Here is a 288,358-nt window from a genome sequence, read left to right on the forward strand (position 1 = left end):
AACTTTCTGACCAAGTTTTAGGAACGAATCACAGCTGTAAAGCGAGGTATTGTTGTATACATAATATATTATTATAATGTAAGTATCCAGTTTTAAATTTAGCCAAGAATTTAAATAAATGCACCAAATTATGATATTTCTGTTTTATTAACTATTTTCATATTATGTAAATGTATCAAATATTGGTTCATTTAAAATCTTCAGTGCACAATAAGAATATTTATTTATAGAGAACATTTTCAAGTTTTAAAAACACAATATATCTTTTTATCGTGAATTATTTACTCAGAGCCAAATGCATAGTCAAATCAGTTTTGCCATCTTTTCAAAGTGGAGTTATAGTACAGAGCCTCCAAAATTATAGTATTTGGGCAAAAATATAGTACGTGTTGTCATCTGTTGAAAATGTGTCTGTTTTTTGTTTCACAGAAAAAAATTAACAGAATTTGAGAAATTTCAATGCCCTTTCAAGTGAAGGACCTTTTTTACCTCTTGAACAACTTTTGAAATTACTTATCAAATTATAGTATTTTGCACCAATTTATATTTTACGGAAATTACGAAATTTTAGTATTTTTGGCGTATTGTTTAATGTCGAACTTTAATCTTTAAGATGAGAATACATTTTTCCGATATCCAAAATTATAGTACAGATGCTATAATTATAGTTCGGTCTTTATGACATACTTTTAATATATTTCTAAATAATGATGTTTATTGTTTTATTTTTTCATAGAAATTCGTGGCCCACCAGGTACCACCATTCTAATACCTCCCGGCGTTTAGTAAATATTCATGACAATTTCCAAACTTTGAAAAAATAGAAGAATGTTGAATGTCTTTCGCTGGCAGGTTATATGACATTTATATGAGTAACGAAATGAATGTTTTTAAAACTTGCAAGTGTTAAATCTACATGACCAACAAGAACAGACAATTCTAATGAAATACAATTTTGTGCGGTATGCAAGTACTATGTAGAATTAAATCTATTTTTATAACTAGTGATATAGCGTTAAGATATTAATATATATATTTATATATACACACATTTGGTAATAAAACAGTATCGTAATATTTAAAAAATGGCTCCGACTTTTGCCGAATAATCAATTTCTATTTCAACGCTCAAGATTACATATCTCACATCGGTATCAATCAAAACTATGATAATGTTCATTACCGACACAAAATCCCGTACTACAGTTGGTGGGAAAGCAATAGTATTTCTCTACTCTATGAAGCAATGTGAAATTATAGTCACAGTTTTAGTATCAACTCGAGTCGGAGCCATGGAATAGTTTTCCATGAGACTATTTCAAAAGCCTCGATAATCCTAATGACAATAATAATAAATAATAGAATATTAAGCTACGTTTAATATAACATATAATATTTATATTAGCTAAATGTCCTCATAATGTACACAATGTATAGATTGAATATTGCCAACCCATAATATAGGATAAAATTATTATATATTTATTTACATCTTATAATGCACTCTTGATACTTTAATTTCGCTTTATCTGGTGTAATTTTTTCTCACGAAGTCATGACTATACCCCAGTGGCGAAGGGTGGAGGTAGACTGTTAAGATCCGACATAAATAGTCCACACTAAACATTGTCAGTCAAATGTATTTGTATACAAGACTGCAATACGTAGATAGTATTTGTTAGTTTTTAAAATTCAATTAAACCCTGCCTAATTCAAGGCATAGTGGATAATAGTCAAAAAATATTTATTTATCTATAAAATAACTAAAATTATGCCATTAAACATTATTTAAATATTTTATCGATAGAAGAATATTTTTTTATCGATTATGGTTTGGTTCTTGCAGGGCTAAATGAAATTTAACAAATTAATCAACACCATCTGTCATAAGTGTTCCTAATTCAACGATAATGAACGATAATTCAAATGATTGAAAAAGTGTACACTATTTTTGTCCGATCGCCCATAATATACCTAAACCATTATGGTTTGGTTGAGGCAGGGTTTAATTGAATTTTAAAATATAACCGGCACCATCTGCAAATTGCATTTTTAGTTCAATGAAAACAAATAAGTGTGACTGAGAAAGTTTAGTGTGCACTATTCATGTCGAATCTCAACAGCCAACCTCCACCCCTCACCACTGCTATACCCCACCCCGCTGACCGATGAGCAAATGGATGAGAAATCATTTATTCTTTCAATTTTGCTACTGCATATCCTATCTAGCGAAGTGGGTATGCCTTCGTGAAGTAAAAATCTATATTAATATTGTTGTTCCTGCATAGAAATGGTTACAATCAGTTATTCCACATTATTAACAATGATAATTCTGGGTAATAGATAGCAAGTATATATATTGCTACTCGTCTTTATTATATTATGTGCGTTTAATGCACGATTTAATCTAGAAACTTAACCAAAATGCTTTGTTATATTTCACGGGTTAGTTTAATTTGGCCCAATAAACACTCAGAAATAAATGAATAAAATGAGAGACAATTGAGTTTGGTCACGTAGACAACAGTTTAATCTATACATATGAGGATATGACCGTTTCATGAACACATTTCTTACTCTCCGTACTGTTGAAATTGTTGTTATACTTATTTCTACGACGACAGAAGGCATACAATAAAATAAATAAAAGTGTTGTGTCCATGAAGTTATACACTAGAACCTCGATTATCCGGATTCACAATAATCACCAGTATCTTGGCCAAGTTAACGTAATTCTCGGCAAATTAAGTATATTTTTCAGTAGGCATCATTTTATATAGTGCGACTATTAAATTGTGGCTGATACATCATCACTGACAACTGGGGAATTAAAAATTCCTGTAGCTCCTTTACATACATCTCAATATATTCTTTTTAACACTACAACAGGAGGCTATGAAGCATGATGACACCAGTGTAATGAAGGAGTAATTTAGTACTAGAAATATGGAAAACCTCAATTGGAAATGAGCAGAGGAGCATGAGGACAAATCTATTCATCCAGTAGTACCCAAGATGTACAAAGTGACTGAAAGGTAATCCTAAAGGTAGCTGGATCGACAAAATGGTTAAATTCTCCGGAAGTACATGGGAACACATCACGCAGGATCGAATGAAATCAAGTTGGAGAGGTCTTCTCCTCCAGATTCTGGCTGACGAAGACATGGACTGTCTTCATTTCAAATTACGATACAGTCAAAATGATCACAGAAACTATAAATTTTACAATGTAGATGTTGTGTTTCAAATTAATAACTGTAATTAGTACCCCACAAATTAGCATCCTGCATAAGTCAGGATGTCGATAATTACGAGACTTGAACCAACGCCTTACAGCATTCTGATGTACATGCAGTTTGACGATCACCAGAAGCGCTGAGTGTACCAGCAAATGACACTTTAGCCATGATAATGCAGTATAAAACATTGCTTCAAAACACATCATAGAAAGGTTGACAACAAATTATTGACAATTGTGATATATGTATTGAAATATCTATGATTAGAAATATAATCAAATTCTTACATGACTTATATTATTATCAATTGGTATATAATAATTCGTAATGTTAACATGGATCAAGCAACGTGTTATCTACAGAAAAGTAAAAAAAAACAAAAATATGCTCCCCAATCCTATGCGTATTTAATAAATGACAAATCTGTGTAGTTCCCATTTCCACTATTGCCCCCGACAAAAAAGGCAATACAGTACTAACCCGAATACCAATAAAGACATTGATTTACCATTAAGAGAGACGACATTCGGACACCATCCATAGACTGAAACTGTGCAATAATAAACGTATGATTTCTGTTAAATTGAAATAATCAAAAACAAAAAAATATGAGCATATTACATGCATATGGTACGTAAACAGATACGGTCAAAAGCTTATATATGTGAAAAAAAATTTCATGAAGAGAAATCATAAATTTAGAATGGCAAACGGTTTTCGTCTACGGATGACCGCTTAACTAAATTCACAAATCACGTGTTAATAATTTCCGATGTTTTATAAAGAAATCGGTGCCATACAAACAGTATTAGGCAGTGTGCAGCCAATAAAGTTTTATATTATCTAAACTGAAAGTAACTGCAATTTTCATTTAGAGGCGTCTCCATGAGCACATCAAAAAATGTCAAACCTCATTGAACAGAGATGACAAATAACCACGAAAGGCTCATCAATAAACACATAAAGTAGTCCAATCATAGCATTATATACTTCAGTACAAGAGAGTGTTGACAACATTCATAACATCACCGCAAAGGTCTCATGTGTAACAACACTACACTAAAAATTCAAATAAATTGCGACATTTCAGTTATCGGTGTTAGATCACTACGCCGGCTGTCCGGGTGCCTCTACCGGAGCATACTGAATTGTCTCTGGGTTGGCACTACTGCCCGACGTCGAACAGAATATCACTTGCTGAAAGTAAACAACGGAACTTGCAACAGAACTACTTTTTTTAAAACATCCATGATTTATTCCTCACAAAAAAAATCTCTGAATATTTTTGTCCTTTGTCTTTCTTGACTGACTTCATAACCATGTGTATTTTGGTTTTCTTCAATGGGAAGTCTTCGATCTTGGGAGATGTCAGTCTTGTGTGGGCCGTTTTCTACGGTGTTTATTTTAATGACGATAATATTTTCCAGGTAGGGACAACATCACATTGGCTAATGCTTCAAATAAAACGAAAAAATCGATATCATGGACTCAAATCTGAGACATTCTGATCACACAGAGCTTTAGAAGTTGCTCAATATTTTCATTTTGTTGGCACACTAAAATTGATTTGTGACGATTACCTGTCCCTCGTTAGGCGGCATTATATACTGCTGTTTGATCTGTTGCTCATTTTGATTGACAACCGCTACACCACCTGAAAAATCAGATTTTTTAAATTAAGTGCGCATATTTGTTTTATACAGCTGGACCTCACGCAACTCAGAGTTGCCTAACTTTGGAGATATGAACCATAAAGCAGTTTGAAAAGTATCGATACTTGAGATGTATGTTCAAGATACCCTGGAATACGAGGTATACCAAAAATCCGTAAACACTCTTCAGTTCTTTATCCATTCGACTCGAAGGAAGAGGGGGGGGGTGACAGATTGAAAAAACTGGTTGTTTGGCAGCGTAAACGATAAAAGATGAAGAGGATAAACAGATGAAAGACTGATCAAATCAAGAGTGCGATAGGATCTGCATTGTTCCAAGGATAACTGGAGGAAAATCGTAAGCTAAGTAGAAACTGCTCAGAACAACCACAATCATTGGTAATTAGGCAATAACCGAGAGACATAAGACTCTGCGACTGTACTGAATTGGCAACAACTAAATCATGATAAACTACCCAAGATGCGACACCATTATTGGAGATTAATGTTATGCTTACCGGTTGTTGGTGTAATGGACCTGGTCTCCAACTCACATCCAAACAGACAGTGATGAACAGTCCATCTCGGCTCAAATGGTATGTGTGTTTTCACCTACAATTATATAAGGAAGATTTTTATTAAAAAACTGAATCAAAATTTTTATATTTATGAAATAATCAATAAAAATGAAATTCTGTTCTACAGAACACACCATTGAACCTTATTCTGTTAAATGAATAATTACCAGAATTGCGAATAACATCATCCATCCGCTCACGTGAATACTCAACTGAAACTCCAGTATCTACTGTCGAACAAGATCTTCTTGTCAACGTGTTAAAACTGTGAACTAAGAAGCCCTCCTATTTAGTTAATCGCATTTCGACAACAGCAATTTCCGGTTATTGCCTAGATCTTCTTGTCGGACAGTAGCTAATGTATTTCAATGGCGGCTCGCTGACGGCTAGACTGGAATCTCTCAGTTTCAAAACGTCCGCGACCGAAACCGAAGAGACGCGACATGCTACCTCATGTCTCATGTCTCCCAGTCTCTCAGTTTCCAGTCACCCATAAAGCAGTGGTACCAATGTCAGTAGATTTGATATGAAAAATCATATTTTCTTACGAAAATTGGTAGTACTGAACTGAACTAAATAAGCAATAACAAGTCAAGACGTGAAAAGTTAAAGATGGGCGAACCAATTTTTAATTAAAAATATGTGGCAGGTGTTGAAAAATACTCCTGCCTGTATAATTCACAGGCTGCCAGAATATTCCCGTTAAGATATTATGGAAAAAGCTTAGAATGAAATAGGAAAGACAATGAGTTTGACAGTTTGAGGTTATGAGATTATTAGGTTTCAGTTGCGCCATGTGCGAAGCATCAGTCACTGGCCAGTTTATGAGTTCCATCACCAACCAGTTTGTCAGATTTTATTTTCTGCGTGAGCGGATGGCCTTACTGTTAATTTCTTTTTGAAAAGATAAATGATTGCATCGGTAACTCTTTGTACGAGGCTTGTGTTGTGAATGTAAAATGGTTGTGGATTCAAGTCTCCATCTGGCACAATTATTTTTCTAAAAGGTATGTTTCTAACGCATTTCAAATTATGTATGTTCAATAAATTTATTATTTAAAATTAATAAACAGGACGATTTTGATTCATAAATATTCTTTCAGTAATAAATTGATACAAGATATATAAAAGAAAAATAATATTGGTGAATAAAAAAATGTTTGATTTATTAGTGACTGATTGTCGATTAACTGACCTTTAGCTCGGTGGTGAGCATGAGGATATGTCGGCAAGGAAGACGGAAGACTTTGCTGAATATGCAAGAACACTCTTGGGTGGACGTCCCGTATTTACTGATGGCTTCATTCGGCTCTTTTGTGCTGCAAGCAATACAAATAACATATTGTGTTGAAAATAAATCTACTCTAACATAAAAAGATAATACTTACATAATTTTGAAAACATTTCTGAGAAAATATATTATAACCAATAGAAAAAATCTTTTTGAAAATAGTAAGACTTAATTACTTTTAACCTTTTTACTGCCGGTAGGTCATTGCCCCCATATCCTGAAGCGGGCCCCCAGGCCACAATATTTGACGGGCCCCCAACCTATCGCTAAGGTTAAGGGAAATGTAATCTTCTATAGTAGTGTTTCCCAAATGATATTCCACAGAATTCCGTGTATGTATGAAAATGAAAATAAAGGGTATTCCGTGTATTTTTTTAGCGATTTTTGGTATTTTAAATAAATCAGCTTGAATAATTGTCGACACTCAGCATCATATTATGAAAGACTGATCGCGACCCTTTTTTGTGATAGCCAAGTTACATATTATTGTGACCCTTCGCCATGTTGAATAAATAATCATTTATATTAGTCAGAAACACACTAAAATTAATTATAAAATAAAATTCTACTTGTCTTATAGAGCCGCAGGCGACTTTTTTGCTATTAAAGCTTATAAATTTACGATGTGTTTATCTCACTTAACTGGTTGACCTGCTAAGCCGGGCCCCTCCTAAGCCCAGGCCCCCAAACTAGAGCCCTGTCAGCCCCCCCTTTGTGGGGGCCATGCGGTTGGTGTATGTATGGCAGTACCTTGCACGCCGCGAATTTTATTGCAAAAATAAAATATTAAAATCAATTTACGTTTCAAGTGGAAAAACCAATTCTGTTTCAATTGAGTATGTGACGATATTCCCAATATATGTCGTTGTGTGTTCAACATATTTGTATGTTTAAAATAATTGATTTACATTAGTAAAATCCCGTTTAAAGCGGTTTAATCATTTTGTATGAGCGGCGTTCCGTTCACGGAAAACTCCGTGTCTTAAGACGTCATTGGCAGCTATCCTGTTAATAATTACAATGTTACATTCTTAAATCGTGTAAATTATTCGTTGAATAAAAAAGAGTTCATTCAAAATTATCAGCATCATTCAAAATTATCAGCAAGTTCAAGTAATCCAACAAAAAATCTTGGGAGTGATCCGTGACGTTGGTTAGTAATGAAAGTAATATGTACCTACTTTGATTTAAAATACAAAAGCCTATCACCAATAGTAGCGGTCTGTGTGCGTGGAGAGGTGCAGGTTCGATTCCAAAGGGGGCTTACTTTTTTCAAAAAGATTTTTTTATTGGTTATAATATAGTTTCTCAGAAGTGTTTTCAAAAATTATGTATGTTCAATAATTACAATGTTACATTCTTAAATCTTGTGAATTATTCGTTGAATAAAAAAAATAGTTAAATAAAAAGATAAGCTAAAATCTCCAATGTTTCTCTGTTTTACTGTTGTGGATACTTAAAATTCGGTACACAGGCACTAATGCGATAACGAAACATTAAAATAAAATTTGGGGGCGGTCGGGTACTCTGTACATGGGATCTCCATGCAAAGTTCTTAAAAAAAACAAACTTTTTTGTTAATGCCTATCGATCTGAAACCTTCTCAAATATCCTCATGGGCGGTTTCCAGATACAAAAAAAAACATGGGTAAAACAATAGAATGTATTCCATAATATGTACAGTATATTATTATATAACAAAATATGGTGCCAACTTGTTTCAATCATGCCATGGCATAAAATATAATAATACAATATGATGTACTGTTATTTGCAATATGTTATGATGCTAATAATGTTGATTGAACACTAATAATGCAAGGTATTATTATCTTACTCCTGCGCAGTTATTCCTAACAATTAGCACGTTTCCGTTACTTTCATTACATTTCCAATTTAACACGGAAGCCATTCCATACACAAGGCGGTTATTAGCAGCTATCGACAGTTATCTACAATAACTGGTAAATTCGTAATACAACGAAAATTTAAGTTGGTAGACATACGTATGAAATATGTCTCTATTCGGTCACATTCGGGTATTATTGCACTGGTGCATCTTTTTTTTGAATGTCGTGATGCTCGAAATTTTGATTGAAACATCAAACATATCATAACCTACAATTTTATTATGTAGTCATGTGATTGCAGCATGTAGTAAAAAAAATATTACGTTACTACTAGTCACTCAATATTTGACAGCTCGCGGGATCTATAAATTAAGGGTCATGACGTAATTATTTTTCGAAACAGCCGCATCTTGCATCTCCAATCTCAATATGTAATTGACATTCTCTATCCCGCTCTATAAGTTAACACAGCCAAGAGGGGAGCTGTTAAAAGATAGCACACTTTGACAATTCAGACGGCTAACTTATTGTAACAATTTACTGCTTGAATACATAAAGTGATTCAGTAAAACCTCGTTAGTAAGAACACTGATAATTCGAAATTCGCCGTAATTCGAAATTTTCCCGAAAAAAGGTCCCTTGAACATTATTTTCATATAAAACCATACCTTTAATTCGAAATGATTCCCTGAGTCCCTGGCATACAAAAATATTCAATAAATCGTAATAAAATATTTCATTAGCCACTTAAAAGACAGACTTTTCTTAAACAAATATTACTTATTTTAATTTAAGGTAATAAAAATAATCCTGACATTTTATGACCGAATTCGGTAGGCACATCTATGATCGGAAACAAAATTTTTTTTTTTTCAAAATTTTTATATTTTTCCCCCATACATTTTATATTTTGTAATTTGAATTTTTTTTCGATTTTCGGTCCCATGGAATTTGTATTAACGAGGTTCTACTATATTTAGGTTCCGTCTTCATAGTAGGGTTTCTTCAGTATCTTTGGGGGTATCTTTATAAATTGATAAAATATTCACCTGTTTTCATCTTGCTGGTTGATGGCCCTCTGAGCCAGAGTGGTCTGCTGATGGATGAGAAAATAAGCATACTGCGTTATGGTGTCTGTCGGCGATTGCTTCGAATTGACGGTGTCCTAAAAATATATAAAACATCATATTATTTACCCCACACATTTTATGTTAACATAATTACGGAATGCCAATGATACACAAGTGTGAAACATTTGACCATTATCAGAAAATTTCACATAATGTAGAGCAGTTGATGAATAATCTGTTTCAAATATATTTGCATAGTGAACTTTACAAATTACAAATTCAACTTGTTCACAATTGATGGCGAGTGTGAGCAATGATGTGCTATTTAGGGGTATACTGATGCAGCGCAATTCGGAGAAGGGTCTCCACTGCATGCAAAAGAATACCAATAAATACAATTGAAAAATTTACATAAAAGTCGTAATAGGGTTTTATCTGGAACCAATTCCCCTAAAGGGAAGGCTTTGCGCAATGTGCATAGTGTGTACTAAAACCACCATTTTGAAAAACACTATTACAGCTTCTATGTAAAATTTTGAGTTGTACTTTTAATTGTATTTTTTGGTATTTTTTTGTTTTTATTAAAATAATAAATGTCTTTTCAATGAAGGTTTTAACCGTATATGTAATAATTCCACAAACAGAGAGGCTTTGCATATACATACAGGTCTCTCAGCCAGAGTTGAGGCAAGCCATAGCGAATACAGATACGAAAGATTGTGTGTATTGGTGCATTTCTGAGGCAACAGGCATTGCACAACATCTACGAGAAATAGCTGTTTGTCTTGCTTACACCTACTTATTGAGCTTATAGCGAAATGAGGACAACATGCGTATACGTTGATTTTCTGTTATTAAACAATGCGTCTGTGAGTATTGCTTCACCTCAACTTTAGTTAACACATCTATAACACTTTTTTTTCTTTTTTCTTTCTATAACACTAGTTTTCAGTAAATAAACATAATATTAGGAAACAGCGGCCGATTTATTTCTTTTAGCCGTTTAAAAAAAATAGTGCATGAGATGCTATGTCGCAGACATGATAAAGTTTATCATCAACACATCTATTCTATACACAAGGCTAATATCGGTGGCTATCAATGGCAGCCATGTATTGAGGCATTTAATTGTTACAATAAGTTAAACAAAAAGTGCGATGTTTTAACGGCACCTCTCTTGGCTATGTTAACTTTTAGAGCGAGATAGACAATTTTAACAGTTTAGAAAGCTTATTGTAACAATTATAACACCTCAATATATAAATATGATAAACTACCTTCGATAGCCACCGATAGCAAACTTATGTATGGAATAAATGCGCAGAAGTCGATAATGAAATATGGCTGAAAACCACAAATTAGATACCATTTTTCAAAATGGTGGCAAAGGCACAGCATAAAGTAATAAAACTATGCAAATTGCAAAGCCTCCCCTTTAGGGAAGTTATTTTCTGGTAATATAGAAATTCGGAAAATATTTAGCATGGCGTTATTTTCACCTAAAATGATTGGACTATGTAATTGTCTTTTATTTTAATGTCTTTCCATCAATAATCGACGGTTAACACCATTTATGTGATATGTATCAAGTGTACGACTACTTCTACCTAGAGAACCGTCACATATATACTATTACAGTGGTGGCGAACCTATGGCACGCGTGCCACACGAGATGATTTCGCATGGCACGCTTTGAAGAGAAAAAAATACCAATAATAAATGACAGATCGCATATAAAAATAGCAGGCAAATAATCTTCAAAAATAAGCATTACGTTTAATGTAAATATATAATTGCATAGGTCGGTCGTAAGACTTTATGCGTCACATATAATATTATCGCACTATCCTCATCAGGCGGCGGGGAGTACCGTGCCGCGAACCTCTAATTTTGATCGATTTACAAAAGCTTCAGACCACTGTAGGGAAAGAATGCCTCATCTGATCGGAGTGATTCTGGCGTCAATTTGTGCGTAAAGAACGAAACTATTTAATACAAGCAATTTCATTTCTACCCAAAAAATATTACTGCACCAAATAAGAAACAAAAACTTGGTAAAGCAAGCTAGTAGTAGTAATTCTGGCATACAGTTTCGGACCGAAATGTATGGCGTAATTGAAAATATATCTAGATCATTTTTTTAAAACTCCTCGGCACGTCAGACAGTTGAAAAATAATATTTGCGAAATTTTAGCACGCATACGTAAAAAGGTTCAACAACCCTGTACTATTATATACATATGAGGCGTCTAATTCCAAAAAGCGTTAAGTCCACATTTGGTCAAAATCGAGAAAAAAATACGCACATATTTTTTGTATAATTTTACACAATATGTATTGATTTATAAATTCCAAAACGCGACATAACCCTACGAAAAAAAATATTTTAAGTCTCGATTTATTACAAAAAGCGCCAAGTCCGTTTTTCATATTATTTAAAGCTTGGTTGATTTCGTGCATGTTTAACCCTTTACTGCATGATTTTTTTTTTTGAAAATTTTTATTTTTTCTTGGTGTCAAAATGCCTTGTGAATGAAGGAAAAATAATAAAAATTTATTTTTTCGAAAATTCCATTAAATTTTGTATGTTACTGCGTGTTGTCGCAGATTTACGACATTAGGAAATCTTACATTTCAGTATGACAAAATACAAAACCAAATGAAAACAATTATAAAAAATGAATGTACACCTTATTTGATGTGTAGATATTTTTATTCAACCAATTTCAATCTTCTGTACATTTTTTTTTATTTATTCACAAATGCGGATTTTTGCGTACATACGAATTTGTCAACTGTCAAAGTAGAAATGCAGAGACTATAATGCAGAAATGCTTTATTTCTTGAAATATCAAAACAAAATTGGTAAAGTAGGATGTTTATGGTAAAACAGTTTTCTAGGCATCGAAAAAGGATATTATTTAATAATTTACACAGATGGCATTGGCTATATCGAAATAGTTTGAAATGTCGCAAATTTGCGACACTATACAGTAAAGGGTTAAGTCAACCAATAAGGGAACGTTCAATATTGAAAATGGCGTCTCTCATGCTGTAGCATCTGGTAAACTAATGACAGTGCCACGGAAATATGTGCCTTATGTGGGATAAATTAAAAAGTGAAGTACAAGTAGCGCTCCAAGTCCAATTTTATTTTGCCTATATTTATTACATTTAAGAGTTTATCGGCTGAAAAAAATTGCCATTTGGTTCTAATTTCAACATAGAATACAACAGAAAAAAAAATCTCACGTTAAAACAAATAATTGAAGCTAGAAACATAAAAACGTTGTAAATTGAATAATATTGAATTGTGAACTTGTCGCTTTTTGTAATTAGACTTCTCATAAATAAATGGTTTCCCTCTTCGTACCGTGTATGCCTACTCAATTTCCCACCCACAATGTCGAAGATTGCCAAACACAGTAGATGTGTCACAATTAAATAATTCTGTTTTTTGTAAATAAGGCAGGCAAGCTTGAAATTGTTAGATGCATCACAAAACTGCAGCGCAGACTCCACGTTACTTTGAAATAATAAATGTGAAAATAACCTGAAGTCTGCTGAGGGCGTAAGCTTGTCTGCCGTCTTCGACGTTTCTCACAACGTCAAAGAAGAAAGTGACAAAGTCTTCGGGCTGCAGGCCGGTCGGTCCCATCAATGGGGTGAATCGCTCAACCAACTTCTCCAAGCCCTACAAACAAAAAAAATCCACCATAAGATTCACACGCTATCTGACTGCAAATATTTAAAATTAAGGTAGTCTTATCTCACACAATTTTTTAAACATATCGATACTCCAGTTCAATAGGGGAACAACTCATAAAAACCTTGTTCCGAGATAATGGCGTTTGAATTTTTTGCAGTAATTCTTATTTTAATTTTAAAGCCTAGATTTCGATGAAAGTGTAGGTTTTTTTGTATTTGATTTAGTGGAATTCATCAATGCACAATGAAATTGTACATTTTAATAACGAATTAATAAATAAATTTGATTATATAATGGAATTACTGATTAATCTTAGAAAGGGTTATTCGATTTTATGAGACATTGAAGAAATTTTTAATTATTTTTTTTTGCTGAATTATAAAGAGAAGACCTTTCTACATCAAATGGCATTCTCAACTCAAAACCTTTAAATTTTGAGTTGTTCCCCTATTGAACTGGTGTATCGATATGATGGAAATCATCATGAGCATTCATATTTAAAGCAGTGGTTGCAATTAAATGCAACAACTCAGGTACCAATCGTATCATCTCAACGCATATTGTGCACATACACTGTTTCTATAGTACAGTACATGGTATTGATTTTTTTTCCATTAACCCTTAGACTGCGTATGGCATGTAAACATGCCATAGACTTTATCTCGTATTTTTGACCAAACTAGAAGAGACACTTGTGGATAATATGCTTTAAAAATTAGTTCAAACCTTTAGGTAGACATATCAGGCAACAGATCATAAAAATGTCAAGTAAAACACAAGGAAATATATTTTTGAAAAGAACACTCGTTATTCAGTTGTTTGAATCGCGCGCCATTGCGAAGACGGGTGTACTAGATGCGTCACCAGGGTTATCAAAACAAAACATTGGTCATGCATCGAAAAGTGTGCATCGATAATATTTTTATTTACCTTTTAATTAATTATTATGATTACGTTAGTGTTATGTATTTTTTCTTAGTAATTTGTGATCTCGAAAGAAACATATTGAAGATTTGTTTTTAGTATTTTTTGTCATTATAAATATATGTGAAATAATTATTTCACCCGCCAAAATGTCACTACCACATAATATTATCGAAGAAATAATGCTGGAAAATATTTTATCGATGCACAGCTCTCCAGTTGTTTGGCTTTGTTCATTGTTCCATGTTTGATATTTACATTATTATAATGGGTAATAATTTATATTTTTTATGTGCCACGAAACTGTGTTAGCTCTGTTCACATGCCTGGCGATTATTCGACAGGCCCTTTGTACAATTAAAAAGCCGATGGCGCCTCATAAATTATATTATAATAGTATTTTAGCAGTGCGGTAATTATTTTTAGTGTTTTATTCTGCAAAACATCCTAATGAATAAGTGAATGACAACATTATTTTATGGTGACAAAAATAAATATAGGTTCAGAATTTGAAACGGTAATAAAATTTGAGTTTACGACTTACTAAATGCGATAAGCGATAACCCACTGATTATTCCACAAGTGATTTAGTAATATATCTGTCATAGACCGTAACCAACTACACGGCAGCATGTATTCAACACAGCCCTGTGTATAACAAATACAAACGCGTCGAATTGCTCGGTAGTATGTGTAGAAACCATGTATGTGAAGACTGGACGGCCGCCATTTTGAACGCGCGGTCAAAGCTTGGATAATTTTTAGCGTCTTCACTTTCTTCGATTTATTTTAGTGAGAATGTAACGAATATAGTTTATTTCTTGGTGCATTTGGAATAACTGATATATAGTTCATCTACTAATCTATTTTTTAATTTTGGAATCGATCTGTTTTAGCTGTAGTGACCGTTTTAACAGATCAGTTGACTGAAAATAAATTCCCGCGAAAATGGCTCGCAGCGAAAGGGTTAAAACCCTCCCATTTCACGTGTTTTTTATCGAGTAGGTAATAATATCTTGAAAACCCATTATGCAATTCATTTATAACAGATTTCAAATTATTGATGAATAATTACAAAGTGGAGTATTTCTTTTTTCTGCTTTGTCATCACCCCCCATGCCTGGAATCGGTACAGCGGAAGGAGAGTATGGTTCAAAATAAAAACACAAGAGGTTACCTTATGCAGTACGTTGGTGTAGTTGTCACCTTCCAGAAGTCTGGGCAGGCGGTTGATGGCGGCCCCGATACATCGCCGCAACTGAACAAAATAAATTCATATCAACAATCGTAATAGATTGATATAATACACAACTATGTATTAGACTGCAATAACTGTAACAAGAACGGCGGCGAGCGAGTACAGCGAGATTGTTCTCCAAACAGCTGATCTTCTAGTTAAAGTTGTCAAAAATACATGGCAGTCAAAAATACCTACCCGCGAACGGCTGCCATTTTAATCATATGGAATTTAATATATTAATATAGGTTGTACACTCAATCATTCTCTAACCAAACACGCTGTTTTTACACATTCCCAAATTGTTTTTTGTAACTGAATCGCCGATCCTGCATTAATCGTATGATCTTCACTAACTAAAATATGCAATTAATTGGTTGCCCTGGTCTGGTTTCATGATTAAAAATTGAGAGAATGCTGCTCCATACCCAAAAGAGTAAAAGGGGTTCTAAAAACAAAATGATATATACGTTACATTATAAAGAAAAAATTATATGTAAGTATAGTAATTAACATATAAAGGATTTTTTTAAAGCATGTACTAAATTCATTTCATTTAAGGCTATACTTCAGCTGGGGCACGGTCTAAAACGATTGTGCAAACGACGCGTGCAGAACAAAACATAATTTGTCATAAAAAGTCAACATGCGTCCATTTAATGTTATGTTTATTATTCTATTAGTAATAATAATATATTCATTGACATGTTTTCTTTTTCAAGTAAATGGGTAACGTTTTTTAGTCATCTTTACATGATTTAAGAATTAATTCCCTCGTCACCATCACAAAACAAATTGACGTATTCACAACTCGGCTTTCGCTCTCCGATTGCCAGCGAGTCCGAAATTTCGTCGCACCTATAGTTGAAAATTATTTGCCGTTTCACTGAAGTATGCTCTTAATTTATATGGTACTACTAGCTGACCCGGCAAACGTTGTTCTGCCATATAAATTATTTCTAGTGAATATTTTGGTTGTTAAATAAAAAATAACGAATGTGTCGTAAGTGTGTGGGGATGGGATATATGACAGAAAGAGGAATAGAGCGCTGTAGACGATGACCGCCGATAAAAACAAAAAAAAATCAACCATTAATTTTCTCAATTCAAAATGAGTAATGATGTTCATAATGAATGAATTACCTGTGACAGGATCTCGTTGTTTAATGTTTATGCAATATCCGTCTTGTCCCTTCCATAAAATTAGCGGATATTGGAGAGCGTCGTATGAACGGTGTGTGTCAGCGATGAACTCCAGATTATTGTTTCTTCTTCGAATCACGATTTCTCGCGTCGATGTGAGGTCGCCAACCATGATTCCAGCAATGTCATCAACAACAGGCGCATTGAATCGACGCACGTGCTCTCCAGCTGGTGTTTTATCAGGATTGATGACAATAGCGTGATTGTCACTTTGCAATATGCGTACATGAGCCTACTTTGTGGTGTACTTAGCCTTTGATTTTGAACGTAGAATGGAATTGTTGACCATTTGCCGCAGTATTGTGAACTATTTCTGTTGCTCCGAACGAAGTCATTTGGAAGCATGAATTGAATGTGCGAATGGACTTCAGGAACAGGTTTGAATCTGGAACCGTGCCGATGAGCAAGCCATTCAATGGTTCTGGTGGTATCTCAATTTCTGGTAGTTGCACTTTTCCTGATGCGCAACACATCCCGGTTGACTCATGTTTGAATTTGAGCGCATGACAATGGGGACATTCTTTGTCCATAGCACCAATCAGCACTTTCGAATGAGCGGAATATTCAATATCTGGCTCGTACTCGAATGCGAGACGAAGGAACGAAGTGGATGTAAATGTTCGATGTACTTGTTGGCGTTGTCGGTCATTTGCTCTACGTGTGTTAACTACGAACCGGCGCGCTTGGCTCCGTTCCAATTGTCGTTGTTGATTTCGTTCAGATCGTGCCTCTTGTGATTGGGATGCACGCAATTACGACATGCTTACACGCACGTTTTTGTTATCTTGTTGGATTTGTTCGTCTGTTCTTTCTGGTCTACTATTTCGCATGTTTGTTGCTTTATTCGTTCGACGGCCCGAATGGCCCCCCTTGCGTCTTGCTGGCATTGTGCACTGTAATACACGCACATAAAAATAGATAAATTAAAATAAATCGTACAAAATTTTGCACGCACTGCGTTGTGATATGCCGAATGAAATGTCAAAATGACGCGACGCTTCTCTTGAATTCTTCTCGGACGTAGCGCCATCTGTCATTCAACAACATAAATAATTTCGTTCTGTTTGAAATACGAACGACGGTTCAATTTGTTCATACAAAAATAATAAAATCGCGATTAAAAAATGGAAGGGTGGGGGTAGGAGGGTGAAAATTTGGGGTTATAGGTATTTTTTGATGCAAAATAATAAAAAAAATACAAAAAGAAATTTTCAAAAAAATAAAAGAAAATTTTTTCTGGATAGAGATACCCTAATCACCTAGCGGTATGAAATATACTTGTTGACCTATTCTCATACCTAACAAATATACATAAAAAAAATCATAAAAATCGGTCGAGCCATTTCGGAGGAGTTCGACCACAAACATCGTGACACGAGATTTTTATATATATAGAGATAACATTATTAATGTGGGTGTGAAAATATTTTAAGCCTTACTCTCGTTGGATCAGGTTTCTGTCCCTTAAGCAGAGTTTCAACGTATGACTTGAGTTGCGTCGTAGGAGCAGGCGTCGTGGTGGCATGCCGCCCCGCCCACCGCACAGCCTGGAACACATTGCAGCACACGTGCGACCCTGGGAAACACCATTTTATCGCCTGCAACCAACAAATTATGTATTCATCAAATTACAAACAATGACAACAAGAAACATTAGGTATCTGAGAAGCGATAATATAATACTTTTTCAATTAGTGTTATGCTAACCTCGGTATTATGACCAGGATCTGCAAGAATGCAGCGCACCTGTCGCCAAGCGGGATTGCACGATTTAAATGTCTCCAGTAGCCATTTCACGTTGTCGCCCAGAGTTGATATACCTATAACAACAATAATTAACTCGGTTCAAAAAACATTCACTTAAAATTTTACCCATAGATATTTCACCATTATAACCATAAGCCTGGATTAATACACTGCCGGGTGCAGGTCTCTCCGAGCTAATTCCGTTCCTTTCCGTAATGCATTGTCACATACTCCCCCCACAAATATCTACTGTTTCTCCGATCCAGCTACCTCTAGGACTACCTTTAGGATATTTGTATCTCTTGTACCACCAGATGACTAGATTTATCCAATGACTGTCTCTTCTTCCAGCTATGTACCCCACCTATTTCCCTTTAAGGTTTTCGGCAAACTATATTGATTATTCAATATACAATTATAACAGTTTTACAAGATTTAAACATTTTTAAAATGACGAGATTAATTTCAGCACATAAATGTATAGATTAGTACAAAACCATTGACTACTCATGAAAATTCAATGATCAAATGATAAGTATCGCACGATTGAACAAAACTAACCAGCACTGACTATAACCGATCTGCCATTGCCGTCTTCAGCGAGAAGCAGGGTCAGGCTCTGACGGACGCTCTCGTTGCTGCCTGATACCGGACTGCAAAATTCAATACCTGAAAAAATACAAATTTGAATCAGATATTTTGCAGATCATCAATGTGTGTCAATCACCATTTCTGCTCTGAGACAAAGCGTATTATATTATACCTGCATAATAGAGGTTTAACCATAATTAAAAGTCTGGTTGACGAGACAATTTCTTTAATTACATAGCAACTCAAGAAACAGTAAAGACTACTTGTGAAAGTATTGGTGTTTGAAGACTCACAAGTCTCTATGCAGAGGAACTGCGGCACAGAATTGAATGCCAGCTGCATGGAAGGCGTGGTAAGGTAGACGCATCTTAGAACTCCACTCGGTGAATGCAGCAACTTTACACCGGCATCTGAAAATAAGAAAATCAAAAAACTGTGAATGCAATATAAACAAGTATTGTAATATATCAATCTAATGATAAATCGATCGACTCACCATAATCTAACTGTAGCTTTCTCACAATGTAGTCATATTTTGCATTCAACCAGCGGGCACAATTATCGGTCAGCGTTTCTTGAGGACTCCTGCAATCATAAAAAAAATATGTTGTATGCCGCACATAACTCTTGATTCCTAGACAGTGGCCAAATTTCTGCATTGACTAATATTTTTTTAGTTAAATCATTATTTTTATTTAATAGATAATAAACAAGATTTAAGAATCCAGCACTCTTTATTGAACATACATAATTTGGAACAACCTCAGAAACGGACTTATTGGAAAGATCTGGGTGTCATGTACGAATCAAAATTATTATTACTATGTCGACTTGAAATTAAAAAAGATGGTCACCAATATTAAGGGAAATTGTCATAATACAGTATAACCTCGTTTTTACGTGCCCGGAATTCACGTTTTCCCGGCAATTGCGTGTATTTTTTTCAGTCCCGATGTATTTCAGTACATTTAATACCCGCATTTACGTTTTTCTTTCCCGCGATTTACGTTGGAAATATTCAAAATATGCGAGTTACGCGCACTTGACAATGATTGGGTCGTGACATTCGAACGATTTTTCAATAAAAATTTTAATTGAATGTTGTTTTTTAATAAAACGTCATTTTTTTGGAAACATCATAAAATTTAAATGTTCTTTTTTTCAATACCCCCCTTTACATTTTCCCTCCAATTAGGTTTTTTTTCTTCAGTCCCTTAAAAAACGTAAAATAGGGGTTATACTGTATGTCAAATTAACTCTATTCGAATAAAAAAAAATCTATTCGATAATTTTTTGTCGATTATGCAAGTTTTACTATTATAATGGGTATGTTTCTGAGATTCTTCCAAATTATGTATACATATATAATATATTTGGAGCCCACCATGGATGAGTGGTTATCATATCTGCTTATGAAGTTGAGGGTTAAACGGGAAGTTAAACGTTAAACGATTCAACGGGTTTTAGGGCATTTCTGTTGTCGTTTAATGCCTCTTGGGGAGCACTGTATGATGGCATTTATCCAACGGTTGTCCACTCATTGAGCAACATGTCCAGTCCAATGCCATTTTATCTGTTCGGTGACCTTTATCACATTGTGTTCTCTTATCTGCCTCATAATCCTTTTGTTTTCATATGTGAGCACTGGTAGCATATATTGGTTACACTTTACGGGAGGTCATTTTTGAAGTTAAAGTTGAAGTCAAAAGACAGCAATACTTACTCTTGCTGGGCGTGTTCCTGTTGATCCGTATCGACAATTTGAACAATCTCATATTCTTGTTCCTGATGTTGTTGATGATGTTGTTGCTGCTGCTGCTGTTGTTGTTGACTTTGTTGATGTTGCTGAACACGTCCATTGGCGTCGTAGCAATCCCCTTCAGAATCCTCCACCTGTGAAAATAGAATTACCAAACGTATAGAGTACCGCCAGAACAGTGACATTGATTCTGCAAACGTTTACGGAAGAGACAAAAACCATTACAAATCTATATAACACGATCGTTTTCTTATGTACCCATCGCTTATTTGGATTCAAAAGCAAAATTCTATTTCATGAAATATCCACATGGGCAAATTTGCAGGCGCATTGAGTCATCCAATCTAACATGTAAGGCATCTGCAGAAATCAAGTAATGCAGCCTGTGATATTTGATTTCCCAGTTTCTTCAATCATTCATCATATAGTCAGTCTATCATATGTAATCATATAGAAAATCCGATTTTGACTAAAATCAGATTAGTTTTTACTGAATACTTTAGTATTATTGAATATCTACCTCTGTATACGATTCTGACATCATAACATGTGTATTCATTTCAAAAATCAATCCACAAAAACCAAGTAATTCATGTAACAGAAAAATTTGCAAGCCTTGTAAATCCCAGGAAAAAAACCTCTAAATTCTTTTGGTTTACATAGGTATCTGCATATTTCTTAATCTCAACTATCTATTCAAAACAGAAATTGAAGACAAATGTCTAGAAGACAACAGTCTATACTGCATACATCTACTAGAGACCGAAAAGTTTAACGTGAGGCTTGGCGGCGGCCGCTCGTATTGTTTTCGATTTCGAACTATATTGTGAGAGTATTGCCAGGATTGGATATTATTTCCCACTTACTTAAAAAGGTATATATTTTCGCAAATTTCAAATACAATGATATACATTTTTTCCGAATAACTTATTTTAGAGCTTATTTTGTCGTTTTTCTTCTTCACAGTAGGAAATAAGATGACTTATAATCTTCCTGCTGTCACTTTTCGAAACTTTTGCCATTGTTAACACGTCTAAATGACTGATACCGCGCACTTATAAGAAACGTCAAATGCTTTCAAGGTGAGGGGAATGAATACTGAAACGCGAGGAGATAGTTCTTCGAACCACCGCTCATCAGCACTGTACTACTTTTAATAAGATCGATTTGGTTGTAGTTAGATATTTTTTAAGTTGATGACATCAATGAAATACTGCATAGCTAATTTTATTTCTGAGGTAATATGCTATGGTTACACACAACAACAAACGTGTCATTAATTGCTCGCAATTATTGCCTCAGTATTAAAAAAAAAAGAATTGTAAGTAACAGTATAATGCTCACAGAATCAAATTTCAAAATATATATATTTCACAAGATGGAAAAACCATTTTTTTCCATTGCTGTATAGGTATTAAATAAGATTCACTTTCAAAATATCATATCACAATCAGATATTATGCAAAACTGATACTGCCCCTAAGTATCAAATGACAAGACTGGTTTCAATTGTACTGGGATCTTGAGGATACATAAATAATTAATTATTCCATGTGATTACCCAACAGTTCTAATTTCTTTTTTTTTATACCTTTATGGCATATTGCAGTAACTCCCCTTCAATGTCGCCATCCTCTTTTTCTGTCATCACACTGCCACCCTGAGAAAAAAAAATTTGCTTAATTTTGGAGCGGAGAATCTGACAGCAGATTTTCTATTCGCTGTAGAACTTCGTAAACAACATCGAGTTAATTCATCATATTTACTGCTGCCAGAGCGATGGCGTGTCAAAGGTATTAGAATATTCGAATATACAGTCGCATTAACTCTTCAACGTTAGAAAAGAGGAATTTAGAAACGGTAAACAGGTACTTGGAACAGATACTGGGTGTGTAGTGTTATGACTGTATCAGAAACAAAGAGATAAGAGAGCGAACCATAAAACCTTTTGTAATATCTGTGAAGATATGACATTTGACATCTTAAGAATCTCAACATGACCTGCCTTCTTTTTAAGACAACTAGAATTGGATATCATGGAAGGTGGCTAAATACTATCCACAGGTGTATATTCGATGGAGCTATAGGATGTAGGCAGAACTTAAGAAGATGTAAGAAGATTACGAGCAACAGTTTCCTAAAGGCGTTGCGTAAAGTACTCACCTAAGGAACAGGCATGAACTGAGAAGAAGTACATAATTCATTTTAGGTCCTAGATCTACTCCAACCCAGTGTTAGGTTTCGCACATCTTCAAATCTCCATACATGTAATATTAATTGTATTAAAAATATGACATACCTCTCCTGTTGCGGTGACATATTGTTCCTCTTGTCCATCATCTTTGACATCGTAGATGGTGTTATCTGTCACCATGATTCTGCCGGAGGCATCCATCATCAGGCTTCCTCCGAACGTGAAGTTTCCTGAATTGACGCCTTGTTCATAAACAATGACTGTATTGGTACCCAGATGCACCGGGTCACCTTTCATGTGTAAAAATACAGGCTGATCAAAGCTGCCCTCGATCTGGTTGGCGTGGATTATTTGCTGGTTCGGAGCCACCGTAAACTCCACAGTCTGCGGAGCCATCACTTCTACCGGTTTCTGTTGCACAATTTTAGTTTCTTCGATCACTTTCCCTCTCACGACCGTCGCAGGCTTGGCTTTTTTTACGTCAGCTTCCATGGTCGAGTTTTCATCGCCACTCTTCCGCTTGATTACGCTTTTCTTCTGCTTTTTCTTGTCCATTTTCGAGATAATATAACTGATCGTTGATTGGAATATAGTTTCACGCGAGAGCTGTGCTCATATTGATTCCTCTGGCAGAAATGCAAGCACAGCCTGCAGCTTGTGATGTTAACATGTAAACAACATATTTACAAAGAACCGTAAAAAGTTTCCTTCGCGCTAATAGGTACAGGTCGCGAGGAAAAGCCGTAAAGAGCGTATGATTAGATTATCGGGGGTTTAACTACGCTTGAAAGATAGACACCGTAAAAAATCGTACTTTCATTGACATAGATGCACCCGCAACAGATCGGCCATTTCTGTATTTTGTGTCTTTATTAAAGGGTTGCCACTGGATTTTTCTCGGTATACCAATTTGTAAAACTAGTTCTAGTCTATGGGCAGTAAGCGCGTTGACACGTCGGTCCAAGTACGATCCACTTGGACCGAGTGCTATCCAAGTGCACTCGTATAGTCGTATGAGACTTATTCATACTAATTATTCCTATCCAAGCTACTTGGACCGCGTCCTACTCATCCAAGTTAGCTTGGATAGGAATAATTAGTATGAAGCTGTCACTTGGATGGCACTCGGTACAAGTGTACTTGGACCGTGTCAACGCGCTTTTAAATAATATTGTCCTATAAGCATAACATGCTTCATGATTGTACTTCTAATACAGATTATTATAGGTACCTAACTTATTATGTACATGTAATGATGTACAATTAGAAATTGAAAATCTTACAAATCTTAACAATCTTAAAAATACAATAATGTTATATGTACCTACCCAAAGAGATTGGATGGTACCAAATATCTTTGTAGGTACCTAATAAGGTATTTTATTAATAGGTAATGCACAGGTAATTTACAAAATGATTTTTATTACAATCATTCCCAAGTAGAGGTAGGTATGCAGTAGCCCAGGGGGAGGCAAACTGTGGCCCGCCGGGTATTTTTTTGCGGCCCGCCATCATTAAGTATTGTACTTCTGATTACGAATAACTTTTTTATATATTTTATTAAAAAATATTGACAATAGATTAAAATTTGAAGAATTTGTTGTTTCGTAAATATATTATCTCAGTAGGTACGTTTTCCTTGCGTCTCGTCTCACACTATGTAACCACTATTTTCTACGTTGAACATCGTGATACATTTAAATACTTTTAACTCCGCGTTGCAAGGAAAAAAATATATGCCCATGGTATGGTAAAAAGTTTGAATGGATTTCAATTAAAACTCAAGTTATTCCTACGACAAATATCGAATAACAACGTGGACCACTTTCCAACTTTGAAGTTGCTGAATATACCAGAATATAAATTTGAAGAATACGGTAAAATTATTAAAGCTCTGAATGACGATTTTTCACAAAGATTTGGTGACCGAAAAATTGAGACAAGCTTAGCAATAGTACGCGATCCATTTTCAATAGATATTGATAGTGTACCGACAGATCTACAACTTAAGATTATTGATCTGCAGTGTGACACTGAGAATTGCATCGTCGTGAAAAAATCTCCAAATTTTACAATGCCCTTAATTCAGAGAAACTCGACCAACTTAAAGTTTATGAAAAAAAAATGTTCATTATTTTTGGATCAACCTATATTATGTGAACAAACATTTTTGATCATGAACCTCAATAAAAATTCTTTACGATCAAATATCTCCGATGCCCATTTACAAGCAGTTTTGAGAATATGAACTACAAAATTAACACCTGAATTTAAAAAAAATGAACAACAGTTTCATTCTTCTCATTAATTTTTTTGTAATGTTTATTTTTCGTGATTATAAATTTAATAGTGTATATCTAAAAATGGTATTTGACTTGCGGCCCGCCGCTCATTTTGAATTCTTGAATTTGGCCCTCCATCCAAAAAGTTTGCCCCCCTCTGAGTAGCCTAAGCTGTAAAAGGTAACCCTAGCTAGACCCATTGGATCAACGAAATGTGGAGATATGTCATGTCAATTTATGTATTTGTAAAATATATCAATGGACATTTTTATTATTATGTAGATTGTAGGCTGATCATTCTATCGCAATAATATCCTATGAATATTTTTACGTAACATATAGCAACATTATTATTTTTGTCTATGTTTGAAATTGCTAAATTGTGACAGCTTCAGAGTGGTCGTGCTTTTGGGATTAATTTTTGTTTTCAAAATATAATATACAAAATGGTAAGTAATCTGTGAATACCTCTTTAATCTCTCCGATATTCTTCGTTATTTGTCGCTTGGGTGATTCGTTTTTAAATTCTCAATCCAGAAATTACATTATTTTTGTTCCCCTTTTTCATCCGGCAGTCGCCGCTTATTTAAACAATTGTTTTTATACAATCATCTGATGGAACTATCTGGAATAGTTATAGATAAAATGTATCGAAATTTAATTTCCGTTGTCTTTTATCATTTGGCGAAGCCGATTTAAGTCATTGTTTTCGTTACCATAAATTGTCATGGTTTCTAGAAACGTCTGTCACCTGACTCAACCTTCCTAACCTATTCCGTTGTGTGTGTGGGTGTGATGAATGTATTCATCAGTTTTATGTACTAACTTTATAGTTAATTGAATGGTAAGCAATTCGATTGGATACCTATAATGTATCCGACATCCACTGCCAATTAGTACTTTTGAAAATCTATTAATTACATATAAACAAATGCATTTTTTTACCTTGACTACTGAAACATTACTATTTTGTGACTTCTACTTTACAGATGTATTTTATATGCAAAAGTTTATATACTGGATAAACCTTACCCTATCTACACTATATCGTTACAAACTACCGTAATTTTATAATAAGTACTCCAAAAACCAAATCAATACCTAACACAACCTACTTATTTTTGGGTTTCAGTAGGTTGTGTTATGTTTTGGTTTGATTTTTGTTCTCTAGTGACCTTTGTCACAAGAACTATATGGAGTACTTATAATAAAATTACCATACCGGATATGTTTAGTGGGTTCTTGCCAGTTTAAGGGAAACCAGCGGCAAACTAATTTTCAAAAATAGCCGATATACTGGATTATTTGTTAGGTTAGGTTTTCATTCTTGAATTCATGAAGTTTGTGAAAATCAGCTATGAAAATTAGCACAGTTCCCGCCTGGCTTCCTTTATATCCATTTCACCGCTGACGGCACAGCTGTTGTGCCCTCATTCGTTGGCCATTCGATGTAATTAGCATGTTATTTAATGGTCGTAATTAAATAGTAATTAAATGCTCCGCGCGGACTAGGTTAAACCAACTTGTACTGTTTCTTGTTATATATTTAGTTTTTTAAATATACACTTGCAGATACCTATGAGCTTTTATTCTATATAATATAGGTACCTTTATGTGAGTGGGGGGGGTTTTTGCTGAAAAGTAAATGAAAATACTATTTAAGTAGGTATATGTATTTGATATAATATATAATTGACTATGGTGATACCTACTTGAATTGTGATAATATAACTATTCCATGGTCTAAAAACATTGTTAATTCTATGGTAAGTATTAGAATTATTTATGTTGGCAGCAAAATACCGGAAAGAGATGGCCGTATGGCAAAGTTTTTTTTTAAATGCGTTGTTCGTCGAGTATTGCAGACATTAATGTTCCAATTTAATTAGATTCAATAAAAACATTAATTTGATATTGATCGGTATCGAATATTTAATAATAACGCTGTAATTATTATCAGATTTGTTAAATACTTACGAGCACCCACCAGAATTTTATATAAAGTATACGATTGTATTTCTATTTTACTTACTTACCTATTTTCTTATGTCTTTCCCTTATTTTCCAATGGTTTTTATTATGTATTTTATTTAGACATGCATGGTCTCAATACTGTGCGGCCATCTATTTCTGATAGAACATGCCATGGTGAACTGTGATACGGCCAACTGCATATGTAATTTTTTTTATAATATATAATTTTATATAGTGCCGCAGATGACTGCATGACCATTTATCATTTTTTTTTGGCGGAGATGCTTTTCGATCCAATAATTTTATTGTTAATTTAAAGTTTAATATTTTCATACACTTTGATGCATCGTTATCACACACTAAGGTTAGGTTAGTTTGGGGTAGATGTTAGGTTTGGTTGGGTTTGTTCTAAATAGAAATTTATAAAAGGTTGTGCGGTCATCTGCGTCACCATTACCGTAAAAAGTTCCGCACACAAAATGCGGCAATATTGTGGATCCAACTCATATCCTATGCCTGTGTATCTACAAGGGTCAACTTACTTAATCTCATAAAAGAGATGTCTCACGTGATAAGTGGGTTTTAGATGCTTTCGTATGTGAGGTATAAATTTTTGTTTTTCTGTAATTGCAGCAGCCCCAAATAGTTCTGCTGCGCGAAGGGACGGACACGTCGCAGGGAAAGCCCCAGCTGCTCTCCAACATCAATGCATGCCAGATGGTCGTTGACTCCGTAAGTATATTTTAATTTATCAACTATGTTCTGACTATTCTATACATCTTAGCAATAGAATACATCTGATTTGCTTATTATTTTTTTACATCTTTTTATCAATAGAAAAAAAAATATTTTAACAAATTATTAAACATTTTTTATTGTTTGTAATAAACGTGATAGTACTCAGAAATCCGCCACCCCAAAAACCAAACAAGTGTCCAATTAATGAAAGCGGCGGATTATAGTGGATACATATAAAATATGGTAAAAATTAAAACAGGTAAGTAGGTATTTCATAAAAATAGTTTTTTTGAGAAATTTGTACTAGTAAATTACGGTTTTATTTATAATCAAAATCAAGTATTTACATACATAGGTATATAAACTAAGTTTATTAAATAAATATTAAACAGTAAATCACTTGGCACAATCAATTGTTCTTTGAGGCAAATATTCTTGAATGGCTTAGGATTCTTGGCTTTCCCTATGACCAAAAGGTTCATTTAGTGTGTCCCCGGTTTCATTGGAGCATGCCATAATAATTATTGTGATGCGGTCTTTGTGCACTTTCCTCCCTGGTACATTACTTTCTTCATGATGAACGCGTTGTATACTTGTACGTGGCGGACTACTGAATTTGACAATCAAATATCGGTGAATTATAGAGCTTGATTTTGTGCTTTCAACTAGTAACAATAACAGCGGATTATAGTAGTTGTCGGATAATCGAGCGGCTGGTTACTGAGAGTGTACTGTGTATCTAATTCTCTAGTAGCCTGTTCTTACTTGCTAACAGAAAAAAATAAACATTTTATTATTTCTCTATGAAATAAAATTTTTATAAAGGGTTGAAAATAAAATACAAACGTAATTTACCACTAATATTGCTCATCTTCCACTTCAGGCTCGACGGGCTGGTGTAATGGTACAAGCAAAATTTGCAGCACTAAGTTTTCATCGACGGTGGTGGGGCGAATGTTTTGCATTAGTCATTTACATTTGATTATTTACAGGTTCGCACAACATTGGGCCCCCGGGGCATGGACAAACTTCTCGTTGACGGCAACGGCAGAGCCACCATCTCGAACGACGGAGCCACAATTCTCAAACTCCTAGATATCATCCATCCGGCAGCCAAGACACTTGTTGATATCGCCAAATCACAAGATGCTGAGGTATTTTATTTTTATGTCTACTTGGTAGAATTCACAAAAAAATTTACATATGTACCCATTAAAAGATGTTTGATTTTGTCTTTATCTTGATAGTTTGAGTCTCATAAGCTAACTACCATGTTCAATCCTAAACAGAACAAAATAACAAATCTGAAAACCATCGCAAAAATCCCCAAAACAAGCATGGCATTCATAAACTACAAAAGAAGTTGTTTATTGTACCTACTGACTTCACAAACCTTGGATTTTTTTACTTTTTTCAACCATATTATGCGTGGATACTTTTTCAATATTGTCGGCGAAAACACCAATTAGGTAGGTACTTAGACACTTGTCATAAACGTAATGTGATCCCGGCGGCATCCTGTTTGGTCGGATTTTATTGCTTAGGGTCGAAATGTTTTTAAACGATCGACACATTGACAGTTTTTCAGGTTTTCTGTTCAGTTCCAGTTCGAAGCCCTGGGATTAACAGACCTTTTTTTACGAGGAATACTTGTTAGCTATTCACCCAACCCACTTGGTCCTTGCACTTGATCAAATACACAGAATACACATTGATAAATAACATACATATTTTTTTTTGACCAGCGGTAGATTTGAATCCACGACTTCGTTTTTATACAAACGGCCGACCCTCTTCACTCAAAGGCAACATGTCCTACTATACTTACTAATACTTGTAAATCTTCCGAATGACAGGTTGGTGATGGCACAACAACTGTTGTGGTGTTGGCCGGAGAACTTTTACAGCGTCTTCGACCGTTTGTGGAGGATGGAGTTCATCCGAGGGTCATCATCAGGGCTGTACAGCTCTCCGCGCAGCTGGCCACGCAGAGGCTGAAGGAGTTGGCCGTTAAGGTTGACTGCTCTGACAGGTTTGTTTACAATTCAATCGTAATGTTGCATGTTGTAATTTTTCGCCAAAATTAGCAAAAACATAGAGGAGCCCCCTCCTACAAGTGGCATCTCTTGTAGTGAATGCATTTTGACTATGTGAGCTCCAGAGCTCTAAAAAGTATTTATAATTATAAAATCCAAATTATGGCAAAAATAAATAAAAGATTATATTTGAGAAGAAATTTGAACGAAACAATCATTTTTGGGTAGGATAAGTAAATTAAATTGAGTTTAATTGAGCAAAAATGCTCAATAAATTATCAATTTAGTTTGGTCATGTGAATTGTTTGACATTTATGTTAGAGTTTTATCGACTTCGAAGATTTTCACGATTTTATTAATTTGCGATAATAAGTATGTACTTATTGATTTTTAATTGTTATTTTTATGCATGAGTAATTGAAGCATAAAAGGAGTGGAATCGAAAGTAGCGGCAAGTTGAATTGTGAGATATAATCTTTGAATTGATTTTTCAGACAAGTTCTTGAAAAGTGTGCCAACACAGCCCTCAGCAGCAAGCTGGTGAACCAACAGAAGCCATTCTTTGCCAGGATGGCTGTAGATGCTGTCCTTTCACTTGATGGGCTGCTACCTCTTGATATGATCGGAGTCAAGAAAGTTCCCGGAGGCGCTTTGGAAGAATCCTGCCTTATCTCTGGTAATATTGCACTTTTATTAGATGTCCGAGTAACTAAATGCATTTATCTTGTCAATGTATTATAATAATCTATGATGTTTTTGGTATATTTCCGCCTTAATTTTCATATAAATTATTATTTATAATATGTTTCATATCGACGTTTTTTGCCTCTCCTGTAAAATTTGTTCAGTGAGGGTTACGCCCTTTTTCCTAAACACAGTCGATATGTCAGCAAAGTAAATATTGTTGGACACAGTTGGTTAGCCCTCCGCCCAATCCATTGGGTCAATGCTCTGGATCCAAACGAACATTGGAAAAAACACCTGTAAATTTGGTACAGGATTCTAACCATGTCCCATGTCGTTCGCTTCAATGCTTGACTGAACGCTACTTGCACAATAAAACTCTTTCCTACTAATGAAACTTTTTAATGTGAATATTCTTTTTCAATAGACTGGCCATGTTTATTGTGATAGTAGTATTGATTATGTTTTCATTTTAGGTGTTGCATTCAAAAAGACATTTGCATATGCAGGATTTGAAATGCAACCTAAGAACTACAAGGACTGCAAGATCGCCCTGCTCAATATTGAGCTGGAGCTCAAAGCGGAAAGAGACAATGCCGAAGTGCGCGTTGAAAATGTTGCCGAGTACCAAAAAGTGGTTGACGCTGAATGGTCGATCCTCTACGAAAAGTTGAGGTTGATCCACGAATCAGGCGCATCTGTTGTCCTCAGCAAACTTCCCATTGGTGACGTTGCCACCCAGTACTTCGCTGACAGAGACATGTTCTGCGCGGGCCGTGTCTCTGAAGAGGATCTCAAGAGAACGCAGAAGGCGTGTGGGGGTGCCGTGGCCGCCAGTGCCAGAGACATCAGGCAGGAAGCTTTAGGTAGGGCCGCCGCCTTCGAAGAGAAGCAGGTGGGCGCTGATCGTTTCAACATATTCACAGGCTGCCCCAATGCCAAAACATGCACTCTCATCCTCCGAGGGGGAGCAGAGCAGTTCTTGGAAGAAACGGAGAGGTCTCTGCATGACGCTATCATGATCGTCCGACGGGCCATCCAAAACGATTCGGTGGTCGCCGGAGGCGGAGCTATTGAGATGGAACTCTCAAAATACCTCCGAGAATACTCCCGATCGGTCGCAGGCAAGCAGCAATTGCTGATCGCCGCTGTCGCTAGATCTTTGGAAGCCATCCCGCGCCAGCTGTGCGATAATGCCGGTCTTGACGCTACCAACATGCTCAATAAACTCCGACAGAGACATCATCAGGAGGGTGGCACCTGGTTTGGCGTGGACATTGAGAAGGAAGACATCTCAGATAACATGAAAGAGTGTGTGTGGGAGCCCGTGGCCATCAAACTAAATGTATTGACCTCTGCGTGCGAGGCTGCCTGCCTCATCCTCTCCGTCGATGAGACTGTAAAGAACGCGAAAGCTGATGCCGCGGGGGGAGCTCCACAGATGCCGGCGGGGCGAGGAATGGGCAGGCCCGGTTTCTAAGTCCACAAATTAGAATATTTTCAATTATACTTTTAAGAGATAGCTTTTAATATCTATGAGGAAAATATAATTACTACATTATAATATCGACAATACCCTGATGAACAGCTCTGGATACAAGAGGTAGGGAGAGTTAAGTAAAAAGCGCAACCGTTTTAGCAGCGACAAAAAACAAAATTTGATGAACCTATGCGATTAGTTAATTTCATTGTATTTTAAATGTGGTGCAGATAACTGAATTGTTAATGATCATTGACCAGAATTCGATGGATGTGTTTTTCGAGTCCCGCGCGGTACATATATTTAAAATATTTTCTAGTAGGTAGTGTTTTCGAGCTATTTAGATACCATGTTTAATAATTTTAATTATAAGATTTCGTTTTTACTGACTACCCACGATGGCCGCGCGGCATAAGCGTCGGCCTATAGCATCGTGGGTCGGACATAGTAAAAAAAAAAAATGTTTTAGCCAGCTCGACTGCAACACGTTGAAAATGTATGAATGATTTTTTTAACATTCACAAAACACATGTAACTTAATGTTCCGCCACACGATTGCAACCTTTTGGTTTGAAAAAACAGCTGGTGTCGCATGCAGCAAATTTCACCTGACATGCAGCGAAGGTATAATCCCGAAATGTCACACTTTGTCATTTTATTTTGGCCTGCCGTGTGATTTTACTCTTGTGTCATGGCCTCGCCTACGCGCGCAGAAGAAAGTTGCATGTTGCGTCTTTATGGCTATGTCCCAGTCGAGACGATTTTTAGTGTGCGACTAGGCTTACACTCGCCTTATCTCTCGGGTCCAGAGTTAATTTCCTCTTTATTTAGCTTTATACACCTCAGCATTGTATTTAATTTTATCTTTTGTGAAGATAATAATCCTATATTGTTATTTAAAATACATTTCAAGAACATATGTCTACTTATTCATTGTTCATTGCAATCGTGCGAAGAATGTGGGACTGGAGATTTCTTCCTCCCTCCTCCGCCCTCCCATACTCAAAAACCCTGCACATCTGAATCATTTTCAGTGCCCCAATGTCGGGATATCATTTATGTACACGTCTTATAATGTTATTCCGCCTACCATGTATGCATTTAAAAATACGAAATTTTAATCCAGTATTGTAAAGTAAAATATTGTGATCAACATAGGACAGTATAACAAAATGTATTATTTATTTTTTGATAGGAATTTCGTCAACTTGAACCGTGTTCAAAATTCTGTATGTCTTGCTGTTTTCATAATTTTGTTTATAATAGCTTTGTCACCCATCGCTTTCATCCATTATGATAATTTTTATTAAAAAATACTAATAAACAACACTAAACAATAAACAGTATTTCATTTATTATGTAGCTATATTTCTTCCAAACACCACTGATCTTTTATTGAAAAAATGCTGATAACACACATGTCAGCTGAATGCAGAACTATTCTAACTTACATTTGAAATTTTTGAGGAGAGAGTTTTATGAAACAATTTACTGAAATTATTTTTATTTATGTATGCATCATATTTTAGTAGGATTATTGATGAAAAAAATGGTGCATACACTTTTATCAAACTATATAAATAACTAAAGTAGGCTGTTTCAAAAAACTCTTCTGCAAAATATTTCAAATGTGAATTAGAATAGTTCTATGTAATCCTAAATTGCTACCTGAGTAGGTAAATGATGAATCTTAAATGTAAATTTTATTTTAAAAATGAAGATAATTAGCTGACAGTCACTATGACCGAGTGTGTAAGGCCCTCCTCCCACGGCGCAACTCAAATCTGGTGGAACTGGTTGGTGATGGTACTCATAAACTGACCAATGTGATGATTCGCACACGGCGCTAGTGAGACCACTTGAAATAATAATCACATAACCTCAAACTGTCAAACTGTACCACCAGCTGTTTTGTACGAAAAACCAACAACACGCACGCTGCCGCGTTTACTTGAATAAAATTAGGTTATTTCAATTTTGCTTGTCTTGTACTTTTGACGTCTTGGGTTGTAAATGGTTTTTATAGCATGATACTTGTTCGCAGTGCTACCAATTTTGGTAAGAAAATATGATTTTTCACCGAATCTAATTATGTTGGTACCACTGTTTTACGGTGACTGGAAACTTGAGAGACCGCGCGACTAGCATGTCGCATCTCTTCGCGACCGTTTTGAAGCCGAGAGATTCCAGTCTCGCCGTCAGCGAGCCGCCATTGAAATACATTAGCTAGATACTGGCTGGAATTTTAGTTTCAGTTCTGACGGACATAAGTTGCGCCGTGGGAGGATGGCCTAACGCGTGGGCTTGTGATGTTTGTCCCAGATCTCGTAAAAAAATACACATGTTGTTTATCAATGTCAATGTGTGTCAACCTAATCGATTGAGCAAGTGGTTAACATCCATTTCTTGTATAAAGAAAAATCTTTTAATACAACCTCCACCATGTGGAGTCTTAGATTATAATCTACTTAGGATCTGTCACGGTTTAAAAATAAAGATTATTTTACATGAAAATTTTTTTGAGGCCCTAACGGTATCAAGAAATAAGCACAAGTTTTCTGTGCAGATATAAAATTACAGATATATAATATTGAGCTTGTAAAAAATGTTGAAAAATTTAAAACAGTTTCATTATTCTCATTGAATTTTTGGCTATTAGAGAATCATTTATTTTTTTATGCTGAAATTCCTTTTTGTATGTCTAAAAATAGTATTTTTTTTGAAATGGATGGTGTATTGTTAAATTATTACTACATACTTACATTGACCATTTCGAACACAAAACATGGTCGACCTGTACCTAAACCAAAACAATCTCATCATGTATGTATAACTGCCTTTAATAGGACAGTCTGCGTCAATTTTTTTAGAATGAACGATCATAAATTGATTTTTCCATTGATTGATTGATCAACCATACTAAAATCATGTAATACTAAATGCTCAGTTAAGTGATAGTCCAAATTCTTGGTTTTCTCAGTATAGTGGAGATTATACCTTGTAATTATTACTCATTGCAATAAAAAACATACTATAAAAAAAGTATAGTTTATTAATTTATATAAAAAAGTCGAACAAGTACAAATGAACAAAATATTTTAAAAAGATGTTTGTATACCCTGTTAAGAATGATACAAAAAAAATATTACAATTTATTGTTATTTACAGACATCTGGAACATGGCATTGTAATAGCCATGACAATAAAGCAATACATTCTTGGCCTGTACACATGCGTAGATAAGATGAACTATAGCTAAAGATATGACATGAACCTTCTTCTATTAAGATGGTGCCTATGAATGAAATTGAAGCAAAAAAGGACTTCTGGTCTACTGATTACGTTAGCTACAAGTGACTTCACATTGCAGTTTCATTTGGAGAGAATTTCACACATGTTTTTACTGTGACATCATTTGTTTCCCAATTCGCAGGGCCGCTCTCAGACATAAAAACACCTCATGGAAAGATAATCTCTCGGTACTTTTATGTGGGCAGACGAAAGCAATTTACTGATGATTATTTTTAAGATGAATTATCATAAAAACATCGAGAAATGTAAACAAAACAAGCAACGGACTTCAAACCACATAAACGCTAGCCGCCATTTTATTTTCAGGGCTGCCAATAGAAGAAGATAATAATGAATTTGTTGCCAATACATCCACACAAAATCATTTGATTCATAAATCGAATTGCTTTCAAAATTCCTAATACGAAATGTGTCACCATGCGGCGCCCACCATAGCCAATATACATTGAATTTTTTCTACAACAAAGGTTAAAAGATGTTTAACTTCCTGCATTTTTGTTGTGATAATAGTATTGTTTACAGCAAATCTATGAATGTGTAAAGCCCCTTATTATATCATTAGTAAATGCTCCGTATATAAAATTATTAGCAAAACAACATTAATTGTGTGGCTAATTAATGTATATTATAGTATAAAATAGTACATATATTAAGTACATATTATTTAGTCAGGAAGTGTTGGATGAAGTGAATATATTGATATGACAGAAAACGTCAATAATTATCAGGACAGCTATTTTTAAGTTTAGTTTTTTATGGTAAATCAGATTACATGTTTTTAGATGTTTAAATATTAGTAAAATGTTGTAAATTCGTAACCCAAAATCTAAAACATCCTGATTTACCGCAGAAAACCATACTTAAAAATAGCTGCCCTGAGAATTGATGCTTGTCCACTTCAGTATATTCATGCCTTACACATAATATATACATAATGTAGTGATGATCATGAAAAACTTTGACTAAAAATCCAGTGAATGTATCACGGACAATAAAAAATAAAAAAACTCCTTAAGCATACTTTCTCTACAAGGACCTCTCCATAGATTGGCACGAATTTCATTATTTCCTATCATAAAAATACATATCTTATTACCTACTATCATTACATTTTTTTAATTAAACTTGATACTTGACAAACCAATTTATTATTATTTTGTACATGAATAAAATAATAATATTGTTTACAATACTGATAAATTTTATCTCGGCTGCCATATTCTGATTGGTAACAAGATGACCAATCATGGCAGAGGAGTAATACCAATGAACACAGGGTTTTCAATAATTTTATTGTCCTCTTGCTATAATTAAATGGTAAAACTGATTACGTACAGATGCCATATGCGGGGACACTAATTTAATTATTAATACTACCAACTGAATGTAAATGTCGGAAAATAAATTCAAATTAATTCAAAAAAATATATACAGTCGAACTTGGTTATTACGATAATAGTGAGATCTCGGATGTAATGAGGAAACATTTGTTGAGATTTTACGTTTATGACACTAGTTAAGTGTCTAAGTAGGTACCTAATTGGTGTTTTCGCTGACAACATTGAAAAAGTATACACGCATATGGTTGAAATTGCATGTAAAAAATCCAAGCTTTGTGAAGTCAGTAGGTACCTACTAGCGTTGTTTCGGGGATTTTTTCGACGATTTTCAGATTTCTTTATGTTCTATACTTAAATAGAATATGGCGCAGAAATTCTTATAACAAGTAATGCTTATAACGATGCAAATTCAGTCGGTACCATCTTCCTCGTAATAACCAAGTTCGACTGTAATTTTATTCTAAAACTGTGTGTGATTCAAAAAGGTTGAGAAGTTCTCATCTGTATTACATCGGTATTGAGATATATGCGAAAAAGCAAGGGGATTTTTCAGCACTCGAAATGGGAAAGTTCACGAACCGGAGCACTCGATAATTTTCTAACATAAATACACAAATTTTATGTGTATTTTTTAAAAAATAAGTGCTAGCTTTTTTGTTATATGATATATCTAGCTCAGACGGTCAAATTCTTTTTTCCACGAGAAGTAGTGATATCTTTACCGATTTCACGAACCGGAATGGCGTTCCGGTCCATTTCGAGCCCTGTTGTTCATGTTGTGTCCAGAATACAGAATTTACAGTATCTATCTACGTATCTTCAATTTTATCGTATCTATTGACATGTGAAACCTAATTAATTAATTATATGTTATGAAGGTGTGCAAATTTTCAAACCACATAAACGCTAGCCGCCATTTTATTTTCAGGGCTGCCAATAGAAGAAGATAATAATGAATTTGTTGCCAATACATCCACACAAAATCATTTGATTCATAAATCGAATTGCTTTCAAAATTCCTAATACGAAATGTGTCACCATGCGGCGCCCACCATAGCCAATATACATTGAATTTTTTCTACAACAAAGGTTAAAAGATGTTTAACTTCCTGCATTTTTGTTGTGATAATAGTATTGTTTACAGCAAATCTATGAATGTGTAAAGCCCCTTATTATATCATTAGTAAATGCTCCGTATATAAAATTATTAGCAAAACAACATTAATTGTGTGGCTAATTAATGTATATTATAGTATAAAATAGTACATATATTAAGTACATATTATTTAGTCAGGAAGTGTTGGATGAAGTGAATATATTGATATGACAGAAAACGTCAATAATTATCAGGACAGCTATTTTTAAGTTTAGTTTTTTATGGTAAATCAGATTACATGTTTTTAGATGTTTAAATATTAGTAAAATGTTGTAAATTCGTAACCCAAAATCTAAAACATCCTGATTTACCGCAGAAAACCATACTTAAAAATAGCTGCCCTGAGAATTGATGCTTGTCCACTTCAGTATATTCATGCCTTACACATAATATATACATAATGTAGTGATGATCATGAAAAACTTTGACTAAAAATCCAGTGAATGTATCACGGACAATAAAAAATAAAAAAACTCCTTAAGCATACTTTCTCTACAAGGACCTCTCCATAGATTGGCACGAATTTCATTATTTCCTATCATAAAAATACATATCTTATTACCTACTATCATTACATTTTTTTAATTAAACTTGATACTTGACAAACCAATTTATTATTATTTTGTACATGAATAAAATAATAATATTGTTTACAATACTGATAAATTTTATCTCGGCTGCCATATTCTGATTGGTAACAAGATGACCAATCATGGCAGAGGAGTAATACCAATGAACACAGGGTTTTCAATAATTTTATTGTCCTCTTGCTATAATTAAATGGTAAAACTGATTACGTACAGATGCCATATGCGGGGACACTAATTTAATTATTAATACTACCAACTGAATGTAAATGTCGGAAAATAAATTCAAATTAATTCAAAAAAATATATACAGTCGAACTTGGTTATTACGATAATAGTGAGATCTCGGATGTAATGAGGAAACATTTGTTGAGATTTTACGTTTATGACACTAGTTAAGTGTCTAAGTAGGTACCTAATTGGTGTTTTCGCTGACAACATTGAAAAAGTATACACGCATATGGTTGAAATTGCATGTAAAAAATCCAAGCTTTGTGAAGTCAGTAGGTACCTACTAGCGTTGTTTCGGGGATTTTTTCGACGATTTTCAGATTTCTTTATGTTCTATACTTAAATAGAATATGGCGCAGAAATTCTTATAACAAGTAATGCTTATAACGATGCAAATTCAGTCGGTACCATCTTCCTCGTAATAACCAAGTTCGACTGTAATTTTATTCTAAAACTGTGTGTGATTCAAAAAGGTTGAGAAGTTCTCATCTGTATTACATCGGTATTGAGATATATGCGAAAAAGCAAGGGGATTTTTCAGCACTCGAAATGGGAAAGTTCACGAACCGGAGCACTCGATAATTTTCTAACATAAATACACAAATTTTATGTGTATTTTTTAAAAAATAAGTGCTAGCTTTTTTGTTATATGATATATCTAGCTCAGACGGTCAAATTCTTTTTTCCACGAGAAGTAGTGATATCTTTACCGATTTCACGAACCGGAATGGCGTTCCGGTCCATTTCGAGCCCTGTTGTTCATGTTGTGTCCAGAATACAGAATTTACAGTATCTATCTACGTATCTTCAATTTTATCGTATCTATTGACATGTGAAACCTAATTAATTAATTATATGTTATGAAGGTGTGCAAATTTTGAATCAATTTGGATTTCATATATTCTATGATATACTGCGACCATTAAATGAGTGCACTTCCCACCACAATGCTTGTATTTGTAAATAAAAGATTTAGGTGCAGTGCAGGATGAGCAATGGTGAGAGCGGTCAGAGTATGATTTCCACGGTTTTTTAACGTGTCAAGATTGCTTGCGCAAATATGGCTGAAATAAGCGTGGCGAGTACTGGCATCATGACTTGGAAATTGGAAGCTGCACCGCCTGTGCAGTCATCAACGTGTTTGAAGAGATCGACGTAGTTTGTAACCATTTCATTGTCTGAATTTGATGTCGCCAGACCAACTGTTGAATCCTGTGAAAGATGAACAATTTTTATAGACATTTTAAAAGACAATACAACAATGGTGATATGTGGAGGTAGGGTGTGGAGATTCGATATAAATAGTTAACACTTAAATTTGTCAGTCATAATTATTTATTTTCATTGACCTAAGAATACAAATTGCAGATGGTGCTGGTTAGTTTTTAAAAGTTTAGTTATGCTATGGGCGAACTGACAAAAATAGTGCACACTTTTTTAGTCATACTTATTTGTTTTCGTTGAATTACGAATACATATTACAGACGGTGTAACCACGATGGCCGCGCGGCTTAAGCGTCGGCCTGTAGCGTCATGGTCGCAGGTTCGAATCCTGGGTCTGGCAAGTTTGTTTTCAATTTATGTATGAGTCAGAGTATGGACCTAATGGGTTGAGTAAGTGGCTAACATCCATTTCTCGTAAAAACAAAATCTGTTAATACAAACCTCCACTCTGTGAGGCCCATAAGATGATCTTATTATATCGTCGGATTAGTTAGTTAGTGTCATTAAGCCATTCCTTAACCTAACCATAATAGATAAAAAATATTCTTCTTTATATAATATCTAAAATGGGATAATTTTAGATATATTATAGATAAATATTTTTAGACTATTTAATTATCTATTATGGCTTGGTCATCCAAATGGTCAGAATGTTTTCTAAAACCTTCCAATAAATCTTTTCCATGCTTTGCAAACAGCCCTCCATTATCTTAAAGAGCCACCACAATATAATTATAATACTCATTATAATTTAATCAATAATTAGTTTTTAAGTGCATAATGTGAATGTCCACTCTGTGGAGGCCCATATGATCCTATTAGGCTTGGACATGGTCGGAAATGTGAATGACAGCATTCATTAATTATTGTTTTGTTCATTTGTTATCAACTTCAAAATAACATTTTTTAAATTGGAATTGCGCAGAAGACCCATGTGCATTTCAAAATTTACCCGCCATTCCACTTTTGGCTATGAATGTGCTTTTGATGAAAATAAGGTTGGGAGCCCCTCCCTGCTAAAGCATAGCTTTTCTGTAAACCAATTAGATTCCAGCATCAACATTATTAAATACCATTTGTAGGATGTATTTGACATATCGTCGCTTAAGAAACAACACCGCGGAAGTCAATTAATTAAAATTTTCAGGGGAAACAAAAAACGTCTCAAAAAATTGAAAATTGATACCTTTTAACTTATTTTTTTTGTGTTTAGTTAAAAAAATGTTTTTTTAACTAAACACAAAACTTCCGCGGTGTTGTTTCTTAAGCGACGATATGGTGGTGAGGCTTATAATTATAAAAGAAGGATGGCTGTGCTTTCTGGAGTTGCGATTCCTATTGTGATTTTGATATGCTCCACATAAGAGCAAAGGTAGAACAGAAGAAGAAACTCACCTTAAACAGTAGATCCTTCGTTCCGTTGAATGGCGAGAACATCATTAAGTCAATGAGCTTGACGGAAGCGGTGTTGTAACCGAACCATACGTCCAGCTCTTGAAGTAGCAGCTGCAGACTTAGGTCATCATCCCATACTCTGTAAATATAAAAAAAATGTTTAGTTTTGTGCTTACGAATAATTTAAATAAATCATTTTTTTTATTCAACAATTTACGAATGTCTTGGCGGAATCAAGGTAGCTATTATTGTAACCTTGATTCACACCACAAAAATGAGTCAACAATATTTATGAAATTTGATAGATGCTTCAGTCAGATGACTCAATTTAGTATTAGATAATTTCATCGTAAATAGATAAGGTGCATGTGGGAAGCGCATTGGCCAGTATCCAATAGACGCGAGTTCGACTCCCGCCCTGTTTCCAAATTATTGAATTGCATTCTTAAATATTTCGCATTAATCGTTGAATTCGTTGGAGTCCTGCATATTGATGAGTTAGTGGAGTGTTTCCCAATCAGTGTACTGTGAAAATAACTCAGGTGTGTGGCAAATTTTTTTCGAAAACTATAATAAGTGCTAATATGTTATTATTTCTAGCAAAACTTTGTAATCTAATAATTTTGGTGTGGTTTGTTACTTTATGACAGTCCTGCCATAAATTGCAAGAAACACAGAGTATTTATTAGATGACAAACTTTAACTTAATGTATTATTTATTATGATAGACCTATTGAAAATAACATAATTCTTTAATGCGTATTTAAGTTCATCTCATATTTCTCCATAATCGAGGTTTTAAACTTGTTACAACCTCTCCCAGAAAGTAACCTACTTCCCATTATTGTTGTGTTCCCTGCAATAACCTATCGATATTTACCTGTATACACTTCGGAAATATGAAATATTAGTTTAGCACGTTGATGATGTATTACCTCCTGGAGACGACTTCGCTGTCAATAGTGACAGATAGCGCACAAGCATCGTCAACTTGGAATCCCGTATTCATGGCGAGTGATCCGTTTCTGCAAAGCACTCTGAAGTCTGACGGTGACAATGAAAGATTCTTTGCCTTCTCTATAACATAACACAAGTAATCAGTATAATTTTTGTAAGATACGTTTATTAATCTTTCTAGAGATAGACGGTGTGGAATTTCATTATAGGAGCCGATCCTAGGATGTGCGGCGTTTGAAAAGTTGTTGAAAAAAACCTTTTGAGCCTAAACATCTGCAAGTTATTTCATATGGTAGGAGAAAACGTGGTTTACCTTCACTTACAGATTCATTTCTATAAAATTTTATATTCTATTATGAAGTGAATTATTTATTTTCTTCTTTGAGTAAAGAACTATTAATTCTAAGTTACATTTTTAATACATAAGAACCTCGATTATACTGATTGGAGATGAATAATTTCCGGATAACAATATATCCGGATAATCGAAAAAATATTAAAACATCTAAATTCTAATCGATTTAAGTCTTTAGTTTAAGTTTAAGTTTAAGGCTATCAGCTGGGGCACGGTCTAAAACGACCGTGATTACGCGACGCGAAGATTGTGCAAACTACGCGTGCAGAACAAAACATAATTTGTCATAAAAACTCAACATGCGTACATTTAATGTCATGTTTATTGTTCTATTAGTAATAATAATAATATATTCATTGACATGTTTTCTTTTTCAAGTAAATGGGTAACGTTTGTTAGTCATCTTTACACGATTTAAGAATTCATAACCCCGACGCCATCACAAAACAAATTGACGTGTTCACAGCTCGACTTTCGCTCTCCGATTGGCAGCGAATCCGAAATTTCGTCGTACCTATAGTTGAAAGTTATTTTCCGTTTCACTGAAGTATGCTCATAAGAATAACCCTTTTAACCGGATGCATGCAAGGCCAGCCATAGAGAATGATAGAGAATGAGGGTGTATACATGGGTCGGTTGTTTTAAATAAATTAATATATTGTACACAATATACTGCCATCTGTTGTAAACATGCTGACATTCTTAACCGATATACAATAATTAGTCTTTATTATACTTTTAATATATTTCTAAATAATAACCAACTTGTACCGATTTTTTTCCTTTAGTAGCCTGGTTGATATAACTCCCTTAAATCGAGAGTCAACTGTATTATTTCATCTTATTAATAAATTATAGCAACTCTATTTCAATCGATTTTTTTTATTTGCCTACAATCCAATGTGAATCTAAAATACCTTCAAGACGTTTCTCGATAGATACTTTTTTCGAGTAATCGATGTTAGTCTTAGTTACTTGCTTAATCTATTAGTCGGTCCACTGGATCCAAACACATTTTGAAAAACAACAAGTGAATTTGGCAGATGCAGGATTAGACCCCGCAACCCACGACTTTATTATCGGACACAATTCGCTCAAATTTATAAAACATATTCAATAAAACATTTTATAATATTACCGTCCAAATACTGCACCTCCAAAAAGGCGACGTGTGAATCAGGTTCACTGAGGCATCGCAGAGCTCCGGTTGTACCGTAGAATTTGTTGCTGTAGTCTGCAGCGCATACTAAAATCAAGATCATATTCTGTCAGCCTAATTGAATTTTTGATATCGATTTTCGATATCTTGGTGATATTACTTCTAGTATATTCTATGTAATATTTTTCTTCTAAAAAGATGTTTTTACACAATATTTTTCATAAATAATAACATTCAATAATAATATTATTTTGGAGTAACCAGATAAAACAGAACATGATATGACAAGACATGAATAAACAGAACATGAAGAAACAGAACAGCGATTAAAAGAACTATAACAATTACTTACTACGTACTATGAAAAATCAGAGCAGAATATGTACATAGCTAAATTTTCGTTTTTTATCTTCACAGAATTATTAAGCTCCAAACATTTTGAACATATTAGATTGATTAAAACGAGATATAGCTTGCCGGCAACACTGAGTTGAGTCCCGTTTAATTGAGGCTTTCCAGCGATTAGGAGTGCACAAACTATATAATTTGATTTATTACGGCGTATAGAAAACCTGTGTTATTAAAAATCTATCTAACATAAATAGAGACATGACAATTTCAACACCCATTAAATGCTATATTTTTACTCTGTCCTGAATTTTCAGAGTTCTGTTATGTTACCATTCTTTTACTTCATGTTCTGTATATTATGTTCTGTTTATACATGGAACCATATTTTGGAAAAAAATTCTAGATTTTTTTTGTACCTAATGGAACTTAAAGCCGACATCCGACTCCAATATGGGTGGTGAGCTTTACCAATGAATCTATCAATATAATGGCTAATCATGCAGAAATTTTCTAACTGGGCATTTGAAAAGTTATTACAAATTCTGTTAATATTGGTCAATGTCTTTTTAAATTTTAAATCAATGTTTTAATAATACTAGATAAGTAACTTTGTTTTAGTTTTTTTAATAGACATGAGGTTGTTCCAAATTGTGTATTTTGTATAAAGAATTTGGCATTCTTAAATTTTGTGTATTATTTATTATTTATTTATTATTAACACGGAAACACATTAGAAGAAATCTTGAAAAAATATAGGTGCCTGGCGGAACTCAATTCTGAATCCATCGGATTCCGGATAATACTGCTTTACCACCTGCACCATATGTAATTACAATGAAATTAGCTAATAGCCTTTCGACTGAAGATTTATCAAATATTGTTAATATTGGCGCCTAACTTTTATGGTTTGAGTCAGGGTACCTACCAATAATAGGTATTCACCTCAATTCCTTTGATTTTTCTGATGTGTGTATGTCTGAGGTGTTACCTACTGAATGTATGATCATTGATCAATATAGAATGTTATATTCTTAAATCTTGTGAATCATTTGTTGAATGAAAAATTAAACTGATGATTATTATTTTTGTTTTGATATTTATTATAAATAATATAAGTACTTACAACTAAATATCATTTAGATGTTTTCACTAACATACAATTAGCAATTATTTGTCATTTGTACAAATAAAACCATTTTTTTTATATGTAGTTGGTTATTTTCCCACGAAAGTAACAAAAAGCAGTTAAAATAAAAATACATCTCACCATCGGCACCATTGGCGCCATCGTTAATTTGGCCGACGATTCCTTGTTCGTTTCCGCCCCTGGGAGAGAATCCTCTGCAGGCATCGCACAGTTTGGCTGGGTTGGCCACCTTGGAGGGGAAATGGTGAGGGTCTTTGGCACCCGGTGCGCACGCTGCTCGGAAGAACTCCGCCACTTGGTGTGCGTAGTCGCACTCCTTGCTGCTGAGGATCTTACGCTCGTGTGCAGCTCGAAGGAACGCCACCCAAGCTAAAATAACATTATTGTAATGTCCTCCTTCGAGTGTCCAGACCCATGTCTCAAATCCAGAAGTGTTGTTACATTTTTTTAAAAGTGTTGATTGCCACCTCAATAATTCTGATATCTCATGGTCTGGGCTTCATTCTTCATGTAAATGGCAACCAAGATATTTTACATAATATTATAGGAATATAGAATACAGTTTCCATCACACTTCTAGATTCTAGAATAGAAGGAGTTATTTTATCAATCCTTTTTTGTTAATACATTTCAGAAAATTACGGTTTTCTCTGAAATAGTTATTTCTCAGTATTTCATAACAGTAAAAATATTTGATTACTTTCTCAGTAATTAAACTCATTAACTCAGGGAAAATTTAGTGCCACTAACATTAATTGAACTAAAAATGCTGACTGCGGTAACAATTAAAATATTTACCGCCATGTAAACTGTTTTTCTTGAAAAATATGTAACCTATAATAATTAATGACTCACTAAACGTGAGCTATGCAGTCACTTTTCATTATCCACCTTTGTTTTCTATTCAACAATAATATCCTGCCTCTCATGTGCCTGAGAGATATTAGTATCCATTAATGAATTTTGACAATGAATTTGTACTAAAAATATGCACATTAAAAATCAAAAATAGTTGTAAACTTACCGATGCCCCCAAATTCGGGGAAGCATACATTCTTGTCTTTCAAGTTTTCAAACCTGGTGATACTGTCTTTGGTTTTTTCCTTTATCAAGCCGATGACGTGTGATGATAAAGTTTTCGTAGTCTCGCAGTAGATAGTTGAGGATAGATCATAATATCTGTGAAAGAATCAGACAATATAGGTCATCAAATAATCAAACTGCTGAACAAATTAATTCTAGTAGGTCTATGTTAAATTACACATTATCGACTAAACTATTGGATGATTGTTTTTAATTACCATTATTATTCTGCCTGTGTCCATTCATAGACCAACCATTAAATGATGTCTGTAGACGCCTTAGAGATACATTTCTGTAATTTACACTACATTTATAGATTAAGAATCATCAAAAACACATTAGAGCAGTGATTGCCAAATGGTCGCATGCGAGTTACCAGTAGCTCGCGGCGGCATTTTCGGTAGCTCGCGTTGGATATTCTATCATATTATTGTATTGTCTGTATGGCCTTTCGCCCCAATAGAAAAGTATCCAATTTTAGTTTGAATTGCGCTCAAAATGAAGGCATTGTTTTGTTCTACCTGGTTATGTGAATCAACGTTTCCCATTATAATGGTAGTTAAAAGTAAATATAGAAACAGAGTAACAGATGTACATCTTGATAATTGTATTCGGATGGGAGTAACAAGGTATTCAACGAGAATTGAAAAGATTGTGGAGGAAAGTGAATGCCATTTTTTTACTTTTACTCAAACTTATTTCAATATATTTTTCAAATACTATTTTGTTTATCAATGAATTAAAGTACCTACGCATTTTATGTTTTATTGGAAGCCCGATGTCCTAATTTATTTGAAGTAATATTATATATGATACGAAATTTAATAATATAATATTATGTATGGTACAAACGATAAAGGACGATGATAAAAAAAAAATTGTAAAGAAGGAATATGTATAAGTAGCTCACCAGACAATTTAAATTTCTGAAAGTAGCTCACATCCTTATTGAGTTTGGAGACCACTGCATTAGAGTGTAGGGTTGCTATGTAACTGGCATTTATAATAAACTGAAACAGTGTTTTTGATAGGAAATCTACCTAAGTAAGTAACTTTTTATTGCAATATCTTTGCTCAGGCGCCATTCATAACTCTTGAGAAGCCTTGCCGACTTTCGCTTTCACGTTTATTAAAAATTCATTATTAACCAATGATTTGATCTCTTACTTGCGAGCCAAATATCCTAGATTAGAATCCACACTGAGGAAGTCGGCTCCGCCATCTTTGATGATCTTGATGCAGTCCACCTCGGAGGCGGCCGGCTTGCACTCAAACTCAGGAGTGATTCCGACGGTGAGGGCGGCGGCTGACAGCCACGCACACTTGGACTGCTCTGCATCACTCGTTGTGCACCAGCGAAGAGTTTTATGACACGGATTAGATTCGTGGACGGGTAGTGGACGACCTGAAATATTTGTTAGTTTTAAGGAAAATTGTACAGTTATTAGAGCCAGATGTTTAGTCACATTTAATTGCCAAATACCGCTGGGCGCCTGATATCGGCTGTTGAGTGAATGGCGACACACCAAATAGTGCCGAAAATGAGAAACATAAATGACAGCTGTCAGAAAAGTCAGGCGTATTGTGATTTCAGGCAAGTAACTTCAGTGTAATATTTTGTTTGAATTTCAATCGAAATCGTGCTCGCTTATATAATTTATATAATGTACTAAATTTTATGTTGTCTTCATCTTAATAAAACTGCTATTTGAGATAATCTGGCTGTATAAGAATGATGCTTCTTGCGCTGATGAAACTAATAAATAAATTAATTAATTAGTTAACTAATTGGAGGGAACAATGCCAAGATTACTACTTATTAAGGCCATGCATTAGTTGAGGCACGGTCTAAAAAGATCGTTGCTAGGCGATGTGCGGATTGCGGGTCGCGGGTGAAAATGACGCCTGTCAAACGAAATATTATTTCTCATATAAATCCAACATACGTCCATTTTATGTTCTGTTTATTATTCTATTAGTATCAATAATAATATATTCATTGACATGTTTGCTTTTTAAAGTAAATGGGTAAAGTTTTTAGTCATCTTTACACGATTTTAGAATTAATTGGCCCGTCGCCATCACCCAGCAAAGTGACGTGCGTCCGACTCCACGTTCTCTCAAGGAATGCGAAGCAAGTACAAATTTTCGTCGCGCGTACAGTTGAACATTATTTGGCGTTTCACTGATGCGTCACCTTAACATCACACAAGTCGTTACCAGTGTAACCGGAATTATTAAACTAACCTCGCGTAACATAATCCGTGGTTGATACAGGCTGATTGATGTATTCCAGAACGAAAGATTTCTCCTTGATGAGAATGGAGTCCAGGGATTCAATCCAGGATGTTGTTCCGTCAGATCTTCCCGCCGGCATCCATTTCCTTAGATCCCCTAAGAGATCATCGGCAATGGGTCTGTAAGATAAGATGTATAGATAAGTTACTGAATGTTTATAATTAATATCTGATTTAAAATTTATGATAAAAATTTAGTTTAAATTTGTGAAGTATGCATAGAAAAATTAATTTATTTAAACTGGTAGTAGGTAAATATTCCATGAGGTGGTGAGGCCAGCTTTGATGTTTTGTTTAAGTGTTTATTTGTATTTTTGTGAATGTTCATTTAAATATTCTAATCAATGATGGTCCATTGTGTAAAAAATTATAATACTAACGTAACGTATTTATTTTAGTGTAACCCTGGCAAATAAACCTCAACATGAGAGTATGGTATAAAAATAAAATAATTTGCAGTGCGAAATCACTTACAACTAATTTAATCATTGGCCTTCCCTTTCACATATTTAGGCTCCTTCCCATATGACATAGACGATGATTTTTGGTTATACAGTCGAACTCGGTTATTACGATCACGGAGATAGCGAGATCTCGGATGTAATGAGGACACATTGGTTGACATTTTAGTTTATGATTTTCTCCATACATTTGTTCACTTTTATAACGAGCTTCTTCTCAGGTATACCAAGCAAAAATATCGTCAAAAATTTTCTTGAAACTGTTAATGTGTCGATCGTTTAAAAACATTTTTGACCTTAAGCAATAAAATCTGACCGGGCAGGATGCCGCCAGGACCGGATTATGTTTAACACACTAGTTAAATGTCTAAGTACCTGATTGGTGTTTTCGCCGACAACATTGAAAAAGTATCCACGTATCTAGTTGAAATTGCATGCAAAAAATCCAAAGCTTGTGAAGTGAGTAGGTACCTATCAGCGTTCATTACAATAAACAACTTCTTTTGTAGTTTTTGAATGCCATGCTTGTTTTGGGGAAAATTCTAATGTGTGTACTTTTGTTCGAATTGCAACATTTTGTGTTATGTGACAGCTCATTTAAAAATACCTATTCTCTGATATCGAGTAACGCTTATAACGAGCAAATTCAGTCGGTCCCATAATCGTCGTAATAACCAAGTTTGACTGTATTTACGAATATAACTTCAAATTGTCTTTTTAATTCTAATATGTAACAATAATGATTCAAAATATTATTAGATGTCTGGCAACATAATATTATATAATATCTACCATTTAGAATTAGAGATTATTATATAGAAAAATACAGGTCAAAACTAAATGCAACTGTCTAATGTAAGTCATACCTATTCTCTGATATAACGAGTAATGCTTATAATGAGCAAATTCAGTTGGTCCTATCTTCCTCGTAATAACCATGTTCGACTGTAATTATATACAGACACATAATCCGTTGTTAACTCTTAATACCTAAATTGTCAACTTATCAACTTCAGCAACACGATTTATAATAATATTGTATTGATGATGAGAAAAGATGAATTATTATTGACGATGAAATATCACAGAGGTACTTACGCTCTTGCGATAATGCTACCCCAAGGCTGCTTAATCCAGGCGCATGGGGCATTTTGACCCAAGGTATCAGCTTTGATTTCTGCTAAAGTTCCATTTTCACAGAGCAGTGAATATTTTTCCATCTCTGCGGTGTTGTCCTTTGAATAAACAAAAAATCATTTATGGTAAATATGGTAAGAGTACCAAATTAAAAAAAATATACGAATAACAAGATGATACTAATATAGATGATATTTGTTATCTAGACCAGTACTTCTCAAACTGGGGGGAGCGGCTCCCCAGGGGGCCATGGATCTCCTGCCAGAGAGCCGCGAAATATGAAAATATATATATTTGAAAAAAAAACATAAAAATGTGATCACTGGACGATACACGATTCACACGATCACAATACTTTATTTATCCGATACGGATAAATAATATCCGTCAATCGCATTAATCATAATTCTTTTTGCGACAATATACCTATGCGAAACAGCATTTTTATCATTACTTGTAATAACAAATAAACACAGTTTGTGTCTTTCAACTGAGACTTTGGAGCAAACCCTGTGAATTAGCATTTCAAACATTGTACTGGGTATTGATTTATTATGTAAAAATGTGCAATCACACCGCTCTCATTAAATTGTTTTTGTAGGCAGGAGCTGTAATAAATTTGAAGTTAATTTTTGCTTTATAAGCAAGTAAATGAAAATAATATGTTCTATTATTCTTAATAAAAATGTATTTAAACTTAAATTAATTAATGGTAAGTAAATAAAGTACTGTTGGTCACCAAAGACTAAATTTTTTGGGGAGCCTTGGATTTTTTTTTTCCTGATTTCGGGGGCCGTGGTATAAAAAAGTTTGAGAAGCACTGATCTATAACACCACCTTGCTAATTTATAAAATGGGTCACTTGATATTAATCCATATTGATATTGTTTCTGTGGCGATTGTGTAGTGGCTAACAAGGGGTGTGTGCGAGCGGGGCAGCCACTTAAGGGCGCAGATTGGGTAGGGGCGCAGGAGTGCTGTTGAATGTGCAAGAATAAAAAGTGTAAGGAATATATCATCCTGAAATGAACAAATTATGTAGAGAATGAACCTTCTTATGATTATGATAAAAAGTATTGTTTTATCGTTAAAAATCTCTCAAATCTCATTGGTGTTTGTTATCTTTAAACAACTATAAAATACAGGCGGTTACCTCTGCCTAACCAAATCATAACAGATAATAAATATTCTTCTACCTATAAAATATTTTAAATTATGTATGATTTAATGGCATAATTTTAGATATGTACGATATAGATCAGGGTTGGCGAATCTTTTTACGTATGGGTGCCAAAATTTCCCATATAATATTTTTCAACTGTCTGACGTGCCGAGCAGTTATGGGAGAAAATAGTTTTCAAAAATTCTATTAAAAAATTGATTATGTTCTAGATCAGAAGACATAGCACACATATAGCTTTATCACTTTTTTTCAATTACACCATACATTTCGGTCCACCAATTTTAAAACTGTCTGCCAGAATTACTATTTCACCAAGTTTTTGTATCTTATTTGGTGCAGTCATTTTTTGTGGCTAGAAATGAAATTGTTTGTTAATGTAATAATCAGTTTGGTTATTTACGCACAAATTGACACTAGAATTGCTCCGATCAGATGAGGCATTCAATCACTACAATGGTCTCAAACATTTTAAATCGATCAAAATTAGAGTTTCCCAGTGCAACATTCCCCGTCGCCTGATGAGGTTAGTGCGATAATATTATATGTGACGCACAAAGTCTAAGGACCGACCTATGCAATTATTTATTTAAATTAAAGGTAATACTTACTCTTGAAGAGTATTTGCCTGCTATTTTTTCTACAATACGATCTGTCATTTATTATTATTGTAGGTATTTTTTCTCTTCAAACGCGTGCCATAGGTACGCCACCACTGATATAGGTAGATGAATATTTTTGACTATTATCTATTATGGCTTGGTTTACGCATGGTTTAATTGAATTTTAGAAACTAACCAATAGTATCTGCAATTTGTAGTCTTTATCTAATGAAAACCACTGATAGGTAGATAGTAAGTGTGGTAATGGTAGCAATTTTTTATTATGTAAGAAGCGCAATTTTTGTTACTGCCCCGGGCGCTAAAACACCTTGTTACGCCCCTGTTACACGTGTTTCTCAAGTACGGTATAAAAGCTCACCATGTGAGCGAAACACATGTCATAGAAACAATATCTATATTTGGTGAATACCAAGTGATAATCAATTTTATAAATTATCATGACTTATCAGTAAGTAAACTCTCTCTCTTGGAAAGTTTGTTAAGTACTTTGATCCAACATAACCTAATCTTTCATGAAGATACTGGATAATATGATAACTTAACTGACATTATTTTTTTTGTCATGTTGCATTGTTACAACAAAACAACAAATGTCCTTTATTGGTCCACAAAGAAGCAACCCTGTCAGCAGTCAGGAATAATGTTCGCGATTAAACCAAACAAAAAACCAAAAAAATGTGGAAAAATGCTCATTATCTACTAGTGTCTTGTATGGTCTTAGAATGTGTATCCACCACAACGAATAAAAGCTATGTGAAATTTGGACAATTGTCCCAATCTTCCAAAAATCTATAGTCTATAATTATTATGTTGTAAAATATCTGTCAGAGGGTTTCAATTTAAGGAACTGCAAAATATAACTAACTCTGAAATAGTCCAGCACGTGATGGTAAGCCACATAAGCAACTGTTCCTTTCTTGGAAACCAAGCACTCGATTGCCGAGAGATGACTGTTGACGGGAGCTCCGGGTATAGCTCTCGGCTCGAAGTAGCGATAGCCATTGCAGTCCGGTGAACCGTCTGATGTGCACAGTGAGCAGAGGGATGGATATCTGGTCTCTAAAAATAAAATGATCAAAATCTCATTATTCATTAGAATATAAATACTGTTCTTATCGACAAATACAAAAAATTGGTCACTGCCTACAAATTGTAAAATTACTACTATAATCCGACGATATTTTTTGTAGTTGAAAGCACAAAATCCAGCTCTATAATTCGCCGGTATTCGATTGTCAAATTCAATATCTCGCCACGTACAAGTATACAACGCAGATGAGACGGATTTTTTTTGAGACTTCTCCTTCGTAAAACCTACGTTCATCGCGAAGAAAGTAATGTACCAGGGAGGACAGTGCCCACGGACCGCATCACAATTATGCCGTACTCCAATGCAACCGGGACATACAAAATGAAGCTTTTGACTAGAGGGAAAGCCAGGAACAAAACAACTGGTTGTGTCAAGTGATTTACTGTTTAATATTTAGTTAATAAACTTAGTTTATAAATGTATAATTTAGTAAATACTTGATTTTGATTATAAATAAAACCGTAATTTGCTAGTACAGATTTCTCAAAAAACTATTTTTTACGAAATATCTGTTTTAATTTTTACCATATTTTGTATGTATGCACTATAATCCGCCGTTTTCACTAATTGGACACTTGTCTGGTTTTTGGGGTGGCGGATTACTGAGAGACTGTATATTACTTTTGTCGGAATTGTATCTTTGTATGATATTATGTGTGTGTAAAAGTACAAAATTTAAATCAATTAGAATTTGAGTTAGGTATATTAAATTCCATTAGGCATAATTAATGTCTGTCGCTTAACATTAGCCTCCATTGCAGTCAACGAGCTGGAAACACTAGTATAATTATCATCTGTAGTATTGATACACCTATTCTATTCCAAATATTCTATTAGTCCAATAGAAATAACGACATATTGATGTTGGAAATAAATAAAATTAGAATGACATTTTGTCAAGATGCTTACTCAAATTTTTATCATGGTCTTTGTCGCTGACCCAGGGTCCGGGACGGCAGGCTTCTGAGAAGAAACCACTGAGGCTCCTAGCGCTGTCCTCAGCCGATGATTGAGACTTGGAATCGCAACTACGTGAGCCCATCGCAGTCTTCAAGGAAAGCATACATAAAGTAAGTTAATATATAATTATTTAGTTAATAATGCTAATTATTCTACACAGTCGAACTTCGTTATTACGAGGAAGATGGGACCGACTAAATTTGCTCGTTATAAGCATTACTTGTTTTATTGTTATATAACATTTTTCGCGCCACGTTCTATTTAAGCATAGAACATAAAAAATCTGAAAACCATCGTAAAAATCCCCGAAACAAGCATGGCATTCATAAACTACAAAAGAAGGTGTTTATTATAATGAAGTGCTGACTTCACTTCACTGACTTCACAAAGCTTAGATTTTTTACATGCAATTTTAGCCATATGCGATGATACTTTTTCAGTGTTGTCGGCGAAAATACTAATTAGGTACTTAGACACTTAACTAGTGTCATAAACGTAGTCCGATCCCGGTGGCATCGGTCTAGTTAACTGCCCGGTCGGATTTTATTGCTTAGGGTCGAAAATGTTGTTTTTAAACGATCGACACATTAATAGTTTTGCTCGGTATACCCGAGAAGTAGCTCGTTATAAAAGTGAATAAATGTATGGAGAAAATCATAAACTAAAATGTCAACGAATATTTCCTCATTACATCCGAGATCTGACTATTTCCATAGTTCCAACCAAGTTCGACTGTATTTTGTTTCGTGTTAAATTTTTACTTACAAATGTCGGGAATGCATAATTAAGTAGTCTTATTTACAAATACTGAATACAGAGCCAGAAACACATTTAGGATAAAACTGATCTGCATTTATTAAGTTACTGAATTTTCATACAATTCTGGAGTGTAAAGATACCCTATGGTATGGTGTTTTATGATGCTGTCTGTGGGATAAAAATTGTCGTATGTTTTTGTATTAGATATTTCCGTTTTTATCAAGGAAGCGGTGAATAATATCTTCCGTTTCTGGCAATATTCTCATAATACTTTGATAAGAACCTGCCGCCGAGCATCAAAATGATGAAAATGAGCATGAAAATAGTGGAAAAATGTAAATTTTGGATACGTAAAATTGGAGTTCCACTGTAATTAAGTTCACTCACCTTCATTTCAAAATATTTCAGAACACGGCCGGACCACAACTGCTCTTTGCCCTTTCCATATCCTGGATGACAAAATTTGCCGCCAGACAATGCAGCAATTCCTCCTTTGTGGGTTGAGGGCACTATTGCCACTGACTGGAACGCGAATGGGCCTGAAAATGAAGCAATAACTGATATTGAAACGCGCAGAAAATATTATAGTACCTATTAATTTTATTATTTCATTTTAGTTTTACACAGTGACGTCCCTAGACAAAATGCCGCTCCTAGGCAGCACCAAAATACCGACCCATTTTTTAATACAGGATATTTTATCATCCTTTCATGACTCCAATTTCTAAGAAACATGTTGAATGGATACATTACTAACAAAATATACACCACTAAATCTAATTTAAATGCCATCTCTGCTTCAATAGACAATATTGCAAGTCCACGGTTTCAGATACATTTAAAAATACACCTGACAACTTCCAAAACTCGCGAGAGACTGGCAAAAATATTTTAAATTAGGTAGGTACATAATATACCCACCTATAATTCAAATATAATTCGCAAATCAGCACGTGTTATTGCTGGTCACCAAGGATATGACGTTCAAGGACAACGGAAGTAAACTAGACATCGCGAACCCGACATAAAAATTACAATCCTGTTAAATTTTTTATAGTAATTAATACATTTTGTTTCCAACCGGTGAGCTGATTTTTTAATGGAAAGATATTTCCGTTATTCCTACGTTTAGGTAGCTATTTCTATATATGCCTAATGATTCTTCTTGATTTGCCGATCTTCGGGTAACTGCCGCCCCCAAGCGACGCTTAATCTGCCTACCCCCACAGGACGTCACCGGTTTTAGAAATGGTTAATCCACAGGGAGGTGATGAAACACCCCAGAAAATTATTACATAGATTGAATCTTATATTGAATATACCAGACATATCCAACGCATTGATTGCGATAAACAGTAAAATTAAGGCATGAAAATGTTAAAAAGTTTGTAATCAGTTGTAATATAAGATTTCATTGATATTTTAAGGGGGGAGCTTCAACCATTAACCATTCCTATTGTTTTCCCTTAACTTGCTTACATGAATGTCGTCACGAAATTAACAATGAGGAAACCTGCATGACCTTCTAATATCACTTTGATACCAGATGGAAGTCTCCCACAGGAGACCGCCTCAAAGGGCGGACCGAACCATCAACTTTCCCATTACATCACAGCCTACGTCCACTCTTCGCGGTTCTCGCAACCCTCGGCCGAGTAGAGCCCGCCTCCTCAAAAATCCGAAATTCAAATCGTCAGCGCTCCCGCCAAAACAGACGAGGTCTACCGATAGCGTCGCCACTGGTCAATCTGTCGGTAAAACAGGGAGGTTCGCGACCGACACGAAAAACAGGACGCCGCGAATCTGTCAGTTGGACGCGCGCGAAAATCTCTCTCTCTTGCCTCAGACGTCGACTAGCCAGCATCTCTCTCGCCTCAAACCCCGAACAAGAAGCATCTCCAGATTCTCCAGCCAAGCCGCAAGCCCTGATCCTCTCTTCGATTGGCCGCCGGACAGCCAGCATCGTCTCTGCTTGCCTCGGACGCGAAGCCAAGATACATCTCCCGTCAAAAGGACCGCGTCGGCAGACTTCTCAAGCATCTCCAGGAAACAAAGGACTACATCGGCAGCACGCCAAGCCGCAAGCCCCGACAGCGAGCATCGCCTCGGATGCGAAGCCCCAGCAGCCAAGCCCGCGACACCACGTCTGCAGCCCAAGCAACAAGCAGCCCAGCCCGCGATACCACGTCTGCAGCCCGCCAAATCGCAAATACGATAAAAATAAACCAGCCTTGACAAAATACACCGTGCGTTTCTGTCCCCCACCCCCGCTTCTTGGCCATGACATTATCACGGTCTGCCATCTCCGCCTAAGAGCGCAAGAAGGCCAGTGATAACTTCACTCACGGCCTGCCGCCTGAGTAAAGAAAGATAAGATGTGAATCCTTACGATTTAAGCCGAGGTGTAGTTTTCTCTTGCCGTTGCACCTGACGAATATAGTTTGATAATAAGTGCCCAAAAGAATACTTCCCTTATTTTTGAATTCCCTGAAAAATATACATAGGTAGGCACTAATTTACTTACTGTATCTCATATCTTCATGCCGCAAGCTAGCCAAGACTTTGTAGCGATCGGGCTGAGCCATGGCTGCCAAAATGGTCTCCTCCGCTGTCACCAGTGAGAAGTCTGCAAGGCCCGAGTCCATCTTCAACAGACAGTCCACACTGTAAAATAATGTTAAAAGTCCATTTAGCTCAATTTATGGGTTTACAACAAAACTGAGGATTCCAGAGCGTAGACGGAGTCTTTTAGTGTTTTATTTATCACCTGCTTTCATTTTTTTTCAATGCTATCTGCCGAAACACTAGAAATTGTGAACTTGTAATTGGTAGTGACCGTTTTATTTATTGTTAAACTTTGCCAGTTAAACAGTGTGGTTATCGTAGCATTGTTTTGTTTTCAAACAATCAAAAATCTCTTTCAAACATTTGTAGTAAAGTTTTTTTTTATACAGCCGAACTTGGTTATTACGATCACGGAAATAGCGAGATCTCGGATGTAATGATAAAACATTCGTTGATATTTTAGTTTATGATTTCCTCCATACATTTATTCACCTTTATAACGAGCTACTTCTCGGGTATACCGAGTAAAACTGTTAATGTGTCGATCGTTTAAAAACAACATTTTCGACTCTAAGCAATAAAATCCGACCGGGCAGTTAAATAGACCAATGCCGCCGGGATTGGATTACATTTATGACACTAGTTAAGTGTCTAAGTACCTACCTAATTGGTGTTTTCACCGACAACATTGAAAAAGTATCCACACATATGGTTGAAATTGCATATAAAAAAATCCAAGCTTTGTGAAGTCAGTAAGTACCTACCAGCGCCGGCGGCTCAGCACTTTTGTAGTTTATGAATGCCGTGGTTGTTTCGGGGATTTTTACGATGGTTTTCAGATTTTTTATGTCCTATGCTTAAATAGAATGTGGCGCGAAAAATGTTATATAACGATATAATAAGTAATGCTTATAACGAGCAAATTCAGTCGGTCCCATCTTCCTCGTAATAACCAAGTTCGACTGTAGGTTCAAAATGTTAATTAGGTATCTTTTCTCACCTGTCCGAGGCTTCAACGCATGTCACTGTGCTAGCGCCCTTCTCCAATGACTGGCATTCTTGGGAGATCTTACTGGACGGTGCACACACTTTATCTGAAATAGTTAATACAACATAGAGGTGGTCATCGTCATATCGAGAGGTCGCCCAAAGGCTCACTAGATCTATTTATATATGCCAAACTTTTTTCAGTCGTAACCTTCTTTTAAGTATGAGAAATTGTTGCATATGTCTGGGCACGCAAAGAAGGGGGCCACTTGATTTAAATTTTCTATTGTTACTATTTTTAGGTACTGATATGGCCTGGAAAAGGCCCTAAGCCGGTGTCTAATTATTATAAGGATGCGATATGGGGCAGGCCCGGAAAATAGTTGATGATGACTACAAATCACAATATGTACCTATATTATTCCACTTTACATAAGTTAGCCTAAATATACATAACTACCTATAGAAACAACTTTTTTATTACCAGAGCTATTGAAACCTTAGCTTTTTTTGAAGGCTCAGATGGTTCCGGTGTAAAAATTAAATTGGTTTCGGTTCCATCAAATGAAAATCTGGAACCCCGGTTCCAGCGATTATTGTAGTTTCAAAACTCAAAAGGTATCTTCTATTTTTCAAGATATCCTTACCAGCCGTTGTAGAATATGAATATCACAATTTGTAGATATTAAAATACTTACATTAAAAAAAACTTTATTAAAATGTCAAAATGTATAATGACAATATATTGATTACTATTTTCACAATGGAACCTCTGAAGCCTCATCATTTTTAAGGGGTTCCGGTTTAAAAATAATTAAGGGGGTGTGTGTGTTCCAGGGCTCGGTTCCGGTTTCATTTCAAGTTCTGGTTTCTACCATAAAATTTATCGATAAAATAATACCTAGGTATTGATCGTTTTAAAAATATATGAGTGTATAATATACATACATATTCTTTTTAACACTACAACATACCACGAGACCCAATGACAGTAGTGTAGTACTAATACTAGTGTAGTTAGTAATAGATGTGAAACAATCACAACACTCTGATTTTAAGAAAATTAGCACTCTGAATTTTGGAGATTGGTTTTAATGGATAGTAACATTGTACACGACTAAATACATGTTGTGTCCAAAGGATGTAAGCTGTAAATGCTGATTTATTTTCTAATTTTAGCTTGTAATTTTTATTAACGTAAAAAGTGAAATGGGAAAAAAGACCTAACCATCATTTGTATTAGGTTATCTTTAATAACCTCATAAATTACTATTAAATTGAGAAAGTAAAACACTTTATTATTAATCATCAGGTTCCTACTGATACCGCCTAAACCATGGCATCCTCAGAGGATCCAAGGCCACGAGGCCTGAATCATCATTGGGCTGATTCATGCAAACATGAACAGATCGACTGCGAGGCAAATTTCTAGCCCGTAAGCAAATAGTAATTATTAATATCATTTTTTTAATATTATTACCTACATTTCATCCAATTTTGACCAATATTGGAAGCAAAGTTCCCAGCCATACAATGTACCTAGCACCTAGAATATCTGATTTGAGATTACTTTGAAAAAAATATGTATTTGTACCTAGTTCAAATATTTCAAAATATGTAGCTAACAAGCAAAGAAATGCAGAAGGTAGTAATAATTCCAAGAAATTCACAGCCCCTTTCCAAAGCTTGTACCTAGAAAAGGTCTGAAATATGAGACCTGAGGTACCTACTTACAAGCCAGGTACATATGCCAGAGGCTGTTTTTGTCATTTTTCAGAGATAGAATAATTGTGAATTGTTTGTTGGGTATTATTACTACCTACTCTGTCCTACCAGCCCCTATTAGGGTCATTCGGTTTTTGGTCTCTCAGGACGCCGGCCGCGGCCGTCGGCGTCTCCCGCCAATTTAAATTCATTTTTTTTTTTTTTAAATATTGTTTTGTTAAATATTTGTACGCTGTACTTTACTGTATTTATATTCCGAACAATAAACGCCCTATTTTCGCCTGTACTTCCGCGTTGTCAATCAACATAAACATGTCCCCGAAAGAAGAAGCAGACGATACCACCGTGACTTGACATGACATTAATTCATCAGGGGGGGGTAGAGCACTCATCCATCACACCCCCCCCCCCCCTTTCGGAGGTGACACTACCTATGTGCTTCCAGTTTATGTATACTTATTTTATATCCTGACTTTGACCGAATATCATTACAAAAACGTTTTGTATGCCTCCTGTAAAGATATGTGTGGGTTAAGTCCTTTTGTTTTTTAACAATCGTTATATTATATTGTGACCGGAAATCAAAACCGGAGTCCCCGCCATACGCAATGGACTACGAGGGTCGATTATAGGTATCTAATAATTGAATTAGACAAAGGCAAAGGTATCCTAATAATATTTAAATAGGCATTAACTTACACGTTGATTTCTGCGCGTCTGTAGTCCCCAATAAAAACGCTACACAAAGAATCACTCCTACACTAGGCACACCCATCTTGACGCCAATTTTCACTTCTGTTGTATCTGTCTAAAACAATGATGCTTCGTAACGTCTGCTGCTGAAACCAACAAATTAATAAAATACAATCACAATTACATGACAATAAATAGGTATATAATGTAAAGAATGTTGCGGTTACGTTTAATATGACACTATGGAACGTACCCATACCTACGTACAGCATGATTACGCGAAGTATACCCACCCACCAACAAATAGCAGGAATAACTACCCGCTTAACCATTAGCGTCCTCAAAAAAAAAACAAGAAGGGTTTGTGCAATTCGTTTAAGAAAATATTGTTATATGTGACGTGTATAGCAAGTGGAACAGGGGTTGCAACATAGAGGTATTAAATAAAAAGAGGGGCAAGGAATCGGCTTTCTCATACAACTGAATGAATCAGGCCAACAATAGCCGACAACTTACGAGAAATAGCAAAGCGATTTACTTTGGTCATTATAACGTACCCATATAATATAATGTTAACGTGGAAATTTTGCCGCAACTTGATTACCAGCCTGCCTCACCATACCAGCCTGCTTCACCATACTTTCATATAACCTGCCGCCCCTAGGGGTGCAAAAATCTTCCCATAGTTGCCCTTTTTGCTGAAAACGTGAATAATATTCTTATATGCACACGTTTTCAAAGTTTGAGGGCTCCTGACTCGAACTTTTCATTTACAAGTACGCTTCACTACGTACGTATTTGTCTCATTTATCTGGTCGACCCGTCACGCCGGGCCCCCCCCCTGAGCCCGGCCCCCTAGGCTAGAGCCCTGTCAGCCCCCCCTTTATGGAGGCCATGATGTACACACTTAAACAAAATCCTTGCTGGGCCGCAGAAATCATCATATTGACCGATACGATATTACAGAATCACGTAGGTACTTACAGAAAAAACTGTTTTTTTAATGTGACGATTTCTCGATTACATTTTTTTTCGTTTTACCGAAGTAAAAATATATAGGCGTTTTTTATAACCAAACCCCTTTCAAAAGGAGAGAGGGACATCACTGAGAAATCAATGACTAAATTATATTTTCTTAGTCATGATTCCAAGGTATAAGCCAAGTGTAAACAGAATGAAGTAGGAAATGACTGAGTCATTGATTGGCTGAGGATAATACCTACTTACTGATAAGAAGTGATGATAATAATAACGCGGCGCCAAAGGAAATTTGCGGTCAACCATTCCATAGTGGCAACACTATAATATTATATAGGTGCATATTACTGGGCAATAATGTGAGAATTCTTTAAAGAATGAATGAAATTATCGTTAATTGATAACGTGAGTACAATATAACTACATATTATGTAGTTTCCATTCTCACTAATTCTACCCAGGAGGTCGTCAATATATGACGTCACGCCCTCAGGAAGGGAAAAGTGGCGAAGTTTGGATAAACTTTGTCAGTCATACGTATATTTTGTTTTCATTGAACTTAAGAATACAAATTTTATAGCAGATGGCATGGGTTAGTTTTTAAAATTCAATTAAAACCCGCCAAAAGCGAACCATAATAGATATTCGATAAAAAATATTCTTCAATCTATAAAATATCTAAAATTATGCGATTAAATCATACATAACTTTTAATATTTATAACGTTTATAGATAGAAGAATCAACATAAACTTTAATGTAACAAACTTATCTGTCTCTATACAATACAGTGATGTGCTCTCAAAATGCCATACTCTAGCATTTTTAATAGGTACTTATCAGATTTTATGTACTTAAATTTATTATCTACTATTCTGCTACATACGTGTTATTATTATTTTTAATTAAACGGATAAACACAGTAAAAAACTTTACCTAACAAAAAATAAATATTAATATTACCAATTTCTCATGTCCTGTCACAAGTTGTAATTATTTGCTTTATTGCCTTAATTTCCCGCCTCTAAGCAGCACACGACATGTCTACACATACGTGACGTCATTGACGCAATACAAGCAATATTTTTTTTATTTTATTTATGGCTTTTTGAGTTGTTTTAGACTGGTTGCAACAGGCCCAATCAGTTGTTAATTGATTAAATCTAATGGAAATCTTAACATGCAAATAAAATTATTACATAATATTTAAAAATATATTTATTTTATCGCTCTTATCAGTTGATACTTTGATTCCATCAAGTAGTCAACGTTCATGAGATTAAAAAAATAAACACTTTAAGTTAAGTACACACACCTTGTAATGTTCATACAATTAATAATGAATGTGTACCTATATATAATATATGCATATTATCCAAAGAGATTGGACTCCTCTCTTCTATCTTAGTCTTCAATCTCTTTGATATTATCATAATAATAGTTATTATTTTGGAGAGAAGAATGATTTCTGGTAACATCGAAAGGGAATGTTTGCGATGGTGTGTGTCTCCCAGATGGAGCAACACCAGCAAGAAAGCTACTGGATCAACAAAAACTGAAGCCAGCAACGATCCGTGGGGGTAGGCATGCCATGCGTTGCTTGGGGTGGTACTTAATAAAGGGCGGCAAATGAAGGAACGAATACAAATACTAAAACCTTTTAAAGCAGTGACAGTTTTAAAGACAAGACAATACCGATATATTAATTTAAAAAATAACCAACGCATACAAAATTCTAGTACCGTAACTTTACTATTATTTTATCGTAATACTCTATGGTGGTTGGTATTTATATGGCACAATAGGGGCACCAAACGTGTCAGCGTCTCAGCTTCCACGTACCTAAAACCGAGAGTATATTTCATGGAAATGCTCTAATCATTAGTAGACGTGTGTAATATTTTCAAGATTTTTCCATCGATTTTGCATACGATTTTTAATTAAAAATTAAGGGCTAAACTTTGCCTAGGGACGTTACTGACTGAAGAATTATTACTTCAGTCAGTGACGATAAGATAAAAAATGTTCTTCTATCAAATAATAATTAATATCTATTAAGGTTTGGGTTGGCAGGGTTAATTTGAATTTAAAAAACAAACCGAAACCATCCGTAATTATTACGTCTACCTCCACCCTTCGCCACTGGTATACCTACTACGTAGATATGTACTTATATTATTATATTATGTGCATTAAAAATCTAGATACATGACCACTGAACAGATTAATAAATATAATTCCGATAGGCTATGATATTGACGCAGGGTTTTGAATGTGTCCTACGAAAATGAAACACACATTATATATGTACGTGCAATAGTGTGTGTTGACACCTTCAAATACACCAATATTGAAAAAGCGTCAGTGCATGAAACGAGAGCAGTTGTCACAACGAAATATAAGCGTATTTTTAACACGTGTTTAAGTTTATCCCACATTCTTCCACACTCGAGATCGGTTGCCAGTTACTTCACACCCGTTAGGTATTTCAGTTTCCTTTATTTCTGAGTTCCCTGGTGTTTATATTATTATATTATGTGCATTAAAAATTTACATACATGACAAACCGTGTACAGAATAGAAATAAATTAAATTCAAAATATTGTACCAGGACGGAATATTAAATTTGTAAACTACAGAACAGCACGTAGGCATGCTTCATTAGCTTTGTAAGCTTTCAGTGGTGTTGTAAACGTTTTGGGGCCTTATGTTAGAACTTGCGAGTTGTAGTCGCCCGGTCGACATGACGTCATATGACATTATTGTGACGTACTACCGGAGTGATAATAGCATTCTAGAATATAACGCTACTAAAATAGTGGCGTTATCCATTGTCCCCATACACAAATAGGTGTTTCAGCATAATAATATCTATGGTGAGCCGTGTGCGTTGGACGGCTTGCCTCGAGCGTGTATTGGCTGACGTCACAATTACGCCATGTCGTCGGGTGAATTTATATCACTAGTTAGAACATAGGGCTGCTGGCACCTTACTTTCACCCATATTCATCGCCGGATTATAGGATAATAGTTACGCCACGCGTTTTCGCGAGGCAATAACGACATTATACCAATAATTATAAAAATATTAGTAATTTATAATAAAGCTTGATTACGATTTGTTCTAAAATTGGATCACACAATTAGGTATTTCATTCTACTAAAAATGAGTCAATTTTTAAATATAAATTGTTGAACCTAATAATATATCCCCCCCCTAAAAACATCGTTACGTATTTATTTTCACAAAAAACTATTATTTTTAACATTTCAGACTTTACTGATATTAGGAAACGTAAATAATAATCAATTTTAGCCGATAGTGTTTTGTAATTATTTTAAATTTTGTGATAATAAAGACGACGATCTTTTGACTTCACAATTATTAATTTAGTTTCAGATAGGTACAGTTAGGTAGAGTATACGTTTTATAATTTTTCACTTTTTACTAAGTACTGGTTGCCTGATTACCTACGTCACATAACATTAGATCAACTGATATTCTTTTATATAATAAATAGATTAAAATATTTTTAGAATAATATATTATATTACATCATTTTCATCCGAAAGCCGGATTGAAAAATTATCAAGTATATAATCTACCTGCCAAAAAAATTCTTAAAGCGTTTTGAACATTTAAATAGATTCTAGCTAGAAGTTCACATAATATTTGCGCATTCTATGCAGCAATCATGGATTTTTCAATTATTTTTTGGGTTACGGGGCCCTACAGACTTGGGAGCTATTTATAGCCCCTATAAGCCCTGTGGTAAATCCGGGCCTATAGCGTAGGTACTTATATACGTAATAATAAAATAATTACAAGATAAAAAGAACTTTTTATATAGGTACAACGTATATATTAATAATTTAGTTGCTAGGACCCCAGACCCCTAGCAACCAATAATAGTGTTTTACTTTTTACGGATTTTTTCCGAAATAACTTTTCATACAAAACAGAATTAACTGAAAATGAATTCAATTCTACTTAAAGATGACTAAAAGTATTAAAAGAATGCATTGGCATCGTGTTCTGATATATTCTAAAAGTTAAAAATGTCTAGCTAGTCGGGAAGTTAGTTAAAAATCGATTGCAAGATTTGTACTGGATAAACAACCACCGGACAAACAAGAATACGACCTAATAAAAACGTTGTAATAAAAATCCAAAATATGTAAATATGCTTATCAATAATAATTAGTGTTGGTGACTGTTATACCAATAAGCCTGTTTATGCAAGTAAAATGAATCATTTTCTAGAAATAAAACGGTGAAAGTTTGCAAAATACACATAGGTGGGCACTTAAAAAGATAAATGCCTTTTTCAATCGCCCTATGCATTTATTCAAATTAAATAACCACACCCGACTTTACTGATAGCGAATTTATCTGTCTACTTATTTCAAGATAATAAAAATAATATATTAGTCATAATAATGGTCACGTAAAATCATACAAATTTATAAGTAGAAACCTACTTATTGACAGCAAAAATCATTTAGATGAAGTAAAATTTTATAATATACATATTAATCTTATGAATGATAGTAACAATGATTATTTGTTTATATATTTAATTACATAGGTAGGTATGTATTGAATTGGTATTTTTCATGATTGCATCGGCAATAATAAACCTTAAACACAAATGTATCATATAACAAAATAATATGCTAATACATATATGTTTGCGAATATTCAATCAATAGGTAGGTATATAAAAAGTATTTTTATGAAAATAAATCAACTGGTAAATTGTCTTATCCTGGGCATAAAGAATAAATAACACAATACTTGGAATTAATGTTTAACTAACAACGTATTTTAAATGTTACTTAAATCTTTTTTAATGTGAGAAAATGTATGTTAGGTACCTACTTTGCAGTACGTGACCAGGTTAACATTGTAATCAAACAGAAAACACAGGTGTTAAATAAAATGTATAATTATGTAATACTTATTTGAAAAATTAAAAAACAAATCACTTAAAATTATTAGTGCATGTACACCGGTATTTAGCCACACCTATCGTCACCTCTGTCACTCGACTGCAAAGTGGTACAGTAATTTTCCCTATTGAATTCAATCAATAACTTATTTCGGATAGCTACATAATTATAAATTATTTTACTAATGTTAATGTATTAATAAAAAAAGATTTAATTACCACAAAATGGCGTCACGGCGCCGTTCCAAGATGGTTGATTGACTAACTAAAAAGTTGCCGTGCACTTTGAGTGAGGTGCTGTTTCAAGATTGGCTCACTATTTAAAATTACAGGGTCTGGTATCTAATCTTTTAGCATTGATAACAGGCCTGATAAGAAACGTACCTACATATTGATAACAGGATTTGATATCCGATATTCAGAATGTAATAATCGAAGTTTCCTTTTATTTCTTAGGTACAAAATAAATAAAAAAATGAAATGGGCAACTAGTGGGATTTTTTAGCAAAAGGTTGCTAATTGAACAAATCAGTAAAGGTATTCACGTGTTCGTAGGTATGTAGTTATGAAGTTTTTTTGTTGATTTTACTTTTCTGTGTTTTACTTACGTATTGTCATTTCGATCAGTGCTCCGCAACCGGTGTGCCGCGAAACGATGCTAGGTGTGCCGCTGAGCATTGCTTCCAAAAAAAAAAACACAAATAATTTTGTATAATATACCTACCTACAATACATATTTAAATTCCGTGCGTCCAACGCAACTGATGCGTTGCCAATTAGATGGCCATTAGATACAATTAGCATATTAATAAAGAATATCCTCGTATTTCTGACAAGGCTACCAAACTAAGTAGGTAAGGCTAAAAACTTTTATGTTCATTGAAACAAGCTCAGATATCATATTAATTACTTATTTTATTGATGATACAAATACATGGGAATATGTACATTTGTGTCTTCGTCATGCGATATGTATATTTAATTATTTATCAAATAAGACGTATGCAATGTTATTTTGGTGCATGTACCCCACAAGGTGGGGGGCTCTAGCCTGGGGGTCCAAGCTCAGGGGGGCGGCGTGGCAGGTCAAGCAGATATGTGAGATAAACACAAATTACAAATTTCCTCTAATAGCAAAAAGGTTGCCTGCGGCGCTGTTTTACTTCGTTGGCATTAATATTTTAACATAAACGATTGTGGAATACAATTTATTATTATTGTGTCAATACTCGACAGATAATATTGTTAACCCGACAACTAACCATAATTCAAGTGGATGTATTAATAAATACAAAAAATCGCTAAACATAGTCATCAATACGATTAATTTTACCCCGAACACCATTTAAAAACGCTATTTTAAAGTATCACACTGTCGTTAATTTTAGCGATAGATAGGGGGGGGCGCCGAAGATTCTGGCCTGAGGTCCATGTTTTGGTGTATAAATTGTTTTACGTGTGGTGTACGCGGAATTCTGGGAAGACCTTTAGTGTCCCGTGGGTGAGAAAAGGTTGCGGAGCAAGCGATAGATAGGGGGGGGCGCCGAAGATTCTGGCCTGAGGTCCATGTTTTGGTGTATAAATTGTTTTACGTGTGGTGTACGCGGAATTCTGGGAAGACCTTTAGTGTCCCGTGGGTGAGAAAAGGTTGCGGAGCACTGATTTTGATTATTGATACTGGAAGCTTTCAATTAAAAGAAAATAATAGAAGAAAATTCTAATATCCGGTGGAGGGGTTAGATACGCAGGTACCCAACCAAAACACATAAAAAAAATAAAGAACTTATTCAAAATATTTTATTAGGTACACCTCTGTACATTTCATCACATTTATTTAATATTTTTTTCACTTCTTAACTCGGCCGGGAGTAGGAGAGGGTCCATAATAAATAACTCATAGTGTAAGTTTAACGGATGTATTGTTCACGAAGTTCCTTACAATGACAACATTATTCCTTATGCTAAACTTAAACATTAAATTTCTCACGTTTATTTTTTACGTCCTCTCGACTGGAAAACTTTTTTCTACTGACCTTCGACCAGTGTTGCCAAGTCAAAATTTTTAATTTCAGTAGAATGTGTAAAAAAAATTCAGTATATTCGACAAAATATCAGTAGATTTCTGTTTTAGGAAAAAAATTTCGCCGCGGGCCGCAGGTTCCCAAATTTTCAATTTCAAATTATTGCCAAAAATATCAAAAAATATCAGTAGATCTACTGAAATTTCAACACTGCCTTCGACCCTATATCCCTTCTCTCGACCACTCTCTTGCACGTCGCCATCGACAAGCCAATTAGGAAATATCGTAAGACATTTCCTGTCCAATAAGCACCGTCCACAAGCTTAACCCTTTAAGGTCAACTGATTTAATATTAATACAATTGAGGCGCCGAGTCGCTAAACTGGCTCCTGGGGGTTTTTTGAGTTTTGAGTAAATCACGAAAAACTGTTATGGGCAGTGTGATAACTTTAAGTGTAATTTAAGTTATTTTCTAGTTTCCGGTTTATATGGAATAGTAAATTAAAACGTCAAATTCAATTTATATGCGCCAATATTCCAAATAAATGCATTTTAATTGTCCGGAGAGCACACTTGCATCACTCGCTGTCGCAAGGAGCCAAATTTGTGACTCACACTTTGACGTTACATGTCAATAGAGTCGAATTTGGCACTTATAGAATAAGGTCGGCCGGAAATGACTGTTCAGTAGCGGGTCGTATTTATTTCTTATATATAGATATTTTGTATTAATTAATATAGATATTTTAGAATTTATTTTGCCAAACAAATATTTTCTCACCATACTTACCTACTACACGGTAAATCCTTTTTTACATTGCATCTTTTTAGCATTTATAGCGGTAGGTATGTATGTTTGTACATAGGAAAAAAGCATTTTTTCAGAATAAAGAATCGTGTTTATTAATGAGAAGCGAGCAAGAAATTACACAGTATACACAAATATGTGAATAAGTGATGGTCCCAATAACACATACATAGAAAGCATAATCATTGATGATCTAGTTGTTCCAAGGTGGAGAGAGGAATCAAAAGTAGGTAGGTCACTATAAAATTAAAAAGATTTATTTCTTTCAGCCCCACTGTGTGACATCACTGAAACTCCTTTACAATACTTCACTATAAATGTACGAGTATCTTGAGCAAGTTTCACTGCCTTTTCATAAAATGCAGTATGAAAATGTCTAATATCAGTTTCATTTAATGAACTACACTTGAAGTTCTTAGTGTCATGATTACACTGAGGATACTCGGGCAATTTTTTAGATGAATATCTGCAACAAATTATGAAAAATACAATAATTAATAACTTTGAAAATAAAAAGTAAAGACAGAGGTTAATAAAATATATATACAAAAGTATAAAATACTTAGATATTATGTAAATATATATAATGAAATTTATGGCGGTTATCTTAAATCAATTTATTATAAGTCAAGTGATTAAAAAATAATGTCCAATTATTAAAGGTCCCGACAATATTATTTTTTGACACAAGCAAAATATGTTAAAAATCTGTACTTAGAGATCTCATAATAATTACATCACGCTAAATATACAATATTATGTATCTACGGCATAATTTTAAAAAAGCGTACGAAACAAAAAATAATATTATGAAACACCACTGGATTATTGAAACATCTATAGCAAAAATTAATGTTAGGAATGTCAATTTTTAAATACCTTTCTTGGCGTAACACGTTACATTTCCAGCCAGCTGGATTTCTTAAACGCTTCCTTGATTCTCCTGGTAGAGATTCCGTTACACTTACTAATGAAACGACCATTATTAATTAGTAAAAACAATCAAATAGACGAAGCAAAATCAAGGTTTTCTCACTGCACAGACGCAAACGGTTTGACGCGGTTGTATAGAGATTTTACCGTACGTTTGAAATCAGTATTTGAATGGCGGCGTCTGATTGGTCGGTTAAGAAGAGACAATTTAGCGACTCCATATTTTTTCAAAGAGCGCGCTTGGCGACTCACGTCAATATTCATTTTGATTTGTTGATGAAATTGGGAGGAATTTGAAACTCTCAACTGGAAAAGTCGATAGATCTATCGATAGAGCATCTAAGTACATTCAAAACTCATTTTATCGAAAAATCGCCAGGAGCCAGTTTAGCGACTCGGCGCCTCAATTAATACTTCTGACTTAATATTATTATACCTAATTACATAGTGAATATTTTCATTATATTTGAATGGTAGCTAGAAGGTGGGTTAGGTACTTACTTATTCAAGACCAGCTGACTAAAATACTGGAGGGCGATGATCCGGTCTTTTCATACCCTAGAGGGGCCGTTTACTGAAGGCAGACAGTTCTGTCGGTGTTAGTACCTCTGAAAAAAATCTTTGCAGTCACTATTAAGTACGGAGTGTTTTCCTCTGCGATAAATCGTCATTATGACGTGTAATCGATTGTTATCTTTTCTTGGTTTTACAATCAGATTGCGAAAAATTTGCATCTTTTAAAGATTTTGTTCCTTTATGTCGGCAGCCGCATCATCTATCTGTACCTTCTACCTAAGTTTATATTTTATGTTTTTGAACAAATTTGATTGTTTTTAAGAATTATTGTAAACAAACCCTAAGACGAATGATACATGAGCAGGTCAGTCCGCCCCATCGATAGTCATTTGCCGGTTATCTGGGAGTCACAGATTTTACAGTGTTGCCATGTCTACTGAAATTTCAGTAGATCTACTGATATTTTTTGCCAATATACTGAATTTTATACGTTATTCCAATATACGTTATTCAAGAAATCTACTGATATTTGTGTTTCTCCATAATTGTAAGTTTACTGATGATTATTTTAATAATAAACTTTATTCAAAATTATGTGTATATATTTTTGTGTTACACTTAAACCTTGTTGACCAAGAACGCATTAATATCATCATAGTTTACAATAAATTAATATTATTAGTTATTTTTATTCTTATTAGTCTTAAATCATATCTAATATACAAAATTTTCCAAAATCTACTGATATTTTATGAAATCCACTGAATTTTTTGTCAAAATCTACTGAAATTTTAAATTTTGAATTGGCAACACTGCACAGAAAACTCACTCGGTTCTTGTCATTTAGGCGGCCGATATAACGGCTGCATTCTAAACTGCACGCTTATTAAAATAAAAATCGTTCTCCGTATTTTATTTATCGGATGCTCCCCAGCGCCAACACAATGTGTACATCGCTTGCAAAGCATGCAATAATTATTGAAAATAATTACAATACCTACCTAACTAAGCATTTTCATCAAATGAAGGCGGCCCCGGAAAAGGGGTCTATATGCAAAAACAAAATTGTCCAGGAGAGGTAAAAAACGTTTTATTTGATCATGCAGACTTTTGGAGTATATCTGTGATAATAATTATGTTCATGAAAACACTCTTTATCATCTGAATTTTTTTTTTTGGATAATAAAATAATCATAATAATATAGACTCCTTTTCTACGGAAAGCATTTTAGTGGTGCTAATATCTCAAAAAGTGTGGCAGTTAAAATAATAAAACTTTCCAATATCGTGAGCAATGCTATTATAGACCCGTTTTATTCAATAAAATCACTTTTTGGCATGATGTATTAATTATATAGACCCCTTTTCCGGGGACGCCTTCAAATGTTTATGTACCTACCTAAATATCTTGTTTGATCTTAATCTGAGGTTTTTTCCCTTTTTAGCTCTAATTAAATATTTTATCAGGTGTTAACTACAATAGAAAATACGTTTTAGGCGTTTTTTAAAGTGCAATCTTTGGCCATCATAAAGGTAACAAAAATGTCCACCTAAATACATATCTAACTAAAAAAAATTCAAAACCCGTTTTAGGGGGATTTGAAACAAGGCGCTTCAATTATTCAACCTTACTAAAGTCCTTTTAAAATCGTTGTCAATAATTATTGCTGTGATGCAAAAATGTAGATATGACTGTATAATATATAAATACCAAACTCTTTGTTAGGCCCTTATGCTCTGATGAGATTTGGAATCTGATATAAGTGATATTGTATTGTTATCTAACAATAATTGTAATAGTAGGTATTATTAGATATCGTAATGACAGGGTGCGGCTTACGAGAAAGTCTATACCTACCTACCGCTGATTGGTAATCTTTTTCCAAGGGCAAATAACCCCCTGTAAATTCGTTGATAACTCGTTTCATGTTGGCTGCTAGTATGCTGGTTCTGTAAAGCCGGGTACTCATTAGCGAGCCGTAACTGTAACCAACCCTGAAACACCCCCCCCCCCATCTTTGTGTGCGCGCCTGCCATCTAACATCACCTGTCACGCCTACAGGTCAACCAAAATGGCATAATGACGAACAAAATCAGAACATTTGGAGTACTTATTTACGGTTGGCTACGAATAACGATGTACTCACTCAATTTATAGAGAAATATGTACAAATCCTTTATTTTATTTATTAAGGAAAACAAACAGTTACATATTGATTACAGAAATTTAAAATATAATAATAAATAGTTATTGCAACCAGCAAAGTTTCCATATACCTATACATTATAATATAGTTAAGCCTAACAAGAAAGAAATTACATAAGAAGATGACATGAGAAAAATGAGGAAGAATAATGAATAATTAAATGATATACAAAAGAAAAAAAGAAAAATAAAAAAGTAACATAAAAAATAAAAGAATATATATATTATATATGTATAAGTAAATACATTATATATCTTTTACCTCACAGAGGTGTATCCCCATCCCAATAACTCTGCCGTGTGGTGTCCATATATTCCAACTAAGGGGCGAGATATGGTCGAAAAAGAACTGGCAGAATAGCCAGCCGCAAGTTGTCACGTTTTTACAGTTGCTTGTGGGTGAGTGCGCAGGCTCTTAGAAAGGTGAAGCCGTATAGTAACCTTCATCCTACAACCTGCACCTAACTAAAACTTTACCTATGTAAGTGAGGTTTTTTTGCTTGATTGCAACACAATGCAAATAACATTGAAATGTGTAAAAGTGAAGAGCAGGTCCAACCAGCTGTTGACCCTATTGGGCCGTGCAACCTGGTCGCCACAAGTTCAATTATTTTAGTGTGAGCGTGTCTTCACATAGTTTGCTTAGCAGTTTATATTGGATTTTTGTTTGATGTCTTATTATTTTATTGTCTTTCTCCATGCTCCTATCTCCAATGGACATTCCTAACTTAAAGCCAATTATGTTTACTTTTAGCAAAGTACACATTTCGTGGTGACCTCAGTCTTGGATAACTGAGAAATTCCCTGGCATAAAAAACTGAAGATGCATTGTATCAAAACTTTTCTGCGCCATGTTAGGAGCCAGATATGATGTGGAGGGAGATCTTGGTTGATTGATTACAAATAAGGAATGTTGGGTATTCTGGGTAATGAGAATTTTAAGAAGGGATAAACAGTGTTAAGTAAAAGAATAAAATGTGTGTTATCATTATCCATGTATTAAAAAAATAATTATTTCATTTTCTTCTTTTGGTCGACAGTTTTTTTATTATCATTTATTTTTTTACTGCAGACAATTTTCCGACAGATCATTGTGGCAATTACGAGTAGCAAGAAAGGTGGCAGTAAGAGCACCAAGAAAACATCCAAGAGTAGATCAGAACTCCTCGACAGCTTCGCCGGAGATAGGTGAGGGGCTCCACCAGACCTGATTGCATGCTCCGCGTAGAAGATGACTAAGTCGCGTGGCTTCATCGGCCTGTCGTGGTATTGTTTATATATTCGCATCGCATTTTCTTCATATCTGGAATTAATTAAAATACTTATTATTTTTCTTGAAGCTATTCTCCACCCGGGAAAAGAATTTAGGGTTACCATGGCTGGGATCGTCTTGGAAAACAAATCGATTTATTTTTAACAAGCGATCCTGGTAAAAGTGTGAAACACACGATCGAACAAAAATATATTTTGGGTTGGAAATTAATTAGTCTCGAAGTTGATTATTGTCTAAGAAAAAATTGTCAACTGCAGAAGAGATGTTTTGTAACTACTATTATTATAGAACTCTGCCGAACTGTGAAATCCGACAAAAACATTAATTCTTCTGTTCTAAACCAATGGAATGTACAATACCTAGTCGGATTTTAGAAACAAAATCATATTATAGATTTGTAATATACTTATATATATATGAGGATAAAACACTCAATCCGTGTCAGCATATTAATTGGCGATACTAAATAACTGACCGCAATTACAAATTCCTTAATATCCATTTCCCGTAGTGTCCAATTTTGGCAAACTCAGTAAAATAGCTTACTGCAATTATAATTTACGCAATATCCGTTTTTCCACATAGTCAGCAATATCCAATGACGTAAACTCTATAATATTATAGAGTAGCTGACTCAATTATAATAATTATTTCCTAAATATTTTTTTCAAGATATTATTTTGATTGTGAGTACGTCAAGAAATAGCGTTTCATAATTCCACAACACCATGACACCCACATATATCCTGAATCGTGCCCCCAGGCAAGGATCTTTTGCGGGCCCCCTTACCTATAAACTAGGGTTAAAGTCAGTACGACGCACTACAGTAGCGTTTTCCAAATGGTGTTTGAAGTAAAATTAAGGATATTCAGTATATTTTTAGCGATTTTTTTGTATTCTTGAATACACCCATTTGAACTATGGGGTTGTCGAGTATTGACATATTACAATAATCAAAAATAATTGCATCACACAACCACATAGTTTTTAATGTTAATACTCCAGCGCCCCAGGCGACTGTTTTTAGCAAATTTGTGATGTCTGTTTATCTCACTTATCTGGTAGACCCAACACGCCGAGCCCCCAGGCTAGAGAGCCCTCTCCGCCTCCTCGTGGGTGCCATGCATACGTTATATATGTGTAGCTGCAGAATAATAGCGATCAGATATCTATTGTTTAATGTATCAAATTATTCTGCAATTATATATCCCCAGCGAATCAATTTCCAGCAAACAACTCTTAGCTAGATCAGCAAGTCAATTGGCGACATTAGTTACGGTATATTATTACATCATATCACAGCACATTATATCATTATGGCGTATTAGCCGAATAATCATTTTTCATGGTATCATATTTTCTTACGACGTTAATAATAAATAATATTTCACAAACTACTTGATTTAAAACGCTGACACTATAATTAGTCCAATATGATTATGTATCTGAATTTAATGTTAATGTGTTACTTTTTATTGTATAAATAACGAAGAATAATTTATCTAAATGTCACTCGAATCCAAGTACCTAGCTCGTAACTATCTCAGTAGATTATAAGTACTATCATTGTATAATATACTATTGTACCGATACACTGCTAATAAATCTCACCCTGCTACATCGTAGACTTCATCATCATCATCCTCAACCCACACATTGAACACCACAGTAGTGACCCAACATATATATACAGCTGACCGCCAGTAGCATGAATTAATTAATATATTTTTTGTTTCATACTAAATTATACAATACCTACCACCTATCTACAACTTTTGATTCTTTACAAACATGAATGTTTAATTATGATAACGATTCTTACTTTGGGTTATTTAGCATCTCATCAAGCGCCCAAGTCAAAGAAATTTCCGTAAGGTTTAAGTAGTCCACTGTCAGGCCATGTCCCCTTTCCACGACAGCGGCAGCATTGTGGCTCTGGTCTCCGAAGATGGGGATCGCTAGCAGTGGTACTCCGTGATGGATGGCTTCCGTACAACTAAGTAACCCGCCATGCGATATAAAGATCTTCACATTGGGATGGGCTAAAAAGAAAATTCTCACGAAATTTTAACATGATTCGTTTAGCCATCTATACTCACAACTTGTCGCAACGTGTAAACCGCCCAACTCTTGCCTAACTAGTGTTTGGTGGCAAAGAAGAATACGAGAAGGAGTATGCGTATTTATTTTTTTATATTTGCTATGGTGTTACTGATACACTTACTTGTCAACTCGTTAGTGCGAGTAGCGAGTACTAATGATTAGTACTAAGCCCATGTCAACAAGCCTTTAAACTAAAGTCTAATATTAAAAAAAAAGCCCTCACCTAATATCGCGGATTGTGGCTTCCAACTTTTGATGATGACGTTTTTCGGTTTGTCCACTAAATCTTCTTCAAATTTCCACAGAACCGTTTGCTTTAGTTTTGAGAATGATTTAAGATCTGGACTTGTACATCTATTTGCTATGGTGTTACTGATACACTTACTTGTCAACTCGTTAGTGCGAGTAGCGAGTACTAATGATTAGTACTAAGCCCATGTCAACAAGCCTTTAAACTAAAGTCTAATATTAAAAAAAAACCCTCACCTAATATCGCGGATTGCGGCATCCAACTTTTGATGATGACGTTTTTCGGTTTGTCCACTAAATCTTCTTCAAATTTCCACAGAACCGTTTGCTTTAGTTTTGAGAATGATTTAAGATCTGGACTTGTACATCTATTTGCTATGGTGTTACTGATACACTTACTTGTCAACTCGTTAGTGCGAGTAGCGAGTACTAATGATTAGTACTAAGCCCATGTCAACAAGCCTTTAAACTAAAGTCTAATATTAAAAAAAAACCCTCACCTAATATCGCGGATTGTGGCATCCAACTTTTGATGATGACGTTTTTCGGTTTGTCCACTAAATCTTCTTCAAATTTCCACAGAACCGTTTGCTTCAGTTTTGAGAATGATTTAAGATCTGGACTTGTACATCTATTTGCTATGGTGTTACTGATACTCTAACTTGTCAACTCGTTAGTGCGAGTAGCGAGTACTAATGATTAGTACTAAGCCCATGTCAACAAGCCTTTAAACTAAAGTCTAATATTAAAAAAAAACCCTCACCTAATATCGCGGATTGTGGCATCCAACTTTTGATGATGACGTTTTTCGGTTTGTTCACTAAATCTTCTTCAAATTTCCACAGAACCGTTTGCTTTAGTTTTGAGAATGATTTAAGATCTGGACTTGTACATCTATTTGCTATGGTGTTACTGATACACTTACTTGTCAACTCGTTAGTGCGAGTAGCGAGTACTAATGATTAGTACTAAGCCCATGTCAACAAGCCTTTAAACTAAAGTCTAATATTAAAAAAAAACCCTCACCTAATATCGCGGATTGTGGCATCCAACTTTTGATGATGACGTTTTTCGGTTTGTCCACTAAATCTTCTTCAAATTTCCACAGAACCGTTTGCTTTAGTTTTGAGAATGACTTAAGGATCTGGACTTGTACATCTTTAGGCATCACAGAGCTTTTTAAAATGCTTCCCATACTAAAATAGATCACTCCTTCCTTTTTGGAGTCAAGAAGTTCTTGTAAATCCTAAAAAATCAATCTACTCATATAAATTTCTATGTAAGAATTAATCGCCAAAAAAAGTCTTAGACGAATTTGATATTCATCGACACATTCGCATTAATTATATTTCTGTATTACGAAACACGCACTGAGGGTGACTCGAATGAACCATTCCATTATTTGAGGTAACACAGATGAGTTTCCTAAGATTTCAACTCAAATCTTGTGAATTCAGACAAACATACAATTTTCTTATACATTCGTTCCATGCACAGTAAAAAGATTGCGTGTTGCGCAAGTTATATATTTAGTAGGTTAATAAAAGTAGTGCATAGATGTCGTATAATATGTAGGAATGTATTATACATCCTATTGCAGAGCCTAAAACCTTCACGCATAATATTGTTGTCATGACTGCACTGTCCAAAATAATTAATAATTAGACAATTAAAAAAAAAAAATCTATGATGTTTAATCGCATATTAATAAATATAAATTGTTTTTAAAAATAAAAAGATGTTATATCTATGCAATTATTTTTGATGTGTATCAATGTTTTGAAAAATACGTAAAACTATTCGCTCAATTTTATGTCGTCAGTGAGTTTTTGAAGTGTCATTGAATTAGTGCAGTGATTCACAACCTTTTTGTCCAGCAGAACCCTTGTGACATTATTTTAAATCTCAGAAACCTGCACTTGGCTGACACACATTAAGGTCATGGGTGATACATGCCTAAGCAAAGAGTCTGTTCCATTCCTAAATAATATACTAAGATGAAACCTGTTGAAAGCCAAAAAATACCTGTGGCAAGGGTTTCGACTGCTCAATATGATATCCTCCAACTTCGATTGCATTAGGAAGAAGAGGCCTGGCGATATTCAGTGAAGGATGACTGTTAATGAGAACGGCAGCCACTTTCTCACCGAGCTTTTCATAAGGAACCTTCTTTGCCTCTTCAGGGAAAAACTCCTCATAAATTATCTTTTGGCTTGGATCTTTCTGCCACCTGAGACAAATAATGACAGTTTACAACCTGGATTTCTTATGGAACAGACTTAGATTGACCAGTCCGAATTTTTTTTGATGTGCTGGTCGTGTTGGCAGACCAAAGTTGCGGTGGTTGTATGCTGTGACATAAGTGAGCAAGTGATCGGAATCAAGGATTGTGAAAGATAATCCGGATTGGGGACTTATTTTATTTTTCTGTTTCTTGTATTGAATTTGAAAAGGAAGTCGTTTTGATTGAATACCAACAAAAAAATAGAACATTACCATCCCATGAAGTCTTGCAATATACACATCAAAGTATTGACAGTCCTCTGCCATAGATTCATACTATTGGAGTATGGCAAGAAAACGTTGGGGACCGTTCCTGGAGAGACAGGATTTCCTGTCAATGTTGCTATCGAACCAGGCATCGACATGGGGGAGATCAAAACGACGGGGCAGTTGAATTTTACACCGAAACTGAAAATAGATAAATATGCATTCAAATTCACAGCAAAACAAAGTTTGTTGGTAGATTGTCTAATTAAATTCTGAAGTCGGTGATCATAGCCGACTATTCGAAGATGTATCCATAATTAATAAATCTTCAAAAATAAATGCTTTGATCGCCTTTGTTTCGGGCTAAATTTGGTTGAAAATTTACTGGTCCCAACTTCTGAGGGTTACAAGACGCTGATGCGAACAATACAAATCGAGGTGTTGGACTCTTACCAAGGCGATGAGTGTGTGCTCAATATATTCGAGAGGAAGGTGGTACATATTATGATATATGGACCCATAGTAGAAAGAGAAGAATGGCGTATTCGGCATAATCTGGAGCTCTCTCTACAACCTCTTCCATGACGAATGTATCTCTGTATTCGTTAAACTTGACAGGCTCCAATAGATGGGTCATGTAGCAGAAATGGAGTGCTCAACCGCTGAGAGAAATTCTAGATACCAGACTGGACAGTCGGAGGCTGTGTTGCCAACCATACTATAATTATAGTTTTTGTACTACAATTATTTTCATCTGTGTACTATGTACGATATAAAACAGGTATAGTACGCCCAAAATACTATAATTTTGAAGATCGGAGAAAATATGCAAAAAGTACTTGAAAATTTCGATATTTCCATACTATAAATTGGTGCAAAGTACTATAATTATGCAATATAAAAAAAATTGTATAGCCTGAAAAACCTGCTCAAAAAATGTAAAAAAAGCCATTGACTTTGGTTTAAAATGAAACTTCTTGAATTCGTCAGTAAGCGTTTTTGGACGGAAGAGGTACCTAAATAAAAAGTGGTCTCGGAATTTCTCATATTCTCCGTTATTTTTTTGTGAGAAGCAAAAAAATCTATATATTTTCAACATATAACAACGCGTACTATAATTTTTGCGAAAATACTATAATTTCTTGGATCGCGTACTATAATTCGGTTACAAAAAGATGGCAACACTGGTCAGACGTCAATTGGCAGGCTCAGACTCTGGTAGTTCAACGGTTTCAACGAAAGTGCCCTGGTTTGTTTGGCCACTTATAATGATAATGATGATAATTGGTACTCAAATTTTTTAAAAGTAAAAATACATTCCTAATCTAATTATATATAGGTACAGATATTCTTTCTTACCCAATAATAGCTTCGTTGGAGAAGTATTCCGCAATCACCAGATCAAACTTTTCAGTTTTGTTTTGTAGCATCTCCTGGATTTCCGTACTATGAATTAATGCATGTGCTGTCTGCGCTAATTTATTGTTGACTTCTATCATAAAATTCATTTTAAATATAAATCCAGTCGATTTTTGAAAGCTGAACGATGGTACATCCACTGAAAGGTGAGAAAAATATCAATAAATCACCTAGATGTCTTCTTACCTACATATAAAATGAATATGTGATACAATCTTGTAAGCAACGTTCCCTCTAATTTTTCTATTGTGTGTGCGGATCTACAACGCATCACGTCAACCGGTGTGGTAAATTTACACCCGCCCCTCCACAAACACACAAATATACTTATTTATATTAATTTCGAAATTAACATACAAAATTAGCATTTTTTGCACTGATAATATATCCGTACTTTCATCAATAATTATTTAATGTATGAAACCGAAACTTTTGTAATTCATTAAAAAATTCTATTTTAATGACTGCATTAATACATTCAACAAATTCGAATGCATAATTTTTACTTCGTCAGCTTTCGGGAATATCTGTGTATTTAGATACATGAGCACATATACATATACAAAGCATAGGAGCATTTATTTTTATAGCCAATACCTATTACAAATATACATAATACAATACCTACTAATATCAATTAACACTTTGACTAGATCGCAACCAGATTTTTTGCGCTCAGCGATCTCAATCCTATTCATTCGTTCTTCGGGTGTTTCCGTCATTATTTTCAAAAGTCCACCTCTTTTCGAATTTTTCAATTTCGTAATAGCATCCCGGTGTACCTACTGTTTGACTTAAATGCCTTTTTAAAAGATACAACCTACATTCAATCCACTTCTTTCCAGACGTGAATTCTCCTTGCATATTTGCTGCGAAACATAATATGATGCATTTGACACACGACTCATCTGTTTCCGAATAAACAAATATACCACCAATTCTTACTTTTTGAGAAATCATTGAAGATGGCATTTCTGTTTAGACAATTTCAGAGAGCCACTCCAATTTAAATTTATCGCAGGATTTCTTCTTAATGTTCGCATTTGATATAACACATCCACTCCTTTTTGACATTTTTAGGGGATAAGTTTTCTATAATAATTAATAAGTATAATTATTGTACTATATGTAACTGTACAAGCAATCCTATTGTTCACTTGAATTGTTTGTTACGTACACTGAACACACTTGTAGTTATTACTAAAATCTGGCAAAGGAAACTTTCTTTTACAATACTTTTGTGTGAGGACTGTGCGAGGGATGAAAACATGTGTGCGGACACCAATGACATTAAATGTGTGTGTGCGCGTGCACACGCACACACCTTAGAGGGAACATTGCTTGTAAGATATACATATTATAGCAACTACAGGCACCGTACCAAACTAGTAGCTTGTAACTAATTTTCATAAAACAGAAAGGCGCTGTTTACGTGAGCAGCTTCAAAGTGAGTTTAAATTCTTAAATTTACATTTTGACAATAGAGTAAAATATTGTCACGATGTCAATACGTCTTTTTACTATAACTAAGGCTTGAATACCAGGTACAAATTGAGATAGGTGTGTTTAAATCTGGATCTGAAGGGTTTTAGTGAATACCTTATTTCTTAAGTCTTTAGGCGTCATGCTGTAGCGGAAGTGATAATTTATCGTTTTTTGCCTAACTATGTTAAGCGTAATATTTTAAGGCACCAATCTCTGATTTTCAAATAATGATGAATATGATTTGTAATGGTGAGCATTACAAATCATATTCAGTCGTAAGTACGTAAACACAAATGTCGCAAAAGATTGTCATCTAAAATTCAGATCGAAAGAGACCTTAAGACCTTAGACCCGTAGTTTTCGGAATAAATCAATTGTCGAAAGCCGAAATTAGATTCTAGTTGCAGATTACAGTTGCGCGAAAGTACCGGAATATCCATTGAAATATCAAATTAAGGCTGTATAAAACGATATGACTGTGAAGCGTCGACCATTTTTGCGAGAACAGTTGGAATTTTAGATTTCTTTGAAAGGAGAGATCTGAGGAAGATTTTTAGGCACACACTAGAAGGGGAACCCTAGAGAGTAAGATACGATGAACAGCTATATAATATGTAGAATGCACCCAGGATCTTCTTACATACTAAACAGCTGCAACTCAGGTAGGCAGGAGATGTCTATCACATGTCAACGTGGATACCAATAACACTTCTCACCAAACATCCAGGTGAGAAAACCAAGGCTCCACTGGATGGATGGAGTGAGGAGGGGGCGGGGTTACGTTGGTTTGCTTGGCATGCAGGACTGGCTGGAGGAAAATTGAAGAGGCTGAAGTTTAATTTGGGCTGTAGCGCCATTGGAAAGAAGAAAGGAAGAAAAGTGGAATGAAAGAGATTATAACACTACGACACTGTGTACTGTGTATGTAGTGATAAAATAAACGCCAATAAAACCTTACTATCAAAGTCGCGTAGTTCTGAAGCAACTATTTCTCGGTAAGCTGGTGCTTTGCTTCCATATGGAGCAGCAAATGTAATCTGTAATAAAGTAGAAAAAAAAGAAAATAAAACGATATACAAAATATGATTTCCACAGAATAAAATAAATGAAAGTGGTGGTCTCAATAACATGTAGAAGCAGAAAGCATTATTAAATAATCAAATAATTAATACAGTTATTAAGGAGAATGTTCTGCTCACTAAGGAATCTATCAATTTTTTTGCCTGGAACAGCTAAATAAAACAGGGCCCCGGAATTTCATAAATTCTCCGTTGTGTGAGAAGCAAAAAACCTATATATTTTCAACCGAAGACAATGCATACTATAATTTTTGCCGAAATACTATAATTTCTTCGAACGCGTACTATAATTCGGTGACAAAAATATGGCAACACTGCATTCGTCGTTGAAACTAGAAAATTGTGTAACTCCAAAAACACTACTTTACAGGAGAGACAAAAAACATCAAATTCGTATACAAATATAATATGGTTATGGACTTAAATTATCCATGATTTAACAATGTTACAATTTTTTTGGAATGACATCATTTGCAAGATGGGTAGATATAAATAACAGCCACTAAATGGCATTCAAAGTCAACGGAGTTACACATCTAGTTTCAACGACGATATAGTCTTACTTATGCACGTGTGATCGCTTCTATTGCGCCTATACACAAGGCTGCTTTCGGCGGTTATCGAGAGTAGTTTATCATATTTATATATTGAGGTATTATATTAATTGTTACAAAGTTAGCCGTCTAAACTGTCTATCTCGCTCTAAAAGTTAACACAGCCAAAAGAGGTGTTGTTAAAACATAGCACTTTTTGACAGTTCAGACGGGTAACTTATTATAACAATTAACCGCCTCAATACATAAATAATGATAAACTACCCTCGATGGCAGCCTTGTGTATAGAATAGATGCATTGGAAGAGTTTGCAGAGGCTGAGATATCACTAGGTATATAATATATTACTATAAATTATAATTAATATGGTTTTTGAATACCTACCTCATGTTTTCTCTCGTGCAAAATGTCAGCAATACCCTTTCCAAGATTGTAATGGCTCCGTGATGGTATGCCCACAACTACTAATATTTTATAGCCTGACACTTGATTACAGAGGACAACTAACGATACAAATATTACAAATACTTGGCGGGATAGAGGAATCATCTTGAGCCCCAAACTTGAGAATCTATAAACAAATTATCAAAATATGTGATTCATAATTTTCTTATTAAAAATGTGTGCAACAGTAAAAAGGGTAGAAGTTAAACTCTTTAAAGTGGTGAATGTACAATTGATTTTGATAAAAACATATTATTCGAGTTTCACAACAAATTTCATAAACAAATGAAACGCTTACTTTCAAAAGCGGCTAAAACGGTTTTTCGAGTATTTTGAGTTGGATATTATATATTTGTCTACTAGTATGGTCTGAGTTTTAATTTCAAAACTCAGCTGAATACGTCAAAATTAATTATTAAAAATCTAGCTTAGTTTCAAAATTGGCTAAATCGGTAGTAAAAGATATATGTTATCTCAATTTGTCTCAAAATTGCATAAAACCGTTGTAGCTGCTTTTGAAAGTAAGCGCTTCTAATATCATCTTAATATTACATTGTTTTAATAAATAAAAAGTGTACTTAATTATAATATTCTCTTTTCCATCACATTATTAATGTATTTGTAAAAATGAGTAAAGGAAGTAGTAGCGCGCAGTGACGTCTTGTGGGGGTAGGCAGGTCATGCATTGCTTAGGGGCAGAGAATTATAAAAGACAGCAAATGATAGAACGAATACAATCATTACAACTTTTGAAAGCAGTGGTAGACGATGCGGTCGCTTCGTTAGAAAGTACCGACGTCTTAGTTTGACAAAAATCACAAGGAGGCCTCCAAGCTTGTTAGATCTCCATGTACCTAAAACCTCAGCTGTTTGAGAGTAGATTTCGTAGAAATGCTCTAATCCTCAGTGGTTGGTATGTAATTGTCCAAAATTTCGGTTGCATTTTGTTGATAATAAAATAGGTAGGTATGTACCTAACAACTTTTGCATACTGCAAACTTGCAACTATAAAATTATAGGGGACGGCTGTCTAAATCTGCCTAAAGATGGCACTTTGGCTAGAGACATCACTGGTAGTGTAGCTAGATATAGAGATAATCCGTCAGCTGAATGCAGAACTATTCTAACTCACTTTTGAAATATTTTACAGGAGTGTTCTTTGAATCACCCCATTTAAGTTATATATTATTTATATAGACACATGTATGCATCATTATTTTCATCAATAGTCCTACTAAAATGTGATGTATACATTTATCCATACAAATAATAAATAATTGAAGTAGGTTGTTTCAAAGAACTCCCTTCTGAAATATTTCAAATGTGAGTTAGGATAGTAACTGTGTATTCTAATTCTATTCAGCTTGGTTCTCGTAAACCATCAAGGTTGTGTGTGTTTTATACTTAAAACTTTAGACATTTTTCTCCCAATCATATAAAATGGAGATAAGACCGGATGGTAGAATTTAAATATTATTAATTAATTCTCTTTATAATTAAAAATCATATGATTCAATGGGATTTATGATTAGATAAACTTTAGCACGGATATTGTGTAACATATTTATTTTTACCTTCAATCCAATGTACAATAATTATAATACAGTAAAATGTAATAAACAACTGAAGAGCAACACATTGACACAGCTAACGGTAACACAAAAGTTTCAGCTTAGTTAACAAGAGTTAGTGAGTCTATTAATAAAATGATACTTGATAAGAAAGTTTTGATAATGATAGCTCACAGAGATGGAAAAAAAATTAACCACATTACACTAAATATTTCTTTTAGGTTCACTGACAATCATAAAAATTGATCGTGAACAATTATTATATGCAAAACTGTGAATAATAATTCTATCTATAAGATATAATATATTTAACAGAAAATATTGAAAGTTTTCACTGCCATATATCTTTACAGTGAACTTACTAAGGCGAATGGAATGTGTATTTGTATATATATATATTATTTAGTCCTAACTAGTCAGGACTTGTTCAAAGGAAGTCAGTTACATCATTTCGTACATCTTTTATCTCTGCGACAAACTACCTACATACTGTGAATTAATCATTCTAAATGAGTCACTAAAATGTAAATATATGTCTTCGCGTCAATTACATTTCATGACTCGTTCTGATTGATTAGGTCATTTGAGTCACCAAGAATAAAATTTCTCCTCACTCTTCAAATTTCAGTCACTTCTCTATTTTCTGGTACATGATTGTGTCTGTCTGACTCGCTTCCGTCTTCGGAGCATTCATAAAGAACTGGCTGTATAAACATACATGTAAATCTTCAACATGACACATGCGTACACAGTCATGAATGACGCACATCTACTATGATATAATCCAGGTCAATTTGCCAGTAGCTATTAAAAAATAGAATATCACTCGCAAAAGAATTGTAGAATCTAAACCGGAACGATGCAAAACTTCCCGAAATTTGAAAGGGCATTGATGATATGTAGCACTTGGTAAATGTTGAAAATCGATTCTGACTGGTCACATATTTATTGTCGGTGAAACAGCTGATTGGAAGGAAAGCTACAAAAGACTAATGCAGACACGTCCAATATTGGGAGGAAAATTTGATCACACTGAAGACTTTTTTTTGGAAAGAGCTAAAAAATTTCTGGACTTGGATTCTGGATTCTTCTTCCTGTTAACTAAATGTAGTCCAGCGAAGTCAAAAGGTTGGGTACCTTAAAAATCCTTTGGCATGCCACTCATGAAACAAATATATTTATCGTTTTTTGGCACCCAAGTATAAAACTGTTCGCGACCCGTCCTAGTAGGTACGAGAATATAGCAAAAAAAATTCAATAAGTTATGTGTGAACTATCTGATAATGCAATGGATAACTGAAAAAAAAAATGCTGTGACAGTCATACCTACGGGAGTTTAAAAAAATCGAAATCGGAAAAGAAATCGATAACATAAAAATATTATCGATTTCTAACAATCGGTAGAGAACAATACTTCTATGTTTAGAAGTCATATGAAAGCGTTGGTCTCACAAGAGTCAATTGTTATTTGTTAGTTAGTGTGTCTCTGTAATTTCTAATATTTTAAAGCATAAAAAATGTTGTTTATAAATTAAAACAGCGTAAAACAATGTGTGCAAGTTGAGACATGCTTGACCTGCCATTGCGAGTTGTTACCTTGGTTACTTGTCTACGCAAAGAGTTGACTCGAATGTTGAACGACTAAAAGTAGAAAGGACTCCAGCTTCGTTCAATTCAACTCTGTTGAAAGGTGGTTCCCACTTATCAATTGGTTTTCAACTGTCAACAACAAAAATCGTCATGTAAGAACGCAGTATTAGCCAACACTTGTATAGACAACAAAAGAGCCTTTGCGTTTATGTGACAGCTTGTCACACTGTCTATATTGACACCATATCTACTATTGCAAGAGAAAAAACATCTACAGTATAACCCCTATTTTACGTTTTTTAAGGGACTGAAAAAAAAAGCCTAATTGGAGGGAAAATGTAAAAGGGGGGTATTGAAAAAAGAACATTTAAATTTTATGTTTCTAAAAAATAACGTTTTATTAAAAAACAACATTCAATTAAAATTTTTATTGAAAAATCGTTCGAATGTCACGACCCAATCATTGTCATGCGCTCATTACTCGCATATTTTGAATATTTCCGACGTAAATCGCGGGAAAGAAAAACGTAAATGCGGGTATTAAATGTACTGAAATACATCGGGACTGAAAAAAATACACGCAATTGCCGGGAAAACGTGAATTCCGGACACGTAAAAACGAGGTTATACTGTATTTGCAAGATAGAAATAAAAAGACACATTACAGTTTTAGATATTTTTTAATATCAATCAAAATTCATTTTCATCAATTTAGGCGGATGACACAAAGATCATGTTACATTTTTGTGACATACTGACAACCACTGACATCATGAGCACTTTGTGTTTTCTTTGAACTGCAAGTTAATCCAATTCATCAACAATCATTTTTAATTTCGGCCTCGTTCTGGATTTCATAACTCGCCGCCTTGACATCTCCGCCGACGTTCTCTTTATGTACCCTCATGTGATATTTGAGCGTTGATTTCTGTGTGAACGCCCGTCCGCAAACAGCACACACATGGCTCTTAACATTGTTGTGTATTTTCATGTGCTCCGTCAACGTATGCTTCCGAGCATACCTCTTATCGCAGAGGGAGCACTGATGGTTCTTTTCACCCGTGTGTTTAGCCATGTGATTTTTGAGGATGATCTTCGTGAAGAATGCGTCTCCGCATGTATCACAGACGTAGTTTCGGACTTGAAGATGCACGTTACGTATGTGCGAGTCGAGGTGGGTTTTGAGGCCGTAACGTTTGGGGCAGTTTTTGCAGATATACTTCCGGTTGTTGTCGCCATGCACCTCTACAAGGTGCCGCCTGCGGGCATTATAAGAGCAGAATCTCACATCGCAGTCAACACACCTGAAAAAGACATCGCATTAACCCATTAAAGACAGACAGAAAAGGAGAAAGAAGTTGACCAACAGCCAGATTAAATTTTGTAGTAAGTCTAACAAGAGTTGACTAAACCTGCTACAACTTTTCTATGATTAATTTAAATATTTTTTCAAAAATTGTGTAGGTATTGGAACACTTCAATTTAAACTCATAATTTAAAAAATGTAGGTAAATTTGTAGGGTTTTAAGGGCGGACGTGCTCAGAATGGAGCTTTTATTCTATTTTCAAAGCATGATCCTGGACATTCCTTAAAGGTTGTAGATAATCTATTTATATAATTTTGAAGCCTTATTATCCTTTATATTTATTTTAAACATTTGATGACTGCATAAAGTATTTTTATTACATAAAATAGTATTCTTTTAAACCTCTCACTCTAATGTTTTAGAATATAGTCATATTTCAGTACATGCATGTGCAGTGGTGTTAAGATTTTTTAGCTTTATTAATTTTTAAACGCATTTATAAAACCATTAGTATAATTTATGTCGACATTACTACAGTGAAATATTTACGATAAAAAATTATATTGATAATCTCTGTGATCCCAAATTTGACAAGAATTAGGCATTTTATTATTTATAAAATGGGCAAGATTAACACATTTGAAGATAATTCAAAAGACACTAATTATAAGCTATGTCTTTGACCATTTAAGTATGATAAACATCCTACGAATAATGATTGCTTTATAATAATTATTGACCTAAGAATAAGGTAGTGTTTTTTTAAACTTTTCAACTGAAAATATTGCCACGATGAATGTGAGTGTGAGTGAAAATACAAATCTCTCAATAATTGGTCACCGTTTTTTAACGAATGATCTGTAACAATTACATGCTTATAGTAAGTTAATTTATTTTATATTAAGATAATCTAAAATCTGCACTGTTTTTCTGTCCCACTTAATTTTCTCTTACTTCACGTATACCCAGTCTCAGTATACAGGTGCTAATGCGATCACAATACATTCTATTAATGTTCGGTACCCCAAACATGAAGTCTCTGTAAAATCTTCTTCAATTTTTTTTTGTTTTCGTTTGTTCGTCGATCTACTTCGAAATAATGAAACTTAAAAAAGCATTAATGTACGTCATCGCTTTGCATGTGTAGCAAAGGGAGGGTAGGTACTCTGACAAGTGGCCGAATTCCCTGATGGGGGGCGGAACCCCACTAGTATTACATTAAATGTTGCTTACCTATAAAGATTTCTATCACCGAGATGTTTTTTCCTAGTATGTGCTTTTAAAGAGCTGGCCGATTTGAAGCGTATGTCAGGACAGAGTGAACACATCAAAGTGGCCGGCTTGTGCGTTTTGGCATGACTGTACAGCTGTAGTTCCATGGCGAAGACCCGTCCACATATATCACACACATGATTCGGATAGTGCACCGATATGTGGATCTTCAGACTCTTGTGCAGCGGGAAGACTTCATTGCAGATTCTGGAAAAAAATAAAGTAAAAAGCATATATATTTTTTATTATGAAAGAATTATTAATAAAACAAAAACATTATCAAAAAAATTAATACTAGCGACTGAGGTGATGTAATTCGAATTAAAATTTTAATTGGATGAGTTTTGTACAGTTCCATGTGAACATTTTTAGTGACCCGGTATCCTTTCGACATCTTCAGGCACTATTATCTATGTCAATAGTAAACTCACTTTCAGCAGTGAGGCGGAGTTTGCTCTCTCTACTGTGCCTTGAACTTCTCCACCTATTCAAGATGCAGACACTATATATTTAACCACTGTATTCAAACCGTACGTGCGACATCACAGGTCAATGACCAGCAGCGCCGCGAGCTGTTTAAAAAAATTAATAACACCAGATAATAATTGTAATACAACGCAGTTGATGCACGATCATATCGATAGATCTTATCGTTGCAGCTATTTATGAGTTCTAATTCTCACGATATCAAATTATTTTTGAACAGTACCTATCTCACCTTAGCAATAGGTTTTAAAAATACTTCAAGGAAGATAACACAGAGAAGTTTCCATGGATTCAAGATCCGAGAGAAACAAGGGTAGCTGAAGTGACGTCCCGTGTGGCTAGTAGGTTGAGCGTTGCTTGGAGGCGGTAAATTAAGGAAGGAATGCAAATAATTTAACTTTTTAGAGTAGATACTGTAGTCGACAAAAATTTCGCCTGCGACGCGACCATTTTATATATTATGCGTATGTAAATGTACAGTCCCACGATGGCCGCGCAGTTTAAGCGTCGGCCTATAACTTCGTGGGTTTTTGAGTATATTTAAGGGTTAATTCCAACAAATTACATAGAGAACAGCAGGCTCAGCAGTCCCATTAATGAATATTTTTAAAGCGATGTCAAAAAAAAAAATTAACGCAAAGGGCACCACGAGACGAAAAAGTTTAAGTTGAATTAATCGAATGAAAAGTCCTGTTAGCTGAAACAAATAAAAAAAAATATGCATACTTACTTACACTGAAGATCAGTCTTTTCCAATTTATAAGGAAGGTTTACGGGGGACATTTTCATCATCACCTCAGTCTTGATTTTATGTATCTCATTCGGCAATTGATCACATGACTTAGAACATCCTTCCAGTACATCACCATCACTTCTCGAACTGGTACAACATGAAAAAAAATACAATTATACTTAATCTGAACTAGGATGGCATATAGCTGGAATATACATGGTGCCCCACTTTGATATGTATCTTACTCAGTGGCAAATATAGTTTAGCACAGTACCATATGTGTTCGGAAACTTGTACGTATGCAGTTTGCCGTATCACACTTCACCGTGAAATGTTGTATCGGAAATATATGGTCGTATATTATAAAGACCGTCGAACTTCTTTGGGTCTAGTACTGAGATAAAATTCATGTCTAAATAAGACAGTTGGTTTACAGGAAGCCAGCAGCAAACAAATTAAAAAAATAGCCGATATACTGAATTATTTGTTAGGTTAGGTTTTCATTCTTGAATTCATAAATTTTACCAAAATCGGCTTTGAAAATTGGCGCGGTTCCCGCCTGGCTTCCTGTAAACCGACTTGTACCTAAAACACAAAATAGGTATGTAATTAAATTAGAAATACAGAACAAAAGCTCACGGCGAACGGTGCTACGGTGAAAACTAATACGTACAATTTACATGTAACCAGTCCCATGTGGCATCTAATATCAATATTGTATCTCATTTGTCAATACGATGTAACATTTTACAAGCGTCGGTAGCATTTTAATTGTACGGGTTTTAATTTTTATTTGTGGTGTTCTTGAGATGTGTTCTGATAATGACATCAATTAAGAAAAAATAAGTTATTAAAGGACAGTGTCATGAATTTATAGTTAAACTATGTGTTTTACTGATTTATGGTTGTTACATACGTCAAAGATACGTAGATACAATGTTACTTACGACAAAAGACAGGGAAAATGTGTCCAGTTTAGCTATCTGACTTCATACACTGGAACTTGCTTCAGGGATTTTGATGGGTGTGAAACCACAGAAGGTTTCAATTGACAGAAGAAGGGTTTTTTCAACATTTTTTATTTACATGGTATCCTTTGATATATCGCACGCTCGCAACTAAACTGCCACAATCCAAAAAACGTCAAACAGAGAAAATCGGCTTTGAAGTTTTTACCTTTCGCATTTTTGTAGTGTTTTTGAAATATGTTTAGATATTGAATGAAGTTTTGACTTGAATTTGATGATTTGATGACTACATGTCATATACTATTGTCACCTCTGAAAGGGGGGGGGGGGGTGATGGATGAGAACTCTGGACCCCCCTGATGATGTAATGTCATGTCAAGTCACGGTAGTATCGTCTGCTTCTTCTTTCGGGGACATGTTTGTGTTGATTGACAACGCGGAAGTACAGGCAGACGATACCACCGTGACTTGACATGACATTACATCATCAGGGGGGTCCATAGTTCTCATCCATCACCCCCCCCCCCCTTTCGGAGGTGACAATGGCCCCCAAGGCGTGGGGCATACGCCTTCTGATCGTGATCGTCTACGATTAGGAGGTAGGCGGAATTTTTTTCGCCCGAATCCAAGCCCTGAGAAGCGATTGATTGACAACCGGAAGAGAGAGCAGCGTGTGGAATTGTGTGAAACAGTACAGCGTCCAGAGGCTCGACCTCTGGTGGCGCTCAACTTGCAAGCAAGCAGAATCATCAAGCCTTCAAGATGCCGCCTGTCATGGATCCACCGCAGTTGGGAAACTATCGCCGGCCGACTCATCGCGCATCATCAGTAATCACGCACGAGGATGCTGCCGAATAACAGCACGCCAGACCATTTCAAAACCAAGGACTCTCGATGTTTCCCCGACCAGCTGTATCATCAGTCGACCCTGGCCCACGGACGGATACGTCGAGGAAGTTCCTGGCTCCAACTGTCTGCGAGCCTTGGAATCAGCCCTGGCCCAGACACGGGACACCAAAGTGCGTAGTCGACGCCACCGGCGCGTCATCTACCACACTTCGGAAGAGCCAAGCAGCCTTCTTCAGCAGAGAAAAGCAGCCTCCAGCAGCAAAGCGAGCAGCCTAGCAGCATCCTCAACCAGCCGTAGCATAGCGTCATAGGTTAGGTAGTTTCAAATAGTGTTTTGTGTTTGAACGTGGTGTAAAGTCAGTTTAAATATACAACATTTTAGCGTCAGTTTATACCTAGTAACCTAAGCCTGTGTAAAAAAAACTTTAGCCTGTGTAATTACGTGTTAGCATAGTTTTTTTTCATATAAAATTGCCTGTCAGTGTGTGTAACTGGAGGCATGGCAAGCAAGCAATCAGAAAGTGGTCGCGTGGTATGCATCTGGGTGAAGTGTCATTCGATCTTCGGACCGGCGTTAAGAGAGGCTGGGCGCGACGCCCTCCTCTCTCAGCATCCTTACGGTAGGTCCGGAAAACTGTGGAACCACTGACCGCGAGGCGTCAAAGTGCTGTATTCCCAGTTTGACCGGCCACCGACGGTTCGGAGGGGCTTCGATCCTTTAACGCAGGAGATGCAACCACCCACATATCAAGCCGCCGCATTGTCCAGTTACACACGCTAAAAAACTTTGTATCGTGGTCGATCTTAATCAGCCCAATTACGGTTCAGGGCCTTTCCCAGAGAGGTCGCTTGATACCGCCTAAACCATGGCATCCTCAGAGGATCCAAGGCCATGAGGCCTGAATCATCATTGGGCTGATTCATGCAAACATGAACAGATCGACTGCGAGGCAAATTTCTAGCCCGTAAGCAAATAGTAATTATTAATATCATTTTTAATATTATTACCTACATTAGCCTTCATCCAATTTTGACCAATAGGTATTAAATTCGTACACTTACCTACATAAATATTGAAAGCAAAGTTCCCAGCCATACAATGTACCTAACACCTAGAATATCTGATTTGAGATTACTTTGAAAAAATATGTATTTGTACTTAGTTCAAATATTTCAAAATATGTACCTACCTAGCAAAGAAATGCAGTCCCTTTCAAAGCAGGTACCTAAAAAAGGTCTGACTGACTATTTCTGTTGTGAGCGAAATTCTCAGAAATAAGCCAGGTACATAATATGCAGAGTGTTTTTGTCATTTTTGAGTGACAGAATTTGTTTTATTTTATTCTTGCCTAGAGTTGACCTGCTCTCCAAAAAGGGATTATTCATCCCCATTCGGTTTTCGGACTCTCGAGCGTGACGTCGGCTGTGGCGCCGCGCTCGCTGGCGTCACCGCCATTTCAATTTTTTTTTATTTTTTTTTTTAAATATTTTGTACGCTGTACTTTACTGTATTTATATTCCGAACAATAAACGCCCTGTTTTCGCCTGTACTTCCGCGTTGTCAATCAACACAAACATGTCCCCGAAAGAAGAAGCAGACGATACCACCGTGACTTGACATGACATTACATCATCAGGGGGGTCCAGAGTTCTCATCCTACACCCCCCCCCCTTTCGGAGGTGACACTATGAACGATAGACAATGAAACATAGTAATTAACTCAAAACGCATAAATTTGGACTTGTGGCGGTTTAGTTGCGAGGGTGCGATATATTAATCACGTAAAACAAAAGAGTATTTCGAATTTTCAATGTATGAATATTATTTGTCTGTTTTTACACTGATTTTAGGATTTTTACAGGTTTTTTTCTTAATTTCCCGATATCACAAGAAATCTCGAGAATTTTTTCTGGAAATCCCGAATCTCGAGAATTCAAGATTTCATCATTTCGGGAAATCCCTAATCTCGAGATTGAGATTTTCTCGGGAATACCCTAACAATCCCATATTTCTAACTTGCGCATCAATATGTTATACAAATTTGCGAAGATTTCTAAATAAGGTATAAATAAGGGTAAGAGCAGTAAGATAGTCAATAACTTTTTAGTGTTTTAAATATAAGTTGTGACATCTGTGGGTATCTATTACACATGTAAATACACACACACACCATCCAAAAATGGCAGTATAATAGCATTGTTTAAGGTCAGTATGACATTTCAAATATTGTCAGTTATTTGAAGTCAACGGCCGAGATCGACACGTTTTTTTAATCGATCTGTATCTCGACAATCTTTCGTCCTATACAAGTGATTTTTGGTAAGTACCTTTATCTTAAATGATATTTTGTTGTCTAAATTTAATATTTGCGATTATTGCCAATGATTATGTTTTATTAGACTAGACACACTTCCCCCGCCAAAAATTATCAATGGGGTAAGAGCGTCTGACGCTCTTCCCCCATGCACTGTTATATTTTTGTATGGATAAGTTTTAGCTAGTGATGTGCCATGCAATCATAAAATATTAATTTTTGTAACTAATGTGTAGCATTTTTTCACAACTTCTAATTTGAGGCGTAGAGTTACTAAAACCGCTCCAGAGACTTTTTTGAGTTTTGAGTAAATCACGAAAAACTAATTTGGGGATATTATGATGATTTAAGTGTATTTATTTTAATTAAGTATGTAATATATTTTAGAATTTACTTTATCTAGAAAATATTTTGTAGCCATTCTTACCTACTGGCAGCTGTATAATTTTCGCATTGCACCTACATATTTAGCTGTTGTATTGGTATGTAATATTTAAAAAAAAATAGTGGTAGGTATGTACTTGTCTTGGAAATAAAATGCTTTGTGTTGATACAAAGCATTATTATTTATTTAGAATAACAATAACACATTTAATAATATCAATAGCATAAATGAAAAAACCCAGCGGAATTAAGTACCTTCCTTTAAATAATTAATCACCCCATTACATGTCACTCAAATTCCATGAAAATGGGAAACCTACCTTACCTACCAACCTATTTATTAATTGTAAAAATAAAATGATAATATTTTTAAGCAATATTATTTATAATCTACTTAGGTATATTAGTTATTTTATAGTATTAAATTCAGAAAACCAAATCCGACAACTAAAAGTCTACTTTTTATATACAAATAGGTAATAGTGGGATTTTTTAAATTTATTGTAAAAACGTATTATAAAAATAACGGAATTTCTACAAGTACGATATATTAATAAACATAGGTAATTGAATTAAAATTCATTGTCATTCATATTAACGAATGATACAATTTTAAAACTATTTTTTTTAAATGGCCCAGAGCGGGTTTTGTAACTCTACGCCTCATTTTATTTAGTACTTATTATTTATTTCAAATTCTTGCCTATACCGACGTACAATACGATAAGTAATAATATACATAACCGATTTCAGTGGGTATATACAATTTTTTTATTTATTTATTTTGTGGGGCGGAGATATTTTTTATCACATTGATTTCCTCGACATGTAATAAATGAATTTAATTTCGCATATAGTCACTATATTTTATATTGACAAATTCACTTTTATCAATATTTTAGTTAAATTAGAGAATAATTTGTTTCAGATTCCAAATTCCCAGGAAATTATGTTCGGAAGACAAAGGGGGGTGCTTCTTATACAAAGGACGAACTCTTTGAAGCAGTTGAAGAAGTAAAAAGTGGTCGTCTAAATGGTTACCAAGCTTGCAAATAATATAAAATACCGAGGATGACCATTATGTCTCACACAATTGGGAGGCGAGGTGCAAAGTTAAAAACTATGGGACGAACATCGGCTCTATCACATGAAATTGAAGGAAAAATTGCAGAGAATTTACACATTATGGAGAAATATGGATTTGCTTTAACGAAAAAAGAAGTTATTGAACTAGTTTCGCAATATGTTGTAAAAAAATAATTTGAAAACACCATTCAAAAATGGAATTCCCGAAAAAAACCTCAAGCCGTCGAATATGCAAGGAAGAAAATTTGTGATCATTTTATTATCAACGAATACTATGATCTACTTCAGAGGGGGGCAAACTGCGGCCCGCGGGCCGCATGTGGCCCGCCGGGTGTTTTTTTGCGGCCCGCCATCATTAATTGTACTTTTGATTACGAATAACTTTTTTATTATTTTTTTTTTTAAATATTGACAATAGATTAAAATTTGTTTAGCAATAATACGCGATCCATTTTCAATAGATATTGTTAGTGTACCGACAGAGCTACAACTTGAGATTATTGATCTGCAGTGTGTCACTGATTTAAGAGAATTGCATCGTCGTGAAGAAATCTCCAAATTTTACAATGCCCTTAATTCAGACAAATTCGACCAGCTTAAAGATTATGCATGAAAAATAACGAATATTTTTCTTGCATAATCTTTAAGTTGGTTGGTTCATGATCGAAAATGTTTGTTCACATATTATGTGAACAAACATTTTCGATCATGAACCTCAATAAAAATTCTTTACGATCAAATATCTCCGATGCCCATTTACAAGCAGTTTTGAGAATATCAACTACAAAATTAACACATGAATTTAAAAAAATGTTAAAAAATGAACAACAGTTTCATTCTTCTCATTAATTTTTTTTAATGTTTATTTTTCGTGATAATAAATAGTGTATATCTAAAAATGGTATTTTACTTGCGGCCCGCCGCTCATTTTGAATTCTTGAATTTGGCCCTCCATCCAAAAAGTTTGCCCTCCCCTGATCTACTTGAAGGCATACTTACAAACCTGTGCCTTCAAAATAGACCAGAAAATATATATAATACTAGCTGACCAGGCAAACGTTGTTCTGCCATATAAATTATTTCTAGTGAATATTTTGGTTGTTAAATAAAAAATAACGAATGTATCGTAAGTGTGTGGGGATGGGATCTATGACAGAAAGAGGAATAGAGCGCTGTAGACGATGACCGCCGATGAAAACAAAAAAACATCAACCATTCATTTTCAATTCAAAATGAGTAATGATGTTCATAATGAATGAATTACCTGTGACAGGATCTCGTTGTTTAATGTTTATGCAATATCCGTCTTGTCCCTTCCAAAAATTAGCGGATATTGGAGAGCGTCCTATGTACGGTGTGTGTCAGCGATGAACTCCAGATTATTGTTTCTTCTTCGAATCACGATTTCTCGCGTCGATGTGCGGCGCCAACCATGATTCCAGCAATGTCGTCAACAACAGTCGCATTGAATCGACGTACGTGCTCTCCAGCTGGTGTTTTATCAGGATTGATGACAATAGCGTGATTGTCACTTTGCAATTCGTGCATGTGTGCTTTGAAGAATTTCAATAATTCATTGTGCTCATTCAACAGGACGTCCAGTTCTCCGACGATGCGCCTGGCATTAGGCGAATTGAGGCTATTGTAGCCGCAACGTGCATCCACATGATTGATGTCCTCACCGCCGCGCCCATGAAGTAGATTTGTAAAAATGTATGTGGTTCGTTTGGCATTAGCAGCAATGAGCCTACTTTGTGGTATAGTTGACCTTTGATTTTGAACGTAGAATGGAATTGTTGACCATTTGCCGCAGTATTGTGAACTATTTCTGTTGCTCCGGACGAAGTCATTTGGAAGCATGAATTGAATGTGCGAATGGACTTCAGGAACAGGTTTGAATCTGGAACCGTGCCAATGAGCAAGCTGTTCAATGGTTCTGGTGGTATCTCAATTTCTGGTAGTTGCACTTTTCCTGATGCGCAACACATCCCGGCTGACTCATGTTTGAATTTGAGCGCATGACAATGGGGACATTCTTTGTCCATAGCACCAATCAGCACTTGCGGATGAGCGGAATATTCAATATCTGGCTCGTACTCGAATGCGAGACGAAGGAACGAAGCGGATGTAAATGTTCCATGTACTTGTTGGCGTTGTCGGTCATTTGCTCTGCGTGTGTTAACTACGAACCGGCGGGCTTGGCTCCGTTCCAATTGTCGTTGTTGATTTCGTGCAGCTCGTGCCTCTTGTGATTGAGATGAACGCAATTGCGACATGCTTACACGCACGTTTTTGTTATCTTGTTGGATTTGTTCGTCTGTTCTTTCTACTCTACTATTTCGCATGTTTGTTGCTTTATTCGTTCGACGGCCCAAATGGCCCCCCTTGCGTCTTGCTGGCATTGTGCACTGTAATACACGCACATAAAAATAGATAAATTAAAATAAATCGTACAAAATTTTGCACGCACTGCGTTGTGATTTGCCGAATGAAATGTCAAAATGACGCGACGCTTCTCTTGAATTCTTCTCGGACGTAGTGCCATCTGTCATTCAACAACATAAATAATTTCGTTCTGTTTGAAATACGAACGACGGTTAAATTTGTTCATACAAAAATAATATAATCGCGATTAAAAAATGGGAGGATGGGGGTAGGAAAGTGAAAATTTGAGGTTATAAGTATTTTTTTATGCCAAATAATAAAAAAAATACAAAAAAAAAATTGTCAAAAAAATAAAAGAAAATTTTTCTGGATAGAGATACCCTAATCACCTAGCGGTATGAAATATACTTGTTGACCTATTCTCATACCTAACAAATATACATAAAAAAAAATCATAAAAATCGGTCGAGCCATTTCGGAGGAGTTCGACCACAAACATCGTGACACGAGATTTTTATATATATAGAGATTGATGAAACTAGTTTTTCAAAAGACCCAAGTAGAACCAAAGTTCTGGGTGAAATTGGATTTCCTTCCACAAGGACGATCAGTTCTGCAGGAAAAGAGAATACGAGAGTATTATTAGGATGCAATGCGAAAGGGGATAAAATTTCACCCCTGATCGTATTTAAGGGGAAGTATGTATGGGATGAATGGACTGATAAAACCCAAACCCAAGATTTTTCAAAACTATTTTTATCGATTATGGTAAATTTTATGTGTTCCAATTACAATTAATGAATAAGTAACTTTTAACGATTTTACGTTGTATGTAACGTATTCAAATCTTTGACATGTGATTTTTCAAAACTATTTTTATCGATTTTGGTAAATTTTATACGAAGTGTTTTCGTATTACAATTAAAGAATAATCAACTTATAAGGATTTTATGGTGTACCTACACATAAAACTTTCCGGCAAATAAAATATCAAAAAAAATATTTGTTCTTTTTATTTTACCACAGTCACATCCCTAGTACTAAGTATGCCGCACTTACCCAACTTTTTTGATTTCATTAAATATATTCTATTTCTTAATGAAATTTACATGCATTAACTATCAAAATATTGTACTTCAAACATTCGATAATACTTATGTTGTCATATTTCGTTTATTGACAATATTTTGAGAGATAATGCAACTAGACGCTCTTACCCCAACTGGGGGGGTAAGAGCGTCTGTTCGCCTTGTTACATTAAAACGTTTGAATTATGATTAACCATTAAATATTTTAATGTAATGATTACAGTGATTGAAAAAGGGATAAATTGTTTAGAAGTCAACAAAAATTTCAAAGAGATATTACAATCCGTTAAGAATCACCATCCACTTAAAGTTCATCTCATCGATTTCTATGCCGCACTTACCCTAACTCACCTTACCAAATTAAAAAATAAATTAATATACACTAACCTTTTTCCCGATGATTCTTTCACACGATAATCGTGCACCGTTTTATGTTTCCTTTTCGTCTTTGTCTTGAGCTTTTTGAGGCGAAGTGTTGTTTTGGCAGGTTTGAAAGTAGGGCTCAAGGCACGGCTGATGGAATTGTCAACGTCCAGCATTGAATTTTTTCCCGAGTCAAAATCAAAATTATCCGAATCGTTTGTGTCGGAGCAATCTTTTTCTTCTTTTGAAATGACTTTACTATCTAAAATCCCAACAATTACGCCGTTAATAATACGTAGTCCACAACAAAGTCCAACTGCCTCAGCTTAAGTGTCCCGTCATACTACTTTTAGATGTGAAATGATAAAGAAACAATTTGTACAACACAATATACAGTTTGTGGTTGTATCTTCCTACAACATCAAGAACATGTATATTTGTTTAACCTGGGATCGGAAACATCTTTATAAGAGATGCTGCAGCTATGTTTTTATTAATTCTATTCATATGTCTTCAAAAAACATACCAATCCCATGTATTAACCAAGATTCCCTCTAAATTCTTTATTGTCTGTGCGGCATGGCGAAGGGTGGAGGTAGACTGTGGAGATCCAACATAAATAGTGCACATTAAACTTTGTCAATCATACTTATATTTCATTAAATTAATAATACAAACTGTAGATGTAGATAAATAATATTTTTGGTAATTGTGCCGCAGATATCAGCTTTTATGATTTTTTTTTAACGAAATCAGTTTATTCCATGTAGACAATAATAATAAATATCTTTTTCTGTCGGCGTAGATGCTTTTCGATCCAATAGTTGTTAATTTAAAAGTTGAAATTTTTATACATTTTGATGCATCATTACAGTGACATCATTGCATCATTATCACAAACTAAGATTATATTAGGTTATATTAGGTTGGGGTAGGTGAGGTTTGGTTTGGTCTAAAAAGAAAGTTATAAAATCTCATGCGGGCATCTGCGGCATATTTATTTTTCTATCTATTACGGTTTGGTTTTGGCAGGGTTTAATAGAATTTTAAAAACTAACTATTTGAGATGTCCGGGGTTCCAGCGGCTAGCTCAGGTGTCCATCTAACCCCGGATTCACAAAAAAGAACGATATATTTATGTTTGTTAGGTCAAATAAAACACTAAGTCTTTCTTGTGCGGGTCTTAGCGTTATATATTTTAATATTTAGTTGGACAACGTTATTTTGTAGTCTTTTACATATTTTGTTTTTACAATCAGTTTCGCAGGTCCGTACACGGTTTACAAAGGACGCTTACTAACTTTTTTCTTTCTTTTTAAATTCCCCGTACCCACGCCGACCAGCAAAAAGGACTCTCGTGATTGGCCAAATTTTATCGCGTGATCCTTTTGATTTGATGAATCACGAGGACCACCTCGGCGCAGGCGCGCGGAGATTTTAACGTTGCCGGCAAAATTTATTAGATTTAAATACTTTAATAATAAATATTTTATACATTATATTTAGTCTTAAAATTATCTCTTTCATCCATCATCATTTATACTTTTTAAATCAAATTAAATTTATCTTAATTATACCTCCCGCCCAGTATATGATTTTCACATACCGGACGAAGGCCTTTACTTTGAATAAAAAAAATATGTAGTTGAGCAAGGAATCAGATTAGATGTTTTATGAAGCCGTTTCAAGAGGTCAGGGTTACGTTTCGACTTATGACTACTAAATGATTATTTTACACCGGGAGAAGCCCGCCTGTAACAGGGGTGTATCATATTACCATCTGAAATTTGTATTTGTAATTCAATGAAAGAAAAAAAATATGTCTAACAAAGTTTAGTGTGCATTATTTATATCGGATCTCCACAGCCTACCTCCACCCTTCGCCACTGGTGTGAAATATGCCAAAAAAGGAAAGTGTAATACAATGTCAGTATTTAGTTTATTCAGGCAAAACAAAAATCTGGTGTCTCATACACTTTCTGCAAAATTTCTGTATATGGAAGTTGGAAACCTTATTGCATACAAATATTTAGAGAACCTTGATGGAATATACTACATATTAGTTTTGCTGATAATTAGTAAGAACAACTCACCGAGTAGACATTTGAACGTTTTCTGTGCCGTTTCCAACTGACTTTTAAATTCAACAGCCTCTCTCAGTTTTACAACACATTTCAAGCAAATCAAACGCAAATTAAAATTTGGTTCGATTTCAACTTCATTAAGCTAAAAACAATAAAAAAAGAGAAAATGAATTATTTAAATTTATCGCAGATTGAATATCAAAGAAAGATATCTTGATTGCTCAAAAGAGACAACATGAAAATAACAAAACAAAAATAACTCTCTATTCAGTTAGCTTGTAAAGTTTAAAGGCCTGCCACACTGGTTCAGCCACGTCTCGCAACATATGCATCGGTTATAGATAAAATGTAAAGCCCCAGTTCATAATATATTATTATTGTTTAGTCAGTTGAGTGTAAGTTCTTTAAAATGATGTCGTTAAATGCATTGTGGGTCCCAGGACCAAGACCTCAATAACATTTCATTCCACATCATCAATATTATTAAGTTGTTTACAATAAAATTACCTTAATAGAAAAGCAGTAGAATAACATGTCTGAATAATTCTCTGCCTTTCCCAGATGATAATTAGTCTTAAGCATATCCAATAGGTTATCTGTACATAAACATCCTCGGCATAATCCATTCAGTTCTAATTCACACTTCATGTCGTATTGTATATTAGTGTCACACTCGTTTGATTCTTCAATTTTAACATTGCACTCTGTTAAAAATATCTTCTCGTTGCAAATTTCCATTGTGTATTTTAGTTCCACAACTTCATTGATATATAAATTTTCATGACTTATTAAAAATAACTGATTTAATTATTATTTTCATTCGCAAGCGATATTACAGTATTTATCACCTTTAGCATTAATATGTAAACAAAACCTTCGCTAATCTAAAATACAACTTTTGCGTTTCTGACAGCTCGTTTGTTTATATTAATAAAAAAGTATTTTGTCGTTCAGAAAGATCGTTAAATATATTAGTTAGGGGTCATGTAAAATTTAATTGTAAAATATATTTAAATCAAATTCAATCTCTTTGATTTAAATCTTTTTTCATTACCCATTACAAAAACTGGAGAGAATTTTATTTTATGACACCTAAGTCAATTTTAAGTTTTTCATTTCATATTCTTTATCAATATTTCGAGATACCTAGGTAATTAATTTACGTATATCTCCTATAGTAAATATAATATTCCTATAGCAATCCTATAGTAGTAATAAAGTAATATCAAAGTATATTAGTCTATGGTAATATCTATGGTAAGCTGTCAAAACTCAAAAGTGTCAAATTATACACTCAAATCAAAATTGAGTACCTACAAAAGACGAAAATAATAATAGTATTTTATACTAGCTGTGTGTTAGCATTAAAAATAATAATAATAGTGTGTTTATGCAGCATTGGAATAAGATTTAATTTAAAAGTAAGCAATACCTTGTGACTAAACTGTGATGCAGATGAAGACCAATGAAGACACAGTATCCACTCCATATCATTTTTGTGATAGTGCTTTTTTTTTGAGATCTAAAAACATACCAAAACCCAACACGACCTACTGAAACCAAAATATAAGTGGGTTGTGTTTGGGTTTGGTTTTTGATCTCAAAAAAACCTCAATCACAACAATATGGAGTACTAAAAATCTATTTAAGTAGTAAGTACCTATTATTTAATAGGTACTTACTTAGTTTAATAAAGTTTTATTCTTTTAACTCACAATCTCCTTGCATAATCCATCATTACTGTCATATAAGCTAGAAACAAGTTATGACAATGGAAAACAATTTTTATTTCGAAACGGATGAACAGCAATTAAAAAAGGACTTGACCGGTACTTGCCGAGCATGCCTTGATGAAAACAACCTCAAAGACATATTTGAAACATACTACTATAGAGGAAATCCAGAAGTATATGCAGAGATGTTAGCGACGTGTTTTTCAATCCAGGTATGTTGACAATAGTATACTAGATACAAATGTTTTGAATTATACGCGATTGCGCCGCTAGCATACTTAACCCGATTACTGCCAGATACTGCTAGATAAATAAATTATATTTGGTCTGTTGGGTACTTTTTACAGCAGCCTCTATGGTTAATACATATCAGTGGTTATTTTTCAAAACTGGACATGTCCACTATTCACTCCTCAGAGATAAATGAACTTTTCAAATAAAAACACAGAGTGAAAACACGCACGCGACAAAATCCAAACTGTCAGATTGTATGACAACATACTTGGTCACATGACTCAATACAGTCCCGCCATTAGCTGAAAGTGACATGTCTCATTTCGAATATCAACAACGTTGGACGTGTCCCTATTTGAATATCAACCTACTTTTTGAAACCTCTTTTCAATATGAAATTGGTGTTTTGTGGCTATTTTTGAAAGTCAGCGAAGTGCGTATGAGGTTATAGAATGATATTCCGATAACAACTCATTTTCGGCTCATATATGGGACATGTCCAGTTTTGAAAGTTGCCAACTATTTCATTATTCCAAGACGTCATTAGATGTATTTGCATGACGCCATCAAATTTTGCTTTACCATTATTTTCCTCTTTGTAATGGTGTATGATCTCCAAAAACAGTTTTCCATGGTTTCTCCATCCATCTCGATCATCATCGGAGCATCAAATAGATTATTATTAACTTAATTATAAACAGGCAATTTTCATTTCACGATGTCTCATAAAAAAACAATTGTTAAGAATCCTCCTTGGCATGTGGCCAACATCCACAGAACCAGTATATAAAGGGTGGGGCAGGTACCATTTTCATTGCTAATAAAATAGGATACAACACTTGCATGACACGGTAGTTTGACACTTACCCCACTCTCTATTTATGGTTTTGATTTTCAGATTCAAAATTCATCTGAAGATGAACCTGGGGGCCATGTAATCTGTGAAGTATGTGTTTGGAAGCTCAGAGAAGCATCACAATTTAGGACGCAGCTAGAATTAGCTCAAAATGCTTTCAAGATTGTCATAGGTAAGGCTATCATTCAAGTCATCTGATCAAGATCTGTTGGTATGTGACTCATTGTGTTTATATTTATTTATGATTGACGATTGCTCACGACGATTGGTGTGAATTTGTGAGCTGTTGGGGTTGTGGATATAATTTAGCCATAAGAAACGGAAAATAAACAACGGAACTCAATCATCTTTCTTCCTTTGTAATTGTAATTACTCCCTCGACCACATTATGAGAGGACAGTATTCGCTAACTCATTATCCAAGGAAAGACCAATGGTTAACACAGCATACGAAGAAGCCTCATTTCATGGCTTAAGAACCTTCATGATTGGTATTAATGCAGTTCCACTGAGCTGTTCGAGGTAGCGGACGATAAAACAAAGCTTGCCCAAAGGGTGACCGATTTCTGATAGTGGATGACATAAGACGAAGAAGAATTACATTTCATTAATTCTTTATATTTAGTATAGTTTTTACATAATTATAAAAAAACACTCATTAGAAATATTCATTAAAGAAATATAGCTGCCGGGTGGGACTCCATCCAACAAACAATTTAGCCACCTGCACCGTTCCTATTTATGATGAAAATAACTAATTGCTATGTGACTGAAGTATTTATCAAATTTGATTAATATCGGTGACCAACTTGTGTGTTTGAATCAAGCTACCGAGGTACTTACCTTAATTCCAAGCTGATATCAGGATCTACCCAAATTTTATTCTTAATAAACTTAATAATTCTGGTCAGTTTGGTTGCAGCTGAGATAATCGGTTTTGAAATAGATCACAGTTTTCAAAATATTCTTGCTTCGATTGATGTATCTTTTTTTTTAATTCTCTTACGAGGGTGGGTCAATAAGTCCTTAGAAAAGCCGACAGGTGGCGCGACTAGTACTGTAAGCGGTTTGTTTTCATGCAGCGGCACTACCGATTCAGTATGCTGCGAAGTTTCAATCAGATTGGTCGGGTTGTTGTGTGTTTCTCGTACATTTAAAAAAAAAAAATTGCTTGTTTACAAAAATGGAGAAAATTGAGTTTAGAGCTGTTATTAAACATTTTAATATAAAAGGGTTAACAGCAAAGGAAATAAAAAATGAGTTGGATTTAGTTCACGGCATATCTGCTCCTTCACTTGCAACTATTTATAACTGGTTAAATGAATTTAAACGTGGTCGTACATCAACAAAGGATGAACCACGCTCAGGACGTCCTGTAGAGGTGACTACACCAGAAATGATCAATAAAATCCACGATATGGTGTTAAGTGACCGAAGATTAAAGTTGAGTGAGATAATTGAGGTTACAGGGATCTCAAAAGGTAGCGTCATTTCTATTTTACATGACAAATTGGGCATGAAAAAAATTTCTGCAAGATGGGTGTCGCGTTTGCTCACAGTCGACAATAAACGCAATAGGGTGGTGGCCTCTAAAGCCCTGTTGTCGCTCATGCAACGCAATCCGGATGAATTTTTTCGTCGCTTTGTGACTGTAGATGAAACATGGATACACCACTATACTCCCGAGACGAAAGAACAGTCAAAGCAGTGGATTGCGAAAGGCGAACCATGTCCAAAGAAGGCGAAAACCGTAAAATCAGCTGGTAAGGTTATGGCTACTGTATTTTGGGATGTACGTGGAATTATTTTCGTTGACTATTTGGAAAAAGGAAAAACAATAACAGGGGATTATTATGCATCTTTATTGGACCAGCTAAAAAACAAAATTGAAGAAAAACGGCCTCATTTAAACAGGAAAAAAATCCTCTTTCATCAGGACAATGCCCGTGTTCACACATGTTTACGATCAATGGCTAAAATTGAAGAATTGAAGTTCGAATTGGTCGACCACCCACCGTATTCGTCAGATTTAGCCCCCAGTGACTTTTTCCTTTTCCCAAACTTAAAAAAATGGCTAAGTGGACAACGTTTTTTTTCAAATGAAGAAGTCATCGATCGGACAAATGCTTATTTTGAGGACCTTCCGAAAACTTATTTTTCTGACGGTTTAAAAAAAATTGAGAAACGTCTAACCAAGTGTATTGAGCTCCAAGGAGATTATGTTGAGAAATAAAAAAAAAATACAAAAATAAAAACTGTTTTAATGCTTTTTTTAAGGAATTATTGACCCACCCTCGTACATTATTTATGTATAATTAAGTTTTTGATATTGTGTTGGGTATATTCAATGTTTTGAATAAGTAATTTTACTTTGAGATAAAAATGATTTTCTTCATTTCAGCTATTTCTAATTAACAAATTAAAATATCTATTTATTTTGCTTACATGTGACATCCAATCTAATCTATGATACCCAAAAAAAACAACACAATTCTTAGCACACATTGGCATTAAAATCTTAATTTCGTAAAAACGCAACATTGGAAATGTTACCCTGCAACCACAGAATTTGAAATTAAACTATTTTTTTATTCAATGAATTCACAATATTTAAAAATGCAACATTCTTGTATGTTCAATAAAGAATTATGTAGGTATGTTTAATAAAGTATGTTACATTCTTAAATTCTTGTGTTCATAAGATACTGGTAAATAACTTGAGTTGTTTATATAGAAATGTACAAAAATAAATTTCCATCTTATTTCAATTTTGGTAATATTAGTTATGTAGAAACAATTAAGTAGTTAATTTGTAATGATTTTTGATTTACATGAAATATGTATTATAGAACAAAAACATGAGAAAGCTGCAAAAACGTCCGAGCCGAGCCAGTCGGAGTACACTGTGTCATACGATGAATTTTTAAACGAGGACAGCACTGGCTATGATGGTGATGATGTGCAATCCACAGATTTACAACCGCTTTCTACGAAACCATCTTGCAACGATAGCAAACCGAAGTGTAAAATGGTTTCATATGAACGGAAAAGGTTGGTATCCACCAAAACATTCGGAAAACTTAATTCAGGGGATAATAATTTAATAATGCTACTTCGCATGAAATGTATTAAAAGTACACTTGGACAAAAAATTCAGGGTTTCGACTCCATATTTAAATATCTATCGAATAAAATAAAATACAGTCGAACTCGGTTATTACGATCACGGACATAGCGAGATCTTGGATGTAATGAGGAAACATTCGTTGACATTTTAGTTTATGATTTTCTCCATATATTTATTCACTTTTATAACGAGCTACTTATCAGATATACCGAGCAAAAATATTGTCAAAAACTTTCTTAAAACTGTTAATGTGTCGATCGTTTAAAAACATTTTGACCCTAAGCAATAAAATCCGACCGTAGACTGATGCCGCTGGGATCGGATTACGTTTTTTTAAATATTATTTATTAAGGAAACAAACAGTTACATATTGATTAAAAAAAATTAAAAAATAATAATGAAAAGTTATTGCAACCAGCAAAGTTTCCATGTATAAATTATAATATAGTTAAGCCTAACAAGACAGAGAGTAAGAATAACATAAATATAAAGAAATTACATAAGAAAATTACATGAGAAGAATGTGGAAGAATAATGAATAATTAAATTATATACAAAAAAGTAACATTTTTAAAAAAATTTATAAGTATATATCTATTTATACAAAATTTTGGAGATAGTGCGTTTAAATGAAACAGGTGAATTATTAAAAGGGTCAAGGACAATGGAAACCCACTCTTTCGAGTAGGTTTGGCGAGTCGACAAAACCATTGATAATTTTAAAAAGAAAATGTTGATCAGATATAGAACGTCTACTTTCCAAAGATGATACCATAAAAGTTGCAGTGGTCGAAATAGAATTAGATAAATCATAATTATAACACTAGTTATCTATCCACTATCATAATCATAATTATGACACTAGCTAAGTGTCTACGTAGGTACCTAATTGGTGTTTTCGCTGACAATATTGAAAAAGTATCCATCCACGGATATGCATGAAATTTCATGTAAAAAATCCAAGCTGAAGTCAGTAGGTACATACCAGCGTTCATTACAATAAACAACGTCTTTTGTAGTTTATGAATGCCATGCTTGTTTTGGGGAAAAATTATAATTGTGTATTATTTTTGTATTGCGACTTTTTGTGTTATGTGACCGCTCATTTAAAAATACATATTCTCTGATATAACGAGTAACGCCTATAACGAGCAAATTCAGTCGGTCCCATCTTCCTATATCATCATCAAAGTAAAGCGAAAATCGTCTGTTTTGTACTTACTATATCATAATAATATTTAACTAAATTGATATACCTATTTCGTTTTCTAATTTACTTTGAAGTTTGATCGTATTATTGCCATATTTTGACTATTTATTCTTGCAGGGGAATTTTAAAGACTCCCTTAATTTCGTCAGTGAAGCATGGTGAACCACAGACGCTGTACTAACTTTTTTGATGTGAATTTTATAGTACAATTACAAAAATATGTCTTAAAGGCTCTATACTTGTAGATACTTGAAAAATAAAACATCCCAATTAATATTAGTCAGAGAACGAAAGTATTTAAATTTAGTACCTATGTGTACAAGAAATAGAATTTAAGAAATCTATAAATGTAAGATGGCTGTGTTTTAATTACCGGAAGATTTTTAAATTTTTTAATTTGCTATAATATGTAATTAGGTTATTGTTTATTGCAATATTGTTTTTTTTTTCCAGTGAAATAATAGATAAACCTGAACACAAACTACTTGGAAAGGATAATAAACTTCCAACGAATTCAACAAAACGTCCTCCCAAAAAGAAATATCCGAGTGAAATATTACCTTATCAGCTGGATGATAATGATCTTGAGTGCAAGTGCGTATATATCCTATTTGTCATGATTTTCATTTTTTATCTTTTAGAAATAAATATTCATTAGGCAGATTACATGTCTAAATAAAACGCTCAAAAATTAATTAATAAATACATAATAAAACCATCGGACTATAAGGGAAAGATAGAAGAAAATAGGTAGGTAAGTAAATTAGCATATATAATTACATAAATATAAATTATCATTTATATTTATGTAGTTTCAACATTAAACTACAGTACTCTCTCAGTAATCCGCCACCCCAAAAACCAGACAAGTGTCCAATTAGTATGGATACACAATGACATGAATATGGACGAAGCATCTGAGAATAAAAATGACACTCACTTTTTTGTCGGGTCTGCCGAATGGCATAATCTGTTCTAACGCCATTACAATAAAGGTGATATTGCTATAAATTCCTGATGCTTTTTGTCGGGTCTGCCGAACGGTTCGGTTTGAACGGGTTCGCTCAAATGAACATTGACTCTAGAAACACTGTTCTAACGCCATTACAATAAAGGTTATATTGCTATAAATTCCGGATGCGTGATATCGCATAATAGAAATTGCGTGACGTTTACATATACATGTGCGAATGTCGCTGTGCGTGAATTTACTTGTTAGCTGCACTGTATTGAGTGCGTTGTCCATTAATAATGTCATTGTGCATACATACAAAATATGGTAAAAATTAAAACAAGTATTCGGTAAAAATAGTTTTTTTGAGAAATTTATACTAGCAAATTACGGTTTTATTTATAATCAAAATCAAGTATTTATTAAATTATACATATTTATAAACTAAGTTTATTAACTAAATATTAAACAGTAAATCACTTGACACAACCAGTTGTTTAGTGAGGCAGATATTCTTGAATGGCTCACGATTCCTGGCTTTCCCTATGACCAAAAGCTTTAGTTTGCGTATCCCGGTTGCATTGGAGCACGCCATAATTGTGATGCGGTCCTTGGGCACTTTCTTACCTGGTACATTACTTTCTTCGCGATGAACGTACGTTTTACGAAGGAGAAGTTTCCAAAATAAACCCGTCTCATAATTATAAATATAAGCCAGTAGCCTAGCTAGCTTTTGTGTTTATTATTATTTGTAATGGAAGTGGTGTGCTTTTTTAAGAAATAAATAAACCCTTCCGATATTTAATTTTTATAAGTAGGTAGGTACATATGAATAATAATATGCAGTCACAGTATGTTTCAATGTCAAACGGTTAGGATCACGTACTCTTGTCGAATCTCAGTAAACTAGTTTAGAGTGGCGACACAAATAAATGAAATAATATCATAAAGACAATACGATCGATCCCTCGTAGCGTAGTATTGGAGAAAGCAATAATATAAAAAAAAGGAATATAGATTAATAGCTTCAATTTTAACCCAATATTAAAGACAATTCGATATACATAATTAATGTAGATAGATAGGTACGCAGCAATCCGATTAACCGTCTCAACTAGTAAAAATAACGGCGGATTACTGAGAGTGTATTGTACTGATAAAACCGACCGGGTTGTTGCATATCATTATATTTTGTTGTGGTTTAAGAGTATATGTACACACTTACTTATGGACACGTGACATTCATTTTAGTTATAAGTTAGTCTAATAGACCACCTGCGAATTATACTGTTGGTGCCACTGATGCGTTCTTATATTTGGAGTGTTTTTTCATACTTATCATAAAATGACCAAAAATGGAGTTATACTCAAGTCATAGATATATGATCTGATAATTAATTTGATTTTATTTCTATTCAACAGGCTATGTGCCGAGGTGTTTCCATACAACAAGAACTTGAGGATGCACATGTCGGTGCATTATCCTAATTATATTTGTCACAAATGTGGTAAAATGTTCTCCACCAGCAAAAAATTGGTGACGCATAGACGTTCAGTCCATCCATATGAACTATATCCGTGTACACTGTGTAAGGTTAAATTGAAGAGCAATTCGTCGTTTAAAATTCACATGTTGGCACACAAAGGGATTTATCCGGAACGTCATGGGTAAGTATATAAATTACTTATTTATGGGTGATCCATATACAATGGTTTGACTGATTTTTTTACTATCACAAATAATTAAGCTATTATTATATTTGACACATCGACCCCTGAGAATAACAAGGCTCCATCCAACAGTTTTGCACTTTTTCAGTGGAAAATGTTCCAAATACAGTAAAATTCATTTCGTTCTTACATACCAACGCCATCTGACGTTTAAATACGGAGATAGAGGTTGCATTAAGTTCCAACTGCAACAATCATTTAACAAGAATAGAGGATCAAGGTTTCAACTGTAGATGGAACCCTGTTACTCTGAATTAAAAACGAGATTGTGTCAAACTTCACACATTAGTTCATATTAAAAGGTTCCATCTGTTCCGTACTTTTATATTTTGTCTTACTTAACTTCAATTCTATATTGATTCATGTAATTTTTGTGTTGTTTTTTATATTCTAATGTACTTGGCCTGTCAAATAAATAAAATAAAATAACTTTTAAAATGTTCGCGAGCATATTTGTATATCAATCATATCTGTCATAATCTGTAGATAAAACCATGTTCACTTGTCTGAAATCACTTTTTTGCGTAACAAGGTTCCAACTGATTTTATCAAATTCATGGATTTCAAATTTAAAGCATTAATTGATTATAATGCATAAAGGAACCATGTTATTCTCAGGGGTCGACATGATAATTTTATGTTGCAGGTGCCCGCAATGCGATATGAAGTTTAAATCATATCAAAAGCGGCAGCATCACCTTGTGGAAAAGCATGGTGAAGAAAAAAATAAATATGCGTGCAAGCTCTGTTCCAAACGCTACAATTGCGCGGCGCACCTCAACAGTCACGTCCGGAATTTCCACTTGAACCAAAGAAATCACGTTTGCGAGATCTGTAATTTCGGATTCTTCGTACGGCAAAAACTTGTACAACATATGAGTGTGCACACGGGTGAAAGGAAGTATGAATGCACAGTTTGTGATAAGAAATACACCTCAAAGTTTGCACTACGCGAACATATGAGAATACATAATAATAATGTAAGGCAGAATTTGTGCACTTTATGCAAACGCAATTTTACACAGAAGTGTAGTCTCAAACAGCATGTCATGAAAATCCATGGGATATAATCAGTCAATCCTGATGACCCAGAAACTGAAAATTCTCAAGAATAACATTTATATAACCATTTTTAAAGGCAGCTTATAAATAAAATATGTGCTTAAAAATCTATTATTGTGTTTTATTATAACTTTTCAAAATACATAATATATGAATACATACAGGAAGGCACCTTAAAAAACCTGGGGTTTCGAAGGTTCCATTGTTTTTTAATTGTGTAACATTATTTTTGATCGTCGCTCATTTATGATGGTGCCAGATATTCCGAAAGGTGTTAATACAGCAGAACCTCGATTATCCGGAATTAAGCATGAAGATGGTCAGAATAATTATAAATTTGGATGTCAACAAAAATCTTTTTTTATTATTTTTTTTTTAAATTAAAACTTTTCGTTTTATGTAACATATTTTTAAATAATACATTTTTGTTATAATCATATGAACTTGGCATGCACGCACTGACACGGATATACATAGTTGGCAGGGAAGAAATGTGGGGAATAATATGCTCTATTGTCTTATCTATGTAGTTTTTTTTTGTCTTTAGATATATAATTTTAGTGTGAATGATTTTTTCTCATGAAATAATATATATTATTATATATAATAAATACTACAAAATAATTTTCTTAATAAAAAAAGAAAAGCCGAAGTTATATTACCAAAACATGTCTTATGTTACCTATGGCCATGGCCCCCACATCCTGAAGCGGGCCCCTATGCCAGGATCATTGTCAGGCCCCCCTACCTATCGCTAGGGTTAAAAACAGACGCTCTACAGAAACGTGTTCCAAATGATATTCCAGGTAAAATTTGAGGGAATTTGGTGTATCTTTACGATTACTTACGATTTTTTGTATTTTTCAATAAATTCATTTGTGTTATGAAGTTTTCGAATATCGACACACAATATTCCAAATTTGTGTCACAATAACATATTTTAAAATGATAATATTGTTAAAGCAAAATAGCGCCTTAGACTTTTTAATAAATAGACTTTTTTACCATTAGAGCAAATTGGTGATGTGTGTTTATTTCACTTGATAATGTAGACGCGCCACGCGGGGCCCCCGAAGAGCCTGGGTCCCCAGGCTAGAGCTCTGTCAGCCCCCTCCTTGTGGGGGCTATGCCTATTGCTGTTCTCTTATCAGGCGGTTCGTGATTAAAATTATTTTACAGATATACAGTACACTCTCATTAATCCGCCGCTCAATTATCTGACAGCTACTATAATCTGCCGGTATTCGATTGTCAAATTCAGTAGTCCGCCGCGAACAAGTATACAACGCAGTTTGAGACGGGTTTATTTTGGAAACTCCTCCTTCGCAAAACGTACGTTCATCGCGAAGAAAGTAATGTACCTGGGAGAAATGTGCCCAAGAACCGCATCACAATTATGCCGTGCTCCAATGCAACCGGGACACACAAATTGAAGCTTTTGGTCATAGAGAAAGCCAGGAATCCAAGCCATTCTAGAATATCTGCCTCACTGAACAACTGGTTGTGTCAAGTGATTTACTGTTTAATATTTAGTTAATAAACTTAGTTTATAAATATGTATAATTTAATAAATACTTGATTTTGATTATAAATAAAACCGTAATTTGCTAATACAAATTTCTCAAAAAAACTATTTTTACCGAATACATGTTTTATTTAGTTTGTAAATATGTATAATTTAGTGAATATTTGTTTTTTATTATAAAAAAATGAATTTGCTAGTACAAATTTCTCAAAAAAACTACTTTTACGAAATACCTGTTCATTTTTACCATATTTTGTATGATGCACTATAATCCGCCACTTTCACTAATTGGACACTTGTCTGGTTTTTGGGGTGGCGGATTACTGAGAGACTACTGTACTTGAAAAAGACCATTATGTAAATAGATTTTAATAAAGGTTTTAGATTTTAATGGTAATTAAATGTTAGCACCTTATTGACCATGATACTTGGAGGATGTGCAAAAAATTTTGTATATTTGCTCTGATAATAAACTTGCAATACATTTTATGTCCAAATTCAAATAATAAATCACAGTATAAAATTATAAAATATTTTCTGTTAGAATAATCGTATATCTACATTTTTAATGCACCCATGATAGCCGAGATGGCAGACCGGCCGTCATAGAAATTTTAAGTCACAGGTTCAATCCTGCGACTGGACAAAAAAATGCATTTTACATTTTTCAATGTGTGTGGTAAGGACCCGATGGGTTTGGTAAATGATTAGCAATCATTTCTTGTAAACAAGGGTGTGACAAACGACCATTCCTCGTAAAAAAGCAGGAATGTGGAGCCATATAAATAAAATATACCCACCGAAATTCGACTATAACTCAACGTCTAATGCCAGACTTTTATATTAAGTTGTCTTTAAAAATGGTTATATCAATGTTATTCTTGAACATTTTCAGTTTCTGGGTCTTCAGAATTGACTGATTTTTTCCATTGGATTCTCACTACACTACACTTGTTTATAAAATTGCATATCGATACACCAGTTCAATAGGGGAACAACTCAAAATTTGAAGGTTTTGAGATAAGAATGCCATTTGATGTAGAAAGGTCTTCTCTTTATATTTCAGCAAAAAAAATAATCAAAAATTTCTTCAATGTGTCATAAAATCGAATAATCCTTTCTAAGATTAATCAGTAATTCCGTTATATAATCAAATTTGTTTGTTAATTCGTTATTAAAATGTACAATTTCATTGTGCATAGATAAATTCCACTAAATGAAATATAAAAAAACATACTATTTCATCGAAATCAAGGCTTTAAAATTAAAATAAGAATTACTGCAAAAAATTCAAATGCCATTGTCTCGGAACAAGGTTTTATGAGTTGTTCCCCTATTGAACTGGTGTATCGATATGCATATAATGCACAAATTCTGCCTTACATTATTATTATGTATCCTCATAATATTTTTGTGTAGGGAAAACTTAGCAGAGTATTTCTTGTCACAAGCTGTGCATTCATATTTTCTTTCCCTCATAATTATGTGGTACAAGCGTTTGCGTGATTTCTTTGGTTCCAGTTGAATTTCTGGACATAACTGTTAGGGTGTGCCGAGTAAAAATAGCGTGTGGTACAGAGCTTTCACACATGTTTCTTTGTTTTCTTCGCCATGCTTTTCCACAAGGTGATTGTGCCACTTTAGATATGTAGTAAACTGCATATCACATTGCGGGCAACCTGCAACAAAATACATATATCATTACCATTCTTCTTTATGTGTCTCGGTGCGAATAATCGTTATTAATTCAGCGATATTTGCTTTGTGAAAATACATAACTTTGAAATATCTTTTCTTTGTGCAAAAAATCTGTTGTGGAACTCCATCCAAGACAAAGGGCATTTCTGGCAGATTGTATATTCTGTTATTACATACATTGAATGTAAGACTTAATATTCTTTTTAGAGAAACGGATGATAGGGAAGAAATGTGGAGAATAAAATATTATGTATGCCCTATCAATTCATTATTTGTATGATACATATTTTATATCTATGTTTATAGAGATGTATAAATGTTTTATCCTTTTTAATTTCAGTGTAGTTGGCTAAGAGTGAATGATTTTTTTCTCATAAAATAATAATATTGTTATTGCTAAAGTTGGTAAGTCGATAATTTAGGTATTTAGAAGATTATGTATCTAAATATAAATAAATGTATGCTAGAAAAAATATTCATTGCCATCCGAGACATAGAACATGCACATAAAGCACAAAGAAATTATCATTATGCCTGATTTTAGAGGGCATGTCGAACTTTCAAATTGCAATTACTCGATAACATGATTTCAAGATTTACCAACTTTTGGCAGTTTGTTATGTGTTATAATATAACACATAACATTTTTATATTATTATGTAACATTTATTTATTACAATAAAAAATAAATCGCAATAAAAAATAAAAGAAAGGCTACAAATTCTATATAATTAGGTAAGTTATATTACCAAAATACATGCAAAAGATAATGGATATTACGATGTATTTTATGTCCAGATTCAAATTTAAAATTAAATCACAGGGTTTTCATAAAATAATATAATATTATTTTTGTAGAATATTTGTGTGTACATTTTGAATGCACCCATGATGGCTGAGTTGGTAGAGCGGTTGTGTCTGAAACTGTGAGTGACAGGTTTGATGCTGTGTGATGATGCGGCAAAAAATGTATCTATCTTTACGGACACGATGAAAAATATCAATTTTATGTTTTATTGCAGGTGTCCGCAATGTGATATGAAGTTTAGTACCTATCTAAAACGGCAGCATCACGTTGTGGAAAAGCACGGTGGAGAAAAAAAAAAATATGCGTGCAAGCTCTGTTCCAAACGCTACCCTTACTCGGCGCACCTCAGCAGTCACGTCCGGAATTTCCACCTGAACCAAAGAAATCACGTTTGCGAGATTTGTAATTTCGGTTTCTTCGACCGGCAATCACTTGTACGACATATGAGTGTGCACACGGGTGAAAGGAAATATGAATGCACAGTTTGTGACAAGAAATACACCTCAAGGTTTGCACTACGCGAACATATGAGAATACATAATAATAATGTAAGGCAGAATTTGTGCACTTTATGCGGACGCAATTTTACACAGAAGTGTAGTCTCAAACAGCATGTCTTGAAAATCCATGGGATAAAATCAGTCAATCCTGATGACCCAGAGACTGAAAATTCTCAAGAATAACATTTATATAACCATTTTTAAAGGCAGCTTATAAATAAAATATGTGCTTAAAAATCTAATATTGTGTTTTATTATAACTTTTCAAAATACATAATATATGAATACATACAGGAAGGCACCTTAAAAAACCTGGGGTTTCGAAGGTTCCATTGTTTTTTAATTATGTAATATTGTTTTTGATCGTCGCTCATTTATGATGGTGCCAGATATTCCGAAAGGTGTTAATACAGCAGAACCTCGATTATCCGGAATTAAGCATGAAGATGGTCAGGATAATTATAAATATGGATGTCAACAAAAATCTTTTTTTTTTATTTTTTAAATTAAAACTTTTCGTTTTATGTAACATATTTTTAAATAGTACATTTTTCTTATAACCATAATATGAACTTGGCACTGACACGGATATACATAGTTGGCAGGGAAGAAATGTGGGGAATAATATGCTCTATTTCCTTATCTATGTAGTTTTTTTTTGTCTTTAGAGATATAATTTTTTTTTAGCCATTTTAATTTCAGTGTAGTTGGCAAGTGTGAATGATTTTTTCTCATGAAATAATATCTGTACGTTAGAGGATAAACCGCGGAAGTCCAGTTTTTACCGTTTCTGAGTTAAATATGCAGAAAATTTTCTTTTATTTCATTACACAAATGAACGAAACACTGAAGTCCATAAGTAGTAAATTAACTGATATAGCTAATTAAAAAATCACTGAAGTCCAATTCACGTTAGTGCATAAACAACGGGTGTCCTTTTTACGATGTTTATGCTCTAAGAAAAATGCTAATAAACCATTATAATTCCATAAACACGGAAGTCCAACAAACGTTAGGTAGGTACGTATTATCATAATTTTCGTTTTTCTCTGTAAAAATCCACACGCGCAGTCGGATTTCGACAAAATTTGGTCAGTAGACGGAGGCTGACGAGCCGGAGTGCGTGGTTGGGGTCTCAAATTTCAAATTTAACCCGTTGCAACCCGGGGACAGTTTTACGGTTTTTGCGGAAAAAAAGTCGCCGCGTACAAGGTCTTGAAACGCGGAAGTTAATGCTGCAACCCCCATTTTTTATTGAAAATGTCGCTAGAATGTGTACATTTAAAAAATATTGGCATTTATTTCAGCTTGATCGGAGGTCAAATGGCAAAGTTAGATTAGAAAAACTAATCACCGCCAGGTTGGCGCGGGCGACGTGTTACGCGTAGATCGGAATGCTTCACTCACGGACAATAATTGTATGTAGTGGCATCAGAGCCGGAGTGCGTGGTCGGAGTCCCGAATTTCAATTTTAACCCGTTGCACCCCGGGGACGCATCAGAGCCGGAGTGCGTGGTCGGGGTCTCGAATTTCAGTTTTAACCCGTTGCACCCCGGGGACAGTTTTATAATAATAAATAGAATTTGTACTACTTTTTTAGATATTCAAATGCAATAAATGTACAAAAAAATTAAAATCAAAAATATTATATATATATTTTTTAAATTCAATCCCTTGCACTCTACGTAACTCCCGGCAGCGCCGGGTGATACAGCTAGTTATACATAAATAAGTATAACAAAAATGTTTGATTTATTCTTCAAAGAATATAACCACATGAATGAACCCAAAATTGTGGCTCTATCGCCATATACCTATTCAAAATGGATTTTCAATTAAATAAAATAAAAATTTAATTCGGGTTTGATTTGACAAGCAATGATACCTGTGACGCCTGCGATAGCCCTAAGATTAGTCTTAAAGATGTCAATATTTCTTTTGAAGAAAAAGAAATTCAAAGACACCTTTTGGAAGACCACATACAGGAAGCAGCTGCAATTAAATAAGGTTGATAAAACTCTTGCAACAGAAAAAAATACCAGTATGAAAGTAATAATGGGTGACTTGGAGAAGTGTTTACCTGCTCCATATAGTTTCCATCTGAGAAAATTGTGGACTCTGAATTTTACAATAATTTACAACGATGCAAGTGGTGAGTGAGACACAACACTGATGTGGATGAAATAAAAAGTGGAAGGGGTGACAATAAGATCGGCTGCTGCTTGATGAAATGGGTATCTAGCAATGTTTAAGCAAATATTGAAGAGCTGACGATTTGGTATGATAATTAATTGCCCTGGCCAAAATAGGAATATCGTGATTGTTTTTTCATTTACCTGGTTTCTGAAAACCATTCCTACGCTTAAAATCATAAATCACAAATTCCTATTACGAGGCCATACACACATGGAGATAGACACTGACCACTCTATAACAGAACGTCAGAAAAGATGCTGAACGGTATGCAGATTGTTACTCCATGGGATTGGGTTCAGTTTGTAGGGACATGTAAAAGAAACAAGCCTTTTAAAGTTATTAACATGGAGTTAAATGATATAAACAATTTTTGCTCTTTGTATGCATCATCTTCAGCTCCTTTTCTGGCTCGAAAAAAGAGTATTGATGGCACACCTTTTTTTTCTTTTTTATTTTATCTTAAGATCGCAATGGTTATCTACGTTATAAGGCGAAGTTCTCCGATGAAGTTTTCCAAACTGTGGACCTCCTACCTTCTCGCTCGCCGTACAACGCCGCAAACTTTTTAAAAGCTTTAAAATTTTCCCCCGTAGATACCAAGTCGCAATGGCCGACCGGTTCAACTGAAGGTCGAACCGACTTGAGAAGCTCTTCCCTTTCAACCAACATAATATGGGGACACTCCCAGAGGATGTGATCGGCATCCTGCAATTCGGCACATAAGCAAGTCGGAGATTCTATTAGGCCAAGAGCTTCGAGGCAAAACCACCGTGTTCGGTTAAGATCTGCAAACTATGAAGCAATGGATGTCTCCAGAATTTCAACAATTTTATGATAGAATTCCACATAATTCCTCATCAGCTGATGTCCCGGAGAATGACCAGGAAGAATTCTCATTGTGTTGATTTTTTTCTAGACCAATAATAAATTTAAAATAATCTTGTACTTATATAATATAATTTTTTTTTTTTTTTAGAATTATTAATAACCATGTCCTTGCTTTTTCGTACAAGGTGGTTGTTAGGAATTTTGAACAATCACAAACACCCAGGCTTTGAGAAAAACACATAAATGTTTTTGTCATGACCGGGAATCGAACCCAGGAACTCTCGGGTGGAAGGCGAGCGCCTTACCAACTGCACCACGAGAGCCACCTATATAATATAATTATACTTATATATAATTCCTTTTCATATTTAGACTTACTGAAATATTTTGTGTATTTATAATAAATGATGCACAGGAAATAAAAATAATTTATACTTACCTATATGGACTTCCGTGTATTATCTATAGGTGAAGTATTGCTTAGTGGTACTTCTACATTATGTGTTAGAACATAAAACACGGAAGTCCATTAATTTATTAATTCTAAATAATTTGGTATTTCTATCTATACTACGGTCAAAAATAAATTTAATTATGAATAATACCGTTTACAGACCCTAATTACTATAGTTCTTTAAAAAGTTATAGAGTTTCAAACATTTAACCTACACTAAAATCACTCTCCTGAACAAAACTCCAAACGTGACTTCCGTGGTTCATGCTCTAACGTATTGATATATATTATATTATAATACTACAAAATAATTTTCTTAATAAAAAAAGAAAAGCCGAAGTTATATTACCAAAACTTGTCTTATGTTACCTATGCCTATTCTTTTATCAGGCGATTCGCGATTAAAATTATTTTACAGTTATACAGTATACTCTCAGTAATCCGCCGCTCGATTATCCGACAGCTACTATAATCTGCCGGTATTCGATTGTCAAATTCAGTAGTCCGCCGCGAACAAGTATGCATCGCAGTTTAAGACGGGCTTATTTTGGAAACTCCTCCTTCGTAAAACGTACGTTCATCGCGAAGAAATTAATCTACTAGGAAGAAAAGTGCCCAAGAACCGCATCACAATTATGCTGTGCTCCAATGCAACCGGGACACACAAACTGAAGCTTTTGGTCATAGGGAAAGCCAGGAATCCTAAGCCATTCTAGAATATCTGCCTCACAGAACAACTGGTTGTGTCAAGTGATTTACTGTTTAATATTTAATTAATAAACTTTGTCTATAAATATGTATAATTTAATGAATATTTGTTTTTTATTATAACAAAATGAATTTGCTAGTACAAATTTCTCAAAAAAACTATTTTTACGAAATACCTGTTTTAATTTTTACCATATTTTGTATGTATGCACTATATAATCCGCCGCTTTCACAAATTGGACATTTGTCTGGTTTTTGGGGTGGCGGATGACTGAGATAGTACTGTACTTGAAAAAGACTATTATGTAAATAGATTTTAATAGTAATTAAATGTTAGCACCTTATTGACCACGATACTTGGGAGGACGTGCAAATTTTTTTGGATATTTGCTCTGACAATAAACTTGCGATACATTTTATGTCGAGATTCAAATAAATAAAATCACGGTATAAAATTATAAAATATTTATCTTTTAGAATAATCGTATATCTACAATTTTAATGCACCCGAGATAGCAGACCGGCCGTCCTAGAAATTTTAAGTCACAGGTTCGATCCTGCTACTGGACAAAAAAATGCATTTTACGTTTTTCAATGTGTATGATCCAGTGTAAGGACCCGATGGGTTTGGTAAATGATTCATTTCTTGTAAACAAGGGTGTGACGAACGACCATTCCTCGTAAAAAAGCAGGAATGTGGAGCCATATAAATAAAATAGACCCACCGAAATTCGACTATAACTCGAGGTCTAATGACTAACTTTTATATTAAGTTGTCTTTAAAAATGATTATATCAATGTTATTCTTGAACATTTTCAGTTTCTGGGTCTTCAGAATTGACTGATTTTTTCCCATGGATTCTCACTACACTACACTTGTGTATAAAATTGCGTATGTATATAGTGCACAAATTCTGCCTTACATTATTATTACGTATCCTCATAATATTTTTGCGTAGGGAAAACTTAGCAGAGTATTTCTTGTCACAAGCTGCGCATTCATATTTTCTTTCACCCTCATAATTATGTCGTACAAGCGTTTGCGTGATTTCTTTGGTTCAAGTTGAATTTCTAGACGTAACTGTTAGGGTGTGCCGCGTAAGAATAGCATTTGGATTATATCATTGCCATTCTTTATGTGTCTTGGTGCGAATAATCGTTATTAATTCAGCGATATTTGCTATGTGAAAATACATAACTTTGAAGTATCTTTTCTTTGTGCAAAAAATCTGCGGTGGAACTCCATCCATGACAAAGGGCATTTCTGGCAGATTGTATATTCTGTTATTACATACATTGACCTAAGACTTAATATTCTTTTTAAAGAAATGGATGATAGGGAGGAAATGTGGAGAATAAAATATTATGCCCTATCAATTCATAATTTTATGATACATATTTTATATCTATGTTTATAGAGATGTATAGATGTTTTATCCATTTTAATTTCAGTGTAGTTGGCTAAGAGTGAATGATTTTTTTCTCATAAAATAATTGTATTGTTATTGCTGCCAAAAGATGGTAAGTCGATAATTTAGGTATTTAGAAGATTATGTGTCTAAATATAAATATGTATGCTAGAAAAAAGATTCATGGCCATCCGATATATAGAACATGCACATAAAGCGCAAAGAACATTTCATTATTCCTGATTTTAGAGGTCATGTCGAACTTTCAAATTGAAATTACTCAATAATATGATTTCAAGATTTACCAACTTTTGGCAGTTTGTTATGTGTTATAATATTATAACACATAACATTTTTTTATTGTTATGCAACATTTATTTATTACAATAAAAAATAAATCGCAACGAAAAAATAAAAGAAAGGCTACAAATTCAATATAATTAGGGAAGTTATAATTTACCAAAATATAATTTTTTTAGAATATTTGTGTGTACATTTTGGGATAACACTAGATAACATTAACACTAGACTAAGATAACACATTTGGGATACACCTATGATAGCCGAGCTGGTAGAGTGGTTGTGTCTGAAACTGTGAGTGACAGGTTTGATGCTGTGGCTGGGCAAAAAGTGCATCTTATCTTTACGGACACAACGAAAAATATCAATTTTGTGTTTTATTGCAGGTGTTCGCAATGTGATATGAAGTTTAGTACCTATCTAAAACGGCAGCATCACCTTGTGGAAAAGCATGGTGAAGAGAAAAATAAACATGCGTGCAAGCTCTGTTCCAAACGCTACCCTTACGCGGCGCACCTCAACAGTCACGTCCGGAAATTCCACCTGAACCAAAGAAATCACGTTTGCGAGATTTGTAATTTCGGGTTCTTCGACCGGCAAACACTTGTACAACATATGAGTGTGCATACGGGTGAAAAAAAATATGAATGCACAGTTTGTGACAAGAAATATACTGCAAAGTTTTCCCTACGCCAACATATGAGGATACATAATAATAATGTAAGGCAGCATTTGTGCACTTACAGTGTAGTCTTAAACAGCATGTTTTGAGAATCCATGGGAAAAAATCAGCCAATTCCGATGACCCAGAAACTGAAAATGCTCAAGAATAACACTGAAATAACCATTTCTACATATAGACAGTTTATAAATAAAACCAATGCATGAAAATCAATATTGTGTTTTATTATAACTTCATAATAATATATGAATTCATCACCTTGTCCGGAAACTTGTACATATGCAATTCGCTGTTTCACACATTACCATGAAATGTATCGGAAAAGTATGGCCGTATATTAAAGACCGTCCAACCTCTTTGGGTAGTTTTTTTTTTTTTTTAATCATGTCCGATCTTAATATATGGGCCTCCACAGAGTGGAAGTTTGTATTCACAGATTTTTGTTTTTATGAGAAATGGATGTCAGCCACTTGCTCAACCTGTTGAGTCCATACTCTGACTCATACACAAATTGAAAAATAATATGTGGAATTCCTAGACCCAGGATTCGAACCTGGGACCCACGTCACGATAGGCCTACGCTTAAGCCGCACGGCCATCGTGGGTGTATTGGGTAGTATTTATAGTACTGGCATAAAATTCATGTCTGAATAAAACACGGTTCTTGTCGGTTTACACTTTACAGGAAGCCAACAGCAAACAAATTTTGTAAATAGCCAATATACTGGATTATAGGTTAGATTAGGTTCTGGAGGTTTCGCCTTTCGGTTTTTTGCCGTACGGTTAAAACCGTATAATGTGAAAGGAGTCTTTGGGTTATATAGTACTGACATAAAATTCGTATCTAAATAAAACACGGTTCTTGTCGGTTTATACTTTACAGGAAGCTAGTAGCAAACAAAATTTGAAAATAGACGATATACTGGATTATTCGTTAGGTTAGGTTTTCAATCTTGAATTCATGAATTTTGCCAAAATCAGCTATGAAAATTGAATGAATGTTCATATTAAATCTAATAAAATTGGAGACCGTGTAGTATACGGTCATCTCTTTCCGATACAAAGTTCACGGTGAACTGTACCACGGTGAAATGTTTTACGTACAATTTACTTGTAACCACTCATCACAAAATACGTAGTCACCCAAATTGATGGCATTACGGTCAACCACAAAGTCATACTATTGACAGAAGGCCAGTTCAATTACCAATCAGCCAATCAACACTCGAGCTGCCAAATATTTGTCACTAGTAATATCATGTCAATCTTTTCAAATGTCATGTCAAATTCTATATACATCTTTAAAACACATAGTATGAGATGTAATAGTGTCAGATTTATATTGATGTTCGGCATTTTTAAACCAGATTGATAAAAAGGTTTTGTAATCTGACAATAAATTAATGGCTAAGTCTACTTTTATTACAAGTATTATTATATACGCTGTAACCTCCCTTGAAACTTCCTTACAATGCGTTTGCAAATCAATCTATGTAAAAATAGATATCTAAAGAAGTTTACGCTTCAGTAAATTACTAATATAAAATTTCAATACAGGAGGTAACCTCTCCCCGTTCATCGCGACCCCGGTGAGTGCGGATTCGTTATATCGTGATCTTTTTTTAAAACTGGAAATTGTGGAAAGGGGAAATTATCCACCAAATTTAATTTTTATTGTGGATGAGACGGGACACCAACATGTACATTTATTTCCATAGAGAAGAAAACTGCTTCTCGATTTAAAGCATCCAAGAATCGTCTAACTCTTCTTCTCTCAACTCGTTGAAGAAACTGGTGGCGGTGATCGAGATGCCATGTGGGTTTGGTGGAAACAATTTAATATTACGAAAGCTATCAGAAACATCGATGAATCGTGGAATGAAGTCACCCAGTCGTATATGAAGGGTGTTTAGAAAAGGTTGTTCAGTGAAATTGTTAGGTTCACTGCAATTATGAAAATGATATTCAAAATATCATCGAAGAGATTAGTCTAATGCCATACGTCCCTAGAAAATGACGTCTCCGAACCTGGTCCCTTGCGAAAGTTCAGTGTTAAAACCATTGAAAAGGCCCTTTCTCTTCACAATCCATCCATGTAGTTGTTCGAAGAGAATGACGAAGATTACGAGCGAGTGAATGCTGTAAAATGTGGCTATAATGCATTACTTGACAGTATGTAATCGCAAATTTTGCACAATAAACGTTGAGAGGCCAAACAAGGGAATCCCCATTAATCGCGAGATTTTGCTTATCGCGACCATGTCCAGAACGTATCCTCCGCGATGAACGAGGAGGGGGGGGGAGGAGTTACATGTATTAGATTTGTGCATTCTTACAAAAGTGAAGTGCGACCATTGTGATTTTATTTTTTGATACTGCATTTTAAAATAATTTTTTCAGAATCTAAGTAATATGTTTCGATCGTTGGGTTTTTTGGCTGCGCAGAATAACAGCAAACGATTAAAATTTATAATGAAATCTTCAGTCTTAACCTAAGAAATTAATGAATTCATCAATCTGACATAGTACTATAACCTTAGGGCTTGGCCAGGGTGAACGCGCGTGCAGCGGCGCATGCAACTCAAAAATATAACCGTTTGTGATATGTCCAAAAAAAGACATTTGTCTGTGAACATTTCACACACGGTTATACGTTTGAGCTGCGCACGCCGCCAGCTCGACCACTGTGTTCTACCACTTAGGCAACATACACAATCAATCAAAAAATAGAAACATTATGGGTGAGGTAGAATTATCAGCTAAACGTCACCGCTTGAGAAATGAACGAGTTTAGCAAAGACCACTAAGCTGATACAGCAGCTAACAGACAAATAATTGCGTCTGGAACATAGTAAGACAGAACAATATAAATATATGAGAGAGACAGGGAGAAGACATGAGAATATTGGCAGATTGTAATGCCACCTGTGTAAGGATGTACATATGATGTATACCTATGATTCACCATCAGGAGAGCCCTAAATCTCGAGGTTCCGGAGATTCAATTGATTTTTGAGTAATATTTTTATTCTAATGGATTTAAATTCAAATTCCATCAAGTACCTTCCTTCGGTCGATAGTATTTATAGTATTTATAATATTTTTATATTGTTTTGATTATCACTCACTTTGGGTGGAGCCGAATATTCAAAAAGATTGTACGGTACTATTCGGTTATACGGAATACAGCGGAAAACACATTTTGAAAATACCCGATATACTGGATTATTAAATAATTTATAATATATATATAATAAGGATTATCAAATTTTGTTAGTTTGGGTTAGGTTGGGTTAGGTTAGGTTTGGTTAGGTTAACCTAACAAATAATCCAGTTTATCGGCTATTTTCAAAATGTGTTTTCCGCTGTATTCCGTATAACCGAACAGTACCGATTGTACTTACGTAGGTACCGTCAAAACTGGTAACTTTGCCCGCTTTTTTGATAAAAAGTTATTTATCGACACATTTTTATATAGTGATGTCAGCGCTCGAAATGGAAAAATTTACGAACCGGAGCGCTCGACAGAAGAATTTTACATAGTAAAGTTAACAAAGTTTATGTTTTTTTTTCATAAAAATAAGTGTATTAGATTTTATATTATGTGGCCTATCCAGCTCAGATGGTCAAATTATTTATTCCACGAGACGGAGCCATAATTTTACCGATTTCACGAACAGGAACGGCGCTCCGGTGCGTTCCGGTCCATTTCGAGCGCTGAGTGATGTATATTGGTAAACAGCTAGGTATGAAGTATTTTTTTTTTTTTTTATTTTTTTATTTATTAAGGAAAACAAACAGTTACATATTGATAACAGAAATTTATAATATAATAATAAAAAGTTAATGCAACCAGCAAAGTTTCCATATATACATTATAATATAGTTAAGCCTAACAAGATAGAGAGTAAAATAACATAAATATAAAGAAATTACATGAGAAGATTACATAAGAAAAAATGAGAAAAATGAGGAAGAATAATGAATAATTAAATAATATACAAAAGATAAAAAAGAAAAATAAAAAAGTAACATAAAAAATAAAAGAATAAATATATATGTATATGTATAAGTAAATACATTATATATCTATTTATACAAAATTTTTGAGATAGCATGTTTAAATGAAACAGGTGAATTATTAAAAGGGTCAACGGTGGAGAAATACATATTATAATTTAAACAAGAGCGCCGAATAAAGGAGTTTTGTGCATAATTAGAACCGCTACGACTGATATGGTACATAGTCTGGTTTCGTGTAAATCTTGATGGACAATGGAAACCCACCCTTTCGAGTAGGTTTGGCGAGTCAACAAAACCATTGATAATTTTAAAAAGAAAATATTGATCAGATATAGAACGTCGACTTTCCAAAGATGGTACCATAAAAGTTGCAGCGGTCGAAGTAGAATTAGATAAATCATAACAGTAGGCTTTAAAATTAACGTGCTTGAATGATTGAATGAATGATTGTTTACATAATATACATTACATATTATGATTGCATGAAAAACTGTTTTTTTGTACTATTATCGTCCCATAATACCATTTTTTAAAAATGGGCAAAATAAGCCAAACTTTGGGCAACTTTGCCCACGACTATTTAATGTACTATTTCAAGACTTATGGCTATTTATTTAAAATACTCGATTTTTTGCAGGGTCTAGTTTACGTGGTAGCTTATATTACCATTATATTCAGAGTGGTATTCTTAAAATCCATCTTGGGTAAAGTTACCAAAGATACTTTGAAACTTTTCATACAAATGTCCAAAACATCACAGGGTTGGCAAAAAATAAAAATGATAGTGTTATTTTTTCAGATTTATTCAAGTACTTACACCTTTTTTGAAAGAAGAATTAGGTACAAATTATAGGGGACATACAAAAACTTAAAATTATATTAGTTTAGCTGAAAATCAAACGATAAAATTTTCCAATAACAACATATTCTATTTTATATTTTGACATGTTTGTTTGAAATTTCAATAGACCCCTCCGAATCTGAGGTTCTGGCATAATTTTCACAATGTCAAGTACCTATAGGTATTAAGAACCGAAATATCCTCAACTCTGGGATAAAAAAATGTGTTAGTATTTGGCTTCTTTCTTAAAAAATTTGCAGTTGCACTGTTTTCGGCAACTTTTAAAATTTGACCCATATCGAATTTTTCGCTTTTGACAGTTAAAAACTTTACCAATGCATACATCTCAGGTTTAATACTATTAGAATTGCATATTTTTTACTAAGCATTCCTTATTTTTATCACCTGCGTCACTAAATTCCTCATCTGTTACAATTATAGCTAATCTTCTGTTGAATCGTCTGATTGTTCTCTACTATTACTGTCATAACATGTATGATTTCTTTCGGCGTATTGATTATAAATTTAGAAAAGTTTTACGGGGATTCTGAATAATTGTTTTTCTGTATCACGGGACGTCATCTTTTTACTTGCACCCAGTTCCGTTGCAATACACAGCGTTTCAAAGTTTTAGTTATTTTATGGTCTCGCTCCTAGTTTTCTGCGTTCTCTTTTCATCTTATTCACGGCTGGTGTTATGACTTCCATTTGGAAAATAAAGCATAAATAAAATAAATAGATAGTAGAATCTAATTCATTGCAAACACATTCATAAACATTGGCTAACCAATCTACATTATTGCACTATTACTTAAAAATATATAGTTGGCATCAACAAGGATGGTTTTTTGATAACCCTAACATGCTTTTTCGGCGGGAAATGGCGTCCAGAATAGTGCTTTAGAACTATTGGTCAGATTGCCCAAAAAGAAAATATAGGCTATACCTTCGAAACATGCAATAATTCAATTGTAATTGTGATCTCAATTATATATTTTACAACACACTCAAAATTTTACTCACCTGACTTCCATAGTTTAGATGTTTCAAAAGTTTGACACAAGAGCAGACGGACACCAAAACAGTAGTTTACTTTAGAGTAGGATATTTGGCTTTTAAACGAAGTTAGCGGGAAAAATGGTATCAGTGTAGCAAGTAAACAAATATATTTTGCCATAGATATTTGGTCGACTTTATTTGAAGATGCGTTGTCGGTAAAATCCCAATCTCTTTGGTAAAATCACTTTTTTGTCCGACTAAATCTTCTGGGTAAAGTTACCACGGAAGGGCAATGTTACCAGTTTTGACGGTAGGTAGCTACTTAATAATTTTATCATAAATTCTGATGAATTGATTTGCAAAAGTTTTTTATTTAATAAATGATTGAATAATTTACAATAATTTTTGAAATTTTAAATTAAAATGATATCCCTACCTAATTTCACCTGTATTCACCAAGCTAAATAATTTCAAACTCCAAAAAATACCCAAATCACGGAATTTAGTTGATCAAAATACTACCTTGATTCTAACTAACAAAAAATCTTATTTAGCTAGTAGCAACCCTAAAACTATAAACATGTCAAATTATATTATTGTCTATGGTCAAATTGTCAAAAGTGTTTTGCATCCTTGCACTTGAAATTCTAATAATAATCCGATTTAATCGTCTCATGGGCTTTTTTCAAGGATATACCATGGAGTATTTACTGACGATAAATATGATTAAATAAATAGGGTTTTATATCTACGCCGGGTTAGCATAATATGATCACAAATTTTCATTCGATGACAGTTTGTTAGCAACTAATTCTTGGTTTGAAACCCAGTATTTTTGAGCTAAGCATATAGATTATTTGAATGCTGTCGTGTAGTATGTTATTTTTTTTTAAGATAATCGTTATAGTGGAGGTATTTCTTATATTAATGTTCTTTGATTTTTAGGTAGCCTCATTTTTCCATACTGTTGTTTACCTGGGTGGAATGCATTATTTCAAACCAGTTTAAAATGGAACTGGAAGCACCAAAGACCGAACTAGATTTGTTCTTTGGAACAAATGATATAAAAATTGAACGAGGTCTGGTCGGAGCTTGCCGCGGTTGTCTTGTTGAAGAAAACCTACGAGATATGCTTCAGACTCACTATCATAGAGGAAAGGCGGAAGTATATTCAGACATGCTCGCATTTTGTTTTTCTATCCAGGTTTGTCTTTTTCATATTCTACATATGAAATGTTCTATATCGACGATAATTATTAATTAACAATTATTTAACATTCTGTTACTCTTGTAAACGTTAACAATCAGGTACTGTTCCAAATGTTCGGTAGGTAGTAAGATTATGTTTTCGATAACTCATAATATTTTTATAAGTGCAAAAGGACCGTTTCACATCCACTGAGGTAACTGGCAGTATTTGAATTTGGGTGCTGTGTTAGCACTTATTGTTTCTGGCAAAAGTTCACCTGTCCCAACCTGTTCAACTCTCAATTTGACACCAAGTTTACGCGGGAATAGCGCTGACAATACAGAGTTCATTTAGCCTCATAATATTATCCTACCAAAACAATAGACGCACGGCTGCCAAGTGCGCTCTAAGAGCCGTGCGGCTAATAGGTTTGGCCGGCTACGTGTACTACACAATATTGTAAATATAGCATTATCACTAGATTTTAGGTAAAATTTGCAATAACCTGTGAGAATGGGCTAAATATGCAAATGCATATAATCCGATCTCTAATCATTCACATATTATATCCGTCAAAAAAATTTATATTGAGTATATAATAGATTGTACACGTGATTACAAAAGACTAGCAGTATTAAATATCCGTGTATGGCGTTAATATGTTCTAAAAACATCAATTCTCAGAGCGGCTATTTGTACGTTTGGCTTTCTGTGGATGCCCTTAGAAATTTTGAAATGTATTTTCTCAGTCGACTTATGGTACATTTATTTTCAGGTTTTTGGCCAGTATAGATCTAAGAATTGCCATCTAACAAAAATGTGTATGAAGTGGGCGAGCTAAACGCTATTAACTTATTACAAATAAATTTTTAACAGATACCTATTATATTATTTCACTTTTATGTAATATTATTAAAACCAAACTTGAAATTTCCACTATATTAATTTTATTTTTTATTAGCAAATAGGAAATCTCACACTTGACCACATTTTCATGTAGGGAGTTGTTCCGGTCGGCTAGTATCTTATTATTATATTATCAGGATTATTCATATCTACATCTGACATATTATTATACTTTCATAAACAGACGCCATCTGCACACTATTGGTATTAACCACTTTGCAAATATTTACAATTAACCACTTCCCAGTTATATTTTGGTGAGAAAGAGTGTCTAAAAATTGTCAGATATTTTTTTAAACATTTTTTAAACAATTTATTAACAATTTAATTTTTACGTTTGTTTTACTTTTTTTCACATTAAATTAACACTTTTTTACAATATTTAAAATTTTATTAAAAATGTCAAATTTTTTGAATGTTTTTCTACATTTTATCACAACAGATATGTAGGTTTATGTTTTAAATTTTACGGAAATAATTTTAATAAGTCTTTTTGGTATGGTAAATTTTTAAAAATTCAATACACAACCCTACATCACAATCTCGTCTCCTTCCGTATTCGTTTGTCGTTTTCATTCATATGTGAGCAGCATACTTTGCTCGTCTAGTAGGCCTTTCTTTATTCGCCGTAGATGGTATTGGTTGGTAACTAAAATGAAGCTAATAAGTATAAATAATATATACTTATTTTTTACGAACTTACTTCTAAAATGTGCTCAAAAATAACAAAAGTAACTAAATTCAAATTACAATAACATGCGACATACCTAACACAAAAATAACTATGAATGAACAATGAAGTCCTTGACTAATCAGGCCCGCTCTGCCCGGCAGTAAATAAAGCTTTTATTATGTCATATGGCTCATATATCACTCAAATACCAGTCAAAACAAATAATAAACTGTGTGACAAGTTGAAATACGATCTTCCCGAATGTAGCTCGTGATAAGCATTCCTGTCAAGTTGATAAAAAAAACGTCCGACTGAGACTCGGGCTAGTCAGTGTGCGAAGTAAACGCGTGCCTGAGTCACACTCGGGATAAACAGTCAAGTGGTTAACACACACATAAAGTAACCATTAAATTATTTAAAGTTTGTGGAATCATCCAATTTAAATTGTGCCATTTGCATAATTTTACCATTGTATAATAATAATTAAAAAGCAGGAGAATTCTTGCTTCAGATGCAACGACTTTTGCAACCGTCATTATATTTTGATCCAGGTGTGAGGAAACCTGCGACCATATAGGCCTGTAGATTGTTATTTGAATGAATGCAAAGTTAATTAATACATAGTAGTTAGATTTTTATAAGAGATTATGTTAAAAGTCTTATTCGGTGACGGCTAACTTAATGCCATCTTTTAATGTAAAGTGGTTCCCCACCTCTGGTTTGATCTGGCAATGAATATGAGAATACTAATATTCTAAACCAGCAGCTGTGACCCGTCACTATTTTTCTGTTTATGATTTCAGTTGACCGACACCGTAATGGAAAATAGCGAAGAAGATTACCTCATGTGCGAGATCTGCATTTGGAAACTACGGGAGGCTGCACTCTTTAAAACACAGATTGAAACAGCACAACAAACCTTCAAACGAATACTAGGTAATTGTTTTGATTTTAGGTACTAATCATTCTATCAATATTCAATAATTATATGAACACGGTATACTAAGTTAGAATATTCATTTGTATATTCTGACTAAATTACAAGTTCTGTTATGAATAAAAAAAAAATGTTCCGAAGGTTTTTGATGATTTCTGTGAACCCTTTGTAAATGATTGTGCAAACCATTACTAGACTTAGACTAACACTACTTATATTGTTTCAAGTTATCATTGACAAAAAACATCATATTATGTAATTTTTCATTTTTACTTACTAATTTGGACACATAATAATAAGCGTCTGCACATTGTAATTATTATGTGATACTTTTATCAATATTCTACACTTCATATTATTCTGTATAAAAGGGCTTGTTTGTTGTTGTGATCAACTTTTTGTATAAAAACTATACACCAAACTCGCATATTAAATGATCGAAGAATGCATTGATATGGTTTTATAATATAACAACACTGAGATGTGAAAATTAAAATGAGCACACATCACGTTGATATAGTTCTTCATTTGTTATTCTTCCACGAAGTATGGAGAAGGAGGAAGTTCTCGGAGAATACTAGAACACACCCTGGGTTGTTAGGTCGCAGATGATAATATTGTATTTTTTGAGTTAACCAAGATACAAGAATTTAAAATTTAAATGAATAAACGTCATTTAATGTGCTTAGATTAGAGATTTATGTATATTTATATGAGCAAACATTGCATTTATATGGAATGTCACTAGTTGGTGTGTGGTTTTGAGATGAGCAAACTGTGAGATTTTTAATGAACATACATTGCATTTATATGGTTTCCCCCAGTATGTATATTATGTTATTTTCAGAGTATCAAAGTGCAAACATTTGAATTAACATACATCCCATTAATATGGTTTTTCACCAGGATATTTAATTTTATGAGTTATGGAAGACGTCTTAGTTGCAAGCACAGAAATGAACAAACATCGCATTAATATGGTTTTTTACCAGTATGTGTCATTCAATATTGGAAAAAATCTGAATTTTTTCATAGAGAAACAATTTATGTAGATATTGAATAATATCTTCGATTTATGTAATCTTATCCTCCGTAAAAATTGCACATCGCAGTGCACTCAAAAAAGAAAAATCGGTGACATCGTTATTATGCAGACGTATCTATTGAAGGAAAGTTGTTTGAAGATGTTTAAAAAATAAATTATCATTTCAGATGAAAAATCTATTACTGCGACTAAGAATTCTGAGTTTTTGGATTTTGATCATTTTGATGGTAGCTTCGACAATAGCGACACAAAAAATGATATGTCAATCCCGTCTGCGAATGAAAATGACGAGGACGATAAACCTCTCAAGAAAAAACGCTCAAAGACGAAAGACCGCTCCCTCAAAGGGAAGTCTCGCAAAAAAAGTAACCGAATGGATCGCAAGATGTCTAAGAAAAAAAAACATAGGTTTGTTTGCATATTATAAAGTTTTTTCCACTCCATTATTTTATACCCATCCATTCTTGCTAGATGAATATTAGCTGTAGATTGATGTAAAAGATATTCAAGAAAACCTTCTTCCATAGAGCTTAAACATAAATTATGAAAATGAGGCAAAAAAGGCTCCTTTGGGTCGTTTAATTTTCATACAAACTCTAAAGTACTCCTATATTCTTTTGCATACAAAAATACCACTTGTGGCGTCAAACTGAAACTTACAGTTTTTTTTATTATAATAAAACCACAAAAGGCTCCATCTCAAAAGGAGATCTCATCAATTTTGGTTGAGGTATATAAATTGTAGGCGAAAAAGAAAGAAAAAGGAAGAACATACGATGATAACCCAAAAATCTAAAACAACCACGAAATATTTCTTCATTCTGTATATCGGTCCACTTTTTAGATCGATATTTCACGCATGCTTTCGCTAGTACTACTATTACTTCACCATGTTCGATCCTAAGAGGATCATATGGGCCTCCACGGAGTGGAGGTTGTATTAACAGATTTGGTTTTTACGAGAAATGGATGTTAGCCACTCGCTCAACCTATTACTGACTCCAAACACAAATTGAAAAACAAATTTGTTTTTGCCAGACCCAGGATTCGAACCTGGGATCAACGACATTACAAGCCGACGCTTCAGCCACTCTGCCATCGCGGGCGTCACTAGTACTAAATACAATGAAACTACGTCATTAAAAATCTTCAGTACCTATATTAATTTTTGATTTGCCTATTAATATTTCAGTCGCCACAAGATATCGATCGATGACTTTGACCCTGACATATTAATAAAAAATGAACCGCCAACCATAAGACAGAAGAAATCTGCAAAGGAAGAATTACCATATAAATTAGATAAAAATGATTTACAGTGCAAGTGAGTAACGCTGATATTTTTGTTTTGTATTAGTTGAATTTGAACTATATAGACGGAGTTTTAAACTTCAATTATATTGGGTGAGTTTACTCTCTTCAATGAAACTCGCTCAATGTACGAGGGTTGTCCAAGAATTAAAGACTTTTTAAAATCAAGTAAATTTTATTTTTATAAAAAGCATACGAAATTTTAGGTACATATCCCCACTAATTTTTGACGTAGTCCCTGTTACGATCAATGCATTTGTTGAGCCGTGGCACTAGGTCCTTGATTCCCTTGTCGTAGAACTCAGGCGCCGCCGTCCTCAAAAATGTTCTCACCTCTTCCTTCACGTCCTCGTCGGTCTCGCAGCGTTTTCCGGCCAAATGTTGCTTCAGGTGAAGAAAAAGATGGAAATAACTCGGCGCCAGGTCGGGGCTATGAGCAGGATGACAGAGGACATCCCATTTGAATGAGTTCAAAAAGTTCAAGAAGACCTGAGCACTTTCACACGATTTTGTTTGTGAGCTTCCGTCAGCATTTTGGGCACCCAACGAGCACACCTTTGCATACCCCAATTTTCCCCTCAAAATCGTTTGTATGACGTAGATTGATTGTAGACTTACTGACTTCTGGGATCAAAATTGCGAGCTCACGAACTGTTAGACGGTGATCTTCACGGACTTTATCATTGATTTTCTTCAACAAAACGTCACCAATTGAGGACCTCCTTCCTCTCCCCTCCTCATCATGAACATTCGTTCTACCACTCGAGAACTCAGTTCACCACTTCCTGACATTCCGCTGGTTCATCAAATTACCATAATTGGATGTGAGATGACGATGGATTTCAACAGGGTGGACTCCCTCCTGGTTGAGAAACCGAATGATTGAACGCACCTCGCAGATGGCGGGATTTGACAGCGGAGCATCCATCTCAAACAGATGCAAAGGTTATACTGAAGCAGCTATCAAGCCGGCTCACCACTCGTTCTGGAGAGGGAAGTCTATGCTACACGCCAGTGCTGCCATCTTTTGAGAAATGACATCCGCGTCGCCAAAAATGATTAAAGGTCTTTAATTCTTGGACAACACTGTTTGGTTAATCGCTCCTTGCGGGTAAAGTTGAAAACAGCACCGTTTCTCACTACTTGCTTGATATTTTAATCTCTGGCTAGTCCTATGTGTTAGTAGTCACCAAAATGTCTCGATACGAGTTGTTTTTCATTCATCCCTTGAGCAAACCTTCAGTTTCAAGTTATTCATATATCTTTTTAAAAACTTTATCTTTTTGTTTGACATTAAAGTAGTCTTTATGCTTGATATCCCATAGCACTAGATTCTATTCATACATTTTGTGCTGTATAAGTGCTGTTCCACAAGAACCTCAACTGAGCGAGTGGTTTCCTAGCTGCGTGTAATCAACACTCGTTAAGGTGGTAGCTCGCCAGCAAATATAGTCGAGCTCGGTTATTACGATCACGGATATAGCGAGATCTCGGATATAACGAGGAAACATTTGTTGACATTTTAATTTATGATTTTCTCCATACATTTATTCACTTTTATAACGAGCTATTTATCGGATATACCGAGCTAAAATATCGTCAAAAATTTTCTTAAAACTGTTAATGTGTCGATCGTTTAAAAACATTTCTACCCTAAGCAATAAAATCCGAGCGGACAGGATGCCGCCGGAATCGGATTTCGTTTATGACACTAGTTAAATGTCTAAGTACCTACCTAATTGGTATTTTCACCGACAATATTGAAATTGCATGTAAAAAATCCAAGGTTTGTGAAGTCACTAAGTACCAGTATTGCCATCTTTTTCTATGCTGATTATAGTACAGAGGTGTAAAAATTATAGTATTTCTGAAAAATATATAGTACAGGAACATTTTACGTCTTGAATCCTTTAAAATTATAGTATTTTGGCATATTTGGCGTAAAACTATAGTATTTTACATTTTTCGCGAAATTTAAATTATAGTATTGTACTATAATTATAGTACGGTTGGCATCACTGCTAGGTACCTACCAGCATTCATTACAATAAACAACTTCTTTTGTAGTTTATGAATGCCATGCTTGTTACGGGAAAAATTCTAGTTGTGTATTTTTGTTTGAATTGTGACTTTTTGTGTTATGTGACCGCTCATTTAAAAATACCTATTCTCTGATATAATGAGAAAAGCTTATATTGAGCAAATTCAGTTGGTTCCGTCTTCCTCGTAATAACCAAGTTCGACTGTAGGTAGTAATCTCGTCCAATGTAATTGCGGTTTTTAGCCTGTTAACCGTCTCTATTATGACAATTGAACACATATACCGAATGAAGCATGGTTAACTTGCACTTGATTAAGATGCAAGACGTTTTATTTCAGTGTTACTATGGTAAATAAATCTCATGTTTTACTATAGGTGTTATGTATATTTGTTTTGCAGAATATGTTTAGAGACATTTCCAGTTCACAAATGCCTTCAAATGCATATGCCCATCCACTATCCGAATCATATATGTGACCATTGCGGGCGAGCGTTCGCAACACGGATCCAGCTCAATCACCATCGGAACACTCACAAGGATCCCAAATTCTCATGCCCGCATTGTCCGCTCAAGAAGTTCAAAGCCAGCGCATCCCTCAAGGCTCACATGCGAAAGCACAACGGTGAATGCAATCAGTATAGGTAAGGTTTTAAATAGCGAGATTCAGCATTTACTTGGTAATAAATAATTCATGATTATCTATCTATAAAATGGGTTTTCTACAAAGAATTCGGACTATTAATAAAAGAAATCTTAAAAACATTATTTCTGTTATGACATTTGAAATTACATATTATAGCAAGCGCGTGGAGTATGATTAGGTTGATAAACTCCACAAACATTAACATCGCACAGTTGCTATTCCAATTGTTTTACTCACGCCATGGCGGCCATTTTTCATGTTCATTGTGATTACTTACTCGAGTGCAGTTATGAATGGTTTTACACAAATTTTTCAACTAAATAATAATGCCGAAGTGTAGTTATTATTGGTTGCTTATCTATTCATTGTCTTTTTATACGCCCTACAAATTGGCAAATAACTGTTATAACAGTAGTGTGAAGTTCTCCATAAGTGAACGTGCAATGCGAAGTCAATTGTAGCTAATTTAATTAGTGGACCAGACAACACACATTTTACATTTCCAATTGGAAATTGTCCATGACGAAACATAATATGAAAGCTTCAGACCGATAGCGTCATTGACAAAAGGTTTTTTTTCAAGAGTACTGTATGGAATCCATGTGTGTGGAGTACTGGACCGCCCCCAAATTTTAATACAATGTATTGTCACTGCATTAGCTCCTGTGTACCGAATTTCATGTCTCAAGGCATGCAGCAAATAGAAGAATAGTCTTTGAGCTGGACAGAAAAATGTTGCAGAATTTAACTTCTTATGCAGTAAAACCATGATAATTTGAAACTCACTAAATTGAATTTCGCCGTATTTCGTTAATATTAACCCTCAAGAATCATTTTTCACACAAAAAGTTTGTGATAAATCAAAATATTGGTTATTTAGTAATTCGAAATGGAATTCGGTCCCTAAGATCATTTTTATCCACATAAATCGAATTAAATAATTGTAAAATACCTTTTTCTCTATACTTCATCGTTCCTATAATTATGTACTCCTAATTGACAATTTTTAGCAATTTTCGCTAATTCGAAATCAAATTTTCAGGGTCACTTCAACTTCGAATTATCGAGGTTATACTGTACTACGGAGTAAATGACTTTTGTTCAGTTATCAGCATTGTGTAGTAATAATGTATTAACACCAAATTACTAATGCCAGTTCAGCCATTTATTAGAATTTTATTAAATAGTGTGTTGTTATATTTAAAATTTTTGGTAATTATCTGCTTTCCAACCATTAAGAAATTCTAATATGTTGTAATCCTCATTTTGAATGTTGACAGATGTCCGGTGTGTCAAGAGCGGTTCAAATCGTACAACCTCCGTCGAAAGCACATGGTAGACTTACACGGTGAAGAAGACAGAAAGTATGCATGCAAGCATTGTCCTAAACGATTCTGCCTAGCCACAAACCTAGCAGCGCACGTGCGGAATGTTCATTTACAAGAACGCAAGCATTCATGCCTGATGTGCGGCGCTACATTCTTCTTAAAGCGGGGCTTAGAAATGCATGCATTGCGGCATACTGGGGAAAAAGGATACTCTTGTGCAGTCTGCTTCAAAAGATTTGGCAGGAAATACACGTTGACGGAGCACATGAAGATACACAACGGCGAGAGGAAACACGTGTGTAGCGTTTGCGGTAAAGCCTTCACGCAAAAGGCTACCCTTAAGGGACACGCTGCTGTCCACGAGAAGGAAGCTGCTCGCCAGGCCAAGACTGAGATAGCTGAAGAAGGTGGAATTCTGGCTTCCATTCTGACAAATTGAGTGTAACGGAGCTACCTATCTAGGCAATTTTGTTCACCTATACTTACACATCTCAATATAATATTGCAGATATGGCCTTTTGAATAAATTTTACCAATCGTACTGAAAACACTATGGTAGATAACCTTCAAATGTCTGAACTTCTGTTCTCCTAGGCACCTGGTACATACTAATGTTCGGCTGTTGGACCATGCTATGCATTTTTATATCAAGCTACATATCCAAAAGAAATAGTTATGAACAGAGACATTCTTTAGATGACGTAACTTATATGTGTGAAAGTGATGCTGAGATTATGTAGACCAATAATTAAATTACCTGCAAGTCATTTCACATTACATATTCGTCTGTACCAAGCGTATATTTTATCTATTATTGTATATCTGTAAGGCAATGGTCTGGGTTCCATTATGAGAGAAACTATCTTCTTTCTGCTCTGTGGTTTGGTCGATTTCCTATTCTGGCAACATTCTTCTTGATTTCCGCTTCCTATTTGCTAATGCGAATTCCTCGCACCAATAGGATACCATCGGAAAGTTTATGTAATACATCTAAAGCGGAAACAATACATACTTAAATTTGTTGAGTTGATAGCATCATTTTATAAATTACTACATATATACATATCGAACTCGGTTATTACGATCTCGGATGTAATGAGGAAACATTCATTGACATTTTGGTTTATGATTTTCTCCATACATTTATTCACTGTTATAACGAACAACTTACCAGATATACCGAGCTGAAGTACTGTTAATGTGTCAATCGTTTAAAAACATTTCGACCCTAAGCAATAAAATCCGATCAGACAGGATGCCGCCGGGGTCGAATTACGTTTATGACACTAGTTAAGTGTCTAAGTACGTACCTAAGTAATTGGTGTTTTCGCCGACATTGAAAAAGTATCCATGCATATGGTTGAAATTGTATGTAAAAAATCCAAGCTTTGTCAAGTCAGTAGGTACCTACCAGCGTTCATTACGATAAACAACTTTTGTAGTTTATGAATGCCATGCTTGTTTCGGGGATTTTTACGATAGTTTTCAGATTTTTTATTTTCGACTTTATGTTATGTGACCGCTCATTAAAAAATACCTATTCTCTGATATAACGAGTAAATTCAGTCAGTCCCATCTTCCTCGTAATAACCAAGTTCGACTGTATATAAACGATTTCAAATACGAAACAGTGTCGACTTCTACTGAAACTAAAACATTCACTTTATAATGCAAATGAAGCTTTGTTATAAGTAACCATAAAAATCGTGTATGTATGTCATTTGTACATGTATTACGGAAATGTGTCTGCTATGTTTCAATGCGCCAATTTGGATTCAGTTACTCGCAATAATAGCACCTGTACACGTGCATGGATTTACTGGCAGCAATAGTGTGTATTTTAAACTATCGTGACAATAACTGTTTACACGTAAAAGTGCTGACTGTCTCTCCAATCTCATTCTTCAAGACTAAGTGAGACGCGATGTTTGTCATATTTTTATTATACTATTGGTACTACTGGTTGGAAAAATCAGTTAACCTCAAAATGAGTCTCCGCGGTGTAGTTGGTTTTTTTGCCAGCAGATTCGCCACTATTGTTCTACTGGGCAGGCGCAGTCGAAAAAATCTCAACTGTCACATGAAAATTCAGAAGCTTCCAAACTTTTTTAATTCATGCGTGCAATCTTGCAACTTGCACGATAATATACGTATTTACACGTGCATTTTCTTGTTATGGCCACGATAATACGTACTGTCAACAGAAAATCCATGCACGTGTAAACAGGTTATAAAGAATCAAGTTATTGTTCAAATCACTGAAAATGGTACCTACATATTTAATTTTCCTTATAAAAAATACAATCAAATTCATTCAGTAATTAAAAAATTATCGATGAAACTATAATTTCATTTTGCTCTGATATGTGTGCGTGGCGTTACATTCCATATGGGGAGCCTGAAATCGGTCAGAAACCAGTACCATACGCATTGGACTATGAGGGCCGCCGCTTACTCTATAAAAGCATAGTACAGTCCGACCAACATTGAAAATCTCACTACATTAATTTATAATAATCTCAATACATAATCTGATTATTATAATATATTGTCTGCTGTAATGTGTACTAAAATTGTATGGTTTGTTTGTATATTATTTATTCATAAATATATATTTTTGACTATTGTTTATACATGTGCCATCTGGTATTTAATGAAAGAATGCAATATACTAAATTATAACTAAGCTATGGAATAAAAGCAATATAAACATGATTTGTGTTTTTCTAAGAATAAACTAAAGCATCCCTGCTCCCCGTATATCCCACATGCATCCCGCATAGCTGCCGTTTATAAAAAATAAAGATATGTAGGTATAACTTAAAATCGGTTATATTTATATTGAATCTAGATTTGGTATGGTCTGATATTGAAGCTTAATTTGAAATAAATAAGATATCAAGTTACTTACATATACACATTTTTATTCATTATTACAAACTCCCGAGCTAATTATTATGCACATGTCCTAAAACTAGCGTATGTAAGTATAAGACGCTTTATATGGATTTGAACGTACTGGTGCAAAGAACGTTTGCATTTTTAAAATGGTTTGGCTTGCAGACACCTGACATTGCAGTGGATGTGTTCGCGCCTTAGTGAGCATATTTATTTTGCTTGGTGAAGATAGATTAGATTTATGATTTTTTCCCTCATACTCTGGACTTTCCAATGTATTGTAATCAGTCAGCGTTAAGAGTTTCTAACCTTTTCTCATACATAAATTTGGTACATATTCAAGTTTCCCTCAAGAATCTGATTCTTTTTTTTTCAGCTTTTCTTCCCAAGAGTTTATTTTCTATACACGGCAAAAACAAGCTCATCGCATTTTTGAGATTTATATGCCAATTTGTTCAAAGGAGGAAGTGCTCAAGAATGGTATTAAAACTACCATAATCGATTTTATTGCTTCATAAATGAAGGGAGAAGAAAGTGTAGTCAAGTCAAAAATCAGCCATTGTGTATAAAAATGTAGTACTTTTTTCACTTTTAGTATTTCAAAATAAATGGAAAATCAATACTTATATAAATTCTTTTATTTGATATTAAACCCATTTGCCAATCAATAATGATTTCATTCTACTTTTTTCTCCTACACAATTATCATTTTGCCCTGTACCCTTCATATGGCTTTTCTCAATGAGCAGGGCAGGGCTATTCTAACATATCACTTTACATCGAAAATCAATAAAAAAGTGATAAATATGATATTATGTCATATTCAGGCAATTAATTACCATCCATACACGTTTTTTGTGAATATCTCAAAACAAAGTGAATTTTGGAAATGGGCAGCTCAACCGTAAACTGTTCTAAATTAATCGTAGGGTGTAGGTATATTGCCTAACTCATTCAATTACGTATGTTTATTCTTAAAACTATTAATCAACAAGTTTAATGAAAAAAATACATATTATTAAAAAATGCTACAGCTAAAAAAATTTGTCAGATACTGGTAACTACTCATCGGCAACATCTTCTTGGCTATGTGTTAAAACTGTGAACTAACATACTCCGCCCATTTTTAACCGCACTTCCATTATAAACTAACAAGCTCCTCCCATTTAGTAGACAACAGCGCCTAGAAGCGTAGTCAAGATGTTGCAGAGGAGTAGACAATGTACATGTAATAGTAATACAATGTCTACTCCAGCTCAACATTAGGAATTTTACAGTTAAGCACCCAAAGACCATAACAATCTGCAATAAAATGACTGCAAATCACTCTTTATAGTAATTTTTAATTATTAGCATGTTTATGCTTGGTGTGGGTACCATGGGAGTTTTGTTGAGGGTCAAGCATGCCCCCTTTTTAGGTACACTGTTAAATACCAGATCCCCCCTTTGCTTAATTTATAATATAATACCTTCTAATCTCACCATTTTTAGTTGAGTTATATATCTACATGGGAGTATTTTTCAAATGAATAAATGCAAGTCATCATCGGCGGATGAGGTAACGATGGAAATAAACGTCCTTATACAATGGGGTCAATGTCAGGTCATGAGAATGATGCCAGAAATAGTTGAATGAATCGTGTTTCGACGAATATAATTCATCGACATTATAAATCAACAATGTTTATTCAGTTACTCAAATGAAACAACTACCCTATAACAATGTCGGTATAAATTAAACGAAAACATAAAAGTTCTTTGATTCGATCTGTCAAAAAAACAAAAATGGCTGACGTCGTTTTTAAACGTCATGTTGAGCTGTCACTTCGCTAGCATAGGAATGTCGCAATAAAAAACCTTAATCATATTATAAAACGATTTATTTGAGATTTATATGAAACACATATTAAATACAGTCATATTAAATACGTCGCTAGAAAACAAGATAAAATACATAATAGCTTATGCTTACACAGCAGAAAAATAATTCAAAGTGTAATAATTAACTAAAATTTAAAGTTATTTGTTCCGGTTGCAGGCGCAATATTTAAATTTCGGAATAGTCGAAAATGCACTGAACATTTTTGTTTAAAATTTTAATACAATTGGGGCGCGAATGACAAAACAAAATGCAAGGCACATAGTAACATGGCTTCACATCCGATAATACGAGTTATAATTTATTACATTAATGCGAAATTATCTTAATTTATCTCTGTACACATCGATTTTATTCAAATACATTGTGACTAATGAAAACTGACGTACATTTCGCATCGCACAATACAATTTTTACGAACTGAGGTACTATGACAGTTCGAATTATTCATCGCGGGATTTAGACAATTATTCGAAAGACAGACAAATGTATAAAAGAACAATAAAGATAGATGGGTGTTAATGGAAACGATTTTATTATTATGACGATATTGGCGGCATTAAAAGCCGTGGACTTTGAGCTGATCCGATTTGGCCAAGCCCGATTTTGTTAACCACTGACAGATATTTTCTCTTTGATCCCCTTGCAACTGTAAAACTTCACCATATTCCGGGTGTTCTACGACAGTCCCGTTGCACGCGAACTCCTTTTTGCATGCCCGCACGATTTTCTTCAAGTCATATTCAGAAGATAGTCCTTGCACGGTCGTGAGCGTCTTTCGTCCATTGCGTTGTTGTATTCTTATGTGGACTAGTCCATCTTGTACGTCGTCTTCCGAACCCTTGAATGCGTCGGCAAAGGGGTCAAACTTGGTTAAATTCTGGATGGACATACGATAAAAAAAATGGAAACTTTAAAGAAAAACTCTGCAATAAGCAAAACACGGCGGGATTTGAGAGATTTGGGTGGATTAATTTGCTCAACACCGTACACTACAGCAATGGCCGACGGTCTTTCAAAAGGCCAGCAAATAGCAGCAGACGTATCGATGTGAAGTGCGTCAATCCGCAATCGGATTTCGGATGTAGATGTAGATATTTTTGGAAATTGTATTCATAGACAACCAAAAACATGCATGTGACATACCTACAATGCCCCTGATCCATTAACGAAAAAATACCACGGGTTTAGAATAGTCTGTATTTCTTTCCATTTGCTCATTGACATCACGAAAAGCTAACTTAGGGAAGGAGTGGGATTACAAATATTGTTTGAAATCGAACGAAACCGCTCACCTGTATCATACTATAGAATATTAAATTGATATAATGCAGTTTCACAAAGATCCACTAGAAAAAAACATTTCATCAAATCGATCATATTTAATACAATAGCAAGGCCAAACAATAACTGTAAAAGTTTTCTTTAATTATTATGTGCCATCCATGCGCGTCCATCCACACCTATCATGTTATTTATTAATGCTTTTCGACATAAAATTTTTACACAGACGTTGAAAAAAGTGTTGACATAAAATATAAACTAAAAATGAATAAAATTATTATTCACCAGATCTACCTTTTATAGTAATTTTTAATATTTATTTAATTGATTTTTAATGCTTGTAGCGATGTTGACGAGTTGTCCATGTTTGTAAATTTTTCTATAAAACTTTCTATATTATACAGCCATTGAAAAGTGTTTCTTAAATTGTCTATTTAAAAAACTGAAATGTCAAAATTGTTTACAAATGGCGACTGTCAAGATTTTGATTAGTGACCACTATGTATTAGATGCGTTCGAATAAGCTTTCATCTAATATCAATTTCATAAATTCATGGAAATATGTTTGATGACTATGAAAGCGAGGTTTGCGGATTCAGTTCTAGTTGGCGGACTGAAAAGTAAGTTTTTCAATATTTAATTATTCAATAATCTAATATTTGACTCTGGGTAAAATAGTACATCAGTCTATTGTACGACAACATCTTCTTGGCTACGATTCTAGGCGCTGTTGTCTACTAAATGGGAGGAGCATGTTAGTTTATAATGGAATTGCGGGTAAAAATGGGCGGAGCATGTTAGGTCACAGTTTTAACACGTAGCCAAAAAGATGTCTTACTATATATAATAATAATATATTGACGACTCGTTTATAAATAAACATAATATTAACGTTCGTTAATGATTATACATTTTCATTTATTTTACAGAACTACTGCAGAAGGAGGATGCCAGACTACAGAGTATTCAACTAATGAAACAGGGACAGTGACAGCAGAATCACACAATGCTCAGGTGAACTGAGTTAATGACAGTGGCGAAGACTCCATACTAGGCGATTATTTAAAGCCTACCTTCTTAAGAAAAATATTTTTAAATTTTATATTGACATATTAAATAATACTAGCTGAGCCAGCTGGCGGTCGCCAGTCTGTCTCGCTAGGTCTTGCAGACGGGTTGGCGGTGTTGGATTTTAATATAATTGTGAAGTATGCATAGATGGCGCCATATTTTTCCCTTCGGGATGGGCTACCACTGACATTTTAATTTTAATACAATATATGTGTAAGTATGTGCAGTTAAATATGATAAATAATTATACATCTCAATCATTCGAATATAAAGCAATATATTATGTGATTATCATAAATAGCGATCCAATATAACGTGATAATAATCTCATTCGGGTCCCATTGAGATAATAGAAGAAGGTTAGCAGTGTTAGCATTATGTTGTTTCATTGTCTATAAAAAATAAATGCTTGCAGCCTTACTGCCGTATTCATATACATTTGAACTGCGTTCAACGTAGTAAGCCGTTTATCGGCCGATTAAGGAAACTAAAAAAAATGCATACGTCACGAGATGCGCACAGGAATGCGCACCAAACTTAAAATGGCGGCGATCTGCGCGAGCTGTCAGTGTCACTTTAATACACAATGACTTCATCACAACAAGCGTTTAAGCGTTTAGTAGGAGGCTTGAAACCTTCGTAGGTTTTATAAATTATTGCGAAAATGTGTGTGAAACAGAAAAGAGGAGACGCTTGGGACTGCAAAAAAGCCCTATCCTAGCCCAGGCGGCACGTTTTCACGGGTTGCTGAACGCATTTGTTATCCGCTAATTAATATCAATGTTTCCCTATCGGCACAGCTAACTAATAGTTCCTTTTCATCTTGCGTGAAGTTAACTGCCCGTCGTCGTTGTGCCACAATAGGATTCATGATGATGCTAAAAAATGAAAATGAAAATGATGCTAAGCTTGTAAAAATGGTTGAGATCGTGGGTCAATGGAGGTGTTTGTAAATATTGACAATGATCCGTGAAACTGTATTGCCATATTATGGAAATATTTACTGGGTATACTTTGATCATTTCGTGCATTATGAAGTATAAAATAAATATGATTTTATAACAAATAAATTATTTAAAGTTCATGATAATTATTTATTTATAATTATTAAATTTATATGGTACCGTTTGCACATTTTTACACCGATTCACAATTTCAAAATTTTAAATTAATTTTCGGGAAATTTAAATTTAAAATTAGGTAACATTATCCATGGCATGACGCGTATTACGTCGGCGACGTGACGTCACTATCCGTCAGATACATTTAGGTTTATGCATGCAAATTTGCAGTAAATAGCTTGAATGCAGTTTGCTGTTATATGCATACGCCTGTTAGAATAATATTTAAAAAATCAAAAATTGAATTAAAAATTAACCTTAAACAATATAGTTTCCCGGTGCGGGACATTCATATCGAGACAAATGTTGATAAATAATGAAGCAATACATATTATATCTGATAATAATAGGAATTTATAAGACCTAAAGATGTGGAATCAGCTTAAAGAGGCCTTCATCCAGCAGTGGATTGATACAGGTTGATGACGATAATGTCGATATAAATGGGTAGGTATATAAAATCACAAATTTAAAAAAATATAGCAGTTTATATGACCAAGAAGAGTAGAATTAGGTTGGGATAACCTTCATCCATCAGTGGATTAATCTTGGTTGATGACGATAATGATGATATTATGAATGGGTAAACATAATATCAGCAATTTTGATAAATATAGCAATTCATATGACCGACAGAAATTCAAACAATTTAGAGAGGCCTTCATCCACCGGTGGATTGATTCAGGCTCATAATGATAATGGAAATATAAATAGATATAATATAATATCACCGATTTTGATAAATACAGCAATTCAAATGACAGAAAAGAGTAGAATCAGGCATGGGAGGCCTTTATCAAGCAGTAGATGGGTTCAGGTCAATGATGATAAGGGCGATAGAAATAGGTATAATATAGTAGTAGAATCAGGTTACGGAACCCTTCATCCAGCAGTGGATTGATCCTGGTTGATGATGATGACGATATGAATATGTAAATAAATATAATATCACCGATTTTGATAAATACAGAAATTCATGTGACAGAAAGGAGTAGAATCAGGCTATCGAGGTCTTTATTAAGCAGTGGATTGGTTCAGGTCGATGATGACGATAATGATAATGATGATAATGACGATATGAATATGTAGATAAATATAATATCACCGATTTTGATAAATACAACAATTCATATGAATGAAAGGAGTAGAATCAGGCTAGGGAGGTCTTTATTAAGCAGTGGATTGGTTCAGGTCGATGATGATGATGATGATGATGACGATATGAATATGTAAATAAATATAATATCACCGATTTTGATAAATACAGCAATTCATATGAAAGAAAGGAGTAGAATCAGGCTAGGGAGGTCTTTATTAAGCAGTGGATTGGTTCAGGTCGATGATGATGATGACGATATGAATATGTAAATAAATATAATATCACCGATTTTGATAAATACAGCAATTCATATGACAGAAAGGAGTAGAATCAGGCTATCGAGGTCTTTATTAAGCAGTGGATTGGTTCAGGTCGATGATGACGATGATGATAATGATGATAATGACGATATGAATATGTTAAATAAATATAATATCACCGATTTTGATAAATACAACAATTCATATGAAAGAAAGGAGTAGAATCAGGCTAGGGAGGTCTTTATTAAGCAGTGGATTGGTTCAGGTCGATGATGATGATGATGATGACGATATGAATATGTAAATAAATATAATATCACCGATTTTGATAACTACAGAAATTCATATGACAGAAAGGAGTAGAATCAGGCTAGGAAGGTCTTTATTAAGCAGTGGATTAATCCTATTTGATGATGATGATGATATGAATATGTAGATAAATATAATATCACCGATTTTTATAAATACAGGGATTCATATGACAGAACGTAGTAAAATCTTGCTAGGGAGGTCTTTATTAAGCAGTTTATTGGTTCAGGTCGATGTGATGATGATGATGATGATGACGATATGAATATGTAGATAAATATAATATCACCGATTTTGATAAATACAGAAATTCATATGACAAAAAGGAGTAGAATCAGTATATGGAGGTCTTTATTAAGCAGTGGATTGATCCTGGTTGATGATGATGATGATGATGATGACAATATGAATATGTAGATAAATATAAAATCACCGATTTTGATAAATACAGCAATACATATGACAGAAAGGAGTAGATTCGGGCTAGGTAGGCCATTATCCAGCAGTGGATTGGTTCAAGTCGATGATGATAAGATGGATAGATATATGTATAATATCACAAATTCGTTAAACCAATAGTAGTAGAATCAGGTTGCGGAACTCTTCATCCAGCAGTGGATTGATCCTGGTTGATGATGATGATTATGATGACGATATGAATATGTAGATAAATAACATTAGAAATTCAATACTGTCAATGGTTTGAAAATCAACGCGAGATGAGTAACTATGTTAAATTAATGAATTAATTTAATTTTCATCACAGATTCAAACCGATCCAGTGGGCCTTAAATTATTAGCAAGACCATCAACACCTCCCGGCTTGGCACAATGGCTTCAGGGTATAGCGCCCATGGTGATGGCTGAGTTACAAAGCAATGAAACAAGCAACGCTTTCAAAGGGTAGGTTTTATATATCCCGTAAAATGTCTTGAATCTTACTCTAAAGAAGAAAATTTTCAATTGACAACTCAAAAAAACTTTTAATCGGCCATTTGAACATAAAAAAGGACCTTTAAGTTGTCTTCAAAAATTGGGTACGCTATATATTATTGACTGCCAGTGGCGGGTGGTGGTTTATAAAATTCTTTGGATTGTGAGTGCATTAAAAAACATACTGCATTTAAAGTAAAAATCTATTCCAAGTTGTTTTTCGAATATGCCAATTTGCCTTGCTTTATCACTGGGCTATACAATAACATAATATCATTTAAACAAATAAAATATGATCTGTAAGATAAATTATTGATAAAATCATCATTGTGCTAGAACTCATGGGCATACTCACTCAGACAATTATTTCTATGCTTAAAAATATGATACGAGGGTAGTCCCACAAATTAAAAATATTTTTTTTTGTCTAAAATGTACCTACTGTATATTATAATAAATTCAATAAATTCTCAATAGAAATTAATGATAACCAAAATCTATGTAGAAGGAGTATTGTACAATTTTCTATAATGACATTTGAATGCATTTACCGTACAAATGAAGCATAGTTAAGTTGTTAACACAGCTAAGTTGGTATTTCTGATTTCCTAACTCAAGTGATGGCTGTTGGTTCTTGATATTCATTGTTTTTACAGTGTTTGTTTACTTGCATGTAATAATAAACGCTCTACAGTATTTTCAACTATATAATAATGCCGAAATGTGTTATCGGCTAGCAAATTGGCAAATAACTCTCATAGTAGTAGAGTGAAGCTCTTTCATGTCTTTAGGCTCCATCAATGTATATAGAAAGTTTTCTTTCAAATAATTTAATATATATTCATTCATCATTCATCATTATTATTAATAATATATTTGATGACGCTGTCCTATTCGACAACTCAATCGAGGGCATTCAAGAGACAATCGACAGGTTGCATTACAACTCCTCTCGCGTTGGTTTGAAAATCAACGCGAAGAAAACCAACGTCCTGTGTAATAGCACCTGTCCTGATCCAGATTTCCCTCTGATTAGCGACGGACAAAACATCGACAGCGTCGACAGCTTCAAGTACCTGGGGGTACACATCACGGGAGATGGCATTTTGCAGAAAGAGCTCACTATCCGAATGGGAATGGCTGGAGCAACATTCAACTCGATGCGGAATGTCTGGGACTCACGATTGTACTCGGTCAAAACCAAATGCCGCCTATTCGACGCTTGCATTCTGACGGTGCTGCTTTACGGTAGCGAATCATGGCACCTTACGAAGGCTCAGAGCAACCGTATACTGAGCTTGGAAAACAGATGTTTGCGACGAATACCGGGTGTGCGGTAGTATGACTTTAGGAGCAACGAGGAGATAAAGTGAAGAGGCGACGTTGGACCTGGCTCGGCCACGTGCTGCGGATGCCAGAAGAGAACTTCAACCTGGCTTGCCTGTTCTTCAAGCCGACCGGATTCCGGCGTCCTGGAAGGCCGCTAAATACAATCTACAGAGTGTATACGGCGGAGCTACGGGATGCTGGTTTGACCTGGAACGAAGCAAGAAAACTGGCGAGCGACAGGGATTCTTGGAGGCGCCGCGTGGTGTCCATATGCTCCAGCTAAGGGGCGGATATGGCCAAAGAAGAAGAAGAAGAAGATTTTAATATAAACTCATAAGTAATTAAATAAAAAAATATTTTTTTAAACATGTTCAGACGCACACATTTTTTACACTGGAACAAGTATATGATAAATTAATAATATATATAATATACACCCACGATGGCCGCGCGGCCTAAGCGTCGGCCTATGGCGTTGTGGGTCCCAGGTTCGAATCCTGGGTCCGGCAAGTACATATATTGTCTTTCAATTATGGAGTATGGACCTAATAGGTTGAGCAAGTGGTTGACGTCCATTTCTCATAAAAACAAAATCTGTTAATACAAACCTCCACTCTGTGGGATCGATCGAGGATGATCGGACATGGTCGAAAAAAAAAATATATAGTTAAATGAGTGCTCTTATTGAGATGATTTTTTCTATGCCTCACGATATTACTATGCCAGTATCTGACAGGCCGCAGATTTTTAAGGACACACGTTGAATATAGAACAAAGCTCTTATTACAATTGCTGTAATACCGATAATTTGTGGGTTAGTATGTAATACATAATTATTCAAAGAAATGTCACTTTAATTTTTGTTGTTTAATTTAATTTTTTAATTTTTAATTGTTTAATTTTTTAGATTGTCCAAATCAATTGACAGTGGCTTGTAATTTGAGTTTAAATTCAGACGAGATAACTGGCATAACAATCAAAATATGCCTGACTTCTAGTTAACTGTGCCAAAGCGAATTAGTTTGCGAATATGGCCGCGCGTACAGTGCCGGCCATACAAAAAATGCGAACTTATTCGCCTGTCTTTGAAGACAGAATGCCAGTCTTAGGCATTTGTTTTGAATAATTTAAAATTCGGAAGAATACTGGTCCAATAATGAGATATTTAGCATATTACCCTGTTTACACGTGCATAGATTTACTGTGCACAGAAAGAAAATGTATGGGGAAACATGTATTATCCTGCAGTTGGCAACATTGCGTGCATAAATCAAACAAGATTGGAAGCTTTCAAATTGTGATGATTTTTTCCGCGCAAGTAAGCAATAGAACGATAGAACGCAATAGAACGATATTGGCGAACGTGTTGGTAAAAAAACAAACTACTCATTTTGAGCTCTGATTTTCAATACGACCTGTCAGATAGTAGTATAAAATGACAACCTCGCATCTCGCTTACTCTATTGGAAAGACAGTCAGCACTTTTACGTGTTAACAGTTATTGTCATGATAGTTTAAAATAAGCACGATTGCCGACAGTAATTTCATGAACGTGTACGGTACTATTAGATTGGTATGATTTGAAACTTTCAATACATTTAAAAAACAAAAAATTATAAGTTTAAGTTTTGCTAAAATTTCGTGGCCTCTCACTTGCCGCCAAACAAAACCTTCTGGCACAGATGCTGCGATAAATGGGTAAGGTCATTAATGAGTAATGTATGTTTATTAGGAATACCAATATCATGCATTGAGCAATGTTTTTTTTTTTTTAATTTGTAAGGAGTGCTGTGCGTTTGTATGGTATTAGAGCACCCTCCATAGCCGACTACATAATAAATGGTGATTTTCATATTTCAGATATGACCCGTATGCTGACGAAAATGACAGAGATGTAAAAGCAATAATTCTGCAGAGTTTTCATGCTGGTAGTCAACCAAAGGATGCTGTAACTCCATCTCAACAACGTACTTCTGAAAAAGTAATACAAACGGCTTTATTCTCATTTTACGATGGTCTACATATTCTTCTTATCCTGTGTTCATCACATTGTTTTTGGGTTGCAGGTGCCCATTTCTTCACTATCTTGGAGCTCAGCTGGAAATACTCTGGCCGTTGCCAGTGGATTTCTATACCATGATGTTTGGTGCCAACACGATGGGAATCTCAGCGTATATATCAGAAAGTAATTATGCATTATTTGTTGGGCTTTTAATCTGTTCTATTGAGATCTTTAATAATTGAAAAAAATATATATTATGTATATGAATGGCAAATATTGTGGTGATTTTCAAATATTGATGTTTTTCGCTCTTGGCAATAAGGTTTCGATCTGAATAAATGAAAATATGAGGTGAATTATATTGTTGATCAATTATGGTGACTTTGATTCATAATTATTGAACTTATATTATTTAAATGATGTCAGAATCATTTTGTTATTTTTTCAGAGGGCGAATTGATGATCTCAAACTCTCCGGTGAATTGAAACATTCTTCATGTGTATCGTCCGTAGCTTTTCATCCTACTGAACCTGCACTGCTGGCCTCAGGAACGGTTGCCGGTAAGCTAATGATGCGTTTTATGTTAAAATTGTTAGTGTAAGTGTCAATATGAATGGCTACTTGGCGGATATGAGACGAGTAATTTTTACATAATATGCATATTTGAATTGTAACATCTGAAAATATTATATTAATATAAATTGGATATAAAAACAATCAACTAATGCCCTCCCTGCACACAGACATTCGAGAAGACTCCAACATAATATGAACAAAATGGCTTTCCCGATCGCACACACAGATACAATTTATTCCATAATAAATACACATAATATATCATCAAAGAACTAGCAGTCCCCGCTTTATCAATAACATCCCAGTATAGTCGTGTAAATAAGGGTATTTAATATACAGTCGAACTTGGTTATTACGATCACGGAAATAGCGAGATCTCGGATGTAATGAGGAAACATTCGTTGACGTTTTAGTTTATGATTTTCTCCATACATTTATTCACTTTTATAACAAGCTACATCTTGAGTATACCGAGCAAAACTGTTAATTAGTCAATTGTTTAAAAACAACACTATCGACCCTAAGCAATAAAATCCGACCGGGCAGGTAACTATACCAATGCCGCCGGAATTGACACTAGTTAAGTGTCTAATTACCTAATTGGTGTTTTCGCCGACTACATTGAAAAAGTATCCACCCATATGGTTGAAATTGCATGTAAAAAATCCAAGCTTTGTGAAGTCAGTAGGTACCTACCAGCGCCGGCGGCTTAGCACTTCATTACAATAAACAACTTCTATTGTAGTTTATGAATGCCATGCTTGTTTCAGGGATTTTTACAATGGTTTTCAGATTTTTTATGTTCTATGGTTAATAGAACGTGGCGCGAAAATCTTTATATAACGAGTAATGTTTATAACGAGCAAATTCAGTCAGTCCCATCTTCCTCGTAATAACCAAGTTCGACTGTATTTCCCTGACAGAGTGCGATGGTGGCAACTTTTTCAAATGATAATATTGAATCAATTCTGCATGCATCAGTGCATCAAGTTACATGTGTTTGTGAATGTTATCTAAATTGAACAAATATGAATAATTTGGAACAACCTTGGAAACATAACTCACAATATGTAAAAAATTTGAACCGAATGGGACATTTGTTTGTGTGTGCGGTGGTCTTAAGAGTGCTTTGTGTAAAATTTAAATTAAAATTCAATATGTAGATGTCATCAAACTGAAATGCAAGTCAAACTCTGCCACAATAATAATCATATTAATTTTTATATATTTAGGCATGGTGTCTGTCTGGAATCTTCAGCACTACACCGGAGAAGATTCCCATTCCCAGTCGCTATTGGGATGTGATTCATCGGCACATTCTTCGAGGAAGATCTCCGGACTTCTGTGGATGACTGCTGAACAAATATTCAAATACCTATCACGGACTTCAAGAATCCAAGCCTCTGATCAGGTATTGAAGTCTAGAAGAAGTTTATTGGATTGTAAGGGAATGTTTGTCTATCATTTTTCAGTGTTTGCCCATATCAGCGATACACAACTTTCTTACCAATAGCATCAATTTATTAATTTTCTAATTGTTCCCGGACTTTTTATAATACAAACAGGTTCATCAGATGTCTGGATTTTGGTGTGAATGGCCCAATTTAAAAACTGTAATCGCAAGTGTTGATTTATGCCTGTACTTCTCGATTTGCACAGAATTTTTTAAAATACAAATGGATGCACTTTTTCATATTCTTAGTCGTTAATGATATATGGATGAAATTTTTTAAATTGTCCACCATTTTACAAGACGGCGGCCATAGCGCAGTATGTAATACTAGGCACTAGCACTATGCATATTCTAACCATCCCATTTTGAGGAATTACTTCCAGGTCATTGATTATTTTCATTTATCATTAAAAAATCTGTTAATACAATGTTCACTCTGTGGAGGTCCATACTTTGATCTTCTAATGCTCAAATTACATTGGCAGACTGTGTCTGGCCCGATCGTCTTCCACGATTGCCAAAATCTATTATCTATAGTTTTCCAGGATCGTGACGATCATGAGCAAATTGGAACCAATCCTATTTCCGTCTGCCACGATTCAAGATGATTCAAGCTAAGATTGCCGAGAACGTATGAAAATATCCGAATATTTATGGTTAGGTTTGACAGCTGAGTTTTGATGTAAAATTGCGAGGGATAACCGTTCACTGTAGCCACCAATCTAACGAAGAAATAGTTTTCGGTCATCCTATATTTTTAATAATAGCAACACTATATTTATTTTAAACCTATTAAAAGCAAGGACCAACGCAATCGAATCGTTGCATGTAATTACTTATAGTGTAAAGACGTTGGTCACGACGGTCAGCGTAGATTGTTGGATCTGGTTGGATCTGCGTGTCTGCCAATGTAATTAAGCCTTTACGATCGAACACTGTTAAAAGAAAAGTTGGTAGTTGCAATAAATGGCATGGCAGATTAAGTACTTTTGTACACTTGTCCCGTAAGCACACATATTTGAATAAATTGTAACAAAATTTTTCTTTGTTTCAGGTATTAGTTACGAGTGGATCTACAATCATTACTTGGCTCATCAATATTACAGCTTCCACTATGGTCCAACAAAATTGGTAACTTCTGATTTATTCACAAATTGCTTACGGTGAAACCGCAAAAATGAATTCAAAATATTTTTTTAATTTCATTTCCAGTTATGAATTATATGGTTCGTCGATTGGACGAGCTGCACCGTCACCGGAAATTACGTGTGTTGATTTTATTCGATACTGGAATTCCGAAAAGGGACCAGCCACGGAGGATCTTGTTACGTCTAAAAACAGGTTTTTGTGAATACATATATCATTATTTATGTAACAACAATATCATATTATTATGTTTTAATCTAACACATTCATCTCGATTTACGCAGTAAATAATATATTCCATGGAAAATCGCATATATGAAAATCACCTAAAAAAATATGCAGTATTTTCAGCACAGGATAAGTGCCGGGATCAAAAATAAAACTACATAGTTAATAAAATTAGGGTAGAATAAAGATGTTAAAGAGTACAATTTTTCTTACACACGGAATCTAAATATATTGACAGTGAAGCTAAAAAAAGATATTATCTGCAATTCATTTCACATTGCGGATTTACTTGTAGAAAACAATTACTGCCCGAATCGTGGGGTTGCTGCCAAAATTTGGCAAGTCGATAATTTGTTTATTTCAAGTTAACAACATATTATGTGTCTCCATATAAATGTGTATGCTAGAAAAAAATTCAAAGCCATCCAATGTATAGAACATGCACATAAATCAAAAAGAAATTAACATTATGCCTGATTTTATAGGGCTTGTACAAATCATACCACTCAGCATTAAATGAGTGACACACTTAAATATGTATGTTTTCTTGTCAAAACAAAACAATAGAGGGATAATGATCGTCAGCATTTCCTCAATCATAACTAGATCAGTATGACTCGTCAATTGTGACAGTATCTCTTGTAATATATGGAGAGGATTTGTATAAATTTGAGGGACAATGCATGAATCTTCACTCACGCACCGAGTCCGTCATGTGACGTTCTACTATTGTCACGAGTCCTTCACTCGATGTAGTCAACCGTCATTCCACCCGAGTCCAGTCTCTCAGTTCATTAATATAATAAAACTCTTGATCACATCGATCTCACCAGTACATCATTACCCGCGATTATAATCTCACGCTGTCATCTTTATCATCGTATTTATTTTATTCTTGTACGGACAAATAAACGCCATCCTCGAAACGTACAAGCGACCACGACTTTATCTTCACACACCTCATCATCGCCAAAGGCATGTCAAACTTTCAAATTGCAATTGCTCGATAACATGATTACGAAACTCACTAATTTTTGGCAGCAACCCCACATGATGTCAAAAACCATGAGAATTATACAACAATTTTAGATTCACTCAACTAATCAATTCCATATTTGAGGCGCTGATTATTAAATGAAAAGTTATTTCGATACCATTATTGTTTGCTAAGGGGGTCCTAGCAACTAAATTATTAATAATATATATGTGCGTTACTATGGAAATCAATATGGAATGACATTTCATTATTCAGTATTTCTATCAAGTACAATTTTTTTTGATCGTTTAAGCTAGTCAAGTCAAGTTTATATGATTCAACAGGAAATTTAAAAACGTATATAAAAAGTTCTTTTTATCTTGTAATTATTATTCTTAATATTGGATTATGTCCCATGGACACGGTATATAAAATCTTGTTATTATTTTCATAGTGACAAATTTGATTTAAAATTTAATTTGTTAATTTTTGACAATAGTAACAACATTTTGTAAACCCACCCTGGCATGTAGGGCCAAGGATGTTAGTATGTACCTACGTAAATTTAATTTGAATGTTTTGGTGTAGCCTGTGAACTAGTGAGTTAAATGTGAACTCGCATGTGCTCATGTGATAACGGTCTGTTTCTGCCTTATGAAGTGCGAATAAAAAAACGCATGTGTGTAACCAATCATATCCATTAATTCATGTCTTTAGTAATATATTATAATAGTCTATTTTGTCTCTAGAGAAATGACAGATGATCTATTTGCCGTCGGCTGTATAACAGGAGAAATAATTGTCTGTAGAATGACAACAGCAAAACCCATCGCAAGTAAGTAAAAGACCTATAAACATCTCACTAAGTACATATTTTGCACCTACAGTGGCATAATTGGTAGGCTCTTGTCTCTAAAGCTGTGGTCATAGGTTTGAACCACGTGATATGCAAAAAATACATTTTTTTTCAATCCGTGATTGATCCAGTGTAATGAGCTAATGACTTGGGCGATTGGCTAATCACCATTATTTGTAAAAAAAAGTCTTTAATATAACGTTTAGTCTTTGGAGGCCCATATAGTCAACTTAGGAGTGAAAATAGTAATCCACAACGCCGGATTTACCCTCAATGATATGTACATCAGTAGATCTATTCCAATGACATAACATCCAATAACACTATTTTGTTATATTCCTGAGATCCGAGATAACACCAATGCATTGCGGATGTATTATGTGTGCAAAACAGTTATCTAAAAGGAAAATCTTTATGTTGGTAACCGTGTTTTGCCCAATGTCAAAAATGGTTTTGTTTGTTTAGTGCAATGACATGGTTGCGCAGTGTGCTATCGCTAATATCACGTTATCTAATTAATACACCCAGCGGAACTCCCGTTAAAAGTGTTATACATATTATAATATTTTACTAAACATGTAGCATTTTTATCACAATTTGCATGAGTTAAATGTTATGTTGGAATAGAAGTGCTGGGACCCAAAAAATGCATGTAAATGTGTTTAATTAAAATAAAACATTTTTTTTATAATACTCTGCAATTTATTTGAAAAATCCCTTAAAAACTAAATTTAACATTTCTGACTCTATAGACTTTAAGTGAACATGCACAAGCAAATGAGGCGTATAATAACAAAAACCAATAAGTCCACATGTTATGGTCAATAATCTGAGAAAAAATACATCCATATTTTATCTGAAATTTCACACAATATGTAATGGTCTATAACTTCTAAAATACCCCAAAATCACATGAAAAAAATGTTTGAAACGATTTACACAAAAACGTAATTTCCCATTATGTATAAACATACTACATAAGGGTGAAGTTCGATAGTTTTGACAGAAAATATGACGTAGTTAGAGTGACGCCGAGCGAAAGATTACGTTGCAATAGGCTTCATGTAAGAGCAGTCGGAGATAATAACGGTAACATTTTTAAAAATTTATCCTATGTAATTCGTGTGCAGTAGAAAAAATCGCAATCTGATCAAATCTATAATATTGTTTTTGTTATTAGACACCTCAATTGATTTCTTTTCCAGGCCCCGGGGCTCCTGACCATCTGGGGGCCCTAGTTTATAACTCCTTTAGTCCTATGGTAAATTCTGACTTGTTTTTTTCAACATTATTTTTATCTATTATATTTTTTTGTACATAGCATCCTCAAATACTGACCCTTGCGTTGGCAACTTGGAGCCTCATATGGCGTCAGTTTTGTGCATCGCATTTAGCAGCCTTCATAGTAGAGTTCTATTGACACTTGCAGCTGATCAGCAGATACGACTGTATGATATATTACAGGTATGTACCTACCTACCGATAGTATTAAATTATAATTTGGAGCAAGACATCATATTTTTTTAATTTTTGGTTCGTTGATATTTTATGATTGTATTTTAACATCTAAAAAATTAAAAACTTTCCCATACAATCACAAAATATGTCTTTGGTTTTGGTATTATTTTTACCCTACAGTGGTAGCGATGGGTGGAGTTGGGCTGTTAAGGATTCAACATAATTTTGAATTTCAATTTATTTATTTTTAACATATTGTGGACATTACAAATTATAAGTTTAAGACGTTCACAACATGACATTTAGAAACAAAGAAATATAAAATAGTATTACATAAAAAAAGAGATAGATAGTATGTTATTAAACAGTGGAAATATGTACATACAAAAAATATTAATTAGATAGGTACAAGGAAGTACACCGGATGAGTTAAGCAGACCCTATTTTAAGAATTTATAAAACAACGTCCACCTATACTCATCCTCATGTAGATGGAATATATCAACACCCGAAGTAATTTCGTTGAACATAGTTATCGCCCTGCCCTCCCAATTGGCATTACCAGTGGCAGGTTGGTTCTGCACCTTGGGAGAATAAACAACTGATGTTCTCTATTTCTAAGATAGTTATCAGGGACACACAGGTCAACACTGCCCAGAATGGCAGAGTTCTCATTTATACCTCGAATAAGTCGAAAAAAATACGTAGTTAAATAAAGATTTCTTTTAAATTGCAGACTGCAGTATGTAAGCATGCCTAAATGTGAGGCCTCAGTGCCAGTGTTCAGCGCAGCGTTTTGCGCAACTCAAACGTATAACCGTATAAATGTATAACCAAAAAAAGACATTGTCTACGAATATTTTCACACACGGTTATACGTTTGAGTTGCGCAAAACGCTCAACGCTGCGCCGAACGCTGCCACTCAGGACGTACACTAAGAGAAAGTCAGTTGGATAAAGCCACGGATAGTATCCGTACAACCTCAAATAAAGGAGTCTCAAGAATTTCTTCTGAACCCTTTCCATCATAAGGCCATACTTCAACTATATTATAAATAGTGCACACTAAACTTTGTCAGTAAAACATATTTGTTTTCATTGAACTAAGGATACAATTTGCAGGTGGTACTCGTTAGTTTTTTAAATTCAATTAAACCCTGCCTGAACCAAACCATAGTAGTTTAGGTATGCTATGGGCTGACAAAAATAGTGCACACTTTTTCAGTCATACTGATTTGTTTTCGTTGATTTAAGAATACATATTATTACAGTGTTAGTTAGTTTTTTTAAAATTCATTTAAAGCTCTGACTAACCAAACCATAATCGATAAAAAATATTCTTCTATCTATAAAATATGATGTATGATTTAATTTCATACATTAAGATCTCTATAGAAGAAGGTTTTTCCACTTTGGATATATTATGTAACACTATTGTTTTCAGGGTGTTGATTGAAAAAAACTGCGATAAAAATGGTTGTTTTCATTGTGTATTTTTAGGATGAACCACTCAGAGTAATATTCCCCGAGCATCAACTTTCCCGGGTGCAATGGGTTCCTGGTAATGAATTGCTCATACTTGGTGCTGCAGCTGAAAGATCTGAAAAGAACTTATCGTCATCACTTAAGGTTTTTTTATTACAAAGTCTACATAATATTATAATTGTGACAGTTTAAAAAAACTATTATTTTCAGCATCCTGTTGTCAGGGCTACTTTGCAAAGATCACCGTGTTGTTACAATAAATTAATATTATATGTACTAGTCATGGCCAATCTTTAGTATACGAGACATGTTGGTCCTATTTTTTAACTGTCGAAATAAAAATGCATATGTATATCATATTCATCATCATCATCAGCATGAATCTATCCACTGCTGGATGAAGGCCTCTTCAAGCTGCTTCCACTCCTCTCGGTCCTGTGCGTTGCGTTGCCACGTACTTCCGCAGAACTTTATCATTTCATCGATCTAGCGGCCTCTAGGTCTACCTTGCGGACGTTTTGTACCTCTTGGATACCACTGGATGACTAAATTCGTCCAACGATTGTCTCTTCTTCTAGCTATTGTCCAGCCCATCTCCATTTGAGGCTTTTAATAAACTCTTATCACATCGCAAACCGTTGTCTGCATCCTTATCCACTCATTCCTCTTTTTCTCCTTTCGCGTTATGCCCAGCATGCACCTCTTCATACCGCGTTGTGCTATCATATTATATTATAGTACAAATCGAGAATATTTTGAAAACTATTACATAAATTTGGAAATATAATAGTTTCACAGCAGTGAATTGACAGCAGAAATAGAACCAATGAGTTTTGGTGAAAAAATTTGTGCTCGACTTTTAAACGAGATGTGCAGATTTTGCTCGCCGACACAATTAACATTGTTAATAACCCATTATTTTTTTTTATAGGTATTGAGTATTGCCAGTCGCGAAGAAGTTCCAATCGAAGGCTTAGACGTAATACATACACCACTTCCGTCAGAGGCCTCAAATCTGAGTCCTTGCGGTATAACTTCCATGTGTTTCGATACGAAAAGGTAACAGATTTCTATTATTATTGTTCCTTTGGTAGGTACTAATTCAACCCCTTCCAAAATCAATCCAGCGCATCTATTCTATACACAAGACAGCTATCGGCTATCGAGGGTAGTTTTTCATATTTTTGTATTGAAGTATTATAATTTTTACATTTAGTTGTAATTTTCACAATAAGTGCTCTCTTGGCTGTGCTAACTTTTAGAGCGAGATAGAAAGTTTTGACTGGTTAGACGGCTAACTTATTGTAACAATTATAATACCTCAATACAAACATATGATAAACTACCCTCGATAACCGCCGGCAGCGGCCGATAGCAGTCTTGTGTATAGAATAGATGCGCTGAAATGGCATCATGTACTAAAAAATCATAAGACTAACGTGTAGCTCAAGTTCTATGTAACTGACATACTGAACAATAATAATTGGGATGGGGTATTTTATTCTGAGAAAATTAAAGAATTTGTGCAAAATTGTGATAGTATTTTGGTAACCAAAATTATGGATGGAGACCATTACAACAAAAATTATGGTCTCCATCTCAAAGAATGTGTCAAACCAGATGACATTGGAAAAATGAAAGTAGGCAGTAACGTGTTACAAAAACATTATATTGTAATAATTGTAATTTTTCTAATAAAAATAATGGTTACTTAAATTGTACGTATTACATTTCACCGTAGCACAACTCGCCGTGAGCTTTCTTATCGGAAAGAGATGAAAAAAATACACGTTGTTCGTGGAGCATTGCAGACAATAGTGTTCCAATTTTATTTAATCCTAACCTAAACTAACAAATAATCCAGTTTATCGGCTATTTTCAATTTATTTTGCCGCTGACTTCCTGTAAGTGTTCCGACAAGAACCGTGTTTTATTTAGACATGAATTTTATCTCAGTGCTACACGACCCAAAGAGGTTGGACGGTCTTTAATATACGACCATATATTTCCGATAGAGTATTTCACGGTGAAGTGTGATACGGCGAACTGCATACGTACAAATTTCGAGACACGAAAAAAAATATGTTATCAACATTGATTTAGCTTTTTTGTTATTCATTTAAGTAACTAACTAAAATACCTGAACACATCTACACTGCTTAAAAAGGCATTTCTGTACATACATTTACCATAGACTAATTAATTTGACATAACAATGTTATACCTTAATTGTTTTTTAATATACAGTCGAACTCGGTTATTACGATCTCGGATGTAATGAGGAAACATTAGTGGACATTTTAGTTTACGATTTTCTTTATACATTTATTCACTGTTATAACGAGCAACTTATCGGATATACCGAGCAAAAATATCTACAAAAATTTTCTTAAAACTGTTAAATGTCGATCGTTTAAAAATATTTCAACCCTAAGCAATGAAATCCGACTGGACAGGGTGCCGCCGGGGTCAAATTACGTTTATGACATTAGTTAAGTGTCTAAGTAATCTACCTAATTGGTGTTTTCGCCGACAAGATTGAAAAAGTATCCACGCATATGGTTGAAATTTCATGTAAAAAATCCAAGGTTTGTGAAGTCAGTAGGTACCTACCAGCGTTCATTACAATAAACAACTTCTTTTGTAGTTTATGAATGCCATGTTTGTTTCGAGGATTTTTTCGATGGTTTTCAGATTTTTTATTTTCGACTTTTTGTGTTATGTGACTGCTCATTTAAAAATACATATTCTCTGATATAACGAGTAATGCTTATAACGAGCAAATTCAGTCGGTCCCACTTCCTCGTAATAACCAACTGTAATATTATGTAAAGATTGCTGATTTTTTCTATTTTTTGCAGCTTGAGTAAAATTGCCATCGGAGATATGCAAGGAAACGTGAGGATTTGGAATATTCCCTTCCAAAATATCGTCATTCCAGATCAACTATTTACCACGGATAATAATGCCTTATCTAATATTCTGTACTCAACAACTACACAACAACTCCTTTGATCAATTAAAATTGAACCAATAATTTAACATAAAACTTTTTTTTCCCGTTTTCCTCCATCATGTAATGACTATATCAGGCCATCACAGCTGAGCTGATGCTAAAGGTCAGGTAGTAACAAATCGTCCTTTGGACTCCTGAGGGATAAGTCATGGGGTCGCAGAAGAGGGGTGGAATATTTTTGTTGGGGGGCGGGTATGTCAGGATGGACCATGGCCCCCACAAAGGGGGGGCTGACAGGGCTCTAGCGCGAGTCTCGATCAGATAAGTGAGATAAACACGCATCACAGATTTGCTCTAATAGTAAAAAAAGTCACCTGCGGCGGCGCTATTTTTCTTCAATAATATTATTATTTAAAATTATGACGTGGTTGTACGATACAATTTTTAATTGTGTATCGATACTCGACATCTCCATTATTCAAATGGATGTATTAAAATATACAACAAAAATATACACATTAATTTTTCCACGTACACCATTTCGAAAACCCTACTGTAAGTGTAGAGTGTCACATTCCCTTTATCCTTCGTGATAGGCAGGGGGCCCGCCAAAGATCCTAGCCTGGGGGCCCACTTCAGTATGTGACACTGATAAATTGATCGATTGACATTACAATGATGGAATAATATATTTTGTTTGCACAATGCATAATATATGCAGGTAGAAGTATTAGATTAAGAATGTGTCTTATTGGTTAGACAGCGCTGATCTCATTAGCTGCAAACTGTTACATGCCGATGGGTTTACAACTAGAAAAATAAGTGTGTTAGATTTTCTATTATATGGCATATCTAGCTAAGACGGTCAAAATATTTTTTCCACGAGAAGGTGCGATATTTTATTGGTTTCACGAACCGGAACGGCGCTCCGGCTCATTTCAAGCCCTGATTTTTTATGCATACCTATGTAGGTATCTATTTACTTATCTGGGTAGGTACCTACCTATTTCGCTCCCATCATAAATTGCACATTATTTTATATTGCATAATGATAATATAATAATTTACTAAATTAAATATACATCATTATTATACTATTATTATTATAAGCAAATTTACTGTAACTTCCTACTTAATGTTTCTTGTGACGCTTTGGTTTTGGTGAAATTAAAATTTACTTAATTTTCTAATGGGTATAAAAAATGAATATGAATATTATAAAGTTTCGTATTATTTGTCAAAAAACGCGTTTTACATTTTTCGTTTATAAATACGATTGTAAAGAAATCCTTTGTTCATTGTATTTGATTGTATTGTATTATCAAAGGGCATGGATTGATAATATTTAAAAATTCCAATGTTTTTATTTGTATATAATTGCTGATAGAATATGCAAATATTTCACACCGTTGCCAACATAGCAATGTAAACATGAACATGACCACTGGTGAGTAGTGTGTTTACAAACTACCTATTCATTATGGAAAAGTTCACTGTATTTTTTAACGCGGTTTGGTAACGCGGAGCGTAAGCATAATTAATATTACATGCGATTAGTTTGAACAGTGTCAGTCTTCAATCTAATAATTATCACTTGTATTTTATTAGCTAGACTTATAGCTCCGAGTGGGTACCTATTCAATTAACAAAGGCCGAGTGATAATCTAAACTGATATAATATATAATATACACAATACACACTAATATTAAAATGGGGATAGATCTTAATAACATAATACCGGAATAATATCTATGTAGCTATGCAATTTTGTTAGGTGTTTTATTGTAAAAAAATATAGTTTGATATAAATTCACATGAATTTAAGCAAAAGGCGAAGAAACTAATATTCACTCTATTTATATATTTTTTAATCAACTTAATTAAAATATAATACGTTTATCATACTAATTCAACTCGATAAAATAATATTGTTATGAATATGAAACTAGATTCTATTTTTTAAACATACTGCAGCTGTCAGCAGCTCTCAACATTTAACAAAAATGATGTTGAGAAAGAAAGGTTGAGTGGCAATTGTTATTGTCACGATCAATAAAATTTTATAGTTATAAGGGATTAAGCATAATATTAATTATTGTCATGTACGATATCAAGTCAGTCGCTCCATGATAAATTATTGGGTTATTTTTTTTTATTACAATATATTCTGATTTAAGGGGGATCCTATAATATAGGCGTAATATAGCATATTATGCTAACAGAAAACCTAGCAGAAAAATAGGAAGCTTGCAATTTGAGATTTTTTTTGATAATTTACAATTTTAACTGTATTAATTAATTAATAAATATGTACCTATCTCAGTGGTCTCCAACCTTTATGTTACTACGCCTCCCTTTAAAAAAAATCGAGTCTTGGCGCCTCCCCCCTTTATTTCATTAAATAATACAGACACTTTTTTAACACACAAGTTTTTACTACTTACTTATATCAAATTCATTTTTTAATTAATTTTTTTTTCATGCGACGAATGAGCTTGTTTATTACCACAATCAATTTTAAAAGAAGTCAACCAAATTCATCATCGTTCATTGACAAAAATTAATGGATTCTATCATGAGCTCCACATAGTGAATAGGGCCCACAGGCCAGGATCTTTCACCCATATTTTAAAAATATTTAATAGCCCTGAAACAAAGCAGCGCCGCAGGCGACTTTTTTTACTATTAATAAAATTATATGAAAAATGCATTAGCAAACTAACCAAGAACTCAGGAAATAGATTTTTGTTTGCTTCAATATATCTGGCGTAGAAATCATTTAAATGTGGAGACATGTATTATTGTTATATTATATTAAAGAAATCACGTCAAAAACAATTTTTAAAAAAATATCACACCCTGCCTACACGCTTCAGTTGACACTTTAGCTACGAGTGACATTTAAATTTGAGGTTATTGTTTTCATGCAACCAGCGGTCGTTTTGTGCATTACCGAAACAGAGCGTTTGCAAAAGCGCCATTTTAAAATTTCTCCGCTCCAAATATTTTTTTAATAGGATTTAAATATATTTATTATATATTAAAATAAACATTCATGCACTGAATTTTTACTGTTACGTTAAGATATGAACTTTTATTTATTTGTAGATATTATGGTATAAAAAATAATTTATTCAAAAATTTTGGCGCCTCCCCTGGCAATAGATCGCGCCTCCCCTGGGAGGCGCACCCCAGGTTGGAAACCGCTGACCTATCTGACAACATTAAAAATATTTTATTTTTAAGTCAAAGTAAGATAAACTTACAATTATTATTAATGTGAATTTGTCACATATTTGGTACATAGGTTACGTTATTATAACATTATTTTTTTGGTTATGTTTATTATTACAATTTAGTTTATTAAGTTTTCAATGTTTACCGTTTAGATTTTTGAGTACCTAATTCATAGTTTTAATATTTTTTATGTCTATTTTAAAAAAACATCGATTTTCATATAAAAAATATAAATGTGTATACCTAACTTGAAATCCTTTTTATTTATATCAAATCGAGCTTAAATATTGGGACCATACCTAAATAAGATTTCATATTCTGGGATAGTCATTTCATAGCGTTCAAACAATCTTTTCAGAGTGATAAAAATGCGTTAAAAAAATTATTGGACTATGCATTATATTGCCTTCATGTTTGTTGTCAATCACTGAATATTTTAACTATTTTTTTTTTAATTGTATAACAACTTGAGAGCCATTGGTTTGTGGCATTTTATTTTTGTGTAATGTTGGTATAGCTGGCGCACTGCGGCTAACTTCATTCTGCTCGCTCCAAAACAAGAGCCCCCCGTGACAGACAAAGCAAGCGAGTATCAAGGTAATCAATTTTATCAATCCGACGAATGCGCACGGCCACTCCCAGTTCGTCAGTCATCACTACACAATTCAGAATTCTACGCCTCAAAACGTGCATCAGTCATTTTCTTCGCTTCAATTGTCGTGCGGGCCAGTTTTTCTAATGCCAAAAAACCCAACTCCCATTCGATCAATAAGCTTGTGTAATGTTCCTACCACATCTGTTAAGTGCAAGCGGAACTTGTACCCGTAATGCGTAATGGGAGCTGCCCATTTTAAATCCTCATTCAATTCAGTTTTTAAAATCTGTGTTATATATTCTAAAGTGTGGAGTTAACGAGGAAGACTAAGAACGATCCAATATACAAAATAAAAAAAATGTAAGTCGCATGATTTTTACTAGCAAGGTTATTTTAAGGGCCTTGTGCGCGTGAAGGTTTTTTTAGTACTACATGGCATATTACGCATTGTTTGTGTTTCGCAACTGGTATTATTTCTTTTCATATCGTGTTCATTTATGAATACTGCATACTTGATCGGTCTCCGGGCCGTGATCACACGAAATCGTCGCTAGAAAGTGAGTCTTGGAAATTTGCATTTTGAAGTTGGCAACAGAATCTTAAATGAACTTGTGAAGAATTATTGAGACATTTAATCCCTCGCTATATTATATTTAAATTTGCTTGAATATTAATGTCAATGGTGCCTTAGCAGTGTCTGATAGATGATAATATCATCTTACATCATCGGAAGCAATCAATATAGTGGACACCAAATATAATAATACCTAAAAAACGGCAATAAATCACCGTCGCTGGGAACAGAACATTGCAATATTTTTTCAAAATTATCCCGAAAAAATACGTACAAAGTTGGCAACAGTGTGTGTCACATTCAATTTTTTTTTCAGCTGTCACTTTCGACGATAAGTCTTGATAATACTATTTTCCGTAAAATTAATGCGCGCAGTGGCCGACGCGAGTGTGTTTGTTACAAAATGGTGCAGTGAGGACGAGCATAACAAGTTTGGAGACATTTGATGAATAAGTGACGGATTTTGTTGGTGAATTTGCTTGTATAATGAACTGCGGCGGTGGAGGTCACGGGTCCAGGCGGGGGTACGGCAGGGCAGGGGGCGGCGGCCGTCCACCCAGAAGACATGCCAGATACAAGGAATACTGGAACTTCAGGTAATGACACTGAATGACCCTCTTATCTGTCATATCATTAGTTAGTTTATCTGACGGTTTTTAGATTGCTTTCTGGTGTACCTATTTTGGGCTGAAACGTCTTATCAGGCCTGAATAGAGACACAGCAGAATAGAATATTTAATTTTATATTTACTTAATCTAAAAATAATGATGCACCACATTGTTGTACAGGTGAAGTAGTAAATCAGGTACAAGTCGGTTATGGGGAATACAGCGGCATTGAAAATAGCCGATATACGGGATTATTTGTTAGGTTAACCTTACCTAACCTAACTTAACCGAATCTTAACTAACCCAACCTAACAAATAATCCAGTATATCGGCTATTTTCAATGCCGCTGTATTTCCCATAACCAACTTGTATCGTAAATCACTGTTTCCACTCTCAAGAAAAAAGATAATGGTCTATGCAGTGCGTAGCTATCTTAACAATCATTAATACGAAGATTGGTTGTTAACCATTCATTCAAACTATCAAATCCCTACGCTACTTTTCTTGGTCGTACATTCATGGCTGAGGATCATGACCATTTTTTAATTTTGTCATCCTTTGAGCGACCAAGACTTTCCATTTCATCTCGATCTTCCGCTTCTCTCAGGCTTCACTTGGTTGCTCCAGTGCGCAGGCGCTCTTCCTTTGCTTCGCCTTCCCTGGAGGCCACCCAAAACCACCAGTTTTTCCAGGTTGTCTGGTGCGCGCCGGACAATATTTCCTTAAAACTGCTTTAGAAAATGTTTAGAAAAAACATGAATTATACATCTGGGATGCGAATCCGAAATCTAGAGCAGAAACACGTATTTTTCTACTTGTATACATTGACTTACTAATTGACACGGGATGTGATAAATAAAATGACTGTCGTAATTGACACTGCTCATAATTAATATTATGAAATTTTGAGGCGCATGACTATACAATTTCCCAGGTTGGTTTCATTCCACCAATCCGGCACCCCCACATGAAATTTGGCTGCAGTTGCCACTAAATTAATACTGCTATACATATGAAATAAAATAAATACACGCATCAAATGTGGGTTTTAATTATTTTTGTGATTGTACTTAAATAAAGACGGTTTTAATGACATTATAATCTGCCCTGAAATATCTTTAAAAAGTGATAATATAAATGGAGAAACGTATGCGCATAATAAATAATTATATTGCAATACATATTATGCCCAAGTTGGTCGAGCAGTTACGCGTCAGACTTATAATGTCACAGGGTCTTGGGATCGAATTCCGGGTCTGGCAAATTCTGGCAATGTTGTTTTACCAGAGTACGGACCTAATAAGTTGAGCAAGTGGCTAACACCATTTCTCGTAAAAACAAAAAGCCTCTTAAGCGGAGCACTGAGTGGAAGCAAACAGACTTTTTTTTACAAGGAATGGTTGTTGGCAGAGCTCAAAATGGACCGGTTAGTAAAATCCTCGATACTGCAGTTTTGTGGAAATTTTATAAATGACATTCTGGTTCGTGAATACTAATTAAATATTAAATTCATTTGCATTATATTTTTATTCTTAAAATTTAATTTAATTAAAATTTTCCATTTCAAGCACTGGTTTTTGGCCATCCGCCCATCCCACTGGGTTATTGTTCAGGATCAGACGATCATTGATAAAGTAACACTATAGTTGTCAGGCGTGGGATTCAAACTCGTACCCATGGTTTCAGAGACGGACAGTCTGGTGCTCGTGGAGCTAAAGTTAGTGAGACAGAAAAAAAGTTCTGAATAGAATTTTACATTAATCTTCATCTTGTTATAAGTCATAGGCTCTGTTTCTATAGTGGAAGAATTAAACCGTGAACTTGAGCAGATTGCGATTTTTTCTAGTGCCCATGAATTATACAGACCAACTTTAATTAATGTCACGGATACTGTATCCGACAGCTCTTACATGAAGACTATTACATCGTTTTCTCTGGTTCGGTTCCGCTTAAACTACGTCTTATTTTCTGTCAAAACTATCGACGTTATGTGGTATGTTTATAATCAAATTTTTGCAAAGTTGAGTTCCAGCAATCATTCCATCTTTTGGGAGGTGTGGTAGGGGCAAGATTTGGTCAGCAGGTCTTTTGTGGATTTACAGTATTTGGAATTCTAGTTATCTGACCACATTATCAACATTTCTCGGATGATCTCTTGAGGGTTTTGCCTGCGTTGCTTCTGAGTGTTCCCATTTCTTGGCTTTGCGACATACATTTAATTTGATCTGGCCTCAGCCCATATGTTATAATATATTGATTTGAGGCAGGTATTATAAATTCGTGTTTTGCTGTCTTTGTTTTTTGAAACAACGTCTCATGTACATCTTGAGATGATTGCAGATTTATTTACTTACCGCTTAATTTCACTATTAAGTTTTTGATAACCGAGCAGATCCGCCTCCAGATATCCGAACTGTATAACTAACTGCTCTATTGGTGTATCTTTAATCATCTTGGTGGCTTCCTTGAAAATGTTTGTTTTTCACAATAGAATAATGCCACCTTATTTTTTTGTGCTGCTGTCCATTGAAATCTGTGGAGCATTCTTTGAAAGTCGTCTTCTGATTCTGCTATAATTATAGCATTGTCTGTGTATCGTAAAATGTTGGGAATTCGCTTATTCATTAATTACTCTATATAGATATTAAATTGAAAATAGGTTTCTTAATCGGCAACTTTCTTTTTGACATGGTTGAAGAAGGAAAACTGTATTGTCAGCTGTAAACACGCTTATCTACGTTATAATCTACTGTTTTATTTTTGGAAACATGCCCTTTGTACTTACATATCAATGCGCTTTACAAATGCATTGTACAATCTGCTGCACGTTCTGCTGATGGATATCATGACAATGATTGTCGTCTTTGTCTCTTCCCTGGGGGTAGTTTCTTGGATGCTGTCGCACACTACAAAGCCATTGTGTGTTAAGAAAACGATTGTTGAATCATATCAATATAACTTCTTTGTCTAAAGGTGATTAGTCAGCACTCATAAACAGAAGATGGTGACTGCTGCGATTTGTATGATTTTCAATTGGAAACTGTCCAAGTTGTATAATCATATTAATTATTGTGTACTTCTTGAATTTTTGTTATATTTTGATTTCCCAATTTACTTCTATATTAAGTATAATATTTAACAGTACATCTATTCATTTCCCTATTGAATTTCAACAGCAGTTGGTTTGGTGGTTTATGAAAGGTTTTCATACACGGTTGAACATTTTTTGTGATTCATCAATGATTTCCGCAATATTTCCAAGTAGGTGTATGTACTATAGTTTTATTAATTTTGTTCTTGTAAATAAATAGTAAGTATGTATAACAGGCTAAAATACTAGATTACCTAAACAAAAAGGTATTGAATAAAAAATGGTGTACACCAGTAAAGTAATGTGTCGCGGAACAATTCGCGGACACATGTTAGTTAGTTCATACATGTTAGTGATATGACACATTGAAATTTATAAATTTTCGATTTAGATATGTGTCGCTGAGTTTCAAAACCCGCTATAACACTTTTTTTGAAATAATTAAGAAATATAATATATATATCGATGGATTCGTTATTAAAATATCTACATGAAAATTTTATCGCCTCTTTCAAAATCCGCTACGATTAACTGTCATTTATGAAACAAAATCAATGCGTCTATCAATACCCGCTATAACACTACTGAAACATTCAAAAACCTTTTTAGTTCAAAAAGTTTTTATTTATTTTCTCAACATAATGAAAAACTGTTATAGCGAGTTTTGAAACTCAGCGATACATTCGTCGCCGTAGATGTCAAGGGAGCCAGTCCACAAAATCATAATGCTGAGAAACATGCACTCAAAGATTTTGTGTGACAAAAAAAAAACGTTTTTTTATTGACCTTTTTTGTTTTTCAAGATATAATGGTGAAACTATCAACATAGAATATACTTTGTGGTATTATCTTTTTATTATTTTGTACAAATAACTAAAAAAAATAGTATCTTAGAAGTTATGTGTGTTATATCTCTTGACCACTGAATATTGAAATGTACAAAAAATGTAGTCAAAAGAGTTTTGTGGGTTAAATCCATTGACCACAGCATCTTTGATGATTTTAAAATGCTTTTGTGTATTTTACTCATTTTTGCAAATTTGTGGCTTGGCTCCCTTGACATCTACGGCGACGATATATAAAAATGACTATGTCTTAAGATACAACACTATCTAATGGAAATATGTTTGCACCGTGACACAAGTAGATAGATAACATAGTGTTTTAATCCAAAATACGACTTCTCTACATGTTGTGTCGTATTACTGCACTGCTATGACAATTTTACTATGTAACAATAATTTATAAAAAAATATGTCATGTTATTAATTGATCATAATATTGCTAATTATAAAAATTGATATGGAACTGAAAAATTTGGAGGATAATATCATATGAAATTGCAGAATTGCAACGTGACGAGTCTGGTTACTCCTGTATGTTAAATTGTTAGGTATCATCTTTTTGCTGATTTTAAAATCCATTTAAAACTTGATTATCTGGCTATTAATTTGAAAGAAAGTGACAGAGAGTCTTCTGAAAAGATTAGGCCTGATATAATGTATTGTTCCGTCTGCATTGGACTGCGTATACATTTTTTTAAATTATTTTATGTACATGTTTATGACATAATTAACAGGCGATCTGAATCATCATCATCATCGGCACTACAACCCAAAGTGGGTCTTGGCCGCCTCCAGGAAACGTCTCCACTCCCTTCTGTCTGCAGCAAGCTCCGTCCACTGCCTCAGTCTCAGGGATGCTGTGTCTCTTTCTATACAGTCCAGCCACCGCAGTCTAGGTCTCCCGACCCTCCTTTTCCCTTCTGGTCTGTTGAAGAGAAGCCTCTTTGGTGGTTGGGTGTCTTCCATCCTTGAGACATGGCCTGCCCAACGAAGTCGCCCCACTTACACGTGTGAGACTACAGGGGGATCTTCATACAAGGCATATAGTTCATGGTTGTACCTTCCTCGCCACGTGCCATCCTCCTCACATACAGCTCCTTAGGACTCTTCTTAATATCTTTCTTTCAAAGATATCCAGCTTCCTCTCATCTTTTTTTGATAAAGCACAGCATTGCGACCCATAGGTTAATAAGGTCTGATAAGCGCGTTTTGTATAACTTTATCTTAGTTTTCTTTGAGAGGAGTCTTGATCTGAAGTGTCTCTGTAAACCGTAGTAAGATTTGTTTGCCAGAGTAATCCTTCTTCTTGGCTGATGTCGTTTTGAAAGGTAATGCGTGATCCCAGATATATGAACTCATCGACCCTTTCGAACTGATACGTGTCAATCGTGAGTGGTGAGCTTGAAGGAGCCTCACTTGCAGGCATGTATTTTGTTTTTTCTTGATTCACCTGGAGTCCAATTTCTATGGCAGCTCTTTCCAGTGCGGTAAATGCCTCTTTTAAGGCTGGTTCTCATCTTGTCACTGTGTCTATATCATCGGCATAGCCAAGGAGTTGCACAGATTAATTGTATGCGATCTGAATAACGTGGTGAAAATTTCCAGTGGGTTTCATAGTTTTGTGTCCTGATTTGTCATTCTCAATCATCGACATAATTACATAAAATCTTTAAATTGTAAAAACAAGTTGTTTTGACTATTTGATATTTAATTAATCACAGGAAGATGCAATAACGTACCTATCTAGAGATACATTATATTATATGATTTAATTTTCTTAAATTTTTCCCTTACTGTGCTAATCAAATATGTTGAAAATAGAGATAGAGCCTAAATGTACCACCGGTCCACATGTATGAAATTAGCGGTAATTACAAGTAATTTCACATTGCAAGCTCATTTGAAGAGAACTTCTATGACATTTATTTGTCAATTTTCAGGGCGTGTAAAAAGACAATCTGTCACGATGAGTAGATAAACAGCAATAATGCTACACTTCTGCATTATTATTTAGTTGACAAATCATGTAAAAGTCATTTGTAACTGCAGTCGAGTAAGTAATCACAATGAACATAAAAAAATGGCAACCATTGCGTGTGTTAAGGCTTAATTACATTGGCAGACGCGCAGACCCAACCCGATCCAACGATCCATGCCGACCGTCGTGGCCAGCGTTTTCACACTATTTGCAATTACACGCGACGATTCAATCGCGTTGGTCCTTGTTTTTTATTGGTTTGAAATAAACATTGTGTTGCTATTATTAAAATTATTGGTTGACCGAAAACTATTTCGTTAGATTGGTGGCAACACTGAACAGTATTCCCGTGCAAATTTACGTCAAAACTGAGCTGTCAAACCTAGTGGGCGGTGTTCAGATATCTTTGTACGTTCTCGGCAATCTTCCCTTGGATCGGGACGACGAAAAATAGAAATTATCCCACTTTACTCACGATCCTTGAAAAGCATCGAGAATAGATTTTGACATTCATGGCAGACGATCGGGCCAAATGCAATCTGCCAATGTAATTTGAGCTTTAGAAAACCAGAATGCCAACTGTTCAATGTTGATACCTATTTGTGGGGTTTACCAACTTAACCATGCTTCATGCGTTTGATAAATAATTCAAATGTCAACAGAAATAATATATAAGGCTCCTTCTATTTATACTCCAAAACCTTTGGTGCTAATTAATTACGTACCGTACTGTCACTAGTTTCATGATAAACCAGTATTTTAAAAGTTTGGACTCATCTGCATCATAGCGATATCAAATCTCATTGAATGAAAATTCTCCATACTGATCAGTCGACACCTCATTGGCTGCATACCGTTTAATATGCTGAACAATGAACGGTCCCGAATGCTTTACAAACTGTCAGAAATTGTGTACACTACCCGCCACTGGCCTCTTCTGTGTTTGTTGTAGATACTTAGTAACAAACCTTATCACAGAACTGGAAATAATGAAAACATTGTTTGGTTGTGATATTTATGAATATTTAATAATGAAATAATCCTTACAGCGATGGCAATGGGCGGGGTGAGAATGTGGCGAACGGCGGCGCCGGCGGAGGTTACCCTGGCTATCCGAAGCCAGCACCTCCCACTCCTCCCCACGAGAGGGGCTTCACCAGGTCCAGAGAAGACGACTGCTTGTCGCGCGGAGGAAGCGATGACATGCCTCTTCATGTTTCACATCAACGCAGGCTCAATCAGATGCAGGGTGAGTAGTCAGTCTGCCCTGTCTAAATATATAATATGCAAATGGAGCAATGGTGCTTGCAATCTAAAACTCAAAAGAATTTATATCAATATTTTTCCTTGGCTACAATTTTTCATACCCGGACAATTGCATGGGCAGATGGATTCACAAACTCATTCAATGAACTATTTATTACTTGCTGCAATGTTGAAAGTCTGGAAATTGTCTAGAAAATATATCCCATAAAAAATCTTGAGCCGAGTGGGGTGTTTTGAATACATACCTATCACCCGCGGGGTGATAGGCAGGCTTTAATTGAATTTTAAAAACTAGACTAAAAACTAACAAGCACCATCTGTAAATTGTATTCTTATTTCAATGAAAACAAAATATAAGTATGACTGACAAAGTTTAGTGTGCTCTATTTATGTCGAATCTCCACCTTTAGCCACCCGTTAATACAACCTTGTATAATAGTATTTCACTATTTTTTTATATATGCACTACATAGTACTTTGTAAAAATTGGAATAAGCATGTAGAATTTTGAATGGTATTGTGTGTAACCCACCATGATAGGAGTCAGTCGCATATGCATATATAATACATTATCCATTCGCATTTCAATATTAGACTGTCAAATTTTATTTTAAATCTCACTCAATGCAGCTTTTTTTCCCTTCTTTACGACTATCAATTGTAGCGGTCATGTAATGATTTTTGTATTTGCATTACAGTTTTGGACATCTAATTTAAATGAACAATGATCGCGGATGAATAATTTATTGATTGAGATATGAGACTGGTATCTAATACTTACCGAGGAAATCGTCGCTTAAGAAACAACACCGCGGAAGTCAATTAATTAAAATTTTGTGGGGCAAACAAAAACCGTCTCAAAAAATTGAAAATTGATACCTTTTAACACGTTGATCGCCATGGGGGTCACCGGTGACCGGCATTGGATTACGTTCAGGGGGCCATGGGGGTCACCGGTGACCGGCAAAGAAGACCTGCCTTAGAGTTGTTCTACAGCGCCAGCGGGCACGCGCGCAGTGCATTTTTCGATACGCGGTGACCGGCATGGCCCTTCTGTATATTACTGCCACTTGGCCTGAAAATATGTCTTCCCAGTCACAAAATATAGGCTCACTAATGTAAAGAATGTACATAATGAAAAAGAAAGTTTTCCTTTTAAATTCTAAATGTGTTTTTATTGATATAAAAATAAAAATTAAATAGATTTTAAAAATGTAAGTTATAAAAAATATGTAAATAATAAAAAAATAGAATAACAAAAATGATTATAAGGTATGTATACGTATATTTCCAGTTTATGTGTATCCAGGTATTATACTACCCAATTTGAAAACTTTTATTCCGTATTTGTGCCTTTTCTGTTTATTATACTATCTAAATCTAAATATAATTCCACCGCGAAATGGCACCATGCCCTCGTCAACACATATGGACAGGTGACCGGCGAAATGGCCGGCACGGCGCAATAAAATAAATTAACTTGTTGGCGCCGCGACGGACACATGTGGCCGGCACATCATAAAAACCAATATTTACGTAAAAAAATCATCAAAATGAAAAAAAAACATTATATTCTTTCATAACCTATCAAATAATACCTTAAAAACAAATAATCATTTTTTAACTATTTTATGTAAAACTAGTTGGCGATCAATGTGTTAACTTATTTTTTTTGTGTTTTTAACTAAACACAAAAAAAAATAAGTTAAAAGGTATCAATTTTCAATTTTTTGAGACGGTTTTTGTTTGCCCCAGAAAATTTTAATTAATTGACTTCCGCGGTGTTGTTTCTTAAGCGACGAAATATAATGCAAAGCTTTCAATGGACATATTTTCGATCAAACTATTTGAACTTTCAATTATTTTAATAATAAGTATATCGATGGGTTAGTGTAGGGTGCAAAATAGGAGAAATATTTCGCAGACCGCCGACACTATTTAGTATTTTGTTCTTCCTTCTTAGTCGTTCCCACATGGTTGAGGATCGTAACCACCGTGAAATTCCGTTATCTTCTGAGTGACCGAGACTTTTCACGTTTCACGATCCTTTGTTTCTCTCAGGCTGAGTGAAGGCTGCTCCCAATGAGCTTCTTGATGCTCTGCTTCGCCTCCCTGGAGGCTACCGTAAACCTCCAGGTTATCCGGTCCACGCTGAACAAATTGTCCAAAAAACTGGAGAATATATCTCAAACATATTGTCGAGAGCCGTTCCTTTATCTATAGTCTCTGAATGATTTACTGGTTCGTCCTGTGTTCTGTTCAAGAAATACAAAGCATTCGGCGCCAACACCACATCTTGAAGGCATCAATTGCTTTCCGCTCCATTGCCCTCAGGGTCCATGACTCGACACCATACAAAAATAAGGAGAAATGTTTGCACAATGATCATTTTCGTGGCAATTGAAATTCCCCGATCCTTTGATATAGTGGTAAGATGTGTCATCGAATTTTTCGCAATCTGTGTGCGCTTCTTATCTCTGCTTCACGTTCGCCTTTTCCACTAATGGTCGATCCAATCCCAGATATACAAATTCGTCCACTGTTTCTAGTATTTTCTTTATTAATTTTTAAATTTTATATTATAACAGTTCGACATAACAGACATAAAACAGTCTGATACAAAAAAAATATATCCTGGAATTTCTATTGTTAATATAAATAATCAGAAACCAATCAGTAAACAATTTGTAAATAATAGAACTTCTGGAATTTTGAGAAATGAATATTTAGTTTTTAAAAATTAGTGTGAAATCTGCTGCTGCATCTTTGCTAGAATGTTTGATAACTGTGAGTTCAGTGTTATTTCGGAGAGGTAAAGCGCTAAATTGACATCCATTGGGTTTTTCTACTTCTGACATGGGCGAAAAAGTCTTGTTACATGAATAGGTAGAAGAAAATGTGGACAAAGATTTAATGGCTTTGTAACTTAGAGATGGATAATGTTCTTCCAGTGATATCCAAAACTAAGACGATGTTTGAATTATTATGTCTGGACAGGCGACACCCGATTAGATTTTGTTTTTATCGAGTATTGAGTGCCCATGAATTGATGTCTTCCGTGAAAGGGATCATTAATCTATAGATTAGTTTTAACACTCATTTTCTGTCTAAAAATAATTAAAGTTTTGAACAAATACCCTTAAAAAATGTTGATTTGAATGACGATTTTCTTGGAATTTCTGGCATATTATGCATTTTATAATGCGCGACAACTATTATTTGCTGCCTGGCAGTTGGGAAACACTGGGTTAGTGCATAGATGGTGTGTTTATATTTTTGTTTATATAATTGTTTATATAATTGAAAATCTAAAGTGACATGGAGTAGAACCTGGATTCTAATATAATTATCAGTTTCTTATGATTAGAAAAGGCTATGATTTGAAAATGGAATGAATTAATAAAAATGAAATTTTCAAAAATTGCTATGAAAGAGGTTTACTTCGTATATAAAATGGATGTGCTCTGATAATATCTTCCTTCAAAAATTACTCCATTTGCATGACAAAATTTTGTGTATAATGTAACTCTATTTCGGTAAAAATTTGTCCTGCAATATCTGCGCACTGACCATTCGATATATGGGTGGGCCAATAAGTTAACCACTATCAATCAAAATCACTATCTAAAAATGACTAAACATTTGTGTGTGGAACTATAAAAATTGTGATTTTAGTATTTGGGGTGTTGTCCGAACAATTTGTAGACTTTGTAAGAAAGATAATATATATGTTATGCAAGTCATTCATACCTATGCCCTGCCCTGCCCTACCTTTTTTTATCAATTATATAATTTGTGGTTTGAAATTAGGTATAAGGCCATATTTTAGTACATCAGATGTCCGTGGTTTTTAATTATATTTTTGTCAATACATGCATGATATACCTTTTAATTTTAATGAAATATATCATGTAGTAAAATATATTTGGTAAACTTAATGTTGGAGCTTGCAGTTGACACTTTAATTTTGGGGAAATAACATTATGTATTCGGTATTTTCCATGATAGGTATATATATATTACGATGGTTTAATATTATATTATTATCTCATGATCCATTCTTTCTCATTTAACAAATGCTAAAGTCAATATTAAAATATCAATTGACATTAAAAATGGGGCTTGATAATGGAATGTCATTTTACATGTCTGTCTACATTGAATATTGAATTTAGTGTTTCCAATTGCCGAGTGATGAAAATCATATTATTTAATAATGAAAAATATGTTTTTCCTAAATATTTTGGCATTATTTGTTGAATAGGAAAAATGACTTTCAAGATAATAAAACTGTGGAAACTCTGATTTTCATTTTTAGATCGCAACTCAGGCATGGATCAAGCTGCTTCTGGAAGCGGAATGGAAACGTCTGTATCTGTTCACCACCATCACCATGTAAGAATATTTGTTTTTAGTTTATTATATGAGTAGTTAATCACTTTTGGTAATAGGCGTTATGTATAACATCCCTGTGTCTGGCTGGTTCGATGATGGTTTAATTTTTTTGATTCCCAGATGCAAGATACCAACCCGTTAGCAGCGTCTGGCGCTGGACCTTCCCGTGAACAGCCTACGAGGAAAACGGACAGTCCTTCCAGAAAGAGAAGACGGATTTCTAGGCACATGTCTTCAGGTCAGTTTCAAAAATAACCATTCAAATTATTAGCACAATATTATGGACCTTCAAAAACACACTCATTTCAATCCGGAGGTTGACTTCGAAAAAATAATAAATCAGCGTAATTGAACATGGTTAATTGAGATTTCAATACAATCAAACATTTCTGAAATAAACCCATTTAGGTTGTAGATATTTATCAAAGTTAACATTGATATAAACACTAAATACCGTTGGGTTTAATAGTTTTGGCACGAAAGCCATGGTCTGAGGGGTGCCGAGCGAGAGGAAGCAATGCAATAGGCTTGGTGTCCCGCGTGCAAGAAGAAATTGCATCTGTGCAGGCTAATGGTTAAATTGTCCTAAAATGTCCTTATTCTTTAATTGCAACCTATTTTGTGAGGTCTCCAATACAATAGTTAATAATAAATGAAGATTTTTTGTGATTGATTTCATTATTTATCTATCCCCATAATAGTTAGGAAGGTACAGTCTAGGATTGTGTGTGTTGTACCGTAATTTATTTATCATCTCACATGTGAAAGTAAGTCTAAAGATGTCTAAAGGATAGTAGGTACCCAACCACTCATAAGACTCCTTGTCTATATGCCATAAGGCAAAAGGAGAGTCGGAATACCTAATCTGAAGTTGTTGAACTGTGTAGAAAGAATCACATAATTCTTTAGGCTTGAAATTTACGGGAAACAGGAGAGTAATGACATTTCATTAAGGTATTAGTTATTTGGACCACTTGTTGATGATTCCACATATTATACAACACCATCGGCTTAATTTTATTGTGACCACAGCGAGTGGAATGTATCATTAGTTATTACATTGAGCAATTGCCTAGTGTAACCGAGGTAATAACAATGTAATAAGCAGTGGGTACAGTAGAATAAAGGCGCTGGGCTTGTCTTTAATACAGTCATATTCTTGTTCTTAAAGGTCTGAAGTAATTATAATTTACAAAGCAGTCCTTGCCGCCAGTTTCAATTAAACTTTGCTGCGAAATACATTTTCATTTAATATTTTTGTTTTGAATCATGTAGGTGGCGAAAGCATGTCTGTGGTGTCCATGAATGGCAGTTCAATGAACTCAAATTCGTTGGGCGGCGGAGGAGAGGGAGGCTCGGGGCGAGGCGGAGGGAACGGCGTCAACGGAAACCATTTCCTTCATGCTCCCCCGCCCCTTCTTCACCACCACCCTATGCAGTCTCAACACCATTCTCAGCAACAGCCAAGGTTACTTTCCGCATTAATTCAACATCTTATAAAATATTATTAACAAGGTCTTGATTTCGTTCTACCATGTTTGGTTGCCAATTTAGTTTTTAACCCTTTCACCAGCATTTAATTACTATTTAATTACCACATTTACATAACATGCTAATTATATCGAATGGCCAATTAATGAGGGCACAACAGCTGTGCCGTCAGCAGTGAAAATAAAATAAGTGACCGACTTGGAAGTGTCCAGGGCACAAGTCAATGAGATATGTATAATATGTGAAACAAAAAATCATTAAATTTAATTCCGAAAGTTACCATCTGTCATTGATCTGTACATGGTAGATGGCTCAAAACTGTTATGTTATTATAACAGGACTGTTACTGTTAGCAACCATAACAATAATCACATTATCCATGTTTAATTCCTGTGCACTAAAGGAAATTGAGAAGTTGCATTTCTGCACATGTTCTAGGTTAAATTGTTCGACTATAGACAATGAATTTTCGAACTTTCATCTATAGTATATTAATCACGGCAATATGAAAAATAATATTTCAAGACGTGATGTTCGTAAATCATATTTCTTAATAAAAATCAGAACTGTCATAAAATTATTGGTAATACAAGATCTTATTCTCCCCCACATATTTATAACAATGTATGTATTTTAAATGTACAGTCCTCCCTTGCGACGTCCTGGGGGCTTAGTACCTAACGGCGGGGTGGGGTCTCGTTTCCTGGGGAGAGGCAGCACCCCTTCGCAGTCTCAACAGGACAGTCGCAGCGGCCCATGGGGACAGGGGCCTGAGGCAGGCGCCTACGCTTCCGGAGGGGGCTCCATCGCCGCCCAACACTTCCTACCCAGCCCGCCTCCACCCCAGCCTCAGTCGCTCATGTTGGATATCAATCAGGTGACTATCTGTCTGTTATAAATCTGCTGCCTGTTGATTTTCGGAAGTTAACTGATAATTTTCACTATCCACATTATTTGCAGAAGCACTGACATAATACAAATGTAGTTTGCAACATGTAGTAACCTGTGAATAAAAAAAACATGTACATATGCACACTAGCCATAATTAAGAATATTTTTATGAATTATATTTTTACAAATGTCATGTATGTATTACTGAAATGTCAAAATAGCTGTTCAAGATACAGACCTACAAACTTATCTAAAGAATGGATGGGGGAGCCACTGTCGAAAACTACCCAATCAAGACTCGCAACTGGACAGAATCTGACATTCGAATGACGTTTTCAAAATGGCGTCCATATGGTGTTCGTAGTTCCATTTTTTACCGTTCTTTAGATAAGTTTGTAGGACTATAGTCAACTTGGACAATATTAATTTGTCTATGGCTACCAATTCAACCATACTAGAAATATTGTGGAATCAGCACCAAGTGTTTTAATACTAGAAGCTGATATGACTACCTCAAGTAATAGTCCATACTCTTTGATTTAAACACTCTTCATTTTATATTCGTAATGTGGGGATTTCTTTTTACAATGCTACAATAATTCGGTAGCTGAGATCCAAAAACATGTCTTCCGTTTAGTGCTGCAAATTATTAATAAAAACTCATTTATTGTAGGTGACGGCTGTGAGTTTACCCCTAGGCAGAACTCGAGAAGTGTGGCCTTATCCTCTGTGTACACCTGCACCGCCTTTATCTTGCCAGGTAGAAATATACAATTTTTTTAATGTTATATTCTAAATGGTTTTTCATGTTTTTTTTTTACTTTCCTGATAGTAAAGATCATATAAAATTTATCCAATCTATCGCACACATCATGTTGATTGCCTTTAATTCACTTATTGCAAAAATATGGTAAAATAAAGAAAAACCGCTACCAAGAAAGCAAAAATATGTTCAGTACTAGTTAATTTGACTATGCCTTGACCAATGTGAACAGTGAATTTTGATCGGGTTAGCGAATATAATGCGTCTCTATCTGTTAATGTTATCTGTATTTTAAAAACCTGAATCAATACCATTCCGGCAAGGGTCACTATCAGCGGAAATTTAACTTTATGATAAGTACATACTCCTTGAAAGTTTAAAGGTGTATAGAAAATTGAGTTTTTAACATGTTTGTACTGTCTGATTGGTCAGGTTCAGTATTTTGTTCCGTTTAGTGTCCTTGGGCAGTAAAGAGTATATTTTTCTTCATTCTTTAGTATATTTTAACGCAAAACTGCCATTTCCCTTGTCATGATATTAATATGTGTGTTGTTATGTTTTTAATTCCTCTACATACGAGGGAATATAGCATAATTACTCAACTGACAGGGAATATGCACTAATTAATTATATTGAATTCTATGATAACCACACGACTCAATGATAAAGTTAAGAAAACTGAAAGTAATTATCTGTTACAAAATGAATTGTTTGCTGGATAGATAGTGATCGATTTAATAGTGAAGTTAATAATGTGCCGACTGTATAGGTGCATGGGGTGTACACTCACGGCGGGGGCCAGCTGACTTTGGGGGGCTACGGTCCTCCGGGAGGCTTCCCTGCTCCGAGAGGATTCCCCTCTCCCCCGCCTCATCACCACTACATGCATCACCCGCAGGTAAACGACACAGCAATGTAGGTGTGCAAGTTGTAAAGTCATATTATTTGCTAATGAAGTTCCATGATAATGTATGGAGCCTGTGTGCACGGTTTGTAGATACAGTGATTGCATTTCAAATTTCAAATATGTAATCACATGACTGTTTGGTCAAACATGTGTGTTTTTAGTAAGATATAGCTATCGGTTATAAAGACTACTTATTGAAACTAAAAGAATACAATACACACTGAAGGCTTGTTTACAATGGCTTCGTGTTAATCTTTAGTAATTACTACTCGCACTAATACCGCCACGTGTAAAAAGGCCGACATGGTAATAAACATTTGTATTCGGCCTGTTACCACGTGTAACTATCAGTGCGAGTAGCAAGTACATGCAGTATATAGTGACGTGCATCAGTTTGTTCCTATCATATTTCGCTTAACTCAAATTTCAGAATAAATAGAATGTGTTCGGTTTATATTATAATATATAGGTATATATTGTCATATTTTTCTATACAAAGTGGTGTGGTCATACAAAAAATATTGTATACAATTTGATACTATTGAAAGTTTCAGTTAGTATTTTGTAATTTCATTGTTTGCCGGTGAAATTATCAAGAAATCTATTACAGTAACACCCTGTTTATTCGAAATTGAAGAAACAATTAAGAAATACAGTAAATGCATGGCAAAAAACATTGACTTTGAACATTGTTGCAATTTTTTAATATTGTTTCTGATACAATTTTTTTCAGAGTAATATCAGTCATAATTATGGTTCATTCATTGAATTCGTAAAAATTTTGATTTACAGCAAATTTCGAATTAACGGGATTTTACTGTATTATGTTTAACGCTATATTATATTTGCTTGGTATTGAATCTTTGCCACTGAAAGCTATCCGTAAGACAGACATGGATTCGTACCAACGAATCGTTGTAATGGACAAATATGTTGTGGTGATGGTGGATTTTATCTTTTTAAATATTAATTTTGACTCGTTCCGATTCCAAGTTCGAATGAGCAGAATGTAAAAAATTAAACCTGCCGGGTTATCTCTACTTATGAAATATACGGGAGGTAAACATTTGAATGATTGTTTTCCTGTGAAACGGTATTTGGTGTCCTTATACCTTTTAAAATTTCTAGCAGAGATATACTCATTGCATTGGTGTGGTAATTGAATTCATTCATCAATTCATCGCGTGGATATGTGTCGTTAATTTGTATTGATCTTTGTTATTTTGCTATAGGCATGCAGTTTTATGCTGAACAATGTAAGCCTGGTCGCACATACGAAATCGTCTAGACTGCCACATTGTCGTAAATCAAACCGGCTGACAATGTATTCTACCTGAGGCCCAAGTCAAGTGAAATTTGTTTCATGCGACCAGTGATGTTTTTTTTAAAAATCATGACAATAAAATCACATCGACAAATTCAACACGTTGCTGTCGAGATGAATTTGTATGTGCGATTAGGCTAAAACTTTGTATGCAATTTTGTTGATGAGTGGTATTATAAGGTTATTGCGATGGTGTGTTTCAGCGAGGTGACGTTTCTGAGCTTGGCCTAGGATTGGGAGGTGGCGGTAATGGTGGTGGCGGCGGCGGGGGCGGAGGAGTGAGCGGAGAGTCTCCTCCTTCCCTTCTTCCTCCGCCCTCCGCACAGATCACCCCCCCACTTTTGCTGGGACCAGAGGTAAGCTTGCTACCATTTCTGTTAGAATATCTGCTATCTTCACGCTGTTATCGACAGAGGGAATATTATTTATTAGAATGTCGTTCATATCGTTCAATTCACTTTCCTTATTGATCGTGTAAGACGTGCGAGTAAATTTTGAATATTTAGTTGAATACATATTGAGAATTTATAGATGTTGAAGAAAATTCTCTTTTATAGAGATGGAGCCCAAACTTGGTATAAAAATGAACTCTGGGCCCTTTAATTGTCATACACCCTCTGTTTGTTGTTTGTTTGTTGCATATAAAAATGGTATTTTTGTTAAACTAAAACTTGCTTCTGCAATTTTTTACTGGCCAAGGAAACTACTGTATTTAAAAGAAGATTTAATATATTTGAATATGTTATTAATTCACAGAGTTAAATTAATTGTTATTTTAACAATGTTTTGTTTGTAAGCTATTAGGTTCTTCTGTGACATGTTTCATGAAATTTTACAGGGTCGCGGTGGCAGCACTGAAGGTCGGCGTGCAATGCGCCGCCTCCGACACCGATGGCCGCTCTCCCCGCCTCGGCCGCAGCCTCCTCCACCGCCCCCTCCTCCCCTCCTGCATCACCATCACCTGCCACTCCACCACCCTCACCCCCATCCACACCCCCACCACCATCCGCACCCTCACCCCCATCCCCACCCCCACCATCCCCATCACCACCCTCACCCGCATCACCATCCGCATCACCCCCATCATCATCCACACCACCACCCGCATCATCATCACGGTGAGTCCATTTTAAATATACAGCTTGAAACCAGTCGTGATATTTATTAAATTACGTGAAATACGTAGTTTTATTTTAATTAGTACAATCTCTTTTCATCAAGAATTGACAGTTTAAAGTTACCATTGATGTGAAATTGAGACTAATACAATAAATATTCTTTTATAGGCTTTCATGCTGGTATCCCTGGCTTAGGAGCATCTGGCGCCCTGCCTTTACCACCTCCAAGTTTCTTCCTGAACATTCTGTAAGTATGACATCTTGAAAGATATTTCAATGATTGATTTCATGCGATGTATGAATGCACTTATGAGAAATAAATGCTGTATTATACATAAGAAACTTGTAACAGTTTTACAGATCGATTTTTACAGGAAATACTTAGTTGACTGCAATTTTTATATTTAACTTGGACTTATCTGTTTCGTGTTATATTTTGCAGTGCAATGCTACCGCTGTCGCCGTACGGTAGCGCAGAAGTATCAGGCGTGGAGCCTGCTGAGACGGAGAACTATGAAGCGCTGCTGAGTCTGGCTGAGAGACTCGGAGAAGCTAAACCGAGAGGCCTCACAAAGCTGGAGATCGATCAGTTACCCAGTTATAAGTACGACGCCGGAACGCATCAAGGTAAGTTGGCCGTATTGTGATGTCAGTCTTGAATAAATTCAGATTGGACTGAAGTTTTCGTATTTATCATTTGGTTTTACGAATTTTAGTTCACAGATCTGATTTTTTCAATTTATTGTGAACCATATCCTTGCTTTTTTGTACATGGTGGTCCTGTTATACCATGTAATCATGGATATACGCATCAATTCAATTACATATATTGCATTTTTGAGAGGTTATTTATTAAGAAAGTCAAAATCTGATACATGTTGTGCCTGAAATTTATAATTTTGGAAATCCGTTTGATTTTTGATTCCATCTTTTTACTTTTATATGATTTTTGACAAAAAAAAGCCAGCTAAAGTAGTGCCTTAACAAAATGAATGGTTTATATTTTAAAATACATCGAAATCTCAGAATAAACTGTTCACCTCCTAATTTTTACAGGATTACAGAATCAGATATTATAAACATAATTGAGGTGCTAAGGATAGAATGATGACAAGTGTCATTTTATGGTATGTAGTTATAACGTGGTTACTACTTGGAAACGGAGGTAACAAATTGTATTTGTTATTTTAGGTGACCAGAGTTCTTGTGTTGTATGCATGTGTGAGTGGGAAGCGAGACAGCTGTTGAGAGTGCTGCCCTGTTCGCACGAATTCCACGCCAAGTGTGTCGACAAATGGCTACGGGTAAGAAAACTACTCAATTTATTCCTGTGGTCTTTTGTTTCTCAATTAAGTAACAACATTACTTTCCTGTAAGACTATTGACTTATTTGAGATAAAATGGTTTCATTCATATCTATATTTTGTTTGATTGAAATAAAAAAAAACTTGTTATTATGTAGTTAAATGTAATTTATAGCATGGATGATTAATTAATCTGTGGACTCGATTTTGTACAAATTGTATCAGGTATTGGAATGTCAAATATACTTGCAGACATGAAACTGGAAGGAAACACATGCCCAATGTAAATTAGTGGGTTTTAAGGCTTGTGTTAATTTAAAATTCTGTAATTTCAATTGAAATGAGCATTTGGAGACATAAGGATTTTACTGGATTGCTAAAAATCGTAATTAGTATGTGCAGATATCTTAAGATAGCCTTTCAAACTCGGTGACTGCGACATATGACGACACGCATGAGACAGTGATAAGAATAACCACCGATTCAATGGAAGTACATGTGAGTGAGCTTGAGATGCATGACCTTGTCATAAGACACATTGGTTCTCTACAGCTGTGACTGGTTGTCAGTCGTCAAGTTCGTAAGGCTCTACTTGAACATTGCTAAATGCTTTAATTAATGATGATTTATCTTCTTCTTCAGACAAATCGCACCTGTCCGATATGCCGAGGCAACGCATCAGAATTCCTGTCGACCAGTGACTAGGCGCTGTGCAGTTTGCATTCTAAAAATTAAAACCACGGTCTTCCGTCTTCGCTTTTTAAACTTTACCATTGCCAATAATTATTATTGAAGTCACACCCTCCGCCTGATAACTTCTTCCTCCATTCGCCCGCACCTGCATTCTTTTGAATACATAACGAGCATCGGCCGTCCAACTGTGAAGGTGATCGACTTCGCATTCCGTCAGTTTTGATACTTGAAACGAACTCAGCAATATTGATTACCCAGTGAAGTCTATGTATAGAACAGAGAGAGAGAGAGACTTGGTACAGACTTACGAGAGAAAACCTTCTGCCGCCTTGCTTCAATGAGATATGTATATGAAAGGGAGATGCGGTTACATTTCAGATTGGATTTTAAGTTCTTCATTTTCCAGATATTCTGTAATCAATGACTGTTTCCGTAGTATAATAAGTACTTATTACAAAGAGAGCAGATATGAACACACAACACGTACATCCGTACAGTTTAAACATTATATATTGTTAAATTTAGTATCTCTATTGTAGTTTTAGTCCCGAGGCATTGAGGCTCACTTCTTCTTCATTGTCGCAACACCTCACAGTTGGATCGTCGTTACTAAGCGATTTGTAAATTACATTTCAGTTATAACCACTAGTAAGACATTATAATATTCCCAATTAAACATAATCGTAAGATTTTTCACTTCAGTGTGATATAATAGTGTTCACTATATATCAATTCTTCGCGTAAAGATATTATACTAACTAAAATGAAGACAGTACATGTTATGAATGGTTTTGTCTGATAAGCGGAACGTTTTCAACTGATTCAGCTGACTATTCGTATTGCTAAGCAGACGAAACCGGTTCTGATGTATACACTGTGCTTGCATTAAATTAAATATCTTTGTATTCAACACTATATATATATCGATATGTGTTTTTACATCCTAGGTTGTTTAGCTACATGATCAAAATCATGAAATACTTTTGACTTTCCATTTACCAGGGCCGTGTTGTTAATTAATAGCAATAAACAAATCGTCTTCGCACTTAGTGGAAAAAAATTATATGCGGTTATAGTATCCCTACTGAGAAATAGTAAGTTATTCACTTTTATTATTATATTTTTCATTTGTGGTTGTCTCATGTTGAGTTTATATCAGTCTCAATACATACATGGTGACGACAAATTGGGTAGAGTATTATGACAGTGATTGCATAGTTTAAAATATTTTCATTAGAGAAAGATTTTTTTCTATCTAGGCCCTGTAAATAGAGTGTCAATTGTGCATTATTTCTATATAACTACTAATGACAATACCGTTCCGTTTCAACTTTGCGTAGCCCAACACTTCATCATGTTGAGTGTGTCTTTATTATTTTATTGGGAGTATTATTAGATGCTTACGAATATGTCAAAAACTGTTTGTTGATAAAATGAATTCTTACTCTGTGCAATTTTTTTTTTGTTATATTGTTAATAATATTTAGTGGGAAAGTTTGGCCATATCTCATTGTTGTTGTTTAGTGTATCAATAGTTAATAATGATTATTATTGTTTACTTCCTTTATATTATTATATTGTATGTGTGTTTGTGAACATTAAAAGAAATCACGCTTTAATTTGAAAATGAACAAAAAAACGAGAGAGATCGTGTCGCCGCACCACTGGGCGAGTAATCATTAAGATAGCTATTTTATTTTTTTAAATGGTGAAAGAAAAATTCTGACTGAGTGATGCCGTATGTGTGTGGGGACAACAAATGAAAATCGTGTTTATAATAATAATAATTCTAAGTAAAGCGCGATACTTCTGTCGGACACTAATCTATGACACTCGGTTCTCTCGAACTATCACTTCTGCATCTGTCAGATTTAATAATACAGGCATTTAAATTGTAACATTTGGAAACATTCAAATTATTAGACTTCATGAATATTTTTTTTTAAATTTCCAAGTGCAATAGTTGGTATATCTGCCATTTTACACTGTTCCAGTGCTCATTATTAGTGTCTTGAGTGTATTTGCGAATATGAGTTTTTTTAAATACGGATGTAGCCGATTGACTTTTATTTTATGTGCGTCGTGTGATGCTTTGAATATGGAGTGTGTGTTGGTGGTAGATTTATATGCGCTGTACTTTTTAAAAGGCATCGATAATATTAGATGCTTTCAGTGAACGTAATATAATAATAATAATGTCGCCCATTTTATTGAATCTTTTCCGTTTTCTTGATTTGATTCGATTAACCAATTTGGATGTGATATTTTTAGAATGATGAAATTACAAATTTCCTGTTTTTCATTGAATACGCCATAAGAAACACTAACCTTTCAATATTGGATGTCATTGATTTAGACTATGTATTTGCTTATTGGTTCTATCTGTCGAGCTTTAAAAATAAATCACTGTATCGCACGGAAATTTCAAATGTGTAATAATATAATGTTGAAGTGTATAAGCTTGCCTTGTTGAAACATACTATACATATATTTTCTAGTTCGAAATCAAGGAAGTAATTTGTCGAAAGGTGTGTTTTTTTCCCGCATTACTTTATATACCAAGGGTCAATATTTTCAGAAAGGATTCAAAATTTGAGCATACGCTGTTTTTTATCGTTATCGACATAGATTTACCAACCTATCATTTTTTTTTTTGTTAACTTTTCCACTGTTCGAAATTGTTTTAATGTTTTATTATTATAATTTTTTAAATTTGATAATTGAAGGCATTTTTAAAAAACAGGTTCGTTCACATTTATTGACAATATAAATGGTTAATAGAATGATGTATGTACCTACATAAAAACGTTATGAACTCTTGAGACGTCGTCGCACTTTGCTTATGAACATAAGACATAATTATTATAGGAACATTGATCTGATTTTGTAAAGATATCTTCGATTATTTTATCCATTAAAGTTTTCCTATTGCTGTGGTTTCTTTTTTACCATTGTGATAGACTTGGTTAATTTTGTTTTTCTAATAAATGCATGATTTTTATATTTTACGTTTTATTGATGTAATATGGAAATGGGATAAACTGAATGGTTCGTTGTATTTTTTCCGTTTAGTTTTTATACATGGCAATAATAACCTTTGTTAATAAATACGGCCAACTCACAATATACCCACACGTTTAAATCTCATATCTACCAAAAAATATGAATAATATTTGCATAACATATTTGTTAATTTTAGATGTTTTTTTATACACTTTATTAAATAATATTAAATCTATTTCCATGCATTATTAATATTAAATTGTGTTTAAACTAATTGCCTTGGGAAGGGGAGAAAAATGTTGCTTTAATTTTTTTTAGTTTATGTACATATTTATTATGACGTCACATCAAAAATATGCAAAATAAAATAGTTAATTAAGTCTGCCCTATACCTTGATGATGCAGGCTTTTAAAATAGCGAAACTATTATAATAATAAAATAAGAGTAATAATTAATGTTACAAATTTGCCAGATATTTTTTTTACTAACCACGGAATGGTTCCCTCATTAGCCATAAAAATACTTGTCTGTAGTATAATTCGAAAATAGAATCACAATAAAAGTGGAGAAATATTTTTGCTTCGGTGTTGCAATATTATAAATGAATGATATACATACATACTTACAAATATATTTTTCTGCATATGGCTGTTAGACAATCGATTTTTTTGCCTTGAAGAATTTTTAGTCTCTCGAATGCATAATTAATAGCATTATATGATATTGGAAATAGAAGAAGTGATGTACAAAATGCTTTTCTAGTCCGTTTTAATTTATGGCAATTGAGTAAAGAATATTGTATGTGGAGTGAGGGAATATAGAACTGTCAAAGGTTTATACCATATTGATATTTTAAATGTTTTATTGAGAAAGCGTAAACCCCAATATAATATATACTTAATATGACATTTTAAAGTAAGGAAGAAAAAAAATCAATGAAAGTGCATAATAACATAGCAATATGTAATAATAATATTATGGATATATGCAGTTGTAAAGTGTATTTACTAAAATGAATATAAATCAAGAAACCTTCAGTAAAAAAATAACATTCTCCTGTATTATATAATAGCTTACCTGTACGCTCAGGTGTTTTTTTCATTACGAGAATGGTTGTTAGCCATTCACCCAACCCATTGGGTCCTTGCTCTGGATCAAGCACGCATAGAAAAAAAACAGCATGAGATTTTCGCCATACATATAGAAAGTGGATAAAATATTTACCGCATGAGTATAACAGTCCGTCTCAGTTCGAATTAATACTTCCTCATTGCCCACAGACACTCGAGGTGACCCCAACTTAATCTGAACTCAGATAAACCAACATAATCACTTTTCCTATTGCACACATAAATGTGATTTATTTCCATAGAGCGAATATGTTAAAAACAGTAATTGTCAAATACGTGGTCATTTACCACTGACGACGAAGCAGATATTTTGTATTGGTGTTTAAGAATAATTAGAAATTGGTGAAAATATTGGTTCAATCCATCAATTATAGATACATCCCAAAGTACAGTGATTCAATTTGTGGAAGGGTATTTTTCAACCTTGCATGCTCGCCAGTCAGGCATTGTTGTACTGTATGATTTGACAGGCCAAAACAAGGAACTATAGTTGAAGGCCGCACACACACTCGGTTGGTAGAGGTGCTTTTAGCCAGGCTAATAAATACAAATGTAAAAGCCATCGCTATGGACCAAGATTTTGGAGCAGGGTACATTATGACAGTCAGGCTATGAAACCCAAGTATGATAAAGTTTGCCGACTGCCCTCAATATTGAATGCATGTTACATTAACGTGACAAACTTTAGTGCATATTGTTATCATACTTCTACAATCTTTAACACGTGTTAAGTTTATCCCATATTTTTCCATACTTGACATGCGTAGCCTGTTATATCGTGCCCAGTAATGTAAAGCAGTTCCCATTAATTTTGTGTTCCCTGGTGACAGCCTTGCCAAGCGCCTTCTGCTTTAGTTGCAAGGAAGTTAAGTTTACAATCACTGCTAACCTTTTAATTACCACATTTAAATAACATGTTAATTATATCTAATGACCAACTACTCCAAACGCGCCAGTCGCAGTGTTAGCACTAAATGAGTTAATTTTATAAAATGCAAATTTTTATCACACTTATTCCACTTTTATTAATTAATATTATCTGGACCGGTTTCGTCCACCTCAGAGGGACAGTAAGTATGATAAAAATTTGCATTTTATTAAAATACAATGCATTTCCACAATGAATTGACAGTTAACACAATAAAAGAAATTAAATTAAGTTTTTTTCCAAACATTAGTATACCAAGTTACATGCGTTTTATGAATTTCAACCAAATTGAATAGATAATTTGGTGAGTTGCAGTCGCCTTGAGTTTGTGTGTGCGAGGGGCCTAACATATCCGAGACAGTTCTATTTTTCTTTTTTTTGGGTTATGTATAACTCTTTTCTTCTTTGTTTCATGTGCAAGGTTTTTCTGTTCCAGTTGTGAAATGAACAGAAATTCAAAATACGAATGGATGTGAATGAGTATGGTATGATATTGTGATAAGTGCCATTGTTTAATGTTATAGGGCTTCTCCGTTGGCAATAAACAAAAACACAATTTGCCGTTTTATCCCGTACTGAATAGTTTTTCGCATTGAATAAGTTTTTATCTCCACAAGGTATAATAATTTTCATTCGTTGTACATTATTAACTCATGTTCCCGTGGCATTTTGATTCTTTTGTGCGTTAGAATGTAATTATTAAACTATACTTCTTCTGGTGGCAGGGTAGTATGTATGTTACACATTGTTTGTCGCGAATTTGCATGACTTGTGCATTTTATTCCCTCGCTAAGGACACAACATTTTCTGCCAAATTACAAAGGTAGCGAGCTTTATTTTTGTATTAGATGTAAAATGAATAACCCTCCCTTGGTATAATGAAAACAAATTAAAATGATTGATGATCGTAGGTGTATTGTTTAATTTTAACATTTGTTATGATTTTTTTTACTCATCGAATGACAGAGGTTCCCGTATTAAATTAGGCAAACTGAAACAAAAACATACGGCTATATTATTTACATTCAAAATTAGAACTATCCTATATATTAACATTGTAATCTATGGGATAGATGTAACTCTGAAACCGGATGATTTATATAATTTACTATTTTATTTCTGCGCATCTATTCTATACACAAGACTGCTATCGGCGGTTGTTTATGTTTGTATTGAGGTATTATAATTGTTAAAATAAGTTAGCCGTCAAAACTGTCTTATCTCTAAAAGTTAGCACAGCCAAGAGAGGTGCTGTTAAGACGGTACTTCAGTTAAACGGCAAATAATTTTCAACTATAGTCGAGCTGTGAACACGTCAATTTGTTTCGTGATGGCGACGGGGGTATTAATTCTTAAATCGTGTAAAGATGACTAAAAAATGTTACCCATTTACTTGAAAAAGAAAACACGTCAATGAATATATTATTATTGTTACTAATAGAACAATAAACAAAACATTAAATGGACGCATGTTGGATGTGTATGACAAATTATATTTCGTTTGGCACGCGTCTTTTGCACAGCCTAGCCACGATCTTTTTAGACCATGCCCCAACTGAGGTATAGCCTTAAAACATAGCACTTATTGTAACAATTACAATAACTTTTTGTAAAAATTATATTTCAATACAAACATATGAAAAACTGTCCTCTTGTGTATAGAATAGATGCGCTGGACAGTTATAATTAATTAATATTTTGAAAAAGAGATTGTTAACTGTAAGAAATTAAAGCATAATAATTATCTAACTATTTCACTCTGAATCGGTTATTTATGTAAATTAAAAGAAATGTGTATCGATTTATCGTCGAAAATTAATGATCCAATACATTGGGAACCTCTGTATAAAATAAAAAGACTAATGAAGAACTTCAGCATCTTTTTGAAGGCAAGCTTATTTATAAACAGTTTATTGTTAAACATAAAGAAATAGCTGTAATGATAAATGAATTTGGTCAGTATGTAATACAAGCATGTTACAATGTTTGATATTCCGTTAGCATCAATATCTCATAATACTATATTTTCTGTAGTCACCATCATCATCAGCATTCAATATTATTTCATGATGTGTAATTTTTTATCTTTGGTACGTATCACGTTAAAACGACTGTCACTTGTTTCAGTGTTCCGGGGTTTAAGTATTCATCTTTATAGATGTATTCAGTAAATACCCATTTAAAATACATTCATTAACTCCCAAACTAGACGGATTCGTTTTACATAATTTGCTGATTCTATACTGATTCTTAAAAATGTGATTAAATCCAGTGTACCAGGCTGCGTTTTTCTAAATTGTGAAAAAATGTCAGCAGTGGATTGATTTTATTTGACAATGATTTTAGACTAAGCATAGTTGTTGAATAGTGGCAGTTTTGAATTATATCCTCAATGTTTATTATAGCTGGTGATCACCTGTTTTCGATATGTTATATCTGCCCAGTTTTTTATCTTTTGTGACCCCTCGTCTTGACATAGTATTTTCAATGTATTTTATTTTGCATTTTTCATGGTATAAAATTTTCACGCTATTTTTTATCTCCTGCTCAGATTGTATGGACTGACGACGTTTTAAGATCTGTGATTTAAAAAGGGCCATTGGCCCCAATTCAGACATCATTTTAATGTGTAAATATGTATTATTTTTATCACATTATTATATTTAGTCCCTGTTATTGTATGATTTTATTTGATATTTCTGTAAATACAGTATTGCTATATGGAAAATTGTGATTACCTTATTTACCTTAAAATTCCTCAATATACTCCCCCCCCCCACAAAACATACGTTTTCATAATGCCTCAGAAAGATGTAGTCCAGTCAATCAGTGCTCAAAAGATGAGTGTAGAGTGCATGAAATATGTCACAATTTTTGACTTCAGGACTTTGTTAGGAGTACATAGGTAAACATATTAAAAGTCCCCGCCCCTGGGAGGTGAGCTATAGGCGGGAGGGGGTCGAAAGATCCCATTTTTTAGTTTTTCGCTTATATCTCGGAAACGGTGCATGTAGAAAAGAAATGAAAGCTAATTAAATTTCCTATAAAATTTGTCGAATTCCAAACGGTTTCCGAGATATACGTTAATTGATAATTTTCAACGATAATTGGCAGCCAATTTGCCCATTTGCAGGTTGGCTGCCAATTATCGTTGAACGGTCTTAACCAATTCTGTGCCTTTAATGAGTTATCTCGCTTTATGAGGGCGTGATCGACAAGGCCGCACATACAAATTTCGCGAGCTATCTCGTCCGACTTTAAACTCAAGTTACTACCCTCTGTCGATTGATTTGCATAGTCTAAAAAATTAAACACACAATGACATCTGTTTGAATAATTATGAAATACTAAGCCACAAATTATCGGTATTACAGCGATTGTATAGCTTTGTTCTACATTCAACGTGTCATTAAAATTTGTAGCCTGTCAGATACTGCCATAGATTGTTTTTACAAGAAATGGATGTTTTAGCCACTTACTGCTCAACCTATTGGATCCAAATGATCACATTGAAAAACAACATGTGAATTTCCCAGACTAGCATACGTATTTGGAAAAAAATTGTAAACAATACACACCAAATTGGACCTGGATCACAACCATCACATTCTGATCGCTATGTGTTTCCATTGAAATTACCGATGTACTTACTAATCACAACAAAATTTCCTAATATGCAATTGAGGTGTTATTTTAAAGCCTGTTACAAATCGGATTTACTCCAGTTACAATGCAGGAAAAGATAAGAGGCGTAGACCGCCGCATAGGCAGATGAAGATTCCCTTGCCTAAGCAACCTTTCTAAATAACTCAAACGTATAAGGGCTTGGTGACCTGATATGGATGGGACTAGGGATTCCAATCCCGGGATCCCGAGCTATTTTCGATACCTATGAATCCCGGGATTAATAAACATAATTTCGGGATTGATTTTTTTTATCTATTTTTATGGAAAATAAAATAAAAGCAAAAATATAACAGAAAAAATACTTTTAATAAAAATTAACTTCTTTTTCTTCTTTCTTTTGACCATTTCCGATCCTAATAGGATCATATGGGCCTCCACAGAGTGGAGGTTTGTATTAACAGATTTTATTTTTACGTGAAATGGATGTCAGCCACTTGCTCAACCTATTAGGACCATTCTCTGACTCATGCACAAATTGAAAAACAATATGTGAACTTGCCAGACCCAGGATTCGAACCTGCAACCCTCGACACCAGGGAACTCGGAAATAATGGGAACTGAAATACACAATGGGTAAGGCGATAGCAGGTAACCGACTCGAGTAAGGAAGAATCCGGGTTAAACTTACATACGTGTTAAAAATACGTTTTACGTCGAATACTTCGGTTTATGCATTTACGCTCATTTAATGTTGGTGTATTACACACACTATTGCACGTGCATAATGCGTGCTTCATTTTCGTAGGACACTCACACATTCAAAAGCCTGCTTCACCATGCGGCGTATTGAATATTGCCTATCGGTATTCTATTTATTATCTGTTCTGTGCTCGACGGCCATCGTCAAAAAAAACTACATTAGAAATAAACTGAGTTTGAATGAAGTTTGATTTATACCCATGTGTAGGTAGCCGATTCATTTTATTTTTTCACATAAATTATTAAAAATGAGAAAAATTGGAAAAAAACAATGCTTCGCACTTTTAACAAACTAATTCCACCATGATATCATACGTTTTACAGCAGTTTCATATTTGGCTGACTAATTAGATTTATGAAGCGGAAAGGCCATAAGTACGCCATGATTATTTGCTTTTACTATTTTAAATCTCGCTAATCCATTCATTATGTCTTTACTATCAGAAACAGCAATCTCATATTAAATTCACATTATTATTTATATTACAATATTATTTACTCCATTAAATTGTGTATTTCCAAGATTGAAAGTATACAATATAAGTGTCTTAAATATACTAAATTATACAAGATTTATTTTTGACCGATTTTATCAATGTTATTTGTAAATATAAAAATTTTATATTAACAATGGAAAAAAATGCCAATCCCGGGATTGTCAAATTGTAATCCCGAAATCAGAATTTTGGCTCGGGATTGGATTCCCTAGATGGGACAGAGTAGGGTAATGCAATTTGGCTGCCAACCTTCAATTAGAAGATGACACCAGAAGAAAAAAATCTTTCAATATGTATAAAATTCTATGTATATCTGATGGTGAACCTTTTTACGTACGCGTGCCAAAATTTCCCAAATAGTATTTTTCGACTGTGACGTGCCAAGCAGTTGTTATAAGGAATTCTATTAAAAAGGTTTCAAAATTACAATTGGGTTATTGATACTCTATTTTTCACCGTATTTCTAGCCGAAGGCATATCTTTTATTCTTTGAATATGTTTTTCCTTGTTTACAAATTACTCAAAGAGATCGTGGAAGCATTTAAACTACTCTTTTTTCATATTATATTCTCCATCACTGAGCGGTTTTCCATTTTTAGAGATTATGTTTGAGGTTAAATAACAAACAGCTAATAATATATTTGAATGACTGCCGATAATTAATTTCATAATGTTTGTTGATTGATAATTCCCCGATCCTAAGGACCGACCTATGCAATCGTATATTTACATTAAACGTAATGATTATTCTTGAAAATGATTTGCTTGCAATTTTTCATTATTTATGCATGCATTTCGTCATTTCCGTGTACGCATCGATTGGTACGTAAAGATAATATGAAAATCCGAAGGAAATACGCATGGCTATGTCGTCATTATTTTGTAATATTATGTATAAATAAGTACTTAAGTAGGTAGGTATATATTTAATTGTAAAACTTTTTTATAAAAAAAAAACATCTTTTAAATACCTATATATAAAATAGTAATCTCTTTTCTCTCCAAAATGAAACATTCGCGTGCATTGCAAAATCATCTTGCATGCCATAGGTTCGCCATCCCTGATATATATTATAGAGTTTCCACAAATAACAATGAAAAACGGAATTGTAACCAACGTCTTTATTACCTTTTTAAACATACATTATTACATTAAACAGATATTTTATTATTCTTTGCTGATTCGTTTGGAAGGTTTTATCGGCGTTTCTGTTTGTTCCCAAGGCAGACGATGAGACGAAAGCTTGTACCTCTTCATCCTGGCCTTCTTGAGGGTCACCGGAGATGATACGGAAGTCAAACCTCGTCTTTGAAGTGATGTGAAGCGATCTATCAAACCGCCACCTGTCAAACAATTTAAATAATATGATTTTCGTAATATTGTTCCCAACCGAAATTGGCTTGCTACCCAAATTAATATTATTTTGTTCATGGGGTAGGCACCTAAGAAATTGCCAGACCCATGTTATTACCTACATAATAATTTTATTATATATTTTAATCAAAGACCCTTTTGTTTTAACCAATTTCATGTGTGAATACCCGTCGATAATAATTTAATAATAATACGTGGGACCGAAAAGTACCTCTTAAAGTGAACCTGCTCAAAATGGGGACCAAAACTTAGTAAATGGGTTTAATTGGGGCACGTTTAGAAAAGAAAAAAACATGTGAGCAAGACAGAAATAGTGTAGGTGTGAGGTTGAAAGTGACAGGTTGACAACTGAGCTGTTGCGCTTGTGTTTTTTTATGTGATTTTATAGTTTTTTTGCACTATCCAGCAAATTCGTAACTGCGGGGACTCAGTTAACGAATACTCGGATAATGAGGACTCACAGATCGATGACACCCTTGATTTATTAAAACATATCTATCTGGAAACTATCCATGAGGAAGGAATCTATTAGTTAAGATTTCAGATTGATTATATCATTAGCAAAAAAGTTTTTTTTTTAAGAATATTGTATGGAGCATCAAAATAACAAGTTCCATTAAATTGAAAAATTGAGTGACAATTTTACATTTCTATCTGAAAACTGTCGATAAGGAATGTTAGTAAATGTATCTGATTGGTAGGATCATTAACAAAAGAATAGTTTTTTTAAGCACTTTGTATAGAACAGGGTTTCCCAAATTATGTTCCGCAAAACGTGAAGAAGAATATAATCCTTCTGATAAATTCGCAGTGTCAAAACAAGCTTTTATTATTTTACTTTCGTTTACTACGACATATTTAAGTGAAGCAGGATTTTCTTATTATGCAGGTACGCCAGGTACGCCACCGCAGGTACGCCACACCAGATAAGAGAATTCAACTTTCTAAAATTGTGCCTGATATCAAGATTATTAAATTTGCAAATCAATGAGCCGAAAAAATAGTAGTTATTAAGACAGTACTTCAGTGAAATGGCTAATAATATTCAACCACAGGTGCGACGAAATTTTGGACTTGCTGGCAATCGGAGAGCGAACGTCGAGCTGTGACCACGTCAATTTGTTTCGTGATGGCGACGGGGTTATTAATTCTTGACTAGACTGATGACTAAAAAACGTTACCCATTTACTTGAAAAAGAAAACATGTCAATGAATATACTATTATTGTTACTAATAGAACAATAAACAGAACATTAAATGGAAGCATGTTGGATTTATATGACAAATTATATTTCGTTCGGTACGCGTCATTTGCACAATCCGCGCATCGCCTAGCCACGATCTTTTTAGACCATGCCTCAACTGAGGTATAGCCTTAAGAACTTCATTCACTTATATTTTTATGTGTTATGTTTTAAAAATAATTATTGTTTTCACTCATTTTTAAAAAAAAAATATTGATATTTGTATTATTTACCTACCTTACGAAATAAACATGTGTTCCGTTAAAATTTTAGGATATGTGAAGTGTTCCATCGTAAGGAAATGTTTGGGAAACCCTAAATTCTATACTATAGAATATCGGAGGACACCCAAATTTTGATAAAACGTATTGTCGCTGAGTTGGTATCTGTGTACCGAATTTCAAGTTTTTGTGTATACGGGAATTAGGCGAAAAGGCTTTTTAAACAAGACAGAAAAACAAGACCCTACTAGAATATTGAAAATTTTAACTTCCAAACAATAATTGAGGAGCTGAGAATTGAAAGAATGCAAGGGCACTGGTGACCAAGTTCAGTAAATCGACTATAAAGTTAATATGTAATTAGCTGTTATTAGAATTCTGTAAATGCAGTGTTGCACTCAAATGATCAAATGGAAATTACCTTGAGGTTTAAGGCACCGAAGATCTCCTGTGATGTCTTCCATCGCCGGGAATACTGAATCAGGTTCCTTGAACCTCTTCTTAGAGAGTCTAGGCATCGGTGGATTATTTGCCAGCTTGGTGGCTCTAGTTGCCCTCAATGTTGCACAAGAAACCTCTTTCTTTTCAATTTCTTTCTTCAACTGACGCAGTCTACAAAAAAAAGTATTAATAATATTATATTAATTGAACTGGCATTTATATAAATTAGAACTGCATTGCGATTCAAGAACGAGAACACACCCTCTGCATTCTGGCACGACATTTAAACTGAGAATAATTAACATTCGCTGTTTAGATATTTAACCATCTATAGTTATTATTCTGAGGTTGGGTTTATCATTTCCAACACAGCTATTGGTATTAACCAATAACTCAAAAATTGAAAAACCAAGAAAGACTGTTTCAAAAGCATTAGAGTCTAATGCTTAGACATAAATATTTTCGGGATTTCCATTATGTCAACTTGTAACGTGTCCGGAAACTTGTACGTATGCAGTTCGCCGTATGAAACTTCACTGTGAAATGTTGTATCAGAAATATATGGCCGTATATTAAAGACCGTCCAACCACTAACGCTCGCTTCACATTAATATGGTTTTGACCGTACGGTTAAAACTGTATGTGAAAGGAGCCTTTGGGTTGTATAGTACTAACATAAAATTCATGTCTAAATAAAACACGGTTCTTGTCGGTTTACACTTTACAGGAAGCCAGTAGCAAACAAAATTTGAAAATAGCCGATACACTGGATTTTTTCTTAGGTTAGGTTTTCAATCTTGAATTCATGAATTTTGCCAACATCAGCTATGAAAATTGAATTAATGTTCATATTTAATCTATTAAAATCAGAGAATGTATAGTATACGGTCAACTCTTTCCGATATGAAAGCTCACGGCGAACTGTGCCACGGTGAAATGTTTTACATACAATTTACATGTAACCAACTTGTAAACCTTGTAAATCCAAAACAACGTTGTTTCAGGAGGTAAAGACTTTAATTTTAGTTTTAAAAATAAATTCGAGGTTTGTAATTTTTTCTATTATATGGGTTCAATAGAAATCTCACTTTCATTTGCCAATGTCAATTTTCCCATATAAAAGCTGGACACTGATTTCCATATAGGTTTAGTTAAGACTGATCAGATCAGATTGAAAATTGTAAGATTCCTCATTGAAAAACTATAACTAGATAAAACCTTAGAAACATATCTGGCGACAAAAAAATGTGTGTTTGAATTCCACTACAGAAATTTTCCAATAATTTATGATAAACATATAATAAATCTCACTTGTAAATATCGGACAGTTTCTTTTTTTCCAATGCCAAAACTCTGGCAGTAGATTTCTCCTTATTTTGGTCTCTCATGTTGCGTCGCTTCTTGAGGTCTTTCTTCTTGTTCAAGGCAGGCGGGTTGATTGTTTTGTACTCCCCATCGGACGCATCCAGGTCAGGGGCCGACGGGTCTACCAAGCCCTGCCTCAATTGAGCCAAGTCTTCAGCCTGCACAAACAGAAATGTTTACTGGTTTCGTGTTTGACATAATATAACACACATGTCACTGCCAAGTTGTGTTAGAGAGATAAAGATGATTGCAACAAAGATGGTAATTTTTTTAAAATAAGTTTTTTTTTAATCTATTAAGATCAGGATGTGCAAAAATAAATCGTTCATGTCTAGCACTCAAATGAAATTATGTCAAGGTCTTAGAAACAGGCGGTCACAGTAAGCAACAATTAAAGAGGATACTTTGTATTTACATCAAAACTGAGTAACTGTAAATGCAAACTATCCTCTTTAATTGTATCGTCTAATTGGTTTTGAAACATTAAAAATACTGTGAAAAAAAGTGCCGGAACGCCGTTCTACCGCGTTGGATGACAAAAAAGCCCTCCCTATATAGGTACCATATAACTAACACAACATATTAAACAGTTGTTTATTTCTATAAACATGTAATTACCGTGAAGATAAGATAATGATGTCGAAAATAAATCGCGATCGCGAAAAATGAGGATGTGTTATCTTCAACCAATATATCGACACTAAAATATATTTCAACAATAATCCGGGATATCCAACAACCTGCAGTATGGGTTTTTTTTTTTTTTAAATCTGTGACTGGTTAAACATTATTATCACAAATAAATGTAAAGTTATCTGAACCAGTAAGTATCATTTTTCAAGGGTTATTTTCAATCATAAATATAAGAATGCTACATAAAAAAAGTCATGAATCAAACCCTCTTGAATAGTATAACGAAACAAATAATTCTCAAATAGTCTGTCTCGCGCTAGCAGATGACGATTCCCAGCGCAGTGTGTAAAAACACAGTAGCGCGAGACTGGGTGTCTGAGTGTTAATAAACAGTTTGACCACTATTTAGCTTGAGTGAGATTGCGACATTTAATGCATACACCTATAATATTACAATAAACATACTGCATTGTTTAAGTGTATATTATTATTATCCTTTTTGTTTGTTGTTATGATCGTTTAACGTTACACTGCTACATAGTTTCTATTAACATGCTGCAGTTACTGTGTTATCAGTGAATTTGAATTACATATTACAGACTTCTAATCGCAACAGTTGCTTTCTAACGTGTTACAGGTTATGGCGAAATTACAAAATCAAACAAACCTTCTTCTGCGCTGGTGTCACTCTTCGGAACATCCCCGAAGTAACTCTTATAAGATGTTTTTCTTCTTTGATCACCTTCAACTCCTCCTTTACCACACTCTGGAGTAAATCTTGATGGTCCTGTAATGAAAAAATTCAGGGATTAAGCTTTGTACCTGAGTATAAAAGCATGTGGATTCGTGAAATGAAAGAGCGGCAGCCTCGGAAAGTGATGGTTGTTGTTGAAGATGAGAGTAACAATTAGCGTAAAATCATAAAAGGTTTGGTCAGGACTGCAGTCTGGTGTATGGAGGTGAATTGCAGTTAAGTTATATATTATGTAGTATTTTATACATCATATCAGAGAAGCAAATTAACATTCCAGCATATTTATAACCTGGGAGGTTACTTTGGAAGGCGTTTATAATATTTTCATATGGTTGTATATGGTATACAGTATAAAAAAATACAGTACTAAAGATTTTTCTAGTCTCATCAGTCTCAATCAGTTCTAGTCTTACACTCTGGAGAGCGCCGGTATCCAAAACAGCATTAGATTTCTAATATGGAAAATAAATTGTAAAATATGTTGGTTTCTCACCTTATATCCTGGGTTATAACTCAATCCTGGATGGGGTGGGACAACTGGTGGCGCCCTAGGAGTCTTCCTTGGAGGTCTTGTGGGCCTGATCGCAAGTTTGTTGCAGTTTGCCGTATCTAATGTCAACCATTCGCTTTTGGGACGGGGTACTTCGGGAGTGATAGCTAAAAAATTAATTAAAAAATATCAGTAACTATCTCTCCGTCTCTGCACTGATGGATGGGTTGTAATACGTCACACTGTCTATGTTGGCCGGTGTGTGTTTTGGGATTTAACTACTAAATAAGTAAAGTTAACAGCATCGCTGCCTCCGGCTCCGATCGGAGCCGCGTCACCACTCATAGTCGGTGCCGCCGTATCCGATCGGAGCCGCCTGTATAGTAATCACGAAATTGTCATTATTTCACTGGCACTACCATTGAGTGATTTATTTCTTAGCTGGCATTGTAGATGAATATGTTATCGATATTTTTAGCTAGTTGGTTTTTAATTTGTTTTTTTATAGACATTTTTCGGCACTGAGTTTTATAAGGTCCTACCTACATACCACTTATCATTATCACTTATCGCATGTTCGGCAGTGGCAGCATTAGGTTATTTAGAATATTTTTCAGTATGATTTTATAAAGATAAAAAGTTTTTTAGTTAAGCACGCCACTGTTCAAAGAAAATATTAATTGGTCTTCATATTAGTGTTATAGTGCAGGATCCCATAGACTTTTCATCGGATTTCATAGGATCACATCCGTGATCTTGCTATATCCGTGATTGTAATAACTGAGTTCGACTGTATATACATAAGTACATGTGCATTTGTTACAGGATACTATTGTTTTGGAAAAGGAAAAATTCACGTAGAAGAACACAATATCTGAAATTATTGAGCACATTGCATATAAAGGCCCTGCACATGGTAGTGTGAGTGTGTGAAATATTATGAAAATTATAAATGTTTCTTTTAAAGACCAAGAAAATCAGAACATTAGCGATATCATCCCAAATATTTCAACAACGATAAAAGAAGACGCTAGTTACCTTCGGCTCCCCAAAGGTCTTGTTTGAATTCGCATCTCGACGCTTTCAAGTCTCTCCGCTGCTTATTCGCCAAGTCTCTATTCTTTTTTGCCATCTCCAATTTCTTCTTGTACACTCCTTTCGCCATCTTTTTCTTTTCAGTCCTCTCGCTCAGCATGACCGGCTTCACATGGTTTCTTTTACCGCTTGGGTCTTGCACCTTGGACGTGTTCTCCATTGCCTGAAAGCAGCGGGCATTTTCGGGCAGTGTAAGTAGTTTCTTTGCTCGTCGGCTCAAAAATTTTGGTTTACCCTGAGCGGCTTTGACACTCTTTGCCGACGGCTGAGAGTCTATTATGAATAGTTCGTCATCAGGTTTTGAGGCAAACGAACTGTAAGAAAACAATTAGTGCATCATTAGTAATTGAACGTTGAATAGATATGATTATTTAGGATTTAATAAGACATTGAAATGGCACCAAGGCGTCACACAATTTCAGAGGCAAGCCATACTTTATTATTATTTTGTGTTAATTTGTATTCAAAATATAACCTAAAAATATAGATTCGTTTACCCTAATCTTTCTTCGAGACGCTGATCTTCCAGGTAGTCTTCGACATCTTGAATGTCTACATTTTTACGCCACGATGATTTGTTTTTCTTTGAAATATGCCTTCTTTTCTTCGTTCCAGTCATTTTGGCAGGATCTATCATTTTGACACATGAATTGCACGTGTGTCAAATACAAAAGAATGCTGCCAGCATGAAAATAAAGATTATTAAGGAATGTTGTGATAAATTCATTATTTATGCTGAAATTATACCTATATTATGTAGGTAGCTGTAAAAAGAGCCAGAAATTACATAAGTTACACTCAAGTTAATCACACGTTAATTAAGCACCCCAAAACGTAAAAAAGTTGTCATTACGTTGTTTTTCGCGTTTTTGAGAGGGTACTATTGAATTTACAAGTAACTTGCAACCATAATTAATATTAAATTTTCGCTCCAACCCATAGACTAATAATTAGTTGCAATTATTGCAACCCCAAAGTTGACATTTCGGCTGTCATTAGTCATTTTATTTTTCTCTGAAATAACTTAAAAGAACATTACGTTAAAAATAACGTAGTAATATTTGAACAAAAAATCAAGGTAAGTGGATTTATTATTAATGCGTCTATTCATCATACAGATTGTTATCGTGCGAAATAAGTTTCACAGTCGAATTAAATCACCAACAAAACCGGCGTTTTGTGTTTTTTACTTTCATGTATTTATTAATAAAAGTATTTATTATGAGAAATCGTTGCTATTCATATTCAAGAGGCTTGAACTGTGAGAACATCACAAACGGACATATATTATTGGGTATATTTTTACAGATGTATCCTGGCATAGCGCTAGTACTGGTGTCTTTGATTGTCGTTTGCGGAGGGTTCGAAAGAGACCTGACCATCATCATTGATCCGGCGCGGAGAGACTGCTTCTTTCAGCAGGCAAAAGAAGGCCAGACAATCGATGTGGAATATCAAGTAAAGATGTATTCTATTATTACATAATATTTGATTTAGTAATTCTTTTGTAGAATGGACAAAACATTAATAAAACCAATTGTATGTGTTGCTCGGAAACCTGTTGTATACCGAATGTACTTAGAATTAAAACTCTTTTGTTATACATTTATTTGTTATGGAACAGGTGATTGACGGAGGGCAGGGAGCTCTCGACATTGACTTCACTTTAAATGGGCCCACAGGACTCATTCTCTCGTCACCAGGCAGGCGGCGAGCTGGAGCACACAGAGGCCTCGCTCCTGATACAGGAATCTACAGATTTTGCTTCGATAATACCCATAGTGCTTTCAATGCTAAAACGGTAACAATTATGATTCTTACTTGTATATTATAAAAATGCATGTTTGTAAATCACAGAAGTCTTTCAATTTATGTTTTTCAATGACAAATCGTATCGTTAAAATTATTGCTGCTGTTTTCTCGACTTTTTATACAATTCGATTCTACAAGGGTGGAGGTAGGCTGTTAAGATCCGCCATAAATAGTGCACACTAAACTTGGTCAGTCATATGTAATTGTTTTCATTTAAATAATACTACAATTTACAGATGGTGTTGGTTAGTTTTTAAAATTCAAATAAACCCTGTGAAAACCAAGCCGTTACATAATATTTTAAAATACTCGTCTATATATAAAATATCTAAAATTATGCAATTAAATCACACATAACTTTGTATATTTTATAGATAGAATAATATTTTTTAACTATTATAGTTTGGTTTTAGGTATGGATTAATGAATTTCAAAAAGTTAGCCAACAGTAAATCTTAATCCAATGAAAATAAATAAGTATGATTGAAAAAGTGTGCACAATTTTGTCATATCGCCCAAAGTATACCAAAACTGTAATGGTTTGGTTTAGACAAGTTTTACTTAATTGATTTTCAAAAACTAACCAACACCATCTATAAATTATTATTGTAATCTTAGTTCAATAAAAACAAATACGTATGACTAACAACGTTTAAGGAGGATCCTATATGCCAACAGAGAATCTAGCGGAAAAATACGAAGCTTGCAATTTGAGATTTTTTTTTGATAATTTACAGTTTCTACTGTATTAATTAATAAATATGTATTTGAAAACATTAAAAAGATTTTTTTTTAAGTCAAAGATAAACTTACAATTATTGTAAAAAAATGTGAATTTATCATATATTTGCTACATAGGTTAAGTTATTATTACATTATTTTTATAGTAATATTTATTATTAAAATTTAGTTTATTAAGTTTTCAATTTTTTACGGCTTAGATTTTTAACTAATTCATAGTTTTAATATTTTTTATATTTATTTTAAAAAACATCGATTTTTATAAAAAATATAAATGTGTATAACCTTAAATCCTTTTTATTTATATTGAATCGAGCCTAAATATTGAGACCATACCTAAATAAGATTGGTTTGTCTGGTTGATTCTGGTTTTTGGGGTGGCGGATTACTGAAAGAGTATTGTACGTCATATCGACATATTCGACATGTTGCAGACGAGATGAGTTTAGATGTGCGAGCCGGCTCGTTAGGTCATAATCGTTAGGGCAACCTAATGCTGGGTGAAAGCCTTCTCTAGTTCCTATCACTTTTCTCAGTTTGCAGTTTTTAGACTGGTTCTGCGGCTGTTTGGTGTCCCTTGAACACTATTGTATGATTGAGTTTGTCCAGCGATTATTCATTCGTCATAGGACATGTCCTGCCCATTAGCATTTTATCATCTGGTGCGATATTTGCCACCCTACGTTACCTGCGTGCCTTTATTGGTTATTTTTATGATGTTTCCATGTTATATCCGACTTTTCCGTGCCATGTTTTGATACTCTAAATCTCTCTCGGATACCTGCTAAATTTGAACCAGTAGCACGCGTTGACTGAATACTGCGCTTTATGCTCAATGAACCCGAATGCACTCCATGGCGGTGCCATGTTTTGTTTATTTTACATATTTTTATTATTGAAAACTCATTAATGTGACTAATTTTGCAGGTTTACTTTGATCTTCTGATCGAATTAGATGATGATGAGGATGATCACGATTCTATTGAGACACAGAATGAATCAGTGCAAGTGGAAGACCCTTCGGACTGGCACTCGCGGCTCATCTCCGTGTCCAGTCGGGTGTCCAAGGCGCTGGGAGGGGCGCGCCGCTTGCAGGAGGCGTCTGTAGCGAGTGCGACACGCGATGCCAAACTTGCCGAGAGAAGTCTCTCCAGGGTCACACTGTGCGGCTTTGGGCAGGCTGCAGCCATGCTGGTTGTTGGATTATTACAGGTTACTTACTCTGCTCTAATCGTAGTATTGTTTTTTCTTTCCACAGGCTTATTTAGCAAGCTCTCATCGCGTAAAAACTAAATGGTAGCCAACATAAGTCATATACTAAATTTGCTTCCATCGAGTAAAAAAATAGGTACATAATCTTTAATCTTAATTAAATTTTTTTTTTTAAATGCAACCAAAAATTCTCTTTATCAAACGGTACGTGTGTTGTTACAATGGTGGCGATTTTATTTTTATAAACTGATAACATGCACGTATCGGCCAGTAATCTCCATTCAAGTTTTTCCAAAACTATTTTTGACTCACTGATTAGATGTGACGACGTGTAGACGTCATATTGGGATGTGGAATTATACAATATTTTAATTTTCATTTTGACATGTTTTTTTCTTATTTTTTTTGTTTATTCAATTAAAATATTTTCATATTGCTTTCTTGAAGTTCACAAATCGTCGGTGAATGCAGAAAACTATTCCAACTAGCATTTGAAATATTTTCCAGAAGTGTTCTTTGAAACATCCTATTGAAGTTATTTATTTTTTATATTGACACATTTATGCATCATTATTTTCATCAATAGTCCTACTAAAATATGATGTATACATTTAACTATACAAATAATAAATAATTCTAGTAGTTCTGCATTCAGCTGACGAAATGTTTTAGCTCTCATTCCCGAGTTCGACAAATGAGCTCATGACAATATGAATTCATCTAAATATACTCTAAACTCTGGTATAAATTATATTATTTTTTTGCAGGTGATTATGGTGAAAAGCCTCTTTGATGACAAATCCAAGATTCACTGTATCATGAAGAGATTGACTGCTGGACACTCATGAACAACGTTTTTCTCCTTTCACCGATGTCTATGTCACGTGTAATATGTGTATTTTTCAAATGAACAATTTTATCACTATTACTCTTAATCATTATTCATAATACGTCTCATTCATCACACGACATAATAATATTAATATACCTATTTGACGATCTGAAAAAATTTGCAGTGTAGTGATTTTTTGTGGTACCACAGTGAAAGTAAGATGGGCAGGTACTATTTCTTATGCGGGGCATTGACTGTGGCCAGTATTGCCGACAGTGTTTACATAGTGCCACTTGCATTGCTCCACTTTTTTTGGTCAAACTATCTAACTCTACGTAGAAGGTGGTACAGTTATAATGTATTACAAATTATGTGTAATGACACAATTTTCTTTTAAAATATACTAATATTGTAAACTTAATACAGTCGCACTCGGTTATTACGATCACGGATATAGCGAGATCTCGGATGTAACGAGGAAACATCCATTGACATTTTAGTTTATGATTTTCTTCATACATTTATTCACTTTTACAACGAGCTACTTATCGGTTATACCAAGCTAAAATGTCGATCATTTAAAAACATTTCGACCCTAAGCAATAAAATCCGACCGGACAGGATGCCGCCGGAATCGGATTACGTTTATGACACTAGTTAAGTGTCTAAGTAACTACCTAATTTGTGTTTTCGCCGACAATATTGAAAAAGTATACACGCATATGGTTGAAATTGCATGTAAAAAATCCAAGGTTTGTGAAGTCAGTAGGTACCTACCAGCGTTCATTACAATAAACAACATCTTTTTTAGTTTATGAATGCCATGCCTGTTTCGGGGAAAAATTCTAATTGTGTGTTTTTGTTAGAATTGCGACTTTTTGTGTTATGTGACCGCTCATTTAAAAATACCTATTCTCTGATATAACGAGTAACGCTTATAACAAGCATCAGTCGATCCCATCTTCCTCGTAATAACCAAGTTGACTGTATGTATAATATGTATTATGAAATTTGCAAACGTAGCATTGACTGCATTTTATAAATAGAAGTGCTCTCGTGAACGACTCTTCTTATAGATATGATTTAGACCCTGGTTTTGCATCTTTCTGCTTTATATTAGAAGTAATTTTTTTTATAGTGTTAATAAATGCTAGTAAATATTCTTCAAGTCATAAACAGTTATAAGGTATTTATAACTGAAATATTTTTAACAGGAATTAATAAATACTCTTAGAGCCGGCTCACATCTAACCTCACCTCATCTGGAACGTGTCGAATACGTCGATGTGACGTCAACGTTATTCATGAAACACACGTTGCCAAATGCAGCTCCGTAGATTGGTCGAATCCGACTTTTTAGTTTGAAAAAAATCATCTAGTGCTGCTATCAACAAATCGCATGCTTCTCCATACCATCCAATTATCTATACGTTTCGAGAGGTTACGTGTGACTGTCGCTAGATAGATGTACGCGCTAACACCGGATCGACGTTTCTAGAAGGTTTGATTTACGGCAGACGAAGTGAGTTTAGATGTGAGAGCCGGCATAATGATAATAATTCCTTGATGTGATTGAAATTTTCATTGTTTTTTTTTTTTTGAAAATCTAGTCTCAAGGTCAGTAATGCGACATTCAATTTTAAAAATATCTATAGTCTTAGCTGATATCAAATTGTGCCATTAATTTTACCGACATACCATACTACTTGTGGGTTTTCAATGTGACGTTCCATCATCGTCATCAAGGGTGGGACAACCCAGGGTGTACCCTGCCCTCCAACAACTTGATGCAATATTTATCATGACTGTATAGTATCACCAGCAAAAGTTCTATAAATCAGACGTACTGGAATTATCTATTAGCTTGAACCCAGGATGCGTAGAATGCCGAGTTAAGTCACTAGTCTCAATGGTGTTTCGTGTGCATGGTCTTATATGTATGTATTGTTTACTAGCATTGATCGAACGATAAACGCTTAAATAGCCTATAGCGATACATGACATTTCAAGCATCTCGGCCTCAGACCAGTATTGTGTTATGGTTTAGAGACGTGGATATTAATTGTCAGTCATTCCCAGAAGAACTTATGAAATATCTTTTGCGAGGATGGCATGTGGCGATGTTATAATCGTGAGTTATATAAGCTCTTGAAGCTGTTAGTATGAATTTTTAGTTTCACAAACGATTCCTAGATTTCCTAGAATAGTGATTGCAATCCCAGAGTTTTTAATCGTTGGATTAATATTTTTCAATCCCAGGATTAGATAAAAGTCAAATTAAGTTAGCACAAAAATATTAACCCCAAATAAAAAAAATCCCATTTCATCACTCTTTATTACATAATATTATTATGTAAGAATTTTTATAGTTATTTAAATTACGTTTTGTTAACTATCTAAAAAAATCATCTACAATAGAATCCTGGGATTATCATTTTTAATCCTGGGATTTCAGGAAGTTCCGTTCGCATTTGTTTTATTAATGTTTTTTTGCTTGCATTTATTTTGTTCCGTGTTATTTGGGATTTTTATGTTTCATCGGTACGCACAATTTTTTTGTTGTTGTGTGGTTGTTTACAACATGTCTTTGTAAAGTGTGTTACTCTATTAAGTATTATAATATAATATACTCTATTATGTATTGTTAAATTAATAAGAATTTTTACACGGTTTCACTCTCTTTGTCAATGCAATTATTGCCATAAACTGTGGTGCGCACCATTTTTATATTATATATTAAAATATGATTTTTTTCTATACATAATGGAAATGCCCACGATAGCCGAGCGATAGTGTGTCAGCTTATAATGTCATGGTTCAGGCAATAAATCACATGTTGTTTTGGAATAGGCTGAGTAAACGGCTCACATCCATTTCCTCTAAAAAAAAACCAGTTATAGATATATTATGTACTATTATAAATCATCAGGTGTTTGAATTTAGAACTAAGATCATTACAATATGAAAAGTATTGAATGATATGTCAAATGTTAGCATGTGACGTCCTCACTCAACTGACAATTTATACTGGTGAATCTATGATACAAATCCCGCTCTGTGGAGACCCATATGATGTTTTTAGGATCGAACATAGTAAAAAAAATGGATATGCACGCACAAAAATTTATTGGCACTAGCCAGCACCTTGGAAATAATTTTTTTAATATTTTATGTTTGAGTACTGTCATGATGTCTCGTAACATCATATTATTTCATATTTCTAAATATACATGATCACAGAGAAAGAAATTTCCATTTGGCCCGAAACAAAAAGAAGGAAACTATGATCCCATCATCTACAATTTACACAACGTTTCACACTCATTTCAACGGGGTTTTAATGTTAAATTAAATTATTTTGAACTAAACGTTACATAGGTTCGGACTTTACTATATTCATGTTAAATTAATTCCAGTGATAGCAATGCAATATATTAATGATAATTTATTGTAATGACCTTATACGTAGGGGGTGTCGGTATGTACATGTCATGGCCCCCAGGCCAAGATGTTTGGCGGGACCCCTACCTATCGCTAAGGTTAAGGACAGTATGATGTTCTACAGTAGTGTTATCCAAATGGTTTCTATGTATTTTTAAATAATATCACTTGAATTATTGAGTTGTCGGCACTCGGCATCATATTATGAAGCACTGATCGCAACCCCCTTTTAGGGTATCGTATTCGCGTAGTGTGCGACCCTTTGCCATATTGGATAAATAGCCATTTTTATTAATCAGGCAACGCACTAAAAATAATTACAATAACGATTGAATTATATCAATCATCATATCACACGAAATTACATTGCACATATATACATTTTTTAATATAAATAAGTTACCAGTAAAATTACGCCTTTTTTACTATTAGAGCAAATTTGTCGTGCATGTTTATTTCACTTAACTGGTCGACCCGCCACGCCGGGCGCCCCAAAGTGGCCCGGGCATCATCGCCCCCTTTTGTGGGGGGGCCATGATGTTTATTATTCCTAATAATAATGTGATAAGCATTGGATGACTGTAAAAAAATAATATATTTATGGCAACCGTGTGAGATAAGATAGTTTTATGTATCACCCACCCACCCGCTGAGGACGTGTCTGAATATCAATAATTTATATTGATCAATTTTTTTGTGACTGCAAATGTTATTTTCTATAATATAATATCGTCGGTGTTTTGTAAAAAGGGCGAATTAACCAAAATGCCACTTTACAGGAGGAGGATTTTTAACGTTTGACATTTATTTGTTTTTTACCTGTAGATGATTATAAATATCTAACAAGTTTATAATAAAGCTTAGAAAGAATACTGTCATTATAATAGGTATTATTATATAATATTTTAAAAGGCCTAATATGTCACATTTGCTTTTTATTTCGTAATTTTGATTAATTTAATTTTAGTCGATTATCGTTTTTAAGTACTATTATGTGGAGATAAAAATTCGCCGTTTTTACACAACAAAGCTAGTGAGGTACATATTGTATTTTCATTAAAATCTCGATTTCGCCAAAATGGTTGATTCGCCCTAACTACAAAACACCGACGATATGATCAATGGGGCAAATGAATTAAAATCAATTAAATTCGTCACATCTATTGAAAATCATACTACATACATATCCTATCTATTTATTTCGCCTGTCTATCTAATAAAACTAGTAAAATCCATTGAGGTAAAAAAAATTTTTTTTTATTGAATTCATTCTACACTAATATCGGATATTTACTCTGTGTAAGATTCTTTCACCTATGGCATGTCTAATCATTTCAAAGGTCAGGATTTATACATATTTCTAAAATCATTCATATTGATTTTTTCAAGCTTCTGCCATATAATAATTGTTATATTGTCAAACAAGAACTTCTTGTCCACGTGTTAAAACTGTGTACTAGCAATCCCCTCCAGTATAGCCAATCGCACTTCCGTTTTCAAATGAAGACTGCCCCAAATTTATCATTTCATGTTACATTCCCATGGCGTACGGATTTATCAATTTGCGTAATTTGAAGCTTTTTATAATAAAAATATGTCTAAAATGATCAGTGGGTCTATTCTATACTTATCAACCGCTAAAGTGATAAAGAGATAAATATTATCAAAGGTTGGTTTGTATCAAAGTATTAGCACTTATTGTAACAAATACAATAAGTTGGTTGTAATTGTTGCAATAAGTGCTATATTTTAACAGCACCTCTTGTCTGTGATAAAATTTAGAGCGAGATAGACAGTTTTGACTGTTTAGACCAATGATACTCAACCTTTTTTTTCTTCGTGCCAAATACATATATTTGTAAAGTAACGCGGGCCGCATCACTACTGGTGTGACGAAAAAATCATGAAACCCCCCTTTTTTACAAAACATTTTTGAGATTTTAAAAATTATGCGTGTTTTTTAAATTAATCGTGTGCATTAGCAACAGCCTTATACCAGATCTGATGTGGACCATAATGGCAATCCTCTTCGGATGTCACTATCTGTGCTGTCGAAACGAATCTCAAGATATACGAAATTCCTGATAATAAATGTGTTTCGGGCCGCACATAAAAGTTTAAAGGGCCGCAGTTTGAGTATCGCTGGTTTAGACGGTTAACTTATTGTAACAATTATAATACTTCAAGACAAATATATAATAAATACTATCACTTTATCTCTTTAGCGGTCAATAGTCGCCTTGTGTATAGAATAGACCCGAAGGAGTGGTGTTAGAATTATTATTAGTAAACTTTTGGTTTATTGCGAAGAAGAAAAACAGTCGCATCTAACAGGAGAGCCGTTACATTATTGCCATGATAGGTATGTCACTGAGAAATCTTATATATGCGACTACAACGACTTCCTGTTATCGCCGATTTCTTGTTGTTGGACGGTAGTCAGTAAATTAATTTTCCATGTACGTATGTAGTTTGTCATCATGGCTACCATGAAGTCATACTACTGAAATTTTATGTTCCTTTTGCCCCATCGAACCATATACATTGTTTGAATACTTTTTTTGTTCAGTAACTAAAGAGACACAAAATTTATGTTAAGATGTAGGTATTTATTGTAAGTAAAATTTCGAGGATCTTTTTCTCAATTACATTCACTTATATATTGCTTTTAATTTGATATTAAGTAGTTGTAAATAATCCATTAATAAAATAAATTATGTGTACCTACTTGTGTACACGGGTACAGATGTACAAATATTGTATGTTCAGTTTGGTATATTTTGAGAAAATTAAATTTAAAAGATTCGAATCGATTGAAAATCAAGGAGTGAAATGGATATATTATAAGTACATATTTGAATGTGACAGATGACCTATTTAGATGTATTAATATGAGGTACTTAGAAACTAAAACGGCAGTTTCCATTTTTGTACAATGTTGAATTATCAAAAATGTCATCTTTCTTATAGGTAGGTATAATTTATGAAAAAAGTATTATAAAATGTTATTACTTATAAGTTTTTTTAACATTTTATAATACTTTTTTTTTAGAAATTACACCCATAAAGGAAAAATAAAACATTTTTATTGATTTGCACACATTTTTCAGAAATGGAAACTGCCATTTTTGTTTCTAGACCTCTCATAAGATGAATTTATTGATGAATGAAGGCATTTTGTATATATTATTATGTACATAGTAAGTCAATTTCTATGAAAACTGAACATACCATACCTGTGCATTAAGGCAGTGTTTCTCAACCAGTGGTCCGCAGACATTTTCTGGTGGTCCGCGAATTTTTGGTGTCCAAATGCCTATGCTAAAAATTCCAATAAAATTTTAAATGGAAATGTTTGTGCATTATGTTTTTGTTCTTAAAATGTTTGTTTGCTTTGTTTACGTGATAAAATGAACTGCGATCAGTCGTCATTACCATATAAATTTATAAATAATATTTTTTATTTCCGTGTTGGAGGTCCACAAAACGTTTCTCCTATTTTCAGTAGTCCGCATGTGTAAAAAGGTTGAGAAACACTCAGTCAGTGACTAAGCCATTGGATATAGCAAACTTTACTATACAAGTATGGTATATTTAATTTTGAAATTCTCTTATTATTTTTGCCAAAGATATTGATTAATAGTTATCAATGTAAATAGTTCATAAGTTTCATACGGCAATAAATCAATTAAGCAAAATTAACTTTGTATTTATTTTTCATTTGTAAAGTGTGTTTTTTCCCTCCACATCTTTATCGATAGAAATACACCTACATCAAAATCGACAAAAACCTTCCATAGAGATCAAGCTAAAATGTATGATTTAGCATTGCAGTGAAAAGAACTGCACACTTCTACTATGACATTATTCAAACAATACCCATTTGGTACGGGGTCTAGGACGATTCGCCACCAGGACAACCGGGCGCCATGCGATAGAATAAAATTCGAAAATAAATAGACGTTTGTTAATTATAGGTACTTTAAAAATATAAATTTAATATTATTATTTATATTTAAATTATTACATCATTATTCAATACTTGGTGAGAATTTAAATATGCACACATAAATAATGATTGAATTGTGCATATGTTTATGTTCCAACGATAAGAGAATTCTTTTATTTTTATATAAAGCCTGATAATTCTCAATCTGCAATAAAAACATGTTAAGAGCAAAATGAATTAAAACCACTAAGTAGTCGACAGAAACTGATTAAAATTCCTGATCTACTTTATGTTTTAAAATCGTAACGAACATCTATGTATTTCATTTGATAGTGCGGCGCCTAATTGTTCTAACGCCCAGTTGTCCTATTCCTTTGGTATGCACCATGGACCCCACATCCTGAAGCGGGCCCCCCTACCTATCGCTAAGGGTAAAGGCAGCGTGATGCACTGCAGTAGTGTTTTCTAAATGGCGTACGCGGTAAAATTAAAGTGTATTTTTAGCGATTTTTTGTAGTTTTAATATGTACATCCATTTGAATTATGGAGTTGCCGAGAATCGGCACACAGTTAAAAATTGCATCGTAAAACCATTTTTTTTTTAAAATTATTAATATTATTGAAGTAAAGGCGACTGTTTTTACTATTAGAGCAAATTTGTGATTTGATTTTGAGTGTTTATCTCACTTATCTGGTCGACTCGTCACGCCGGGCCCCCAGGCTAGAGCCCTGTCAGCCCCCCCTTTGTGGGGGCCATGGTATGCACTATAACACTATCAAACCTAATATGTCTCAGTCAGATTTTATAAAATACTTTAGGGGTTACTCCATCCAATAAGGGTTGGTAATCAAAGAAACACAGTTCTTTTTAATTTTACAATGATATTTTTATATATGCAATAAAATATGGCCTGAAGTAATTTTCAGAATAAAATAACAAACAGGGTTGGGATAATAAATAATAAAGAAATATGCCAATGAAAGTTCTAGTCTATTTTGTATTATTTTATTTCGTAAAAACATTGTTTCATTTTAATTCGTTCACATGTCGAAAGACAATAATTTTTTGTAAATGTATAAAAATATAAAAAAATAGTCATTCACAATGATGTCATTAAGTATCACTAGGTTTAAATCGTTACTTGCTAGTTTTATTTTATTCCTTGCTTTGGATGGCAAAATCCATACTTACAAAATTTACAACGAGCAGAATGGTCAATATTGTCGTGCAACATTTAGTTAGATGATTTTTGCAAGGAATTCATGAAAACTGATATATTTATTATGTAGGTATCTATGCATTAATGTGCAATTTTGATAATTCAACTTTTGGTTATGTTTGATAGTGATCAAATTTTGATGATTGAACTATTTTCATCGTTCATTTTACCAGAAATGAAATCCAGTTTTGGCCAAACTATTTAATGGGATATATTTTTATTTAATTCGTTTATTTTTAATGTGTTGCTAAGAGTGAAATAAATATATTTGTCAGACTAAAAAGATGCCATAATACAAGTGTGTTGGTGATTTCTGGTATAAACTATATAAGTAATATCATTTCAGAAAACAATATTATTAGATAGTAAATTTGCTCGTTAAGTCATCGATATTCTTATAATTTAAGTAGTATGCATTATGGTTTAGAGATGTATGTGTTGGTATCGAAGCCGGCTTGCTTGACGTTCTGGTCGATCCAGTTTCTGAACTTGGAGACATACGTGTACGCAGCTGGGAGGTTGTTGTTACAACCAATTCCCCAAGCGACAATGCCTGCTTGATGATAACGGTTGTTGGAAGACGGGCACGCTAGGGGAGCTCCACCATCGCCCTGGGAAATTAAAATGTTTCATTATATTGATGATTGTCAACAAAGTAAAAATAGAAAGAGAAATTCCTTTTATACAAATGTATGTATTGTACATACCTCGCAAGTATCTTTTCCAGCGGTTCCTCCGGCGCACAGGAAAGTGTCGTGAAGTACAAAACGAGGGCCAAGTCTCGACCCTTTGAATGCTTTGTTGCATGTAGCATAGTCTACTACGTCCAATTCAACTTTCTTCATTATGACAGCATACCTGCCTGCTTTGCCTGGATAAAATAATGTTAATGAAAACATCTGAATTGTCATGAATATTTTACAAAGTACTATATATATATTTTTGTAGACATTCTGAGTATGTTTTTATTGCTCTCTATAGCAAGACATTGTGTCCGTGAGCAATCAAGGATTGAGGGCCAGGTGATTAGTTATAGGCTGTTTAAGGTTCTGCTTGTTCCGCACCACATAGTGACAATAAGAAACACAAGTGATAGCTTTCAAAATAAATTGCAACTGACACATTTATTTTAACATACTTTTGATATTTTTGCATCTTGGTCTAAGGCAGGGAACTCAGAAATAATGGGAACTGAAATACATAACGGGTAAGGCGAAGCAGGTAACCGATTCGAGTAAGGAAGAATCCGGGTTAAACTTACACACGTGTTAAGAATACGTTTTACGTCGAATACTAAAAACTGCTCTCGGTTTATGCATTTACGCTCATTTAATGTTGGTGTATTACACACACTATTGCAAGTGCATATTCATGCTTCATTTTCGTAGGACACTCACACATTCAAAACCCTGCATCAAGATGCGGCGTATTGAATATAGACTATCGGTATTCTATTTATTATCCGTTCTGTGGTCTAAGGCTTTATTTTTTCTAAAAACAAACTTCTTATGCATATTGTCAATATTATATAAATACTATTATCACTATCCGATGGTAACATTCTACCCATAGATGATATGTAATTGAATGTGATGTCACCACTTACATAGTTATGGATTTGCACCGCCAGATTCAGTTCACCAACTCAACAAGAAAAATATAAAACTCACTGGCAAGTTGTTAACTTCAGCCGAATTGGATATTAATTACTTTCAGTCCAGAAGTCATCCAAACAATATTTAATTAAATATTAAACATTAACGTTCCACGCTATGTTTTCGGCAGTTCAATTTGATTATAAGTACATATGCATAGTAGACAAGTAAATGCAATCAAGTGAAAACTCAATTATTAAGTTAATTGGCCTTTTAATAAAAATTCCTGCCTGATTCCCATGACCACTAAATTATCACACATTTGAGGTGATTGGTTCCAAAATTCAGCCAACAACTACTAGACAATTTACATGGCAAAAGGCATAATATGTCTTATGCTTTAAGGCAGGTGTAAATTAATTCTAACCATTCTGCATACTTTATTCCATACTCCATTATATTTTTTTTGTTTTTAATAAAGCGTCAATTACATTGAGCTACTTTACGAGCTGTTTGTCGGCGAATTTACAATCTGCCTGTAAAGTCGCCCAGTGTAATCATCGAACAAGCTAATAAGCAGATTGTAAACACTCTACCGAGAAAAATTGAAAGCCGGTCAACTTTACACGCTACACGCCGGCGTGTGGGCCTACTGTGTCTGCGCAGTAGAGAGCAGTAGCAACCTCCCGGTAAAAAAACGAACTACGTTCTATCAAAATAGTCGCTGGCTTGTGGCTTCTCAGCGAATGGAAATTTTTGTGTGTCATCATCATAATCGCAGTAGCTGAATCGCCCGCTATTAAATTCGCCAACAAACAGCTCGTAACGTATTTCAATGTAATTGACGCTTAACTACTGGAATAGAATTGGATACTTACTATGGGTATACTAGAGACCAAGAAAGTTTTTAATGGAATACTATGATTATATAAATCTACCTACTTCCTACACCTATACCAAACAGTGGCGAATGGTGGAGGAATCAATTGAACCCTGCCTAATCCTTGCCATAGTAGATAATGGTAAAAATATTCGTTTATGGTTTGGTTAGGCAGGGTTTAATGAATTTTAACCGTCCGTAATATGTATTCTTAAATTAACGAAAACAAATGAATATGACTGAAAAAGTGTGCACCATTTTTGTCAGATCGCCCATAGCATAACTAAACTATTATGGTTTGCTTTAGGCAGGGTTTAATTGAATTTTAAAAACTAACCAGCACCATCAGAAAATTGTATTCTTAGTTAGATGACTGACAAAGTCAACTATTTATATCAAATCTTAACAGCCTATCTCCACCCCTCGTCACTGACACCAACACAAAAATCTGTTATAATAAAAAAAAAGTAGCACACCTGTGTGGCTAGTATTGAAATTATTAAAAAAAAAATGTCTTACCAAATACTGTTTTACCCCAGCCGGTTGCAATGCACTTCTTTTTGTAGTCGAAATTCTTGCTTTGTTCTGGCAAACAAATCTGCAAAAATAATTGAATCTCTTATGAACACACAATTTTTATTGAGATTATAAAGAAGATTTTTTTTTACCATGTACGATCCTGAGAAGATCATGGGCCTCCACAGGGTGGAGGTTGTATTAAGAGATTGTTGTTTTTAAGAGAAATTGACGTTAGCCACTTGCTCAACCTGTTAGGTCCATACTGTGGGTCCAAACACACATAAATGTGAATTTGCCAGACCCGGGATTCAAACCACCCAAGATATTATAAGCTTGCCGCGTAACCGCTCGGCCATTGTGGTTCATTATTTACGCGAACATTATCTGGACAACACTGGAAACTAAAGCTTGCATAAAAGATATCGTAGAAAACCTTCTTCTATAGAGATGGAGCCTAAATGACTACAGTTTACTAATCTTCATTAAAACTATATAGAAAAATGGCATTTATAACAATCTGAAATTTGCTTCAGTGATTTTGATAGAGAACCCATTGAAGGCTTTACCTGTCGGTCGTTTCTTCAACATCTTTGGCATGCATCTATTTCCTGGAATTTCCCGTGTTCTCATATTATTTCATCATATTTGTACAAAAAAGAGTATTCGTCTCTGTTCTGGCAGAACACACTAACTGGAGAATACTAGTTTTGAGTAATTTGACTTTGAAGTTGTTAAAATGTTTGAAATAATGGTCTATCAAGTGAGTTTATTAAGTAATCGTAAAAAGGATGACATTAAAATAAAGTCTGTTTATTTATTAAGAAGGTTTCCAGACGGTAAAGTTTGAAATAAGGAACATTTTGGTACTAACTCAATATTTCATTTTTTTCGAATTAGTGTCTTCTGCCAGAACAGTGACGATATGACAATCCACCATTTCATTTAACTAGGGCAGAAATCAACCATATAGGTACTTTAGTTGATTATATTATCATTCCTGCATTAAATTTTATTTTCGCTTTACTGAATTATTGAAATATAAAATATAAATATACTTTTGAAATTTAATATAAGTAATAATAAAATTAATATTGTACTGATCCATTGATGCATTTATTTTGAAATACAAAAGAATAATTAAAACTAATACGGTTGCTTCTTACTAGTACATAATTACATTGTTTTATGTTTTATTCTGTTCAAAATAGTACTTATGTCTTTAATGATGGTGGTATAATAATATAATATGTGGTATTTTACAACGTTTTTATTAGCTCGTATTCTTGTTTGTCTGGTGGTTGTTTGTCCAGTACAAATCTTGCAATCGATTTTTAACTAACTTCCCGACTAGCTAGACATTTGAAACTTTTAGAATATATCAGAACACGATGCTAATGTATTCTTTTAATACCTTAGCCATCTTTAAGCAGAATTGAATTCATTTTCAGTTAATTCTGTTTTGTATGGAAAGTTACTTCAGAAAAATCCGTAAAAAGTAAAACTATTATTGGTTGCTAAGGGGTGGTCCTAGCAACTAAATTATTAATATATACGTGCGTTACTAAGGAAATCAAAATGAATTGTCAAAATGACATTTCAGTATTCTATATTTGTTTGTTTGTTTGTTTTTTATTTACTTCATATCAGGTACAAGTTTGAGCATATTTAGCATAATAATTCAAAACAGATAATATAAAAACGTTGTATATAAAAAGTTCTTTTTATCTTGTAATTTTATCTTAATATTAGCAAGGAGTAGTGACAAGTTATACCGTGTTGATGTGGGGAGCCGAATCAAAAGGTTTCGCCAGGAATATCAGGGCTACATCATTTGCTAGGGTCTTGGTGTTGAAGCTCGGGTGAATAACAATCGATGAGATGGACCGCTCCTGGAATGGATGGCGTTCCTTGGTGGTCTGGGTGTCCCATTCGCCGGCTCTGATCTTTAGCTGGTTTGCAGTGTACCTGATATAATCACAATAATTTTATTTTATTCGTTGTTTCAGATAATATTACATCTAAAATTAAGCCAATGCAAATTCTATTAAACTAATTGGAATTGAAATACATGGAAACGTAAGAAAAATTCTAGTATTATATTAGTACTATAGTATCGACACCTCCTATGTAAAAGGCCGGAATTGTATTTATGGCTATTTTGACTTGATTGCCTTTTATTAATTAATTTTAAAGATACTACAACAATGTTAAACCCCAAAAACCATTAAAGTATTTCATATTTGATGTTTTATTATAATTAAGTAGACAAGAGGTTTAATGCATTTCTGTCAATCCTGTTATTCCGAGAAATTGAATGCTTATATGTCGAATGGGTGATTGAAGACTATAAAAAAAACTTCTTACTTCTTGACACAATGTGCTCCTGTGAGAATAACGCCCGGGTTAATAAGAGATCCGGCACAAATCGCAGAGCTGTCAGCTGAACTCAGAATAGCAACTGTCCATGGGAATTCTCCAAACTGAGATTCTTGGTTACCCTACAAAGAGAAAAATATTTGTTTGGTTACATTTAGAGTAGTGGAATTATTTCTTAATAGATTTGCATCAGAAGTGTCTCAGTAGGCCGAGAATTTTTCAAATGGATTATTTTGGTAACTAAATTAGTAATCATGAATAGAATATAATATATAGATTCCAAATATGATTAATCTCCAATGAATAATTCATGGTTCCTTGTTGTGTTGTGCTTATTACATTTTTATCACCCTACAATTCGATTAATATTCGACAATAATATCATTCTTTATTTGACACTTTGTTTTAAAGTTGCCTTGTACTATAGTTGCAATTAAATCGTAAATAGTAAATAATATCCACCAACTGTCTCGCTCCGTAACATACCCACTTTCAATTGGATTTGTTCAGCTCTGGCATCTCAAGTGTGTTTAATGAATTTATTTTTAAACACCTCTTAGAAAAGCCATGTCGAAAATATAGAAATGAAGTATAGCGGTTGAGCTCACTATAATAAGAGATAGGTACCTACTCCTACTCGTATAATGCCAGAAGTTATATGAATGCAGTGTTGACCTTACAGTCCAATAGACCCGACATCTGGTTCAATCAATTTTCTTACTTTAGAGACAAAATGCCCACTTTGTATACTACTGACAATAGATATTGTACACCCGATCCTCTTTTTGAAGGGGCTATACGTACCTACCAAAGACTACCGTGCAAAATAAAACCGTCTAAAAAAAGATAAGGTTCCATTACTTAAAATCAACTCAAAATACGAAATTCTTGAACTCAAAAATAAATCGAATTTATTTATTATTTATACATAATATACATAGTTTTCGATTTAAATTAAATTTAGGATACAGAAATATATTCATTCAGTGTCGCTACTTGACAATAAACGTGCCCTTTTACTTCTGTTTTTCGCTGGCGAAAAATCACTCTCATCGCTGAAAATATTTTATTCAATTAATTTCAAATTCGATTTATTTATTTTTTTAACATATTGTGGACATTACAAATTATATGTTTAAGACGTTCACAACATGACATTGACGCTGACACCGAGGCACGTGGCGCATCTCTTGTATCGAACCCAGAGTGACTGACTAGTATGGCGCCATGTATGTACGTATGTATGTCTGGACGGCATCCGGTGACAACATAATTATGTATGCACCAGTGGCGTGCAGTCCATTGCAGCGCAATTTTTTGATAAATATGTACATAGATACGTATTTTTATTCTTTTTAGTTTTTTGAAACTGTGTTAAAGCAAAAAAATCAGTATACTTAAATAAAAAATAATCAGTAGTTTTTTTAAACCGTGTTATTTCGAAACCATGCAAAAAAAAGCCGTGCAAAAAGAGGATCGGGTGTACTTTCATTGTTTTTGATGACTTTTACTATTATAAAAAAAAAAATAAGTCCACTTACAACAGATCCGGTGATCTGGAAGTCAATTCCTTTTTCGTTCCGAACACCGCATCCTATTACTTTGGTTGGCTCTGTGATGACAGGTGGAGGAATCGGGTTTTCAGGAGCTCTGGGGTACTTGCAGCACACTTCCACTGACTCTTGACAACTTTCTGGCTTGAACCTGTAAACATTCATCATAATAATATTATGGCCGTTAAAAAAAAATCGGTTAGGTACATGTTCAAACACGCGCGTTAACATCATTTTACTCCCTACTTCAATATTATAGTTTGTCAATTTATGGCTACGGCCGTATGTTGTAGCTTAACCACTGGGGAATGCCAAAAGAAATGGCGTATTTAAAAAAAACACTACCTTATTCTTAGGTCAATAATTATTATAAAGCAATCATTATTCATAGGATGTTTATCACACTTGAATGGTCAAAGACATAGCTTATAATGAGTATCTTTAGAATTATCTTCAAATGTGTTAATCTTGCCCATTTTTTTAATAATAAAATGCCTAATTCTTGTCAAATTTCGAATTATCAATATATTTTTTTACCGTAAATATTTCACTATAATAATGTCGATATAAATTATACTGATGGTCTTATAAATGCGTTTAAAATATAATAAATGTAAAAAATCTTAACACCACTGCACATTTATGTAGTAAAATATGACTATATTCTAAAACATTAGAGCGAGAGATTTAAAAGAATACTATTTTATGTAATAAAAATACTTTATGCAGTCATCAAATGTTTAAAATAAATATAACGAATAATAAGGTTTCAAAATTATAAAAATAGATTATCTACAACGTTTAAGGTATGTCCAGGATCATGCTTTGAAAATAGAAAAAAAGCTCCATTTTGACCCACGCTGAGCACGTCCGCCCTTAAGAAAACGGAAGAGAGCAATAAATCTAAAGGTGCTTTCTTCAATAAAAACTTTTATTTTTTATTATTAAACACATGGGTTGTCTAGAAATGCATTGTTGGGAAAAAATATACCTAGCTCGATGTATTTCTAAAAACAAAATTTTAACTTGGCTAATTGTGGCACCCATTTGTATCGACATATTATGCAGGAACAATAATCGGGGATTTTCAACAAGTAAAATCATTGTTTAATAGAAAGATAATTATTTTATTATGTTTCAAAATATTTTGAACCGGAACGCCATATGAAATATTCTGATGAGGCTCGAGAATTTTACGAGACATCTTGCTATCTTCTAGGATTCCACGAGAAGGAACGGTATATTCGAGGATTCCACGAGACGGAACGGTATTCTCGAGGAATTCACGAACCGGAACGGCGCTCCAGGGCGTTTTGCTCCATTCCGAGCGCTGGGTTATCACAATATATAGATATTGTTTCTACGACAGTGGGCAAAGTACGTGTCATATATGACGTGGGGTTACTGCTAAAAGTTGGTAAGTTTCGAAATCATATTATGGAGTAGGTACATAATTGCAATTTGAAAGTTTGACATTCGCTATAAAATCAAGCATAATGCTAATTTCATTATGCTTTATGTGCATATTTTATATATTGGATGGCTTTGATTTTTTTTTCTTCCACATAATCCGTTAACTCTAAATGCCTAAACTATCGACTTACCAACTTATGGTTGCAACCCCATATTATATAGGAATAGTGAATACTGAGTAATAACCCTTTTTATAAATTACTTTTTATAATTAAATATAATTATTATGAATTACTATTAAGTAAAAACTGAATTTTTCAAAAAATGATAGCCATAGAACTTCAGTAAAACCCCGTTAATTCGATATCGTCGGGACAGAAAATAGAAGAAAATCGAATTATGAAATAAAAAATGTATGATCATAGCTGGCACTGGATTTCAAAGTTTTTGGAGTAATTTATATAATTTAATTATTATTTTATTAGCCATCAACGCATAGTCAATTTAATTAGCCATTGTTTGTGTGTCCTCTGTAGCCGTTCACACCGTGATTGTAAAACCAAGGCATCTGCAAAAGACATATTTTGGATATATTAGGGTTTGAAGTCTTCGCTTTGTTAGGAGAAATAGAGTTTCTAAAAAAACATAATATTTGGTTTATATACATTATATTGCATGTTCTTTCAGTTACCTACTTCACTTTCACATTATTAAGTTCACGACCTTTGCAGTTGTTTTGCATTTAATCTCGAAATTGAAAAAAAATGCAGATGCCTTGGTTTTACACTCACGGTGCGAATATTGATAACTCAGTTTCAAGCGTCAAGAATTACACAAGCATAAAAAATGACTCAATAGTGTGTCTAACTATTTTCAATAACCTGATATCGATGAGGAAAGCTCCGTCAAACTTTCCATCAGTGTAGGTGGTGTTGGTGGATGGATCGCAGAGGTAGTACGGAACGCACGAGCAGCTGCTTCCTTCGTCATCAGTGAACACCGAAGTCCCCGTAGTTGGCCGGACTGTTATCTATAAAATAACAAACAATGATTTTAGTGATTTGCTGTAGTATTTCAATATAGTATGTAGTAAGTCGCAACCATAGAGCTTGGGAACTATTTATATTAAAGAATATTAAATGATTTTTTGTATTATAGAACTTGATGGAGACGCCATGGATGATTGGTAATGTCTTGTGGGTCTCAGGTTAGATTCCTAGGTCTTTAAATTCACATGTTGTTTTCACTGTGTGTTTGGACAATATACTATGTTGAGGAAATGGCTATCATATTACATCAGTCCAGTGAACGTAACATAACAGTGGTCAAGATCCATAACGAATGCAGAGGAAAAAAATCACTTAGATGGCGATTCTACAATGTTTTTAGTATGGTACTTTAGGTAGAAATATAAATATTAAGTACATTGGTAGATTTTTTTGTAATAATTGTTCTTCTCTACCAATAATTCCCAAACTTTTTTGTTTGACAGAACCCTTGGGACATTTTCCAGAAACTCGAGCAACACCTACTTGGTGGCCAAATAATGATATTAAAATCTGGGTAGGAAAATTATAAATTAATATACGTGTAAAGCAGTAAGCAATGATATACCGAGGCAAAGTGTCATTTAAAAACTCTTTAAGTAGACAAAAACACTGTCTCTTCATATTTTACAAAATTTTTAGTCTCAAATCAAATGGCGTATTAGCGTCCTATGCCAAAATTTTGATGAGTTCGAGATTTTATTCTACTCTTTGTCTAAAGCTATTCTGCAGGCCAATTATACTATTAACTACGCTACTACTATGCTGTAACCTCAAAGTAATGATATATTATTATTATCAACTTAACTATGAAACGTTATACCATCGTGTTGCTTCTCAGTGCGGCTACCAAATTTAAACACAACATAGTTAACAATATGTTCTACTAAAATAACTAAAAATAATTACCAATAACTTTATATTTAACACAAAAACAATAAATTTCAGCAACACATGCTCGCAGTTCTTAAATGATTGTAATCAGTCTAATCCATTTTTACCGGTGACGTTTTGAAAAATATTTAATTCAGCCGTAGAAATTCTATCTTACTCTAACGCATAGTGCAGAGATGTAAGCGTGCCGAATGCTTACTCACTCGCACTTATGATTCGTTTTTGTTCAGGATTTGGCGGTAACTAAAATGTTATCATGCAAATTTTTAATGCTTGAACAGAAAAAAAGAACAGGCGGTAAGCTAAAGTATAGGCGGTAACTAGAATTCTCGATTTATACTTTAAACCTTTTTTTTTACTCTTATTCAAATTCTCACGGAGCCCCAACATTTTGCAAAACTCCAGTTGGGAATCACTGTTCTAAACATTCTAATTTATAATGGTACGTTGCAGGGTTGTCGAGGCAGTCGCGAATGTATAGTATTTTTTGCGGAGTTCGAGTCTTAAAAACTCAGAAATATATATTTTTTCTTCTCAAAATAAATGCTAATATAGGTATATACGTAGACACGTATGCGTATTATACTTTCACTGCTTTTGATGGAAGTGGTTTATTTGGATCAGAAAATTAGTGTAATTATTTTCGTCTATGAAATTAGTCATATTTAAACCCATTCTGTGGTGCGATAAACCACCATTGATTATTATAATAAGTAGATACAAAAATAGAATCGGTTATGATGATTTTAAACGAAGTGACCGCATCGTCTGCTTTATCGAAAACCACCACTGCTCTCAAACATTGTAACATCCCTCTATTTTCCTACCTTTTTTATAAAGTGCCGCCCCTAAGCACGATCTGTCTACCCCCACAAGTCGTTACTGTTATGGAGGTCTTTCTAGTATTACGTTAAGATAACATGGACAACCTCATTTGCGAAGTAAGGTGACTCTAGTTCCATGACCCCCACATCCTGATGCGGGCTCCCAGGCCAGGATTTTTAGCAGGCCCCCCTACCTATCGCGTATGTTAAAGGCAATCTGACGACAATCCGCCACTGAGCCCGGGCCCCTAGGCTAGAGCCCTGTCAGCCCCCCCTTGTGGGGGCCATGTCTAGTTCAGTATACAAGAGATTCAGAATTTTGTGTAAATTCATGATAGTTTTAGTAAATGTATCACAACTTTCTAAATTAGTATCAAATGATAAACCTGTGTCATTTAAAATTATTTTTGTATGTTCCAAAAAACAAATGATTGTCAAGTTTTGATTTTTTTAGTTATAGAATTTTTTCTTATATGATAAAATTATAATAGTGGCCATTTTAAAACTAGATATCTATGTAATACCTATAATATAAAACTGCCTCACCTTGACGATTGATTTTTATTAGTTTACCTTATTAGGTGTTAAGAAGTCTACAGTGGCATCGAAAATATATATTTTTAGAAATTGAATATTCCTAATTTTCTTGTACATTTATCACAGAATAACATTAAAATATTAATTTGATGGTTCGTAATAGTAAAGAGACTAATTTTGAAATCAATACAATAGCCAACCTTGTTTTCATCAGAAGTACATTAAAACCTTGTCCAGATGGCGCGTGTCTTGCCGTGCTTTACGCACGAATACCAAAAATAGTATGCTGCATCCATATAGCGCGTTTCATTTGGCAGTGAACAAGCTAGGTGACGTAACGTGACGCGAGGAGAAAGACTACACTCAGTCGTGACACACAATTCTTGAGATTTAATACCAGCAAGCAAGCTAGCAAGATATATTTTTGTAGGTATACATTACAGGTATACATTATTTTGAAATGGCCATAAAACTGTCGTTTCAAGCGCTAAATGGTCATGATTCATTTTTGAATGGCTATGAAAACGTCGCATTTGAGTAGAGTGCTTGCGTTTGTCGCGCAACATATAATAAGCCGCGACTACATGTGGACGGCTCAATGAAGTCACATGCATTTGGACAAGGCCTTATTGCAAACAATGCAACGTCGGACATTTTTTCCAACGAAACTTACATAACTTAGACAAATAATATCTATTTGCCAAAGAAACACTGATGATCCTGTATGATGTTTTAAATATTATTTAAAAACATTATGAAATAGAAAACACAGTAATTATAAATAGAATAAATCTGCATCGTCGCGGCAGCATTGCCGGATTTCTGTGGAATGAGGTGATTGTTCAATAATACATCGACGAAAGATGTAATATACCAACAATTCAATTGCAATACTTTTTAGTATTAATTGATTTAAAATATTATATCAATTATTCTTAAGAATATATACCTATATAAAATTCGCAAATGTTGGGAATCCCTGCCTTATAGAAAACAGTTACAAAAATATACAAAAGCACAGTTTTTTTGTTGTGTTTTTTTTAAAAATATATATTTTGATTATTGAAACAACCACAGAAGAGATGAAACAACCGACGAAGGATTTCAAGTTATACAAATTTATATTTTTTATAAAAATCGATGTTTCTTAAAATAGATATAAAAATATTAAAACTATAAATTAGTCAAGAATCTAAACGGTAAAAATAAATATAAACATATGAATAATGTAATAATAACGAAACCTATGTACCAAATATGTGACAAATTCACATGTTTTACAATTATTGTAAGTTTATCTTTGACTACAGTTTTCAGATACATATTTATTAATTAATACAGTTGAAATTGTAAATTATCAATAAGAATTCTCAAATTGCAAGCTTCGTATTTTTCCGCTAGGTTCTCTGTTAGCACATAGGATCCCCCTTAAATGTTATTATCTTATGTAGGTACAAGTGAATTGTTAAAATAATAAATCTATATTTTATTCTACTTTTAAGTGAGTAATTTTAAAAACCAAAATTTGAAAAATCCACTATACCAATTTTATTTTACATTAGAAAATAGCAAATCTCACATCACATCACATTTGCTCGCGTATGAAGTTATTCAGTGCAGCTAGTATGATAATATGATAATATTATTATTAGATATTATTTTAAATAATCTTTGTGACTAATGTTATGAAGCATTGAACTAACGTTCGTATTATCCAAATACATAAATTAATCATAATATAATGTAATTATAATTAATTAATCATGTACCTAATCATAATTAATTTAATTATTATCGTTAATGAATCTCCTTTGTGCATTTATCAAAATCTGAAAATAATTAAATTGATTTTTTCCCCATATTATTGCATATACTTACATAATATACATATACGATATCATAAAAGTCTATACCTACAGATACATTGAGAAACTCGTTTTTTAGATATATTAGCTTGTTATACAAATGCAGTGTAATTCTGTCGAAACTATATAAAAGTGTAAATTACTAAAGAAGCAGGTAATAAAATATAAAAAATAATAGAATTAGCACTTGCCATGCAACAATACAGCAGTGTGCAGTGACATAACTAATATGCTTACATTGCCTATAACTCCCCCCCCCGCAAAACTGTGTAGATATTAATAATAGATAAACAGGAAAGTCTTTTGATATTTTCATTTTAGAAATATATTATGATAGTAGATACGTCATAATAATAATTATATAAGTGTTTCATATGGTTGACAGTGGAAAGCGAAACTTGAGATTATATGATTATTTTGGAACCGGAACTCCAATATTAATAATTAAATTAACTAACCTGCCATTAGTAATGCCAATTGGGAGGGCAATAACCATGTTTAATGAAATCACTTCGGATATTGATATATTCCACTTACGTGAGGTGAATTTAGGTGGACATTGTTTTATAAGTTTTTAAGATACGGTCTATCAAAGTTCACTCTGTTATTTTATTTCTTTTCTTATTTTTTTTTTTTTTTTAAATATTAACACTTATTTTATGTCATGTCGTGAACGCTTTAAATTTATAATTTGTTATGTTCATTATATGTAAAATAAATAAATTTGAATTTGAATTTGAAAAAATTCTAGCATTAAAAAAAATATGTACCAACATTTTCAGAACCTAGAACCACAGAAAATCTATTAGTACAGTTTCTATGTAACACGTTTTTAGTAATTTACATTCCATACGAAATAAGCATAATATTTTGTGAAAATGAGTGTCCCGGTTCGTATAAAATCCGTCCTGTCGATTTTAATGAAATACATACATCCTGCAAGCCGAAGACTTCTTCCAAGAGAGTGGGATCCAATGTTGCGATTTCCTGACCCTGGGCTGACGATAATCCCACCAAGAACGCCGCGACAAGCCATGACAGCGATGGTTTCATTTTATCTTCTACTGAAAGTCACTGGTGGCCTGTAAAATAATAAATGAATTAGAATTAATAAAGTGATATACCGAAGGAAATAACAATATATACCTACAATACACAGTGACGTCCCTAAGTAAAGTGCCATCCTTGAGCAGACTTTTTTTATTTTTAGATATCAAATTAGGTATCTGCTAATTCATTAATATCATAATATCATTTCCCTCCATTTCGGAAAGTGAAAACAAACTGTCACTTTTGATTCGTTATGGTTTTTCGTCTGGATTCGGGATGTGGAGGTGGACAATTAACACACCGGAATTGTTTTGGAAACGGCAAGGTATATTTAGTTGATGTTATATAATCGTTACATTTTTAATACAAATTCAATTCGATTTAATTTTGACGGATAGCGAGGTTAACACTGCTTACTGCGCCGCTGTCAAAAACGCTTCTCTCGCTAAAACCAACGGTCACTTGAGAGCCGTACAAAATGCGGCGTTGCCATTCGTATTTTTTTTAACGCTATTCAGACAATGTTGACGGCAGATATTTAACATTATTTAATTATTTTCGCAATCAGCCGTTATTATTTGTTGGATTCGATACCGATTCGGGCCTCTCCAGATACACAAAGACATCCCCAAATAGGGACCATACGGGGGTGTCACAGTAGGTACTTCACGCAGAAAAATATATCGAACATCTTTAAATTGACATAGGTACCTACACCTTTTTACAGCATTTCCATAACACCTACTCTCAAACAGTGGTAGTTTTAGGAATGCAATGGTCTGTGGCTCTGACATGTTTGGAAGCACCCATGTGAATTTTTTGCATGTGTGATAAATCAGCATTACAATTCATATTAAATACAACAATAGTTATGCTATCAGGATTCCGTATGCTTCCATTATACCTCGTTTATACGTGCATGGATTTACTGCTGACAGTACGTATTATCGCGGCCATAACAAAAAATTGTACGTAAACACGCATTATCGTGCAAATTGCAAGATTACATGTATTACATAAGTTCAGAAGCTTCTGAATTTTCACGCGACAATTGGACCGTGCAATATCTGCGCCTGCGTAGTAGAACGATAGTAGTGAACCTGCCGGTAAAAAAACGAAATATACTGCGCAGAGACTCGTTTTGAGGTTAACCGATTTTCACGACCTGTCAAATAGTACCATAAAATGACAACAGTGCGTCTCGCTTACTCTTGAAGAATGAGATTGGAGAGACAGTCAGTACTTTTACGTGTAAACAGTTATTGTCATGATAGTTTAAAATACACACTATTTCTGTCAGTCATGCACATGTTTAGGCGCTATTACATCCTATTCACTTCAATCGCGGCCCACCATTTTTCTGGTAGATACCTCATACCCAGAAACTCCTAATTGTACCTAATACATTGTCATATTATTATCTCGCTCTAAAATAGTTAACACGGTCATGAGCGGTAAAAATAGCACGCGTGAAAGTTCACTTCCCGGGATAATTAACTGTCTGAATGCAATACACCATTGCCATTGTTGATGCCAATTGGTAGGGCAATAACTCTGTTCAACCAAATCGCTTCGGATGTCGATATATTCTACCTACGTGAGGATGAGTATTATACTATAATTACATACGCCTATAATAAATAGGTGGATGTTGTTTTATAAATTCTTAAAATAGAATATATTTTTTATAATTTTGGTACCTTTTACTTTACGTTTCATACTGTTTTTGTGATATCTACTGCATATACTTATTTCTTCTTTACACTGATTATTTGTTTTTAAATACGAGGGTGGGTCAATAAGTCCTTAGAAAAGCCGACAGGTGGCGCGACTAGTACTGTAAGCGGTTTATTTTCATGCAGCGGCACTACCGATTCAGTATGCTGCGAAGTTTCAATCAGATTGGTCGGGTTGTTGTGTGTTTCTCGTACATTTAAAAAAAAAATTTGCTTGTGGAAAATGGAAAAATGGAAAATGGAGAAAATTGAGTTTAGAGCTGTTGTTAAACATTTTAATATAAAAGGGTTAACAGCAAAGGAAATAAAAAATGAGTTGGATTTAGTTCACGGCATATCTGCTCCTTCACTTGCAACTATTTATAACTGGTTAAATGAATTTAAACGTGGTCGTACATCAACAAAGGATGAACCACGCTCAGGACGTCCTGTAGAGGTGACTACACCAGGAATGATCAATAAAATCCACGATATGGTGTTAAGTGACCGAAGATTAAAGTTGAGTGAGATAATTGAGGTTACAGGGATCTCAAAAGGTAGCGTCATTTCTATTTTACATGACAAATTGGGCATGAAAAATATTTCTGCAAGATGGGTGCCGCGTTTGCTCACAGTCGACAATAAACGCAATAGGGTGGTGGCCTCTAAAGCCCTGTTGTCGCTCATGCAACGCAATCCGGATGAATTTTTTCGTCGCTTTGTGACTGTAGATGAAACATGGATACACCACTATACTCCCGAGACGAAAGAACAGTCAAAGCAGTGGATTGCGAAGGCAAACCATGTCCAAAGAAGGCGAAAACCGTGAAATCAGCTGGTAAGGTTATGGCTTCTGTATTTTGGGATGCACGTGAAATTATTTTCGTTGACTATTTGGAAAAAGGAAAAACAATAACAGGGAATTATTATGCATCTTTATTGGACCAGCTAAAAAACAAAATTGAAGAAAAACGGCCTCATTTAAACAGGAAAAAAATCCTCTTTCATCAGGACAATGCCCGTGTTCACACATGTTTACGATCAATGGCTAAAATTGAAGAATTGAAGTTTGAATTGGTCGACCACCCACCGTATTCGCCAGATTTAGCCCCCAGTGACTTTTTCCTTTTCCCAAACAAAAAAAAATGGCTAAGTGGACAACGTTTTTTTTCAAATGAAGAAGTCATCGATCGGACAAATGCTTATTTTGAGGACCTTCCGAAAACTTATTTTTCTGACGGTTTAAAAAAAATTGAGAAACGTCTTACCAAGTGTATTGAGCTCCAAGGAGATTATGTTGAGAAATAAAAAAATAATACAAAAATAAAAACTGTTTTAATGCTTTTTTCTAAGGAATTATTGACCCACCCTCGTATAATGTTGTGAACGTCTTAAATTTATAATTTGTAATGTTCACGGTAGATACGTAAAAATAAATAAATTTGAATTATTAATCACAATTTTTATTGATTTTGGAGTTAAGTGATATGTTAGAATCGTCCGCCCTGCTGGTATAATAATAGTATTATAGTTACCTATAACAATCCTTCCACAATCCGCCACTGAATGACGGCGCAGCTAAAGACACAATAGCCATTACACTATCCGGTAAATTATTTCCGCGGACTGCCGACGGGAAACGCTGTATGTAATTCGTAATAGATTGCAAAAAATATTATAAAATATGTTTTCACTGAATTCGCCCCTGACTGTCTGATCGAAGTGTGGGAATCCCATCCGACTACTGACGGTGATAAAATTACAAACAGAAAAAACCTGAGTAGCAATAATTAGCATATAAATCATCACAGTGGAGTGCTGATTTACGAGGCCCCAATTTGTCGTAACTAAACTATATTTTTTAGTAATAATACCTACTAAATGTGTCCCTGTCATTTGAGTGGATTTAACCAGTCATACTTGAAGCACTAGAAAAAAATAAACCATGTCTATCAAAAGTATAAACATCTTACTTGATACGAAATACCGCATTTACATAGGTTTACTATAGGTTTAGGTGTCTAGATTCACATAGATTTGATGGATACACATTTTCTGATAGTTTATAAAGCATTCGGAGCCCATGCCCCCCCACATCCTGAAGCGAGCCCCCAGGTTAGAATCTTTGGCGGACCCCTACCTATCGATACAGTTAAAGGCAGTGTAACTATCTACAGTAGTGTGTATTCCAAATAATAGTGTTTGAGGTAAAAGTTAGGGTATTTTTTGTATTTTTAATACACCCACTTGAAATTATGGAGTTATCGAATATTGACAAACAATAATCAAAAATTGGGTCGTACAATCACATAATTTAATTTTTTTGTCATTGGGTTTAAGTGAAATACTTAGGCGACATTTTTTCACTATTAGCGCAATTTTCTGATGTGTGTTTATCTCACTTGGCTGGTCAATTCTCCAGGCCGGGCCCCCCTTAAGCCAGGGCCCCCAGGCTAGTGCCCTGTCAGTGACCCCATTGTGGGGACTATGTCGGAGCCATTAATTGGTCGGCGTTTTGGTATTAAACCGTATGTAGCCAATGCGGTATCGTCTATGCTGTGGTTTTTAGTCAATGAGATTTTATATCAGGTTTGCCCAAACTGAATGTGGGCAATGTACGATTTTCTTTTGTAAACGTTTTGTAAGAAATTAAACATAATAATTATTTTGTAATCATGTGAAATCTTTTAAATTAAAAAATGGTATACTTAATATTAATTAAAGCGTCAAATACATTGAGCTACTTTACGAGCTGTTTGTTGGCGAGTTTAATAGCGGGCGATTCAGCTACTGCAATTGTGATGATGACATACAAAACTTTCCATTCGCTGAGAAGCTACAAGCCAGCGACTATTTTGACATAACCTAGTTCGTTTTTTTACCGGAAGGTTGCTACTGCGCTCTACTGCGTAGACGTAGACGCAGTAGGCCCACACGCCGGCGAGTAGCGTGTAAAGTTGACCGGCTTTCAACTTTTCTCGGTAGAGTGTTTACAATTTGCTTGTTAGCTTGTTCGATGATTACACTGGGCGACTTTATAGGCAGATTGTAAATTCGCCAACAAACAGCTCTTAAAGTAGCTCAGTGTAATTGACGCTCAATGTGATTCGCTTTCCTTCTGACTATTCAAAAAAAATATTATCTGGGAATGATTAAGGGTAAGAGAGTTATTATCATTCTTACGTCGAGTTATGTAAGCTGTTTTATGTATTTAAATACATATTTACGAAGGCTATTTTTTAAAATTTGAATTTGGGGGATGTTATCGGCACGGGGTCGTTCTCATGCGCTTGTTTAAAGTACCAGTAAATCCATTAGTAACCATTTGTACCTGAACAATCGAAGGTACGTAAACATGCACAAGCTTATAAGAAAAATATCATGAATATCACTTATTGTGATATGCAATTACACTATAATAGTCAATATCTGACAAGTGTCCTCTTTTTATCTGATCTTCATAGTCTATCTCTTTCCAAAAGTCACCCTTCGCCACTGGCAGATATACCTATTATATGCCATCGTAATTCAGATCGAGTATAAGTGAGTATTGTAACTATTATAAAGAGTATCATCTCACCTTGGTAACATTATTATGTATGCCTATAGGTAGGTACAACTCTACGCCAATGAGTGGACGTTGAAAATATAAATTGTTTGTTCAAGTATTAAGCCAATTATGTCTCTACCCGTTTGGCTAAATCAGGTTTTATTAATTATTCTCGGAAACCAAATCAAATCGGTTTTACTGTTGTTTAGAGCGAATTTTCATTTGACATTTAATCGGATACAACATTTTTTTTTTAAATCGAATACAATCAACATAGGATTGCTTTTTTTCTCGGCATCCTTTGTTCTGTGCAGTGATCGAAGAGGTTGATTTTAAAATTTATTTTGAAGGTTGTACATCGTAAGTTTATTGTTTTTTTTAAACTCATCTTTAGGTTTTGCAGTCGCTCACCGTGGAGCATAAGGCCATCCGCTCACGTGAAAATTAAAAAAAAGACGAGACTGAAACTCCAGTATCTAGCTAATGTATTTCAATGGCGGCTCGCTGACTGCAAGAATAGAATCTCTCAGTTTCAAAACGTTCGCGACCGAAACCGAAGATATGCGACATGTTAGTCTCCCAGTCTCTCAGTTTCCAGTCACCCATAAAACAGTGGCACCAATATCAGTAGATTCGATGAAAAATCATAATATCTTCTAACCGAAATTGGTAGCACTGAACTGAACTGAACCAGAAAAGAAATAACAAGCTAAGACGTCAAAAGTTAAAGATGGGTGAAGTGATTTTTAATTTAAAATATGTGGCAGATGTTGAGAAATACTCCTGCCTGTATAATTACAGGCTGCCAGAATATTACCGTGAAGATGTTACGGAAAAAGCTTAGAATGAAGTAGGAAAGACATTGGGTTTGAGGTTATGAGATTATTAGGTTTCAGTAGCGCCGTGTGCGAAACATGGCCCCCACATTCTGAAGCGGGCCCTCAGGCCAGGAGCTTTGGCGGGCCCTCCTACCTATCGCTAAGGTTAAATGCAGTCTGACGCTCTACAGTGGCGTTATCTAAATGGTGTTCGAGGTCAATAAAAATTCAGTGTACATATTGTTAGCTATTTTTAACACATCGAATTATGTAGTTGTCGAGTATAAACAATAATCAAAAATTGCATCGTACAATCATATAAGTATTTTAAAATGGTAATAACCTCAAAGTAAAATAGCGCCGGCGATTTTTTTTACTATTAGAGCATATTTAAGATGTGCGTTTATCTCAATTATTTATTTATTTATTTAAGAATACCAAACATTGTGGACATAACAAATCTAAATTCAAGACGTACACAACATGAGATTTACATTATAAGTCAAACATTACCCTCACAAGAGAGAAGAGAATATAGAAAAAGAAATATAAATATATAATAACAATAATAATAACAAAAAAAAAATGATCAAAACATACGTAAGTACAATTTAGTACAGAAAAATATAATTTTTGAGAACGAAAAACATATAATTTTATACAGAAAAATACAGTTTCAAAAACAAAATGCAAAGTACATCATTGAAAATGTCTATGTCTTTAGGGAGCGCATTTACTAATCTTGCACCCCTCGCTAATGGTGCCTGATAGACTTGACACAAGGAAACGGTTCCAATCCAGAATAAATCATGGCTGCGACCACGTAGGTAATTGACAGGCGCATGGAAATTCAAATTCATTAGGACATCAGGATTGGAAACCATTCCTCGCGATAACAGGCAAAAGTGTTTCAACAGCAGAAGAGACCGACGAGATTCAAGAGAGTGAAAAGTAAGCATGCCTTGTAGAAAGGCAGTCGGAAAATAATCATCTGACAAATTATCGAAAGGAAAATAGTTAAATGTTTTAAAATAAAGATATCGAAGAAATTTCTTCTGGACGCGTTCTTAAATAAGCTTATAGGAAACCTCATAAGGACACCAGATAATCGACCCATATTCAAGAATGCTACGCACTAATGAGACGTAGAGTGTACGTAATACATTAGGATTCTTGAATGGTTTGGATTGTCGCATGATGAATCCTAGAAGCTTACTCGCACGTAGAGCCGTGGAAGTTATATGCGAGTGAAAGGATAATGAAGAATCAAAAATTATCCTAAGATCTTTCGCCTCAGATTGACGTTTTAAATAATTTTTTGACATAATATAATTATATTTAATCGGGGTTCTTGACCTAGAGAAAGTAATACAAAAGCATTTGTCAGTATTAAATTCTAATTTATTCTTTTTTGACTAACTTTCAATTGAACAGAGATTTCGCTGTAACATGCAACAGTCCAACTCATTGCGAATTGGTGCATATAATTTCAAATCATCCGCAAAAAGTAAAAATTCTATTCCATCCATGGCTTTAACTATATCATTGACAAATATGAGGAACATAGTTGGTCCAAGATTTGATCCTTGGGGAACACCTGAAAGAGTTTGAAAGACTTCAGATGCACACCCAGCATACTCGACATATTGACAACGATGCGAAAAATAAGATTTGAAAAAAATTACAAACTTAATAGATCCGCCTACTGCACTCAGTTTAGTTAAAAGAATATCATGATCAACTCGATCGAAAGCCTTTGACATATCCGTATAAATTGCATCAACTTGACAATGATTGTCTAGTGAACGAGATATGTATTCAGTGTACTCCATGAGGTTGGTAACTGTTGATCGAGTAGATCGAAAACCATTTTGAGCATCAGTCAGCTGACCATCCACATATGTATATATATATATTTATGTAAAATGGACTCAAATAGTTTGACCGTGTGTCCGCGTGTTATGTGGTCCACCCATCACGCTGGGCCCCCCTGACCCCAGGTCCATAGGCAAGAGCCCTGTCAGCCCCCTCCTTGTGGGGGCCATGGTGCGAAACATCAGTCACTGGCCAGTTTATGAGTTCCATCACCAACCAGTTCACCAGATTATAGTTTCCGCGTGAGCGGATGGCCTAAGCAACGCGTTTCGTTAATATTTGGATGATCTATGTTCGATACATGATAGCCGGATCGAATTCGCACGACGAGGTTATCTTCAATCAATGTGTTGGAGTGCAGAATATTCAATATTAATTAATGATTCATCATGAAATAATAAAATTATTATTAAAATATGAGAATTTTATTCACGTTATCCGATATCCACGAATAGCGCAGATAGGTTTATTATTCCACTCCGTAAATAATGAAATTAATTATTAGGTACAACAGTGGTTTCCAAACATTATGTTACTACGCCTCCCTTTTAAAAAAATCTAATCTTGGCGGTCCCCCTCTTTCTATCATGGGCTCCACATCCTAAAGCGGGCCCACAGAGGATCTTTCAACTTCATATTTAATTACTATTAATAAAATAATGTGAAAAGTGCATTAGCAAACTAACCAAGAACTCAGGAAATAGATTTTTGTTTGCTTCAATATATCTGGCGCAGAAATCATTTAAAAGTGGAAACATGGCGAACTTATTTTTTTGTAATTTTGATTTCTAAAGCTCCAATGTTTTATGAATGCCTTCAGTTTGTCTTTTTAAATCACTGAATGCATTAGTGGTCCTTGCATTGATTTATTCACTCAGTTTTTTTGTTGTATTTATAAAATTATCGTTCCTAAACAAATTTGCCTCAAATTTCAACATTATGATTTGACCATTTTATTTCATTTTTTCACGAGATAGCCAGCGCGCTTCACAAAAGTATAGAAGTGAAGTATTATAAAATTAGTCTCCATATATTCAGACAGGGTTGCGAACAACCTTTTATAGGACTGTTTTTTTGTGTAGTTTATAGCTAGCGGCCGTTTTATAAACTATGCACTTGCAAACTGCAAACTTTTGGCTACATTAATTATTGTGTTAAACTTTTCGCACCTCCCTTTGCAACACTGCTCGCCTCCCAGCTTGGAAATCACTGAGGTACGACGTGAGAAAGCACCGATATCGAGCGATACCTTTAGATACAATCATATACTATTTTAGGTAGGGACTTAGTGGAAAATAAATTTAAAATTATAATTAGTGAAAGTTTTGTACTATTCCACAATGTACAATATACAATCATGTGGCATGTATATTAATACGTACATAGAACCGGGCGATGTCGAAAAGCAATTCAAATTAATTATTAAAAAACATAATTTAATATTATTTTTTACTGTTATTTTTTGGTGGTATAAAGCAATAGTTGAAACAAAAAATCGAATATTAAAATAATTGTAATAGCTAATTTATTTTTGATGACTTTTCTACACTTTATATAGTTCCAAGACCGGTTTCGTCTTATGACATTATGCAATATGATAACGTCGTCAGATGAAACCAGTCTTGGGATTATATAAAATGTTGAGAAAAATAATAAAATATTAACAAACATAATTGAAGTGTTTGGTAGGTATTTATTTTAATTAGAATTTCGATGGGTGTTTTTGGCTAAATAATATATACCTATCATTGTATAATTCTATTGTGTTATCTTATCTTATTAATTAAAATAAAACACAATGTTTAGTAGGTATTAATATTACACTTTCTAATATTATTTTGGACCGGTTTCGTCCGCTTCAGCGCATCTATTCTATACGCAAGACTACTATCGGCGGCTATCGAGGCTAGTTTACCATATTTATGTATTGAGGTATTATAATTGTTACAATAAATTAGTCGTCAAAACCGTCTATCTCACTCTAAAATTTAACACAGCCAAGAGAGGTGCTGTTAAAACATGGCACGTTTTGATAGTTCAGACGGTTAACTTATGGTAACAATTAACTTCTTCGATGCATAAATATGATAATTTACCCTCGATACCTCGATAACTACCGCCGATAGCAGCCTTATGTATAGAATAGGTGCGCTGAGGTACAAACAGTGAAAACCTCAAAATCGATTACCGTTTGTTAATTTATAAGTTGAAAATATCCAGTGCAAAATGTGTAATGGTTGGCAGTAAATAAGCCACATTAAAAAATAGTATTGTGAGAGAAAGTGGGATAATAAATTACGAATTCTTATATAAATACTAGCTGACCCGACAAACGTTGTTCTGCCATATAAATTATTTCTAGTGAATATTTTGGTTGTTAAATAAAAAATAATGAATGTATCGTAAGTGTGTGGGGATGAGATATATGACAGAAAGAGGAATAGAGCGCTGTAGACGATGACCGCCGATAAAAACAAAAAAACATCAACCATTCATTTTCTCAATTCAAAATGAGTAATGATGTTCATAATGAATGAATTACCTGTGACAGGATATCATTGCTTAATGTTTATGCAATATTCGTCTTGTCCTTTCCAGAAAATTGGTGGATATTGGAGAGCGTCGTATGAACGGTGTGTGTCAGCGATGAACTCCAGATTATTGTTTCTTCTTAGAATCACGATTTCTCGCGTCGATGTGCGGTCGCCAACCATGATTCCAGCAATGTCGTCAACAACAGGCGCATTGAATCGACGCACGTGCTCTCCAGCTGGTGTTTTATAAGGATTGATGACAATAGCGTGATTGTCACTTTGCAATATGCGCCTACATGAGCCTACTTTGTGGTACACTTGGCCTTTGATTTTGAACGTTAAATGGAATTGTTAACCATTGCCGCAGTATTGAGAACTATTTCTGTTGCTCCGAACGAAGTCATTTAGAAGCATGAATTGAATGTGTGAATGGACTTCAGGAACAGGTTTGAATCTGGAACCGTGCCGATGAGCAAGCCGTTCACTGGTTCTGGTGGTATCTCAATTTCTGGTAGTTGCACTTTTCCTGATGCGCAACATTTCCCGGCTGACTCATGTTTGAATTTGAGCGCATGACAATGGGAAAATTCTTTGTCAATAGCACCAATCAGCACTTTCGGATGAGCGGAATATTCAATATCTGGCTCGTACTCGAATGCGAGACGAAGGAACGAAGCGGATGTAAATGCTCGATGTACTTGTTGGCGTTGTCAGTCATTTGCTCCGCGTGTATTAACTACGAACCGGCGGAACTTGGCTCCGTTCCAATTGTCGTTGTTGATTTCGTTCAGCTCGTGCCTCTTGTGATTGGGATGCACGCAATTGCGACATGCTTACACGCACGTTTTTGTTATCTTGTTGGATTTGTTCGTCTGTTCTTTCTGCTCTAATATTTTGCATGTTTGTTGCTTTATTCGTTCGACGGCCCAAATGCCCCCCCCTTGCGTCTTGCTGGCATTGTGCACTGTAATACACGCACATAAAAATAGATAAATTAAAATAAATCGTACAAAATTTTGCACGCACTGCGTTGTGATATGCCGAATGAAATGTCAAAATGACGCGACGCTTCTCTTGAATTCTTCTCGGACGTAGCGCCATCTGTCATTCAACAACATAAATAATTTCGTTATGTTTGAAATACGAACGACGGCTAAATTTGTTCATACAAAAATAATAAAATCGCGATTAAAAAATGGGAGGGTGGGGGTAGGAGGGTGAAAATTTAGGGTTATAAGTATTTTTTAATGCAAAATAATAAAAAAAAATACAAAAAGAAATTTTCAAAAAAATAAAAGAAATTTTTTTCTGGATAGAGATACCCTAATCACCTAGCGGTATGAAATATACTTGTTGACTTATTCTCATACCTAATAAATATACATAAAAAAAATCATAAAAATCGGTCGAGCCATTTCGGAGGAGTTCGACCACAAACATCGTGACACGAGATTTTTATATATATAGAGATAAAAAAAACAAGAGAAAATAATGAAGATTGAGAATTATTCAAATTACCAAAAGCACCTAGCGGAAAAATAAGATGTTTGCAATTTGAGACATTTTTTTGATGATTTACAATTTCAACTGTATTAATAATTTATAAAAATGTCTCTGAAAACATTCAAAAGAAAAATATTTTTTATTTTAAGTCAAAGATAATAATATACTTACTTAAAATTATTGTAAAAAAAGGTTTTAAAATGTGAATTTGTCACAGGACCCCATCTTATTATCACATAATATTATATTGTATGGTCATATATATTATAAAAATTTAGTTTATTAAGTTTTCTATGCTGACCCTTAGAGATTTTTGACTAATCTATAGTATTAATATTTTTTTATATTTATTTAAAAAAATATCGATTTTTATAAAAATATTAATGTATATGGCTTGAAATCCTTTTTATTTATATGATATCTTATTTAGGTATGGTCCCAATATTGAAGCTCGACTCGACAAATGTTGGTAATATGTGGTTTTAAACTTTCTATGTTTGCTCATGTAAATAAATGAATATTAGTACTAATGAAGGCTCTTTTCATATCTATTATTGAATAAGTTAATATTTATTTTTGCATATTATACTTTGGGTAAGTTTATGGTGGCGAAATCCGTTCAAAGACTAAAAGTATTAGCTTGGCATTTAAATCAATGCCACATTGTATGAAACGAAAGGTGACTATGTCAGCTAGCACAATAAAAATTGGGTAATAGGTCATTCAAACAATCGTCAATGGGAATAACTAAATTTACGTGATTTAAATGAAATTGATTATTAATGAGTGTCGATTTGATTAAACCTACGGCTGTGTACCGCATTTCCGTTCAGCGGGCAATATTAATAACTATTGTGGCTTGCAAAAAATTACCTGCATATTTTTTTATTATAAAGTAGGTACGTAGTAAATACGGTGATTAGGAAATCAGTAAGATGATAAGGGAAAATATGACACATTATTTATTGATTGAAAATGCGATATTTTGAAGAACTTCAGAAGCATAGGCACATAATATTTATTTATTTATTTAGAAAAGAGTATTATGGCATTACAGCGATTGGCCAATGCGACACAATACTTACAAAATTAACCCTTTGGCTGCTACAATGTTGTGCAAAATCCGGTCGAAGATTGCTACCAATAATTGTCGATAAATTAAAACACGTTTTGTAATTAGTTTATCGTTTTGAATAGATAATGAGGCTATTAGATATCCCCCGCTTCGTCTGCCTTTAAAATTAATTGAAATTCTCTTTCTCGCTCTATCATACTGACGACCATGTGTGCGAGCGAAACGAACTATCGAGTTTTTATTTTTAACAGCTATTGGAAACAATTGGTTACTTCAAAATATTATTTTAATTCCATTCGATTGCGTTAGCTAACGACACGTATTCCCCATAACATCTTATTGAGAAAATAATTCCTCATTTGGATTATAATTTGAATTCCTGCAAAATGATTACGGACAGCGAAAGTGATAGCGAAATAATGGCAGCTTTTCGAGGGACTAGAAGAATTAGCAGCTCTACCAATTCTGATAGTGAATTTGTGGATAATAATCAACTCATGGGTGATAGTGACAACACTTTACACGACTCTGATAGTGAACCTGCAATTGAAGAAGCATTTTCTGAAGTGTTTTTAGATGAAGATTTAGCCTATAATACTCATATACCACCATATAAATCATCAAATCATATAAAATATCTAAAATTATGCTATTAAGCCATACATAATTTAAGTTATTTCATACATAGAGAATATTTGTATTGATTATGGTTTGGTTAGGCAGAGCTTAATGAATTTAAAAAAATAGTAACGGTCACCATATGTAATCCAAAGAAAACAATTAAGTATGATTAAAAGTGTGCTCAATTTTTGTCGGATTGCCCATAGCATACCTAAACTATTATGGTTTGTTTTATGCAGGGTTTAATTGAATTTTAGAAACTAACCAGCACCATTTATTTGAAAATTATTGTATTATTAGTTAAATGAATACAAATAAGTATAACAAGCAAAGTTTAGAGTATACTATTTATGTCGAATCTTAACAGCCTACACCCACCCTTCGCCACTGACTGCTATAGAACAAGATTTTCTTCAAGCTGGAAACTAATATAATCAAATTGTCAAAACAAATACATTGGTCATTAAAAAAAGAAACAATTGATAGCAAACCAACTGTGTAGGGTTGAACCGTGAATGCCGATGTTAATTAATTAATTTAACGCTTGATTAATTATTATTGTACCCACTCATTATTGATATCTTCTGTTTCTCGGTGACATCTGTATTAAAAATTGTAGTAAACCGACATTCTATCTAATATCTACCCAAGTTCAGTGTTCCAAGGAAGTTCTAATAACCGCAAATAATAACACTATTTATGTTTGAATACCGATATTAGATTACTAAAACTAATTAATGTGCAAGCCATAAGCCACAGTAACCAAGAATTTGTTTGATAAGACTTGGTACTTAAAGTAAAACGCTTTTTATTTACAAAGAAATCGCGAAGAATCGTTAGGTTAGGTCTTCAAATATTACTGCTAAGTTCTAAATTTTTTTTAAACATTTTGAAAACAATAAAATTGTAATCGTTTGTTATTTGGAAAAGTTACACTAGTTAATTATAAATTGTATAATAATATGGCAAAAAATAATTTCATAATAGGTAAGTAGGTAGTTCCAATAAATGAAACAATATTATGTATATATTGTATGTGCAGTGACGTCTTTAGATAAAATCCCGCCCCTAGGCAGCACCGAAATGCCGCCTCATGTTTTTATACATTATTTTTATCATCCTTTCATGAGTCCAATATCTAAGAAATGTGTTGTATGGATACATTACTAACGAAATATCAGACAAATTATTCGCAAATCTGCACGTGTCGTTTCTGGTCATTAAGGAGTCGTCGAAGAGCAACGGAAGTAAACTAGGTATCGTGAACCCGACAAAACCAGTGTGCTGATTTTTTAATGGAAAGATATGTTCGTTATTACTAAGTTTAGGTAGCTATTTATATGTATTCCAAATGATTCTACCGGATTTGCCGCCCTTCGAGTAACTGCCCTCCCCAAGCGACCCTCAATCTGCCTACCCCACGGGACGTCACTGTGTATGTTTCAATTTGTTAAAATCATGCTTAGAAGTACAGTACCTATCTTTAAAACAGTGAATACAAATAAAAAAAATGAAGGCCAGAAAAGAGGAATTAAAATAATTTTGTATTGAATGATCTTCGTCGTTTATATCATGTATATTAAGTATACAAAACTATTTAGGTGTTTACAATTTATTGTTATACGTTATAATTAGTATCGTATGTTTGTTTTATTATTGTTATTAAAAAATCTCGCGCGGGGATTACGAAAAGCCATTTCACACACACACAACGATGAAAATGGCTGATTTCACAAATTTTATCTGCACACGGTTGACATTTTCAGAGACATTCTGTTATTTCATTGATTTCATGAAACGCTACTTTATACTGATTAATTATTGACTTATTAGGTAATGGCGTACGTCGTACAACAGACGGTGATGAACAACCTTTCTTTTCACGAGGCCCAAAAATACTATAAACTTTTTGGGGGACGCATTTATATAACATCGTAATCATGGGCCCCACATCGTGAAGCAGGCCCCCAGGCTGGGATCTTTGGCGCCCCCTCTACCTATCGCTAAGGATAAAGGCAGTGTGATGCTCTACAGTAGCGTTTTCCAAATGTACGCGGTAAAATTAATGTGTATAGGTATTTAGTGTTTATTGTATATTTTAATACATCCATTTGAATTATGGAGATGTCGAGTATTGACACATACTTACAAATTGTATCGTACAACCACATAATTTTAAATAGTAATATTATTGAAGGAAAATAGCACTTTTTTTTTTACTAGTGAAGCAAATTTGTGATGTGCGTTTATCTCACTAATCTGGTTGACTCGCCTCGCCGGGCCCCTCTTGAGCCCGGGCTCCCAGGCTACTGCCCTGTCAGCCCCCCCCTTGTGGGGGGCATGATCGTAATAATACATCGGTAATACGTATGAAACAATGTAATAATTTATTGTGATTGATTGACCAATGCATTGACAGTTTGATTTTGGTTTGAAATTCGCGTGTTTTAATCAAAACGCGCTGCCATCCTGTGAAAGCTATTAAGGCTATACTTCAGCTGGAGCACGGTCTAAAACGATCGTGACTAAAGAAGATTGTGCAAATGACGCGTGCATAACAAAACATAATTTGTCATAAAAAATCAACATGCGTCCATTTAATGTTATGTTTATTGTTCTATTACTAATAATAGTAATATATTCATTGACATGTTTTATTTTTCAAGTAAATGGTTAACGTTTTTTAGTCATCTTTACACGATTTTAGAATTAATTGCCCCGTCGCCATCACAAAACAAATTGAGGTGTTCACAGCTCGACCTTCGCTCTCCGATTGCCAGCCAGTCCGAAATTTCGTCGCACCTATAGTTGAAAATTATTTGCCGTTTCACTGAAGTACCATCTTAACGGTTTCGAATTCTTACAAGGACCTGAGAAGGGATCAGTAATAGCTGTTGTTCTTCGATATTCAATCAAGCTAGCGAACATCCGATTCAAAATGTAACTTCCCCATAGATGTTTTTTTCGGGGTAAGAGAACGTGTTGTAATCTCGAGCCACTTCCAATAGCTAAGTTATAAATCAATTCCATAACCGTGTATTTTGTCGTATGAGTAAAATACCGAAATAGATGTGTATGGTTGGATCCGACTGTAGATGAAATACCTATTATCAATTACCTACCCCTCGAAACGAATTCATGTTGAGTTTTCAGCCATTCACTGTTACATTATTAAAATATATACAAACTGATTATTCTATAAAACAATACAGTTCTATTGATTATTATTCTTCTACAAATGACAACAAAAATCCTTTATGGGTCAATTATTGGCAGCTAATATTGACATATGCCCCCAAATAACTACATTTGCAATCAGTATAATCAGTTGTTTGTTCTCCCAAGGTGCAGAACTAACATGTCATTGGTGTTGGTAATTGATAAGGCGATAACTGTGTTCAACCATATCGTTTTGGATATTTCGGAAATTGACTTGTGTGAGAGTGAGTTTACGTGGACCGTTAGGTAGCAGTTGTCCGACGGACAAAACAACGAGAGGCAGCTTCAAATACCTACTTGGGGGTACACATCAGGGGAGATGGCATTTTATAAAGACAGCTCGCTATCCGAAAGGGAATGGTTGGAACGACACACAGTGTCTGGGACTCACGACTGCACTCGGATAATTGTGGTACTTTACGAAGGTAACCGCAGGGCTCGAAATGGACCGGAACGCACCGGAGCGCCGTTCCGGTTCGTAAAATCCCCAAAATTATCGCTCTGTCTCGTGGACATATTAAATTGACAGTGAGCTAGATTTTCCATTTAATGTAAAAATCTAAAAGTTTGTCCACACTGGTAACCTCATTAAATTTCACCATAATTATCAAAATTTGTTTGACCAAAAAATATTTTAATCGAAATTTAATGAGGTTACCAGCAACTTGTTGCCAATGTAGACACAGCATAACACACTTATTTTTATAAAATACACAAGCAATTAGATAACTATGTTAACATTTTCATAAAATATTGAGCGCTCCGATTCGTAAAATATTCCATTTCGAGCGCTGGGTAACCGTACACTGAGATTCGAGAACAGATGTTTTCGATTGATATTGGGTGACTTTAGGAGTAACGAGGATATAAGAGAACTAACCAAGAAGAGGCGACGTTGGACCTGGATCGGCCACGTGCTGCGGATGCCAGGAGAGAACTTCAATCCGGCTCGCCTGTTCTTCAAGCAAACCGGATTCTGACGTTCTGGTAGGCCGTTGAATATTATCCATAATACTATATTATAGTGTATACGGCTGGAATGACCAGGGATGACGTAAGAAGACTGTCGATTGACAGAGATTCTTGTAGGCGCCGTGTGGTGTCCAAATGGGTTACATGTCAATTGTACGTAAAACATTTCACCGCGGCAGAGTTCGCCGTGAGCTTTTTATTGGAAAGAGGTGACCGTATACTATACGATCTCCAATTTAATATATTCAATATGAACCTTAATTCAATTTCCATAGCTGATCTTGGCAAAATTCATGAATTCAAGAATGAAACCCTAACCTAACATAGCCTAACAAATAATCCAGTATATCAGCTATTTTAAAAAATTGTTTGCAGCTGGTTTCCTGTAAAGTGTAAACCGATAAGAACCGTGTTTTATTTAGACATGAATTTAATGTCAGTACTATATGACCCAAAGAGCTTGGACGGTCTTTAATATACGGCCATATATTTCCGATACATCATTTCACGGTGAAGTGTGATACGGCGAACTGCATAAGTTTCCGGACACGGTCCAAATGCGTCAGCTAAGGGATGGACATAGCCGTATGGGCATATTGTTATTATTACACAAATTTATTTTATTCTTTTTTGTAGGTGCTTATAATATTTTCTCTACATTTTTCATGTTAAGTTGTGAACGTTTTAACCTTATAATTTGCCATGTTCACTATACATAATATGTAAAATATATAAATATGAATATTAATATTCATAGTGATACTAATACCTACTTACTATAACAGTTAGAAGAGAAATACCCAATATTTACTTGCATAACGTTACGTATACCTATTCGGATTTTCCAATATTTTAAGAAACGTTTTTGTACACATTTAAATATTGATATGATAATTAAATTTCATATCACTGTATAATAAATAAATAAATAATAACATACGAGAGTTGCTGCTATCGCTGTATAGAAAGAATTAAATTTATTAAATATCCTTTGTATTCACGTAGGTATGTACCTACTATTTATGAAATATTAAATGGATAAATATCATAATTAAAATATAATAACTATTATTCAATATAGTAAGGCAGGATTTACCAGTTTTTTTTTTATTTAGTCGTCAGTTTATTGTAAAAAAATATGTCATCATTTATTTTGCAGAGGCGGATTTAAGACTATTGGTGGAAGGCGTGTATCGGGGCAATTGACCGCGCGGTCAATTGCACGAGCGGGCAGATTGACAAGCTTAATAAAAAATAACTATATTATAATATTGAAGATAACCAATGATCATCATCATGACGTTAGCAGTAAGTGAGGCACTGCCTGAAGAATCTCAGAGACTGGTTTGAGTTCAGCATTCCATGCCTGTTCAAAATCTTTGGCCAACATCATCGCTGATGTCCAATATGGCGATATGGCACAGAAGAAAAAAATACGTATTATGTATTCACCACAAATAACGTATAAAAATACGGATTAGATTGCTTGTTTAGAATATTGAATAAATTTAGTTTACAGAAAATTAAATGAGCTGCACTGTGAATACTTATTTTTATTCATTTCTGAATAATGTGGTACTAGTTTGTACAAAAACTTGGAAGTACTATGAAACTTAGTTTTTTTTCAAACCACGCACCCACACACAGTATTAATAAGGCGTATCACGAGACCCTATGACTGGTGTGAAGCACCAGCATATTTTTATGACTGAAAATGTCTCGATAACAGTTACCCAAGACTGAAGTCGTCATGCACTCAAGTGTGAGAGAGTAGTACATAGAAGCAAAATTAAAAGTTGTAGTAAATAACAAAAGCTAATGCAAAACTGCCGAACAATCTAAGTAAAAAGATCTTTACAACGACAGTATGACGCCGCAAATTTTCTAAGTGGAATAAAATTTGCCTTTGTGGCTACCAGGTCGGACAGTCCAGTGAGCCCAACAGCTCACAGTACACATTCTTGGACATTCCCAGAGGATGTGCTTTGCATAATGTATCTTTTCGCCACATGGACATGTTAAACGGGTAAAAAGACCAAGTTCATAGAGACTGCCAGCAAAGCCACCATGTCCAGTATTTTTGAAGTTATACTTCTTTTTGGGCGTTTGGTAGAGAGTGAAATTGAGAGCTGCGCGCACACATAGTAGAATTTGTTCCGTTGCCTAGGCAACGAATTTATTATTGTCGGCCATTTGCGATTCCTTACGTAAACAAACGATTAAAGGTCAGAGTGATAGTTGTTACTTTAAAATTGAAAACAATAGCTATATTTATTGATAAGAACCTACTTCAGTTTTTTTTAATGTTTAAGAAATACCGGTATTAATACCGGTATTCAATAAGAAATACCGAAAAACTGGTATTGATATTTTCATTCGGTATTGCAATCCCTAAGTGTATCATCTGGAGTGAAGCGTTCAATTTCCCGTGCACCTTGAAGGCATCAAACTCGAGAAAATTAGCGCAGGACAAATAGCACCGCGGTATCATTCGTTTGCTTAAAATTTTAATGTTCTGTTGAGGTCCTACTCTGTTGAAATTTAAAATTAGGCCCGTCTTACGACTTTGACATTGTGGGATTAATCTACCACATATTATTTATTATACGTTTTCAAAACTCTATGTAGCTGAGGCATGAGCTAAGATATTATCTATTTTTGGTCGTATTTTACTTTGCATCATTTAACGCTAAAGCGTCAAATGTTAACTTGTAGTGGCGAGATGAGTTACCAATATTATAATACCGGTTTGCATAAATAATAATAAAAAAAGATTCCGATCAAACCAGTCTGCAGAAGTCTTCTAAGAATCAGACTGATTTATTTAATGTAAATCGTTCACAAATAATATATAATATAGTTAATATTCCTCGTAAGCTTGGTGGTTTTATTCAGTAACGTCCCTGAGTAGAATACCACCACAATTATTAAAAGATCCGATGCCCTCTTTGAAGTTATTTTTTTACCAATAGTTTTGTATTTTTAAATTATATTTTCAACATAATTTTCGTTTTAAAATGGTACTAAACAAAGTTTTTCCTATTTTCCCATCAATTTACATACTTTTTCTCCGATTTTTTTTTATTATATTGGATAAATTTCAAGAATTTTATTTATCTTAACATGAAAACTGAAACTATATTGTGTCCTGAATCACAAGGATTTCCATACAAATTTCAGTTAAAACCTTGTAGTAGAGGCGATTTGTTTGACTTTCAGGTGGACATAGTTCCAACTGAATTTATGATAAGTATATACAGTTAACTATTAAAAACTAGCTTTAACGTAGTTTTATTGATAGTTACGCCATATTCAATCAAAAAAGTAATTGAAAACATTCACAATTAACAAAATATAACCGCTCAAAACTGTTCATAACTTTTTTGCTGCAGTTGTCCACTTAGAACCCTGTAGTTCTCGGGTCGCGTGTTGTCTTTAAAGTGTAATTATAATCACGACGAAATCATTAAATTATAGACAAATACATATATTATGATCATCTAAGTAAAAAATCCAATAATAATCATTTTTTCAAATAAACTGTTGGCCACGCTGTTCGGAACGCCTGTTCTAGAGAATAATAGTTTGTAATTATTTTTACGGGCCATTGCACTCGGCGTTATCTGTGATACTATAATAATGTTATACCAATTTCGTGGTAAGATTTATATCCAACGATCGTTTTAATACGTTTGCTTGTAATCAGTGACGTCCCTAGATAAAATGCCACCCCTAGGAAGCGTCAAAATGCCGCCCCATTTTTTATACAGTATTTTTCATCATCCTTTACCATTCCAATATCTAAGAAATGTGTTTTATGGATACATTACTAACAAAATATACACCATTAAATCTATATTTAAATGCCATCTCTACTTCAATAGACAATATTGCGAGTCCACGGTTTCAGATACATTTAAAAATACACCTGAAAACTTTCAAAACTCGCCAAAGTGTCTGAAAAACATATTTGGATAAATTAATTAATTAGGTAAGTATGCACCTACCTATAATTCAAATATAATTCGCAAATCTGCACGTGCCGTTGCTGGTGATCAAGAATGTGATGTCCAAGGACAACGGAAGTAATCTAGACATCGCGAGCCCAATAAGAAAATCAGTCATGTTAAATCTTTTATGCTAATTAATACATTTTGTTTCCAACAAGTGAGCTGAATTTTTTAATGGAAACATATTTTCGTTATTAATAAGTTTAGGTACCCATTTTTATATAGGTAAACCTAATGATTCCCCTCGATTTGCCGCCCTTCGAGTAACTGCCACCCCCAAGCGACGCTCAATCTGCCTACCCCCACGGGACGTCACTGCTTGTAATGTAATGTATGGAATAATAACAGAAGAAGCTCAGATATCGATGAAAAACACGAGTGAATGCATATAAATAGGGCAGGGAAATACCAAAATTTTAACAAAAACATTGTAATCTATAATCAAAATTAGATCAAATCAAATGAAGATTAGGAAAACCAGTGGCTTACCATACGAGCACAGGAGGTGCTGTGTCAAAATTTAAGAGCCAATGAAAAATTGTTAAGTCGTACATAACGAAAACTTATTAACACAGATTGTCAGATATTTTCAAAGATTTTTTGACACCAGAAATTAAGTTTGATACGCATTAGAAAATAAATTATGAAGGCAGTTCGATGTTAGTATCGATCCATTATACGTGTAATTATTATTGATAACATGGCGGCTTGCATTCTGGTTTGAAGTCTATTGCTTTGTTTACATTACCTAAGTACTATTGGCAAAGAGTTGACGTGGGCTGCGGAAATCTGACATAAATAGCTTTTTTTTCTTCTTCTTTCGACCATGTCCGATCCTAATAGGATCATATGGGCCTCCACAGTGGAGGTTTGTATTAACAGATTTTGTTTTTACGAGAAATCGATGTCAGCCACTTGCTCAACCCATTAGGTCTATACTCTGACTCATACACAAATTGTAAAACAATATGTGTAATTTGCCAGACCAAGAATTCAAATCTGGGACCCACGATGCTATTTAGAAACCTATGTTATAATATTATAACGCAATAATCTAATTGGTCAGTACAACAATTTGTAGACTTACACAACAAATTCGCTATGACTTATATGACTATGAATAATATTTATCCTTACGTAGATTTTACGAAATCGATGGAGATATAGAAATGAAAAATATCTGCGAAACTATAATTGGAGATTCCTATATTACAATATTATTTAATATAAATTAATGTATGACGTATATTAGTAAGTTGGCGAATGGTCAGTGATAATGATAATTTACCTTATAATGATAATTGTAAATTCAATGTCATCAACTTCGCAGCGATCACAACACCAACTGTCCGCGCACACTGCAAGACTGGCAATGAAATTTAGCGGTTTGTTTATAGTTTAAAGTTTAAACGGAATTCAGGCCCGAATCCGAGATGAATAATTAATGCATTTATAACGTAATTAATATTTTACATATTAAAAGTCGGCTGTATAATATAACTACAGAACCGATTAATAAATGGGTGGTTCACAATAATTATTATAGATCAAGTCCAATTTTCATAAAATTCGATTGTTTTATTTCAGTGGCTAGATCAGTGGTTCCCAAAATTGACTGGGCTCCGACCCATCTAACAAAAAATTCCAATCTTGGGACCCACCTCTTAGCTGTCTTAGAGAAAAGAGAGCATAAATATTGGTAATGCTCAGATTCCCTAGTGGCGAGTCGTGGAACTACTTAATGCTGTCTTATTTGTTCTAATTGAAATAAAAAATAATTTTTTAAAAGTGTTACCAATGTGAATGAAAGACTGTTGAAATAAGAAACACAACTTAAATAAAAAAAATAATACTTAAATACCTACACCTGCAAGGTTTTTTTTACAGAGGTATTTCAATGGGAAGGATGTATTTGTTTCTTATTTTTCTTCATTACAGTTTTAGCATCAACTTTAACTTTAGTTACTTTTAATCGCAGTGAGTTTGATATATCCCATTTATTTCGGTATTTTATTTTAATGTTAACCATAGCCGAAAATCCGATCTCACATATATATGAGGTAGTAAAGAGGAGGAGGACTTTCATAGCTTCATCGAACAGGCAAGGATAATTATCAGCAACTGAGAGCCAGAATTTCGTTAACTGTTTACGATTGAAACTATTTTTCAGTGACGTATCTTCTAATAAATCAATGAGTTCTTCACATGCTTTTGTTGACATACTAGTTGGTAAGTCGTCTTGAAATGGGTTACAAATCCAACACGACTGTGCTGCCATCTGTAGTGCATTGGCAATTCAAATTATTATTATTTTATCACAATATTTTCCGTTACTTAAGTTTATTTCAATTTTTAGGATTTATAAATAACTGAATGAAATATCAAATTTTTCACTTCCTATTTTTTTAAATTCATGTATACAGTTGCGAGGGCCCACTCAATATTCGCTCGCGACCCACTGGTGGGTTGCGACCCATAGTTTGGGAAACCATGGGCTAGATAAAACAGATTTCTATATTGTGTGTTAATATCACATTCGTAGCTCTACAAGTTTCCATATAAATGGAAATACTAGTATTGATAAGACATCAAATTGATTGTGAATCATGTCCATTTTGACAGTTCCTTCAGCAGTATAAAGAGGTATTTGCTAACATTAATTTGCTAATATTAATTAAGCCTGAATATACTTTATGTTTCGACCATTTATTTAAATTGATTGTGTAAAGTGCTATCAAAATATGGTAAGTATATACAGTGAAAACATTCCTGAATTTTACAAAATGAGTTTTAATTTAATTTGAAGAGGTCCAAATATCTCAGGATCCATTTTGATGGACTTGATCCATAATTATTATGAACCACCCAAATATAATTCTTATAAGCTATATGTACCGTAATATACTACATTTTGAAGCAGGGTTTTCAATGTGTGAGTGTCCTACGAAAATTAAACACACATTGTAGTCGTGCAATAATGTGTGTTGCTACCAAGGCCTGAACAAAAACGATGCATGAGTGCGAGTGAGAAAGTATTCGGCACCCTTACAATCTCTGCGACACGCGCTAGAGTAAGATAAAAGGTCTACTAGTTACAAGCCAGTTTCCAAAAGTATCGCCATCAAATCGGGGCGAAACGCTTCACATAGCGTCGATAACTTGCGAGCTCGTGTTGCTAAAATTGATATTTTTGTGTTAAACATAAAGTCAGTGGTAAATATTTTTGGTTAATTAAGTAGAAAAGATGGTTTTGTATGTTGTCTTAAAATGTGGTAGCCGTACTGATAAGCAAGAAGATGGTATTACGTTTCATAAGTAAGTTGATACATGTTCGTGATAATTTATTTGTATTTTATTATATATTTTAATATCAGTGACCTAGTGTTTCTTTAAAACAACTTAAATTATGGATATCTTTATCTAATGGTTGCATTTTGAGGGCTTAAAAATACTATATAACGTAAAAAACAGAAAATTATATTTTAATTCTGAGCGTCTAGTGCGAGCACTTTGGGCGAGCACTAGCAAAATAGTCTATGGTCTCGAACATTTGTAGACGAATGCGTTCGTTCACTCACAAACCAAACGCAAGGCACGCGGCTTCATTTAGCAATGCAATGGGTGGCGTCTAGATGTATCTATAGTCTAAGGTTGCTACCTATTTTCAAATGAGTTGCCTAGAGTCATAACTCACATATTCTAAAATTTGAGTTTTGAGATAATCGCAAAAAACCACCAGGGCACTGTTTTTTGTAATTAGAAGAATGGTATTAAACTCCTTTGAATATTAACGAGTGAGTGAGTCGATTTACATTATTAAACTATATATATATATATATATATATAATAATTCTAAGGCTGCAGACACACAACACAATATGCGAAATAAAGCTCCCTGATTGGATAGAAAGGCCTTGGCGACAGAACTCACATTATACATAGAAAAATGTGAGTTATGACACCGACAGCCAACTTTGTCAACGAATTTCAGATGGCTTAAAATTACTTTTGATACCCAACTATTTTTCTTTATATATATTAATGGCTTTAGAATCACTTAGTATACCTATTATTTAACTCAACAATGACAAAATTGAAAAATGTGAGTTATGACTCCAGGCTCAAACTGTCTCAAGCTGACTAAAATACTTACAACAATATTGGATGAGTGTCAGTGCATAAACCAAGAGCAGTTGTCAGAACGAAGGACAAGCTTAGAATGACGTATTCTTGACACGTGTTTAAGTTTATCCCATATTATTCCACAATCGAGATCGGTTGCCTGTTACTCCACATCCGTTAGGTATTTCAGTTTCCATTAATTCTATGTTCTCTGAATATAACATAACCAACGCTCACTTATACGTGTGCAACATGGACGCTCAATGTAAGAGACATCCAAAAATTACATAGTTACATAGAGTAGCGCAAAAGTGGCATGGAAAGGTGCATGTTGGGCAGAAGGCGGAAAGATCACAAAATAAACCAAGAGTATGCGATGTGATAGAGGTCGCTAAGCAGATGCAATGGCAACAGGCTCGACATCTCGCTCGACGAGTGGACGACTGTTGGACAAATGCCGCCATACAATGGAATGGATGTACGTCGCAGCGAAGAACTAAGGACCGAAAAGAGTGGATAGGCCCCTGCTGATGATTTATAATGTCATGGGTCCCGAGTACGAATTCCGGGTCTAGCAAATTCACATGTTGTTTTTCAATGTCTGTTAGGAGTAACAATATCATTCGAATCCTGCACGATTTGGTAGACACAACAATTAACAATCGAGGCTTTCTAGGTCCCAAATATATTAAAACCGAGTTATATTTTAATGGATGTTTCTCGTTCTTTACGTCATGTTATCCTACGCTCAAAAGATATAGAGATAATACGCTTTTGAGAGGAATGCATGTGTGCTTCCTTGTCCACTAGCTTTTTTTCTGGTTCTTCCGCATTGCAATACCTACTCGTATTGTTTGATTTCTCATTTCTCAAGTGCCGCCCAGATTCTTAGTCCATGTCTGAATAATATTCATTTCTCAGTAAATGTGAACCAATGGTGTGAACTGGTTTTGCATATTTATAGACTTGATTTTACATAAATGTTATTCAAAATTTGGCATTACATGCTACTTTTTATAATCTATACAAAAATTAAAAAAATCAAAATGTTACATAATAATATTATAATTTATAATACATTTTGAAATAGGAACCCCTTTGTATATACGTATCGGGAATTTTATAGATAGTTATTATTTTACAAGGAAAACTGGGCATGGAAGATATCTGTATATCGGGTTTATACAATTCCAGTTTGTCTGTGATTTTATCCAGCACCATCTTCCATCGTTATTCTTCAATTTGAACAAACGTATCTATTATAATTATATTTGGCTCAGGAGACTCGTCGGTACAAGTCGGCTTACACAGGAAGCCAATCGGGAACCGAGCTAATTTTAATAAATTTACGATTTTGGCAACATTCATGAATTCTAGAATGAAAACCTAACCTAACCTAACAAATAATCTAGTATAATATCGGCTATTTTGGCTTCCTGTAAACCGACAAGAACCGACTCGTCTTGATCTTCTTTTGTGCACTGATTGTACTCAGCGTAATACCCTGTAATACAGTACGTATTATCGCGGATATAACAAGAGAATGTACGTGTAAACATGTATTATCCTTCAGTTGTAAGATTGCATTCATGAATCTAAAAAGTTCGGAAGCATCTGAATTTTCATGCGACAGTTGGGATTTTTCGATCTGCGCTTGCGCAGTAGAACGATAGTGGCGAACCTGCCGGCAAAAAAACTAACTACACCGCGGAGAGACTCATTTTGAGGTTAAGTGATTTTTACGACCTGCCAAATAGCACCATAAAATGACAACATTGCGTCTCGCTTACTCTTGAAGAATGCGACAACGTGTAAACAGTTATTGTCACGATAGTTTAAAATACACACTATTGCTGCCAGTAAATCCATGCACGTGTACAGGCGGTATTAGATTCTATTCGCTTTAATCGCGGAATTCCTTTTTCCGGGTACATTATCTCATATCCAGACACTTTGAAATTTTAGTCTAGCGATAAAACCTGGCCAGCAGGTATACTAAGGCGTTCACTCACGTGTTATTGCGAACTGTCGCATTTACAAGTGGCTATCGAATACGCATACCTTAAGATTATTAGTGTCCATTTGTGTCATCCGCGTTGAAACCCATCCAATAATATGGGGAGCCAACGGCAAGTTGTATGACTGTGGTGGACCGTGTAGTTAATTGATGGCAGCGAATTTTAAGCAGATCAGGACTCGGTAGGGACGCGTCAAGGGTACTAGCTCAATATTACCGCCCTCCAAAATATAAACTATTTTTTGAAACGATTGTTGTATTGCTATCAAAATATTGACTTAGTTTACGTATAAAATAATATAACATTCTATGTTATATTATAAAGCGTCTTAAATCTAAATCGAAAAGCACACGCAAATGCATATTCATGCCACGAAAGAGAATTGCTCCCCAGGCGACTTTTTTCATCATGTAGTTCATTTTATATAATAATTGAATAACATAATAACAATAACATCGTTAAACTGTTTTGTCAGACTTTTTGCCGCCTCTCAATTCTGCTACCCGGGTGTTTCGCACCCTTTACACCCCCGTTTGGCGCGTCCCTGAGTCTCTGTTTGGGATATACCCCCATCGAAGAATAAGGATGACTAGTTTACCTCTCGACGTCATCATAGTAAACCATGAATACTGGATTAACAATGTCTTGATAGGTCCCTTTAAAATGTATGGATAATATAATATAATATTACTTTGCGGTTAGCTATTTTACAATAATATTAGTAAGCCAGGAAAACAGTTGGTTAACAATATTGAAATTAAATTATATTAAGGTTAAGTGAACCTTGCAAAGAGGTCAATATTAAAATGCACATGACAGATATCATGGCAATAATTTATTGCGAAGCAAATAAACATGACATCATCTGGTTACATTCGACCTTAGAAAGAAAAAAGGGCGTAACTCTCAGTTTTTTCAAAATATTTTATAGAAGACTAAAATACACGTTGAGTCCAAAGGATATAATCTGCAAATGACGATGTATTATCTAAATTTAGCTAACATTAAAAAAAAGGAAGTGACATGGAAAAAACGACTTAACCATCATTTTTGTTGTTGTTTTTTTTTTAAATTAACTCAAAAATTAATATCAGATTAGGGATATGAAAACGAAATTATTAATTATTACGCATTTTAAGGTGATGTCTATTTTGTATTTTAACTTTGACAGAAGACCATAACAAAAACGTTTTTGTGCCTCCCCTAAAATTTGATTTGTGTGGATTACGCCCTTATTCCTTTCCAGGGTGGAATTATCATAATACGTAAAATGTAGAATATGTTGAGATTATAACGAATCAGAATGAATCATTTTTCTATCGGTACGGAAGTGCCGTGGCTTTAACTACGTATTTTAAAATAGGTAACAAGTAATTAGTAATAAATTATTTTGTAAATTTTGTAAAATGTAGTATAATATATTATTATGTTAAGACACCAATTAAAATTAAAATTGAAACAATGGGAAAACAGTTTTTATTACTCAAGGAAAAACCTTGACTAATTATTATGCTCAGTTGTTGGTATATTTAATTACAATAATGTTTAAATTGTATTGGTTAAACAGAACATTAAGCCAACCGAAACTGCATATAATTATTACAAACATAGGCATATATATGTATTACATAAACGGATTCATCTGTAACATATTGAGAACAAATAATTACTATAATCATATTCAACGTTTTTCATATTTTTATAAGTGTAAATTTCATATTGGATTATTACTTGTATTGCGATTGGTGCCATTATATTTAAATTTGAAGAATTTGTATTTATTTAAAATATATGCAAGTCAATTACCTACGTGCTAGCAGACAAGACCTCTTCTGTATACGAACTGTTTCATCGTCTCAGGCTAGGGATTGCAATACCGGTATTTCAAAACCGGTATTCCATTATTTTTCGATACCGAAATACCAGTTTTAAAAATCAGACAATACCGATATATTCGGTATTGACAGTGGATATAAAATGTATTACTAACATAAAAGGCTTAACAGAACTGTAATTTTTTTATCGGAAAACGCGATGTCTGGTTTACTTCCGTCGCCATTCATCGTCCTTGGTGACCAGTAATGACACATGCTATAAAATATTAATATTTTAAAGAAATTTTTACACATATTATAATTATTGGTAAGTAACATACTTCTGTTTTTTCAATTATTTTACGAATACTTGTATTAATACCGGTACCTATGCAATAGGAAATACCGAAATACCGGTGTTGATATTTTCATTCGGTATTGCAATCCCCATTAGCGAGAGGTGCGAGATTTTCCAAATACATACATTTTCAGTGATGTAATAATAAAATATAATTGTACCTATAAAATGTTCTCCAATACAATAGATATGTTCAATAATTAGAATGTTACATTCTTAAATCTTGTGAATTATTCGTTGAATAAAAAAAAAGAGTTAATATTATAATAATATATGATATATGAATAATGGCAATCCCAAAATTAACAAAATGGTTGTGAAGAAGAATGTTACGTGGAGTCAAGTCAGAGTCAGAGTCAGAGTGAAGTCACAAACTACTCAAAATTATGCAACTACTGGCATGCATAATATATACATACGACATCGACGGTTTGGTGATTATTCCGGACAGACAATTCCGCGCACGAAAATTCCGGTCACCGAAAATCTCACACACAGAAAGTTCCGGACACAAACAAAATATTCATAATATCATAGTGGGTTAAAAAATATTAATGCAATTGTTGATTATACAATTGAAAACAAATTATTGAGAATTTTAATTGTATTGGTGAAAGTTTGCAAATTTCACAATTACTTATTCTATTCTCATTTTATGTAGGTATATGGTAAGGAAGTATGGTATGGAAAGTCATGTTCAACTGCTTTGCAGGCCAAAAAGAGATCCTCATCAATGGCACTCAGCTCGAACAGGTGAAAAGCTACATCTATCTGGGACAACAAGTGTCTATAGATGGATGTATATTTGATGAAATTGTTCGCAGAGTAAAGCTAGGCTGGAGTGTTTTTGCCCGCCTGAATAATACCTTCAAAAGTGACCTTCCACTGTGCCTAAAGCGCAAAGTGTTCAACCAGTGTGTGCTTCTCGTGATGACATATGCGTGTGAAACATGGACCCTAAGTAAAAGAGAGATCCAGAAACTCAGAGTAGCACAACGTGGTATGGAGAGGTGCATGCTGGGCATAAAGCGAAAGGACAAAAAGAGGAATGAGTGGATAAGGAAGCAGACAAGGGTTTGCGATGTAATAGAGTTTATTAAAAGCCTTAAATGGAGATGGGCTGGACACATAGCTCGAAGAAGAGACAATCGTTGGACAAATCTAGTTATCCAGTGGTATCCAAGAAGTACAAAACGTCCACAAGGTAGACCTAGAGGCCGCTGGATCGATGAAATGATAAAGTTCTGCAGAAGTACGTGGCAACGCAATGCACATGACCGAGAGAAGTGGAAGCAACTTGAAGAGGCCTTCATCCAGCAGTGGATAGATTCAGGCTGATGATGATGATGATATGGTAAATGAGGTGTCATCGAATCAATCAATTACTTTACAAATTACGTAAATAAATTACGCTCGATGTGCCATGGAGACTATTTTTTATTAATATTATTATACTCCTCTTCACCAAAGGCCAAGCAAGGCGAATGTACGCGAATTTCGACATATTACGCGTCGTGTGGCACATGGCCGGCAAATGTTTTCCGTACTTCGACGCAGTGTCGGTGTTTCTACACGCATTTAAGGTGTTACCTCTAGCCATGGCCCGGGCTTAGCTTAGAGGGGGCCCGGCGTGGCAAGCCGACCAGTTAAATTAGAAAAGCATACACCACAAATTTGCTCTAATAGTAAAAAAAAAGTCGCATTTTCCTTAGTGATTATTAACATTTAAAATTATGTGTCTGCGCGATGTAATTTGATGTGATATGATGATTGATATAGTTAAATGATAATTCGCGCGTATAATTTTGTTTTATAATTATTTTATGTGTGTTTCCTGACTTAAGCGTGAATGTATGGCGAAGGGTTCCATGTTACTTGGGTACCACGAAATGATGTCGCGATCAGTGCTTCATAATATGCTGAGTGGCAACAACTCAATGGATTTATTTAAAAATCGGTAAAAATACACGGAATACCCCTAACCCTGGGGTTCCGTGGAAACCACTTGGGGAACAATACTGTAAAAAATCACACTGCCCTTAACCTTAGCGATATGTATTGGGGCCCGCCATAGATCCTGGCCTGGGGGCCCGCTTTAGGATGTGGGGGCCATGCCTCTACCTACAAGAGGCACCTTGCGTAAAAATACGAAGCTTCCAATTTGACACATTTTTTTCAAAATTTACAATTTAAACTGTATTAATTAATAAAAATGAATGTGAAAACATTAAAAAGAAAAATATTTTTTATTTTAAGTCAAAGATAAACTTACAATTATTGTAAAAAAATGTGAATTTGTTAAAGGATACCATCTTATTATTACAAAATATTTTATGGTCATATTTATTATTAAAATTTAGTTTAATGTTTTGTCTAAGAGATTGTTGACTAATTCATTGTTTTAATATTTTTTTATGTTTATTTTAAAAAACATCGATTTTTGTAAAATTTTTAAATGTGTAGGTATAACTTAAAATCCTTTTTATTTCTTGAGGTATCCACGGGACTGGAAGAGATCTTTTATGTATATTAGGGGAAACCTAGGATATAAAAATTTATCTAAATATTAGTATACATAATATTATTATGTACTTACATCGTTTAATTTTATGCCTTTCTTACTGTCATTTTGTTTTACTTTTTTATTGTTATTATGTAATTCTATAGCAATATGTGATTAATTAACATTAAAAAAAAGAAACTTAAAAATATAAATGTATGTAGGTAGGTACCTACTTAATATTTTTTTCCATTTATGTGATGGTTTTAGGTGCAAAAATTGCCGCTAGTTGTCGCAATATGAATGTTATTTACACGAAATAGCTTTCTTAATCTGCACAGAGATGTCACGGTGTTAATTATTTATTTCGTTACCACACAATTGTATAATACTACTTACAACTTTACTGTGACTGCTGGTTCCCTAGACAAGCAGGGAGCCACGTCGAGTCGAGATTTCATGTGGAGAGAGTGTGGTAAATAATAACAAGCAATAATTCATACATGATCAGGATCTGATTAACGTATTTATTTTTAACTTGTTTATCAACAAATCATATTCAATATAATATTTCTATAATATACACGTCATTTAACTTAAGGCCATGTCTTTACCTACCAGAGGCACCTAGCGGTTTTTTTTTACAATTTACAATTTCAACTGTGTTAATTAATAAATATGTACCTACTTATCTGAAAACATTAAAAAGAAAAATATTTTTTTATTTTAAATCAAAGATAAACTTACCATTATTGTAAAAAATGTAATAAAATGTGAATTTGTTGAATTGGGCCCCATCTTATTATTTCATATATTTTATGGTCATATTTATTATTAAAATTTAATCTTCTATATGCGACTACATCAACTTCCTGTTATCGCCGATTTCTTGTTGTCGGACAGTAGATAATATCTAACATATTTGCATAAGACGAAAACTGGAAGGGGACGGCATTTTGTCTAGGGACGTCACTGCTTGATGATTTATTAGTGACATTTCGAAAGTCAAAGCTATTGGATACGTAATGACATATTTACGGTATATATGACAATGAGTCCAAACCAGCCGCAGCCATTAAGCTATCAATCCAATCTCTGAACCGCGAGACATTTACATATACTCCTGGAAGGTTATCGTAGCATCCAATTCCCCATGAAGTAATACCAGCCAGATAATAACGTCCATTGTAGGAAGAACAAACCAGTGGACCACCCCCATCTCCCTGTAATGTTATAAATTAGGAATATTATCATTAGAGACGGGATTATATTATGCATTGGCATATTTGCATATTATGCAATTGCATATTTAGCCCATTCTCACCGGTTATTGCATATTTTTCCTAAAATCTAGTGATCATGCATATTTTTGATATATTTTATATTTAAAGGCCATCAAACGAGTGTCTTGCTGTGGGCGAGTGAGTGAGTGCTTGGGGGCGACAGTTACTCGAAGGGCGGCAAATCGAGGAGAATCGTCTGGTAGTATATAGAAATAGCTACGTAAATTGAGTACCTACTTAATAACGAAAATATCTTTCCTTTTAAAAAATCACAGTTGGAAACAAAATGTATTAATTAACATAAAAGGTTTAACAGGACTGTATCTTTTTTGTCGGGTTCGCGATGTCTAGTTTACTTCCGTTGCCCTTCGATGTCCTTGGTGACTAAAAACGACACGAGCACGGATAATAAAAATAATATTATATGAAAAATAGGGCGGTATTATGGCCCTGTGTAGGGGCGGCATTTTGTCTCGTGACGTCACTGGGTGTAGTAAATGACTTAGATAGTGCAGAAGCTATGGCAGTTTGTCAGTCTAAGGAAGCATTTCCCGCATACCTGCGAGTATTAAAAAGCTTGAAACTCAAGGTTAGGCGTTGACTGAATCTATAATCCGCCGAATGAACTCCGCATTGCCAGAGGTATTCCCGCGTAAACTTAGAGAAAAGTTTGAAAACATTTTGAACAATAACCCAGGCTTTAAACCTTTGTGTCAAATTGATAGTTTTATTAATGGGACGGGTGAAATTTTGCCAGAAACAATAAGTGCTAACGTATCACCCAAATTTAAATACTGCCCAGTTACCTCAGTGGATGTGGAACGGTCCTTTTCCACTTATAAACATATTTTGAGTGATCGAAGACACAATCTTACTACCGAACATTTGGAACAGTACCTGATTGTTAACGTTTACAAGAGTAACAAAATGTTAAATAATTGTTAATTAATAATTATCGTCGATTTGATTTTGAAATGAAAAAACTAAAAATTAGTATCTTTTTATTATTATTATTTAATGTTGCATATTTTGACACTTTTCATGAATATTTTAAGCATTTTTCATGCATAATAATATCTTCATGCATATTTCAAGCTTTAGGTATATGTTGCATATAATCCGGTCTCTAATTATAATAATTTAATCATAGTAAGTAGCAGCGTTGCCAGATATTTATTTGACCAAATCGAAATTTTTAACATGTGAAATAAATGGGATTAAGGAGCAAAAAGCGCGACAACCTAACAATCGCAAATCTAATGTTTATTTCTACAATGTTAATCACAGGTTTTCAATACGACGTGAAAACATCAAATCATATAATTTCTGCATTTATAATCGCGGGAAAGCCTCGATTAAACGGGACTCAACTCAGTGTTGCCGGCAAGCTAGGTGTAATATATTGTCGTCTTAGTCAATCTAAAATGTTCAAAATGCTTGGGTGACTAGGTACAACGAAATAATGAGTTTAATAATTCTGCGGAGTTGTGCATGATTATCGAAATCAAGCAGATAAATTGAGGTGCAGTGATTATAATTAGGGATTGCAATACCGGTATTTCAAAACCGTTATCTCAGTATTTTTTGATACTGAAATACCGGTTTTAAAAATCCGACAACACCAATATATTCGGTATTGAAAGTGGATATAAAATGTATTAATTAATATAAATGATTTAGGACTGTATTTTTATCCACCTGGCTTATTTCCGTTGGCCTTCGATCTAGGTGACCAGTAAGAACACGTGTAGATTTGCAAAATACATTATTACATTATAGGTAGGTATACCTACTTCCCTGATTTTAATTTGATCAAAATATTTTCACCAGTTGCCGGCGGAACTTATAAGTTGTCAGGTCTATTTTTGATGTATCTGAAATTGCGCATTAAATAGCTACCTACTGTTTGTTTGTATATTCGTTAAAAACCTCGGCCCTAGTGGCGAATATTTATATTATAATACATAGTAAGTCTCCTATAATGGACTTGCCTGTGCCTAATAGTTTGATGTTTATCTACTAGAATAATAGAGAAATGTACTTTTTTTAACAAATAAGTGAGCAATATTGTGTTTGGTTTTACTTCTTATGGGACAAAAGTAAAGTAGTAGTTAAGTGTAAAAGTGTGATAAAACATTAGGTGGAATTACTAGTGGGGTACATCCAAGAACACATCGTAAAATAAATTTAGAGAAAGATCATTCGAAGAAGAAAGTGCCAATAGTTCAAGGTATTTGTAAACATCAGTATCTCTACCATATCTTGCCTTTATTTATTTTTATATTATTACATACATATATGTACTTATTTAGATATTTTTTCTATAAAATATTAATATTTTAAAGATATTTTTGTATATATATTTTTTTTTTCTTTTTTTTTATATTTTTCAAGAATACCGGAATTAATACCGGTATTCAATTTGAAATACCGAAATACCGGTATTAGTATTTTCATTCGGTATTGCAATCCCTAATTATAATATACTTATATTAGATATTTATATACATACATTTCTTTTATAAACTTCAGTTTTATAAGAATTTAATTAATATAATTACAAGATAAAAAGAACTTTTTATATGCAACGTTTTTAAATTTTCTGTTGAATCATATAAACTTGACTTAACTAGCTTAAACGATCAAAAAAATGTACTTGATAGAAATACTGAATAATGAAATGTCATTTCATATTGATTTCCATAGTCACGCACGTATATAAATTATTTAATAATTTAGTTGCTAGGACCCCCTAGCAACCAATAATTGTATCGAAATAACTTTTCATACAAAACAGAATTAGCTAAAAATGAATTCAATTATACTTAAAAATGGTTAAAAGTATTAAAAAAATGCACTGGCATCGTGTTTTGATATATTCTAAAGGTTTCAAATGTCTAGCTAGTCGGGAAGTTGGTTAAAAATCGATTGCACGATTTGTACGGGACAAACAACCACCGGATAAACAACCACCGGAAAAATAAGAATACGACCTAAGAAAAACGTTGTAATAAAATAGATACTACAAACACTACATAGATACGACAAAAATGGATGTTTTATTTTTTCACTGTTCTGTTTCTCTATGTTCTGTTTGGTTCGGTTAACATATACGTGTATATTATACGGGAATGAAGATGGTTCTAGTAATAATAATGATGATGAAATCATTTTTAACATTGAATGAGCAGTACATACTTCGCACGTGTCCTTTCCCGGAGCACCGCCAGCACAGATGAACGAACTGTCAAGTGTAAACATTTGACCAAGCCTGGTGTTTTTGAAAGTAAGTTCACAGGTATGATGGTATTCAATGTCCATCTCAACTTTTTTCATTAATACTGCATACCTAGCCTCGAGGTCTAGAAAAGATATAATAAATTGCATTCAAATAGGTATTGTGATATCAAATTCATTAGGTAAAATAAAATGTGGATGATTTTTATTTTCTAAACCACTAACCAAAAGTAGACGCTTGCTGAAACTGGTCGATTCTTGACTGAAAAAAATTGAGTGCCGTTCAACTGAGAAGGTACCTGAGACAGCGAATAAGCACATATATACATCCAAAGAGGTAACGCAGTCGCTATTTTGGGTACTCATAGGGTACCTACCCAAGGGACTGGAGGAGATATTTTTATATACTGGGGGAAACCTAGGACACCTAAAGTTTTATAAATATTGGTTTATAACAGTAGCGAAGACTCCATACTAGGCAATTATTTAAAGTCCACCTTCTTACGAGAAATATTTTACTCGATTATTAAATATTTTAATTTGCCAACGATGTCAGACAATTCTGTATAAACAGAAATAATATATATACATATATATTATTTCTATATATAATAAAGTTCATATATAGTAGTTAGTAGTTAGATAGTTCTGTATATAATAAATATATACAGAACTATCTGACAAAGGTTAAAAAAATACAACAGCGCCATCTCTCTTCAGCTATAATTATTGTATGTCAGATTGTTATGCGATGAATGTCAGATTTTTTTGTATAGACTTTACCTCGCAGACGTTAGCCCCGTCTTCCGTAATATATGCACTACGGTAGACGCTAAAGGCAAAGTCTTAATAAGATAATTTAATCACATTTATAATATACTATATCACTTGATTCTACACCTTTGTTTTAATTTTTTATTGTTATTATTGTGTCTCTCTCTCTTCTTCTTGGTCGTTCCCTCATATCTGAGGATCGTGACCACCTTGAAATTCCGTAATCTGTTGAGTGTCCAAGGCTTTCCTAGATCCTCTGCTTCTCTCAGGACAGAGTAAAGGCTGTCCCCAGTAAGCTCTTTCATTCGGTCACTCCAGCAAGCTGACGCTATTCCTCTGCATCGCCTTCCCTGCAGGCTACCCAAAACCACCAGTCTCTCTAGGTCATACGGTCCGCGGTTATATACGACTTCTATGCAATAAGTATATGATTTTAATCATCTTTATTACAAAAAAATATTGAAAATCTTCATATACATTTGACACACTAAAGTGTAAGTACAATCTTCCTACATTATAAGTTTGTTTTTTTTTTTTTTTTAATTTTTACTTACTATAGCTTGTTTTCCCCCAACCAGTTGCAATACAGTTCTTTTTGTTCTCGAAATTTTCACCAGGGCTCGGTAGACACACCTGAAATGACAGTTAAAATTGAAAGAGTTGATTTTGTTGACAACTGATTTCGGTTTTAAAATCCCACTAACGCACACACCGTTTTAATGTGATTGGCCCTATCAAATGCATTATCCAAGAACATGATTGATATATCATTGGCCAGGTTTATTCTTTTGTAGCGAGGATGCTCAATTACAGAATTGATGGTACGTTCCTGATGTGGAATAGGTTCTTTTGTTGTTTGAGTATCCCATTCACCGGCTCTGACTTTCAGTTGTCGCCGTTGGTAGCTGGAAAGAAGAGCTGGTTTTAAAAAGATGTTTACAAAAAAAAAAACAATATAGTTAGATTTAATTCTCATATTATACAAGTTTAAGGATTTAGGGACGAGGGGTGGAGCTAGACTGTTAAGATCCGACATAAATAGTACCTACACACCGAACTTTGTCACTCATACTTATTTGTTTTCATTGAACTAGGAATACAATTATTTGCAGATCGTGCTGGTTAGTTTTTAAAATTCAATTAAACTCTGCCTAAACCAAACCACAATAGTTTAGGTATGCTAAGGGCGATCCGACAAAAATAGTGCACACATTTTTTTAGTCATTCTTATTTCTTTTCGTTGATTTAAGAATACATATTACATATTATGGTGTACAATCAAAAAAAAAATTTTTTCTATCTATAAAATAATCTAAAATTATCCCATATTTTATAGATAAACGAGTATTGTTTATATTATCTACTATGGGTTGGATTAGGCAGGGTTACATTGAATTAAAAAAAAAACTAATACCTAAATACTATTTATCCATTGTAGTCTTAGTTCAATGAAAACAAATACGTTTCAATGACAAAATTAAGTGTGTACTACTTATGTCGGATCTTAACAGCCTACCTCCACCCTTCGCCACTGATAAACACCATGCTCTGTCTAGCTCTAGATAGACTGCTGTGTAGCTGTTCGATTTGAATTTCCTTCCCGTGTTTTGATATGGGAAAAGAGTCGTGATGAACTGTTTTGCTGGCCGATAACAGCTCCTCATCAATGGCATTCAGCTTGACCAGGTGAAGAACTAAACTAATCCAGGCAGTACCAGAATCATCGACCCCCCCAACCGTAAAACATCTGGTCCAGTTTTAATTATAAAAGTATACAATAATTTCTGGTTTAGTTTATATTCAGGTAGGTACTTATTAACAAATTACCTATTAACATATTATATCGAGCGATATAACAATAAACATTTTTTTTTTAAATGATAGCCAAAATTTAAGATTTTTCATACTCTTAAATAATAATATACCAATTACTTAGTTTTGGGGTTATGTTATGAATAGAGCAATGTGAACTCCTGACATATAGGTATGACAGTTTAGTTACAAACAGTGACGTCACATGGGGGTAGGCAGATTAAGCATCGCTTGGGGGCGGCAGTTACTCGAAGGGCGGAAAATCGAGAACAATCGTTATGTATATATAGAAATAGCTACCTAAACTTAGTAATAACGGAAATATCCTTTAATTAAAAAATCAGCTTACTGGTTGGAAACAAAATGTAATAATTAACCTACAGGACTGTATTTTTTTGTTGGGTTCGCGATGTATAATTTATTTCCGTTGTCCTTGGAGGTCACTTCTTTGATGATCAGCAATGACACGTGGAGATTTTTGAATTATAGGTAGGCAAACACTTGCCTAATTTTATCCAAATATTTTTGCCAGTCACTCGCGAATTTTGGAAGTTGTCAGGTGTATTTTTAAATGTATCTGAAACCGTAGACTCACAATATTTCTATTGGAGCAGAGATGGCATTTAAATTTGATTTAGTAGGTAGTTATTTTGTCGGTAATGTATCTATACAACACATTTCTTAGATATTTTAGTCATGAAAGGATAATGAAAAATACTGTATAAAAAATTGGGCGGCATTTTGGCGATGCCTAGGGGCGGCATTTTGTCTAGGGACGTCACTGGTTACAAAATTTGTAGGTACTGAACTAATTTTGGCAACGTTGACCCAAGGCACTAAGATCTGAACTATATAAACTAGTTTATCATTACTCATGTACGCAATGTGCCGCAGTCAGCACAACCTTTGGATGGATCAGTGACCCGCCGCACACAGCAATGCCATCTGCTACCTTTAGGATTGTAACTGTCCACGGAAACTCCCCAAACTGTGAGTCGGTTTTCTAGAATCAAAGATGGTTTACAATCAGTATTAATTTAAATTTATTTTGATTCAAATAACTAATAATTGTCCTAAATGACATCACTGTCATCTCCAAATATGTGTATCTAGAGAATTTAAATTCAAATTTATTTACTTATTTAAATTTTTTTTTTTTTTTTTTACGTACTTTGAACATTACAAATTATAAATTTAAGACGTTCACAACATGACATTTAAAAACAAAGAAACAGTATAAAGAAGAAATAAATATAATATATAGAATCACGAAAACAGTATGAAAAGTAAAGTAAAAGGTAGGTACAACAATTGTAAAAAAAAATATATATATTATAAAGCATGCAAGCACACCGAATGAGCTAAGTGGACCCTATTTTAAGAATTTATAAAACAACGCCCATTTATTAATTATACTCATCTCACGTAGGTAGAATATATCAACACCCGAAGCGATTTGGTTGAACAGAGTTATTGCCCTCCCAATTGGCATCGCCAATGGCAGGTTAGTTCTGCTTCTCGGGAGAACAAACAAATGATGCTCCCGATTTCTAAGATAGAACTATCAGGGGCACACAAGACAATGCTACCAAGAATGGCAGAGTTCTCATTTACGAAAAAAATACGTGGCTAAATATGTATATCTTCTAGCATTTAAACTACCTACAGTGTGTAAGCATACCCAAGAGAAAGCCAGTTGGATAAAGCCACGGATAGTATCCATATAATCTCAAATAAAGGAGTCTCATTTTTTTTTCTAAATGAATGTTTTTTTCCTTCTTTTATTCCACTCTTTAATTTAAATTTAAATGTATTCTGTATGGATATCATAATAATTATGATGCCTCTAAGAAACTGTCACTGGTTAGTATGCTTGTGTATTTCCAAAGTCGTGCCAAGATCACGTATTTCCGTGAATTGTATTGAGCGGCCTTCTTGAATGGTATATAATATGGTTATATAATATATTATATTATTATAAAACGTTTAACATGTACTTTTAAAATACGTATTTATATAAATAAATCAAATACCTATGATACAATCATTACTACCATTTCGTAATTTAAATTTTCATACACGGGATTATTTTTTTAATTACGTAGAACAGGATAATTAAAAGCCAAGCCAATAAAGATTAAATAATAATAATTACAAGATAAAAAGAAAATTTTTATATACCATGTTTTTAAATTTTCTGTTGAATCATAATATAAACTTGACAATTCTATGTATTAATAAATAATATAGAATAGGTACTGAAATGTCATATTGATTTCCATATTACCGCACGTATATATTAATAATTTAGTTGCTAGGACCCACTTAGCAACCAATAATAGTGAGTAGTAAATATTACTTTTAACGAATTTTTTCCGAAACATACAAAACAGAATTAACTGAAAATGATTTGAATTCTGCTCAAAGATGGCCAAAAGTAGGTATTAAAAAAATGAATTCCCGTCGTGTTCTGATATATTCTAAAAGTTTCAAATGTCTAGCTAGTCGGGAAGTTAGTTAAAAATCTTAGACAAACAAGAGAAGATCTGTACGGGACAAACAAGAATACGAGCTAATAAAAACTTGGTATAATAAGACTGATGGGGTGAATTAATAATGAGGTGAAAAAAAATAACACAGAAATTAAATTTAATGAAATATTTATTATAAAAAAAAAATTTGGCTCTATCATCCTGAATTTTATGTAATAAACAAAACATTATGAGAGCGGAATGCAGAAACATTTGTCAAAACTAAAATTTCCTTAGCAGAAAACACTATGCAGAAACATTGTCCTTAGTTAAGATCATTTCTATTGAAAATAATGCCATATTTAAAAATTCTCTTTCCTATAGTTTAGGTAAATTATTTTATAATTGTTAAACGATGACAAAAATATGACAACTGCATTTTATAAATGCAATAACTATAAATACATATTAATATTTAATTATAATACTCGTATGTTTCTGTTATAAGTCATTATGCATGATTCCACAGGCACCGCAAAATTTTTTTTTTTTAACATGGTAACACTAGCGTCAAGTGTCATTCTTCACCTGGCATTTTGTATTTCTGCGGGCTGGCGTATAAAAGTAAAATGATATTCTGCAAGTACATGCCAAACGAATTAACACTATCAATATCCATATTGAGATACATTGTTAAATGAATTTGAGTGTATGGACTGTTTTATAGATATGCGAATTTATTTTGACAGCAGCTGTCAGTGGTAAATGGTAATACAGAAGGGGGCGAGTTCATAGCAAAAGTAGTATATGGTTAAGGATTCCTTAACTCTATACTCAGGATTGTCTATATAGTTAAGTCATGCTTTTCGGCGACTTATCCTTAGGATCTAAATCTTAGATTGTGCATTCCGCTTGAGTCTGCATTAAACTGTATAATAGAAAGTCCCAACTTACTTGGTCAATAAGGATTTCGAGTGCACTGTTGCTATATTTTCAAAGTAGAATTATAGTAGATACAGAGCCTCCAAAATTATAGTATTTGGGATAAAAATAGTACGCGTTATCGCGACCAAAAATGATTAACGGCAAATTCAATAGATTCCATTTTAAATCAAAGTCGATAGTTTTTTTTAACCTCTTACAAACAACTTTTTTCTCGGCTCGACAAATTTTCTTATACGAAATTATAATATTATCTACTTTGCACCAATTTATAATACAGAATTATTGAAATTATATTACTTAAAATTATATGAAATTAAATCTTTACGATAAAAATACATTTTTTCCGATATACAAAATTATAGTATTTTGGGCGTACTATAGCTTATTAACATCGTACATCATGACCCCCACATCCTGAAGCGGGCCCCCAGGCTGGGATGTTTGGTGCACCCCCCTACCTATCGCTAAATTAAGAAGTATTTATAGCGATTTGTTGTAATACATTTGAATTTGAATTATGGGGTTGTCGAGTATCGGCACACGGATAAAAATTGCATTGCACAACCAAATACTTTAATTATTGAGATATAATTGTAAAATTATTAGTAAAATAGTGCCGCATATGACTTTTTTTTTTACTATTAGAGCAAATTTGTGATTATCTCACTTATCTGGTCAACTCGTCACGCCGGGCCTTTCCTGAGCCCAGGCCCCAATGCTAGAGCCCTGTCAGCCCCCCCTTGTGAGGGCCATGTCGTACATAGTATGCGGACCAAAATTATAGTACAAATACCAGGGGTTGAAATGGACCTGAGAGCACCGGAGCGCCGTTCCGCTTCGTAAAATCGGAAAAATTATCGCTCCATCTCGTGGAAAAAATGGATTTCACCGTCTGTCTGTCTGTCTTTTTATAAAATTTGATAACTATCTAAATATCTTCAGAAAATTGTCGAGCGCTTCGGTTCGTAAACTTTTCCATTTTAAGCATTGACAAATACTATAATTTTAGTACAGTAGGCATCACCTTGTCGATTGTTATATTCTTGTCAAATTTCAACTCCCCACTTTCACAAAGACCATGGACAAAACTAACCAAAAACGCAACTATTATGTTTCATGACTAGAATGACGATTCGCAATAAGGTTTTTATTTTTATATCTGAATTTTATTAAATTTATATTATAATATTATTGTATACTTAATAAATATGTACTTACTGGATTGCCCGTGACCTTGAAGCCTAGTCCATTTGCATTACGAATTCCACAACCTGGTTCTTTGATATTATCAGGAATGATCTTTGGAGCGGTCAGGATATTAGACGTTGGGCAGCAGACTTCGACAGACGATTGACAAGTCTCCTTTTGTATCCTGTATCCAAGAGTTTGGAAGTGTTAATAGAGGGAGTCATTTGCACAAAGAGTGAAGTAAATTATATAATATAATTTTACAAAGCAGTAGCAAATCTTATGTAAATGTAAGTAGGTACATACTACATTTGCTTATGTCTAAAGCATACTATAACAATTCTTATATTATACACATCGATAAACATTTTACATATCGCTGTCTGATTTCCAGGTTGTTCCTACCCCTACCCACGATCGTTAAATTTAATGACCACTGTACCTATGCATATCAAATATTGAGATCGAAATACGATGGAATCGCTTGGGTTACGTTTGAAAACGTCATGCATGCCGACTCTTTCAAAAAAATCCAATGTCCGAGCTGGCATTTCTGGTTACACTAATTACCTAACATGGTAAACACTCACCGTTTGACTCCGGGCAAGGTTCACTGTTGTCTATGTTGATGAATGTTAATATTCTATGAAAAAATGCGATATTAGTCTTACCTTACATTAATTATAAACGAATAATCGGGTTGTTTCTTTTCATTATCATCGCATAAATAATATGGCACGCAAATACATTCCTCGCCGTCTTGATTTGTTTGCAATGTGCGTCCAGTTGTTGGTACAATCACCTCCTGGATAGTAAAAATAATATAAGAATTATTGTGTATGAAAAATTTTGGTTGTAAAATGCAATTTTTAACTGTGTACTGATACTCAACAACTCCATAATTGAAATGGATGTAGGTAGGTACCTACATATTAAAAAAAACAAAAAATCGCTAAAAATACACCTAATTTTACCGCGTACCTACACCATTTGGAAAACGCTACTGCAGTGCGTCATACTGCCTTTACCCTTAGCGATAGGTAGAGGGGCCCGCCAAACATTCTGACCTGGTGGCCCGCTTCAGGATGTGGGGGCCATGATTCAAATAATAATTACCTATTGAAGATAAAAGACACACTGCTGCTTGATGAGTAAGAATTATGGGTATATATTAATTATCATGGAATTCTTGATAAATTCATAATTAAAATATGTAATCAGTGGTAGGTACTATAAAGTTGCAAAGATACTTATATCCGTTTGCCAGCAAAGACGATTGATTAACCACATTTCCGTTCGACGAATCGTTAAGTACTTAGGTATCAATCGCGAAATATAATTATGGTGCATGTCGCGGACTATCACGTGACGTCACAGTAAGCTTCCGCTACGAGAAAAAAAGGGTGTAATGTCGTTTTTTTGGTGTTTAAAATGTTATCAGACTGATGGTCCCTTCCCGTCGCACATTTTGAACCTTTAAACGAACATTGTCAGTTGGCAAAATCTGCCGTAATCATCAAAACAACAATGAGGTCACCTCACGTTGAACCGCACTGCACCTGCAGGACGTTTTGAACGTTTTTAATCATTTTCTAGATGTCTACAGTTTTTTGAATCATGTCAAAATCACGTTTTTTGTTTTTAGTGGTTGGCACCATGTATTTTCTATAAGAATATTGTCTATAATCTATGGTCTGCAGGTTGAATTCTGTTCAAAATGCTATCTATGGATATAATATTGTAAGTAATTTTAACGTACGCCCAGGTAGAAACTGTTAAAATTAATTGAAATTAGCATGAATAATTAATTAATAATAATTCAAAATACATTAGAGTTGGCACTCTCTATAATTGAATGGTGATCTTTCAAAATATTCTGCAAAATGACGAAAACATAGACTTAATTTGTCGCCGTGACAGTGACGTGACATGCATCTCAATTTGATCACAACTTAAGTCTTACATTTTGCATATTGAATACTAAATTAATCAAGTCAGTATCATAGTCATATACTGATTGTGCTGTAGATGGCGTCAACAGAACCGTCATTAAAAGCCAAAATATCCTTAAAGTTGCCATCTTGATGGAATCTACAATACAAAAATAGAATGATTATTTTAAATTATTATAGTCATTTCAATTAACAATTTCGATCTCTGTATTATAATAATATATCATTCAATATTAAAATTTAATCACCTACAATTTTGTGTAAGTATCAATAATGGTTATTCTAGAATAATTCGTGTCCGGAAACTTGTCGTATGCAGTTCGCCGTATTACACTTCACCATGAAATGTTGTATCGGAAATATATGGCCGTATATCAAGGACCGTCCAACCTCTTTGGGTCGTAAAGTACTGAGATAAAATTCATGTCTAAATAAAACACGATTCTTGTCGGTTTACAGCCGTTTTAGACAGGACACCGGTGTCGCGCTCGAATATAATAAGGAGGCCTTTGTATTCGAATAAAGGGACCATTGTATTATGTTTATGAACGCCCCAGAGCTAATGAGTCATCGCGTGTCCGGTACACTTTTCCGTCGGCCGCTACATTCTCGAGCCGCCGATACACTTGTTTTTATTACCGCAGCCAGTTTTATGTTCTAATTTATAGCGCGAAATTATGCGTTACCTCATTAGCTCTGGAGCGTTCATAAATATAATACAATGGCCCCTTTATTCGAATACAAAGACCTCCTATATTATATCGAGCGCGACACTGGTGTCCCGTCTGAAACGGGCCTTACACTTTACAGGAAGCCAGCAACAAATCAATTTTTAAAATAGCCGATGTACTGGATTATTTGTTAGGTTAGGTTCGCTTAGGTTCATTTAGGTTAGGTTAGGTTTGGTTTTCATTTTTGCAAATTGAATTAATGTTCATATTGAATCTAATAAAATTGGAGACCGTATAGCAAACGGTCATCTCTTTCCGATAGAAAGCTCACTGCGAGCTGTGACACGGTGAAATGTTTTACGTACAATTTACATATAACCAGAATAATTAGCAACCAAGCCAGAGAAGATTAGAGTAATAACCAAAATGTGGAACAGGACCTCCCGTAAAATGAATTTTACGCTACCCTTGTTATAAAGCTTACCAAAAATTAAATACTATCAAATTTCAGCATCCTACGATGACTATGAATAATTTCTTAATTATTAAAGTATACCTAACCCTCTATACGGAAGGGGCGAAATTCTAATAACCGACATTCCTATTTTATGAACATATGTTTATATTACCACCATAAACATAAACTAAACGGTAAAATAATGAAAAAAATAAATGAGTAATTTGAATAAAATTTAAATAAATCAGTTTTTGGATACTTCATAGCTAAAATTATGTCACAAGATATTATAATAAACCATTTCTTTTATTAAACGAATACCAAACGTTCTATATATTGAATATTATAATATTTGAAAATACCATATACCTACACTCATTAAATAAATACGATAAATTGTGGTTACAGGTTACGGTTACACAGTGGTTACAGGTTCAAGTCCCGTCGGGTGTCGTTTTTTCAAAAAAGATTTTTTCTAGTGGGTATATACATGATGTGTTTTCAAATTATGTATTGGCCAAATACATGTTGGAAGAATTATTTTGCATAATATGTAAGTAAATAACTATTTGAGAATTTATTAATTATTATAAGATTCGGTTTGTTGTATGACTTGATACAAATCGTCCGGAATGTCGTCAATTATTACTAATATTGAATATATTCAGGGCTCGAAATGGAACGGAACGCACCAAAGCGCCGTTCCGGCTCGTGAAATTTGTAAAATTATTGCTCCGTCTCGTGGAAGAAATATGCTGACCATCTGAGCTAGATAGGCTATAGAATAGAACATCTGACACACTATTTTATAAAAATAAGTACGATTTGATGACTATGTAAATTTCTTCAAAAAATCTGTCGAGCGCTCCGGTTCGTAAACTTTTCCATTTCGAGCGCTGAATATATTAATATGACAAACTTTATTACATTTTATTATGATACATACCTAAATATTGAAAATACAATATTTTAACACGTTTATTCCATAGTTTTATTTACTCAAGAATCCCAGAATATACCCAGAAGGTAACGCAGTCACCATTATTTTTGTGTTTACGGTAGTGGATAAAAAATATATGTAAGTATATCTTAATTTATCATATGTCAACATGGGATCGATTCATACAAATTAAGTACACTTCACCTAATTTTTATTGAATACTAAACAAATGAAAGTTTTCCAATTTAGGAGCACAACACTATTATTAAATGGTAATTTTCAAACATATATTTGAAGAACAATAGAATAGTAATAGAATGTTCAAACCTGTATCCTTTTTATGCAATTCAAATTAAATAATATGCAGACACAGCATCGCCGAGTACCACAGTGCCGAATATTCCATATCACTACAAACTTGATAATTAAATACTTAAGTTGGATTGATATACTCGTACTTGTAGAATGATAACCAGTGGCATCCAGCAATAAATTATTTTTAGTCTCGAAATATCAAACTTTACTAACCGGAACGCTAGATAATTTTATGGAATATGTGGCACGGAAAAATTTAATAACAGTCGTTTTATGTACTTCTAATCTAACATACCCATATATAAATATCGAAGATTAGGGTATCCAACAAAAAAATATATAATCTGATTTCTACGAAACATATTTTCGAAAATTGTATTATGCTCTTGTCTTTCTTAATCTACCGTCATAATAAATAGGTAAATGGTCTGTCCAACTCATGGGGCGTCACAGTGTTGTAATTGTAAATAATATAGTATTTACGATAGGTTAATTAGTTGGTAATATAACATAATATACATAAAACATGAGACAATAAACCTAGATTATGTTATAGAATACATAATATAAAACTCTCATTATTTATATTAAGTAGGTCATTCAGATTCTGACACTCGCCAAGACAACATCACGCTCTCCACCGATCTCAGTTCTACCGTTGAATTTATTCTGAAAAGAAAAAATTTAATAATCCTGACCATCGCAAAAGAGATTGATACTTACTGCTCCACTGCTATTTTCGCCAGCCAGAAGATACCTAGCCGACATCTTCCTGCCGCTGTATAGTCTTTTTCAAGATAAACAACGACAGCAGACCAACCTAGTGTTTTCATCCGGGCTTTCATAGCAGAGCGGCAATACGTCAAACGATATCAGATTTGAATTCCTCTTCCTCATCATCCTCAAAGTGAAATATTAGTGTGTGCCAGTGCCTTATACCAAAAGTGACAGTGTCTCAGTGCGTGAATCCGGGTTTCTCGAGTGGCAAAAGCGCTGCTCTGTTCAGTGTGGTGTTGTGCTCGATCGCAGTCATCAACTCAACATAGTGATTTCGGCGACTGTGATTTGGTTAACGCCAGTTCTGTTCAGTTCAGTGCAGTTATCACAGAATGCTTCCGGGAGGACGCCTGAGCGCCGCACCTGAGGAAACAGGGAGACATCTGAATATATTTACTTACTCATAGTCCGTAATCGCATCCTGTTTCTATTTACCACCAATTTAACCATTATCACCGTCTTTTCATAAATTGATACTTGATCTCATTGCCATTTGCCTATACCGACGCTGGGGATTTCTGCCCACTGCGCAATCTTACTATTTTTCCAAATTAAAACTTATATTCGTATTATTCTTTTTTTTCTATTTTTATATTCTTTTATACCCTTTGCTCTCCGCTCTTCCAAAAAAAAAATGCCTTCACCGAGATTCAACGAGATCCGAGAGGAAGCGACCGCAGACATCAATGAGCTAATGGAGATACCCGCAACTCCAACTCCCAAACAACTCCTGGAACAGGACCCGACAACGACCCTACAAAATATTGCATACATGATTACGAAAAATAAAAAACAAGACCCTCAAACTCTTATACGATCAATTTTCAGCCTCCTGGTATCCTGCATGGATTCAAGAACGAGAGCCCAATGCCGCCAGCCAACAACCAGCCATCCTGCCGGACCGAACTTCAAGATCAAGAGAGCCAAGAGAGCGACTTCCCAGAAAAAACAAGAGATCCTACCAAACTCACAGGAGACTATAGCAGCCACACAAGACGACTCCGAATACGAGGACTTGAATGATGACGCCACCTTCGCCTCAGCCGTCCGCAAACGACAAAGACAACCGACCACCCCCAACGCCACACAGAAGTCGCCGCAGCAACTCCAGAAAAAGAAGGCAGCCCCGATAAGCAATACGCCAGCTTCACAACCAACTACCGTTGCGCCAACGGCTAAACACACCAATAATACTTCACTCCAAATGCGATTATACAACGATCGCTAAGGATTTGAAGCTGGCTGGCATCACACCAGGATTTGCAACGCTACAAAAAGATAACATTCGAATCGACATTGATGACATCACCACATATCGGAAAACAGTGGAGTTTCTCGACCAAAGGGCGATCTCATTCAACTCATACAAAACGGAGGAAGAAAAAACCTACAAGGCCGTCATCAGAGGTATACCGACGGAAACGGACGTCAACGAAGTAAAAGAAGAACTTATAGCCATACAATTTCCGGTAGTTGCCGTCCAGAGGATGCGCCGCAGATTTGACCAGGAGCCGCTACCCCTCGTACTGGTCGACCTAGAAAAAAGCGACGCGGGCAAGCGAATCTTTGAACTGGAGACTCTACTTTACCACCAAATCAAGGTGGAGTCTTTAAGGAGAAAAACGGCCACCGGACAATGCCACCGATGCCAGGGCTTTGCCCACTCGGGCAGCCACTGCCACGCACCACCAAAGTGCGTGAAATGCGCAGAAAGCCACTGGACTCACGAGTGCGATCACACTCGGGAGATGGGACCTGCCACATGCGCAAACTGCGCGGGCCCCCATCCAGCAAACTACCGGGGATGCCCGAAATTCCCGCGTCCAGGACAGACCAACTCCAACCACAGACGAACTTGGCCGTCTCCCCCATGGCAGAGACAAACACAGCCGAACCAGCCTACCCAGAATGAGACCCGCCAAGCCCCTACCAGCACACGACCCCAACAAACGGACCATCGCAGCGGAAGGACGACGCACACTAATAACAGGTTAGTCGCTTTCCCCACCCAATATCCGATTGCAAACAACACGCCCTCCACCAACTCCAACTCAGACCTCAAAAGTCTGGCAACTGCAATTATCCAATTGCAAAAGACTTTGGAGCAAGCTACCGCCATGGTAGCTCAAGCCACGAAACTTGTCCAGCAAAATGGC

The 288,358-nt window shown here is 34.4% G+C and overlaps 13 protein-coding genes across 23 annotated transcripts; 5 read left to right on the forward strand and 8 right to left on the reverse strand.

Annotated features, from left to right (window-relative positions):
- Nucleotides 1-4,211: 4,211 nt before the first annotated feature.
- Nucleotides 4,212-23,931, reverse strand: LOC147066800 (uncharacterized). 2 transcript variants are annotated; one of them, XM_085954247.1, is made up of 15 exons: nt 23,149-23,931; nt 22,441-22,509; nt 20,814-20,983; nt 19,587-19,675; nt 19,384-19,500; nt 19,061-19,168; nt 18,461-18,573; nt 18,193-18,351; nt 15,491-15,571; nt 13,234-13,374; nt 9,660-9,775; nt 6,665-6,788; nt 5,410-5,503; nt 4,820-4,893; nt 4,212-4,436 (listed from the first exon to the last, which is right to left on the reverse strand). In XM_085954247.1, the coding sequence occupies exons 1-15, from the start codon at nt 23,596-23,598 to the stop codon at nt 4,347-4,349; spliced, it is 1,995 nt and encodes a 664-aa protein (XP_085810373.1). In that variant the 5' UTR covers nt 23,599-23,931; the 3' UTR covers nt 4,212-4,346. The 2 variants fall into 2 exon arrangements, with proteins under 2 accessions (XP_085810373.1, XP_085810374.1); XM_085954248.1 differs by lacking the exon at nt 22,441-22,509 and having other exon boundaries at nt 23,149-23,908.
- Nucleotides 23,932-25,696: 1,765 nt separating this feature from the next.
- On the forward strand, nt 25,697-36,492 carry CCT7 (chaperonin containing TCP1 subunit 7). Its single transcript, XM_085954249.1, has 7 exons — nt 25,697-25,774; nt 27,933-28,031; nt 29,030-29,191; nt 29,894-30,069; nt 30,568-30,749; nt 31,234-33,987; nt 34,523-36,492. The coding sequence occupies exons 1-6, from the start codon at nt 25,772-25,774 to the stop codon at nt 32,235-32,237; spliced, it is 1,626 nt and encodes a 541-aa protein (XP_085810375.1). The 5' UTR covers nt 25,697-25,771; the 3' UTR covers nt 32,238-33,987; nt 34,523-36,492.
- A 2,148-nt stretch (nt 36,493-38,640) lies between these two features.
- On the reverse strand, nt 38,641-68,970 carry LOC147066802 (transferrin-like). 8 transcript variants are annotated; one of them, XM_085954240.1, is made up of 16 exons: nt 68,928-68,970; nt 61,018-61,154; nt 58,607-58,700; nt 57,566-57,705; nt 55,429-55,580; nt 54,232-54,370; nt 53,098-53,291; nt 50,391-50,527; nt 48,782-48,951; nt 47,702-47,939; nt 46,476-46,630; nt 45,572-45,820; nt 43,933-44,040; nt 42,418-42,559; nt 41,483-41,621; nt 38,641-40,075 (listed from the first exon to the last, which is right to left on the reverse strand). In XM_085954240.1, the coding sequence occupies exons 2-16, from the start codon at nt 61,091-61,093 to the stop codon at nt 39,896-39,898; spliced, it is 2,313 nt and encodes a 770-aa protein (XP_085810366.1). In that variant the 5' UTR covers nt 61,094-61,154; nt 68,928-68,970; the 3' UTR covers nt 38,641-39,895. The 8 variants fall into 8 exon arrangements, with proteins under 8 accessions (XP_085810366.1, XP_085810365.1, XP_085810372.1 ...); XM_085954239.1 differs by having other exon boundaries at nt 38,643-40,075; nt 61,018-61,157; XM_085954246.1 differs by lacking the exon at nt 68,928-68,970 and adding an exon at nt 67,549-67,615 and having other exon boundaries at nt 38,643-40,075.
- Nucleotides 68,971-74,399: 5,429 nt separating this feature from the next.
- LOC147066803 (UDP-glycosyltransferase UGT5-like) lies at nt 74,400-86,583 on the reverse strand. Of its 2 annotated transcripts, none has more exons than XM_085953929.1 (9): nt 86,455-86,583; nt 84,462-84,648; nt 83,403-83,481; nt 80,900-81,098; nt 79,547-79,741; nt 79,076-79,280; nt 78,077-78,296; nt 76,521-76,740; nt 74,400-74,727 (listed from the first exon to the last, which is right to left on the reverse strand). In XM_085953929.1, the coding sequence occupies exons 2-9, from the start codon at nt 84,624-84,626 to the stop codon at nt 74,436-74,438; spliced, it is 1,575 nt and encodes a 524-aa protein (XP_085810055.1). In that variant the 5' UTR covers nt 84,627-84,648; nt 86,455-86,583; the 3' UTR covers nt 74,400-74,435. The 2 variants fall into 2 exon arrangements, with proteins under 2 accessions (XP_085810055.1, XP_085810054.1); XM_085953928.1 differs by lacking the exon at nt 86,455-86,583 and adding an exon at nt 86,096-86,195.
- A 1,761-nt stretch (nt 86,584-88,344) lies between these two features.
- LOC147066804 (uncharacterized) lies at nt 88,345-103,928 on the reverse strand. Its single transcript, XM_085954250.1, has 6 exons — nt 103,510-103,928; nt 103,012-103,144; nt 100,943-101,180; nt 91,478-91,627; nt 90,223-90,468; nt 88,345-88,986 (listed from the first exon to the last, which is right to left on the reverse strand). The coding sequence occupies exons 1-6, from the start codon at nt 103,738-103,740 to the stop codon at nt 88,500-88,502; spliced, it is 1,485 nt and encodes a 494-aa protein (XP_085810376.1). The 5' UTR covers nt 103,741-103,928; the 3' UTR covers nt 88,345-88,499.
- Nucleotides 103,929-104,276: 348 nt separating this feature from the next.
- Nucleotides 104,277-143,659, forward strand: LOC147066805 (uncharacterized). The gene is made up of 12 exons (XM_085954676.1): nt 104,277-104,947; nt 105,868-105,997; nt 108,674-108,875; nt 110,615-110,755; nt 112,536-112,781; nt 124,719-125,079; nt 131,827-132,081; nt 134,449-134,581; nt 135,795-136,035; nt 136,820-136,951; nt 139,379-139,621; nt 140,904-143,659. Exons 1-12 carry the CDS (start codon nt 104,768-104,770, stop codon nt 141,388-141,390), a joined length of 2,751 nt encoding a protein of 916 aa, XP_085810802.1. The 5' UTR covers nt 104,277-104,767; the 3' UTR covers nt 141,391-143,659.
- A 2,052-nt stretch (nt 143,660-145,711) lies between these two features.
- On the reverse strand, nt 145,712-146,810 carry eIF1 (eukaryotic translation initiation factor eIF1). The gene has a single exon (XM_085955056.1). It carries the CDS (start codon nt 146,618-146,620, stop codon nt 146,288-146,290), a length of 333 nt encoding a protein of 110 aa, XP_085811182.1. The 5' UTR covers nt 146,621-146,810; the 3' UTR covers nt 145,712-146,287.
- Nucleotides 146,811-147,487: 677 nt separating this feature from the next.
- Nucleotides 147,488-166,360, forward strand: LOC147066807 (cytoplasmic dynein 2 intermediate chain 2-like). The gene is made up of 14 exons (XM_085954824.1): nt 147,488-147,632; nt 147,942-148,026; nt 151,639-151,775; nt 154,995-155,115; nt 155,201-155,319; nt 155,585-155,697; nt 156,946-157,124; nt 158,221-158,297; nt 158,379-158,507; nt 160,266-160,351; nt 161,694-161,836; nt 163,331-163,459; nt 164,247-164,374; nt 166,177-166,360. Exons 1-14 carry the CDS (start codon nt 147,574-147,576, stop codon nt 166,328-166,330), a joined length of 1,659 nt encoding a protein of 552 aa, XP_085810950.1. The 5' UTR covers nt 147,488-147,573; the 3' UTR covers nt 166,331-166,360.
- Nucleotides 166,361-170,068: 3,708 nt separating this feature from the next.
- Nucleotides 170,069-199,136, forward strand: mura (ring finger protein murashka). Of its 2 annotated transcripts, XM_085954251.1 has the most exons (14): nt 170,069-171,274; nt 178,252-178,451; nt 182,787-182,863; nt 182,984-183,101; nt 184,139-184,331; nt 185,000-185,231; nt 185,919-186,005; nt 186,778-186,906; nt 188,443-188,595; nt 189,078-189,357; nt 189,526-189,604; nt 189,800-189,984; nt 190,549-190,661; nt 191,304-199,136. In XM_085954251.1, the coding sequence occupies exons 1-14, from the start codon at nt 171,165-171,167 to the stop codon at nt 191,364-191,366; spliced, it is 2,019 nt and encodes a 672-aa protein (XP_085810377.1). In that variant the 5' UTR covers nt 170,069-171,164; the 3' UTR covers nt 191,367-199,136. The 2 variants fall into 2 exon arrangements, with proteins under 2 accessions (XP_085810377.1, XP_085810378.1); XM_085954252.1 differs by lacking the exon at nt 188,443-188,595.
- A 3,270-nt stretch (nt 199,137-202,406) lies between these two features.
- Nucleotides 202,407-209,591, reverse strand: LOC147066809 (ribosome biogenesis factor Nop53). The gene is made up of 7 exons (XM_085954253.1): nt 209,415-209,591; nt 208,861-209,231; nt 207,826-207,989; nt 207,246-207,365; nt 205,892-206,103; nt 204,561-204,751; nt 202,407-202,643 (listed from the first exon to the last, which is right to left on the reverse strand). The coding sequence occupies exons 1-7, from the start codon at nt 209,552-209,554 to the stop codon at nt 202,468-202,470; spliced, it is 1,374 nt and encodes a 457-aa protein (XP_085810379.1). The 5' UTR covers nt 209,555-209,591; the 3' UTR covers nt 202,407-202,467.
- A 278-nt stretch (nt 209,592-209,869) lies between these two features.
- Nucleotides 209,870-215,818, forward strand: LOC147066810 (transmembrane emp24 domain-containing protein 1-like). The gene is made up of 5 exons (XM_085954257.1): nt 209,870-209,995; nt 210,226-210,375; nt 210,542-210,718; nt 212,398-212,682; nt 213,450-215,818. Exons 2-5 carry the CDS (start codon nt 210,226-210,228, stop codon nt 213,528-213,530), a joined length of 693 nt encoding a protein of 230 aa, XP_085810383.1. The 5' UTR covers nt 209,870-209,995; the 3' UTR covers nt 213,531-215,818.
- A 6,078-nt stretch (nt 215,819-221,896) lies between these two features.
- On the reverse strand, nt 221,897-259,942 carry LOC147066811 (phenoloxidase-activating factor 2-like). Its single transcript, XM_085954254.1, has 9 exons — nt 259,857-259,942; nt 236,560-236,708; nt 231,342-231,490; nt 229,036-229,198; nt 227,483-227,616; nt 226,891-227,083; nt 225,119-225,197; nt 222,832-222,995; nt 221,897-222,735 (listed from the first exon to the last, which is right to left on the reverse strand). Exons 2-9 carry the CDS (start codon nt 236,677-236,679, stop codon nt 222,541-222,543), a joined length of 1,197 nt encoding a protein of 398 aa, XP_085810380.1. The 5' UTR covers nt 236,680-236,708; nt 259,857-259,942; the 3' UTR covers nt 221,897-222,540.
- Nucleotides 259,943-269,873: 9,931 nt separating this feature from the next.
- On the reverse strand, nt 269,874-285,524 carry LOC147066812 (phenoloxidase-activating factor 2-like). Its single transcript, XM_085954255.1, has 9 exons — nt 285,438-285,524; nt 283,054-283,181; nt 281,762-281,895; nt 281,121-281,274; nt 277,359-277,489; nt 275,387-275,579; nt 275,229-275,307; nt 273,862-274,025; nt 269,874-270,603 (listed from the first exon to the last, which is right to left on the reverse strand). Exons 2-9 carry the CDS (start codon nt 283,168-283,170, stop codon nt 270,415-270,417), a joined length of 1,161 nt encoding a protein of 386 aa, XP_085810381.1. The 5' UTR covers nt 283,171-283,181; nt 285,438-285,524; the 3' UTR covers nt 269,874-270,414.
- Nucleotides 285,525-288,358: the final 2,834 nt, after the last annotated feature.

The sequence above is a fragment of the Rhyacophila brunnea genome, unplaced genomic scaffold (assembly GCF_057557595.1).
Source record: "Rhyacophila brunnea isolate RB1 unplaced genomic scaffold, BYU_Rbru_1.0 scaffold_4, whole genome shotgun sequence".
Classification (NCBI taxonomy): Eukaryota; Metazoa; Arthropoda; class Insecta; order Trichoptera; family Rhyacophilidae; genus Rhyacophila; species Rhyacophila brunnea.

Bases quoted from the DNA above. Each gene is read 5' to 3' on its own strand.
- LOC147066800 (XM_085954247.1), bottom strand. From the start codon at position 23,598: ATGGACAAGAAAAAGCAGAAGAAAAGCGTAATCAAGCGGAAGAGTGGC. The intron at 18,574-19,060 runs GTTAGTTTTGTT...TTGTTGTTATAG, and splicing joins ATCGGTTATAGTCAGTGCTG to GTATATCAACTCTGGGCGAC. The intron at 13,375-15,490 runs GTAACCTCTTGT...TTTTGTTTGTAG, and splicing joins ACACCAACGTACTGCATAAG to GGCTTGGAGAAGTTGGTTGA.
- CCT7 (XM_085954249.1), top strand. The intron at 29,192-29,893 runs GTATTTTATTTT...TCCGAATGACAG, and splicing joins CCAAATCACAAGATGCTGAG to GTTGGTGATGGCACAACAAC. The intron at 30,070-30,567 runs GTTTGTTTACAA...TTGATTTTTCAG, and splicing joins AAGGTTGACTGCTCTGACAG to ACAAGTTCTTGAAAAGTGTG.
- LOC147066802 (XM_085954240.1), bottom strand. From the start codon at position 61,093: ATGGGTGTGCCTAGTGTAGGAGTGATTCTTTGTGTAGCGTTTTTATTG. The intron at 45,821-46,475 runs GTAAGTTTACAA...ATGTTATTTTAG, and splicing joins CCCCGAATTTGGGGGCATCG to CTTGGGTGGCGTTCCTTCGA. The intron at 42,560-43,932 runs GTAATATTATAA...GTTATGTTATAG, and splicing joins GGAGGTGCAGTATTTGGACG to AGAAGGCAAAGAATCTTTCA.
- LOC147066803 (XM_085953929.1), bottom strand. From the start codon at position 84,626: ATGATTCCTCTATCCCGCCAAGTATTTGTAATATTTGTATCGTTAGTT. The intron at 79,281-79,546 runs GTAATGTTCTAT...TATTTGTCTCAG, and splicing joins TTGCAAGACTTCATGGGATG to GTGGCAGAAAGATCCAAGCC. The intron at 78,297-79,075 runs GTATTTTTTGGC...TTGATTTTTTAG, and splicing joins AGTCGAAACCCTTGCCACAG to GATTTACAAGAACTTCTTGA.
- LOC147066804 (XM_085954250.1), bottom strand. From the start codon at position 103,740: ATGGAAATTTGCAACGAGAAGATATTTTTAACAGAGTGCAATGTTAAA. The intron at 101,181-103,011 runs GTGAGTTGTTCT...TTGGGATTTTAG, and splicing joins AACGTTCAAATGTCTACTCG to ATAGTAAAGTCATTTCAAAA. The intron at 91,628-100,942 runs GTTAGTGTATAT...ATGTTGTACCAG, and splicing joins AAAGAATCATCGGGAAAAAG to TTCGAGAAGTGATGGTGATG.
- LOC147066805 (XM_085954676.1), top strand. From the start codon at position 104,768: ATGACAATGGAAAACAATTTTTATTTCGAAACGGATGAACAGCAATTA. The intron at 104,948-105,867 runs GTATGTTGACAA...TTTGATTTTCAG, and splicing joins CGACGTGTTTTTCAATCCAG to ATTCAAAATTCATCTGAAGA. The intron at 125,080-131,826 runs GTAGTCTTAAAC...ATTTTTAGGTAG, and splicing joins AGCATTTGTGCACTTACAGT to CCTCATTTTTCCATACTGTT.
- eIF1 (XM_085955056.1), bottom strand. From the start codon at position 146,620: ATGTCCATCCAGAATTTAACCAAGTTTGACCCCTTTGCCGACGCATTC.
- LOC147066807 (XM_085954824.1), top strand. From the start codon at position 147,574: ATGTTTGATGACTATGAAAGCGAGGTTTGCGGATTCAGTTCTAGTTGG. The intron at 158,298-158,378 runs GTAACTTCTGAT...TTTCATTTCCAG, and splicing joins ACTATGGTCCAACAAAATTG to TTATGAATTATATGGTTCGT. The intron at 161,837-163,330 runs GTATGTACCTAC...GTGTATTTTTAG, and splicing joins GACTGTATGATATATTACAG to GATGAACCACTCAGAGTAAT.
- mura (XM_085954251.1), top strand. From the start codon at position 171,165: ATGAACTGCGGCGGTGGAGGTCACGGGTCCAGGCGGGGGTACGGCAGG. The intron at 171,275-178,251 runs GTAATGACACTG...TAATCCTTACAG, and splicing joins AAGGAATACTGGAACTTCAG to CGATGGCAATGGGCGGGGTG. The intron at 189,985-190,548 runs GTAAGTTGGCCG...TTGTTATTTTAG, and splicing joins CGACGCCGGAACGCATCAAG to GTGACCAGAGTTCTTGTGTT.
- LOC147066809 (XM_085954253.1), bottom strand. From the start codon at position 209,554: ATGATAGATCCTGCCAAAATGACTGGAACGAAGAAAAGAAGGCATATT. The intron at 209,232-209,414 runs GTAAACGAATCT...GTTTTCTTACAG, and splicing joins CGTCTCGAAGAAAGATTAGG to TTCGTTTGCCTCAAAACCTG. The intron at 206,104-207,245 runs GTTTGTTTGATT...CTGTTTGTGCAG, and splicing joins TGACACCAGCGCAGAAGAAG to GCTGAAGACTTGGCTCAATT.
- LOC147066810 (XM_085954257.1), top strand. From the start codon at position 210,226: ATGTATCCTGGCATAGCGCTAGTACTGGTGTCTTTGATTGTCGTTTGC. The intron at 210,719-212,397 runs GTAACAATTATG...CTAATTTTGCAG, and splicing joins GTGCTTTCAATGCTAAAACG to GTTTACTTTGATCTTCTGAT. The intron at 212,683-213,449 runs GTTACTTACTCT...ATTTTTTTGCAG, and splicing joins TGGTTGTTGGATTATTACAG to GTGATTATGGTGAAAAGCCT.
- LOC147066811 (XM_085954254.1), bottom strand. From the start codon at position 236,679: ATGAAACCATCGCTGTCATGGCTTGTCGCGGCGTTCTTGGTGGGATTA. The intron at 231,491-236,559 runs GTATGTATTTCA...GTTATTTTATAG, and splicing joins AAGTCTTCGGCTTGCAGGAT to ATAACAGTCCGGCCAACTAC. The intron at 222,736-222,831 runs GTATGTACAATA...TTAATTTCCCAG, and splicing joins CTGGAAAAGATACTTGCGAG to GGCGATGGTGGAGCTCCCCT.
- LOC147066812 (XM_085954255.1), bottom strand. From the start codon at position 283,170: ATGGCAACTTTAAGGATATTTTGGCTTTTAATGACGGTTCTGTTGACG. The intron at 281,275-281,761 runs GTAAGACTAATA...TCTTGGATACAG, and splicing joins TCGTTTATAATTAATGTAAG to GATACAAAAGGAGACTTGTC. The intron at 275,308-275,386 runs GTGTGTGCGTTA...CTGTCATTTCAG, and splicing joins GGGCCAATCACATTAAAACG to GTGTGTCTACCGAGCCCTGG.